A 240,000-nucleotide genomic window follows, 5' to 3' on the forward strand; every position below is an offset into this window, starting at 1 on the left:
AGAGGGAAAGAGGACAAGTTGTATTGGTCCAATCAGGATGAGGTGGAAGGAGGGTGAAGTCTAATGAAGGTTTTACACATTCTCCTCTTCTTCCTCACTTACTCGTGTGCACACACACACACACACACACACACACACACACACACACACACACACACACACACACACACACACACACACACACACACACACACACACACACACACACACACACACACACACACACACACACACACACACACACACACACACACACACACACACACACACACACACACACACACACACACACGTAATGTTGTCCATTTGTCTCAGCAGTCAACCCTGTTACTATGTCATCACAGTCATATCCCAGCATGCTCTTCTCTCTGCTTGGCTGCAGCGTGTGTGTGTGTGTGTGTGTGTGTGTGGTGCTTGCTCATGTACTTGTGTGTCTCATGACGCAAGGCTGGTTGAGAGGACTATGATGAAATATGACACGCCGGTCATTGCTTCACGCGCCCCTCTTGTCCTCATCAGCTTGCGTACGCGTGTGTGTGGTGTGTGCGCACACGCGTCTGCGTGTGTGCATGTGTGCAGGAGGATGGTGATTGCGTGTGGAGATTGGATTTGAGCAGGGATGAGGGACTGGGAATGTAATCAGCTGTCAATCTGATGCAGCACAGAGCTCCTTCCCTCTTTCACCGGAGCAAAGCCCCCATGCACACACGTTTGCAGTAAACACACACGCGCACACACAATATAAATAATTAAACATTTCATAAGTGTGAGTATCACAGATAATAAATAACATTCTACATTTTAAATGTTGCACTCCTGCACTACTATACTGGCCCCCTGGGCGGAAGTGACTTGTAAAATCACTCAGGACACGCACACACAGACCCAGGCCAGGATTAACACACAGGCCCATGGGGCTGCAGCCCATGCAGGCCCTGAGGCACCATCGAGGAGCCTGGGCACATATCTTACAGGCAGCTCCAATAAACTTCTATGTTGTTGTTTCCATTTTGTATAGCTGCCTCTTGCCTCGCCTGTGTGCGTGCGTGCGTGCGTGCATGGCGTGCGTGCGTGCGTGCAAGGATGGCTGAACCACTTCGGCCGAAGCATATCAGGAAATTGACCAGTGAATATCTTGCCCATATCCACTCCCTCCCAGAATTGTGAAAAGCGTTCCACAGCAACCGGCTTACAAAATAAAAATTCAAAACACTTACAGAAGACTTACTTACAGTACATTGCAGCGGAAATGATCCATTTCAAGCAATTCATTATAAATGAGTGAAAACAGTCCAAGGGAAAAACATTTTAGCTGGCAGCTATGAGAAAAAAATATTTCTGTGGACACGGCCCCTTAAGACACAGCTTGGTTCGGGGTCTTCCAGGCATTGATGTGGTCCATTAATCCACAGGGCAAGGTCAGTATGGTCACTACCTTCTGAGTGGTGTCATAAATACACCATGGCAAATAGTGTCTTAAAACCCTCCATTAATACCTGTCCGCCACCCTATTAAAGCTGCAATCTGTAACTTTTATATCCTACCCAGGATTCGAACCCAGGTCTCCAACACGAGAGGCCAAATTTCTACCGCTGAGGCCAGAGGGAGGCCGGCTTGGCCGACCGGGGGTGATGGTGCATGTGACGTCAGACAGGAGTACTTTGTCAACCAGTCGGTGAGTGGAAGAGTATCACTGCAGTTAACGTCTATTGAAGCTGTATTATTAATTTCCCCCCAGTGCCCAGTGCTCAGTGCAGTGCCCAGTGCTCAGTGCTCAGTGCAGTGCCCAGTGCTCAGTGCCCAGTGCTCAGTGCCCAGTGCAGTTTTTTTTTTAATTGATTGAAATATTTATTAACAGTTTGTAGAATTTACAGTACATTTTAAGCACAAACTCAATACAAAGACTGTCAACTGTGAGTGGACGACCCAATTAAGCATTACACTTGTTTACAACAGGGTCCACATTGTTCAATTCATCAAAACATTTAAAGACATACAGACATTTAGAGACATACAAAATACAAATAGACATTTCTATGTAGCTAAAGTACAGAACAGGAATTCATCATATGGGAAGCAAAAAAGGGAAAAGATACAATATACAGTGAGGGAAAATGGGGGGGGGGGGGGGGGGGGAGTGCCCAGTGCTCAGTGCTCAGTGCAGTGCCCAGTGCTCAGTGCTAAGCACTTACAGTACGCAGGAGACCCGGGTTCAAATCGAAAAGGAAAGTTACATAATTAATATATTATACTATATTTACTGTAGATTGGTTAAAATAAGGTTTTATTCATTGTAATAAGTTCCAGACTGCATGTATAATTATTCTGGGCATGTCACAATAGGACACCATTCCACAAAGACAGCAGCTCTACAAGCTCCACATCAGTGGTTTTCAACCAGTGGTCCCTGAGGGGGTTCCAGGTGGTCCCCAGCTAAACGATGGAGAGTTGGTAACCAAATGCACCCATATAGATCTTTGACTCTTGAGAGCGTAAAATGGCATACACATTACACAATGGCAGACATTTTACGCTCTCAAGAGTTAAATTACTGTTAAACATCTGCATCACTTCATTTACAAGAAGTCTATACAATTAGAAAATGTAGAAGAATTGTTATTTTACTTGTTTGCCAAAAGCATGGAACAAAATATTCTTTAGATTTGAGTCTAAGATGCTAAATCCCATCAAATGGTGGTCCGTGACACAAATAGCGACTTAATAATGCGCCTTGATATGAAAATGGTTGAAAACCACTGCTCTACGTCACAAGATATTTGGAGTAGAGTCAAAAGAAGGGGGCCAAGGATAGACCCCTGGGAGAACCCGGTCAACGAATTATATACAGTATAGAAGCAGTTAATGTGCCTCGTAATGAAATTCATTACATTATTCATTCATTTGATTGCAGATTGCAGCAAATGGAGACAGGTCCACATGTGTACATTATCCCTGTCCTTTGGAGACTGTTCCTGCCACAATCCCAGTAATATCATAGTAAAAGTCTCAGCGTTAATTGAACTCTGAGAGTTACAAATGGATGAAACCCTGTGATCTTTTTACTGTGCACTGTACGCCCTGTTTTTACGTGTCAAAGAGGTGTGATCACACATTGCCATGTTATAACCCACAGTGAAACCTCAACAGATATTAACACACATGTACATACAGAGTGTGATCACACATCACCAACAATGCAGGTGAACACACATGCATGCACACACATGTGCACACATGTGCACACGCACGCACGCACGCACGCACGCACGCATGCACGCACGCACGCACACACACACACACACACACACACGCACTATAATAGCAGCCAGCGGGCTGTAAAAAAACAAGCTGTGATTGGATTGGATTTAATACAATAAGATTTCTCCCCACACTGAACACAGTATGTGAGACATGAGACGGCTGTGTGCAAAGGGATTGCCCAAGGGACGGTCAACACACGCTATTTTCAAAAGGCACAACAATGACACAGAGAGACGCGTGACGCATTCAGACTATCATCTGTCTCATCTGTAGCATCTGCTCCGTCTCTCCTCACTCTCTGGCTTTCAATTTCTTTTCTCTCTCTTTTTTCTTTGCTTTTTACCCCCTTTTCTCCCCAATTGAGTCGTTATGCCTCTCTCTCTCGACACACACATTTCTGTGTTGTCACTGCTGGTGTTTATATCCTAATCCTACCGACTCACCTCTACCAGTGAGGAGCCCCCATGGGAGGAGGTAGAGCCAAACACACTGCTGGCTGCTGACATGTGGCGCCTCATCCGCTATAGGATTATGTGCAGTGACAATTCTCACCTCCCGGCTTCCTTCCTTCTCCCAAACACGGTACAATTGTGCATGTATATAATGTGTAGACACATGACCACGACGAGTGCACCACGGTGGATTTGAACCCGCAACCTCCACAATAGGCAGGAACTGTATACCACTGCGCCACAGGCTCTGGCTTTCGGACACATGCAGAACACACAGAAGCACCAGAAGCACATGAAGTATAATTAATATACCCCTGCACCTTTAGCAGCTGCAACGTTAAAATGATGAACACATTAATCCATTATAAATTATAGTCGAATAATAAAATTGTCAAATGGGCCATTCTGCATAATGAGTTTGTTAATATAGGTATATTTTATGCCAATACTTCATAACTATTACAGGGCTGTACAGTGTATTAAGTTAAAAGAAATAGCATGCACACGCACGCACGCACGCACGCACACACAGAGGACTTTCAAGAAGCAGCCTGTGAATCAGATAGAATCCTATCAGTATAGCTGAGCAGAGCGAGGTCTCAATTTGCAACCTTTGGACCATTACACTGTGCAGCAGGACTCAGTGGGAACACACCGGGGGTCACCTCTCTATCTGCGCAGCCTGCAGACACACCGCCTGCACCTATAATTCCCCACGGCCCTATTCACAGTATAATGGCAAATACAAAGCACGATTCATTGGCACATCATGCTGTCCCAGGCACACAGGTTAATACCCAGCCATGGCCTTGAATATGGAGCAATCTGCTTACAGACAGAGTGTGCGTGCGTGCGTGCGTGAGTGCGTGCGTGCATGCCTGCGTGCATGCCTGCGTGCGTGCGTGCGTGTGTGCGTGCGTGCGTCCTTGCATGTATTGCAAACGGTTGTGGGTATCCATCTATATGCGGTATACTATATCATGTGTGGGTATGTCTGTATGTAAAAATGTCTGAATGTGTGCGTGCGTGTGTGCTTAGGTGTAAATGTTTATGTGTGCATACTGTATGTGTGCATGTGTGTGTGCGAGTGTGTGTGTGTGTGTGTGTGTGACAGGGTCACAGATGACCCTGTTCTAGAGATTGCTATATGTGCTTGACTACATAGTGAACAGGAGTGAATGGCCCTCAGCACCATGTAAAGAGAGCGTTTTAGAGTGATGTGGTTATATGTCACATTGTGGACACCAATGTGCACTGTGTGTGTGTTCCCACACATGACACATGTACATGTCTGTGTGTGTGTGTGTGTGTGTGTGTGTGTGTGTGTGCGCAGAAGTTAGTATGCCTATAGTGTCTGTATATGTGCGTGCTTGTGTGCATGTGTGTGTGCGCACTACGCGTGCATGTTTCGGAAGCCCATTGACTGACATTTGTGACAGTCAATCCCTAGCTGTCAATCATGGTATCTAGACAGGATTGACATTTGACAGGGTGTCTCCATAAGCTGCTTTCAGCTGCTGCTACTTTGTGACATACAGTACAGTCCAATATGGAAACATCATAAACAAATACTCTAAAACACATACAGACTGACATTCTGTACACAAACAAACTAATTCTCCCTAGTGCATGCACTACACACACGCACGTGCGCGAACAGAACACACACACACACACACACACACACACACACACACACACACACACACACACACACACACACACACACACACACACAGTGCGTGTGCATCGGCACAGGCCTCATGATACAATTACAATTAACCTCTTAACTCTTCGATTTGATTCGATTCTACGATGCATCTACTGTATACATACAGTATTTCTGTATTACTACACAACATGGATGATGGTTCATCATTTAATACAAGCTCAGATAATTCAGATACATATCGAAATACCTTTTTAATTTTTATACAGAAGCTGCTGTGATGTATGTATAATCACTCTCCTTGACATAATTGATTGGCTACAATCGACTACAATCAATGTCTTGCCGCTGCATCGATACAGAATCGTGCACGGAGGCGAACACGCATGCACACACACACACACACACACACACACACACACACACACACACACACACACACACACACACACACACACACACACACACACACACACAATGGGGGTTTGTGGCCAAATGCATAATGAAACTGAGGGTCCTTGAAATGAAAAGGTTTGAGAATGGCCATAGCAGGCCCAGCGGTCATAGAGACCAGATGACACCTGAGCTTCCTGGCAGCAGGACAACAACACATGCCCAGGTCACCAGATGGCTCTGCTGGTAGTGCACAGCAAAATGCTCAGTGCTCATTTAACCTACAGTGTAGAAAACCATCATCTTTAGTTAAAGCCCTTGGTCAAGTTGCCCACAGTGTGTTTGTGTGTAAAACATAATCACTCTTCTAGTCCATTCTTAACCAAACCCAAGCAGCATCCTTGTTATCCACACATTTTTCAACACTTTTCAAAAGTTTTCAATTCTTTCAAAGTTTTTTCAAATTAGCAAGGAGGAGATGCTCCATCTCAAAGGATCCTTTCTAATAAAGACACATTATATTCACTATTCATTGCATGACAAGGTATATACTGTATGGTTTAAGTGGTTAAAGAGGAATTTCTATGAAGTCAGGACCAGCTCTATTCATATTGGCATCCATTGAGTGAATTATCCTGTGCCAAAGGAATAACACATTGGGATTATTCCATTGAGGAGTCTATGGCTTCAGCTGGCATTGTGTCAAACAATAGCCCAGATGATAGCAAATATTTCCTCCAAACGACAAAGGGTGGCGGTAATTGGTAGTCGCACCTTGTCCATTGTGAGAACAATGTGTTTGCCGTGTTCCCAAAATAAGGCCCAGAGACAAGACTCATCTCGGGAGCGGGGGTTCATTTTCATGAAAAATGGAGTGCCAGCATACCAGCTGTGCTCTACAAATATGAAGCCAGAATGTGAGAAGGCATCGCCGCTCACAGAGGAGAGGACAACATAAACAATGGTTGACAGATGAAAAGGATGGTGGGGTGAAGATGAAGGGAGAGATGGAGGGATGGAGGAACAGGGAGAGGAGGGGGAGAGAGAGAGAGAGAGAGAGAGAGATGGGGTGAGGGCAGCCCCACTGTCATAACTGACACAGATGTTAACAACTCCCACTGCATAATGCAACATATGGGCTCCCTGCCATAGTATCTGCACACACACAGGCGCGCGTGCGTACGCGCAAGCACACATACTGGTAGCTACGCACACATGCACAGCTTTTTCACACGCCTATGGACACGCGTGTCACATAAATGGACACAGATGCAGACATGCAAACACACTTTGAATGAAAGTACAGTCAAGGTAAGACATCACAGAGACACACGTGCTTGAGCACGCATGTCAACCGTGCATCCCACTCTCCTCCCCGGCCGCTGTCTTTGTTTGGAGCCGTATCTCATAAACCCCCATTGATCAGGAAGCAACCAGAATGCACAAAAAAAACAGCGAGAGAGAGAGAGATAGAGAGAGAGAGAAGGAAAGAGAGAGAGAGAGAGAGAGAGAGGGAGATATGAAGAAAAAGTATGAGGAAAAGAGAAGGAGAATAGAGAGAGGGGAGGTGCACTTTAAATTAGGCCTGGCTTCACTGCCTATATCCCTGCCTGCCTGGCGTGTTTGTGCGTGTGTGAGCATACAGTACTGTTGATTTCCCCTGGGCTGCCCCAATATGCCTGTTTTATTGTTATGGCCTATTAAACCCCTATGATGGAAGGGCCAAGCTTGAGGTGGCATCTGCTTGCCACACACACACACACACACACACACACACACACACAGGCACGCAGGCACGCGCACATACGTACACACACCTCATGCCCCAGGTGCGTAGTGGGGCTAACTTAACCAAGGAGACCATTTGATGCGGAGCAAATAACATTCTCTAAAAAGGTCAGAGCAATTTAAGAGTCTTTTTATTGTTTCCTGTGATGGCCCACAGCTGTGGAGACCGGAGGGTTTTATGTGCTGCAGTGGTGAAGTAGTGCTGTGGTCCCAATGAACCCAGTACAGTACGCAGTTATACTGTAGCCACAGGAATACAACAGATAGCCGGGTATTCCGGGTTGCAGTTAACATTCTTAAGATCTTAGTGGATATTAAGTATTTTCTATACCATTTTCACATTGTGAAAGGGTCATCCATGCTTTCTTATGACGATTATACTACTGTAACTATATGTACTTGTTGCTTGTGGATGTTTCATAATCCCTGCAGGCTGCAGGGCCAGGCTGCTGGTAGGGCCCTCTTCATTCTTAAACTGGTCTCATATTGGGCTAAATTGCGGCCCAAGGACCATGAAGGCTTTGGAATGACGCCAAGTAAGTATTTTAAATGGCTTCTGAAAGTATACTTTAATCTTAAAGCCTTTTCATGGAAATTATCTTGCTTGTTTCCCTTCTTTCATCCTTGTATCTGTGTACGTCTCCTTTTAAAGCACAATTAAACTTTGGTAGAGATTTGGGTTGTGTAGCTACGTTGCCATGTAACTCCAAATATTTATTTATAAATATATTATCTTTGATAGTTGCTCAGTAGATTAAAGATTCATCCCACATATTCCCCCCATTGATTTACATTGCATGGTGAAATGGGTCTCAAAGTCACACTTTTATTACACAAAATGAATTCTGCTAAATGTCTTCCATGTTGAGCTGCAGTCATTCTTATTTTGTTTTCTAAAAGATACAGATTTCAGTACTGTACTTAGTGTAGTTTCAGGACTTTTACTTGTAACGGACCATGTCGACATTGTGGAATTCATATTTGTACTCAAGTAAGTAAGTAAGTACTTATTATTCCACTACTGCTTTCAATTGCACTGCTGTCTGCCTCTGCCTCTGCTCAAGCTAGGACGTTTCTTCTGCTTTGGAGCAGGAAGACATATTGGGGTGGACACAAACAGAAGACATATTGGGGTGGACACAAACAGAAGACATATTGGGGTGGACACAAACAGAAGACATATTGGGGTGGACACAAACAGAAGACATATTGGGGTGGACACAAACAGAAGACATATTGGGGTGGACACAAACAGACAGAAGTTAACCTCTTCCTTTTGCTTGGTTTCATCCCTTTCTTGCTTGAACTATACAAGCGTGTTGAAAGCCATCCGTTTTCTCCCAGTTGCCCTCTGCCCTTTTACTCTGTAAAAGACCCATGCAAAGAGTTAATGTGAGACGAACCGTGCTAATGTTTCTTCCAACCAAATGGGCTCATCAAGCCCACATAATTAAGCCTTTAGTGTAGATGCAGTGTTCTCTGCTTTTTGAATTCACCAGGGGGACGTGTTTGTACTGCATAGGTGCATTCATGCATACGAATTCTCGCAAGACCGAATAACCTTTAGCATCTTCCCACAGATTACATGCCTCAACAACGGTTGACACCATCAGCTGAGGTCAATGCATTTCACCACTATCCTTGTGAAACCTCTCTGTCCTGGTGAAACATCTCTGTCCTGGTGAAACCTCTCGCGACTCCATTAGCCAAAAACTTTTGTTGTTTCTCATCTCAGTAGGATTTTATTTCTGCATTTGCTTGGGCCACTAAATTCCTTTGTTCACTATTCATTTATGGTCTTGGTATTGTGATTTTGGTTCCTTTTTAGATTCATCATTGTTTCATTTCTAATCCATTTAGAAATGTTTGCTTGTCTCTTTTGAGGTGGAATGTTTTCATGGGCTGCTTGGGTTTTGTGAAGGCAGCCGTTTTCCAGCTATTAAATTTACCATGAATGAGACAAATGTATAAGTTGTGGTAAAGAGGAAACTGAAAGATATGAAGTGCCTTCAGGCATAGTGTAACTACAGTAAATGCATTTAATCAAGCACTTAAGTACAACTTCTAGTTACTTTTACTTTACTTGAGTATTTCAATTTATACTTTACTACTTCCACTACACATATCAGAGTCAAATACTGCAAGTACTGCATTATTTTCTCTACTACAATTATTTATTGTTATTAAATTATTATTTAACAGCTTTAGTTATGACCTAGAAAAAGTGCCCCTCGTGGCACAGGTCTCCACCAGGGCAGGTCAGGTTGTGGCTTCCTGGTGGCGTTATAATAGGCCAATGTGAAAAGGGTGACATTTCTTCTTACGCCTTGGATGGCAATTGGATGATTTGAGGCATCTTGTTCCAACAATGTGTTTTGCAAAAATCCACCTGTTCCACCCTTTTCACAGGCCAATGTGAAAAGGGTTTGATATATTCCTCATCCTAGTAGGAAAGTCTGAAACTCCGTTCATGATTTGAGGCTTTTTGTTCAAAACGGGCCAATCCTGCAAACTTTGAAAGCCAATGTTAGCCAATTAGGATGGAATATGAAATATCGGACAGATCCATCTTGAACACATGACTATAGAGATAGTGTGTAATGATTTGCGGGATTTTTGGACAGAATCTGGAGGAGTAATATAAAAAAAATGTTTTTCAAAAGTCTGCCTCTTGGTGGCGTTAAAACAGGTCGTTCTGAAAATGTTGGGGCAGAGGTTCATCGATGGCATCCAGGGAGTGTGTGTGAAAGATTTGGCATCGACCGGGTTAACAGTGCCGGAGATTAGCTGTTATATTTCAATACAAATACTTATTTTCAATACAGGTGTTTTACTTGAATTTCTACTTTTACTTTAGTAAAGAAATACTGAGCTCTCCATATGCAAAGGACCAAATAAAAGAAACATGACTCACAATGGCTAAAAGAGATTCTGTGTGTATCACATTTTCAAAGGGCATTACAGTGGGACTAGCTTCATATAGCCATCGCCAAAATGTCAAACAGCTCTGCGTACTAAAGGACGACAATGAAGACGCCAGTGAATGGACGACTAAACAAAGACTGAATGTGATTAGTGTGCTGCTGGTGTGAAGAGATAAAAGACACGGTAGATGGATGGATGGTTCGAGGAATGGATGAGGCAGTGTGTGTGTGTGCGTGTGCGTGCGTGCGAACAGTATTATTTTGTTCATATATATGTGAATAAATATGTTTGTATGAGAGAGAGAGAGAGAGAGAGAGAGAGAGAGAGAGAGAGAGAGAGAGAGAGGGAGAGAGAGTTTGGTGATGGTATTTTTGGTACTTATGCTATGAGCATCAATATTGGTCATGATGAATATTTTCATGTATTTGATGTATTACCATGTTTTTTGTTCTTGCTAGAACCAGGTAAATCCACATTTTCCCTCTACACCAGACCTATTTGACGAAAATAGCTCACAGCGTGTCACTTCGCGGCACGCTGTGAGCTTGTATATCTGCTATTTTTGAACATTTTAGAAAAATCTTGAAAGTGAGGAGAACTAACTGATCATATATAAGGTATTTGAATAATTGGCCTCAGGTCTTAATGGGTTAATTGACCTTTTACCTAGCCGCTGTTGGCTAGAATTCATGCCTTCACTCTGACCTTGCACTTCAATGCTGCTCTGGCTGAGAGTGTCTGCTAAATTCCTGAATTGTAAATTGTTCGTGGGTCTGACTGTTGGCAGGTGTCAATACATGCACCCCAGGCTGATGATGTCATGCTGCCACGTTGACCTATCACGCTGCTCGGTGCCTTCGGGACCGGCATTGATCTGTTTATCATCTCTGCAAACAATTGCTCGGGGTGAATCGAAGAATCCTGCATTAGTGGAGGCTAATTGCTTGTCCCGGTCAGCTTTATGATTCCAACACAACCACTATCTTTGACGAGATGGGTTGTAATAGCTAAGCGAGAGAGAGAGAGAGAGAGAGAGGAAAGCACAAAGAATGAGACAGAGAGAGAGAGAGAGCGCCCATGTCTGTCCTGGTCTGGGTTAATGTAATGGGTGCTGGCGTGCGCTCATGGGCCTGTACGCGTGGGACACATCCATCAGTCATGGAGGACCAGAGACCCGTTTGTTGGGTAATGGCCCCCCGCTTCAAAGAGAAGCCATTAGCATTAGCATGGCTGCCGTTACATAAACAGACCTAATGGATTATTAATTCTCACGCTCCACTGAACAAAGTGGACTGCTGGTTTTGTGTGTGTGTGCGTGTGTGTGCGTGCGTGCGCATGCGTACGTGTGTGCACATGCGTGTATGTGGTGTATAGGCGAGGGGGGGAGAAGGAGAGTGTGGCTGCATGAGAGACATCAACTTTCAAGGATTAGTTTCACCTTGGAAACGTGCCAGAAGGTTCCATGTCTGAGGTCAAACTGGGACTTGGGAATGCTTGAGAATAAATGGGGCGTATTATCCAGTGGGCTTTCAGAGATCTAACTGCCTTGGGTCATCATCATATCTGCTAGAAGGCAAGTAAACAAAGGCTGGAGACAAGCTACAGCTCCTGGCAACAACATCCTAATGTCAACATTCAGGAACAGGCTCTCTGCTCCGGCCAGTTATCAACTGGAATGGTATGATTACTGCAGAGTGAACTCACATGTGTCGAGATTTGAGTCAAAACTCAACAAAAAGAAACTTCAAATGAAATAACTGCATTCCACTCATTAACATTTCATGTAATGAGGTACTAAAGCTTTCTACTAGTACTCTCCGCTCTCAGGCAATTTAGCCGAGCATAACAGCTCATTATGACTGCCGGCCCTCTTCTGTGATCAGAACATGCATATTGCATTTTGTCACTGTCGGGCAGAAAACTTGTATCTTCATATTTCATAAATGAACGCCCTGTTTCATGCTTCACCGACAGTGTTTGTACACAGGTTCTTTTTTCCCTTAAAATGTAATGGTTTTGGGCCCAGGCCGTGGCGTAACGGTCTGGGCACCTGACTGGTAATCCAGTCGCAGTGTGCCGTGGGTTCGACTCCCGAGCCCGACACGGCCTTTACTGCATGTCATCCCCCCATCTCTCTCCTGTTTCCTGTCAGCCTACTGTCTGTCCCTTCAAAAAATCAATAAAAGGCGTAAGCCGCAAAAAAATATCTTAAAAAAAAAAAAAAATGTAATGGTTTTGGACATACAAGGTTTCCACCCCGACAGAACCGATTTGCTGGCACGCTTGTGTGATCATAACGCAGGGAAGGCCTCGCTTGACATTTTCAAGCGACCCGCTGTTTGGTGTGCTTTGGAATTTTATTGTCTCACCAAAGTGAGCGTCAATGCACCAAGAATGTTGGAAACCCCAGAGGCCGGCTTTAGCCTTTGGCCATAATCTGGTGTTGCTGGCTACAATGTTCCTCCTGGGGATGCAATCCAAACACCAGGAATGACAAGGTGTGTGTTTGCACATATTATTTAAGGCAGAGGTTCTCAATGTGGGGCTTGAAATCAAGAAACATTGAGAATCACTAACTTAAGGGGACAAATGCATCTCTGTCTTCCCCTCATTCTCTCTCTCTTGGACACACACACACACACACACACACACACACACACACACACACACACACACACACACACACACACACACACACACACACACACACACACACACACACACACACACACACACACACACACACACACACACACACACACACACACACACACACACAAGGGTGGGGCGCCCAGTGCACGTCTCCGGGCATTAGCCTGTCTCCGGATCACAGTGTACAGAGAACGAGCTGGAGCAAAGTGCGTGCCCAAGTCGACGCCCTGTCATGAACACAGACCAGAGAGTGACTGCAGCCTGGGTTCAGGAGTTGAAGGTGGAGCGGAGGCAGCTGTGGCGCCGTGAGTCAGCGCTGAAGAGCGCTGCCCGCAGAGGTTGGGTGCAGGGCACGCTCACCACTGCCTTGGCCATTAACACATTTAGGACTGAGGCCCATTCTAAAATAAAATGTCTTCTAAATCCTAAAAGTTTTCTGAAAAACCTATGTTTCTATGTGTCAGTGGTGCTCAACCTTTTTCATGTCAAGGACCCCCAGAATTATCTGTATTTGGCCGCTGACTCCCATCTGAAAATATGTTTTTTTCCAGGGACCCTCTCAGGAGCAAAGATATGAGTGCGCCACATTTTCAGTTTTTCAAAAATAGCAGATCTACAAGCTCGTAGCTTGTAGATCTGCTATTTTTCAACAGCTAAAGTATAACATAATGCTTAAAACACCAGAAGGGGTTCCCGTCCTCAATGGGTTAATTTGGCAGTGGAGATAATGCGCAAATTGTGGCCACCCGCCGCGCGCCCCTTCCACATCTGACCACATAATGATTATTCACCATGCAGCATGTATTATGATAGAGCAGCCCCACTGGACGTTAATTGGCTTGTCTTGGGGTGGTGGGCTAGAGGTATAGTCGCCATGCAGCCACGGCTCCATCACGTGATGGAAAAGTTGTATGTTTTAGAACCAAATACGACATTGTGGCATAAAAAAAAAAAGCCAAACGTTTCATCCACTAAATTTACATTGGCATAAGTTATCCCGTTTAATGGCAGAGGCAAGCTAAACATAAATAAAAAAGTCTACAAAAAGCTTCAAAACACATTCCTGCGTTTGGAACGGTACAGTGTGACCGTCACAAGTCCTTGCATGTGGAAAAACAAATGTGTTTATGTACGGAGGGGGGGGGGGGGGAACAGAAAGCAAGCTACTTCCTCGGAACAAATGGATCAGGAACTTTTATTATCTGATATCAACTGTTTCCATTGTGGGGTGGGTGGAGCGGAATGCACTGTCTATAGCTTAAGTGAGGGAGGGGTTGGATGGGCACAACGAAACAGTCTGTCACGGCACTTATACCCTGCTAAACCATCCATGACACTCTATCAGCACGCGCACACACACACACACACACACACACACACACACACACACACACACACACACACACACACACACACACACACACACACACACACACAGCTGATCTTCAAACTTTGAAGGGGCCTGGCACAGTGACTGCATTGACGCCCTGGCATGAGAGCCCGGGGTGCGGACATCCAAGGTTGACTGACTGGCCCATGCTGGTGGCCGTGGTGTGTATAATATAATAATAATAACCGTATTCCATCTGCATTCTGCCAGTAGACATGTTGTTAGCCTATTATTCAAAAAGGCCAATTGTACAGAACAACATCTCTTTATTGATTTTACAAGTGTTATAGATCTTCATGCGGATGCTAGGAAAAGGTCAAGCAAACACAAGCAATTGATATTTGTTTTACTCCTATTCATTTGGCTGTATTCACATGGTCAATAAGGTAAGGGTAATGGATGCAGATATTATTTTAATTCCTGTTTTAGTTAAAGATCAGTTGCCTTTTCTGTAATTTGATCACGTTGAATGGAACCTGTCGATTATATTAATCAACTTCCCCAATCAAAGTTAAGTAAGTATACCAGGGGAACAATCTGCCCAAGATAATGGTATTAACTTGCAATTGACCTTTTCCTAGACAACCATAAATCTTTGAAAATGTTCAATTCCTTATAATATAGGCTAATAATAAATGTAGAGCATAGGCCTCATACACATCATAATGACAATGAACTTTTATGAGCCAAGTGGGAATTTTGCATGATCTGACATTACATTTCCATATCTGCTCCATGGCTCCTTCTATATGGCTCCCAATCTCGGTTATTTCCTTTTACATAGGAATTTACAGTATACATCATGTGTTAAAAAAGACCCATTGTCATTACTCATTTCTAAATCCATACGCTGTAACCTTTGCTCCCTAGAGTAGACAGTCTTCCCAGCGAGCACCACTTCCTTAGAATTAGAATGGATAGGACGGCCATTTACACGTGACCACACACGACACCCAGGATGACTGCCATAGAATGTTTTTAATATATATATTTTAATATTGCCATGGAAACGAGGCTATAGTATCATGAACTGGGCAGCACTGAATGGTTCATCGCTTCACTCGTGTGAGGACAGCTTTTCGAGGCCAAGATGATATTAATCTGGATTTTAAGCTGAGTCTTTGCGGCACGGTTTGTGAAGTTTAAAATTATTTAAATCCTGCCCTTCATTATCAGGGAAGCAGTGACCTTTGATTCCCATTCACTTAAAGCACATTCGTTATACTTTATACTCATTCCTGGATCCTTGGAATGCTATAATAGTTTCCTCACCACTACTTTTGAGGGGCGCTAGCCCCACTATGGATGGATGGATGAATGGATGTACACGAGCAGATCGGTAAAAATAGCAGACCTACAAGCTCGTAGCGCGCCACTGAGTGGCGCGCTACGAGCTTGTAGATCTGCTATTTTTCAATAGCTAAAGCATAGCATAATGCTAACACCAAAAGGGGTTCCCACCCAAAATGGCTTAACACAGGTGTGATTTTTTATTTTCTTTCGTGTAGATCCCTGTATAGATCCCTGATGTCATCAGTATATGCTCATGTATTGGAATACCCATATACTGTATATGGGCAGGCATATTGGTTGCATTGGCGGTTCTGGACAATTGGATCTCCAAACTACTCAACGGCGAGTCTTTGTCGCTGCACGCACCGAGTTTGAAGTCTGTTGGTCCATAATGGGCATCTGTGGCTCTGGAGTCTGTGCGTATGTTGGTATGTTATGTTGGTGTGTGTTTTTTTTTAAATGTTGTACGGGTCACTGTGTGCCTTTGTTGTCTCGTGTATTGTTTTGTATTGTATTGTATTGTATCTGTATGTTGCAGGGCGGGTCCTTGGGGTCCATGACAAATTTCTCCCTTGGGAGACAAAATAAAGAAACCTTGAACCTTGACCTTGTACCTGCACTAAAATACCGTAATCATAACTTTGCGCTAGCTATAGGGGGGGGAAAAGGAGAAAAAAAATGAAAGAAACATTAATTTTAACACTGTATCTCAGTGGTACCTTGCACATTTGCACATACACGGCAATGGCTGACTCTGTCACTCTGCACGCCCCTCAAAGAATAGACTCCTGGGAAACACCGGTCAGCAAATGATATACTGTTGTAGGGTTTAAGTGGTTACCACTCCAGATTTTACTGTGTGGATGATGAGTGAGAAACTCACAGATGAGGAGAGACAGCAGGGGGGCTGTGAATAGAAACCCCAAAAAGCGCTGAGGATATTATGCATGGAGCAGACATGATGTGTCCCGGTGTACAAGCTAACGAAGCGTGGAACAAGGCACTCTGCATATGAAACGCAGCCATGCAGCAAACACACGACGCACACACCGCCACGCTCAAACTGACAACTTATCAAACCTAAAGCGACAGGCCGCCATCACACACACCGCTGGGAAGGAATACACAGAGGAGGAACGTATCGGCCCACCTGCCACACTCACACACACACAGACAAACAGAACACAATATCATAATAACCTGACACCGACACACACAGAACACAATATCCCCTGACACCTACACACGCACAGGTACTGCACGCACGCACGCACGCAGGCAGGCACACACACACACACACACACACATTGATATGGTTATCAATCAAATATCTCATAAGATTTGTGCCAGATCTCTGAACATGTGTGTGCATGCGTGTGAGCGAGTGCGTGCTCGCTCATGCGAGCGTGTGTGTGTTTGTGTCCATGTACTTGAATAGGCATACTTGTGAGTATAGCCTACAGAATAAAAAAATATCCTAAAATGTATCAGTCCTCACAATTATAGAAATACAAACGTGCGTGTGGCGTGTGTGTGTGTGTGTTTCATCGAAGGTTGGGATCACAGACCAATCAAGCCTCTAATGATCAAGCATGTGGTAATTAAGACCCCCCCCCCCGGGGGACCAACACCCCCCCCCCCCCCCCCCCCCCCCCATTACAGGTATATCATTCCACAGTCTTAACTACACCAACAGGTACTGGATCATTCCATGCTAATTAACTCCCAGTAGCCACAAGTGCAAGATCAAATCAGTTTGGAGCTAATCTGGCAGCCGGAGCTCACAGTTGTTGAGATAAAATTGAGATAAAACGTTTGCACGGAAGTCAAACGGGAAAATGACCCTACTTCTCACTTGATTTATTATCTCAGTAAACAATATCCTACAGTATAATGCAGTGGTTTCCAACCTTTTCCAGATCACTGCCGGCTCTGAAGTAACGTTACATGACTTACATCGGACCATCGGTGCATACATCGGAAGCAATGTTCACTGTGCAGGATTGGAGAAATCTCACTTCACAATCAGCAACACAGTGACAACACACACTCTGCCATGCAGACACTAAAATGTATCATTATTTGATCGTTTTTGATCATCACTACTGTGCATTGCCACCATGTTTTGGTGCAGGAAGTTGCAGTCCTTTCCATGTGAAATTTTGCACACACTATTCTACTATAGGCCGAGGAATAAATCTAATTATTTTCACATTAGCCTGTTATAGCGCCACCAGCAGGTGGAACCGTCAAAGGCGTAAGAAGAAAGGGCACCATTTTCACATTGGCCTATTATAGCGCCACCAGGAGGCCACGATAACCTACCTGACCTGTCAAATCTGACGCCATCACGCAAGTTGTCTGACTGAACTAAAATTCAATTATCTTTCAAAATGTCTTGTCAATGGCAAAATAACGGCACTTAGTGGACACAATAGGATGTGCAGGTGTCAAACTCTTACTCCTTGAGAGTTTACCAATTTAGTAGGTTCAAGTAAAAAATATATCATCATGTACAGCAATAAAAATAAAGAAAATGCATCAATAGCAATATGAAAACGTTATTAAATAATAATAATTTCAGATTATACAGTATATTGAAGTCAAATAAACAATGCCTGCTTAATAATGCTTCATGACTTCAAATTGTCCCCCAAACACACACCCGTACGTGGCCCTATAGATGAGTGTCTGAAGGCTAAAAGTAGACAGCAAAAGGTGTGTGCTGAGTTTGATAAATCCCCTCCAGGGCTCACCCCGGCGGCTCAAAGGCGTGACAAGGTCCCGGCCTCACATTTATCTTAGCGCTAATCAAATTAGAAGAGGATCGGCCCCGTGCGTGTCTGTCAGGTCCCCGGCTCAAATTGTTTGCTCACTTTCCGTTAAAAAAAAAAAACAATGGAGAGACGAAGGTTAATTGGGCCATAATTCACTGCCAGTGCCTCGCAGTCTACTGGTGAAATGGAATGAGGGGACAGACAGAGGGTGAGACAGACAGGCAAGGGGGGGAGGGGGGGGGACGACGACGACAGAGAGAGAGAGAGAGAGAGCCGTGAGGGACATAACACATAAGAATGGGACAAGAGGTGAGGCGAGAAAAGTTGGGGGAGGACAACAAGGAGGCGAGGATGGATGGCTGGATGGAGGGAGGGAGGAGGTAAAGTGCAGGGAAGGATGGAAGGAAGGTCCCACCATGCAGGAGGGACGGAGCAACGTCTGTCCATATAGATGGACAGACAGGATGAGGGAGGGAGAGATAAAGTAATAGAGCGAGAGAGAGCAGGGCTCTTTGAGTAATGTGATGCGATGCCCTCCCCTGGCTCCCCGAGGTGGAGGAGAGAGAGATTAGCTGTCTGCTAACCCCACCAACCCCCCCCACCCACCCCCCCATGCAGTCCCTCCTACTCTAACCCCATCTATCAGCCTCTACAAGGGGCCACTACTCCAACAACATGCTGTCACGCACGCACGCACACACACACGCACTCAACGGAAAAAATGCACGCACATACATCCAGAGTGCACAAAAACACACTCAAGGCAAGCACGCATGCGCGCATGCGCGCACGCACGCACGCACATACATCCAGAGTGCACAAAAAACACATGTACTCAAAGCACGTGCACATACACACAATGTGGGAGGAACAAGAGTGCCCCCCCATTCCGCCTTTACAAATTCCCGTCGAGAGCAGCCACATTGGAACATGTACAGTATCAGCGACATGATTGGTATCCCTCTCGACCGCACCTCTTCAATTCGGCCCACACGCGCGCGAGCACATGCACGCACACACAGTGTCTCCATCCTAAATTAAAGCGAGAGAAGTGTCCCTCCTCAAGCCGTGACCCTGGCCTGCCTCTCATGTCCGCGGTCAAGGCATAATCATTTTCTTTTCATTTCTGTTTCTTTTTTTCGTCTCTTTTCTATTTTCTCTCCCGTATCTTTCTTTATCTCTCTCTATCCCTTTCATCTTCCATTAAACAGTTCTCCTCCCGCCGTCCCTTTCGGCTTCAAACTCTTTGATTGTGCTGCTCTCCCTGTCACATGTATTGAATACAGACATCACAGATCACAGCCTGCATTATTTCCTTCCATGTTGAAGTGCATTCTGTTTTCCTTTACCCGAGGCGAGAATAAAAAATGCACACGTGTTCCATGTTAAGATTTCAGCGTTAACAAGGCACTCTTGATTTGATTCGCCAAGAGAGTAGTCATACATTGAACTAAATGCATATTTGCCTGTGTGCACATGTGCGCGCCCACACACACAAATATATCCACACACTTTGATAGATACACACACACACACCCAAAGGGCACCATAGAGTGCGTCAGCCTGTCAATCAGAAGCCAATAACCACCCAAGGCAGGAGCTGCTGTAGAATATCACAGATGAAATTGCAGAGGAAATACTACTGGCCCCGGCTATTATTGACTCGTCTGCATATCTGCTGCTCGGTGCAATATCCCAAGTGCAGATGATTGCCCAGTGGTGTAGTGCTGTGGCCATGAGGCACAGGCCACCGCTGGGACACACAATCAGAAGCAATATTTTCTAATAATGTCTTTGGTCCTTATTGGCCCCCATGTCATCCACATCAATGTCATTGCAGCAATCAATACAGAACCCCAGTGCTCCAATACCGCCTCTATTTATAGTATTATACAGTATATAAACTATACTGTCTGTCTGTAGCAACACCTTTAGGTTGATAGACTGTATAGTGAGCTCCATTGTTTCTCTGTCCATTAGAGCAGTGCCCCCGGCCCTCCACCTCCTCCACATCACTGGAGGGATGCTCTTCATTAGCCACATGGAACCTAGCGTCCCTATTCTGTAGCAAAGAAATGAGCAGATCTACAAGCTCACAAGCCTGTGAAACTTTAACTTAGATCGACTATTTCCGACGAAGAGATTTGGTGTAGAGGAAAACAAAAGAGGGGGACTCTGGTCAATGAAGTATATAGCGTTTAAGTGGTTAACTGTCAGGAAATCTATTGTATTTCAATGTCGCCAAACCGTTATGTAAAAGCTTTGCTACTACCGAGCACTGCATGGGAACGACTTGGAAGCGTTTTGGATGGGTCGTTGCTGGATAAGCCGTGTTAAGACAGATAACATGCCAAGGGCATGCAAAGGGTATGGCGTTCCTGAGTCATCCTCTGACTGGTCAAATTGCATTCCTTTCATCACCAGTTTCCTCAGGGATAAATCACTCTCAATGGCTGTCCAGCAGCAAGGCATGTTTGTCTATACTAACACACTCACCTACTGTAGGTCAATAGCCCATTCTAGTGTTCCTATATGAAACTGCAAGGCCGTGTTCTTATATGAAGCTATAATGGCAAGACAGTACTGTGCTCTGCTCTGCAATACAAACATGCTAATGCTTGCCAGTGTGCAGGTACTATTTTCTTTTGTATTCTTGCACTTTATTCTTTTACCCATGCAGCACCCATTGAATTTGACTTTGGATGTGCGTGCCGTGCAATATCCTGGACTGCTAAGACTGACACGATCGAAGCCCTGGCCCACTTTGGGAGCTGTGGAGTGACAGGAGTAAATTTAGCAGTAACTCATCCAAGTATAGAGATGCCTGCGAGCAAGGGAAGGGAAGGGAAGGGAGAGGAGACGAGAGGAATGCTGCTACCTACCGCATGTCAAAAGCAGCTCATAAGCCGTCAGCATGTGTTTCCCAAGCTGATTAGGTGAGTCCCCGGCAGGCAGGTGTGAAGAGAGAGGGGAAGATAGAGATGTAGAGATGCAGAGATGAAGGGAGGAAAAAAGGGGGCAGGATAAAACATAAAAGGAATGCATGGCTCAGACAGATAGTTGTGTGTGTGTGTGTGTGTGTGTGTGTGTGTGTGTGTGTGTGTGTGTGTGTGTGTGTGTGTGTGTGTGTGTGTGTGTTCCTTCTCCTCCACTGCCGACACCTGGCCCAATAATACCAACTTAATACGCATGCACACAATTCTACAGATAACTACAAGTTGACAATGTGTTGCAGCTATTTTTTATATGCAAAAGGAACACAACCAAGTATACATCATGCCTGAAATCATGCATGATCAGAGGCTTATAATGTGTACGCACGCATGCATGCACGCACGCACGCACGCATGCACGCACGCATACACGCACGCACGCACGCACGCACAGGCAGTTGTGGGAATATAGAATCAAAACAGATGTGGGCAGTCTGGGCACACAAAGGTCTTTGAACAAAGGAAGCCAGGCCAATGCATTAAGGACTTAGGCAGTAACCTATATGTTCACCCAATCTAACCTCGTTCTCTCCGCTATAGGGAGGGAAAGAATTGACCATTTGCAGACGGGAAAGAACTAAAGAAGACTTAGTAGTGAAATAAAACATAGCTACGGGGCATGGCTGCATTAATTCACAGAATGCACCGTGCACATGCACTCTTATAGGTAGCCACTAGCTAGCCAGACACATAAGGACATTTGCACATGCACGCACACATGCACGCTCACACACACACTTGTGCAAGTAGTGAGTGAGACGCATATAGCAGCCAAATCTCATAAGAGGGAATGGGCACTGACAGAATGTGCAATCAATTTTGTGACTGTGGCCTAAGGCAAGACCGTTAAGGAGACGAATGGAGGGAAATAGAGCCTCAACAGCCCTGAGTCTCTGCCTTCCATGCTTCCTCTCTCTCTCTCTCTCTCTCTCTCTCTCTCTCTCTCTCTCGTTTTCTTTCTCTCTCACTCTCTCTGCACACCCCACCACACACATTTGTATCAAATGTTAGACAGCATCGAACATAGCCCACAAAGAGCAGATCTACAAGGTCACAACGCGCCGCAGCGCACCATGCTGTGAACTGGTGAGCGACATTGTCACGGAACTAAAGTATAAATCAGGCATAATAACTCTAACCCCAACCCCTAAACCTAACCTTTAAAAGTCTAATCCTAGCCCAAACCTGAATATGTTCCTCATTTTAAATCTAATTCTAAAGATTTATTTAAACCCATAAACAACTATTTATCTTGTGAGGACGGGGAAAATTGTCCTCACAGTTCTACTACACGTGCACGTGCACGTGCACACACACACACACACACACACACACACACACACACACACACACACACACACACACACACACACACACACACACACACACACACACACACACACACACACACACACACACACACACACACACACACACACACACACACACACACACACGGCCCCAGTGGTCGCATGCATTAGCCTCACACACCCGCCACCATTCCCCTGACCCCTCCCCACTGGCACTCAAGCCATCACACTCCAGTTCATGTGAACTGCCACAAATTAACCAGTCACCTCTTAACCTTCCCGGAGCGTGGCATACATCAAGACATCTGTCCGTCCAGTCCCCACCCCCCCCCCCACCCACTAAGACACACTGTTCTACACATGCCTTCTTTCACTCCCCTGGCGCTCTGGCCTCAAGTACTGGAACATGTTGAGGTACTTCTACTTTGAGTGTTTGTTTTGTTTTCTTTTGTATTTATACTTCTGCTCCAGTTCATCTCAGAGGTCAATATTGTATGTTGCAATTATGTGAAACATTTAGCATTTTCACATTGTGAGCTTTTATAAGGTTTTTTTATTATTGTGTAATGAGACATTCTGCAGGGGGTTGTCTTTATAGGAACATTTTGTTGCCAATATGTTTCTTTTACCATTTTGAATACAGGACTTATTGTAACAGAGAGTATTTCTACATTGTGGTATTGCTACTCCTACTACCCGAGTATTTTTTCCACCACTGCTTACAATCTTTCGCACCGGGAGGTGCCCTTTCACTCCACCGTAAATCTTTGAAAGACACAGCTAGCAGTTCTCTCACAAATTACACCACTCACAAACACAATGTAGCATACCAGTGTTTAGCTCATAGGCCATTCTTACTGGGGTGGGAAATCCTCTTAAACAGCATTTTAGGCCCTAAATTTAATAGGGGATGGGGGGGGGGGGTGTGGTGTACATGCTTAGTTGATGCAGGAACACAGAAGCCCATGCACATATTTGAGTGGTGCAGCCACAAGGAGCAGCAATGTGTGTCCCTTTGTCTGTCTGTTTAGACTATACCAACAGGATGACAAGAGCGCATCACTGCATGCCTGGCTTACATCTCACAGTGGACGTCTTCTAACCACCTCAAGCTGAACCCAAACAAGACTGAGCTTCTCTTCTTCCCAGCTAAGTCCTGCCCCATGCGGGAGCTAACTATTTCTGTAGACAACGCCTTGGTAACGTCTGTCCAAACAGCGAGGAACCTTGGTGTTGTCCTGGACAGTCCGCTCTTGTTCAAAACACACATCACAGCTGTCACTCGATCCTGTAGGTTTACACTGTATAACATATGATGAATTAGACTGTTCCTAACCCAGGAGTCAGCCCTTGTCAAAACTTGACTATTGTAACTCCCTCCTTACTGGCCTACCGGCATGTGCACTTAAGCCTCTCCAACTGATCCAAAATGCCGCAGCCCGCTTGGTCTTCAAGCAGCCAAAATTCTTACACGTCTCCCCCCTTCTCCGCTCCCTCCATTGGCTCCCGGTCGCTGCCCGCACAGAATACAAAACTCTGATGCTGCCGGCATTCAAAGCAACCAAAGGTATGGCTCCCCCATATCTTGCAAGTGTGATCGAACCCTACAAACCCTCCCGCAAACTCAGATCATCAAGTACCTTCACTAAAAACGCTGGGACAACGCTCCACACGTCCCATACTCTTCTCCCTTCTGGCTCCAAAACTATGGAATGCACTTCCCATCACAATCAGAACAGCAACCTCACTCCCAATCTTCCGTCGTAGTCTGAAAACCCACCTTTTCAGACTCCATCATGGCCCGTAGAACTTAGCCTAGCCACTTAGATAGCACTTTATGTAGACTTAGATAGCATTTTATACAAACTTATAGCATGTTACGTAGACAGCACTAGAATTGCATTTCAGGTAGTCATAGAATATATATTTATAGAATATGTATAGTATAGTTTATATGTATAGTTTCATAATATAGATATTCTACTGTTACGTTCTTAGCTTACGCATGTTTCATGATAACTACTTTTTATGTATGTGATGTATTGCCATGCTTTTTGTTCGTGCTTATTGAAAATCGCTCTGGATTAAGAGCGTCTTCTAAATACCTAAATTGTTAATTATAAAGTGACAAAGTGGTGCTGTTGTTCACACTTGGCATGATGGGAAGCTAAGTTTTTAACACCAGCACAGAGCACACTGCAGTACAGACTACGGAGCACCGACAACCAATAATCCGACAACCAATAGTCCTACAACCAATCGTCCGATAGGCAATAGTCCGACAACCAATAGTCCCATAACCAATAGTCCGACAGCCAATAGTCCGACAACCAAAAGTCTGACAACCGATAGTCTGACAACCAATAGTCTGACAACCAATAGTCCGACACCCCAACAGCACCACTCAGTTGAGACGGGTCTGATTTTTGTGGTCAAAATGCAGGAGGGGTTGATTAATGTGTGTGTGGGGACAAACGCTCAAAGCTGGCCATTCATTGTCAATAGCATTCAATGTGTGTGTTGGGACAAACACTCAAAGCTGTCCATTGATTATCAATGGCACTGAATGTTTGTGCACGGACAATGTTTGTGTTTACACAAACCCTCAAAGCTGGATATTTGAGGGGCTAGCGCCCCTCAAATATCATCCTTTTCTATTACAAACCATTCATATTTCACTGTTGAATCGATACAAGTCGAGTTGACCAATCACTGTTGAGCGGCACAGGAACGAGGATAATAAAACTGTGGTTTTAGGTACGCCAGAACAAGTTAGAACTAAACATTTGAAGTTGAAGCCAAAATCTAGTGAGTGAAAATATTTTTTTATTCAGCTACTGACAATATTTATGGCAAGCATAAAGAACCGCAAGCCATTATGGATTATGTAAAACCAATGGGAAATATACTGTATCGTTCCTGACTGCCAGGCTGCCAATCAGTCATTGCACAGCCACTCAAATAGTACTCAATAGTAAAATAATTAATTAAAAACTATCTTCATGGTTAATAGGGCAGAGCACATTTCAAACAGCATTTCCAACAAATATATATATTTTTGATCCATACCATCGATCCAGGAACCTGCTGCATGCATGGAAGCAATGTTTTTGGTTTTAGGTGTGTTTAAGTAACATCAGCAATGTAGCTAACATATATATTTAGCTTCAAGGGTTCAGTTTCATTTCTATGCTTCACATAGATTGAATTAACCTCGCACCCAGGGCTTTTCATACCTATAAACACTGCAGTCAGGAAAATGAATATTAATGACTGCATGCTCTCCAGTTGCAACCAAAAATGGCCAATCAGTTACAAGAGTAGAAAGAGACGAATGTGAGAAGAATGGACGAAACAGGTATATTAGCCTACCCTAGACTTGGATCAAATGATTCGTCAATCATTACGGTTCACCAGTGCCTAATGGAGAAAAGTAAAACAAAACTTCATTTGGAGAAAATATTGTTGAAGCCTCCCCCATTAATGCAAAAAAAAAAAAAAAGATCTTCCCCACAGGACACTGATCCAATTTAAAAGTGTTGGCTGGTGGGGGGTGTTGGCTGGTGGGGGGTGCCACTGATATGAACACATCAATGTTCTCTTTCTACACTCTCACCTCTGCAGTGCCAGAGGACGCCGCAAATGATAACAGATATTCAATCTTTGACTCGGTAGCTTGTATCAGACACCCCCAAATCAATGCTATCTTCTTGCTTGGTGGCTTTTTACAGCCTGCTGCTCCTGCATAATGGCAGCCGTGGCCTTGTTTGTGTGGGGAGGTCATCGGTGTGTATACAAAGCTTTTGATCTCGTTTGTGTGTATACCGCAGTTCAAGTGTTTATAGGACACCATGTCTCCAATGACACGCAACACTAGCTGGCATGCCGTGCATACAGAACAAGCATGCACCCATTCAAAAACTGTCCCAGACAAAATTCACGCAAAATATTCTAAATTAGTGTAATAGTAGTAACTGGAAATATCCGGATTTCATGCTGTTCGGCTGTTCCTATATCTAGGAACAGTATGAAATCTATTTCATATGAACCTATCTATATATGAATAGGTTTAGGATTATACATTTGGAGACAGTTATGGCAACCATTTAAACTCTATCCAGGCTTTACTTAGTTGTCCCCCAGGGCACTATATTAGGTCTGCTCCTTTTTCCCTCAACACAAAATTTCTTCACAGAAAATAGCCGATATACAAGCTTGCAATGTGTCGCCACGCAAAGCATTGTGAGTTTGTAAAGTTTGTATAAAGAGTATATGTAAAAAGTACGAGGCATAGGTTTTTCCTTAGCCTCTAGAGAGTGTGCATACAAGGTTTTACAACACAGATTGGTGCAGTTATAGGTAAAACACAAATCGCCCAGTTATAGCGCCACCATGAGGCTGAGTTGAACATTTCCAAGTGGCATTTCTTCCTCTGCCTAGTGGCACTGAAATCACACAATGTGTTCATGATGTGCAGTGTTTTGTACGAAACGGAGCAATCCTTGGAAGCCAATCTTAGTATGAAACTAGAAAAAGTGCCCTTCCGGGCACAGGTCTCCACCAGGTTATCCACAGATCCGTGCAGTTAGAGGTAAAAACACTTTTCGGCCAGTTATAGCGCCACCTTGAGGCTGAGTTGAAATTGTTCATGTGGCATTTCGTCCTCGGCCTAGTGGGAATGTGGGTGCACAATTTCACGGAAATCACGCGATGTGTTCATGATTTGCAGCATTTTGTTTGAAACTGAGCACTCCTGTGAACTTTGGAAGCCAATCTTAACCAATCAGGATGGAGTCTGATAAATCTGAAAGACCCGTTTCGTTGAATGGCTCTAGAGAGACTGTGTACCAATTTGCGTGATGTTTGGACAAAATCTGTAGGTGTACTGTGCAAAAACGTGTTTTGCACAAAGCGGCCTCCTGGTGGCGCTATAACAGGCCGTTCTGGAAAGTTTGGGGCAGAGGTTCATGGTTGGCATCCAGGGAGTGTGTGTGCAAAATATGGCATTGAAAAACTTGTTTTGCACAAAGCGGCCTCCTGGTGGCGCTATAACAGGCCGTTCTGGAAAGTTTGGGGCAGAGGTTCATGGTTGGCATCCAGGGAGTGTGTGTGCAAAATATGGCATCGACCGGGTTAACGGTGGCCGAGATTAGCTGTTCACGGACACACACACGGACACACGGACGGACGGAGTGCAAAACATACTCTCCCCACATGCCTTCGGCCTGGTGGAGACAATATCTGAAAGACCCATTTCGTAATTTTCGTTTAATGGCTATAGAGAGACTGTGTACCAATTTGCGTGACAAAATATGTAGGTGTACTGTGAAGAAATGTGTTTTGCAAAAAGCGGCCTCCTGGTGGCGGTATAACAGGCCATTGTGGAAAATGTGGGGCAGAGGTTCAGCTCTGGCATCCAGGGAGTGTGTATGCAGATTGTGGCTGTGATCAAGCCAACGGTGCCAGTGATTAGCTGTCCACAGTGGCATATGGGCATAAAAGGGACACATACAGTATAGCAAAAGTGACCCTCAGGGCACAGGTCTCCACCAGGCCAAGTCCGGTTGTGGCCTCCTGGTGGTGCTATAATAGGCCAATGTGAAAAGGGTGCCATTTGGATGTATTGGATGGTAATTGGATGATTTGAGGCATTTTGCTCAAATCCACCTGTTGGTGGCGCTATAACAGGCCAATGTGAAAAGGGTGGGATATATTCCTCAGCCTAGTAGGAAAGTCTGTGAAAGATTCCACGTAAATTGCATGCTGCGTTCATGATTTGAGGCTTTTTGTTCCAAACGGGCCAATCCTACAAACTTTGAAAGCCAATGTTATAGCCAATTAGGATGGAATATGAAATATTGGACAGATCTGTCTTGAATACATGACTAAAGAGATACTGTTTAACGATTTGCGGGAATTTTGGACAGAATCTGGAGGAGTAATATAAAAAAATGTGTTTTAGAAAGGCAGCCTCCTGGTGGCGCTATAACAGGCCTTTCTGGAAAATTGGGGTTCATCCTTGGCATCCAGGGAGTGTGTGTGCAAAATTTCAGCCAAGTTAACGGTGCCGGAGATTAGCTGTACGGACAGACGGACACACGGACGGACGAACGCACGGTGTATGAGTATGTGCAAAACATACTCTCTCCCCATGCCTTCGGCCTGGTGGAGACAATAACCGGGTGGGGCATGCATTTCCAACTTGCATCGTTCCAAGTAGGCCAGTGCCCCACGGCCCCAAAGTGGATAAAGGCATAGTGAAATGAAAAATACATTTTTCACACGTTTAGACCATATATGTGGTCATCATATGGGCATACTTAACAATGGATGCCCTTCCTGAAAACGAAAACATGCTGCGTGATGGAGAGATGACGTGTAGAGATACACATCAATAAAAGCCAATAAAAATGAAGCTCACCAGTTTGTTTCCCATGCTTCTTGTCCTCCTCCACACAGCTGGTTTTGATTAAAGAACTACTCCGTTTTCAATCTCATTCAAGATGACATCCAGACAGTGTATTACTTGTTTTAAACGTAATCATCAAGCAAAAATATGTATATAGGTTGTGTATAGGTTAGAAATAATCCGCTGACTTGTCCTCATGTTTCTCTGACACTTTGTTTACAAATGAAGCAGGAAGTCACAGACTTTGAGACCCCATAGCCTGGAGGGATGCGACGCTCTGATTGGTTCAGAAACATCAGAGCCAGCATTTGAAGCTAAAACTTAAAAATAAAATGTCCACCATTTCCGTTGCCCTACACCTTTAAGTGGTTAAAAAGACAAATGAATTTCTTCACGTTGATTTGTTGATTAAAAAATTATATCAGAAAACCTATTAAATAGAAAAAATCTATAGAATAATTGATAAGAAAATAATCGAAAATTGCAGCCCTAATGGAGTTACAGTATACTGATGCACACGTATCATAGATAATATGCCTATATGTGTGTATAGCACAGGTGCATTCGCCTGCGTTCACAGACAGTTTGGTCTCTTTGATGCGCTCTTCATTAATCACTTCACTTATCTCCTTTTGGACATGCTTTTATCTTACTCTCTCCACATCGCGCTCACACAGAGAGACAGATAATGTTTCTGTAACTCTCCATGTACTGGGGAGACCCTTCCCTTCTAGGCATTTACATGAGATATGAGGGCAGAGGAGGAGGAGGAAAAATGGGGGGCGTTTGAAAGCAAATTAGGCCCCTTTTAGGCTTCATCAGACACAAGCGTGCACACTCCAAGGTCACGTCTAATTTGATGTGGAAGCCGTTTTAAATATTCATCTATGACCCCAGGTGCTCCCCCATGCACGGGTGTCGAGAGTAAGGGCACGGTATGGCGCCTACTACAACAGCTCCTTGTTAGCTGCTGTCATTGTACCAGGGGTGAAAACAGTGTTCCCTACAGTAGCTTCAGGCAGCTCAGAGAGAGCGAGATGGAGGGAAGGAGGGAAGGAGGGGAGGAGAAATGGGGAAGGAAAGAAAGAAAGAAGAAAAATCTCTGTTTGAATTGCGTGGGGAGAGTTTCAAAGCCCTACAGAACAGTTGACACACGCTTTCCATTTTATGCATTCCTTTCTATTTTTTCAACTGAAAAAGTAATTTGCATGTAAATTTGCCAGCTTGATTTTTAAAACTGAGAACTCATGCAAGAAGGGTGTTCTTTTGTTGATAGTTAAACAGTTGACAGAGGGGAATTTAATTTAGCAAGTTCTGGTAAAGTGCTGTTTAAGGCCTCATTCACACATAAAAGACACCTGTCTTGTCCGTGTCTTGTCCGTGTTTAATGTTTAAAAATGTTTCGTCAAACCATGTGACTTCCATTGGAAATGCATTGGGGCAATGCATTTCCAATGGAAGTCACATGGTTTGACGAAACATTTTTATTTGATGGGGGGAGGGGGCAGAACACAGCCATCAAACAAAAATGTTTGGTCAAACCATGTGACTTCCATTGGAAATGCATTGGGGCGGCCATTAAACACGGACACAAGACACAAGACACGGACAAGACGGGTGTCTTTTAGGTGTGAATGAGGCCTAAGAGTTACATCTGTTAACAGCCTGAAAGGGTAGTTGAAATAATAATAATTATCATACACAGCCTGTAGGGTGTGACCGTGTGAGAGTGATATGCTTGGACCTGGTGTGATTGGTCAGTTCTGTAACTGACCGATCAGACCAGGTGCTTCCGAGCAGTGTACAAAGTAGGCTATTAAACCCAGTACTTGAGTCAAAAACACAAATCACCACCAAATAAAAGTTGCTCACTCAAATGTGGTTGCTTGGGTTAACCAATTAAGACTGGAGGTTGATTCTACAAATGTCTTCTAAATTCTAAATCAATAGTTCTCAAACATTTTCGTGCCAAGGACCCCAAGATGGTATACATTTATCGTGATTTTAAACCTAAAATCTAAAATAGCAGATGTACAAGGCTGATTGTGTAGCAACAAAGTTGAGGAGCACAAGCTAAACACACCTACCCCATTCTCTCTCTCCAAACTAGAGCAGAACTACAGTATATGATTTGGTTCAGCAGGGCAGTTCCTCATTGACAACTTTTCTGTGCATAAATAATAATAAAACAAACAAAACAATACAGTGCGATGCATTGTGAGCTTGTAGATCAGCTTTTTTCTGCAAAGAGTATAGGGTTTACTTTATGCGTAATTATTACTTTTACGAATTTAATTTTTCAGTGCTAATTGTGGCCACGTACAGCCACATTGTAGAGACACAAAAGAGGACATGGATTGGACTCACATAAGGCACACACACACACACACACACACACACACACACACACACACAGTTGTAGATTGCCATATGGCAGCCACAGACGGGAGTTTTGACAGATCTCTGTGATAAGTGTGGGTGAGATCACACAAATATTTAACAGCTACAGCTAAATCACCAGCAACTACCGGTGCGTTATATTAAATGTATTATTCACACTGTGTAACATAAATATGCACGCTGTGGTATGCCATACATATTAAAGTCATACATACAGGCATGCATTTGAGCAGGCAAGCGTGAATGCATGCGTTTGCACATGCCCACACAATGCCCTTTTGAACATTTCCAAAAGGGGGAGAAAAAAAATAAGATTAGAATTTTATGTTATCATATCCTTTCATGCATACGACAAGTATGAATGCTGATATGTGCAGTTCAAACGAGGCTCTGACACAATTACACATACTGTACATGCACGCGCACACAGACACACACACATACGGTGCCTCCCGTGGTGACTGTGAGGCCTGCTCCAGTTTTCACATACATGCTACTTACATGTCAACCATAATAATCACACACACGCGAGCAACGCAGCAGAAGCGACAATGATGACTGAAGTGACAGCTCTCTCGTTATGTCAGGATTTGTCCAGACATCAATAATAGATCAGAATAGATAGCTAACAAATTAATGCAGATCTAAGGCTCTTTACATAAAGGGGATGTGCTCCTACTAGCAAGAGGCCAGCGGTGGCTCTTATTGCATGTTAGTTTCACGCTAATTTAACCAATTTACTCAAGCAAGGCAACTTGGAGTATACAGTGTTGTCCATTAAGGACACGTTTTGGGGGACTTGTCACAGAGTAACTAAACTAAACACCACTGTTGTACTAACGTAACGTTGAATAGAGGAAAGAAGCACTGCCGTGGTCCTTTGTTGTGAACTGAAAACAGGTGCTCGTTGGCGAGGGTTCAAACAGGGTTCAAATCAGGGTCCCATGATAGGGTCATGGGTCACCCTGACGAAGGCTTGTAGCCGAAACGCGTTGGTCCATTTTTTAATGATCTTTGCCATGCCATAAAATAAAGGCTTTTTTACTTGACTGGAACAGAGTGCCTTGGACCCCTTTTTTATCTTACCACTGTTGTACTGTTGACCGCTGTGTAAAGAAATAAATAGACCTGCAATTTTGTATAGTTTTCACACAGCAGAAGGTTTTGTGACAGGCCACGGAAAACACCTACTGCATAAGGTAAAACCATCAATGAAAAATCACCAAGTCTCTGTGTGTACGTCTGTAATCCACATAACTCGAGAACCACGGTTGTCCATAACCGCCCCAAAAAGGACTCTGCCCGGGCTCTGGACCGGGCCCATGCCCAAGGTCCATATATGGAGCTGGCCTGTTCTGACATCCCAACACTCCATATTTGGGCATGGCTGACACGGAACTCCATATATAGGAATAAAGGGACACATACAGAAATCTGACACCATTCTGACATCATTCTGACGTCGGGCATAAAAGGGACACAGACATAATATCTGGGTGGGGCATTCATTTCCAACTTGCATCATTCCAAGTAGGCCAGTGCCCAACGGGCACCGCCGTAGAGGCCCCACAGGCACCTCTCTAGTGACATAAATTCTCCATTCATTGTCAATGGGAATTCAATGTTTGAACAGACGAAAATCTACACTAATAGCTGAATATACAGTAGGAGGGGCTAATGCCCCTCTTAAAGTAGAAATATAAGTAACGTTTCTGTAAACTTAAAGCCTTACAATGCAACTTTTTAAAATTAATACAATGGAATTTTGTCCAATCTGTATGGTAGAGTATGTTAATACAATATAACCTATTCAATTGTTTATTTAGTCTCTCTGCTCTTCTATTGAGACATTTACAGTAGATGTGTGTCAAAGGTCTCACCTAGACATAGGATCTGACACAAAGTTTGACCTGCTGTTCAAGATTCAATGTATCCCCCGAGCAAGCAGGCAGGCTCTATTTAGAGCTCAATGGGAAACCATGTTAAAATCTGTGGTAGAAGAGGAAGGTTATAGTCCGGCAGCCAGGCGTGTGGAACGCCTATGACATCTCTATACATAGACCTACATTCATGAATCCACCTGCTGACCATCCTGTTAGCATTGAGATGTTAATGGTATGGTCACATATAACCTCATATTATGAGGTTATATGTGACCATACCATTAACAACCTTTATTAAGCAACAATTTCTAAATTTCATTATGCTTTAAGTAATCTTCTAATTAATTCAGATCGTCATTCATCGATAAGGATACAAACAATTACAACAATTGTTCAATGAACCTACATAAGCCAGATTAAGTTATGTTATCGGTTTAGATATATTTTCCGTTAATTGCCCAGCCCTATTGGGTGGTACAGTATAGGTAGCATGCCCAGATGTTATAGCAAAGGAAACGAGGAGGAGTCTGAAGACATTAACCTAATGAGTATGTGAGATGATTATACCAAAGATGTGTCCATGGCCTCGCTTTGGGGGCCAGCTGTACAGTATGACATAAATAGGCTACCTGTATAAGTAGACTCTTCCAAATTGGACGACCCCACTCATCAACCCCAGTTGATAGACTTTGTTGGATAGTAATGAGGTGAAAGGAACTTTGAACTTCTCAACATTTTTCTGATCTCATAATGTTTTTTTTCTTCAATTATTCGATTTTAGCCAGTATTTGATTTTAGCCAGTATTTTCCCCCCTATACACTCACTCACACTCTCTCGCTCTCACTCTCTCTCATGTCCAGATGTCTTTTTCCTTTCTGTCTTTCTATATATGACGGAGCATCAGTCTGACCCAGATTCTCGTCTCTCTTCTCCATTCCAGTAGGCTCTGTCTCTCTGCATATTTCACATATTCATATATGTAAGCGCGCGAGCGAGCGTGCGTGTGTAATTACCATCCTAGCTATCCCAATGCCAACCCCTCATCCCATCCCAGTTGGGGTGGTGTTGCATAACACTGCAGCGCTGTGAGGCACACCTTCAGCTGAGCTGAAAATACACTGTGTCTCTCTCTCTCTCACACACACACACACACACACACACACACACACACACAAACTCAGTACACAACAGCAGAGCAGTGAGAGGTGGAACGAAATGTAATATGTTGGTAATCATTTTAGATCAAACATGCATAGGCGCATTCACACATACACTTTTAAAGTTTTGGTACTTTGGAGCAACAAGGTTAGTATGCTCGCTCAGAATAGGTGAATAAATCAAAAGTATATGACCTTTGAGATCAAATCTTTGCATTCACTTACATTAACATACAAATCCACACACTCTTTTTGAATATAATCTTGCATCAAAAGATAAACTGATTCCACTAGAGAGATGAATATACTGTATTTGTCATGTTTTGCCAGTGCTTTATATCCCCTCAATATCTCAGCCATGAATGAAGATGCATGCCGACTTACACCGTCAATGCATGCACCTGCACAAAGCCAAATGAGTGAAGTCAACAGGAATGCCGGCACAGAAAGACACAGATGCGAGGACATTCAGAATACTGCATTTGCCTGGCGTGTTTTCTTTCCCGATAAATGGAGCGTGGCACTCAAGGCTGACGTTTTTTAGTTGCAGCAGTTAGGCCTATATAGTTTGACATTCCGCAGGGCTGAATGATCACAGCAAAACTTTGAGGTTCGAAGAGAGGAAAGTTTCAATAAGTGCATGTCAAAAGAGTGCGTGACAACAAAGCGTTAAGTGTGGGATAATTGTGGGAGAAAGGCAAGGAGTTGACTGCACTCACTGAAACCCTTTGCATTTCTTTTGTTCTCTCTCCGTCTCTGCACTGAGAGCGCCGGAGTAGCATCTCTATAGGGTCTATATAGTGAACTATGCTACACACTAAGCCAAGATCCTTTGTGCTCTGCAGAATAATGTCATGTACTGCCCCCTGGAGGCGGTGTGGTGGCACCGCTGCCGTCACTCAACTGCTGGTATATGAAGCCGAGTTCTTTGTTCCAGTTGCTGCATCAGAGCCTCTGCATCGTCTCTAACCGTGGCAGGAGAGGAAGCCATTCTAATCATTAATGGCAAATAACCACACTGTGAAGCTGATAATGGGACTGGCAGATGGAAAGTAGTCTTTATTCTGTCCTGTTTTGGGAAAGGACTTGACATCTGGTGTCACACACACTTGCATGCACGCACGCACACACACACACACACACACACACACACACACACACACACACACACACACACACACACACACACACACACACACACACACACACACACACACACACACAATTGCTTGGCTGGGATGTGCTCTGCATCATTAGCAGTCCTGCAAGTCCCAGAAGAAGCTCTGAGTCACCATGCATGCAGTGCATGAGCATGCGTGTGTGTGTGTGTGTGTGTGTGTGTGTGTGTGTGTGTGTGTGTGTGTGTGTGTGTGTGTGTGTGTGTGTGTGTGTGTGTGTGTGTGTGTACACACACACACACACACAATCCCAAATCCTCAATATGTCGCTCTCAAATGTACACTTCCCACATGCATCCCCAATGCACATTATCTCTCTCTCTATCGCACGTGCACACACACCTCCCTCTCTCTCTCTCTCTCTCTCGCTCTCTCTCTCTCTCTCTGTAGCATTATCCCCAGTCCCACACCAACTGCCAGAGAAGATTCTCTAATGGCAAAGGGGGAAAAAATAAAAGAGAAACAATCAGATTCCAATGCGAGATCATTAGATTTGCTTGGTTAAGGGTTGATTCAGTGGGAGCTCTCAATTTTACAGTCAGTGAACATGCAAATAGGCATTGTGTTTCTGTGATGGGACAGGGACACGCAGGAGGCCCATAGCACTCTGCTGTATGCAATAAATACAGAAACACACACACACACACACACACACACACACACACACACACACACACACACACACACACACAGTGAACACAGACAGACACACACACACACACACACACACACACACACACACACACACACACACACACACACACACACACACAATGAACACAGACACACACACACACACACACACACACACACACACACACACAGTGCGACACACACCAACAGGTCTGCACATGCACATAGCTACACACACACTCACACACTCACACACACACACACACACACACACACGCACACACGCGCACAAGTCCACTGATACATCGCTTTGATAAGTCAGCCATCCAGAACCGTCCCAGTAACCCCACACCCCACACGCACGCACGCACACACACACGCATGCACGCTCGCTCACACACACACCCCTAGGGCTCCTCGCTTCACACAGCCACATTCAAATTGTTTATTCTCGCAATCTACCCAGGTTAATGACTGTTTGCCTTGTAAAATACTCATTATTTCAGCGACATGGCGAGGAAGCGTGCATGCATGTCTGCGTGTGTGTATGTGTGGGGGTATGTTTATGAGCATTGATATTGGAGTGCACAATGTTGCGTGCGTGCGTGCGTGCATGCGTGCGTGCGTGCGTGCATGTCTCACAGGTCTCTCTCGCACAGGTCTCTCTCCTGAGATGCGCGTGTACGCACGCACACACTGTGTGTGTAAATAAAAACTAAAATATCATGACATTTTTGACCAGATACATTGATATCAAAATTGGAAAATCTATTTTCAAAACACTTGCAATATCCAAAATCCCATAAAATATTCTTGATGGATAAAAAGTTTATATCTTGTTTACACATCATGTCAAGCTGGACAGCTTGACATATCCTGTTTGTCACCTTACTCTTCCTTATCATCTTTACCCTTGGCCTATAGGCCCTGTTTCGGTCTTATAACCATTTTGCGTAAATTAGGGTATAAGGCTTAATGCCTGGGTTTTTATGAGACTGAGTACTTTTCGTAGTTGGATTACTCTCAAGGTATTTTCTACATTTGGGTTTAACTTTGGCTCTTTTTGGTAACTATTAAAGTATTTATCTTATCATCATTTCAAATCCATCCATTCTCATCTCACAATATCGATATAATATCAAGATATTGCCCATCACTAGATCCAGCTACCTAGCAGAGGCTATGTAGGTGGGTGCTATAGGACCTTTCAATCCCTATTGTCTTGTGGCATCTCCAATGAAAAAAAGAAAACTGCGGAATGCGGCTCTCAGAGATCCGTGGGGGGACACGCGTTGCTATGCCATTGTTTTGCTAAAACTTAAGTCTTCCTCAGGCGGACATAGAAAAATACCGCTAACAGCACCCCAGGGGGTCTACCGGCCGTCTCCCTCTAGCTTGGGGACACAGATAGGCAAGCGGGAGGACTGCCACCGAAGCCCACCTGACCAAAACTAACAAGGGTAATTTGTGGATAGTTCCCCCCCCCCCACATTCCCCCACAGCCGCAGGGCTGAAGGTCCGTACATCTCTCTGTAAGGGGTCTGTGTGTGTGTGTGTGTGTGTGTGTGTGTGTGTGTGTGTGTGTGTCACGCGTGCCTGCCTGCCTGCCTGCATTCGCATGCGTGTGTATCAAAGAGAAACAGAGAGAGAGAGAAAACGGTTGGGGGGGTTGAGGGAGCGAGAGAAGGAGAGCGAGGGGAGAGCTAGGTAGAGGGAGAGACTTGAGAGAGGGACATTCATACCAGTTGCCAGTGCAGGCTTGGTGAACAGACTGTCTATAGGAATGTCAAGACATTACCTATTAAGTACTGCTGTTGAAGTCTCTTTGTTGATACATGAAAAACAACCCCTTTCAAATGGAAATTTCAAAACTGCAGGGCGTTGTGGGAGGCATGCATATGTTTGCATGTTTCACTTTCCGTATAATTAAACTCTGGGTATCAAGACATATGACCATTTCACTGGGTTCAGTCTAAATTACCCATAGTCTCATTACTTTGTAGCCAGATGCCAAATTATAAACTACAGGTACGCAGTACTTTAACTGCTAAACGTGTCGCCTTTCTTTGTGATGCGACAATGCGACGCATGTCACATATCTACGGACTCGCTGCATGACTTTAGCCCATATTCATATCACGGATGCCTAAATTGATACGTATTTGGTTGCGGACCCCCATCTGAAAAGATGTGCCAGGGATCCCCATAACAGAGGATTTGTATTAGTATTGTGTATGTGTTCAAAATATTTCCAAATGTTTAACAATTAGTCAGCTAAAAACACAAAGCCTTGTAGTAGGCTTGTAGTAATTGCTGGAGAATATATAAATAAAATCAAAGTGGGTAAAATTATTTCTATGCTCTCAACTAATTTTCCTGGGGACCCCCTGGAACCATCTCCAGGAGCCCTAGGTGTCCTTGAGATGGTTCCAGGGGGTCCCGCATTGCAAGGAAACATTAACAGATTCCCCCCAACCTGTTATTGCCTGCCTATAAAAGAGTATGTGAAGGTCTGCACATACTGGATCCTGGCACTGATGCAATAACATGTTGCATGACCTATGTGGCCGTTTGGAGAAAGCCATTGTTTGCTCTTTATATGGACACTGTGCAGTGGAAGATATAGGTGTTACACATTGGGTTTACCCATTGTTTACCCAAGCATGCAGTGTGTGAAGACCAGACCAACTGTTGCTCAAAACAAAGGTGGCAGACGCTCTCAGAAGGCTCATATTACATACGTTTCCTTAACAATAAGCCTTCCCTGTATTCTGCTTACACGGATCAGTCACTGCAGTGAGGGACAGACAGATGAGCACGCACGCACGCACATGCATGCACACACACGCATGCACACACACGCGTGCGCATGTACATATTGCCCCCCCCCTCGGCCATCTTTCTAATGCTTAATGTATGCTGCTGCCTGATGTTGTCCCGCGTCGGTAATAGCAGATCTACAAGCACACAAAGGGGTCGCGACGCATTGCTATATCTGGCATGCACCACCACTGCACAACAAAGTAAAAATGTACAAAAGCCCTCACACACGCACAGAGCCGTGTGGTGAGATCTACACTGTAGCGTCCACAGAGCCGTGTGGTGAGATCTACACTGTAGCGTCCACAACACCTACCCTTTGCCACCCTGATTCCATTTCCCATTGTCTAATAAAATTCATGGCTGACCCTGGCTAGTCCCTTGTTAATGGTTATCTCCACTCCTCTCTCCGACCACCCCCTCCCTCCTTCTCGCTATAGCACACATAAACCTTCCATCTCCCACATGACGGCCTGGGGGGAAAAACTGGCTGTGATATTTACACAAAGACAGAGGAAGCTGCTCTCTCTATCTCTCTCTCTCTCTCTGTCGCGTGCACGCTCTCTCAGGAAAAAGGTGCAATGATTGAGGGATTTAGGAAAAGGGTTATGCTATTCCCACTTTCTGTGCGTGTTATGACACAGGGGGGAGGGATGCAGAGGGGAGATATTTCATATTTCCCTCCGCCAGTGTCATTTATTGAGTGAACCAGTTTGCATTGTAATTTTGTCGATGAGGGCACAGCGAGAGGTCTGTCTCCTGGAAAGGGTCTGGATGGAACAAGGCACTGCCTCTGTGACAACTTGAGACACCAGAAGGAGCTCCATATAATCAGTGGTGGAAAGTAAATATACTTAGCCTATTAAGTACTACTTTTCTTTCCTCTATTCTTTTATTCTTTCAGTTTCACACAGATCGTTCCATGAGAGCATATTCACACTTTTAGCACAAATAGGCCTATACATTTCCATTGAAAATAACAGAAAAAAAGCCCTCGGAATACAGAAATAATGAAACGATAACTTAATAAAAGAAACAACGGAACTGGCACTGAAGCATCAGCAATCACATATTGTGGATGGAACCGGACCCGGCGCCGGTCCGGGTCGGATCCCGGGTATATTCAGATCCGAGGACCTCTGCTTTTTTAGACTACTAATTTTTTTAAATATTGTACATATTTTAGTAACAATACTCCATTAACATTTTGAATACAGGACTTTTACTTGAAACAGTATTTCTACATTGTATAATTTCTTCTTTGACTCTTTTCACCACTGGGTGTAATGTGCTTATAATTGTTCAGTGGGCAGCCCTATCCTCCAGCAAGGGCAGAATCCATTTGTACCGGCCGGCCCGTCAGCCGGTGCGATGGGTCGGCCGGTCCGTGGGTGGGTCGGCCGGTCGTTTGATATGTCGGCCGGTCCGTGGATATGTCGGCCGGTCCGTGTAGAGGTCGGCCGGTCCGTGGATATGTCGGCCGGTCCGTGTAGAGGTCGGCCGGTCCGTGGATAGGTCGGCCAGTCCGTGGGTGGGTCGGCCGGCCGGGACCCCGAACCTTGAGACCCCCAAAGACGCCCCCAGGGGGGCGACATGATTCAAATGAGCCCACCCCCGTCCAAAACGGTAGAGGAATGACAGAGTTACCTTTTGGGGGTCCCTGGGGGTCCCCGAACCTTGAGACCCCCAAAGACGCCCCCAGGGGGGCGACACGATTCAAATGAGCCCACCCCCGTCCAAAACGGTAGAGGAATGACAGAGTTACCATTTGGGGGTCCCTGGGGGTCCCCGAACCTTGAGACCCCCAAAGACGCCCCCAGGGGGGCGACACGATTCAAATGAGCCCACCCCCGTCCAAAAGAGAGAAATGACAGAGTTACCATTTCGGTACCAAAAAAATAATATATATATATATACTGTATATCTTTTTCTTTTTTTCTTTTTTTTTTTGGCCGGCCGACCCACCCACGGACCGGTCGACCCATCGTACCGGCCGGCACAAATCAATGGATTCTGCCCTCTGAGGGAGGGCAGAATCCATTTGTACCGGCCGGCCCGCAAATGGTAACTCTGTCATTCCTCTACCATTTTGGACGGGGGTGGGCTCATTTGAATCGTGTCGCCCCCCTGGGGGCGTCTTTGGGGGTCTCAAGGTTCGGGGACCCCCAGGGACCCCCAAATGGTAACTCTGTCATTCCTCTACCGTTTTGGACGGGGGTGGGCTCATTTGAATCGTGTCGCCCCCCTGGGGGCGTCTTTGGGGGTCTCAAGGTTCGGGGACCCCCAGGGACCCCCAAATGGTAACTCTGTCATTCCTCTACCGTTTTGGACGGGGGTGGGCTCATTTGAATCGTGTCGCCCCCCTGGGGGCGCCTTTGGGGTCTCAAGGTTCGGGGTCCCGGCCGGCCGACCCACCCACGGACTGGCCGACCTATCCACGGACCGGCCGACCTCTACACGGACCGGCCGACCCACCCACGGACCGGCCGACCCATCGCACCGGCTGATAGGCCGGCCGGTACAAATGGATTCTGCCCTTGCTGCTATTCTGTTGGCATGCACAGTGGATCCTACAGATAGAACATCACTGGTACTTCTGGAGGAAAACAAGAACATAGACTTGAGTTGATACAGACAACAACAAAAAAGATGCTTTGTAACAGCTGGCATAATTCCCACGCACACGCACGCGCACACACACACACGCGCATGAAACCTAATGTGCTCATTATGTGCTTATACGAAGGGCCTAAGCCCTAATAGGTGCACATATGTTCTCACAACCTCACATACAGTTTCCTCTGCTTAGACTTCCAAGGCTAGCAATGCTCTGCAGTCAGCTATTCGTCTCCATAATGAACTGCATGTTGTGTGCATGTTTGGGCACACACACACACACACACACACACACACACACACACACACACACCCTTCTACATCTCACGTCTGGACAGGCTGGCAGGTGCATCTGCTTCTCGTGGAAGAAGCACGGCCGTGGGTTTTGGCTGACTCAGCAGCACAGTGACAGAGACATGGATAGCTGTCCACAATGAATGCATACGCACCAACACGCACGCACGCACAATGCATATGTACACACTTTCCCAAACCTGAGCATTAATACGTGTGTGTGTGTGTGTGTGTGTGTGTGTGTGTGTGTGTGTGTGTGTGTGTGTGTGTGTGTGTGTGTGTGTGTGTGTGTGTGTGTGTGCGTGCATGCGTGCGTGCACATGGATGCATTTTGTAAACACACACACACACACACACACACACACACAGTGTGATGGGACGCTCATCTCTCAAAGCTACAACAAAGGTCAGGAAGGAGTAATGAAGTAAACAGTGCAAGGAGAAAGAGAGGGATGAGAGAGGGAAGCAAGAGGAAACATGGCTGTGAGAGAGATGTATCATCATAACACTGAGGAAGACAAAGACCATGTGAGGGAGAGAGAGGGAGAGAGAGAGAGAGAGAGAGAGAGAGAGAGAGAGAGAGAGAGATATTTGTCATTCAAATAAAATGCACAAGTGAATGAAATGTTGTTCCACTGGCTTCCAGACTATTTAAAAGAATGAGAATCAAACAATGAACTGTACAAACAAACAGGGAGCCGGAGCATTACCAAGGACATTACACACAGACGCCTGAGATGGCTAGGACATGTTAAGATGGACACCACCAGGCAAAAGAAAACCTGGGAGGTCCAAGACCACCTGGCGCAGAGTTGTGACGCAGGAGCTGGAACAGATGAATCTGTCCTGGCGTAACATGCTGCCAGGGATCGGATGCAATGGAGAGCGCTCATTGAAGCCTTATGTCCCATAGGGGACGAAGAGGAGTAAGTAAGTAAGTAAGCATAGAAATGGAAATTGACTCCGTGATTGGTAATAAGTTCTCAGTCTGAGTCAAACTCAGCTAGATTGACAAAATAACTTCTGTTTGTTAGGTATAGGAAAACCAGGACAGGGCAAACCTATCCAGTACTCCAGACGTTGTATTAAAATTGAATGATCAATTGTGTCAAATGCAGTAAGAGAACGGATACATTTTTCTTGTCAGCAGATACCCAAAGATCATTAATTACTTTTACAAGTGCTGTTTCTGTGCTGTGACCTTTCCTAAAGCCAGATTGGAATTTGGTATGCACCTTATTGTTCTGTAGAAACACATCCAATTGATGAAAGATACATTTTTCTAAAACCTTGCCCAGAAAGGGCAGATTAGAAATAGGTCGATAGTTACCCAACAGAAAGGGATCAAGATTGTGTTTCTTGAGTAAGTAAGGGCCTAACTACATCCGTCTTCAGTGAGTCTGGAAAGACGCCTGATTGTAAAGAGCTGTTTACAATGTTTCTGATATCTCCAATCACACTGTCTAAAACCTCTTTGAGTGGTGGGAATTGTATCTAAGGAGGATGACAGGAGGATGATGTAATCTGTGATATGGTTTTGCGGAGTTCAACTTCATCTATTGTGCAGAATGACAATATGCTCCTCCCCCTGGAGAGATCTACCCTGGTGCCATTTAGTGCTGCCGTAATTGTCCAAAAATTGGATTCGGATATTCGTTTTAAAAACCCACGTGGATTCAAGCAATTCGACCCATTCGGATTTCGGATTTCAATTCGAGCCATTCGGATTTATTAATAATTATATTTACACCAATACAACCTGAGACATAACATTTAAGATCGCATTGCTGGCGCAACTCTCTCTCCGCGCATTGGTGCTGCTGAAAAGCAAGTTGGAACACAACGCATGCATTCTCCCTTCTCCAGTAAAACTTTTTTTTTTCTTAAATGAGCAATCCTACCACACAGCCTTATCAAAACGAGGCACGAGGCAGTATTAATTGAATTCACAGAACAGAACACTGCATTGCTGCTGCTGCTGCCAGACCCGGCACCACATTTCATCCATACGCATTTTATTTAGGATAAAGGATAAAGTCGCTTCATGATTCTCCCGTCTGTCCGAAACAACACAGACCCAGATTCTGATCACTAGATACGCTGTTGACGGAAGATTTCACCATTCTGTGCAGCCTACACTCACTGCGCAAAGAACGTAAAAGGCTCCCGCGGCCCCACCCGCCCTGTGCTCACTACGCAGGCTGCGCTGCTAGGAAGAGTACGAGGCAGAGATGATTTATTCTTTAATGTATGCCGGTGTCGGCGTGTCGCGTGGCAAATATAACTAATCTACAAGCTCACAAGTCACAACGCGTCGCTTACCCATGGCACCGTCTCGCAAAAACGAATAATAATAATAAATAAAATATATTTTTTATTATTATTTTTAATTCTGACCTTATTTTGATATATTCGGTTATTCATTTATTTTTTGGATTCGGAAATGGATTCGGAAAACAAATATATATATATATATATATATATATATATCGTTGGCAGCTCTAGTGCCATTAGAGCTGTTTGAGGGTTTGTGCAAACCTCACAAAAGTAGGGTCAAACTTTGTCTAAAAGGATAGTATCCTTGCGGTCTTGTTTCCATTTAGGTCCCATTTAGGTCCCATTTGTATTCAATTCATAAACATGACATGAAAAATAACATTCAACATCATCACAAAACATAAAACACTATACTGTATGTACAGAGTGGGGGGGAAAAGAAAAGGGGTGTAAAGGGACGAGGTGATCAACTGTCTATGGGAGAAGTGATTATTTCCTCTCCCTTTGGCCTACTGAAAGGTGGATTTAAAGGCTTGTTTTAAAGGATGCCAGTGATCTGCATTCAAGTGATACAGTATAAGCATTTCTGGTAGCAAGCACTGCCAGAAATGAGGAGAGAGAGGTATAGAGAGAGAGAGAGAGAGAGAGAGAGAGAGAGAGAGAACACGTTTAGAGGACAGATGACACAGAAAAGGGATGAGGGATGATGGCCTTCATGGTGGAGAGGAGTGTTAACCCATCAAGGTCAGCTGACAGAGACTCAAGAAATGACACCTCCAAAAAAGATCAAAAAATCATCATCCTCCATCATCCATCCATCCATGCATCCGTCTGTCCGTCCATCCTTTCTGGCATGCCCTGTCCAACCCATCCACACACACAGCGCATGATGAGAGTTATTCATTAAAAGGCGAGGTTTCGTATGCAGCGCCCGCTACCTTGCAATCACCTCCACGGCATCCCAATTACCTCCGGCCTAATTGATGTTAGACATATTAAAGTTAATGAGCCGACTGTCCATCTGTTGAGCAGCCCAAGCACGACACAGGGGGATTATCATTGGAACGGGGCAAAACCAGGCGACACACAAAAGGCTGCAAGGGCACATCCAGCCCCAACCGGGCGGGAGAGTCGAGGAATTATCAGTCAAATTCTTAGTGCTCATTTAAAACACATTGACTGCCAGGTATTCATGAATAAATTATTCTGCCACTGCCACATAGTGTACTCACTGTAGTTGTAGTCTACTAACTGTAGTTATAGCTCTATCTAATTAGCCCTGCAACTCAGGGCCGGCCACTGGTACAGTATAAGCAGTTCATGCAACCACTAGGGGCCGGGGAGCCTGTTATAGACACCAGAAATTGTTCAGATTAATTGAAAAACCTGTGAACATTCCTACCTCAGAAGATCACACTTCTTGAGAAAGCTTGGCCTTTCTTTCCTCCTATGACTCCTGTTCAGTCATCTCTGGATAATGAAGATGTCTCACACCTCCCTTGCACTAGACAGTAGACAGGAAGGGTTGAGGAGATATGACTATCATAAGGAAGTCAATTGGAAATCACACTGTTTCATCTGATGTTATATTCTATGGTTTCTGTAGAAGCAGAAATAAAGGCCAAACTCATAGGCAATCAAATATAAAACAAGCCCAAATTTACGCTCTCAAGAGTTAAAGATCTAAAGGGTTAATTTGGTTACCAACTCATGCACACTGAGCATGTACTCATAATGCAAACTGCTAATTAAGGAAGGTGCAAATGCATGATCCTGGTACGTATTGATCTTAAGTGTCCCTATTCTAATTTTGCAAGGCATTGTGAGCTTGCAGATCGGCTGAGATTTGATGTAGAGGGGAGAATGAGGGGACCAGGTATAGACCCCTGGGGGAAACCGGTCGACGAAGTACAGTATATCGGGTTAAAGTAATTACTGTAAGTTAGTTAAGCAACGGACCCCAATGGGTTGGCATTTTTACACTGGGGTGGGGTTGAATTAACACAGGGATTTGACTGTGGTGGAGAGACAACAGCGGAGGACAGACAAAGGGAGAGCATCTCGGTGGCAACTATCCCTCCAGTCCCTCCATCTCTTTCTTTCTCTCCTTCCCTCCCTCCGTCCGTCCCTCCTTCGATCCCTCCCTCCTTGACTCACTCACACACTCCTTGCAATCAAAAGACGAGCTTTCACGTCTCTCCACATTTTCTCCACTCTCCCATACGTCTTGCATCCTTTTTATGATGTTCATATTTCAACTATATGGCTCTATATGTGGCGTCTATATATGTGGCATATGATTAACGGCCTCAACCGGCTCTGTATGTCCAATAAATCACACACACACACACACACACACACACACACACACGCACACACACACACACACACACACACACACACACACACACACACAATACCATATACACACACACACACACACACACACACACACACGCATGCACACATTTTACAGACTTAGCTCCTTGGTGCCAAAGGTGAAATTTTAATTAGATATGGTGGTCTTGTTTGTTTAGCTTTCAAAGAGCAGCAGCCAGCGTTGGAACAGTTGGGGTTCTGCTTCTACCCTCTGGCGGGTGTTCATCCCCGAGTGCCCAAGCCCTCCATGCACGTGTCCTACACTACAGTACCGTATGGAGGTGTGTTGTTACACATGCAAATGAAAACGGTCCACTTTTTTGCATTTGAGTAAGCAAGATGTGGTGTGTGTGTGTGTGTGTGTGTGAGTCAAAGCAGAGGAAACTGTATGTCGTTAGCCTCATAGGATAAATGCCTAAGTCATTTTTTATGATTTTCGGATAATAAGAAAAAACACATTTTCTCGCAAGTATGTAAGAGTTTTTAATGCAGATTTTTACAATGGCTTCCTGAGGGGTTAACAAAATGTTTTTTACAAAAAGATAAACATGAGAGTCATTCCATAACAAAAAAAAGTGACTTAGGCCATTTTCAAGAAAATAATCTGTGACTTAGGCATTTTTTAATACATGTCTACTAAACACCTGGGGGTCTATTAGAGTGATGTTAACTCCATACTAAACACCTGGGGGTCTATTAGAGTAATGTTAACTCCATACTAAACACCTGGGGGTCTATTAGAGTGATGTTAACTCCATACTAAACACCTGGGGGTCTATTAGAGTAATGTTAACTTCATACTAAACACCTGGGGGTCTATTAGAGTGATGTTAACTCCATACTAAACACCTGGGGGTCTATTAGAGTAATGTTAACTCCATACTAAACACCTGGGGGTCTATTAGAGTAATGTTAACTCCATACTAAACACCTGGGGGTCTATTAGAGTAATGTTAACTTCATACTAAACACCTGGGGGTCTATTAGAGTGATGTTAACTCCATACTAAACACCTGGGGGTCTATTAGAGTAATGTTAACTCCATACTAAACACCTGGGGGTCTATTAGAGTAATGTTAACTCCATACTAAACACCTGGGGGTCTATTAGAGTAATGTTAACTCCATACTAAACACCTGGGGGTCTATTAGAGTGATGTTAACTCCATACTAAACACCTGGGGGTCTATTAGAGTAATGTTAACTCCATACTAATCACCTGGGGGTCTATTAGAGTAATGTTAACTCCATACTAAACACCTGGGGGTCTATTAGAGTAATGTTAACTCCATACTAAACACCTGGGGGTCTATTAGAGTGATGTTAACTCCATACAGAACACCTGGGGGTCTATTAGAGTAATGTTAACTCCATACTAAACACCTGGGGGTCTATTAGAGTAATGCTAACTCCATACTAAACACCTGGGGGTCTATTAGAGTAATGTTAACTCCATACTAAACACCTGGGGGTCTATTAGAGTGATGTTAACTCCATACTAAACACCTGGGGGTCTATTAGAGTAATGTTAACTCCATACTAAACACCTGGGGGTCTATTAGAGTAATGTTAACTCCATACTAAACACCTGGGGGTCTATTAGAGTAATGTTAACTCCATACTAAACACCTGGGGGTCTATTAGAGTAATGTTAACTCCATACTAAACACCTGGGGGTCTATTAGAGTAATGTTAACTCCATACTAAACACCTGTGGATCTATTCGAGTAATGTTAACTCCATACTAAACACCTGGGGGTCTATTAGAGTGATGTTAACTCCATACTAAACACCTGGGGGTCTATTAGAGTAATGTTAACTCCATACTAAACACTGGGGGTCTGTTAGAGTAATGTTAACTCCATACTAAACACCTGGGGGTCTGTTAGAGTAATGTTAACTCCATACAGAACACCTGGGGGTCTATTAGAGTGATGTTAACTCCATACTAAACACCTGGGGGTCTATTAGAGTAATGTTAACTCCATACTAAACGCCTGGGGGTCTATTAGAGTAATGTTAACTCCATACAGAACACCTGGGGTCTATTAGAGTGATGTTAACTCCATACTAAACACCTGGGGGTCTATTAGAGTGATGTTAACTCCATACTAAACACCTGGGGGTCTATTAGAGTAATGTTAACTCCATACTAAACACCTGGGGGTCTATTAGAGTAATGTTAACTCCATACTAAACACCTGGGGGTCTATTAGAGTAATGTTAACTCCATACTAAACACCTGGGGGTCTATTAGAGTGACGTTAACTCCATACTAAACACCTGGGGGTCTATTAGAGTGATGTTAACTCCATACTAAACACCTGGGGGTCTATTAGAGTGATGTTAACTCCATACTAAACACCTGGGGGTCTATTAGAGTAATGTTAACTCCATAGTAAACACCTGGGGGTCTATTAGAGTGATGTTAACTCCATACTAAACACCTGGGGGTCTATTAGAGTAACTGTTGTTTGCTGTGTATGCAATGTAAAAATGCCCAAGTCACACAAAGTGAGTTAGGCGGCAACGTAAAAATGCTCAAATCACACAAGTGACTTAGGCAGATCATCATTTTTGAAGATAGTGAGCTTTGTGATTGGCTGAGGACATAGGCGTTAATCCAGGACGATGCAGCAGCCCCAGGAGAGCACCTGTAGGCAGAAATCTCAATTTCGCCAAAAAATGACTTAGGCATTTATCCTATGAGGCATATGATTAACGGCCTCAACCGGCTCTGTATGTCCAATAAATCACACACACACACACACACACACACACACACACACACACACACACACACACACACACACACACACACACACACACACACACACACACACAATACCATATACACACACACACACACACACACACACACACACGCATGCACACATTTTACAGACTTAGCTCCTTGGTGCCAAAGGTGAAATTTTAATTAGATATGGTGGTCTTGTTTGTTTAGCTTTCAAAGAGCAGCAGCCAGCGTTGGAACAGTTGGGGTTCTGCTTCTACCCTCTGGCGGGTGTTCATCCCCGAGTGCCCAAGCCCTCCATGCACGTGTCCTACACTACAGTACCGTATGGAGGTGTGTTGTTACACATGCAAATGAAAACGGTCCACTTTTTTGCATTTGAGTAAGCAAGATGTGGTGTGTGTGTGTGTGTGTGTGTGAGTCAAAGCAGAGGAAACTGTATGTGAGAGTGTGTGAGAACATAATTATGTGCACCTATTAGGCCCTTTGTATAAGCACGTAAATGAGCACATTAGGTTTCAGCAGTGTGTGTGTGTGTGTGTGTGTGTGTGTGTGTGTGTGTGTGTGTGTGTGCGCGCACACACAGCAGTAGTGAAAGCTCATATATTGGCCATTTTTAATCATTTCTAAATATCTTAATACAAAAAATTTATAATACAAAAGGAACGATTTTGGACGTACTGTACAAGGTTTCCAGCTGACAGCAACGATATGTGCATTACCGTGTGCAGTCTTATACGAATGCCTTTAGGTATATGAGAGCTCTACAGCTGTCTGGAGGCCACTGTTAATCCCTGTTACACGCAAGAATGTGAAAAGCTTCATGTGCTATATGTTGCATCCTGTCAGGAAAATTAATTAACTTATTCACTCCTCTCCGTTTTGGCCCAAGGGTGGCTTCTAGATGAGGTCATGGTGGGGTCAATTCAAATAGTCGGCTTTCATCTGCCAGGGTGCACGAATGCACATGTTTCATGGCAATCTACCCATTACATCATTATAATTTTGATCGTGATATTGTGTGTGCAAGGAACTTTTGACCCAACGGTGGCACCAGAAATAAAGCCTTTGGGTCAATCTTCAGCATGCACAACGTGATCAGCGAGTTTCACGTTAATACTCCTTTTTGTCTTACGAGTGGCGCTATAGAATAAGCCATGGATGGATCACCAAAAATCAGTAGGGTTCATCCTATATACTGTAGAATCTGCCTATTTGATTATGAGATATATTTCATGTGCGAAGTACATATCTTGGTTCATGGGTGATGCTAGAACAGGTCATGAGGTCAATCAAATAGCTGGATTTCATCTGAAGGCTTAGGGTGTAAGGTTCATGGCAATTTCAACTGTATCTTCATATAATTGGTCCTAACTCATGTTCATTATAAGATATTACCATTTCTGTACTCACTGTGGAGCACAGAGCGTAGGTAGGTCAGGTTTCCTCCAATGACAATCAGTGGTCATTTCAAACATTTTCTATTGTTTATTGTTTATGGAAGAGCAAAGCTATAGTTTCCAATAGTTTGGAATGATGTCACATGATGTCAAAAAAACATTTGAAACATTTTAACAGCACAAACCTTAGCACAAAATGTTTTCAGTTGAGGCATCTGCGGCCAATATTAAAATGAATGTGGGGGTCCTTGACATGAAAAGGCTTGAGAACCAGTGTTATTATTCTGTGTGAATACGTTCAAGTTTCAATTTGTGTGTCCACGTTGAGCCTGCTGGACTCATGTGGAGAGGGCTTTTGATGTGTGCAGCACCCCGGTGCTATGGAGGAGAATGCAGAGTGCAGACAAGAGGATGGCTGATTCCACCCTCAGGCTGTGTATATATATACGCGTCTCTCATGTGACAAGCAGTGACATTTGCTTCAGGTTTGAGCCGTGACATTCCATGCATGTGTGTAAACACAGATACACATATTGTGGAGCTTATTCTCATGGGCTTGCTATTTACACAAAGGTAAAAAAAAGAAAAAGAAAATAGAAAAGAAAAAGAATAATTAAGGTGTTATTATGGCATAGCTATAGGGTATACACGGCTACTATGCACTTGTGATGAGGTGGCAGAACATAAACTTTTCTGTCATGCATGCACCCACACACTCTCACTTTTCAAATGAGCCATTTTCCATAACTATAGATTTCCAGGCTTCTATACGTAGCCTTCAAATCTAGCTTAAAGTGGTCTCTGTGAGGGTCACGGTGGAACAGTCGGTAGTGCATTGCATGTTGCATGTTCCCTAGGGTAGGTACCCTCACAAAAACATGCCGTAATCTTGGTCTCTAAAACGGCCTCCCCCTGGCCAGCCAGGGCGCCTGATGGAGGCGAAAGGAACTGGTCGGAATAATGTGTTCCTTCCACGCGCTACGTCCGGCCGGGGAAACTCTCCCCTGTCAGGTGAAAAGAAGCAGCTTGGACTCCTCATGCATAGAAGGAAGCATGAGGTCAGTCCGCTGCCCCCCCAGCGCCCATGGGATTACATCAGATAATTGACACTGGGTGAAAAAATGGGTTATAAAAACATTTAGAAAAAAGTGGTCTCTGTGTATATGGATGTTAAGTTTGTTACGCCCACCATCTACTGTCCTTCCACCGTCCACTATCCACTGCAAACATACAGTAGCAGATGTGATGCACCGTAAGCATGTTGATCGGCTATTCATCGTACGAAAAAGTACATTGGGTTTAAGTCAGTGGTTTTCAACCCGTTTTGTATCAAGGCCCGTTATTTATTCTGCATTTGAGCCATTTGATGAGATTTAGCCCCTCAGACCCAAAACTTAGAATGTTTTGTTGTCATTGGACAGGATTTTGTCGACAATTCCATGCTGTATTGATGTTGGCACGATAGGAGAGATAACAGGCAAACGATCAAAATAACAATTATTCTACAGTATCTTATTGTATATGTAGACTTCTTGTACGTTAAGTAATGCAGATGTTTAACAATAATGTAACTCTTGAGAGTGTACAGGTCCATGTGGTTTGGTTTCATTTTATGCTCTCAAAGATCTAGAAGGGTTCATTTGGTTCCCAACTCTCCATCTAGCTGGGGACCACCTGGATCCCCCTCAAGGACCACTGGTTGAAAAGCCCTGGTTTAAGTGGTTAACAGAAGCGAGATCGCAGGCCATATTAAGTCTCATAACATCACATGACAAGCACCATCCCAAGCCAACGGAGCCACCAGGACGCAAACTGCTGCTCCTCATGTTCAAAGAGTCCTTTGAAGGGTCATTGCTTTATGGTGGGTGACATTAGGAGTGCGTGTGTATGTGTGTGTGTGGGGGGGGGGGGGGTAGTCCAACTGGGCTTAATGACAACCACATGCACGTATGCAAGTCATTCTATGGTCCTTTGAACAGACAAAATTATGTAATTCCCCACCATATGCACAGGCTGTAAATTGTGGTGGAAGGTTAAAGAAGAGGGGGTTGGAAGGAGGGGTGGGTGAGGAGGCCCATACCCCCCCCCTCCCCCACCCCCACCCCTCCTCCTAAGAAAAAGGTCCCCCTGGAACTAGGGAGGATGCTGTACAGGATTTCACTGTCCTCACCTCTGAACTGCTGTTTAAAAGACGTGAGGGAAAAGGAGAGCGGGAGAGAAGAGAAGACAAAGAGATGGCATAAAGGAGAGGTATAAAATGAGAGAGAAAATGGGGAAATGAAAGAGAGAAAGACAGGGGAAAAGATTAAAATGATTGAGGTAACTGGCAGGGGATGCTGCAGATGGAAAGGCAGCGGTGAGCAAAAGAAAAAGAGGGATTGAGAGAGAGAGAGAGAGAGAGAGAGAGAGAGAGAGAGAGGGAGAGAGAGAGGGAGAGGGAGAGGGAGAGGGAGGGGAGGGGAGGGAAAGAAGACCTCTGAAGCCGATCAAATTTTACGGTCGACTTACCCCTTTCGCAGCCCCTTGAAATAGCCAAACAATTTACAATCATCCAACGCATTAACCTTTCACGAGCCAGAGGGACTCATTGTCCATGATGCCGAGATGAGACGCTTTGCATGCCCGATAAAATAATGTGTGGGGTTATAACTCATTCAGTGGGCAAACAAAAGAGATGGAGAGGAAAAGAGGGATAAGAGACACACAGAGGAAAGTAGAGAAGAGGAGAGAGAGAGAGAGAGAGAGAGGACAGAGCGGGAGACAGAGAGAGACCAAGAAAACAACAGAACATGCATTGCAAAACAGTGAATATGAATTTAACTTGGAGCGTGTGAGGGAAAAAAAGTACACTCAGGATTTTACAGTGTAGAAGAAGTGAGAGAACAGACAGAGAGAGAGGGAGAGGGAGAGAGAGAGAGATAGGAGAGAAAGGAGGAGGGATGATAGGGAGGGAAAGGCATAATGCGTGGGCAGCTCATTGTTAGGGGCTGGCATCATGGTTCTGCCCGTCAGCGTGAGGGATGGCAGGGAGAGAGAGAGAGAGAGGAACGGGCTTCACCGCCCCCAGGGGGCCTATACTTAACACTTCCTCAGGTGACAGGGGCAGCGGAGGAGGACAAGGAAGAAGGAGACACGCCACCGGAAAGGAGGATATAGGGTTGGATGGAAACGAGGGGTGGAGGGGGAGTTAAATATATATAGAGAGGACAGGGGGGTAACAGAGAGAGAGAGAGGTGGCTTGATTCCCCATCCCATGGCATGCGAGCCAATGTCCAGCCTATTTACTGCATGAGAGCCCCCCGTCTATCCATCAATCCCCAACACAAGCCGGTAACACCACAGAGGAGGGGGAGGGGGGGGGGGTGTGATGATGATGATGAGCGCGCACGAGAGAGAGAGAGAGAGAGAGAGAGAGAGAGAGAGAGAGAGAGAGAGTCAGTGATGAGTGCGTGCATGCATGCACACGCGCAGGCATGTTGTTGTGTGAGGGACGGTGGGATGCAGAGGGCTGGGACTTACAGTATACAGAGGGCTGGGACTTACAGTATACAGAGGGCTGGGACTTACAGTATACAGAGGGCTGGGACTTACAGTATACAGAGGGCTGGGACTTACAGTATACAGAGGGCTGGGACTTACAGTATACAGAGGGCTGGGACTTACAGTATACAGAGGCATGTTGTTGTGTGAGGGACGGTGGGATGCAGAGGGCTGGGACTTACAGTATACAGTGTGGTTGAACAAAGAGAGCTGCAGCTCGAGAAAAGAAAAGAAGAAAAACAACTCTTAAAACATTAATAAGGGCTGTCGTCTATAAAAAGCTCGATCAAGAGTGATTCGTCTTAAACGATCGCAGAGACACTTAACAGATTAGGTATGGTGTTAATGTAATACTTTAAATTGCTGGGGGGTGGGGGTGAGGTTGGGGAGGAAATTGAAGTTTCAGCAGGCACCCTGTCACTGAACCCTAATCTGTTAGGGTTAACAGCCATTTTCCAGAAACTTATTAAGCTCGAGTTACACTAATTATTAAGATGTGATACAATTACTGTCGCCGAGACAAATTGCAGGCGGCATAGGAATGAGATGGATTGATATCAAGAGAGACAAGGGGTTCGAGAGAGAGTACGAGGGAGACGAAATGAAAATGGTCCACGGGAGATAGTGAACGAACAAAAAAGAGAGGGTGAGACACGGGAAGAGAGTGCGACTCATGGAGACATAGAATAGACAGTGAGACTGAGAGAGAATGACTGCATACAAACGACCCCTCTTAGCTAATTAGCAGCGCTGCTAAGAGCCCTGCGAGACGTGTCCCCTATATGCTGCTCCGCGGTGGCCCTATAGGTGCTGAGATCAGGCCCGTGGCCACGGGGGCTCATAGAAGCTATATATGTGTGTCATCATAGCGTCCCATCAGTCACAGAACAAAGGAGCTGTACGCATGCAGGTCCGAGCCGGCGCCGCACGCCACGCTCTCCACCCGTCGCTCCCACTACCCCCCCCCCCACCGGAGCCTCCCTCTCTCCTCCGTCTGGTCTTCTTTCTCCTGCCTTTCTCCTTCTTCCTCTCCTCACATCTTCTTCCTCTTCCATTACCCTCCCTTGGTTTTTACAACCCCTCCTCTCCCCGCTCCTCTCCTCTCTCCATAACCCGGCCGTTTCTTTGTGTGCGAGTCAATTAGTCGGCCCTTTAGTTTTGATTTATAGACCACAGGCCTCCTATGGCCTAATGGATTGCAGTGAATTAATATGCATTTTTACGTGTGTGTGTGTGTGTGTGTATGTGTGTGTATGTATGTGTGTGCACGTACTCCTATCTTTGTTACCGTGTGCGTCTTTGTGTTAAGTGTGTCCGTGTGATAAATTCAAGGAGCGGGAGACAATAGAGGTCACAGTGTTAGCAGTACACTGCCTGCCCCCCCCCCCCCCCCCCCCCCCATCTCTCACTTCAAGGAAATTATCCATTTGTAACGTCGCCATAATGGATTAGGAACAATAATATCACTCACATGACTCAATGTCTCTCACCTTGTGGAAGTAATTAAGAGGTTAATAAAAACTTTGGTACCGCTCCCCACTGCTGTTTTTATTACTGGATGTCACAAATGAGTGCTTTAGCAACCCATTCGTCTCACTGATATTTTTTTATTCCCACCCTCTGTTGTCGTACAGACCTACAAACAAAGAGATTAGACGCACCAATTTTGCCCCCCGGCGTTGGGGATGAGGGGTCAGGATGGGTGCAGGTATATATCACCATCATCACCACCTGACTATCGTAAAACACACACACACACACACACACACACACACACACACACACACACACACACACACACACACACACACACACACACACACACACACACACACACACACACACACACACACACACACACACACACACGGCCTGACCACAGTCAAGAGGCCCAGGCCGGGTGGTTTATGGTTCACGGGGTCATGAACTTTGAATTCCATATCACAAAATGTCTCGAGCTCTGCCAGATAGCGCTGATGACAAAGAGCCTGCAGGCCCGCAAGCCCGCCTGCAGGCCTGCAAACCTTGTATCTTACCGAAAGTCAGCTCACCCGTAATGAAGCGTTTAAAAGCTTTTCCTCGTTTCCAGGCTAACCGCGGTGACCTTATTTTGAACGCTCAGGGGACCCAGAATGAGTTTGACGGGCCTTGTCGGACCGCGGGAGCATTCAGATCAGTAAAAACACATAACCAGAAGAGCTCCACGAATTGGAGGAAGAGAGGTATTCATGCAAACGCTGCCATGTCTGCTCCAGCCGCTGCAGCTCAGGAGCAGCAGATGTATAACTCTGCCAGGTGCCCTGGAGGGGCAGTGGTAATGCTCAATCTACCCGACCTCATTAAGGGACCCGTGTACACTCTCCATCTCACCCAGGGCCCCGCTAGAGATCTTTGCAGCCCATCGCTACTTTCCGCAGGCGTGATGAAAAAGTGTTCGTCTAATCATTCCTTTTTCTGTAGACTGTCCAGAGCGTGCGTGCGTGCGTGTGTGCGCACGCACGCACTCGTGTGTGTGTGTGTGTGTGTGTGTACGTAGGTGTGCATTCGTACTTGCGCACACAGGGAGATTATTAACCAGTTTAATGGCTAACGAAGCCTGACAGGTGCTCTTCGTGCCGAGATTAAGGACTGGTGGGTTAATGACGGTGTGGGTGAGATTGTCATAACTCACAATAAGGCCATTAAAGTGATATTACTGCAGAAAGACCTGATCTGATATGTGCTCTCAACTCTCCCAACCAGCCGGCACCCAATGGTAGCCGCTGTGTCATTTTTCACTGAGGTTTTCCGTGCCTGCAGGGATTGGTCGACCTCTGTGAAAATTGACCAGAATTCTGCAAAAGTCTTGATAAGAGCAGAAGGGAACAAGGAGAAGACACTGAGCTCATAGTAAATTATCCCCATAAAACGGGAGAGCACGGCTATAAAACTGTGGATCGATTTCGATACATAACACATCAACAGCTGTGGTCAAATAGTGCTCTACGACTGGTAACTAATGGCGATATATGGCATCTTTCATTTTAAATATCACTTTAAATTGTTCTGTGTCCAAATGGCTAGTAGATAGCACTTGAATTCCAAAGTCATTAGAGTGGCCATCCATGTTTGGAGATGTTTACAAATCAATATTTGGTCAAAGGTCACGTTGGAATTAACAACTAACAAGTTGAATCCAAAAACATTTTCAATTCAGTTTTACATCTCCGTTGTCAAGAGTTACTTTACCTGGCACTGTAGAGTTCATCTGCTGTGGTGCACCCAGTCGACATCAGTGTTGTCCATGCAGAGGGAAAGGCTTGGCTTCTGAACATGGTTGATTCCTTTGTTGGTGCAGCATCCTCCACATGAACCTGCATGGACAAAGAAAAGCGCATTCCTTCACTAGGAGGTCCATTGATCAATAGTTGACTCTTCAACACAGCACAATGTGAGTGGAGCAGGCTTGGTTGGCTCTCACAATAGACCACTACTCCCCTCTAGTGGTATGTATCGGCTACTGTGGTGTTCAGGGGACAAAAGAACAAAGGACCAAACGGTGAACAATGGAATCAACGGAGCAACAGATAAGTATCCTGTGGAGGAGAATGTGAAATGCTGTCGACATTAACATTTAACTACTGTAGATGTTTATTGTTTAAAAGGTGGATATCACTGATTATTATACGTTTTTAATAATGTTATAGATGTTATGCAAAGGTGCCATTTAAATAGCAAATACAGAATATAGGTTAATAATCATACAAGTACGTTTTCTCTCCAGTTTTGAGCTGTTCTGAGCTAATGCATTATCCATCATTACAGTGTGGCCTCATTGTGAATGAAGGTAAAGCACTTACATTACCGGTAATGCATAGCCATGGTGTCACAAAAAAGGGATTTTTAGTGACCTACAATAAGTTAAAAAAAATGCACTGTACTGTAAATGGTCTAAAACACTTTTCAACAGGGGTCCGGGACCCCATCATTGTGTGGTGGAGCACATTAGCTGAAATTAGCAGATCTACAAGCTCACAACAACTCACGCTGCGAGGCATTGTGAGCTTGTTTTTCAGATGTCGATGGAAAAATAGCAACTGAACCCAACCAATGGTCAAGTTGACTAAATATTGAGGGTTTAAAGGTTATCTGAAAATACACGTTAACATGAATCCAGCTATCTATGAAAAAGTTTAAACGGTTTAATACAATATGTAGAGGGGGGGTCCCTGCTTCATCTCTTTCTCAGCTAAGGGGTCCTTGGGCTGAAAAACGTTGTAGACCCCTGGTCTAAAATGTTATAATGGTCTGCATTTCTCTTTTCTAAAGCGCTTTACGCATTGTTACATTCACCCACACATTCACACTGATGCCGGAGGCAACCATGCAAGGCGCCAGCCTGCCCAGTGGAGTTAGTGTCTTGCTCAAGGACACTTTGACACAATACCAGAAACCCCCTGGATCCAAGACTGTCACTCCATACTGCTCTCATCAACACACCCACAGTGATGTAACTATTTATTATTTAACTTACACATATTGTTACATAATCCCAGAGGTCGTATATCACTATGAAAATCATAAAGTAATGACAGTATAAGTTTATTGTTTCACCTTTTCATGGGTTGCGTGGGGATTTATTTCATGCCTTGTATGAATGGATGGAGCGCGCGCGTGCACTACTTTTATTACACTACTGCTGTATACTTGTGAGGGCCAAGCGTGCACTAGTATTATTACACTACTGCCGTATATTTGTGAGGGCCAAATGTCCCTACAAGTATAGCAGAATGTGAGAGCATTGTAAGGCCAATTCTCCTGTCCTGGTCCTCACAAAATAAATAGTTTTATGGAGAAAAATAATTGAGATAAGGTCCTTACAGGAGTGTGGTGAATAAACACTGTGTGCGCGTGCACGCACGTACGTGTGTGTGTGTGTGTGTGTGGCTCAGATAACATTTTAAGTTGCATCATAGGGGTAGTTTACAAGGATATCGTCTGGATAGCCAAATCTCTGACGAGTGTGATGGTGTGGAAGTGTACAACTATGTCACAGTGTACCTGCAGGGGTCAGGCCTGCCACCGGAGCCACTACCCGACTGTCTGTCCTCTACCTGAACAATTGACACCTGCTGTCACCTATATCCTTCCCGAAGCACCACACCACCACACCCAGTTTGACAGTTCTGCCCGAGGAAAACACCATCATGACATTTCTATACCACAGGCTCTAGTAGTGAAGTCGGTATCGCTGACAAACATAATTATCCGGACACATATATCCACCCACTGACAAACTCACATTAGCACTGCACCCGAACTAAGGTCAGACACCATTTCATGTGATAGTTACTTTTTGTTTGTCGAGGAGTCTCTCCAAACCAAGGACATTTTAGGCAAGTGAGAGTCCAACTTCACAAAAAACAAGTGCATTCATTCAAAAAGGTACGTGTTTTTTTTAATATTGTATACCTGAATGTGGGATTTCAAATTCTTCTTTTCCTGTAACCTTGTTTGGCATTAGATTTTCCATTTACCATGTCCCTCTCTGAACATGTTCACAGTGCTTCTTGGCTTATTTTTTCCCCTTCATCATTAAGAGCCATTGTCAGCAGTGTAATTTTCAAAGAGTAATTTCAAAGAAGGATGTGAGCTGAATGTAATAGCGTGGCATGCGTGTGGATGATTGGACCTGTGCTCAGTTTTGTGGCACTGTGCGCGCGTGCATGTGAGCGAGAGATAGAAGGAGTGGGCTGATGAAAGAAGAAATGCAATAATTTATCTTCTCCTTTTTTATTACAGATTAAAATGGGGTGCTTCACATTCTTCAAGTTTATGATGGCGGTGTTCAACTTGCTTATCTTTGTAAGTATGTTTCCGGCTTTGATTGCGCGCATGCATGCATGCATGCATTGGAGGTGGGGGTTTAGTGGGGGAGTCAAGGGGTCGTGGGTGGGTGGTGGTGGGGGAGAGTAATTGCGTTTGTTCATTTATTGCGTGAAATATTTACAGGGAAAAAGCCATGTGTGGAGGAAACAAACAATGGCAATCGCTGCAATGCATAGGAAATCGTTTCACTCTCACACACACACACACACACACACACACACACACAAAGGAGACGTTATACAAACATCTCAAATCACTGAGCGAGGAGCCCTAAACGATAGTCCCTCTCCTACTACAGTACCATCTCCGTACGCACGCATTCATGTGCGTGCACACACACACACACACACACACACACACACACACACACACACACCACACACACACACACACACACACACACACACACACACACACACACACACACACACACATTTCCTTCACCGCAGTAATTTTCATCTCATTAACTTCAAAGGCTCTAATTTTTGCTACCTCCAAATGTCTCACCCCTAACACTGATAACTAATGTGTGGGTGAAATGGAGGGAAACTTTGGCGAGGGTAAGCTGAATTTGTCCGCGAGTCGAGCCCACCTGTCCCACTGTCACTAGAAAGGGCCGCACAGATGACGCTCGTATAGTGCGAGTCATCATTTTTCCCTCCCATTTCCACAAGTGCATTTCTTTGATAAATCCAGTACGGCAGCACCACCGATGATGATGATGGTGGTGGTTGTGATGGATTGGTTGAAATGTCATCCAGCAGAGCAAGATGATGGACTGAATCCACTCAGCTCGTCAAACAAAAGTGAGGGGCACTCTTATCATCGTACATGAGCAAATCTGCTTAGTTGTCTATTTTTGAGGGGCGCTAGTTAGACTTTATATTAGCGCCCCTCACTTCACACGGGTGTGATTTGTCATACACAAAAAAAACAATCCCATTGACACTTGAATGGACAATTTTAAGTCTGTCTGAGCATTTAGACATGTTACGTAATTCTCAGACACATATGACGGAAATTCTCCATTTATTGTCAATGGGAATTTAATGTTTGTGTAAGACGAAAATGTACTAATAGCTGAATATACAGTAGGAGGGGCTAGCCCCCCTCAAAACAATGAGATGCTTTGATGTCGCTGCTGTAAAAAGATGACCACTGAGAATGAATTCAAAGTTGCAGCAAAGTTGTCTCAGGAGGATGAGTTTCCTCCAGTGGAGATCTCACTCTCTGTTGAGGGAAGTCTCTTCTTCAAATCAGAGTTGCCCACTTGCCCTTAAATGATACCCAATGTGGTATAGCTTTTAGAAGACAATGTGGTATAGCTTTTAGAAGACAATGTGGTATAGCTTTTAGAAGACAATGTGGTATAGCTTTTAGAAGACAATGTGGTATAGCTTTTAGAAGACAATGTGGTATAGCTTTTAGAAGACAATGTGGTATAGCTTTTAGAAGATAATTCGTCCTTGCAATCGTCATATCCTACAGCCTTTTCTTTCGATGGGGTGAATTCAAAGTGAATTAAGTGCGCAGTGCAAAATACATCTCAAATATTCAAGGCATAGTGCAGTAACACTGCACCAACTCACTGTGGCACCAAGTAAATGCTTTGGAAATAGTGAAAATGTGGCTGTATCTCTTTCACGGCGCATTCATTTGGCATACCATTGTGCCATGGAACCCATCAAAATTGTACATTGTAAATGAGATACTGTCTCCCGTGTGAAAGGTCTCTCCATGTCTGATCATTGTCTGAGCTCCACGGCTAAATCAGATTGTCTGCTCGCAGTAATGTGACCCTCAGAAAATCAGCTACACTCAGCTGATGTCTTTCTCATCCCATAGCTTTCAGAACGCACCAATTCCATTTCAATTGGAGTGGGATGGCCCCTCTTTCCTTTTCATACTCTATATATACTTATACTGTACAGTATATGGTCCTATTATAGCCTGCTATTCATTCTCTTTCTCTTCTAACCTTAATGATATTTCCTTTGAGTATGACCTTTCATTTGACCCCAGTTTCATTCCCCTTTAAGACAAAAAAAGTAAGTAACCTGATTTGTGGTAAATCTTTAGCCATGTGCGTGCTCACATGATAGGGCACACGTCTGAAAATGGCATGCCATCAAACGGATTAGTCTGCTTTAAGAAAAAAACTAAAAAAAGATAATGTGCCAGCTACAATTATATAGAAGGATGATGGTGTCAGGCATGGAGTTAGAGGGGGAATATGCTTGTCTTATCACATTTACCCAGTGGGGCACTGATGGTAAGGAACAGGTGAAGGGGGAGATGAAAAAAATTGAGATATACCAGAGTGAAAGGTACAGTGGGGGACATAGGAGAGGGGTGTACTGTAGGTAGAGAAAGAAAGAGGGAGAGAGGGCAGAGAGAGCGACAGTATCCAAAAGAGGAAGAGAAAGAGTGCGATTGAGCGAGAGAGGAAGAAGTGGGTGAGTGAAAGAGAGGTAGAGAAAGCAAGTTGTAAGAGGGGCAGAGTGACACAAGAGAGGGAGAAAGGAAGAGACATGCAGGATTGAGTTAGCGAGAGGCAGAGAGAGTGAGGGAGCGACGGAGGGGGTAACAGAGAGATGATTCCCAGCTGGTGGAAGGCATCACAGTTTTGACAGGAGGCAGGGGCCGTGATGGGAAGCAGAGGGCCTCCCGTTGTATGACTACAGCCTGCCTGATTGGCCCTGACAGACAATATAAGGTTTTGGGGGCGCTTTGCTGAGGAGGATGACAAATGAATATAGGAACCTGCACCCAGTGACCAACTCACAGGGAGAAAGAGGTGGAAATATACAGGGAAGACAGAGAATTAAGAGGTTGAGAGAGACGGGAGAGACAAAGACAAAGAGACACGACGAGGGAAGAGATGCACATGGGTGGGGAGTCTGGGGACGGGCTGGAGGGTGGAGTGGGGCTTCCATGTAATATAAAACTTTTGACATACTTCCACCACAAACAGGTCTTACGGGTGTTGTGTCTATAGATTCGTATGAATGTGCTTCAAACTCCCCTGGGCAAAAACAGTTCTCTGCTACTCGTGTTTCACTTCCAGAGATTTCCTCAGCAGTATCCTGTAATGTAATCCTGATGACTATCATCAAAAATCTTTAGACACGTAAGCGGCATTTTATACTTGTGTGTGTGCATGTGCGTGTGTGCACACCGTGTCATGCTGTTTAGTCTCGGAGCGTGTGTGTGTGTGTGTGTGTGTGTGTGTATAGTCTCCCATTGGCTTACAGGTCGGCTAGGGAAGTGTGTGGTTGCCTAGAGATGAGACAGCCAATCAGGACCATAGGTCTCTACTACAGAAAGTGGGCGTGAAAGCACCAGCAAGAGAACATTGACCAGCTGTGCTTACACAGCAGCTGGTAAAGAAAGCCTTCTAATGACATGCCCAAAATAGGGACGCCACACTAAAAGTGGTTAACTGCAGGCTTGAATCTTAAAAGTGGCATTGGCAGTCCCAGGGCACTAAATGTATAAAAAGAGAAAAGAAGGAGGGGGGGGGGGGGGGGGGGGGGGCTGGGATGGGCTTGGGGGCAAAAAAGTTTTGCAACCAGCAGCTTTCCAACAGCTGCCTGCTTCCTCCATCATTGTCCACGTCATACTCCCATGGCCTACTTCTGTACGCCCCAAGGTCGGCTTTATCTGCCTGCACAAGATCATCCTGAATGGACCTCTGTCCATTATGCCTCCATGACATAAGTAGAGAGATAAAGGGGGTCATGGGAAAAGGGCAGTTGTTTGCTTTAAGAGAGAGGTAAAGAAAAATATGCCGTATTCTAGCTGGAGTTGGGTATATAATGTATAATGTTAAGCCCCGGGCAGCTTCTCTCCATCTCTCTCTCTCTCACACACACACACACACTCTCTCTCGCTCTTTCCTTTCTGACAAAAGAGTCTCTTCTGAATCCCCTCAAAGGATGGTAGGTAGGTCAGAGTGTCAACTAGAAGTAATGGTAGGAGAGCTAGGGTCTGTGATGTAAAGGGGCCTCTCATTTCCAAAACTTATTATCATATCAAGAGCTGCTGGCTTGACCCCCTCCATGGAAATGACCGCCAGGCAAACGGATGATTGACAATTTAACTGTCATTGTAAGCCATGGATTACATGCTTTGTAAAGCCCAGTGGTCCTTGCATACCTTTGTCAAGTGTGCGAGACAATGATTTGTGCGTGCGTGCGTGCGTGCGTGCGTGCGTGCGTGCGTGCGTGCGTGCGTGCGTGCGTGCGTGCGTGCGTGCGTGTGTGCGTGCATACACACACACACACACACACACACGTCTGTCCACAGGCAATAATGCAATATAATTTATTCCCATACATTATGTATGTTTGTGTGTAAATGGATGGTCATGTGCACTGTAAGTACCGGTATGTAGGTGTCTGTGTGTCTTTGCATGCACCCTATACAGACTACACAGTATGCATGCTAAACACTATTGGGCATGCCATAATGGGTGAACATTCTACAAAAATAGGCGAACAGTCGGCGGAAACAGCAGATCTATAAGCTCTCAAAATGCTGCCAAGTAACACGTTGTGAGCTTGTAAAGGGGCCCTTGTTTAGACCCCTGGGGTCTAACGAAATACAGTTTCAGTTATTTATACCTGAGGACGCATCTGTGTCACCTTATAGCTTTAACCACATTAACCATTATTTAAAACTTAAGGTCATTACACACTGGCGAATTAGCGACGCGATGCGAATAAGCGATCTGAAAATGCGAAATATTGCATGTTGCAGTTCGCCTGCGAATCTCTGCAAAATACGACACCAGAGCGAACAAATAAAAGCGAAAACGGTCGCATTTTCGCACATTCGCACATTCGCCACTGATGTGGAAGCTTGCATGGACTTCAATTGTTGTTTTTTTTATGCGAATTATTCGCACGAATATATCGCGTCGCTAATTCGCCAGTGTGTAATGACCTTTAAGCTGTTGAAAAATAGCAAATCTACAAGCACAGAACCGAGTGCTGTGCTACGAACTTGTAGATCTGCCTTGTTTTCATTCTGGGGGTCCTTGACATGAAATAGTTTGAGAACCACATCATATAGAAACATAGGTTTTTCAGAAAAGTGTCATTTGTAAAAAACCTGTTCTCAGGTCTTAAGTCATTAAGCTCACCCACCGTGTGCGCTGCATGTGTCTTCCCTTCCAGGTGGGGGGTCTGACCCTGGTGGCCATGGGGATATGGGTGAGTGTGGACGGGGGCTCCTTCCTCCAGATCCTAGGGCCCTTCTCCAGCCAGGCCACGCAGTTCGTCAACGTGGGCTTCTTCGTCATCGCCATCGGGGGCGTGCTGGTCCTGCTGGGGCTACTTGGCTGCTGTGGCGCACACAAGGAGAACAAGTGTCTGCTGCTCATCGTGAGTGGATTCATTAAGGGCCATTCTGACCTGAGATCAGATTCTACAAATGTCTTCTACTACATCCTGACAGTTTTCCATTCTGACCTGAGATCAGATTCTAAAAATGTCTTCTACTACATCCTGACAGTTTTCCATTCTGACCTGAGATCAGATTCTAAAAATGTCTTCTAGGTCATTCGCTCTTCGATTTTTCTAAAATAGCAGACCTACAAGCTCGTAGCGAGTCACTCGGTGGCGCGCTATGAGCTTGTAGATCTGCTATTTTTAAATAGCTAAAGCACAACGTAATGCTAACACCAAAAGGGGTTCCCGCCTAAAATGGCTTAAGGGCCATTCACGCCAAGCACGATAACTAAATTATAGCGATAACAATGTTTTTAGTAAAAAAAACTAATCAACAACTAACGACAATGATAGTGATGAATGATATCGTTTGGGTCCCTTTCACAGTGATTTTATGAACAATAGAAACACTGACGGTCAATCAAAATCCAACGGGAGGACATCTGGCATGTAAATCAGTCTCACTCACCCTCTGAATATTAACAGAGACGTGGAGACGTTTATGTGTAGCCATTAGCCAACGCTAGCTGGTATTACATTAGACGGGTAGCCTACAACAATCATGCGTCCTTAATAATAATTAACTAGAAAAAGTGCCCTTCTGGGCACAGGTCTCCACCAGGATGAGCAGATGTGAAACATTCCAGGCAAAGGTTTTTCCTTGGCCTCTAGGGAGTTGGCATACAAAGTTATCCACAGATCCGTGCAGTTAGAGGTAAAAACACTTTTCGGCCAGTTATAGCGCCACCTTGAGGCTGAGTTGAAATTGTTCATGTGGCATTTCGTCCTCGGCCTAGTAGGAATGTGGGTGCACAATTTCACGGAAATCACGCGATGTGTTCATGATTTGCAGCATTTTGTTTGAAACTGAGCACTCCTGTGAACTTTGGAAGCCAATCTTAACCAATCAGGATGGAGTCTGAGAAATCTGAAAGACCGGTTTCGTTGAATGGCTGTAGACTAGAGAGACTGTGTACCAATTTGCGCGATGTTTGGACAAAATCTGTAGGTGTACTGTGCAAAAACTTGTTTTGCACAAAGCGGCCTCCTGGTGGCGCTATAACAGGCCGTTCTGGAAAGTTTGGGGCAGAGGTTCATCGTTGGCATCCAGGGAGTGTGTGTGCAAAATTTGGCATCGACCGGGTTAACGGTGGCCGAGATTAGCTGCTCACGGACACACACACACACACACACGGACGGACGGACACACGGACGGACGGAGTGCAAAACATACTCTCCCCCATGCCTTCGGCCTGGTGGAGACAATAATCAGAGTCAGATTCCACATAGTCTATAGTCAATACCACAGAGGTGAAGATCTCTCCCTCTCTCTCTCCATCTCGTAACTGGACACAACTGTGTTGCTTTCAAACTGCAAAACTTTCTTGACAGAAATAGCTCATAACATGTCTAAGGTGGATTTGTATGACACAAAAGCTCGGCAGATTGAAAGAGGATAATTCAAGCTTGGCCTAGAGCTGCAATGTTGGTGAGTTTAACGTTGTTTAATACAAGCAGATGTGGCACATTATTTAGCCTACACAGGCCTACAGTATAAAAGGATGTGCCATATTGTATATTTACAATAGAACATAAATTATATGTATTATGTAATATGTTATGTTAAATCTGTAGGGCTTGGCAATATATCAATATTAGTCCAAAAAAAAATTCTATCTCTGTCTTGCTATTTTTGCAAACACCTCACAGTTTTGGGGGTCACAAAGAAAGTTATAGTCAAGAAAGGAAAGTTATAGTCACAAATGCAATTTATCATCACAATATCGATATCAAGTTATTTTGTCAAACATAGTGATATTTGATTTGGTCCGTACCACTTACCTAATAATCTGTGTGTAGTTAAGTCATCAATGCTTATTATTTTTGTTGATAAATCATTATTTTCTGCAGGAACTATTTTCAGCTATACTCTTATCAATTCATATTAAAAATTGAGAACATAGCTTGGTCAAAACAAGACACAACCCTGTGCAATGTTGTGTTGCTAGCAATTTTCAGCAGTTTGTAAACAGTAGAAACAAGCTAATGGTTAGCTTAGCAGCACCACACAGCTCAGCTGACTCTGCTATGCCAATCATAGCAGCGTCAGCTGAGCTGTGTGCTTCACTGTGATTGGCCTACTTTTGGGGTGAAAGATGATGTGCAAGATAATTGGCCTAGTAGCCTACACAGACCCAGTATACCTGTTAAAATTCTAAATGATCTAAAAGCTGTATGATTAAGTGTCAAAAGTCTATGATGAGCATCAACATGAAATCTAGCCTCATCAACAACAACAGAATTTGCACAGACAGCTCGGCCATTTCCGGGACGTCGCACACCCTTGGCTGCTCGCAGCCCAGCCACCCCAGCAACACCTACATCATCAATGTCATCAGCAACGCCACCCTCCTATACATTCAGACGGGGAGCGTGAACATTATTATGCTCATTAACGATGGGTGCTAACTACCACTTTGTCCAATGCTGTGAGTCTAATGAGTGGCAGAGGCAGCACATTTCCCCCCCATACGGCCCCCATCACGTCCACACCCTCCCATTGGGCTTGAATGATGACGGTGCACTGGAGCCAGCTATAGCACGGCTGACAGCGCAGGATGAGATGCTTATCTAGCGCCCCGTTTTCTCCCTGTGTTCCGAAAGAAACAGCCTCCCTATCGCGGAAGCTGTAATGGACTGAATGATAGAATGGGATCCATTCCAGCTCTTGTGTTCCTTATTGTCCTTTTGTGTAATCAGCCGGGCCTGATCGGCAATCTCTGTGATTGCAGCATGGTGGAACAATGGCTGATTAGAAGTCCATGGAGTGGTGTAGTGTAGTCTGTAGTGGGCGTGTGTGTGCGTGTATACTGTGCGTGTGTGCGTGCGTCCATGTGTGCTGGGAGTGGGGTGTTCATGCAAAAATCTTTATTTAAAAAAAAAAGGTGAATTAACAAAATCCGAATGTATGAAGATCGTGTGATGCAGCCAATTAGATGCCAATTAAATAATGAATAGTCACTTTTCCACAGACAAATTCACTACATGCTGTTATGTTATGTCCCCATGCAGTTCTTCTCCATCATCCTGGTCATCTTCATTGCAGAGGTGGCTGCTGCAGTGGTGGCCCTGGCCTACTCTTCATTTGTAAGTTTGTTGGGATCTCTCATCTTATCTCTCTCTCTCATGTCTGTCTGTCTGTCTGTCTGTCTGTCTGTCTCTCTCTCTGTGTCTGTCTGTCTCTCTCTCATGTCTGTCTGTGTGTGTGTGTCTCTCTCTCTCTCACTCTCTCTCTCATGTCTGTCTGTCTGTCTGTCTGTCTGTCTGTCTGTCTGTCTGTCTGTCTCTCTCTCTCTCTCTCTCTCTCTCTCTCTCTCAGTCTGTCTCTCTCTCATGTCTCTCTCTCTCTCTCTCTCTCTCTCTCTCTCATGTCTGTCTGTCACTCTCTCTCATGTCTGTCTCTCTCTCTCTCTCTCATGTCTCTCTCTCTCTCTCTCTCTCTCTCATGTCTGTCTGTCTGTCTCTCTCATGTCTGTCTGTCTGTCTGTCTGTCTGTCTGTCTCTCTCACGTCTGTCTGTCTCTCTCATGTCTGTCTGTCTGTCTCTCTTTCTCATGTCTGTGTCTCTCTCCCATGTCTGTCTGTCTGTCTGTCTATCTCTCTCTCATGTCTGTCTCTCTTTCCCATGTCTGTGTCTCTCTCCCATGTCTGTCTGTCTATCTCTCTCATGTCTGTCTGTCTGTCTCTCTCTTTCATGTTCCATTTTCCCCCTCTGTATCAAATCCTCCCCTCCTGTCTCTTTATCTCCATAATATCCCTTCTCTTTATTTCTCTGTCTCTTATTCACTTACTATACTTCTCTCTCTCTCCCTCTCACCCTTGCAACTCCTCTCTATCTCTCTCTCTCGCTCTCCATCTCTCTTTCTCTCTCGATTTTATCTCCATGTAAATTTTCCATCACAGCCACAGCCATCATTGAATTACCGGCTTTATGTCCGCCTCAGTACATTCGGCTACTTAATGACTCCAGGATTGCCCGGGGCTGTGTGCGATGTCTCTCACTTTGAGCAATTTATTACTTGGGAATATTGAAGCTAAAGCATTTTATATGCAAAACAGCCTATTTACATATATGGGTCGGCCACCCGAGCTCCCTTCCTCTCTTTCTCTCTCTCCCTCCCCTCTCTCTCTCTCCATTCGCTCTCTCTCTCTCTCACACACACACACACACACACACACACACACACACACACACACACACACACACACACACACACACACACACTCCCTTTCCATTTAGTGTCATGTATAATAATTACAAGGATTTCAAATGAGCTGTGTAAAAAGGTGTTATCCAAGACTGGGTCTGGGCTCCTGATAAAGGAAGTAGAGACACCCCCCCCCCCCCCTCCCTCAATCAGAGGGTGTATCTGAGTCCCCGAGAGCGAGGGGAAGATAATCTAATGCACGTCCATCTGCAGTGAGGAGGTGATGAGTGGAGGGTGGACTGACTGCACGCTGCCCAGGAATCTCATTTGTTTGTGCTTGTGCTCCTGGTATACCACTCTGAGCTGCGGTTACCAAGTCTCTCTCTCTCTCTCTCTCTCTCTGTTAACAAATGTATTCTGATCCTCTCCAATCCCCGGTGAGCAAGCTCTCACACAAAGAGACATCAACCACCAAGCAAGAGTTTGGTGTGTGTGTGTGTGCGTGCTTGTGCCATTATGTCCCCACAACTATAGTAGAATATGAGAAACAGACTGTGAGGACCATTTTCTTTGTCCTCACAAGATAAATGGTTGTTTTAAATCCAAATAATAATAATAATAATATGTTTTAGGGAATTACCGGGTTAGAGTTATGCCTGAATTATACTTAGTTGTGCATCATTGTGACAAAGCGAAAATCACTGAACTTCAAGCTCACAACCTGAGCTTGTAGATCGGGTGTTTTTGGAATTAGATTAAGAATGTATGAGAATGTAAAGAAAAAGCATTCATCAAATTGCTGTTCTAAAATGTAGACATTCTCAGAACTATAGTAAAACGCGTGCGTGCGTGTGTGCATGCATGTACCTTTGTCCTTGGAGGCTGAGCTAGGGAGAGTTGCTGAGGTTGTTTTGTTGAAATAAATCTGCCCATCTCTCGCCTGTCATTTATAAAGCCCACCAAACCAAGCCTAGCAATCTAAAAGGCATCTGGCGAGTGGCAAATCAACTGCACGTCCGTGCCTAGACGTGCGTGTGCCTGTGCATGTGTGCACACGCACGTATGTATGTATATGCGGTGTGTTTTCTCTGTGTGTCCACTGTCCACCAGTACAAAAAAAGAGAGATAATTTGTTTGGGTTATTGTTTTTACCTTAATGGAACGTGTGCTATAAATCATAGATTCCTCTTTCTTAAAAGATAGCAGATATGGTTAAAGCCAATTTAGATCATTGTTTGTAAGCTCCCGTGCCACCTATTCATTGCACACACAAAGAACACTGTCTATTCCATCATGGATATGAGTGTGAGAGAGAAAGTGTTTGATAAGGAAGACTGTAAACACAATATCAATGGAATAATGACAATGACCAATAATACATCTAATATACATATATATAGCCCCCCTGTGTCAATAACTGGGAGGCAGTGGCAGATGAATGAGGCCAATAAATATACTGTTGATCTATTCCATATACTTATCTACCACGTGTAAATCTGCCTTTTGGCCATACCCACCCCCTTCTAATCTCACCAAAAAAGACAATAACCTTGGGGGTGGTCTGAATAAACTAGGTTTTAATATGCAATTCCGGCATGCATTATGAGAGGTCATCAGCAGTCATGGTTGCTCTCTCTCTCTGCACAGGCCCATAGGTGACCACTGGGCAGATTCACAATTAAAAAGGAAGAAATTATATGGACTTCAAAATGGATTAATAACACAGAGCGGATCTGACATTTAATGAATAACGCCACTTTCACCAAGAGTGGGGGGGGGGGGGGGAAGGGGGGGGGGGGAGTGTGTGTGTGTGTGTGTGTGTGTGTGTGTGTGTGGGGGGGGGGGGGGTAGCTCTCATTTTCAAATGTAATCTGTTATGGATTACAGAGTGATTGCTTTGGAAATTGCCATATAGGTAACGTATAATGTGAGTAATGGTAGTCCTGTAACTTTTGGATTAATAACACAGATATAATGTGACAGATAGTGACTAATGCCATCTGTCATCTACATTTTTCATAACGACCGGACTGTACTGGGCGTGATGGAGGGAGAGCCTCATACCATTATTGCTTTCATCTTTAAAACAATAACCAATTAACTGACAAGACTGCCCATAGTGGTACAGAAGCCATAACAGATAGCAATGATTATCAGTGTTTTAAAACACCATTCCGACGACTGTTGGATCAATAACACATAAAGCTCTATCATCCCAATTGCTGTGATTGTGTGTGTGTGTGTGTGTGTGTGTGTGTCCGTCCACTACACTGTATTGATAGATGTGTTATCGCCTCCTGCCTCACTACACTATATGTTAGTACAGGCTTTGTCTTGTCCACCTGCATGTGCGTGTGTGTGAGTGTGAGTGTGAGTGTGAGTGTGTGTGTGTGTGTGTGTGTGTGTGTGTGTGTGTGCATGCGTGCGTGCGTGCGTGCGTGCATGTGTGCGTGCGTGTGTAGGGGAATGCAGCGAGGCACAGGCCGAGTGACAGTGATGAATTAGCTGGCTGGTAATAACCCTTCTGATCTCAGTCCTTCTCTCTGCTTCTTGGGGGGCACTTTTAATTGTGGCATGTCTCCCTGCATCCCCCTGGGCACTCCCCCAGCCCCTACAACACACACACACACACACACACACACACACACAGGAAAAAAAACACACAAATATACACATAGACAATATAGCCTTCGAGCCCACAGACACATACAGTAAATACACACATAGGCGAGGGCAAACACTCACACGCACGCACATACGCCACAGACCCTCCTTCCCCATCAAATGGGTCTTTGTGCGACTGTACGCGACGGGCTTATTAATCAAAATGGAGAAAAAAACAGATTGTAGGGAGGGAGGGATGGGGGATCGAGAGAGTGAGGGAGGGATTGGGGATCGAGGGAGGGAGGGAGGGAGGGATGGAAGGGGCATGAAAGCAAGCCAACCGGGGTGTCATGAAGGAGTTCCTCCTCAGCCCCACACAAAGCCTCTCCTCCCTGAAAGCGTAGCGTTGCTGTTGGCTGGAAACTGGAAACCTTGTATGTGTAAAAAGGTTACTTTTCAGGAAATAGGAAAAAAAATAACCTGTTTCTTAGTGGATCCCATGAGTGCAGTTATTATTTTGTCACAACAAGCAATACATATGCATATAGGTAATGTGTCGCACACACCAATAATGCTTTTTTAGATGGTTTATTTCTCTACATCAGAGCAGAGTTTCGGCTATCCAGCCTTTATCAGTACACTGATGAAGGCTGGATAGCCGAAAGGTCTGCTCTGTGATTCTGAAACGGCATTCTTGGTGTGTGCGATCCATTACCAATATTGTCCTGAGCGGGTGACGCACCATAAGTCAGAGCACGAGAAAAGTTATTCAATATAAACACAGACATGCTTAACCTTTCACTTTTAATGTTAAAATGCGTACCTACAAGCTAAAACCTACAATCCCATACCCATAGGTGTGGAGGGGTGGTTGGTGAAAGGGCCTTTTTTGTGGAGTATGCATGTTCTCCCAGTGTCCCCGGGCCTCTAGGGTAGGTACCCTCACAAAAACATGCAGTAGTCCTGGTCTCTATACTGCCTCCCCCTGGTCAGCCGGGGCGCCTGATGGAGGGGAAAGGAGCTGGTTAGAATAACATGTTCCTTTCACGCACTATACGTCCTTCTGGGGAAACTCCCCCTGGCTTGCTCACTCCTCACGCATTGAAGGAAGCATGAGCTCAGTTCAGGGCTCTCCCCAGGTTGGCATAGGGAGAGTAGCGCCCAGAATTATACACCTTAGGCAATTGGCAACGGGTGAAAAAACGGTTACAAAATCGTGGGATAAAAAAATGAGAAAAAGAAAATACGGAGATACAAGGTTTCTGGCCGACAAAGGCGATATCTTGTGTCTTAGTGATGTGATGTCCATGAAATTAAGTAGAGTACAGTATGGGAAATGAAGCACAAAGGGTGGGGGTTGGGGGTTATCCTGTGACCTGACCAAAAAAGACCAGGAGCATCAATATATATGTAAATGCCCCCCATTTACCAGCACAAAGGACGGAGAAGAATGGTGAATAATGGCTCAGTCATTTTATTTTTTTCCAGGTGCCAGGCCCACGGTTGTTTATTTCCCAGGTGCTTTGTTTGAGAGACAATTTATTTCATTATTGATGCATAGGTGACTCCCGGAGAATTACCGCTTCGCCTATATAAAGCAGCTGCCCTTGTTTTATATCAGAGGCTCTCAAACTGTAGTGTGTGTGTGTGTGTGTGTGTGTGTGTGTGTGTGTGTGTGTGTGTGTGCGTGCGTATGTGCATGCGTGTGTGTGTGTGTGTGTGTGTGTGCGTGTGTGCATGCGTGCGTACATGTGAAAGGGGCAGCGGTGGCCGAACGGTTTGCGGAGCGGTCTTGATATCGGAAGGTCGCTAGTTTGTATCCCCGGACCGGCACGTTAAAATTACCACCGTTGAAGTGCCCTTGAACAAGGCATTGAACCCCTACCATGAAATGTTCTATGAGCAGGGCCTGGCTGTAAACAAGTTCTTGAGCTTAGTCCAGTTACCCTGGGTAAACATAGTAACTTTCTTTCTTTCTTTTTGCCTGCTAGTGTGTGTGTGTGTACCTGTAAATACTAGATAGGGGACCAGTGGATCCAGACAGCAGGCCCCCAGTGTAGCTCTATGCTCGGTGTATGTCATGCCAGGGTGTGCACCTGGGTGATTTTTTTAATTCCAACCGGGAGGCAGAGATTATATTTTCACACCATCAACAGCGTCTGTGTTTTTATCATGAAACTTTACTGTCATTTAAAACTAGGAAAAGACAACACTTATATTATGATATGCGGGGCTGGACAATAATATTCAGTATGACATTGTGTGTGTGTGTGTGTGTGTGTGTGTGTGTGTGTGTGTGTTGGCCAGGCTGAGGGCATCTTGAAAGCATGGGCCACCCCTGCCTTGAAGGAGCAGTACGGCAGTGACCCTGTAGTTACAAAGATGTGGAACAACACCATGACCGAGGTATGTTTAAACACTTTTGTCTTCAATGTTTGTGTTTACACAGACCCTCAAAGCTGAACATATAGGAGAGGCTAGCGCCCCTCAAAAACAATGAAAACTATGACCAAGGTCAAAGGGTTAGAAATAATGTGACATTTTATTTTGCATGCATTCACTGGTCAGTCATTTGGTCCTAATTATGTATAAACTAAATCTATAACACGTTCAATTTAAGACCACTCCCTTTTAGAAATTGTGCTTATCCGTCTGGTGTGAAATTGTCAAATATCTTTCCTCAAGGGCCAATGAAAGACTTTTCCCAATTGACCCATGTTCACCCTGTGCCCATGGAGTGTTTCAGGTACTCTAGAAATCATCCCTGAAAGTCCTTGGAATCATTCCAACACAGTACACTGTAGTGGTAGGCTACTATTTTCCAGTCCATTTCACATGTAACTTCAGTAACCTATAATGATAAAACTTGTTTTCTTTCAAAACTCCAATTTCTTTACAGCTTGAAAGATACACTTTTACAAGAAAACTTTTCTTGTGTGGCTGTGGTTGAATAATGGCCCTAACATCAGAAAGTGTCACGAAGTCTGTCCATATAACCTAGTGCTTTCAGGATATCAACAGACGCTTTTGTTGAAAAATTGCCGTTTTTCAGACACCTTAATTACTTTCTGCAGACCTTGACTTTCTAAAGGCAGCATGAGACGGAAGAATAAGCATAGCCGTACAGTGACTGTACATAATCCATATGTCAAGCTCTTCTAAAGGCAATTACACGGCATGAAATGTATGAGACCAATAACAACCGGCAGTAGCCTAGCAGTAGAAACATGCTGCTCGTTCTCGTTCAACTTCATGTCAACAGGGCAGGCTCACACACGGTTAAGAAACTTATTTTTGATGGATCAATCATATCCAATCCAAGTGACAAAACTACATGATGAATCCTATGTAGATATGCAGTCCACAGAGCCCACATATGCAGTCCCTATTACATGTCCCTATTATATGCAGTTCCCTATTATTTACTGTTTCATCACATATTCAAATGGCAACATTGTTGTCTGTGTAGTAGCGTGTCGAGCGTAGTGCCTTCAGTATATGTAATATGCTTTTGTTGCAAACGTGCTGTTTGCAGACATGCAGACATCTTATTATTATATATTTTCTGCAGACCTTGACTCAGTCAGTGTGAGAGGGATAAATACGTATAGGCCCATTAGCTTACACACATTGCATAGCCCCTATACATAAGCTCTTCTGAAGGAAATAGCAAGGCAATGAAATGGATAAAAAGCCAATAACAACCAGAAGTACAAACTGAAAAGATGTGTCAGCAGGTTTACACATACAGTTAAGACGTTTATTTTTACAAAACTACATAATGACGAATCCTAAACCCTATATTCCTTTGTTTGTTGGTTTGTTTTTGGTAACAAAAATTTGTAATACTGTTTATGAGCCCCATTGCCCCCGCCGGCGGGGGCAGCGGCTGTCAACCTCTGAACAGCGCTCAGCGGGTCAATGGAGACCCAATTGGTCTCCGGTTCCAACTCCGATGTTGCAGATTTTCCCCCTGGACCCCCCTGGGGTTTAAGAGGTTTTTAACTGTGTCAAAATTGCCATTGTATGCTTTGTCTTTTAGATGCAGTGCTGTGGATTTTCCAACTACACAGACTTTATGGATTCCAATTTTCTGAACCAGACTGGAGGCTACCTCCCATTGAGCTGTTGCCACCAGTTCAATGGCACCACCTGCAGCCCACCAATGGCACAGCGCAATCCTGTACAGGTGATAAAGACTTATCTTAATCAGCAGAGTAATAGAGGGAATGCGTGTCATCATACCCAGAATTTGTGCAGGAACGCCTACTGAGTGGCAAAAAACTACTTTCTGGCCATGACAGTCATACATCCAGTCACTTTATGCATGTGCATACCGTCTAAGTCTATAGCATAACATGTCCCTATTTTAGGCATGACATTATAGGTGAAAGATTAAAAAGGACAAACTTGGCCTATTCTGGACAAACATGGCCTATTCTGATTTTTTCCTTAATAGGGCTTTAGTGGTTAAGTATACTGGAAAAAAGAAAATGAAGATATTCCATAGCCATTGAGGTAACCATATCTATGATGCCTTACCCGCTTTTATGTGGCCCGATCACAAGAAAGAAAGTAGTCTCGAAATGTACCACTAAAGTGAGGATAAAATGATCCATGTGGCCCAGTTACAGCGATAGTTTAACTATCTTTGAACTACATTTTTGGGGTCAGGAAGAAATTGAACACTGTGTCTTTGTCTCTGACAAGGTGATGTAGCTAGCCTAGTTTATGTAGCTTCAAAACAATGCAGTTAATAAAAAATGTTTTATCTAGTTCAGGTCATCATTGTAAATTAGGTTAAAAAGTCATGGGCATGGCCATTAATGTTTCTATTTGTACTGAGCCAAAACACATTTAGGAAAATGTGATGAATTCCTCTGAAAAAACATATTATGTGCATACTCCTGTATATGTGGCTTACCCTGACTGCATTTGCTCTAGGGCTGCTTTGGAGAGATTCTAGATCTCCTCAAGAAGAATGCTAACATTGTGGGTGGAATAGCAGCAGGAATTGGTATCTTGGAGGTAAGTTCACATGTGAAAATTCACTTTACAGTACATCTGCACTTACTTCTGTCAGAGAGTCTCTGATACTCACCGTTTACTCCCTGTAATAGTTAAAACCAATTACACCCTGTGTATACTGTAGTGTACATCTTTGACCAGAGTCCCAGCTGTCCATTCCACATTTTACCCTTGCAAAAAATACGGTGGTATTCTAAACCAGCCATACAACCAGCGATTTGCATGTCCCCAACATCTTGTGATGTGAGGTCACATGAATGGCAGAACAGAGTTACTGCTGAAACCCAGTCCTTACATTTTCTTTTTTGCGAGTAGTAGGTGTGAATACATAATCAGTCAGTCTAGTCATATAAAATCTTGACTATTGTAACAACTCCCTCATTACTGGCCTCCCAGCATGATTGGCCTTCAACCAACCGATTGTCACATGTCCCCCTCCTTCTCCGCTCCCGCCCCGTACAGAGTGCAGAATGGTGAAATCACAATTTTCGGAAAGATTTCAAGCACATTTGAATGATTTTTCAAAAATAGCAGACCTACAAGCTCGTAGCGCGCCACTCGGTGGTGCGCTATGAGCTTGTAGATCTGCTATTTTTCAATAGCTAAATTATAACACTGTAGTCTGAAAACTAATTTCTTTAGACTCCACCTTAGCCTGTAGCACTAGCTTAGCCTTGATGACCTTGTAGGGCGGCATATGCAAAGACTAATTGATCTGGTTTATAGTTTCAAAGTATTCTACCATTAGGCGGATGATTGGTTCTTGGTTTACGTATAGATGACTATTTCTAATGCATTTCATGTATTGCCTTGTGTTGTTCTTGCTTACTGTACGTCCCTCTGGATTAAGAGCGTCTGCTAAATGCCCAAATTGTAAATTGTACCATTGAGGGAGAAAAGAGTCAGAACTTAAACAAGAAAATATCATGCAAATGCAGTGCTAAACACTTAAACACAAATAATCAATCATTGTATGTATGTTTGTACCGGTATGTATGTACAGTACTAGAAATACCCTCAGCCAGGTATTTCGAGTTAGTCTATTTTATATAATGAATGACTATTATTACAAAAATAGATGAAAAGTTGAATCTTCTATTCTAATATTAATCAAAAGTTTGTTTCTTTCTCCGTAGATTGCAGCGATGATTGTGTCAATGTACCTCTACTGTCACATGGACAAACGGGACAGCTGAAACTCTGCTATGTGTTATAGCCTGTAAGGATGCTGTTTCATCTTGTGGCAATGTGGCATGTCTGTAGAATGAAACAAGTCTCGGAAAACTGATTTGATTTCACTTAAAATGCACAATACAGCCTGGTTATTTTAGATTTAGATTAAGTCATAATGTTTTTTCACACTGTACTAGTTTTAATTTAAAGGTATATTCAGTGATTTCACTCAAAAAACCTTAGGTTTCGTTTTTGGCTGGGACCTAAGCCTTTCATCCAATCAGGATAGAGAGCCAAAAACGAAACCTAAGGTTTTTTGACCCCCAGGGGTTAACTGGGGACAGGGAGGAACTCCTTATATGGTCAGCACACTCTACAGTAGAGAGGATTATCACAACAAAACAAAAAAATAAGTGATATTTGAATTAAGTGAAATCACTGAATATACCTTTAAGACTTATCTATGGAACACGGATGTAGCATAATAACAAAAACAATTTTATATAAATTGAGAAGGTGCAATTATTTTACCTATTAAATCCACACACAATGTAAATATTTAATATTGCCAATAAAATATATCAACCATTTGGGTTTTGGGGACTTTTTTGCACACAATCAGTGTGTTGCTCTGTAATTTTCTCATGGACCACAGAATCTGTGTTGACAGGCAGATGGATTTCACAAATGTACATAAGGCTTAAGCACACACACACTGTGGCTTCCATTTGTCTGGCACTTAAACTGGTTTACTCTTAGATTTCCTATAGCTTTTAGTGGACTATAGCCGTCATGTAATGACATTGTCCAATGGTACAGTTGCAGATAATGGTTTTGGTGTCCTATTCGGAATAATGCTCATATCCTTTGGCGTCTTTAAGGTCACTGTTGATCCTCACGCTTGCCACGTCAAACGGCACTCAATACAACCGTGTTGTGTGAAGAATGAGCCACTTTGCACACAATTCGGGCGGTATTTTCCCATAAATGGCAAGGCCCGGGCTGAAAAGGGCACCATGGAGGGCAGTGCTTCAATTCATCTCTGAGCCGTGCACTGCAGACTATGATTCATTGGCGTTCCATCTCATGCCCTTGAAGACAAGACTGGCCATGTTGTAGGACAAAGCCGAGTAAATATTGACCATTAAAGTGCAAATAACATGCATTTTAAAACTGCTTCTAATATTTAATATCATATTGTCTATGTCCCTCACAGTTATTTCTAATGGTTTAAGCCTCAATCACCACTCTGATATAACCAGCCCTTGTCATTTATTTCTGGACTTTGAAAGCAGTTTTAGCTGCAGTACCACAATGTCCTGAGGTGGTGGGGGTGCTGATATGCAGATTATTTCATATTTGAGTCATTAGAATACTGATGCTAGATAAAACCAGGCTTGTTTCCATTCCATGCCAGCTTGGAAAATCAACAATGGTGGACATTGTAAACAAAGTGGAAATGCAAATGTGGAACTGAAGACTGAAGAAGAGGAGGAATTATACAAAGTAGGGTGACATTGATGACATCACGATGAGGACAAAATCAGTTGAGCCGTTCCTGAGAGCAATTTCCATTAAAGCACCCATATGATATGAAAGCCTGATTGTTCAAAATTGGTTATTTGTGGGGATAGAAAACACATATGGGGGCCCAGGCCGTAGCGTAACGGTCTGGGCACCGGACTGGTAATCCAGTCGCAGTGTGCCGCGGGTTCGACTCCCGGACCCGACACGGCCTTTACTGCATGTCATCCCCCCATCTCTCTCCCGTTTCCTGTCAGCCTACTGTCTGTGCCTTCAAAAATCAATAAAAGGCGTAAGCCGCAAAAAAAAAATAATAATAAAAAAAAAAAAAATAAAGAAAACACATATGGGAGCCCCAAAAACACAAAATATTTTTTATGTTATAATATAATATAAAATATAATATATACATTATAATATATAGCCTTTATAATGGACAAAAGAGATTCAGAGAATCAGTGTTGTTGTGGTTGGGCACCAGGTTATTGCTCCTAAATTAGTGTAATCATCACAGATCCCTCTGCAAATCCATGACAGCGGCCTTGCCTTTGTTCCCCAGTGTCTCTTTGACTGCGGAGCAACTCTCCCAGAGAGGCAAGGAGAGGGCAAGAGAGAGATGGAGACCGAGAGAGAGACAGAAAGAATTATAGAAGTGCAGATGGTGAGAGACGAAGTAGAAGAGAGAGACATAGATGACATGGCAGAGGAGAGAGCATCACAGAGAGACAATGGGTGAGCTGAGAACGCCCCAGAACATCCCTTATTTTATCCAGTTCCATTATACCTCCGCCAAGTATTTAGAGCTAAAGCTGTCATCATCTCATGCCCAGTGTACTCTCATCCCTTATGTTTAACAATAACCCCCAGGTCTCCGCTCCCTCCCCTCGCCGGTTCTCAGAGGAATGGACTCAAAGCCATCCAATCAATATTCCATCTACATTCCATCCATCAGCCTCCCTGGCCGGCTCATCAGAATGTTCAATAGGTCAGAAATGACATTTAAAAGGCGCTGTGCCCACCACTTAAGCTCTGATACGAACCAGCAGCTTTTGACTGACAGGCAAAATGACCAGGTTTAAGATAGGGGCTGATAATGACACGCAGGCTGAATCCAGGAATATGGAGAGAGCGTCATTGTGTGTGTATCGGGGATGTGTGTGTGTGTGTGTGTGTGTGTGTGTGTGTGTGTGTGTGTGTGCGTGTGCATGTGCGTGTGTATAAACAGAGAACTGGGAACAATTGCCTGAAACAATATGAAACAAAACGCCAAGATGACCTGGTGGCATTATTTATGACTGATGGGGAGAGACTTGATTGGTGCCACACACACGCATGCACACAGGTCTATACTTACCGCATACGACTCAGTAAACCATGAACAAAACCATACATGCTGCTAAATCCACTCAGTACAACCTACAGTATGCAAATGTTGGTAAACATAAAGGCGGATACATACACAAACACCTACTCAGGAGCCCATGGCAGCACCTATAGAAGCTGCCACCCCTGATACTAAAGACAGATTTGGAAGGATTAAATGCCATTCCAGAATATATTCTATAGAGCCGAGGGAATAAAACATCATATGGCGCAAACATTGATAGACAGAACATCCTGATTTGAGTAACTTCACTTTTGTGATGTGGTTTCATCTTTTGCTAGACAGAGCAGCCTCGAAAAGTCTGCAATGGTGTTGACCTGAGATCAGATTCTAAAAATGTCTTCTACATCCTGACATTTTTCGGAAAAAGCTATGTTTCTATGTCAGTTTTCAAAAATAGCAGACCTACAAGCTTGTAGCGCGCCACAAGCTCGTAGATCTGCTATTTTTCAATAGCTAAAGCATAACATAGTGCTAACACCAAAACGGGTTCCCGTCCAAAATGGGTTAAATGACCGGAATCCCCTGGGGGTTTATACTTGGTCCGCCACTTTTTGTCCTTTTTCACCAAATCTCTTCACTGAAAATGCCCGATCTACAACGACAATGCATCTGTGAGCTTGTAGATCTGATACTTTGTTTTTCACAGACCTTTGGATTTTGAGGAAAATCGAGTTCCCGACCTATCTGGACTGAGTCCAGCCTGGGGAGATGTAGAAGGGTATGAAGCCATGTAGTGCAGAATAGATGATGTGGTGATATATAGCTCTATAGGACAGGAAGGGGCGTTTGTCCTTGGTCAACCAAAGCGGTTGCGGAAATTCACCAAGCCACGAAGATTTGCATGCATTTCCCTTGCCACACGCATTTCGTCTCGACATTGCCGTGCCTGACGCTCTCTTGGGAAATCTGTAGGCATTCACAAGGCTATGGGTGAGCAAAATCTGAGCTAAGAATAACAATGGCCTCAAGTTTATTTTATACCATGAATAATATGCACTAATAATACATCCATCAACATGAATAATTTAAGTTAGATAAGCCACCAAGGCCTCGGGAAGGAGCAGCAGGACGGCAGTTTAGAAAAAGAACATCTTTATTCATTTATTTGGATGATAAAAGATATAGAAACTCATACGCATATCAAACTGCTTTAGATTGGCGTCCTCGGATCATCTTCCTAATCAGATACAATGTACCTCTCAATAGAATTCACATCACATAAAAATAAAATCAACCATATTACTGCTGGACAGACAATGAGTCTTCCACTGTATCTCATGCACTCACCCAAACAAAGAAAAGTAAGAACTTCACGCAAAAAAGAAAAAAAAACCCTAATATGATAAGGTAGATGTTGATTGACCTGATGAAGATCAAACAGATCGAAACGTTGTCAGTATTTAAATAAAGAACGTCTTTGCTATTACCTATGGTGTGCGGGCTCCATCCAATCCACTGAAGTTTCTTTTAGTCCAGCACCCAGCCTGTCAATGTGCGTATTCTACATCTGCTCTAGATGTTGATTGATTACCATGCAAAGGTGATACTTGCTTCTTCATTTTCAAATCAACTCAACTTGGGCAATTGGCCGCACAATACTGCACTGTAAGTGGTTTTGATACCATGCTCTCTCTTAATTATCTTTCCTTAATTTAAAGATGTGTTAGACAATGTAGGCTTCATCTAAAGAGGGGGAAAAACAAAGAAAAAAGTGCGATAGTTCCCTTATAGTACCAGAGATAAGTGGAGAATCGTTTTGCAACGAAAACACTCACAGCCTTTAATAAATATAAAGAACACCCTCTGCAATAAACATAAATATGCCCTCTTTCCAAAGTGCCCTGCGGTATTGAATAGATATTTTTAAAGATATTGTATCGAAGTTAGAAAGTCTTCCCTGTGGTACTGAATATCGATATTTTAAAAGATATTGTATCGAAGTTAGAAAGTCCAGTATTGCATTACCAGTCCATTACACAAAATGCTAACAATTTGAAATAAACATGACAAACAGTCCAAATACTGATAGTTGAAGAAACCTAACAACCATTAATTAATTTGATAGGTAAGTTTCAAACTGACTAAAACACTGAATAGGGTAGCTTTGAAATGGCTGGACCATAATTTCAATCTAAGAGGAAGAACAGGGAAACTAATAGCGAGACTACCCTGTTCCAGAGCTGATTTGTGGAAAGTTGAGAAATTCTGCCAGACAAACAAAAGAGGAATAAGATGTCAGCCTCTAGCAGTGCTAGTAGCCAGTGGGTTGTGTATCAAGTGTATCAATGTTATAGGTGACATTCTTACCTGGTCAAATTTTAGACAAACTTGTTCATGACAGTATTGATTTAGTTGAGTAAAACTATGACGAAAAATGTCCGTTGACGAAAATTATAATATTATAGTCTGAAAACTAAGACTAAATATACTGACTATTTCGTCAACAAAAACTAGACTAAAATGTTAGGGAGTGACTGGTGGAGAAGAGATCCAGTAGAACTAAAAGACAAGTCATTTTATGCTTGGTTGTGTAACATCTGCCTGTATAACGGCACCAAAAATATATTTTAGTCGACAAAATCAACTGTAGATTTAGTCGACTAAAATCTTATATTTAGTAGACTAATACAAGAATGCCACTAAAACATTTCAGATGACTGAATGAAATATAACTAAAACTAAATCAAAATTTGCGTCAAAATCAACACTGGCTCATGACAATGAGTAACAATATAGGGCCAGTGAACAAAATCAAATCATATTTTGTAGTCGACTAGTCTGTCATGGTGTAACTAAAAGAAATACGTAGATGTCTGGCTGCTCCCACTGTTATATGGAAAGTTTAAATTACACTGTGATGCTAATAAGTATGAGGCGAGCTTCTAGCACTGCAAGACATTGGATCTCATCTATGTAAATATTTTAGACTAGAATCAGAGGACGTTCGTACATTCCACACGTTCTAGTCCATGACAACGGACAACATGGGTCCAACAGATCATCCTGGCCAAACACTCAGTTTCTCTGATAGTTTTGTTCAAGTGTTTGAGTCTCCAGTTCTCTTCACCAAAGTGATCCGAGGCAACAGACCCAAGCAGTAGTAATAGTAAAACCCACAGGGTTGTATAAACTCCTTTGCTCTAGCTTAATATTATCTAATGTTGAAAAATAAGATGGCCATTTTATTTTTCATCAAAAAATATATGTGCAATGTATATACAATTTTTAATACACTTTCTGTAAACGTTAGTCTCTTAAAAAAAGCATTGATCTTAAAAAAAAGAAAAGCGAAGACTCAAAATGAACTTAAGTGAAACTAAACAAATGTCCAGTTGACCTATACAACAAAAATAAATAGACATAAGTTACATTTTATGTACAGGATGGACAAAGCACTCAGTAGTTAAAAACAAACAAAAGCTAGTTGTTTTCTGGTTGGGCAGTTTTCTTAGGCAGCCAGTGCCCATGTACTGTAGTGTGTTTGTGTGGCCACCCTGCAGAGAAGGTGAACCACATCATTCTTCCCTCTCCTCTTCGCCCCTTAGTGTTGATTGAAAGGGAGGAGCCACATCATCCGTCAGTCATCAAGGAGACCCTTCAAAGTCCCATAAATGATAACCAAAGCCCTTTCATGCGGCGCACCATCTCAACCTATAACCTTTTCTTCGTGCCGCCAATACAACCGTGTGAAGAATGAGCCACTTTACACACTGTTTGGGCTGGACGTTTCCCATAAATGGCAAGGCCCGGGCTGCAAAGGCCACCATGTAGGCACAGCAGATTGGTAGTGGCGATCCTTTCAGTTCTGTGATTCATTTGAACTGTAGCTGCTTAGGCGCCATGTCCACACACGTGTGGAAAATAATGCTGTACCACCAATGAGTTGAGATTATCTTGTTGTTTTGTCTGCCCAATGCCCAGGGTGCCAAAATCTCCAATGTCTGACTCTTATGTCCCTAAGCAGGGCGGTATAGTGGTTCTTGGTGTTAAATTAGAATAAGAGCTGTTAAGGCCTAGGTTGGCAGGAGAAGTCTAAGCTCGTATCCAGCACAGGAGCTCACTCCAGCAGAAGAGCTCACTGTGTGTGTGTGTGTGTGTGTGTGTGTGTGTGTGTGTGTACTATATCTGCTCAACTGGTGGTGCTCCTTCTTCTTTGGGGGGAGGCTCCAGGTGAATAGGAGTGACGCTGGCTGGCTTCTTCTCTCTGGACAAAGACAAGAGAGAGAGGGATGGAACGGATTAGAAATTAGGAAGTAGATTTGAAAAGAAGAGGAAGTCAGAGAACGCACACACATTTAACAGACTGGATGTACTTATGTTATTATAACTATTGTCAGCTGATACAAAAGCAGTATTCTGCTTTTGTGGTTATGTGGTACCTTAAGACAATCTGTAATGAAAACATGCATATGCTTACGAGTAAGGGGAGATGGGGACAGCCACCACCAGAAACTGATTCCTTTTTCTGAAGAGCCGCCACAGGCCTCTGTGGTACCCCCGCACATCCAGGTCCCAAACATGGAGGCACTGGAGAGTGGAGAGCAGAAGATGTACTGTATTTGAATGATAGTCCTTCACAGTACCGACGCAAGTTAACACATGGTTAAAATGGCTATTAGAGCTGTGGAGTCCTTTGAATTGGACTGTAATGCGACGTTGTGTCTAAACCTACGTCACACTAAGAACATTTTAAATGGGACGTTCTGGAAAATAACTATTCTCAATTTGTTATTTGGGATAATGCACATTTTAAAGCGCTTTGGAAAAAGCCACTATATGAAAATGTTATAATATTTTAACAGGGTTGAGATGTGCCTTTCATGTTTGATTAATTGACTGACTGACTAATTGATTGATTCAACTAGTGAATGAACTCCTCCCTCTCTGTGCTGGTCTACCTTAGCGAGCTCGGTCCAGGTGTTGGTGTCCGTTTCGCTCTCCATCTTGATGTACATGACGTACGTCTTCCCCTCAGTGTCTGGCAGGAAGGAGTCCTCACACGGGTTCTTAGTGTGGTCCAACACCTCAGCCTCCCTGGAGATTTAAACACAATACCGTCACTGTTTGATTTCTCACAACCCCAGATGTACAGATTCTCCGAACTACAGTTCGGAAAGGAGGAGCACGAATTGGCCTTTACGTCTTCACAAAACGCGTCACCTGTGCCAATATCTCAGAGTATAATTGATTAATTAGGCTATACATTTTTCCCTTGGGTAAAGGCAGCAAGGATTCTAAGCCATATCATAATCACATCAAATCACATCATCAAAAATGTATTATAATGCACTACGCATCTGGTATGATCATGCCAGGAAGCCGTCATGTTTCCAACACTATATTTCTTTCCGTTTATAACTTGTCATACTGTACATGACAGCAAATACATGAGCTCAGGAGCTCCTGCTAGTGTCCCATCAGAATGTACTGTAAAGGCATTCAACTCACTTCAGCAGATTCTGGATCTCCACTTCATAGGCGTCTTTCTTCAAGCTGAGGACCAAAGTATGAGATCTTTTCAGCATCAGCCAGTTCATGGTTAATGATGTTTAAAAAAATTGGTTACATGCTGACTTGCCGAGTGTACAAACCTGTCCACTTTCTTCATCTGTACGTTGGGAACAGTGTTGAATTTATGTTTCTTGAAATATACCTCCTGTAAGAGGGGACAGGAATGACAGCAATCTTAACAATTATGTTCTGTTCAATATTCAATGTAAGCACCTGAAATGCCAAGGTCCCCTTAGCTGAGAGATGAAGCAGGGACCCCCACTACATATATTACATATATTCATATAGATAGCTTCAAAGACTTGTTTGACAGCACTATTGTCATTTGTCAGTGTTAATGTTTTTTTGCTATTGTCACCATTTGTCTGCTCTTCTTTTCCTCTACGCCAAATATCTTCACCAAAAATAGCCGATCTACAAGCTCTCAGCTCTTTGGATCGCTTGGATTTTAGAGGGAGGACGGTGACTTTTGCTAATTGTTGTGAATTGCTTGTGATACACAGAGTTTCATCCACTTGAATCCTAGCGTCCCTATTCTGTGGCAAACATTCAGCAAAAATAGCCAGTCTTAAAGTCTTAAGAGCTTATGGATTGGAGGGGGGGGGTTAAATACTGATAAAACATTAGACTTGAAATGTGTGTTGTGAACTTCAATTACATGGAAATAGCCATTCATGTTGAGTCCGATGATGCCAAAGTGGTAGGAGCGCGACACGTCAGGGATGATGCATTCTCTGCCCTTCCTCTGCTCTGGCATTCTCATCCACATGTCCCAGTCCCACAGCTGCAGGAAGACAACACACAGTCACACACTGCATTGTTTTTATGGTCATTTATGGTCCTTTTACCCACAACTTTAGCTATCAAAGCACCCCTGCATTGCATTCCCTGTGGCTGCCAACCCCAGCGTGGGAGTAGACAGCCACTCAAGACGATACACATGGAGCTGCTACTTGTCATCCGACGCCGTTACAAGCGTGCAGCGTGCGAACGTGAAGCGTGCAAAGCTTTGCGCTCCCTTGGGCAGTTCTCCTCCCCGCTGGACCAGTGCTGCGACCAACCCCTAGGAGTCACTAGTGTAGCAACAAGGACACAACCCCCGGCTGGCTTCCCACCCACGTCAAAAACGTAGTATCATCAGGTGTTACTGATGATGGCTCTGTTCCATTTACTGTGCAGTGGTTCTCAAACTTTTTAATTTCAAGGACCCCCATAACTCTCAGTGACACACCCATACGTTTGACCAGAACTGAACAGAGCCTTAATTAGTATCAACTGTAAGCCGGTAACACCTGTGAAGGAAGTAGGGAAGGGGCCCAAGTTCTTTCCAAAATGGCGTGTGTACATAGGTAGAGCCCAACAGAGTGTCCAACTAAGCCTGCTGCCAGGACTCAAAACCCGGCCTCTGTGGTAGTGAGTGAGTGTTATAAATTACCTCTATATGCCACCCCAAATCAAAACACGCAAAACAAACACAAAATCATAAACAGTATCAAGAGAGATGCACTATGTATACCTTTTCAGGCGTGGGCCACTTTGGTTCCAGTTCGTCCTTGTAAAGGCTCTTTTTTAGCACCCAGCCCAGTCCTGGCATACTCTCCACTCTGTACAGCAAGGCCGGGTCCTCGGCAGTGTGTTCGTAACCCTGGACAACACAAAATATATGTAATGGGTATGGGTGATTGAGAGAGTCAGAGTAAAGGTGATATTTAGGTCAAGAAGAGCAACACAACCAACTTCCAGCTCTTTCCCCCCCCCGTAGTGTGAGAACAATTTCTGGGCAGAAAGTGAAATTGATCCAACTTCCAGTTCCTGTAATTGGCCAGTGAGCATGGCTGATGTGATTCAATTCATAACAAAGGATGATTTGCTCATGTCGTGTACTTAGATGTGGTCCGGCCTAGCGGTCCGGGCACCTAGGCTGGTAAACCTCCCGATCCTTTGCTGCGTGTCACCCATGACCCACCCATCTCTGTCCCCATTTCCTGTCAACCGTCTTTCAATCTATTAATAAAGGCAGAAAAAGCCCCAATATTATAAAATTATAAAACATTTAAATATCGGTTTGGAGACATTCAACATATTCTAGGTTAATTGACCAGCCCTACTTAAAACGCTCAGAAATCCAGACGGTAGGCACTGACCTGGTCGTTCCAGGCTGAGATGCAGTACAGACTGTCGTCTTCACTCAACAGGTGGATGGTCTGACTCAGGAAACTAAAAAGACAACCAAGGAAACATTGCACTGTTCATGCAGCAAAAGCAATAACTGCCATTATGAACGGGCGTCCGTCTCAGTGCAGCAGGAAAGATGTCCATTATCATTGATGGATCACCATCGCAACAGAAGTCATTCATTTTATTCCGTGGCGTGAGTAGACAGTCTGGCCCAGATAACCACAAAATCAATAATTACAACCATATCATCATCATGTTTTTTGTGTAGCATTTGTTTTACTGTATAGTACAGTAGCATCAAAGTGAGTCTGCACACTAGAAAATAATTGAATGGGTGCAAAAGGAAAGGAAAATGTATATAAACTGTGTGTGTATACTGTATGTGTAATATATATATATATATATATATATATATACACATACACATATATACACACACACACCCACACTGCAGTAAAAATGCCAATGGCGTATTCAACAAATAAAAAACACTGGAATTTGCAGTACGATGTTGCATGGAGCTTATAGTGTGATATAATTGTATAGTACAGTAAAAGGAGACAGGCACACCTGTGACACAAGTCTTGAGCCAATTTCGATAATCTTTTTGAACTGTATGCTCACTGGTCGAATGACCAGAAAACGTTAAAACTGTGAGCTAACCTTTTACCTGAACTCTTTGTGCCCCCAATGAACAGATGGCGATACCAGACTACAAAAAAACAAATTGACATGCTTCTGGTGCCGGTATGCGCATCTGTGGATGTAGACGAGCCATGCATTTAGCCATAAACAAACGGGGGGAAAAAAAGAAAGAAAAAGGCTCGTCCGCCACGGGAGGGCCAGCTTTGGATTTCGCTGCTCCTTAATTGAATGTCTAAAACTAATTTCAGAGAGCATGTTTACCGAGGCAAACTGGCATTAAAACTAAGCCAGCCGACAGCTGGGAACGATTGGGAACCATTTGAAGTCAATGCTTCAAAAAGGGCGTGCGTCCCAGCGGGGGAGCTGGCACATTTACAGCAACAAATCCATTTCAAAGCCGTGGCTGTCAAACAAAGGGAAACTGAAGTTCATAGCAGAGCTGATGTGGGCTCCACAGCTGTGCATTTACTGCCACCTGGTGGCGATCACGTGGTCAACAATGTTTTGAACTTCATGTTAATGACAAAGTTGGGGTCTGGATGTACTCTTGATATCAGAACATGCATACACATGTATATATTACAATAATACATTTTAATATAAACGCCAATTCAATAGTTAATCATATAGAGCTGCACATGAAGAAATAATACACAAGAATAAAAGTGACCCTCACCCTCAACAAGTGAACTGCAGTTTCAAAATACAACTAAATACTGAATTCAGAACTATTCCAATGAACCTGATGAGTTCCCTCTGTACAAGAAGACTACAGCCTAGATAGAAAGGTTCAGCCAGTGTGTATCAGACTAGTACAACCTCTGTGCAACAATTCCACCACCCTATTTCTCTAAATGAGAATATGATCTTAATCAAACTCAGTGTTTACATACAGATAGAAATGCACCATGTTGTGTACATATTGTTGAGCAGCCTACCTAAAGAAGTCAATGGAGATGTCCAGGTCTTCTTCTAGGACAATGGCAAAACTGGCCTCCTGATTAAGAGAAATAAGTCACCCGTTTATATTTATATATATATATTAACACATTTTTGCCAAATCTGGTCCTTAGTCAGATAGTGGTATAAAAAAAAGGTGTGTACATGATAATTGTATACCGTTTAATAATTGTATATTGTAAACGGTTTGATCTTGTTAGGCAACAGACGGCAAAAGTAGTACATGTCTAGGCTACACACTTATATATCGTTGCTGTTGAGTGGAAACCTTGTTTGTCCAAAACGGTTCATTTTTTATTGTTCTACAGACACTTTTGTATGTAGGTCATTTATGGGGGAAAGAAACAAGAAAAATCTAAAAAGCTGAAATATGGAGATACAAGGTACCTTGTTTTGCTGTGACAATCATTAGAATTTAAATCAATAGCAATTGCAGTACTCACTGGGTGTAGGTTAAATGTTGCAGTCAGACTGGCCTTGTAGTGCTACAGGAGGAAGAGATGATGAGTTAACTTGGGAGGCTTGTGAGGTTGGTGTTTCCAAAACTGATATAGGGTTACATTTTAGGCATAGTTGTTTTTAACTGTTAAAACATCTTCATCTGGTGGTTATTTGTTTCATTTGAGCTGTAGTATGCCTATAGTCAAACATGAAATAACGATTTGTTACGGCAACGGAAATTACATTTGTATCGGCAATCAACTGCAAAACTGTGTGGGAAGTCTTTCGAAGACTTAACCCATTTTGGGTCGGAACCCCTTTTGGTGTTCTGTAGTGTACAGTACGTACACTTAGCACAGTATTTTAAAAAAGTAGTTTTTTTGATGCTGCTATATAAAATTATAAATATTTGTTTTTCAGAAAACTTGGGTCAGGATTTAGACGTTTTTAGAATCGGCCTCAGTCCAAATTACAAGCAATTACATTTAATGGCAGCAACATACTACAACTGAACAATAACCTTTTTAGGTTTAGGAAAGGCTTGTCGGTCAGAAGAAAGTCTAGGGAGGACAAAGAACAGTTTTGAACGGCACTCCCTGCCAACTCGGACTGAAAATCTGCCCCTATAGCTCAAAGAATCTGCCTAGCCTCATCACGGCTCGCTCCGTCATTCTCTTGAGCCACTGAAGCCTTGTGTAAAGCGAGCGCTGGAACAGGTGGTTTTAACAGCTGGCTCTCCCTACGACTCACTGTGTGAAACAGTCACAGAGGTGCAGAGATTTCGCCATTTCTTGAGACAAGGTTGTATTTTTGCATGGTCACTCAGCCAGGGATTACAAAGGTGTTTGGACCTCTCCTGGAGGTTAGCGTGCGACACTAGCATTTCCTCCTAACCTTCACAGCCAACGTCTCTTCAAAACTATCACTGCTTTCACTGCTGGCAGAATGAAACGTTGGATAGAATGCAGAAACAAAACTAAATATATCACAGACCTCATAAATATATCACAGCCACATCTAACCAATCACACATGATTCCGTCTGAACTTTCTTCGGGCAGTGTGAACACTCACAGGCACAAATTCTGAATAATGTCATCTTGTTGTTATTGCCTACGTTGTCTAAACAAAGTGTGGGGTCGACGTCAGTTGGACTATGTAGGCGACATCATTGTCTGCTCAAGTGTTCAACCTTGAGAGTGGGGTGAACTGTTGATTACCTGGGACACTCTGGCATTCTTGATGCTAATGGGTGTGTGCTGAACTCCCTTCAGTCCAAACAGTTCCACTACATCCATAGGCTCCTGTGGCGCGCACACGCACACGCACACACACACACACACACACACACACACACACACACACACGCACGCACACACACGATTATGAACATTTAGTTTACAAAAACAAACATGGGAAACAAGAGGAAAACACCCTGTACCTCATAGTATCCATCGATGAAGACCGTGATCATCTGTGGGTTGACGCCATGAGCTGAAAGAAGTGACCGCAGCATTCTGAACACAGAGGAAGAACCCTTAGGGATTATTATATTGATATTGGATGATATTGCTTTCACCATAGCATTTATTCAATGACACCAAGCAGGGAGTGCATGGGAAATGTTGACTGCACATTATATTATAGATTAGTAAAAGTATTTGGCTTTCTCCAGAACTTTTTGACCCCCTATGGCACTCAAACAGTGGCAATGTCGAGTACCCAAATTCACTAATCATTAACAAGTCTCATACTTTATTGCCATTTCCAAATGAATAAAATCTTGTGCCAATTGTTTCATCTCCCTATATGCCATAAAATACAATACAACAAAATACTGTACATGTCTTCCCCAAACCATTTTCATATGCTGAGAGCTTTACACAAGTTTCAAACCCTAAAGTCTACTCTCAGTAAAATTGTGAGTGTTCATTTAATGCAGGGAGGGTACAAATTTGTACAAATGGATAACATTCAGGATAAGTGGAACAATGTAACCATTATTCTATATTCATTAAGATAGACGTTCATGGTTACACCGGACCAAAATAAAAATCTGGTTCGTTATTCAATCAAACATTTTAATTATCTTATCACAATCATTTTCACACCCTTACCTATAAAGATAGTTGGGTCTGTTCCCTGCGATAACAGCCACAGGGACGTTGAAGACATTATTGTTGGGTAGCTGGAATAATAAAGATGAGAATTGGAATATTATATTAGCTATAAACAAGTAGTATAACTTGGTATAGGTTTCTTTAACTTTTTCTGTGCAGATAGGTGGTAGCATACGCACACCTAAAGGTAAATAGACAGTCGCTGCTTTCATATATGGAGTATACGGTTGTCTACTCTACGAACATACGCGTAGATAGCACCAGTAGGTACCGATAGCCTAGCGATGTTTATAAACGTAGATAGCAACGAAAATGTTAACTACCATTGGGTGACAATTGGGCGCAAAAAGCACAATGTCAATGTAATTTGATGTTTCATAACAGTTAATTCGTTTATGTACTGTAGTTTATGTGGTTTGTTTTTTTCTTTTTTACCATTAGAATGACATTTAAGATCAATGAATAAACTAGAGAAGAGCTGAAGCAGTGAGAACTGAAGTGGCTGTCTTACAGGGTCAGGGTTGAACTCGATGGGAGCAGGGTCTTTGCAGCTGCAGATGCTGCCGTAGCCCTCCACTTTGCTGCAGAAGAGCTTCCGTCGTCTGTTCAGCTCCGTGTCTGCCCAGTGGCACTCTGCCTCTGTACCAGTTCATATCACATTTGGGTTTTTTTTTTGCTTTGTATTCATGAACATATCCTGATGTTTCTTTGAATATTTTGTTTAGTGTTTGTGCTGCCATGTGGGTGTATGGGGAAAACTATATGTGAATAATTGCTTTGAAAATACTATGTTGTAAAGAAAAATACACATATGTTTTTAGAAAAAAGAAGACAAAATACATTGGCGGGACACATTACACAGCCGTTTTTATACTTCCAGTACACGGCCTGTGAGTTTTTGGTCTTCAAAATAAAAGTATGCTCTGAAAAGACATGGCAAGGGCTAAATGCAGCAAGAAATAAATCTAGCAGTAAATGAGGTAAGAGCATAGGAACGCATGGATGTTTTTCGTTCGATGTGCATTTTATATTTTTATTAAATAAAGTAATCTTTTTTTAAGACATGTAAGAAATAGGCGTGACTTGAACGTACCTTCAGAGGCAGTCAGCTGCACCTCGGTCTTCAAGAGTACAGGGTCTCCCCAGGTAGAAAGCGTAGGAGACTTGGAGTGCTTCTCTCCATATACTTGACCTGCATGCACGCACACACACAAACAAATGGTAAATGGTGCATATATATAGCGCCTTTATTCAAGGGGCTTTACATAGATTGTGCATTACATTCAACAGTGTGTGAATGACTGCTTGAAAAAGACTAAGCTATAGTGAAAACATCATAACAAAAAAACAAGCAACTTCCTGGATGGTGGCACACTCGAAATAATTATCTAAGTAAGTAAGTTTGTTCCTCTACCTCCTTTCTTCACCACCAGAGTCCACATGTCCCTCCAGCCAAGGTTGAGTGACGCCTGGCTGCCCAGGCCCTTCAGTAGGTTCTTAGCAACATCCTTAAGGTGAAATGTGCCCTCATCCTGCCCAAAAAACAAACAGGTACTGTATTGTAAGTAATTAGGTTTAGGGTTCAGGGTTATCGGCCAGGAAAGGGCGTCTATAGGATTGCTATGGTGCTACTCATACGCCAAGTTGGATGTACTTGGGATCAAACACAGAACCAGAACACAGAAAGGTGAGTGCTCGATCACACCTATCTCAGTTAACAACACACAACATCGTATTTCTTTATATGCGGACGACATCCTGCTGTTTATTGAGAATGCTCCACAGTCAATTACACACATTCTTAAGATTTTTGATCAGTTCAGTGCCATCTCAGGCTACAAAATCAATTGGACAAAGTCAGCCCTTTTGCCACTAAATGAGGAGATGAGATCTGTTGTTCTGCCTCCCATAATCCCAGTAGTGAACAAATTTAAATATCTTGGCATAGATGTGTTCCCGTCTCTTCAAGCTACTGTTAAAAACAATTATAATGACACTTTGAACAAAATTTGTCTTGATTTAGACATTGCCCAACTCTCTTCGAGCTCGAGTATCAATCATAAAGATGAATGTCCTCCCTAGGGTTAATTTTGTGAGTTCTACGCTCCCACTGCCACCGCCAGCACAGTATTGGACTAAGATTCATTCTGCTATATCTAAATTTGTGTGGAATAGGAAACGCCCTATGCCACCAAAATGTGGAACGCCCTACCAACAGTCATTAAGACATGTGAATCCCTTGACTCCTTCAAAACCGCTCTAAAAAGGGCACCTACGGATGGCTGCAATTCGAAACTGGCCTCTGTAAAATCTGAATCCCCCCCACCCCATTTCCACTCACTGTATATGTATCTTTTCCCTTTTTGCTTCCTATATGATGAATTCCTGTTCTGTTCTTTAGCTACATAGAAGTGTCTATTTGTATGTCTCTAAATGTTTTGATGAATTGAATAATGTGGACCCTGTTGTAAACAAGTGTAATGCTTAATTGGGTCGTCCACTCACAGTTAACAGTCTTTGTATTGAGTTTGTGCTTAAAATGTACTGTAAATTCTACAAACTGTTAATAAATATTTCAATCAATCAATCAAAGCCCACGTCTCAAACTTCCCTTGTTACAGCGGGCCAGAGCTGATGGTGGTCTCTCGTTGCCTAACTTCAAATTATATTATTGGGCTTTCACTCTTCGCCCCATTTTAAGATATTTCGACTCAACTATAAAGGTTTGTTGGCGAGAGCTTGAGGAGAGTTTGGTTCATCCTGTTGAATTGAGAGATCTGATCTATTCAAACATAACGAATAATCAATGCAAAGTTCGCTTTGGGCCAATCATTTCTCAGTTAGTAACAGTGTGGAGAGCGGCTGAAAAACTGCGCAAGATTGATTTGAAATGGAATTCGTTTTCCCCAGTGTTCAACTATGATGGTTTGCTTTTGGACAATCGTCCTATTCGTTTTCCCAGATGGAGTTCCAAGGGGATTCATACTTTGGGTGATTTATTTGATTTTTACGTTCTTTCCAGAATTTATGTGATATTTTTAACTTGCCTGGTAACTCTTTTTTTTTCTATTTACAATTGAGAACTGCCATGAGGACATATGGGGTGCCATGGCAGACCCCCCTTGCAATGCACCCTTTGCATAGACTTATCTGTGATGTTAGGTCAAGAGGTTTTGTTTCCGTATTGTATGATTATTTATTAGAATCTAGTTATGGGACCTTGCTTGTCGATACTGTATGGAGGAATGACATACCAAATCTAGATCCAGATTGGAGCTGGGATACAGTGTGGTCTAATGTTGTCCTGTCTTCTAGGAATCCTGATCAACAAATTCATCAAAATTTTGTTCATAGGACATACTTAACCCCCCGTAGATTGTGTGCTATGCGGATTTTAAATAATCACAACTGCACTTTCTGCACTTCAAACACCATAGGTACATTCTTTCATATGGTGTGGGAGTGTCCGAGTGTCCTCACATTTTGGAATTTGGTTGCTACTAACCTTTCGACTATTCTACAAGTTAACATCACACCCTCCCCATCTCTATTCTTATTAAATGATGTATCCCAGTTGCCATTAAATAACACCCGTATTCGTGTCTTCTTTGCTGGCGTAACGGCCGCAAAGAAGATGGTTGCTTCGCACTGGAAACCGCCTCATACATTGTCATTTCGCCAATGGGCTTTGACCTTTCTGGATATCATTTATCTAGAAATGTCTACAGCAAGATTGCATGGTGCAAAAGAGGAAAACATTGAGATTTGGTCTGGTATTGCAGATTTGGTTAAGGGCATGGTTTAATCATTATTATTATCATTATTTATTTATTTTTTGTTTCCATTGCACAGTAGTAGGAGTAATGACATTTTGTGGCATCTTTGGTCTCGGGGGGGAGGGGTGGGTGGGATTGTTTGTTTTTGTTTTTATGTTCCTTGCTTTTGCTGTTATGTGTTGTTTTATATGTGTTTTGTTTTCTTTAAGTCATTTATGATGTTAACGTGTCTTATTGTGATTTTTGTCTTAAAATAAAAAACATTTGATAACAAAAAAAAGAAAGGTGAGTGCTCTACCTGAATGAACACATGACACATGAATCCACTGCAGAAGCCACAAAATGTGACTCTGTAGTCTGAACATAATTACTGAAATGATGGTCTCATTTGGTCTCGATTTGAAATATGATTCCACTGATTCATTAGAGGCTAGCCAGGTTGGTCTTGTGTCACAATTAAAAATCTGAAAACTCCATGAGGTTAATTACAGCCTATGAACTTTATACATGCCATATTGTAGAGTCGTACAACATTATGCATCTTCAACTAAAAAATAAAACCATGCAACTCACGTCAAACTTTTTTCAGTTCAAGAATTGTGTTTTACTGATCTTGTGCTACAACATAAGACTTCTTAGTTAAAACTTGTGAGTTCAGGGAGTATTCCTGTTCTTACAAAGGCATACTACTTACAAATGAATGTCATGTCATTAAGACATGTGAATCCCTTGACTCCTTCAAAACCGATCTCAAAGGGCACCTACGGATGGCTGCAATTCGAAACTGGCCTCTGTAAAATCTGAATCCCCCCCCCCCGCCCCATTTCCCCTCACTGTATATGTATCTTTTCCCTTTTTGCTTCCTATATGATGAATTCCTGTTCTGTTCTTTAGCTACATAGAAGTGTCTATTTGTATGTCTCTAAATGTTTTGATGAATTGAACAATGTGGACCCTGTTGTAAACAAGTGTAATGCTTAATTGGGTCGTCCACTCACAGTTAACAGTCTTTGTATTGAGTTTGTGCTTAAAGTGTACTGTAAATTCTACAAACTGTTAATAAATATTTCAATCAATCAATCAAAAAATTATAAAACTGCCTTATCAAGGTTTGCAGACAAAACATACCACTGGGAAAACTATTGAGGCGGGGCAAATTACAACCAAAGAAGAGACAGACAGCATGTACTGTACAAAGTAGCATGTAAAGAACATTTCCATTCTTACTAAATCACAAGACTACATGAAAAGTGACTGACCTTGATAGTGAAGATGAGGACACGTCCCCGGGTCACCATGTTGAGGAAGAGGATCATAGCTTCATCCTCATGGGGAGAGTAGGTGTCAAAGATCCTCTTGGCCATCACATGGCCCTGTGGAAGAGAAATACACACACAAAAACACAGTTACAGGCTGTAAAGCAATATAAGACAAAGGCAAAGATGGAGGCCATAATACATAGATGGGTGGACTAGATTATAAAAAGTACACAAGAATAAATATATGAGTCATCTCGTTGGGGAAAAAAGAAACGCAAACAAGAAATTCAGGGCTACATGGATGCTTACAGAAGCCTGGTTGAGAACGATTACATGAATGCCTCTGCCCTGTTCCCGCATGTCATCCTCCAGCACCTATGACAAAAGAATATTTTACTTTCACTATGTTTTTTGTTGTGCTGCAACATATTCTATTTTTTGTCCAAATGTAATATCCAACATTAAAATAACTTGATGGATAAATCAGACTCACAGTGGTGCCATCCACCGCCACATACACCTTGGAACGGCTAGAGTAAACCTCAATGTCAAGAGCCTTGCGTCCACCGGCCGGCCTGCGTGGTGTCTCCATGTTGGGCATCGCATCCTCTGTAAGAACATTAGATTCAAATTAGACATCAACGTATTATAACGGAATCCACTGGCAGCAGCAAAGTAATTTTGCTGCATGCAGTGGAAAGGGAACTAGAGATCCTCAAATACTGGTATGACGTCAATAAACTGCCATTGAACCACTCCAAAACCAAATATATCATCTTCTCCAACAAAATAAATCTGCATACCAGGCAGCTAAACTAGCAATCAAACAATGGGATCGAAATAGAACGAGTCTATGAACACATTTTTGGGGGAATCACAATAGACAATAGGCTCAGCTGGAAAGCACATATGGACGACACAAAAATAAAATGTTGCAATCCAACTATAAATTACCTACTGAATTACTAAACAGAGAAAACTAGCACAAATATGGGTTGCATCCCTGAAATTGTGCATATGGAACCTTTGGTCTATACTGGAAAGTGATAATGCTTTGACATATTTCTGAGTGGCAAATGGAACAAATATAATGTTTAATTCAGGATTGTTGCTCAAACAAAGTACAGGGGAAACTGTTGCACCTTTCTCTGTCCTTTGTTTCAGGTTAACTGCAGGTGCTGTAGTTTCAAAAACTGGCAGATAAAAAGACTGCTCACTGCAGACTGAGAAGAATAGCATTTATTTGTTATGTTTATAATAAAGTGCTCTGTGCTCATAGTGAGTTAAAATTAGCAAGCAAACATTTCAGTCCTGGGACCTTCGTCAGTTGCTAAAACAATGAATACACACTTCCTCATACTGTTAGAGTAAAATGAGTTATTATATTGCACCAGTATGAGGCTTCCTCAGGGCTGGAGCAACTAAACATTAGACACTGCTGCCATCTGCTGGTGATAATCAGTTATTTTATTTAGTGGTACATTGAATTTTAGTGTAAAGAGGTGCCACCATGCCTTCTGAACATGTGTATGAAAATGACAGTAAAGCAAAACTAGGGTCATAATAGTTATATACTAATAATGACAAACAAATGTTAGTGTCACTGTAGATGGAGATAGTTTAGAGTTCAGACTTCATAAAACAAATCAGATTCCAATCTGGATATGGCAAAAATCTGATTTAGGCTGAATTTGGCTGCCAGTCTAAACGGGGCCTTAAACCACTGATTGAATGAATGAATCTAGTGTCATTATGAAAGTCAGTCATATACCCTGGCTTTCAGAAAGTCAGGTAGAACTTGGTGATTGCCCCAACCCCCTCAGTACTAACAGGCGATCAAATTGACATTCAATCAACATTTTTAAAACCTGTGGATCACGGGCTTCCTTCAAAACAGGCCTGAAATGTCATCTTTCAGGACACCAAAGGGGGAGTTAAAATCACCTCTGTACATAGAAGAAAATGATGACCCCCTCCCCCCTTTCAATTGAATAAGATTAAATCAAAAGAAAACTGCCCTCTTGTAAGGGGTGTAAGTGTAATGCTTAATTGGGTCGTCCACTCAGTTAACAGTCTTTGTATTGAGTTTGTGCTTGAAATGTACTGTAATTCTGCAAACTGTTAATAAATATTTCAATCAATCAATCAAAGCCTGTCTCACCATACTCCTGGACTGCCTCTTCTTCACTGGCCACTCTTCTTGTGTCCAAGATGAGCTTGATGTTAACGATGACGGTAACTAATAAAAATAGAACAGCACCTGCCTGCAAAGTATAATGACAAACATATTTAAAGCAGATTAATATTACTTTTAAATTACTTGTCTATGTGGCTAGATAAATCACTTTTTTTTCATACGTCAAACCGCAGAAGGTAATTTACTGAAATTAACATACAGCCATACACTCAGTGTTAAATTGATGGATTTGTAACTCTGATAATGATCAACGCAACCAAGCAAATCAAGGCAGTAGTGTAGTGGTTCCAGGGGGGGGGGGGGCTGCTAAATGATTGATATCAAATGGACCCTTCGGGATTAACAAGAGGGTGTACAGACTCTACACACATTAAGCAATCAATGGTGCCATTTGTACAATCTCTTGCGTTAACCACGTAGGCTTGTCCTGTGCAAAAAATAAACACCACACAAAAGGTGTGTGCGTTGCTGCTACAGACCTGGCAGAACCGCCGGATCGACCGTTTGTTGGTCAGTTTGTATTTCCAGGTGAGGTACAGGCTTCGTTGCTGGCGAGGAATGAAAGGCTTCGCTCGAGGATTCGGGGTCCAAGTGTCCATCCCGGGGACTCTGCCTGACCTGTCCTCCTTCACCCCCTGCTGTGACCAAGAACGTGGCCACCACAGTGCATGCACTGAAGCAGCGATGTGTATTGTGTGGCTGTCACAACCCCGTGTCGTTCACATTGTTGTCATCTGCAAAACAATACATACAGCACGCTATGTTGTTGTTGGTGGAGGAGGAGCTAGGCTGCTAGCCACATATTTTAGCGAACAGATCCATGGTCAAACTCGAACATATTAGTAACTGCCGGTTTTCTAATCCAGTTAAATAAACGGACGTAGCCTCTGCACCACGAGTAACATACTGCTTATAGGAGAACCCATAGAAATGTCAACAAGCCTAGATAAAATGCTTCCACAGCAAGCTTTCTAGCCTTCTTGGTTTCTTGCTACATGCTCCAAGTTTCCGGCGCGTTGAAAATACGTCATAATCAGCGGTCGCGTGGTCATAATGTTGTCTTTTTCATAGAATTAAAACAGAGCTATAAGCACTCTATGTCGAGAGGCTCTCAAACCACATTGGTTACTTTTTAGGTGCTATAGTAGGCACATGGGTGTTGTTTAAATTATTAATCATCCATGGTTTAATGGTACAGTTAGGATATGTGGAGGGCATTCACCATGAATGAGTGATTGATTGATTGATTGATTGATTGATTGATTGATTGATTGATTGATTGATTGATTGATTGATTGATTGATTGATTGATTGATTGATTGATTGATTGATTGATTGATTGATTGATTGATTGATTGATTGATTGATTGATTGATTGCCATTGAGCTAATAGACTAGCCTGCCTGCTTGCTCGGGGGATACATTTAATTTTGACCATCAAGTCACAATTCGTTGAGACATGACCTTTGGCACAATATAATGTCAAACAGGGAGAAAAAATACAACCATCCCTATATTGAATAAGTTGTATTGTGCTGTTTACTTTTCTAGGTAGTTCACCTTTCACCTAGTAGGCCCTATGTGTAATGGAGACCAATGTTCTTTTGCTTAATTAGTAATTCTCCTCACCTGGTAGCTTCACAAGGGTAGTTATGAGGTGATTAGTTTGGTCAGAGTCAGTTCAGTTCAAGCCAGCTCAGTGAGCTCACTGTCAAGAGCAGCCTCTCTCACTGCATGTTGAGAACCCTTTCTATCAGGCCTTGGATAGGATAAGTCTGTAAGTTTGTGTGTTTTTTGTTAAACTTCTTGGCTCTTAAAGCAACATACTTATAAGTTGTTGAGTACAACATTTTCTTTTTGTAATCTTGTATGATGCATACAAATAACTATGTTTGGTTTATGATTTTACAGTATATGACACAATGTTGTGTTTTCTATTTTTTCTGTATTGCAGTTTTACAATTTATTCACCAGTAAAGAACCTAAATCAAGTCATGCCTTTTGGAGCTTTATTGGGAACTTTGTTAGCTGTCTGCCAAGCCATACAGACTACACCAACGTATAGTAAGGGCAGAACATATACCATACAGATTGGGAAAAATTACTTTTTATGAATTAAAAAGGTTACGTAGTGAAGCTTTAAGTGATTCTTACATTATACACACTAAATTACATAGATGGAAGCTATCTTATCTTGCATTACAGTTTACTATTCAAATACACACATTTTTCCAAAATATGCACTAATGCTTAGATCAGGTCAAGACCATACTCTTAAAGAGACCCACTAATTCCCCTATGAGCAAGCACTTGGCAAACACTGTAAATATTGGTTGGGACATAACTTTATTTTCTTATAGGCCTACAGTACATCTTTTTTGTTATTGTGCAGTGCAACATCTCACAGAACTGAGCTTCCTGCCATGCAGGAATTCTACTCCAGCAGAGAAGAGTGATCAGTAAGAAGGCCACCATGGTAAGTGATACAACTTTGTTGGACTTTGACTGTATCATTAAAAATGTATAATGCTGAATAGCGGTGATGCCCCTCCAAACCAAATATCTTTACAATGAACATTCAAAAATTCAAATGTTGAAAAAAGTTGTATATTGCAACATTGTAAATGTATAAATTATACATAGCTATCTAACAGTGACAGCAAACGGATAATAATAATACTAATACTAATAATACTAAATAATAATAATATTTAATAATAATAATAATAATTGTTATTAGGGTAATGTTAATGATAATAATAATAATGCATTTTATTTATAAAGCGCTTTACATTGTCACGAATGCTATACAATGTTTGCTATTCAAACATGTTAGAGAATGCTTTCTTAAAAAGGTGGGTCACCGTCTTTAGTCCATTCTTAACAGAGTCAGTGGACTGTCGTGCTCTGCCTCTCAGGTGCATAGGGAGGGAGTTCCACAGACATGGGGCTGTGTGGCAGAAGGCAAGGCCCGGTCACCCATGGTGCGGAGATTGGTGTGGGGGACGGGGAGAAGATGGGTATTGGAGGAGCGGAGTCTTCCAGTGGCGGTGACAATGTGAAAAGGCGTAAGTAGCCTTGCCGAGCCGTGAGGCCCATAGGGCAGGGCAGGAGCCTATCTCCTGTTTCTGTAGCGTGAGGCAGCTTGATGTACAAGTACACCCCCTGGACATGACGCTAGTATGTCGCAGGGACTAACCCCCAATCCAACCCTTGATGCTGATTGTCAAGCAGGGAGGCATTGGGTCCCATGGAATGACCGCTCCATAGACAGAATATTGTGGTGGTGTGTGTAAAACTTATTTAACCATATCTCTGGGAACAACATAAAGAGACAGAAATTATCTATCTATCTATGAAAAGATCAAATCCATGTGTCCTGTGTCATTTTAGTAGAAACTCCAGAGTTGGCACCAAGTTCCTAAACGTCAGAATAGAAAGTGTCCCTATGAGCTAAGTGTGATCCTCCACTTAAGCACTCTATGGTTAAAAGTCCTTTAATAGACAACAGAATGTCGAGAGGCTCTCAAACCACATTGGTTAAGTTTTAGGGCCTATAGTAGGCACATGGGTGTTGTTTAAATTATTAATCATCCATAGTTTAATATGGTGCAGTTAGGATTATGTGGAGGGCATTCACCATGAATGAGTGAATGATTTATTTAAAAAAGAATTACCATTGAGCTAATAGACTAACCTGCCTGCTTGCTCGGGGGATACATTTAATTTTGACCAAGTCACAATTTGTGTCAGATGACTCAGATCCTGCATGTGTCTGTGAGACATATGACCTTTGGCACAATATAATGTCAAGCAGGGAGAAAAAATACAACCATCCCAATTGAATAAGTTGTATTGTATTAACATACTCTAGTCTACCATACAGATTTGGCAAAATTACTTTTTATTCATTAAAAAGGTAACGTAGTGAAGCTTTAAGTGATTGTTACATTATACACACTAAATTACATAGATGGAGGCTATCTTATCTTGCATTACAGTTTACTATTCCAATACACACTTTTTTCCAAAATATGCACTAATCAGGTCAAGACCATACTCTTAAAGAGACCCAATAATTCCCCTATGAGAAAGCACTTGGCAAACACTGTAAATATTGGTTGGGACATAACTATTTTCTTATAGGCCTGAAGACAAGTACATCTTTTTTGTTATTGTGCAGTGCAACATCTCACAGAACTGAGCTTCCTGCCATGCAGGAATTCTACTCCAGCAGAGAAGAGCCACCATCATCATCATCATCATCATCATCAAAAATCTGTTGAACTGTTGAAGGCTTTTGATGAAGCTCAAAGTACAAGCATTTCACACCGTACAATGTTGCAACGTAGCCTACTGTATACGTGACAGTTATGGACCATGAACCTTAAGATGTGAACTGGCTAAAGGAGCGGCCCTCTATCTATCCTAACTGATAGAAGAAGAAGTACAATCCTTAATAATACTGCTCAAACATTTCAGACAAGTTAAGAATCTGTTTCGATCTCGATTAATCATTAGGTCAAGTTTTCATCATGTTCCAAGCAAAAGATAAGCTGCCAGGCAAGTGATACAACTTTGTAGGACTTTGAGTGTATCATTAGAAATGTACAGTATACTGCTGAATAGCGGTGATGCCCCTCCAAACCAAATATCTGTACAATGAACACAACAGAATTTTATTTATGAAGAAAAGTTGTATATTGCAACATTGTAAATGTATAAATTATACATATCTATCTAACAGTGACAGCAAACAGATAATAATAATACTACTAATAATAGTAATAATAATACTACTACTACTAATAATAATAAATGATAAGTTTCATTTTAGTAGAAGCCAAACCTATATGTGCAAGGTAGGCTACCTAGTATCATGATTTTGTGTGTGTGTGTGTGTGTGTGTGTGTGTGTGTGTGTGTGTGTGTGTGTGTGTGTGTGTGTGTGTGTGTGTGTGTGTGTGTGTGTGTGTGTGTGTGTGTGTGTGTGTGTGTGTGTGTGTGTGTGTGTGTGTGTGTGTGTGTGTGTGTGTAAAATGTCCTGTGTCACATTTTCCACTGTGTATATTATCTGACTATGCAGAATAATAATCATCTCAACAAGTTATGGGCCCAGTGAAACGAAAGTTAAACCTCAAGGTACAACTTTTATTCCATACTATTATCGCACCATATAAGTTAAACATGAACTTTTAAGGTGCCACTCCCAGACCAGGGCAAAGATACAAAAGATGTTTAGAAGTCGTACTCAAGAGATTACGGCATTGGCAAGAAGTAGCGGCTACCACACACATGCAATGAGGTAAGCACTAAAGGATTCTCTATCTGTATTTGTTTTACAAATAAAACAAAAATCTATTCATATAGAATATTTCCCTATACATTTCTCACAAATAATAACATAAATCAGTAGATATAGTCTGTATAGTGTATATGTATAGCCTATATTACTTCTTTATGAAAAGAATAATGAAAGTATTCACATGGAAAATATTATATTTGCCATTTCTCACAAATAACACCATAAATCTAACGTCCGTGTTTTTTTTTTACTTTTATCATTAACCAGTCAAACAACATTAAGGACTCAGCTGGAGGCACTGGAGTGTCACTTCACATGGGGGATAGACCACAGCAGATTCAAACTATTGCGTCTCCGAGATGACCTAGAGGACATTGGCACTGAAGTGGGATACCAATGGCTGGGTCACATCTATAACCTGCAGGCATACATCCACTACCAATTAAGCTCTCAAGACCTGGGTTCCACTACAAATGATGCTTTGTGCTGCTTCAGCAAGGCAGCAGAGGCCTTTCACCAGATTAGAAACACCGTTTCAGATGAGGGTCCCTGGCTACTGGTGAACTACAGCAACATGGCGTGGCTGCACTTCCACCTTGAAGAACAAGCAAAAAGCCAGGAATATGTTGCAAAAGTAGAGGCTCTGCTTCAAGAATATCCATCTCCATCTCCAGATGAGCTCCATGCAGAGGTCTATGCTGAAAAGGCCTGGACCCTGATGCATTTCAGCCTAGAGAGAAAGCAGAAAGCCATAGAATATTTCCAGAAAGCTATCAGTATGGAACCTGACAGAGTGGAGTGGCTCACTAGCCAGGCCTTGGCCATAGCGAGCACTTCATTCTACTCCACTGCACTGAACCGCACTCCAATTCAGGTCTTGAAGAAATTGAAAACTGCGAAGGAAAATGATTCAGAAAATTTGTATTTGGCTGCGATCTATCTTGAAGGACTTGCTAATACAGGCGAAGTGATCGAAAATCAGGCACGTGAGCTGGCTCAGAGAGTCTTGCTAAAGCCTGTGAGCAGCTACAGTGGTATCAGGCAATTAATGATACTTTATAGAGAGCAGAGTCTTTTTGATGAAGCTATTGACTTGGCAGAAGAGGCTCTGAAACGGCATCCCAATGGGCCAAATAATAACCGCTATCTGAAAAGGAGTCTAGCAACATGCTACAAATGGAAAATCTTTAAAGGGGACAATCTCCTGAAGAAAAGTCTTGATCGGGCCATCAGCCTCTATGAGGAAGTTATCTCCCTTTACCCCCATTCTTCTCCCCCATTCTTCTCTTCTCTAAATCTAGACCTTGCCAGTGTTTATGCGTCAATTCAGTACACGGCAAAAGCTGACCAGATATATAAAGAAATGCTAGAAAGTAACCTAGAGCCACAAGAGTTACAGATGTTTTACAACAGGTATGCGAAATACTTGTATCATAATAAAGAAGAAAGTCACATGTCAATAGAATATCACATGAAGGCAGCAAAAATACCACTACCCTCCAAATATCGTAACGATAGTATAAGAATTCTCAAACAAAATTGGGGGAATCACAGGTATCCAGAAATACAAGATTTATTGGCTACACTTCAAGAGGAGCCTGACACCCTAGCTGTGGGAACTAAGTGTACTTGGGGTGCGACTGCCCACCCCTTCCCCAGGTGGGAGGTTGAGGACGTTGAGAAGGAACCCTGCCTCCGCCCTGCCTGGTTAAAAAAAGTATAGTTCCTGCGGCTATGCCTGCCAAAAATACCACTACCCTCCAAATATCGTAACAATAGTATAACAATTTTTAGACAAATTCAAAATCGGAGGATGAACAGAAGGTGTCAAGAAATACAAGATTTCTTGGCAACACTTTAACTGATAGGCCTACCCTAGCCGCGGGAACTAGGGGTGCTGGTAGTGCAGCCACCCTACCCTCCCCCAGACACACCATCATTTTCATTTGAATTGATCTGATTCATTTTGAGCTAATAAAACAACTCACAGAGATGCACAACCAACAGCAGATTATTTTATTTCTGTAATACATGTACCAGTATTATACACTGTAAAATAACTGTGTTACTGTTACATACTACATAGGCAAACATACTGTAGGCTGCAACAAAACAATGTTTACAGGTACTACATCTTCAGCCTGGGCAAAAATGCTAAACTATTGCCTGCATTTATTCTGAAAGGTTCAGTTATGACAGACCATTATTGTACAAAACCAACTCTGAATGAAGATTAAGCACATATAGATTCTTATAATTGCAACACAGCTTCTGTTGGTCTAAGTTCAACATCTACTCACTAAACCCAAGCGTATAGGGTATAAAACTTATAAACACATATTTGTAAAACTTTTTAAACATGTCACAGTGTTTAGATTATAAACAGAAGAACATGTTTAATCGCCAGTAACACTTTTTAAACAGTCATAAACGTGTTTAGTTTTTACAATCAAAGTCAGTCATATAGATGTTTAGAATTTGAACACTTGGTGTTCTCGTGAGGTGTTTGAGTGAACTCGTGTTCTACTGTATTTTATGACCATTAATAAACATTTGGCATTTTATTATTACACACTGGTGTTTATGTTTTTTTTTTAATACTGTTTTTATTAGGCATGTTTTGTATGACAACATCAGAATATTATCGACAATGATAATGAGTTCTGTTAAATAAAATCAAAAAAGAATTCTTTCCAATTTTCTATTGTGCTATCTATTGTGTAGGAGGGGTTAGCGTGCACCTATTGAAATATTCAATGAAGGGTTGCTATGTCTGGTATAATCTATCTTCACTCCCTCTCAATTTCAAACTTAATCTTTTCCAATTGTAAGTAGTGCATCTCATAAGTGAAGTGTGAGTCGGAACCTGTGCTTGTTTCCAATTCAACAGTATCAGTCTGTGAGCCAGTAGAGTCACATATTTTACCATGTTATATTGGAAAGTAGACAGTTTGACCCCGGGCCCCCTGACTCCCATAACTGCTGTCAGTGGATCCGGGTCAAAAGGTCTAACGGGTGTTTATGTTTTAAACGCGTCACATGTTCCAGGGATTTACAGTGACACTAAACCCAAGCGTTTAGGTTATAAAGGTTATAAACACTTATTTGTAACACTTTTTAAATGTGTCAGTGTTTAGATTATAAACAGAAGAACATGTTTAATCGCCCGTAAAACTTTTTAAACACATAAATGTGTTTATTTTCTACAATCAAAGTCAGTCATATAGGTGTTTAGAATTCAAACACTAGGTGTTCTCGTGAGGTGTTTGAGTGAACTCGTGTTCTACTGTATTTTATGACCATTAATAAAGATTTGGCATTTTATTATTACACACTGATGTTTAACGTGTCACATGTTCCAGGGATTTACAGTGTAGGTACTATAAATGCAATGATTTGCATGATGTTTTGACAGAATCTGTAGATGTATAAAAAATGGGGCTCCTGGTGGCGCAAATAATAATAATAAAATCATACTATAATTCTAACAATGTCTGAGTGTCCGTCTGTGTGTGTGTCCGTGTGTCTGTGTGTCACTGTGACTGCCGTAACTCCTTACTGCCTGCACCAATCACTCCCACTTTTCACACAGGCATTGACCATATGAATATGGAGGGCGTAACGATGTTTCGATTTGACACATTAATGATTATTCATGAATTTATTAGTCAATTACAAACACACCCGGGCGCAATATCTCACAACGGGTAAGGGCTAGTAATAATAATTCTTATTAGTGTATAATAATAATAATAATGCATTTTATTTATAAAGCGCTTTACATTGTCACGAATGCTATACAATGTTTGCTATTCAAACATGTTTGAGAATGCTTTCTTAAAAAGGTGGGTCACCGTCTTTAGTCCATTCTTAACAGAGTCAGTGGACTGTCGTGCTCTGCCTCTCAGGTGCATAGGGAGGGAGTTCCACAGACATGGGGCTGTGTGGCAGAAGGCAAGGCCCGGTCACCCATGGTGCGGAGGTTGGTGTGGGGGACGGGGAGAAGATGGGTATTGGAGGAGCGGAGTCTTCCAGTGGCGGTGACAATGTGAAAAGGCGTAAGTAGCCTTGCCGAGCCGTGAGGCCCATAGGGCAGGAGCCTATCTCCTGTTTCTGTAGCATGAGGCAGCTTGATGTACAAGTACACCCCCTGGACATGACGCTAGTATGTCGCAGGGACTAACCCCAAATCCAACCCTTGATGCTGATTGTCAAGCAGGGAGGCATTGGGTCCCATGGAATGACAGCTCCATAGACAGAATATTGTGGTGGTGTGTGTAAAACTTATTTAACCATATATCTGGGAACAACATAAAGAGACAGAAATTATCTATATCTATGAAAAGATCAAATCCATGTGTCCTGTGTCATTTTAGTAGAAACTCCAGAGTTGGCACCAAGTTCCTAATCGTCAGAATAGAAAGTGTCCCTATGAGCTAAGTGTGATCCTCCACTTAAGCACTCTATGGTTAAAAGTCCTTTAATAGACAACAGAATGTCGAGAGGCTCTCAAACCACATTGGTTAAGTTTTAGGGCCTATAGTAGGCACATGGGTGTTGTTTAAATTATTAATCATCCATAGTTTAATATGGTGCAGTTAGGATTATGTGGAGGGCATTCACCATGAATGAGTGAATGATTTATTTAAAAAAGAATTACCATTGAGCTAATAGACTAACCTGCCTGCTTGCTCGGGGGATACATTTAATTTTGACCAAGTCACAATTCGTGTCAGATGACTCAGATCCTGCATGTGTCTGTGAGACATATGACCTTTGGCACAATATAATGTCAAGCAGGGAGAAAAAATACAACCATCCCAATTGAATAAGTTGTATTGTATTAACATACTCTACCATACAGATTTGGCAAAATTACTTTTTATTCATTAAAAAGGTTACGTAGTGAAGCTTTAAGTGATTGTTACATTATACACACAAAATTACATAGATGGAGGCTATCTTATCTTGCATTACAGTTTACTATTCCAATACACACATTTTTCCAAAATATGCACTAATCAGGTCAAGACCATACTCTTAAAGAGACCCAATAATTCCCCTATGAGCAAGCACTTGGTAAACACTGTAAATATTGGTTGGGACATAACTATTTTCTTATAGGCCTAAAGACAAGTACATCTTTTTTGTTATTGTGCAGTGCAACATCTCACAGAACTGAGCTTCCTGCCATGCAGGAATTCTACTCCAGCAGAGAAGAGCCACCATCATCATCATCATCATCATCAAAAATCTGTTGAACTGTTGAAGGCTTTTGATGAAGCTCAAAGTACAAGCATTTCACACCGTACAATGTTGCAACGTAGCCTACTGTATACGTGACAGTTATGGACCATGAACCTTAAGATGTGAACTGGCTAAAGGAGCGGCCCTCTATCTATCCTAACTGATAGAAGAAGAAGTACAATCCTTAATAATACTGCTCAAACATTTCAGACAAGTTAAGAATCTGTTTCGATCTTGATTAATCATTAGGTCAAGTTTTCATCATGTTCCAAGCAAAAGATAAGCTGCCAGGCAAGTGATACAACTTTGTAGGACTTTGAGTGTATCATTAGAAATGTACAGTATACTGCTGAATAGCGGTGATGCCCCTCCAAACCAAATATCTGTACAATGAACACAACAGAATTTTATTTATGAAGAAAAATTCAAATGTTGAAAAAAGTTGTATATTGCAACATTGTAAATGTATAAATTATACATATCTATCTAACAGTGACAGCAAACAGATAATAATAATAATAATAATAATAATAATAATAATACTACTACTACTACTAATAATAATAATAGTAATAATAATAATACTACTACTACTAATAATAACAATAATAAATGATAAGTTTCATTTTAGTAGAAGCCAAACCTATATGTGCAAGGTAGGCTACCTAGTATCATGATTTTGTGTGTGTGTGTGTGTGTGTGTGTGTGTGTGTGTGTGTGTGTGTGTGTGTGTGTGTGTGTGTGTGTGTGTGTGTGTGTGTGTGTGTGTGTGGGTGCATGTGTGTGTGTGCATGCGTGCGTGCGTGTGTGCTGTGCTGTGGAGGAACATTTTATTACATGGAATGACTCCATAATGACAAAACAGTCAGTGACAGTCTATTGTGGTGGTGTCTGTGTGTGAAATGTCCTGTGTCACATTTTCCACTGTGTATATTCTCTGACTATGCAGAATAATAATCATCTCAACAAGTTATGGGCCCAGTGAAACGAAAGTTAAACCTCAAGGTACAACTTTTATTCCATACTATTATCGCACCATATAAGTTAAACATGAACTTTTAAGGTGCCACTCCCAGACCAGGGCAAAGATACAAAAGATGTTTAGAAGTCGTACTCAAGAGATTAAGTCATTGGCAAGAAGTAGCGGCTACCACACACATGCAATGAGGTAAGCACTAAAGAATTCTCTATCTGTATTTGTTTTACAAATAAAACAAAAATCTATTCATATAGAATATTTCCCTATACATTTCTCACAAATAATAACATAAATCAGTAGATATAGTCTGTATAGTGTATAGCCTATATTACTTCTTTATGAAAAGAATAATGAAAGTATTCACATGGAAAATATTATATTTGCTCACAAATAACACCATAAATCTAACGTCCGTGTTTTTTTTTTTACTTTTATCATTAACCAGTCAAACAACATTAAGGACTCAGCTGGAGGCACTGGAGTGTCACTTCACATGGGGGATAGACCACAGCAGATTCAAACTATTGCGTCTCCGAGATGACCTAGAGGACATTGGCACTGAAGTGGGATACCAATGGCTGGGTCACATCTATAACCTGCAGGCATACATCCACTACCAATTAAGCTCTCAAGACCTGGGTTCCACTACAAATGATGCTTTGTGCTGCTTCAGCAAGGCAGCAGAGGCCTTTCGCCAGATTAGAAACACCGTTTCAGATGAGGGTCCCTGGCTACTGGTGAACTACAGCAACATGGCGTGGCTGCACTTCCACCTTGAAGAACAAGCAAAAAGCCAGGAATATGTTGCAAAAGTAGAGGCTCTGCTTCAAGAATATCCATCTCCATCTCCAGATGAGCTCCATGCAGAGGTCTATGCTGAAAAGGCCTGGACCCTGATGCATTTCAGCCTAGAGAGAAAGCAGAAAGCCATAGAATATTTCCAGAAAGCTATCAGTATGGAACCTGACAGAGTGGAGTGGCTCACTAGCCAGGCCTTGGCCATAGCGAGCACTTCACTCTACTCCACTGCACTGAACCGCACTCCAATTCAGGAAGCTGAGCTCAAGAAATTGAAAACTGCGAAGGAAAATGATTCAGAGAATTTGTATTTGGCTGCGATCTATCTTGACAGACTTGCTTATACAGGCAAAGTGATCGAAAATCAGGCACGTGAGCTGGCTCAGAAAGTCTTGCTAAAGCCTGTGAGCAGCTACAGTGGTATTAGGCCATTACTGAGACTTTATAGAAAGCAGAGACTTTTTGATGAAGCTATTGACTTGGCAGAAGAGGCTCTGGAAAGGCATCCCGATGGGCCAAGTAATAACCGCTATCTGAAAAAGATTCTAGCAACATGCTACAAATGGAAAATCTTTCAAGGGGACAATCTCCTGAAGAAAAGTCTTACTGATCGGGCCATCAGCCTCTTTGAGGAAGTTATCTCCCTTTACCCCCATTCTTCTCCCCCATTCTTCAGTTCTATAAATCTAGCCCTTGCCGCTGTTTATTCAGAGTCAATTCAGTACACGGCAAAAGCTGACCCGATATATAAAGAAATGCTAGAAAGTAACCTAGAGCCAAAAGAGTTACAGATGTTTTACAACAGGTATGCAAAACACTTACATTATCATGTAAAAGACCATCACATGTCAATAGAATATCACATGAAGGCAGCAAAAATACCACTACCCTCCAAATATCTTAACAATAGTATAAGCATTTTGAGAAAAATTCAAAATCGGGGGATGAACAGAAGGTGTCAAGAAATACAAGATTTATTGGCTACACTTCAAGAGGAGCCTGACACCCTAGCCGTGGGAACTAGGTGTACTTGGGATGCGACTGCCCACCCCTTCGCCAGGTACCGCCCTGCACAGGACGTTGAGGACGTTGAGAATGAACCCTGCCTGGCGGAAAGTATAGTTCCTGCGGCTATGCCTGCCAAAAATACCACTACCCTCCAAATATCGTAACAATATAGTATAACAAGTTTGAGACAAATTCAAAATCGGAGGATGAACAAAAGGTGTCAAGAAATACAAGATTTCATGGCAACACTTTAAACTGATTGATTGATGAATTTATTAACATACCATAAAGCATTACAATTGTTTACAATATTGTACAAAACCAACTCATATGCACATACAGATCGTTTTCAATATATGATGTAAAATAAACAGTGCCATTACTGGGCAGCTTACAAGTAAACAAATAAATCCATGAAAGCAAAAACAGATCACTTGTTTCCTCTTTGACTCTTTTTTGGAGAAAAAAAAATGAAAATATGGTATTGCTAATTGCTATTGGTTAGCAGATCCATTAAAGGCATCCTTATTCAATCCAGAACCATGTCGGGTCCCTATTCTAGGGATGTCATAATAGTGAACATTCTGCAAAAATAGCAGAACAGAAGGAGGGGACCAATCATAGACCCCGCTCAATGAAGTACCGTTTAAGAGATTAAAGAATCGTAATAAATTACTGTACATACAAACATTGGAGTATCCGTAGCCTATGTAATCATCTAGGATTCTAGGTAAACTTAAAAGTAAAAATGTTTGGATCCTTCACGTATATTATTAGACTTGCTCCTTTAGGCTGTACCAGTGTACCACTCACCTCTCTCAGGGTTTGGAGTGACTGCGATGTCTGTGACTTCTGACCTGGTGAAATTAATGTTACTTTAGAATAGGTGGTGCATATATCTGTCTAATCAAGCTCCATGATAACAAGGTCCATGTTTACTGAAAACCAGGCATACATCAACAAAAAGAGTTTCAAAGGAACACATCAACATACCGTGTGAGGAGAGTGTCATCTGTGTACTAAAGTCACAAAGTTCAATCCAGGGGAGTAATTTGTGTTTTGTTGCAATCAAGTGGAAACCTTGTCTGTCCATTAAGCGCAACCTTTCAGGAAAAAAAGCTGACTTTAACTACTTTAGACATAACTACTTTCACTTTAAAATAAAATACAAATCAGGCAGAAAGATTATGCTTTTTTTACTCCACACCGTCATAAGATGAAGTAGGTAGGACATTTACTTTTGAAAATGCAGTGGAACTGAGACAGTTTCCAACAACTATCTGAACAATTCAACCTCCCAATACATTTCTTTATTCAAATACTTTCAGATCAGAAACTGGGTTCGCAGTAATTCAGACTTCACACACATGCCACCGGAGTGCCCATTTGAGACACATCTCAGTAGACTCTGCTCTATCACTAAAGGCCTGGCATCTTTAATGATTAGTAATCTAACCTGGCTACCACTACAATTCTCGCTGCTGTAAAGAAAAATCACACCCGTGTGAACTGAGTGGTGCAACTCCCCTCACCCCCTCCTCTCTCTCTCTCTCTCATTAGCAGGCAACAGTGCAGCACTATCTCTCTCTGTTTCTGTCAAACAGCGCCCCTACTGGTCCCAATAGTCATTCTCGTGCTCATGGCCACATAGGTACACACGGACAAAGCTGTTCCTTGGAGTGGTTGCACCAAAAAATGGGTTTGATGACATTGATTGCCATAACATGCTTGAATGCATATTCAGACAGGGACAATTACCTGAACCAAAGTCTTATTGATCAGGCCATCAGTCTCCTTGAGGAAGTTCTCTCTTTACCCTCATTCTTCTCTCAGATTAAATCTAGCTCTTGCCAGTGTTTATGCAGGGTCAATTCAGTACAAGGCAAAAGCTGACCTGCTATACAAAATGCTAGAAAGTAACCTAGAGCCAAAAGCGTTACAGATGGTTTACAACTGGTATGTGAAACACTTACATTTTCATGTAAAAGACCACTACATGTTAATAGAGTATCACATAATGGCAGCAGAAATACCACTACCCTCCAGATTTCGTTTCAAAAGGTGTCCAGAAATACAAGATTTCTTGGCTACACTTCAAGAGGAGCCCGACACCCTATCCAACTAAGGGTGCGACCACCTTCCCCGGGCACCCCTCTGCATCCCTTGGGCAGGAGCTTGAGGAACGTTGAGAATGAACCCCGCCTGCGCTCTGCCGCGTCAAAAATATAGTTCCTTCCAAAATAGTACATCACCAAGGTTCCACATTTAAAAGTGGATTATGAACAAGATTCTGCCACTAACATGCAATGAATCAATATGGACAGCCTGTCAATTATAAATTGTCTATCAACAAATTAATATATCAATGCATGTCATTTACATGTTCAGATGTTTGCTTTAAAGTTATTTATATGGAGATAGTCACCTGTGATATGGTCCCATTGATTTTGAGCCAATAAAACAACCCACAGATGTACAACTAACAGCTGGTTCTTTTATTTCTGTAATAAATGTATTATACAATGTAAAATTACAGTTACATACATGTCAAACATAGAACAAAATAATGTTTAGAGGTACTACCTCTTCAGCATGGACAAAAATGCTCAATTTAGGCCTACTGCCTGCATTTATTCTTAACAACATTGGCTGTGTATATCGGTTGCTCCACTGTACAACTAAGGTTCAGTTATTGTACAAAACCAACTGAAAGCAGAATAAAGCACATACAGATGCTTATAATTGCAAGACAGCTTCAGTTGGTATAAATTCAATATCTTAACAGTTCAATAACAGTTCCAATTTGTTTCAATATCTGATGTAAAAAATATTCAGAAAGCTTAAGCTTCATACAAGCTTCAAGAGTTAGAGCTTCCTTATTGGGCAGCTTACAATTAAAAATGTAAATCCATGAAAAGGGGAAAAAACTAAAAACAAAACATCACTCATTTCCTGCATAAGGAGAAGAGACTGGAGCAGCACGGACATTTAGAGCCTTTTATTTAGGTGCGGAGTATACAAAAAGACTAACGTTTCGACCTTGCGGTCTTCATCAGTCACTCTGATGAAGACCGCAAGGTCGAAACGTTAGTCTTTTTGTATACTCCGCACCTAAATAAAAGGCTCTAAATGTCCGTGCTGCTCCAGTCTCTTCTCCTTATGCAACTTTGATGTCCCTGCACCTGTGAAGCACCGGATCAGCCGTTTCAGGCTTGAGGCGCGTTGGTAGACTCCCTTTCTATCACTCATTTCCTCTTCGACTCTTCTTGTGACTCTTTTTTGAACTCCTTTTGAAAAAAAGAAAATAATGGCATTGGTTAGCAGATCCAGTAGGCTCCTTGCACAATCTAGAACCTTAAGAAACTATTTAACACACGCGTCTCTGTTCTGGGCATAATAATAGTGAAAGAATAGAACATTTAAAAATAAAAAGCAGATCTACACGAGTTCACAACTTATTGCAACCTGTTGTGTTACATTATACACACAAACACACATAAGTGGGGCTAGCGCCTCTCAAAAATGTCTGGATCCTTAACCTATTATTAGACTTGCACCTTCAGGCCGTACCAGTGTACCACTCACCTCTCTGGGGATTTGGAGTGACTGCGATGCCTGTGACTTCTGTGATGACCTGGTGAAATTAATGTTACTTTAGAATAGGTGGTGTATATATCTGTCTAATCAAGCTCCATGTAACTGATGTTTACTAAAATCATTAAAACTGTTATGTTTAACAGGAACAACCACATCTCCTTATTGATATCAACAACTGGGTGTCGTTTGGAAATCAGATAATGAGGAGTGTCATGTTTCTTCAGTCACAAAGTCGACACAACTTCAAGTCATTTGTGTATCGTTGAAGTCAGGTGGAAACCTTGTATGTCCAAAAGCATTACTTTTCAAGAAATGGAAGTAAAAAAAACTGTGATCCAATGTAGTTATTTAGTCACAAGCTATTGTTAATACCTTTTTTTTTTACTCAGCTAAATCATTATAAAATCCACAGCAACTACTTTCACGGCAATAAAAAAACAAAACATCGAATCAAAGTATCGAGCTTGTAGAATGTAGACCGCTAGTCTACTTTTACTCAACACAGCGATATTGAATAAAATAAAATAGTTGAAATATGGAGATACCAGGTTTCTACCCAACCGCAAAGATATGTAAATTGGAGACAGGGGGGTCACCTGGGGATTTGGAGCGATGCCGCCTGTCTCTGGACCTGCTGCGGTGCCGCCGGGGGCTTTTGCTGCGGTGACGTTCCCTACGGGGGGACGGGCTGGGAACACACACACACACACACACACGATTCAATGTGGATACTTTTCTTTTAACGTCTACTTACAGGTTACAAGTTAGGCAAACCAGCAGATATACTTTTCTAAAGAATGTGAATGCTTAACAAATAGAAAAATATATTTTTTAAATGTAACCATTGAAAAACAATGTATACTGTACCTTCGCCTCTTTGGTGACCTACTCCTCCTGGTGGGACATAAGACAAAACAGGGTTGATCATTTCCAGTTTTCCAATATACAGTTATTACAGTATAAGACACTCCAGGGGAAAACATCAATATGTGTCCATAGTAAAAATAACTAATAATAATAATTAAAAAAACAGACCTTCTGGGTGAGCGACTTCGTCTGTAGCGTGGCGAGGGGGAGCGCCTGGGCCTGTCATTGTCACGGTAATTGCGTCTGTGTGGCTCAGGAGTCTGGACTCTCTCTGGCTGCAGAGCGGTGGTGAGACGGATAACACAAGGCCATTAGCAAGGCCACTGGATCGCTCAATATTAAATGTCATTTAAAAAGTTGATGATAACAAATGCATCACAAACAATTATCAAATGATACAAATATAGTTAAGTTACCTTCTCCTCCTCCTCCTCATCTTCCTCTTCACTGCTCTCCACCTCATCCAGGTCTTCCTCCAGAGCACTGATGCGTGTGTCTAACAGCTCAGCCTCCTCAAGGACCTGCCTTTTCTGTAGAGCACACACACAAAAACACACACATTAGCAACAGAAACTCAGGTCTGCAAATTACCTTTTCCAGGCATGCTGTGTGGGTATTAACCACTCGTGTAAACATTTAAGGGGCTGTATTGGTTATAAACTTTTTCATGTCAAGGACCCCCAAGATTATTCCAGATTCTTTTTTTTAGATAGCACTAGATCTTTAAACTTAAATTCAATCAGATATTTTCAAATATATTGTAATAGGTTTAAAGTTGTGTAACTTATTGTGATGCTCTATCAAGCAATTTTTCTTTACATGTTTAGTATGTATTTTTCTTGGGTTTTTGTTGAATGCAATTATTCCTAAATTAAATTGTCCCAATTTAAATCTAATCCACACTTGGTAGGGACTGGCATAATCAGGCATATATGAAATAATATAACAGATAGTGTGGAAGAGATGGGGAAACTCGTGACATCGAATACTGGATAGATATGCTGCCGTTATTTTGTTCTCAATTGGGGATCCGACAGGATGGGTAAAAACCGAGAGGGTAGGCCTACCTGCAGTTCTCAGATTGAGTCATTCTGTCAGTAAAATCTGTTTTCTGCTTTGGCATTTTATCGCAAATCTACCACAGATTATCTGCGTTACAACTACAGTACTTGGTGTCAGTTTCATCCGACCCCCACATGTAAACAAGCATGGGAGTAGTGTTCAGCGTGAGTGACAGTTGGAAGCGAGCACTATACGAAATGCACTCAGACAGCAATGCATGGCCAGTGGCTGCCATCTGATATTCTATACCAATAACAGATGATTTACAGAGAAATGGAAATATAAACAAATAACATTTACACTGCAATCACTCTCACAAATGCAGGACAATTGTGCATCCGGCCAGAGGTTGCGCCTGACGGAGGACAGCAGAGTAAAAAAAAAACAGACTGTTCGTCGTAAAACCGTCCAAATTGGCCACTCTAAGGAATATAGATGACCTACCTGAAGCCTGGGCAGAATGATGTCACACATTCTCTCTGCATGAAGAAGATCATCTATGAACTCATCTACGTGCATCAGCTCAAACTCTGGAACAGAAAGTGAAAAAATAATTCATCCTTCTTATTAATGTCAACACCTCTACAACAATATAGTGCCCACATATTGTCAGTGTTAGGCAGGAACCTTGTATCATCTTATTTCATATTTTATAAATAGCTGAACTACAACTTCACAACACATTCTGTGTTGTGAGTTTGCAGATTAGCCATTTTAAAATGTGATAATATTTGGCCTATGATGACATGCCTAAACTAGTGGCGCCAGGTTGAAAGTGGTTAAGTCTGTCTGTGGGTTATAATAGTTAACCAATGAAATGTATCAACAAGAGCTTGTTAGTAATAGTAACTACATACATTGGAACACACATACTTTTCTCCATTTCCTAAAAACTTAAGTATAGACATACATGGTAAGGTTTCTGGACAGCAACAACATTGACTCTCAATATAGGACAGGCAAGGCATTGTGGGAAGGAATAGGCCATGTACAGTAAATGCTGTAAATCCTGGAGGCCACCATCATAAATGTTTCATTCATTATGGCCAGTAAGTATTAAGTAACCTTAGAGTTCAATGTCAAATATACCAGTCAAGTCATAAGCACAAATGTGTGGAAGTAAAATTGTTGCGTTACAACTTGCAACTAACCTGGTTACTTTGAGTTGGTAAAATTGTGTATTATTAATATATTTGCGATCTATTTTGAAGTCTCACCTCCATTTCGGTTCTGACTTTTGATTTTTCTGTAGTCGTTGTATAGAGGTTCCAGGTACTTGTAACAGTCCACTGAGGTGCCAGTTAATCTCATGTACATGGCTCCAAGCAAGCGAACATATCTATGAAAATAGAGCAAATATGTGATCAGACGCAGAACAGTGAAATACATAATAATAATCATACATGGTGACTGGGTGGAATCTACAAAACCTTTTTTTCCCTTGGCCTGCACTGAGTCTGTATTTTTTGTATCTTTAAAAAAATAGAGTTACGCACATAACAACACGCAATGCACACCAAGTCAGTCTGATGCTTCTATTCTATTTTAGTTTAACGTTTTTGCTGAATTTAACAGCACTAAGCAATGAAGATTATTTTTGTAGTCCTCTCACTTATTGAAAACAGAAAAATCTAAGGGAAATATTGGGGCCATCGAATCCTGAGATCACATAAACTGCATGGAGAAGTTTCAATTGCAAACAAGGTTGTGGAATTATACAGATCGTTTAGAACATCTTGAATGATGGCAAGACGTTTCAGAGGCGGTGTGTGTAAATGTGATTGACAAAACATGAGGTTGTATTTATGTTTTGACAATGACATCCTACAAATTTATTCAAACATATAATAATAATAAAAAGGACTCCGTGTGCAAGACTCTTACAAGTTATTTTAAAACACTGGGGTGTCATCCAGACATTTTCATAGTTTCATACAACAAAAAAACCTACTTGAAATCCTCATTTTTTATGAACTCCACAATGATGTCTTTCTCCGGTTGAATCTGTAGCATCTTCAGTGTGAGACAAAGGAAGGGCGTGGGTTTGATGTTTCCTCCATAAACTCCACCAACAAACTTAAGTTCCATGGCTTTGTCAACGACTAGCTCAGCTGTTGACAAAGCAGAAGAGAGGGGGGTTTGTTCTACATTTCTCACATGCCCTGTCTTTTAATCATTAAGTTGAAGTTTCACATGTCATACATGTCAAAGCTGCTAAAAGACAAGGTGCAGAAGATGTATTTGAAAACCAATCAATCCTGATGCCAGGATTGCTAATATTTGCTTCCCCCCAGTTTAACCCATTCATTGAATTTAGACATCACCCTTTTCTACATGTGTTATTTTTTATGCTATGTTAATGAATTGAATACATAGGAGCACAATGAAAACAACAAGTCCCTGGCCAGAACTTGTTTTGCGTTATCCCTTATCGTTTTAAGCTCAAAAGCCTGACTGTATGACATGCTATTTACATTTCTGACTAATAAAGTATTCAATCAAACCATCAGCAGATCATCTTGCTAACTACGGCTTAACTTAAACCTTTACAAGTCTTCATATTGGTGGGACATCCAATATGTACACATTGTACTGTAAGCTTGGTCCCAGCAGCATTTTGTCTTTTTAAATTACGACACGCTACTGGAAATTGTAGTTAAACTAGTTCCACTATTTGTAACAAAGCTACTCCCCAACAATACTCTTGATCTTACCCAAGTTTTGTGTAAAAGTAAGAAACACTATTACTTAGTAAACACAGCATACTGTTTGGAACTAGTTGAACGTGTTACAGTACAATACACTAATACAGTTACCGGTAATTCAAAGTAAACAGTGAATTTCAGTCTGAAATCAACTTTAGACGCACGGCTGAGTCACACGGAGACATTTCAACCAAATTACCGACTCAACTCGAGTCAAGTCAAAGGTAAAATCACACAGTCTGTGACACAAGTGAATTATTTCAGGTTGTCGTGCATGAACAGTGTGCTAATGCTAGCTAACTAACGTTATCTCGTTCGTTCGGCAATGTAAAATGCTTACCCGTGAGACCAAAGCACTCTTCTTTCCAGTATTTAGACTCATATATTCGAGTTCTGATGATTTTCTCCACCAGGTACTGTGGGTTTGTTCCGTGTATACTGTTGGCATCTTTAACCGTTCTGTTCGCCATTACTGTGAATGGAATGAAAGAGAGGGAACGATACAACAGTTGCAGCAAGGAGGAGGAACTTAGGAAGGAGAAAATACTGAAATACTTCCGTGCCGTGTCAACTCATTCATTCACTTCCTGTGTCACCGTCCGTCGGCCTCGATCCCAGAGTAATCTAGAGTGGCGACACGCTTTGATCTCGACGCGCTATGGACATACGGTAGTTCCACAAATTGGAACTATCCCATTGAGATAGAATGAGCACTTCCGCATTTTATTGTTACAATGGGAGTCAACGCTAGTGTCGCCACTCTATTACTCTGCTCGGTCCCAGCTGCGAAGAGAATGACTGATGATGATTGGCTTATAACTTGGTCAACCGGAAATACGTCATTTTCGCGCGAATCGCTGCTTGCTGCTGGTGTTTGTGTAATAATCGTAAATCGATTCTTCCTTTCTAAAGTTGAGAGAAAAGCCTGGCGTTGCTGTGGACTGTGGGCAATCGTCTTGTCATTTTCTTGTATCTGATATAGTTTTATCTTTGAGGAGTTTGAGCTCGCTCGGCACTTTGTCAACCATGGTCCGATACTTTACAAGATTGAGGGTGCGACGAATCTACAAGTGGGGTGGCAGGCCGACCAACCAGAATAGGAAATTGCAGACCAATGAATATGCGTAAGTCGTAACTTCTACCCAAACATAGGCTACTACTAATGGTATATTTTCTGAAACGTACCGTAGATTTGTGCATTTTTAAATCCATACTCTAAACATTTGCTTTTGATGTGATTCAATTATTATTATTTATGTCTGCCATATTGTAGGTCCTTGTATATCAGTGTAGAGGGACTTCCACGGTGCACACGAGTAACGACTGGCCAACATATTCTCATTGAAGGGGATGATGAAGACAGTCCTTATGTGGGGAAGCTCATCAAACTATTTGGTGATGGTGAGGACATTTCCAGTTCCATTATTACATTACATTATGGAGGTGCTTTTGGATGTGTTTTACATAACATTTTGCCTTCAGAAGCTTTTTCCCTTCACAAGCTAACAAAGAGGTTGGCTGCCTCTAGCCACTTTCGGGACCCCTGTTTACCTTTTCTGTATTTGGGGAGAGAAAAGGTAAACAAGAGTCCCAGAAGAATGCCACAGAGATGTGAATTCTGAGGTTCTTGTTACAGAAGAGATCTTCTATGTTTTCAGCCAGTGGAACACAGAAAAAGACACAAGATCTCTTCTATGTTTTCAGCCAGTGGAACACAGAAAAAAGACATGAGATAACTTCTGTTTTCAGCCAGTGGAACACAGGAAAAAGACATAAGATAAGTTAACTTCTGTTTTCAGCCAGTGGAACACAGGAAAAGACACAACATCTCTTCTATATTTTCAGTCGGTGGAACACAGAAAAAGGCACTGGTTGACTGGTTCGTGCGTGTGTCAGAGGTTCCAAAAGGGAAGGTGAAATTGCTGGGCAGAGAGCCACACCCACAGGAAGTCTTTTACTACCAAGGACACTCATGTGACAATGAGATTGATGCAGAGTCCATCATTAGCGCTGTGCAGGTAAATCTGAACATGGATGTCCATGAAGTTCCAGTTTACTGTCTTTCAACACTAAAAGTAAAAGTATTAATCTGACCAGCAAGTGACAATTGGGTCACATTTGTGCACTCTCTTTGTGCATTTGTGCACTCTCTCTGTTTTACAACTTTACTCTATTCTACAGTTACAGCTTACTCTACACTGTTTGAGGAAAGCACAGTACAAGGTCTGTTAAGAGGATTGAAATACCCAGAAAATCACACAAAGTTTACATTGGGTTCCTCTATTTTCAATTAATCAGAACATTAATACAATACAACATACAAATATACAGTACTATGCAAAAGGGGAAAATATCATATAGAAATCAAAAGGAAAGAAAAGTACAGTAAGGGCTTGGGGGTACTTTGCTTTTGAATTGTAGCCACCCGTAAGTGCTCTTGGAGAGTGGTTTTGAATAGGGATGGGAATTATCGATTAATGCATGAATTGATAGCTGATAAGTTTTGATAAGCTTATCGATTGATTAACCGGTTAGTTGATTAGCAGCGTTTAAAAAAACAATTGGAGAATCTTTATTTCCCTCAATGTCTAACATAACAATCTATACTTTGCTGATGTACAGAAAGAATACAAAAGGCATATTATATTCCTTAATCAAATAGTTATTTGACCATTTGCGATACAGGGCCAGGCAGTGGCATCTTTGTATAAGAAATCAAATCAACGTTTTGATTAATTGAATGTTAAAAGTTCAGGTTTTTTTGGGTGCAATTGAGCTCACAAAACCTAACCGTACTTACTCTTTTAATGTCACAATCCGTTTAACATTGAAGGAGTCAGAGCCGAAGAGTTTGATCAATCCTCAAGGGTGCCCCCCCCCCCCCCCCCCCCCGCAGCCCCGCCTCCCCGCACCCCCCCCCCCACCCCCCCCCCCGCCGCAGCGCGGAAAAAAATAAGTTTACTACTTTTAAAGCAGCTTCTATAGGCCAATGTCCAAGCCAAGGTGAGGACTTTCAGGACTATATTATTATTATTAAGAGAGAGAGAGAGAGGGAGAGAGATATAGAGAGATACGAAGGGAGAGAGAGAGAGAGATCATAGGCGGCGGGTGCGTTTTACCTTTGGGTAGGCTACAGAATTGCGTTGGGGGGGACTGTCGCGCGGATTTATTTATTTCCCAAATGGTCTAAAAATGAGTTCTTTAGCATACTTTTACCAATGAATACCAATGAATTCTCGAGTCAGTGTGTAGTTAGCCTGACCTAAGCAGAGACATTTCTGGTCTAGAGGGGCGGGTCGCGCCTCAGAAATGCGCGCACCCTGATTGGATCTCATCGATCTGTCCGTCACCCCCGGCCCCTCCTCTCCCCCCTAGTGCAGCGCCACGTCACATCATTTAGAGCGACGCCCACCCGGAAGGGTTGACTCCCACTTTTAGACTGGTTCAGCCCACGGCTTTTTCCAGGCTTTCATCTTTCGCGCAGACGAAATGAAAGCCTGAATATCGAGGCTAGTGTGTAGTCTCACTAGTCTGTGGTTAGGTCTCTTTGGTGAATTCTTGATCAGTGTTATTGGGCGCGTTCGGAAATAGCGCACTGAGCCCACTGTGCAATGCAAACTAATAGGCGAGTGTGCTCCGGTGTGGTATTTCCGAACGCGCCCTTTATGTCACGCCTCAAGAACAACTACAAAAGAAACCCGATTAGCACTTTTTAACACCTCTTGGACGGCCGGTGTCTCTCAAGACAGACTGTTGCCTGAGGAACAACAGGGGAGGCGCTGTTTTCCCGAATATTTGACGTTGGGATTCTCAGATTGCCGGCGGAGAGGTCCAAAATGTTCGGAATTCCCAGAAAATATGTAATGTAAATGTAAAATGTCCACGAAAATCTTCATGGGGGCCAAAAGGGGCCCTAGGATTCTTCATGGGGGCCATGGCCCCGTGGCCCCCACAGACTCTACGTCGCTGGAAGGAGTACTTTTAGGTTGGACTGTCATTGTAATTAATATAATTGACCACATTAAATGTCTGACATTTTACCCACAGGTCAAGCACCTCCCTGAGGCAGCTCCGTTCCCAGAATGTGACAGCAAGGACACATTGTACGTGAAGCGCTCCTGGGACAGTAAGACCTTCAGAGAGCTGGACCCGGCGCTGTTGGAGGACTCCGCTGAGGCTTCCCCTCCTGCTTCTCTCCTTCCCCGACCGAGCCTCCCTCCTTCACCTCCATGTTCGCCACCTGCTGCTGCGCCTGCATCCAGAGGCTCCGCTCGGCGTGCTCTCCCCACCCCCGATCCCACAGTGATGCGCAAGGCAGGGTCTGTGGCTCACACCCGGGGCACCATGAGCGCTGGCAAGTTGGGATGCTCCAATGCAGAGTCCATCTACTCGGCCTCCAAGCTGTCTGCCTCCAAGATTATGAGTGCAAAGAGGCAGGCCAAGATGGCCAGGACACCGGGCATCCGCAAGAAGCTGGAGCTCGGCAGTGAGTTTCTCCGAAGGAAATCGCTGTTACTTTCGAGCAAACTTTTCTACTTAAAGACCTAGTGAAATGAAAAAGTTTTAACGGTTTTAGAGCATATCCGTGGTATGGGCATACCTAACACTAGATGCCAAAACAATGGGCAAATATACTAGGTTTCATTTCGTGCTGGTGTTGCGCACTGAAAATTGTTGATCTACAAGCTCACAATATGTTGCAAGTGTCTGTGCATGACTTGATGTGCAACCAAGTATAAAACAGGCATTACGTTTTCATTAATATCGCGGAATACAATTATCTGCATGTTATTCTCTGGTCCTTTAGGTCCAACAAAGGAGATACTACTGGCACAGGTGGATGTCCTCAGCCAGCTGTTGGACGAGGAGATGGAGTCTGAGCAGGATTCTGAGGAGATGCTAGCCCAAAGGCTGTCCCCCGACTCCCCACCACAGTCCTACAGCCTGAAACCCAGGAAGGCAGGCAGCAGGCCTACTGGGTCTCCAGACAGCATCCAGCTGAAACCTGCAGCTGTCAGTCTGAGTAGACTGTCCTTTGCTGACATGGATAATCAGTCCTCTTCTGCTGAACACGACTCCACCAAGTAAGGACGTCATACACACACTTTGTCCAAATAGTGATGCTCTGCTCATGCTTCATATAATATGATCCTTAATTCTAACATTTTGCTGCTTCTATTTCCACCTATATGAGTGACATATAAAACTCTTCTTGGTGTTTCATTCTATGTACTTTATATACTACTTAACGGTTTCAGCCCTACCTGTTCAAAAGTTGATTTACATGACTGAAGTGAATAGTTTGAATTAATCAAGTAACACACTTTATGTATGAATGCTTTATTTGTGTATCCAAGTTCTTCTGATTTTAAGTAGGTTTACATGGGAAGTCCAGAACAAGATGATTTGGTGACTATTAGGGAGATTAGGGAGTAATGTTTAGTGAAATGAGATTACTCTCTTCTACAGTCTCATAGGTCAGCCATCCTGTGCATTGGTTATCGACGACTTCACACTTGACTCAACCTGCATTGTCCTTCTAGTTGGACTAATTGATTCCCTAAGTCTGTCCTACCCCTTCTAGGGAGCTATTTGTGAGTTGTTCCCTGGAGGAGGATGTTTTTGAAACGGAGTTACCAACGGTCTTGGCAAAGACCCCTAGGAAGAGACTAGCAACCCCCAGGAGAATTTATACCACAAGGGGGCAGAAGTGAGTGGGCCACCCTGTTTGATGTTCAGACTAGAGCACAGGGTGAATGCCCAAACTGGGATTTTATGACCAGACGTGGCAAGCCAGCACAGTACGTTTGTATTGAGTAATATACGCTTTAGTGCTGTGCTGGCTCACACATCCTCACGCTTTGAAACTGGTGTTGAACACATGGTGGTGGGGTGTCGTGAAAAGGAGAGCACACATCTTAATTCCATCCACGAAAATATATTTTAAATATTTTTACATTTTATTTATTAAATTTTTCTGCTATGCAACAAGCTATATATGCTTAAATGATTTTAATTAGGATAAATCTGCACGACTAAAGAAGAAACTGAAGTGGGGAGAAGGCTCCACTTTGGCTTTTTATTTTACTCATGCTCTTCTGTTGCTCCAGACTGTACAACAGAAGCATTTGGAAATTGCAAGAGGCAACAGTCTGGCAACGCGAGGCTACATTCGCAGGGGAAAAAAAGTTCGATGCACTGTCCAAATCCTAAAAGTGAAATGTGACTTACTGTATGTCTGCATTCTTAGAGCTACCACTCCCTCCCGGAGGCTAGATTCATCTAGATCCACCAGGGAACCTGCACTGGGGATGCTGTAAGTACCTGTGTAATGCCTCAATGACATTGAGGATTAATGTGTGGTATTACTAGATAGTAGATAATAGACTCAAAACCAAAGCTAACTGTTCTCCTGACATGCGTATCCCCTACATAGCGTAAGTACAAACACTCTTATAATACTTCACAATATTAGTACCATTTAGCTCCCCATGCCTTGTATAGAGTTCAGAGCCATGTATGCTTGGAAGATGCATGTCTTCTTTTATGATCTGTTAAGATCTTCTGAGCACAAGTCCTACATTATGATGCACTACTTTTAGAGTAGGTCCTTGACAGTTGACATGCTTCCATAGCTGTGCTATTTTTGTTCTTTGCCGCAGCGCGGAGGTGGACAATGAGAACTCTCCCATGCTGCCAACAGCTATGACACCACGGAGCTCCAAGAGGAAATCAGCCCAGCTGGTGTCCTCACGTATCGAAAAGCAGATGTAAGTGTCCACTGAGAGAGAAGCTACTAGAAATGGCAGATCTATACGCTCACAAATATCATTCTGGTAGATCTGAGATTATTCAACTCATCGCATTGTGTGGGTGCAGATGATCTGTTATTTTCGGCATGAGACACCGTCGTACGACTCTGTACCAATTAAAGGTATATTCAGTGATTTCACTTAATTCAAATATCACTTATTTTTTTGTTTTGTTGTGATAGTCCTCTCTACTATAGAGTGTGCTGGCCATATAAGGAGTTCCTCCCTGTCCCCAGTTAACCCCTGGGGGTCAAAAAACCTTAGGTTTCGTTTTTGCCTCTCTATCCTGATTGGACGAAAGGCTGGGTCCCACAGCCAAAAACGAAACCTAAGGTTTTTTTGAGTGAAATCACTGAATATACCCTGGTATATTCAGTGATTTCACTCAAAAAACCTTAGGTTTCGTTATATGGCCAGCACACTCTATAGTAGGGAGGATTATCACAACAAAACAAAAAAATAAGTGATATTTGAATTAAGTGAAATCACTGAATATACCTTTAAGCATTACTGCATAGACTTAACTGTACATCTACTGTAATGTACGTTCATTCAGAAACTGACTGGAAGTGGATATTTGACAATTGCTTTATTAGACGTCCCAACTGTCACTGTTTCCAGAGTGTTGTTGCCATAGTAACAAACTTGGCAACCAAGCAGTCTTAAGTGAAGAGAGGTTAACAGAGTGGACGATTGTTCAGCTTTTGATGTGGCACCAAAAATACATCAATATAATCATGTATGTATACACAGGTAAATCGGGCTCAAGTGGGCTCATGATGGATGTAATCCACTTTGTTGATTTGTTGTATAGTATAAATGAAAAAGTTATAAATAGAATAATTGCTAATAAGGTAACCGATAGTTGCATCATATACTGTACAACCTATACGAGAACGTCAAATGAGAACCCTTGATGTTTGAGCTATGAACAAACTGAGCTATGCATTGTGGTTTGTTGTAGGAGAATGTTGCAGGGCAGTGACTCAGACGGAGAGGATGGAGACGACTTTCTCCCGTCTATGAAGGAGCTTAATTACAGCAGTGAGGATGAAGAGGAGGAGGGAGAGGAGCAGGATAGTGAGGAGGAGGAGGAGGAGGAGGAGGTGGTGGTGGTGGTGAAGAGGAGTACACGAGCGGCGGCAGGATCCCGCACACCTTGCTCCACACAGAAAACTCGCTCCTCCACCAGGACCCCTCGCAAAACTCCCACCAAGAAGGTATGGTCGTCTTGCCAGTCTAATGCTCCCACTCGCAAGAGCTGGTTTCCAGGATACTCGATAATAATAACACTTGTATACTGTAACACTCAAAACGATGCTAAAAAATGGTTACTATAGCTTATTTCCATAATTCTTTTCACATGTTTTGGTGCTTTTTTCCCTCAATTTCATAAAATTGTCCTTATCAGTCAAGCTGCAGCCCTTTATTATTGTAGATTCTGTCTCGTTGCGTTGCAAGATTGTTTTTGTGTGAAGAGCGTTTTTAGGGAAGCCTCCATGACTGTTTGCCTTTAATGGACAGGTCGCGCCCAGTACCCCACGGACACCTCGTCATGCCACACCCAGTATCCCCAGCCGCACGCTGCCAGCCAGACAGCCCGCTAATGTTCTGGAGGAGGCCAGAACCAGGTGAGATGGAACATCCGTACATCATAGCTCATGTGCATTCCGTAGGTCAGTGGTTCTCAAACATTTTAATTTTAACAGACTCCCAGTTTGTTATGTATTATGCCACAGACCTCCATAACTCAATAGTGTGTACAAATGGAACCACAACCCTTATGGGCCTTAAGGGTCCATTAACTTATCAATAATTTAGCTGGGAACCCCCTCAAGGACCCCTGAGGTTCCCCAACCCCACTTTGAGAACCACTGCTAGTTTTCTATTGAAGCAAAGTAGTCCGGGAGAAAAGTAGTGATTTCCAGGTGTAGTTTTCATTGAATATGTAAAGATGCACATGGGCATATTAACGTGTGTGCATGCACACTGTCTAATACCAGGCTGCACGTGTCCGCTGTACCCGAATCTCTGCCATGCCGAGAGCAGGAGTTTCAGGACATCTATAACTTTGTGGAGAGCAAAATCATGGATGGCACTGGAGGGTAAGTAGAAAGACCTCAGTCACTAATTCATGTACTTGGAAATCCATGTGTAGTCCCACCTGTTAGATTGCTGAGCCAGCAACCATCAGTTCTTCCTGCTGGCAGGTAAAATGTGGACATTCATGTAATAAAAAGTGTTTCTTGATAACTTGCAAATGTGTATTTTGATGCATCTATACCAACGGTTCTAAAATAATTCAGCTTTTATAGAATTTATTGTTGAATTTCAAAATCATTCATTGTTCAAGAAGACTTGATTGATTTTTCACTGACGGTACGGCTACTGCCAACCATTTAATTTGAAAAAAAACACTTCTTCTCAGTCTACTGACATGTCACTGTTTTTGTATTTCAGCTGCATGTACATCTCTGGTGTCCCCGGCACGGGAAAGACTGCTACTGTCCATGAGGTGATGCGCTGCCTGCAGCATGCCACCGACATGGACGAGGTTGCTCCGTTTCACTTCATTGAGATCAACGGCATGAAAATGACAGACCCCCATCAGGCCTATGTGCAGATATTACAGGTGAGGATGACAGACCCCCATCAGGCCTATGTGCAGATATTACAGGTGAGGATGACAGACCCCCATCAGGCCTATGTGCAGATATTACAGGTGAGGATGACGGACCCCCATCAGGCCTATGTGCAGATATTACAGGTGAGGATTGAGCCGGCTGACTAATGGGTAGTGGAGATACATATTCTACTTGACTACTTAACTCTTTGGCTGTCGGGTACGAGATTTCGTGCCTTTTTCTTCCAACGCTCGGAGTGCCAAATACGAGAGACTGGATTTTCAGTGTTAACCACTAGAGGGCGCTTGATGCCACCATCTGAATGATCCTCGGTTGCTAGGAGACACACACTACAGGCAGGAACCGGCAGTGGGTTTTTTTTCCCAGGCTGTCAAAACAAGCCTAGCTTTTAGTCAATAGTCAAATAGTTTTGATGATGAAGAGCTTGTGTCGTTCAATATTAATTAAGAAAACAATTTGTGAGTGTACAGTACGTCCGTGGAATAGTCGGACGCGTCCCCGTTATTCGGGGGCGAAAAATGAAAAATGCCTAATTAAGGTCCGTCCTAATATCTAGTCTGACTTGAAACTGAATCTATGTAAATGGTTCCTACTGAATCTGTGTCCTGACAGAAAAGAATAAATATTACACCCACATTGTGTATCCTCTAAAGTTAAGTAGTAGTTACTGTGGGCAGGGTTTGAATGACAATAACCTTTGCAACCAAAACAAATAATTAAAACATTGACTTTTATCACCAAAAACTATTATTGGAATATTTGATTATTATGACCCATAACAACAATTAATTGTATCTATTTCATAAAAGATTTTACTTGATTATTAAAACAAAATAAAAAATGTGTTTGATAACTGGTCATTTTAGGTAAAATTAATTTATCTCGGCGGAATATTAACTAAGCCGTGGAATCAAGGAATGTTCTCTGCGGAATTAGGAATGTTCTCTGCGGAATCAAGACTTTTTCCTCTGGATTTCTGTGGGGACTAACTAATGACTCGAATGTGTCTGGTTTGATTCAGGATGACAGGAGGCATAATATCAAAATATACATTTCCTGTTTAAGTAACCACATGTCCCCCTACTGGCCGAGGATCGAATTGAGGCACAGCACTCCCTCCTGTACCTCGACGTGCTTCTTCATTTTCAAAACTTCCTGTGCTCTGCCTAAATACCTTTTTTAATACTAATGAAAACTAAACCTGTGTGCTCCATGATCATCGTGCATCATCTGCAGAAACTGACAGGGCAGAAGGCCACATCAGACCATGCTGCAGCACTGTTGGAGAAGAGGTTCAGTAACCCCGCTCCCAAGAAGGAGACGACTGTGCTGCTGGTGGATGAGGTGAGGAACCATCCACTGTCTTGTTCTTTACCCAGAGACCAGACCTAGAGTGGCTTTTTTCATCTGTTGGCATACCATTTATATATATATATTTTCTTATTGTGTATATTCATTATTGGAGTCAGTGCCCTGGCATCTAATTTCACCATTATATCATATTCACCTCACCTGGTCTGTCGATTCCATTTTCACTATGCTGGCTACCAAGTACCAACTACAAAAGCAATGATACAATGAACATGATACATTATATGCTCTTCCATCTTAGTAGTTTGAATAGTACGGCTTCAACTAAATAGTTGCAAAGTTAACCCATTTAGGCCTGACCTCGAAATTAAATAAAAATCTTCTAAATCCTCCAGTTTTCTGAAATAAATATTTTCACGATCTACAAGCTCGTAGCGCGCCACTCGGTGGCGTGCTATGAGCTTGTAGATCTGCTATTTTCCAATAGCTAAATTAGAACATGTTTAAAACACCAAAAGGGGTTCCCGCCCAGAATGGATTAAACAAGTTACCGATTTCACTGTTTGTGTGTAAAAGCATTGTAACTCCCAATTACCTTTTACATGATGTTACTACCTCAAGTAAGTTTCAGGGCCCAATAGCCTGAGAACGAGTGTGTCATGGGTCCGACTGTCATTAGACCGACAACCTAGTATTTCAGTATGTTTGTTATAGTAGTACCGCAACAGATTTATGCTGTTGTTTGGGTCTCTACAGCTGGACCTGTTGTGGACCAGGAAGCAGAACGTGATGTACAACCTGTTTGATTGGCCGACACGGCGCCACGCCCGGCTGGTGGTTCTGACCATCGCCAACACCATGGACCTACCAGAGAGGATCATGATCAACAGGGTGGCCAGTAGACTGGTGAGAGAGCCTTAAGCCTTCATTTATACTATTATTTACAGTACTATATTATATATTTAAACTCGTATTTGACATTGGTGTTTTTTGCTTGGTAAAATGGTAAATAATGCATTTATATAACACCTTTTATCCAAAGCTCTTTACAATGCACATTACATTTGCCCATTCATACACACTTCACACACCAACAGCAGGGGAAACCATGCAAGGCACCAACCTGCTCATCGGGAGCAGGTAGGGGATTCAGTGTCTTGCTCAAGGACATCTGGACTTTAACGCAAGGGGAGCCTAGGATCAAATTGGGAACGTTCCAATTCCCAACCTCCTGAGCCACTTCCGCCCACCTTAAAATCTGTAATTTCTGTGAGCAGTATGGCTGGGCGACCTGTCTTGACACAACATGCCATATCCTCCAGTGATTCCGTTTTAAGGAGGTTGTTATAACTGGCCGTAAAGACGTGTTCTCTATCCCTGGACATGGAAACATACATATTCAGTAGTCTCCTCCCACAAGTCATCTGTGTGAACCAAGACAAAAGGAAACACATTTTGCTAATGGAGGTTTTGTTTGCTTGTGTGTTCGTTTACACCCAGGGTCTGACCAGGATGTCGTTCCAGCCTTACAGCTTTAAGCAGCTGCAACAGATCATCATGTCCAGACTGAATAAGGTGAAGGCCTTCGAAGAAGATGCTCTCCAGCTGGTTTCCAGAAAGGTAGCTATGATCCATCTCAATTCTCAACATGGTCAACATGTTGCTTTCGTTAGTGCAGTATGGGTACTGGTTTGGGAAATTGACTTAAATATATCCACTTTCCAATCCTGTAGGTGGCAGCCTTGTCTGGAGATGCTCGGCGATGTCTGGACATCTGTCGTCGGGCAACTGAGATCTGCGAACACTCAGCCTCTAACCCCTCCGCCACGGGATTGGTGGGAATGAGCCACGTGATGCAGGCGCTGGACGAAATGTTCTCTTCTGCATATATCAGTGCCATCAGGTGGGTTTCTTCTGCTGAAATTGTTAAGCGGTGAATTCGGCTATTCAGTGCTTACATTGGGATATTTAAGAACTGGAACTAGACTGCTTTAGAGAGTAAGCCCTTTATATCTGACACGATAGCATGTTGTGTACATCTGTATGTATGTGGTCAGGTGTGCATCGGTTCAGGAGCAGCTCTTCCTGAGAGCGGTCATTGCCGAGTTTCGGCGGCTGGGTTTGGAGGAGGCCACCTTCCAACAGGTAAATCATACTTACAATCTCAAGGGGGGAAAAAAATAACTTTTAATATCCATTAATTGACTCTCATTTCCACCTAATCTCTCCCTGCAGGTGTTTGTTCAGCACCAGGCCCTGTGTCGTGTGGAGGGCCTGGAGCCCCTCAGTGTCTCAGAGGGCCTGGCAGTGTGCCTGCGTCTGGGAGCGTGCCGCTTGCTGCTCCTGGAGGCCAGCCGACTGGGAGTGCTACAACGCGTCCGTCTCAATGTCAGTCAGGATGACGTGCTCTATGCTCTCAAGAGTGACTGAAGAAGACTGCCTCCTTTAAGAAGATCACATATTAACCTTGCCACTACGTTGTCATTTTATATTTGTGGTTTTCCCTCTTTTTTTTTTTTTTTATCCCAGTAAGAAAAAGTACATTTTCTGAATGGGGAAGGCAGCTTTAATCGATCATGTTGGTAGAGGTGGGACGATATGAAACTTGCATGTCACGATTGTGGATTTTTTTTTTGCGGTTAACAAGGTATAATTAAAGTTAATCAAAACATGCTTAACTTTGTTACCCCCCCACCATTCTGGGGGGAATGTATAGAGGGTTTAAGTGCCAGTGAAGTCAAAGGCCAATTCTTTTTTTTTATTTGATTTTAGGATAAATTTAATCTCATCTCTCCGATGCAATTATTGAGTGATTTTTATCACGATAAACTATAATAATTATCGTCCCGTCCTTACATGTTGGATACCGCTGCATCACTGTTTCACAAGAAGCCTCTTCAGATTCACATGACCCTTAACACATCAATACAAACGGCTTTACTCTGCTATCATTATACAAAAAACGTATCTAAATTTGCCTAATTATATTTGTTTTAGAAGTTTGTTGTGTTTTTATTAAATATCTGTGTAATTGAACTATTGTAATTGAGCTAGTTCAAAGTCTAATGTTGATTGTTTGGCTCATTTAAAATGTGATATTTTGCTCTACTTTGGAATAAACATTTTATATAATATGTTTCCCTCTTATTCACAAAATGTTATCGGGGAGGGGGGGAGCCTAACATTCAAAGCAAGAAAATTATTTCTACATGATGTACCCAGTGGGAAGTTGGAAATGGTGCACGGGTGTCTGGCTCAGGAGGTATAGTGTACCACCTGGAATCTGAAGGTTCCAGTTCGATTTACTTTATTTTCTTCGACCTCACACAGACTGCTCGGTGCCGTGGTTCTTGTATTCTTTATTTTACTGAGAATAAGGTTAGAAATACATTTAGGGTTAGTCAGTTTGACTGAGGTTATGTTTATATAGGTTTAGGCATAGTTTTACTGAGGTTAAGATTAGGAATAAGGTTAGGTTTGACCATTTAAGCATAATTTACTTGGGTTACTTTAGAAATACCAGGCTGCGCACTTCCGCCGGCTGTATGCCCGGGGCGAGTTGGTAAAGGGGCACCTTGTTTGGTATTCATTGAGTGTGCCAGCAGGTGTTGGGTGAATTCCGCATCAGCCCTCGCATTCAATGTGATCTATTACATTGCATATATCAGAATGGTTAAGGACTAAACTCAAATTCCATAATGGAGTAACCTGATGACGTCAATATGATGTCATAGACTGACCTACAGTAGATTTATTTGGCATACCTCTCCATATATGGGCAATGGAAGTTGAGATGTTATACTGGAGTCTCCATGAAAACAGTGCAACATACTGTAGTTATTTTATTGAAAACCTTATTACTATTGACTGAAACGTAATCTATTTCAACAGTTTCTTTATTGCAAATATATATATTTTTTAATACATATTTTTTATCCCACGATTTTGTAACCCATTTTTCACGACTGTGTCAATCATCTAATGTGATCCTGGGCTCTACACACCCTCCACCAACCTAGTCCCCATATATTGGGGACAAGGGGAGAGCAACGGACTTGAACTCATTCTTCCTTCATGCCTGAGTGTCCAAGTTGCTCCTTTACACCTGACAGGGGGGAGTTTTATTTTATTGCAAATATTAGAACTTATTGTAGAACTTATTTTACTCCCCGGCCTAGCCTCCACCTAGGGGAAGGAAACCTAGGTGCACCATAATAATAGTTTGCTCTTATTCCCCTCATTTCCCTTGAATCGGTCACTCCAGCATGGCAAATTATGGTGAAATTGGTGACCTGCCAAAATATGTGACAATCTTGTGGACTTAACACATGGAAGTCTTTAAATACATGGCCTAAATACCGCTAGGTTGAACTCTACTAATGAACAAACTGCAATGATTTACAGTACGAGTCACAGGTAGTATCCCCCCCCCCAGAGAGGACGTATAGGGCCTTATAGTCCTACTCCTCCCAGCCCAAATCACACCATTTCAAACAATATGTTTTTTGACTGGGGGGTCATATTTTGACAGCAGGAATTGCCTGTCATAATTTGACCCCCCAGCATCAGGATGTATTAGGATGTTGATATTCATTCATCAGCCAACACTCCCCACTTACAGGTATCACACCGGTCAACGATCGAGATATTATCTTGACCGGTCGAGATAATATTATCTTGACTCTGGTTATACTTATTGTGGTCAGTGATTGCCATTGCTAGACTGTTTAACTTTATCTCTGGGGTTGTATGGAACTGTACTTTAATATTGTTACAATATTGGTAGTTTTAACTGGATTGCTAACCCTTGTGTGTTTGGGGGAAACTCAATGCCTCAGTCTCATTGGCTTATCTGTGTTTTGGGGAACCCAATTTATAGCGGTTATTCATTCTATTCCTTGATACAAACATCAAGATGGCGTAGTCATACATTTTATTAAGTAAATTCCTTGTCCAACAGGTTACATTCGTGTAAATGGAGGTGAACAATTTACCACACAAACATTTCATAAACAGATTAGAAGGGTAATACACACTGCATACACACAACAGACATCATAGCCAAATGCTCAAATGCAATAGGCTTAATCTAAATTTGACTCAATGTGGCTTACATATACACAGACCAACCGTAATGTTGCAGCCTGTGATTTTGTGATCTCGAGGCTTGTCTTCTGATTGATATCTAGACCTATGCTGTGGGAATACTACACAGAACAGAGTGGAGGCTCAATGCGTTAAAGAGCACCAATGACATCTAGTGGCCAAACGTGAGTTAGTACACTCTTCAAATCACCGCCACACACCAAAGAAAAGGAAAAAATAAGAAGGGAAAAAACCGTTTCATCACCAGCAACTAAAGCATGAGATTCAGAGATTGCCACAGAAACACATGCAGTACGTCACGTGGACCCTGATAAAGTCAGTGGAAAGAGATGTGTTGGCACAGCTACAGTAGCCTACAAGGTTGGGGCCTGTGTCTGCCAGAATCCAATCTGTCACCTTTGTTTTATTGATATTTTATTTTAAACCGTGCAGCTTACATATCTGTTATTAACTGTTAACATTTGGAACTACCTCATTGCATTGTTATTTTTAATCACAGACGTTTTTATAGGTCATTTACCCTAGTGTATACACTGCATGCTCATCCTGTTCTGACTTTCTTTTATTTCATCCTCTATTTCTTTCCTCCTTGCTTGAAATTGGCAAATGTTGGGAGCTTGTTCAACAAATATTTTTACCTATACTTTTCATACATTTAAACCTGTGATGTGACAATAAAAGTGTAGGTCAAAATTCTGAGAGGGCACAATTGGAGCAGGGCAAAGAAGGTCTTTCATCAGTAAGAATAAAATAAGAAATAAAGTAAAGAATCTCCACTGACATATCCTGACATTTGCATGATATTTGACATATTCAAAGGCTTTTGGGGGATTCATTGTTAGAAATGCTTCAACAATGTATTTATTTTCCTTTTTCCACACAAATGACAATACAAATATACAAAGAAACAATGAACATTACAAGACAATTACTAAAGCAAAACAACAATAACCAAAAAAACAAACAAAAAAACAACAGCACTACTCCTCTTCAGCTCCATCCATTAAATGTGACAAATTATTGTTCTATATAACTTATAAAACGGCGCGGCCCCAAGAATGTTTGTTAAGGACGTTTGTCCTTAAGAATGTATGTAATCTTTTCCAAAGGTAAACATAAAGACAATTCCCTGAACCACTGTGTAATACTTGGTTTGTCTGGCCTCTTCCAGGTCAATGCTATCACTCTCTTAGCTTGTAAAAGACATATATATCTATAAACATTTGTTCATTACGCTTTATCTTGTGTCCCTCTGGATAGACCGAGCAGGAAGAACTTTGGTTCTGGTACAATATTTATTGACAAAATCTTCTGGTGCATACATCCGGGATATTACAATTATACTTATTAAGTTTAACTGGTGTGATGTACACTCTCATAAGCCAATTGTATTGTAGAAGTTTTAGACGAGTATTCCCAGTCTGGGATTGAGCTTGTGCACAAGCCATACTCCATTGTTCCACTGTTAAATCCTCCTGAATATCTGTTCTCCAGGCATTACAACAGCATCATTTGGTAGAAACAACTTTCAAATTTTTAATCTGATAGGGCCTATAATTAAGTATAATAGTGTTTGTAGTATAATTGCTGGGTCTAATATGGAATGATATGCCTTGTATACAGCATCATTAGGTGCATACATAGAGTTTTGGTCTAATTTTCTATAATGTACGACTTGTTATGTCCTATTTTATTTACTGTAAAATAGCCAAATGGTCATATGAATCTAAGCAATACGTGAAAAGGATTAATGTAATACCGAATAGCGTTTCGGAATACACGTGAGGTTTTTATTCTTCACAATATTAAAGTCCAAAACCAGAGTTCACAAAGAACAGAGATGAGGAGGTGGTTATTATTAATCCCTGAGGGAAGATTAGCATGTTGCAGCTCGAATCAAGACTATATAAAAAACAATACTCAACAACATACACTAAACAACAACAACCACAAACAAACTCACACACATCAAACACATGGACTCACTCGCACCCGGCATGGGACTGGTTTTCCAAGATGGAGTTGAGTTTGTCCCTCATCCTCCCAGCCCACCCAGCTCTAGGCCAACAACAGACATTCTTTATATTATTGAGCTTGTGCAGCTCCCAGTCCCAGACATTGATGCTACCTCCCCAGTATATACAGAATGTTGGCTACCGCCTATTACGCACAAGGATTACAGCATGCTCTCTCTGTTGCTATTGAGCTTGTATCTGTAAAGAAAAACAAGGCTTAGTGGAGGTGTATGTTAAGAATGATTAACATACAATTTCAAATGAGAATATCTGAATACACAGACCCTTTTATTATTATTTATAAAATAAATATACAAATAAACGACTCCCTATAAGAGTTATGTTCAGGAGGAAGGACCTCACTTCATCACATCATGTCTTATTTCACATTCTACACAAAACTCTCTCTCTCTCTCTCTCTCTCTCTCTCTCTCTCTCTTATATACAAGTATTGTATAAATACAAACATATATTTGTGCATGGAACACATCACATTGCCTGTCACAGTAAAAACCACAAAAAAGATTAAATCAGAAATCCCGGTGAAAATAACAATGACCAATTCATTATGTATTAGCCCTACTTATTAATTATCGTGAATCAATAATTACTACTATAATATAATATCTATACATGCATATGTCTGCTCCCTCTGCTGCAGCAATAATTCTATAATTTATTTATATACTTACAGTTTATATAATGCACAATACATGGTGACTAATTTCCCACTGCTTCATATTGCTTTAACCATATTCCACTTAAACCATGCACAATGATATCATATGAATCATATGCATCATAACTGATGCTCTCCATGTTTGTCATTTCTTCAACAATGTCACTTTGACATGCTACTGTGGTATTATATACCAGGCCGCTGATTTGTTTAATATGATGGATATGCTGATTTTTAATTATGCACCTTATGTTTACTCACTGGTTTGTATATTGATTTGACTGTACCTTACTGTTATTTCTATTAAGTTTGCATTCTCTATTTTCACTTTCTCTCTTCTAACTCTTCCTGTAACTGCAATGTTGAGAGCCTGCACACAAAAAAAACAATTCACTCGTATACAGTTGATTCTAATTCTGATATATTTATAAATGCATAATAATGCCAAGCATATTATTATAAACATCAGCAGAAAATAAACACAAATTGTGTGTGTGTGTGTGTGTGTGTGTGTGTGTGTGTGTGTGTGTGTGTGTGTGTGTGTGTGTGTGTGTGTGTGTGTGTGTGTGTGTGTGTGTGTGTGTGTGTGTGTGTGTGTGTGTGTGTGTGTGTGTGCGTGCACATTCTGATCCACCACTGTTAGTGATCCATGACAGCGAAGGCGATGAGACTCAGCAGCAGAGAGCTCACACTGAGACTAAAAGACACAGCGTGGTTCACGTTGATTATGTGAGGAAATCTTGGAGGATCAATTGGAAGAAAGGGCCTGCATCCCATATGGCCAGTAGTTCCCTCAGTTATGTTGCCAAAGAAGGAGGTGAAGTTGAAGCACAGGTTGGTTGAAACACAGCCTCGCTGGAATATAGTAAAAACTTTGGCAACCGCTGTAGGTTTTGGAAGGAAAAAAAAAGTGATGTCCAGGGTTTAGATATGTAGTGTCTTACAACAGTGGAATCATCCAGTATAGTATTGAATTGAAGGTCATGATATATGATATGTATTTATGTTGGACTTATTCATTTTTTCAACACCAAATCTCTTTGGCAAGAGTGAGTGTGCATGTGTGTGTGTGTGTGTGTGTGTGTGTGTGTGTGTGTGTGTGTGTGTGTGTGTGTGTGTGTGTGTGTGTGTGTGTGTGTGTGTGTGTGTGTGTGTGTGTGTGTGTGTGTGTGTGCGTGTGTGTGCGCGCGTGTGTGCATGCATTATGTGATGGTGGGGGTGTTTGAGGGATTAGTGGACAATGTCCAGATAAAATAACTCACAAGTTTGAAAAAAGCATCGATCTTCCACTCCCTGACATGGAAACATGGATAGACATTTAAAATCATCATTTGGGCTTTCTCCTGGCATATCTCGGTCGTTGCAGGAACGACACAATTTACCATTGGGCTTGGCATCAGGCTCTGCAATGCAAACAAGAACCTCACATTAGTTCTCAATTTCTATAGCAACTCATATAAATGTAAAGATAGATAAAAGGTAGATAATGTAATAACAAATAATAAAGGTAACAACAACTCAGAAGTAATAAAAACGTAGGCTATAATGTAAAAAAGGAAATATGATTTTGTGCATAATGTTATTCTTAGACCTGTTACATTAAATCAGCTATTCAATCAGTGATGTAAACACTATGAATTCTACATCTGTACATTTTAAGAGACATATAGACCTACTTCATTATTACCTTTTGGTCTCATTATGGTATTACATTAATAATAGCTTCACAACCTCTCTGTTTTTCTGCGTGACTCAATACTCATCAATTAAGATGTTACATTTCCTGTCCTTTTCCAAAACTCTCTCTCTCTCTCTCTCTCTCTCTCTCTCTCTCTCTCTCTCTCTCTCTCTCTCTCTCTCTCTCTCTCTCTCTCTCTCTCTCTCTCTCACTCACTCACACTCACTCTCTCACTCTCTCTCATTTATCTAATCAAAAGCATGTGTGTTCTATAAACACAAAACAACTAAAACAATACCTAGTGATTGGACAGTGTTTATCCAGTTGAGCTCCTACCTGGAAAAGGCAAAGAGTGGTTGTTGCAGTTGTCTTCCTGACAGCATTCAAAGGCTGCAGATACTCGATGATGCCGCTGGTTCCACGAGGCCTCATCCCGAACGTTATTACGGTTTGGGCAGGACTGTGTACAAGTTCTTATATCGAAAGATCTATTGGGGGATTCGGTCTCGTTGAATGCTAGAAGGGAATGAAATACAAATGAATGAAGAATTGTGACAGTATGGTGACAAATACATGTAAGAAAGTTAGTGGTGTTGGTTAATGGTTAGTATCCCACAACAGTTTCCCCAAGATTTGAATATTTTTGTACGTACTTGTCACAGTGGCGGATACACACACCGCTTCGCGAAATGGACAAGTGAGGATTTTTATGTCCCCCTCATCACATTCTTTGTCTCGACAGGATAAGCATGTTATTGCACATTCAACTGCAATGGAAATAAACAGTTTTAATGAAACATAAAGAATTTAGACAATGTATTTTAGGTTAAACAAAAGGTAGTGTTTTTATATTAAAAACATACATTATCTCATATAAAAAACAAGATTTAGTATAACATTTACATGAATGTGTATAAAAAACAATTGATAAAAAAAAAAAAACATTTACATGAATGTGATGAATACAAATGATGTCTAAATGAAACCTTTAAATATATGTATGTAAACCAGAGCAACTTATTTTACTGTACCTGAATAGAAAAGGGCCAAGGTCAGAAAGAGAGTCAGGATGAACTGCATAATGGATTCTTATTAGTGACAGGTCTGGAAGCAGAGCAAGCGGACAATTATATGGTAGAGCAAAACACGCCCAGCTTTGCCTTTTTTGATTGGCATTACCTTGTTTTTCTGGTTTGTTATCACACAGTGGTGGAAAGTAACTAAATACATTTACTGTACTGTACAATTTTCAAGTACTTTTTCTTCATTGAGTATATAAAAATGTAAGGAAAAAAAACATATACGTCTACTGACTGACTACCCTATTCCCTCTTACATTTCCCACTACAATTATTTGACAGCTTTATTTAGTTAAGTTACTTTTAAGTTGGGGGCAGCATTGGCCTAAAGGTTAGTGAAGCACCGGGTTCCCGGTTCGATCCCCAGACCAGCAGGAAAGATCTGGATGAGGAAGTGAATGGCCAGCAGTTACCCCTAGCTCCGGGAGGAGGGGCCCTCCCCCAACACCACTGACCCCTTTTCCACTGGTTGGGAACCGGTTCAGTTCAGAACCAGTTTTTAGTCCATGAGTCAGCCTACTAGGTGAAAATTACAAAATGTGTGATAAATATGAAAAAGCTACTCCTGTGGAAGGGTTATCGTATATTAATTTGCTTATATTGATCCTATAAACAATTTAATATAGGTATGGTTTTTCCCACTCAATTCATAATTAACGTTCCAATTTTGGAGCTCTGGCTCATGGACTACAAACTGGTTCTGAACTGAACCGGTTCCCAACTGGTGGAAAAGGGGCCACTGTGTCCTTGAGCAAGGCACTGAACTCCCAAACTTGACAACAACACTTAATAACATAATAACCGCTAACTGCAGCAAGGCTGACCTTGCTGTCTGAGATGTCTCTCGTAGCCTAACTATAAAGTATGTTACAGTTCAGGCAGTACACAATACATATCAAGTACACAGCCATGGGCGATCAGATTATAACAGTGTAGTAGAACATTATAAGCGCAATACATGCTCATTCTGACATCCAGACTTTTCTTCAAAAAGGGAGGTGATGAACTTCAGATTTTTCGGACTATTCTGAACTCCGAGATGTCCTGACTGTCGGGTCAAAAAAGCCCGTCCGAAACAGCAGTTCTTTCCAACATTAGGAGGTGCGTACCAAAATATGCTTGAGGGGGTGTCAACATATGTGTCATTGGTAGCGGCCGCCATACTTCTGGGATTGTCTGGTTTGTTTACATTAAGCAACGTCGACTCTATCCTGTTTGCTAGTATACGTTCTTTTTTTAAACTGACATCTCACCATGGTGCAGACTTGCTCAGTACATAAGTGCCACATCAGGTCATGTCGAGGGAATGAGCCAGCAAACAGAATTAGATTTTTCAGCTTTTCTAGCATGGAGACGGCATCAATTAAGGAACCCAGATTGAGTTTACAAAGAGACGTAGGATGGCTTGGATCTAGGCTAGTACGGCGCAGAGACAAAGCGTTCAAAGTATCTAAGCACAGCCGTGTTTCCATGTCCTTGTAATGTAAGGTATGTCGAGCCTGACGTTCTTTCTATCCAACCTGGTGTTGGTTCACTATATTGTCGCCAAGAACGAGCTCAAACATGGCGCCGCTAGCTTTTCAGACGCCGCCCCCCTCTTGGTGACGTACACATTTTTACACTCTATAGACCTTATGCAGACCGTGCCCATCTTGCCATTAAGTTTACTAGACATTCGGGCCGCTGCGTATGTATGAACATGAACAGTGAGGTATTGCAGGGCGTGTTGTTGCTGGTGGTGGGTCCTTATTGGTAGAGGTGCTTCGATCACGTTTTTGGGGGCCGATACTGATCACCAATGTTTTATTAATTCATCAGCCGATACCGATATATTGTATTATTTTTTATTTCATTTATTTATTATTATTACTATTATTGTATTTATTTTTTTACTTATAAAAAGAAACCTGGCAACCCATGCCCCACGGTTATTTTCCGCTGACCTTAGCGGGGCTCCCTAGCCTGGTCAGTGAAACCACTCTCCCTGCTGGAGGGGCTCAGCCTCCCATGCACCCTCGAGAGGAAAAAATCACACCCATGTGAAGTGAGTGGTGCAACTCCGTGTGGGGGTCCCTGGAAATTCCAGACCCTGACAGGACCACAGCCAGGGTGCTGGCCCGGTTCCGGTGAGCCGGCCCACGTCCGAAACGGTAGAGAAATGAGAGAATTACCATGTGGGGGTCCCCGGGGAGTCCCCGAATCATTCAGAGTCCAGACCCACAGGAATGCGCCCAGGGGGCCGGGCCAATTCCTGCGAGCCGGCCCACGTCCGAAACGGTTGAGAAATGACAGAGTTACCGTGTGGGGGTCCCTCTACTGTACCTTCTACTGTACTGTACTGTCACTGTACTGGCACACCCGGAGTCATCATATATACAGTTAATATGTGCGTGTGCGTTTGTGTGTATGTTAGGTTGCACAGGTGGTGAAAAACTACCATGCTGTTTTTGTGCTCAGACAGCCTACCAATGAGCTTGATCACCTCCTCCTCAATAAATCCAAAAGTATAGTGTGAATACAGCCTAATTAGTAAAGGATAAACTATCAGTCTTCTCCAAAATCTATCAATCTTTGTCATTACTCAGCACGTGTTGACAATGACATGTAATCAGAAGTTAGAAGTTTACATGCCGTGTGTGTCACACCAAAAGTGGTGACCTATAGAATCCTGTACATTAAAATCATCACGCAATCATCACCCCTACACAGACAGCACGGTCACAGCTGTCATTAATGAATGGTCTTGATTGCCTATGCGTTGAAGTTATAGTGTGAAATGCTCAGGCTCATCTGCTGGCTGCTGGCTGGAACAAGGACACACTATATAATGTGGATTATAGTTTGCTGGTCAATTTGAGAAAAAGGTTAGTAAAAACATGAGGAGGAGCTCTCTCTCTCTCTCTCTCTCTCTCTCCCTCCCTCCCTCCCTCTCCCTTGTGTGGGGAGTGGGGGGAGATTCGTTGCGCTGCCCGGGACATAACAGTATGATAACTGTCATACTTGTCCAGAGTTCTGTGGTGTGGATGCAGGCTGCAAAGTGGTGACGATTTTGACATCAACAGCAAACAGGCTGGTGGTGTTGCGCAAGAATGTGTATTTCATAGAAATGGGTATTGTACTGTAAATATGACAGTTGCATGGACGCATACTCGCATAGTAGTGCGTTATGTCAGGACAGGCATGCTGTTGGTGGTGTGCATGGTGAGATGCGTGCAAACGGTGTGGTTTGGTAGGAGAAGACGAACTACGGCGGACAGATAAACGGGGTGCTCGGGCTTTAATTAGTGTGGCAAGATGGCAGGGTGGCACTGGCAACTAGTCGCAATTTGCCATTGACATCCCATACTTCCAAACAAAAATAAAAGTCCTATATCTGATTGTATTAAACAACGTCAAACTCACCAACATTACATCTGTACAAAAAGCTTGAATTATCCTCTTTCTATTTGAAAAGTGTTTGTTTAAAGGCTTAGTGAAATGAAAAATCCGTTTTTCACACTTTTAGACCATATCCGTGGTCATCATATATGGTCATACCTAACAATGGATGCCAAAGAAATGGACAAATTCTCATTTCTGTGTGTTTTTATAAAGTCCATAAAAATATTTGTTTAATAACTTATTGATACACATCAATAAAAGCCAATAAAAAATGAAGCTCACCAGTTTGATTCCATAGCTGGTTTTGATTAAAGGTATATTCAGTGATTTCACTTAATTCAAATATCACTTATTTTTTTGTTTTGTTGTGATAATCCTCTGTACTATAGAGTGTGCTGACCATATAAGGCAGGGGTATTCAACTGGCGGACCGCGGTCCGCGACCGGACCGCGGACCACCTCTTTGCGGACCACCCAAAAAAAAAAAAAAAAAAAAAAATGATTTTTTTTTTTTTTTTTTTTTTTAAGTTAATAATATAAATAACATCAGATGGTACATTTCTCATGTGAAATTGCTGCAAAGGCCCCCAAAATGTCCCCCAAGGGCCCCCAAAATTCTGGCGTGCGCTATGCGCGCGCACAGTGTGATTTGGATTTGGAGTTCCACTCCGGGCCTGCACTCTGCACCCCATTATTGGTTGGTTGGATGGGATCTGATGGACGCCGCGCATGGGACCGGACCTCGGTCTTATTCAAAAAAATATTTGTGGACCTTCATCATTTCTAGTTGAGGACCCCTGATATAAGGAGTTCCTCCCTGTCCCCAGTTAACCCCTGGGGGTCAAAAAACCTTAGGTTTCGTTTTTGGCTCTCTATCCTGATTGGACGAAAGGCTGGGTCCCACAGCCAAAAACGAAACCTAAGGTTTTTTGAGTGAAATCACTGAATATACCTTTAAAGAACTACTCCGTTTTTAATCTCATTCAAGATGACATCCAGACAGTGTATTACTTGTTTTAAACGTAATCATCAAAATTTCATCACTTTTCCTATTTTTCCACGCCTACATACTTTTTTATTAATGCATAGCAGAAAGGCTGGAGGAGAGGGCTGTGCGGCGCTAGGTTCCTTGAGGCTGCCCGTGCGCCGTGGCGTTTTTGTCGGGGGCCCTAAAAGAGCAGCAGTCTTGCTCTGTGCTAAGTAAGTGTATAGGCTTCAGACAGACAGACATTTTCCAGTGCTTTTATAGAGAGATAATATAATATACTGTACATGCCTATGTCTGCTCTCTCTGCTGCAGCAATAATAGGCCTACTACAATTTATTTATATACTATATACATTATATACATTTCCTGCTGCTTTATATTGCTTTAACCATGCACATGAAACCGTCATCTCATAACTAATGCTCTGTTTGTCATTTCTTCAACAATGCCACTTTGACCAATCACATGCTACTGTGATTTTATATACCAGCTGCTTTTTTATATGGATATGTTTTCAAGCTTTTCTATCTTCTATGTGGTGCCGTCTATCCATTGTTGATTTTGATTATGCACCTTATGTTTACTGGACTTTGTATATTGATTTGACTGTACCTTACTGTTATTTCTATTCTGTTTGCCTTCTCTATTTTCACTTTCTCTCTTCTAACTCTTCCTGTAACTGCAATGTTGAGTTTGAAAATAACAAAAAAAACAATTCACTCGTACTTCTAATTGTGTGATGTGACAATATACAGTTTATTCTGATTCTCATACATTTATAAATGCATAATAATGTCAAACATATTATAAACATCAGCAGAATAAATAATCCTCAGAGCAAGTGTGTGTGTGTGTGTGTGTGTGTGTGTGTGTGTGTGTGTGTGTGTGTGTGTGTGTGTGTGTGTGTGTGTGTGTGTGTGTGTGTGCGTGCGTGCGTGCGTGCGTGCGTGCGAGAGAGAGAGAGAGAGAGAGAGAGAGAGAGAGAGAGAGAGAGAGAGAGAGAGAGAGAGAGAGAGAGAGTATGTGTGTGAGTGTGTGCATGTGAGCCACCACTATTAGTGAATGACAGCGAAAGCGATGAGACTCAATAGCAAAGAGCTCACACTGAGACTGGAAGACACAGCTTTGCTTATAGTAGTTATAAGTCTATTTCCAAACGGACTGAAAGGCTCACATTCCAACATTCCATTAGTTCCTTCAGATATGTTGGCAAAGAAGGAGGCGAAGTTGACGCACAGGTTGGTTGACACACAGCCTCGCTGGAATACAGTTTCAGCGACAGCTGAAAATACATTTGACCGGGTTTAGCCTCTGAGACACCTATAGTCTAAGTCTACATGTATTACAGTGGAATCATCCAGTATAGTAGTATTGAATTGATTATACTTTGGACTTATTTCTTTGGACTTGGTTAAAATAGCCAATCTACAAGCTCACAATGTGTCACCATGTTGTGAGCTTGTAGATTGGCTAGTCTTTCCAAATGTTCGCCCTAGAATAGGAACGTTATGGGTTCTTGTGGTCAATTCTTTGTGAATGTTATGCATGAGTGCGTGCGTGCGTGCGTGTGTGTGTGTGTGTGTGTGCGTGCGTGCGTGCGTGTGTGTTTGTGTGCGCTCGTGCATGCGTGCGTGCATGCGTGTGTGATGGAGGTGTGGTGTTTGAGGGGTTAGTAGACTATAAAATAACTCACTAGTTTGAAAAAAGCATCGATCTTCCACTCCCTGACATGGCATCATGTTTGTACAAGAAAAATCATCAAAATTGTTAGAGCAGGATCGACACATTAGTCCATTGGGGTCAGTATTAGGCTCTGCAATGCAAACAAGAACCTCACATTAGTTCTCAATTTGACAATTTCTATTAATAATCTTGTATAGCTACTCATAAAAAGGGTAGATAATGTAATAACAAATATTATTCTACATATGTCAATTTCAAGACTAATACGTTTTCACATTTTGTTCATTTATTACAAAAAAGCTGTTACATTTCCTAACTTTTCCCAAAACCACCTCAATCTTCTGTAAATTTAAATCAAATATTTTCTCTCTCTCTCTCTCTCTCTCGCTCTCTCCCTCTCCCCCTTCCCCACTCCCTCTCTCTCTCTCTCTCTCTCTCTCTCTCTCTCTCTCTCCCTCTCTCTCTCTCTCTCTCTCTCTGTCTCTCTGTCTAAAAGCATGTGTGTTCCATAAACACAAAACAACTAAAACAACACCAGGTGATTGGACATTGTTTATCCAGTTGAGCTCCTATGTACCTGGAAGAGGCAAAAACTGATTGTTGCAGTTGTCTTCTGTACAGCATTCAAAGGTTGCAGACACTCGCGCATACCGCAAGTTCCATGAGACCTCATGCTGAGTGCCCAGATTGTCTGGGCATTCAAGTGTACAAGTTCTTATATCAAAACTTAAATTGGGGAATTCGGTCTGGTTGAAGACTAGAAGGAAACAAAATACAAATGGATGAAGAATTGTGACCAATACATGACACAAAGTTATTGGTGTTGGTTAGTATCCCCAAGGTTTGAGTGTTTTTGTTTCAAAACAAACGTACGTACGTACCTGTCACAGTGGCAGATACACACGCCGCATTTTTAAAAGGACAAGTGAGAATTGATACGTTCCCATTTTCGCAATCTCTATCTTTACAGGATAAGCATGTTGTTGCACATTTAACTGCAATGGAAATAACCAAAAGTAGTTATGAAACATAAAGAATTGAGTCAATGCATTTTTGGTTAAACAAAATGTAATGATTTTAAAAAGATTTTACTCAAAAAACAGATTTAGTATAATATTTCCATTATGTCTAAATGAAACCTTTAAATATATGTAAACCAGAGCAACTTATTTTACTGTACCTGAATAGAAAAGGGCCAAGGTCAGAAAGAGAGTCAGGATGAACTGCATAATGGATTCTTATTAGTGACAGGTCTGGAAGCAGAGCAAGCGGACAATTATATGGTAGAGCAAAACACGCCCAGCTTTGCCTTTTTTGATTGGCATTACCTTGTTTTTCTGGTTTGTTATCACACAGTGGTGGAAAGTAACTAAGTACATTTACTCAGTGCTGTACAATGTCCAGGTACTTTTGCTTTATTGAGTATAAAAAAATCACACCTGTGTGAAGTGAAGGGCGCTAATATATTAAAGTCTAATTCATGTTGATTAGGTGATGTAATGGTGATATAAAACAAACGGTGCCAACACAAACATTAAATGCCATTAACAATAAAGAGACAATATGGGCCTGGGCTGTGGCTCAGCAGTCCAGGCACCTTGGCCGGTAGCCCGAGCAGGTTCGACTCCCGATCCCGACGGCCTTTACTGTATGTCACTCCCCTATCTCTCTCCCCCATTTCCTGTCAGCCTCAGCAAAGAAAATACATTTAAAAGAGACAATATGACGTAATGAGGGACAATATGACGTACATTTTCCCTTCATTGTCAATGGCGTTATTAAAACAACAGGAATTCATCATAAAGGAAGCACAAAGGGAAAAGAAACATAATACAGTGAGGGGAAAGGGGGGTGGGGGGGATTCAGATTTGACGGGAGCCAGTTTCGAATTGCAGCCGTCCGTAGGTGCCCTTTGAGAGCGGTTTTGAAGGAGTCAAGGGATTCACATGTCTTAATGACAGTTGGTAGGGCGTTCCACATTTTGGTGGCATAGGAGCGAAAATAATTTAGTCCCTTGTTTGTGCCGAATCTGGGTTGTACATGGTTTGTTGCACTCCCTCTGGTGTTGTGGGTGTGGACTTTGTTTACATTAAGGAAGTATTTAGACAGGTACATGGGTATCTTGGTGGTGTATCGAATCTTGTGGACCAGAACCATTGCAAGATGCTGTACTCTGTCGTCGACCCTAAGACATCCCAGCCTGTCAAAGTGGGCAGGGGTGAGGTGGGTTCGGGGGGTGAGACCAAGTAGGAGCCTGACCAGTTTGTTTTGGGAGGTCTGGAGCCTTGTTTTAAGGGCCTTTGAGGTGCTGTGGTATACCAAGAGGTGCATGCATAGTCAAAGAAATGAAGGTAATAGTGAAATCCTTGATTGAAGAGCATAAAGAGAAAGAGGAGAAGGGGAGGGGAGACACAAAGTGCATGATATGTATATATATATAATAAGTTAAGGGTGTATCTAAAGTGCATAGCAAAATAAAATACATGTAGGCTGTGTGTGCAGAGAGACCTTTTAAATTAACACAAATCAGTCTGAGGTGGCTCACTCTGAACTTCTTCAGGCACCGGAGGCAGTTGAGTCATTGTTGGACCCTTTTCACCACTTGTGCGGTGTGTGTGGCCCACTGGCCCACTTGAGGTTCTTTGAGATGTAAATTCTTTAAAGTTATTTATAGTCACAGACCTGTTGCACTGCAACGCCGTCGATTTAGATAGGTGCGTGCTCTCTCTCCAGCTTCCTAAAGTCCACAATCAGCTCTTTGCTTTTGCTGACGTTGAGAGGTTGTTTTCCTGACACCTGTGTCAGTGTGCCAACCTCAGCTCTGTAGTCCGCCTCGTCTTCGTTTTCGATAAGGCCCATCACTGCAGTATCATCCACATACTTAATGACGTTATGCTGCGTTCACACCAGGGGGGCAGTCAGACAGATATTTCGTGAAGCCTCTAAGGAAATCGGGACTTCCTGAAAGTTCATATAATGGCCTGTTGTGGCGCTGTCATTGGGCCCAAAAAAACCCCATAGCTCCATAGAGGCCCATGTATTTGGGCCCAACTTCACCTAGACTGTATTACCTTAATAAACATGGTCATGAATACTTTCTGCTTCCAGTCACTAGTTTAAAGTCTCATTTCTCATGTCATAATATTCTTTTTGGAAAATTATGGTCCCATTTATTAAAAAGATTACCATAAAGTTGCGTATGTTCTGAGGGGCGTGGCTACCGTTACAGTCTATGAACGGGAGCCACCCCCCGTTCAGTCTTCTTTATTTTGTTTTACTGAGAATAAGGTTAGAAATAAGTATAGGGTCAGGCATAGTTTTACTGACACTGACATTTTACACTACAGACACTGTTTTTACAGACACTGAACACTGAACCCCTAATTGCTCCCGATGTGCTAGTTGGTGCCTTGCATGGTTTCCGCTGTCATCGGTGTATGAATGTGTGTGTGAATGTAATGCACAATCTCTGTAAAGCGCCTTGGATAAAGGCGCTATATAAATGCACCATTTACCATTTTACTGGGGTTAAGTTTAGGAATAGGGTTAGGTTTAGGCATAGTTTTACTGAGGTTAAGCTTCTGGTTTAAGGACTAGAGTGTTTTGTACCATACAATCGTATGTATAAATACAGAACAAAGAATGTTTGCTTTCACCATCTTTGTTGAAGAAGAGTCTGGGCAATTATGTTTTAGTCTTACTAGAATTACTAAAAGTTACTAAATCTTATATTTAGATTTAGTCTGGCTTAATCACCTCTGAGGTTACTGTAGGTCAAATGCTTAAAGTGTGATTACCTTTGAGGGGATTAAACATGTTTACCTACACCCGTTAGGAATAAGGTTAGGTTTAACCGTTTTACGCATAATTTACTTAAGTTACTTTAGGAATACCAGGCCGCGCTGTTCCGCCGGCTGTACGCTCGGGGCGAGTTGGTAAAGATGCGACTCGTTTGGTATTCGGGCAGATACAAAGAGACAGTCTACCATTCATTTTCAATGGAAGCCAGCGGCATGAAGATACAAAGACACATCTGACGTTTGTAGCTGCTGCAAACAGCTTCAAAGCTACCAAAAAGTTGAGAAAGTTTCAACATCACCTACATTGTAGGTGATGTTGAAACTACAATGATGCAAAGCTAACTTTGAATCTTTTGCATCTGCCAGTGTAGCAGAGTGGCTCAGAGCCTGCCTGATGGCCTCAAAAGTGTAATATCTCCCCCGGTCCAGAGGGATATCCCTTGTCTAGGTGAGTGAGAGCAGAGTGTATATAGCCAATGCGTCACATCCGCTTTATCGCTTACTCATGATATAGAGCTTCATTGCTCCAGACTGTATGACAGAAGCATTTGCAGTCTACTGACGGTATGCAAATTGCCATGGGTCCAGTGTGGCCAACAGCACAGAGCAGATAACGGGCTCCATCTTGCGCCACCCTTATCCTTTATCCCTAAACGTATTTGCCATTTTTTACTATTTTGAAAAACATTTAAAAATTGTTCAACTAGCCGATCTACATGTGAGCTTGTAGATCGGCTATTTGAACTATTTTAAAAGGTTTTTTTTAAATAGTAAAAAATGGCAAAAAGTTTAAGGGGTGGTGCAAGATATAGCCCCTATGGGCCAACGGTGCCGGAGATGAGCTGCTCGCAGACTAATGGACGGACACATGGACACACCAGCGGACTGATAGGGTGCAAAACATAGTCTCGGCTATGCTCCCCTCCTCCATCCAGCTCTAGGCCAACAACAAAGCTGGCCTTCTTTACCACAAACTAATAGAACATCCTCAGAAGCCTGCTACACATTTAATGACTTGCCTCTGTGTTGACCTTCCAGTCTCTGTTTTTTATTCAAGTGGACAGACTGGACACCCAGGAACTTAGGTAGGTCTGCCATTTGTACCTCCAACTCATGTAAATGGGTACCTCCCCCTGCTCCATCTGGGGTCTATCACCAACGCGTATATATATTCTACGTCCGATCATGCACATGGTAACGCACCGCCTGCCTCTGATTGGCCTACCGACACCATAGACTGACTGCTGGCCTTACCAGAGTTTCCTCCTTGGTGGGAAATAAATAAATAATACAAGTACGATAAAATACAAGAGAATGACAGCTTGGCACGCACGACAGTAACCTTTATTTTTGTAGAAGAGGCAAACTAATATTCTTTATGCCGTTTATTTAGATACATGTGTAAACTTGAAGCATTATTGTACGTACTTGCCTCCAGGATGGAACCTGGGAAGTTTGTAACCAGAGTTGTTGCAATGTTTGTAAAGAAGATGTTTAAGTAGTTGGCTACATCAAGTTTGTCAGTGATGAGGGTGTCATTCGATTTGATGTTTATGTTTGTAAACCTGGTTTTTAGTTTCTGACCGCAGCCTAGCTGGTTGTTTATTAGTTTCCAGAGCTCCCGAGGATTGTTTTTGTTTTCCTCAGCTTTATCACTGATATGGTCATGGGAGTTAAGACATTTCACATTTCACATTCTACACAGCAATAATACTATAATTTGTTACAGTAATGCACAAGAAATGGTGACACAAGATATTATGTTGCTTTAACCATGCCACTTTTACCATGCACATGAAATCTCATAACTGATCTGTTTGTAATTTCTTCAACAATGTCACTTTGACCAACCATATACATGCAACTGTGATTTTATATAGGCCTACCTGCTGCGTTTTTATATGATGGATACGTTTTCACCTAGCATTTCTACCTTCTGTGGTGCCATGATCTATCCGTTGCTGATTTTTAATCAAACCTTATGTTTACTGGATGTTTATATTGATTTGACTGTAGGTCACTCATACTTTTAATCATGTGATGTGACAATACAGTTGATTCTGATATATTTATACATGCATTATAATGTCAAATAATATTTTAATCAAAATAAAGAATTCCCAGAGCAACATAGATAGTGTGTGCGTGCGCAGTGGTGGAAATAGTACTCAAATGTTGTACTTAAGTAGAAGTATCAATACTGCAATATAGATGTACTCCGTTACAACTAGAAGTCCCGTATTCAAAATGTACTAGCCAGTAGATCTGCTATTTTCAAATGGCCGAAAGGGTTGAAGTGTATGTTTTCTAATCAAAATTACAATATCCAAAGTAAAATAAAATATCCAAAGTAACTAGTAACTAAAGTTTTTAAATAATTGTAGCGGAGTAAAGTAAAGTACAACTATCTCAAAAATGTACTTAAGTACAGTACTTAAGTATGTTACTACTTAAGTAACATACTTACTACTTAAGTATACTTAAGTATGTACTTCGTTACTTTCCACCACTGTGCGTGCGTGCGTGCGTGCGTGCGTGCGTGCGTGCGTGATCCACCGCTGTTAGTGAATGACAGCCAAGGCGATAAGACTCAGCAGAACAGAGCTCACACTGAGACTGAAAGACACAGCTTTGCTCAAGGAAACTGAAACTGCAACTCTTGCAACGTTTGGAGGGCGCATGACCTCCTGGCCTGCTGGACCCCCAAACGGAACAAAGGGCCTGCATCCCATATGGCCATTAGTTCCTTCAGATAGGTTGGCAAAGAAGGAGGAGAAGTCGACGCACAGGTTGCTTGAAACACAGCCTCGCTGGAATACAGTTTTAGTGACGACAACCGCTGTAGGTTTTGGAGAGGAAAAAAGTGACCGGTTTTAGCTTCTGAGACACCTGTAGTCTGTTTTACAACAGTGGAATCTAGTATTGAATTGAAGGTGATTACATTCTTTTAACCACTTAAACCCAATATACTTTGGGCTTATTCCAGGACTCACTCCTTTTTTCCATCTACACCACATCTCTTTGCCAAAAATAGACAATATACAACCTCACAATGTGTCGACACGCAGGGCGGAGACAAAAATTCGGCCCTGACATTTTCGCGGAATTTGGTCCAGATTGGCCCAACACAACCAGTGCACAGATACTCTACCGACTTTTCGGGTCGAGGCACATACAAATATGCTACTTGAAATACATAAGCTTGCACTTTTACAGAACAACATAAATGATAGACAACCAACAGACAACGACACTGAAACATACAACTAATTTAGATAAGTCTGGCCCACCGGACTTATCTGGTACGTTAAGTGGCCAGTCAGGCCTGTCGACACGTTGTGAGCTTGTAGATCTGCTATTTTTACCAAATGTTCGAAGAATAGGAACCTTATACAGTAGTTCATTTTTTGTGAAAGTGCATGCGTGCGTGCGTGCGTGCTTGTGTGCGTGCGTGCGCATGGATGTGGTGGTGTTTGAGGGGTTAGTAGACTATATCTAGATAAAAATAACTCACTAGTTTGAAAAAAGCATCGATCTTCCACTCCCTGACATACAGCCAAGTTCGTACAAAAAGGATCCTCTCTTGGGTTGCTGCAGGAACGACACATTAGTCCATTGGGTCTGGCATCGGGCTCTGCAATGCAGACGAGAACCTCACATTTGTTCGCAATTTATATTAATCATATTTTAGCAACTCATAAAAAGAATAGATAATGTAGTAACTAAAAAAGGTAACGGAAATTCAGAAGTAATAAAACTCATAATGTAATAAAGGAAAGTTTGTGTATAATGCATTTGGTATTGTTAGACCTGTTGAAGGCAGCTAATCAGTCATTTAAACTTCTAGGCTAGGCTATGCATTCTGTATATCTTGGCAGCGGACTGACCTCATGCTTCCTTCTATGCATGAGGAGTCCAAGCTGCTTCTTCTCACCTGACGGGGGGAGAACATGCAAACTCCACACAGAAAGGCTCTTTCGCCAACCCCGCCGCAGGTATGGGCACTGATGACACGGAGGAGAGAGCATGCCGCCAGCACCCACAGCGTCCCCAGAGGGAATCGAACCCAGGACCTTCTAGCTGTGAGGCGACAGCACTATACCGACTGTGCCACCGTGCCCCCTAATGTACAGATTATTGATCTTTTGTGTGTGTGTGTGTGTGTGGATATTTTACCGTTAGACTGGTGATTCTTGGTTTACCTATTTCTATGCATTAACTGGTGTTGTCTGGATTTGAATTAGCCCCGATACGTTCCCTCAGTCCCTACTCTCATTCTGTAGCTCCGAGATGAGAAATCCAAGCCCTCCCAATGGCCAATGGTTTCCACAATACTATATTTGGGCGGGGGCGGCGGTGGCTCAGGGGTAGAGTGCCTGGATGGAAACCGTAAGGTTGCCAGTTCGAACCCGGGCTCCCCCAGAGTTACTGTCAAAGTGTCCTTGAGCAAGACACTGAACCCCTAATTGCTCCCGATGTGCTAGTTGGTGCCTTCCATGGTTTCCGCTGCCATCGGTGTATGAATGTGTGTGTGAATGGGTGAATGTAATGCACAATCTCTGTAAAGCGCCTTGGATAAATGCGCTATATAAATGCACCATTTACCATTTACCGCTGCTTACCCTTTTCTGCAGATTGTAACCAAAAGGTGAAGGTCCGATAATGAGCTAAACTAAATTTAATTTAGGAGCAGCTGCACACGGGTGTGATTTTATTGTAAATAGGCCTACTCTAGATGTTTTCAGAATCAAACAATATTTAATTTGTGTGTTCTCTCTCTCTCTCTCTCTCTCTCTCTCTCTCTCTCTCTCTCTCTCTCTCTCTCTCTCTCTCTCTCTGATTGATTGAAAATTGTATTTATAGTTTGTAGAATGGGTACAGTTCAAGAGAAAGTACAGGCCAATACAAAAACTGCTACCGTGAGGATATAACCAACAAAAGACTTGTTTACATCAGGGTCCTCCATTTTCAATTAATCAGAACATTTAAAGACGTACATATACACTTCTATAATATATATATATATATATATATTTTTTAAAGGAAATCATATACAGTTAAAGTCTCTCTCTCTCTCTCTCTCTCTCTCTCTCTCTCTCATTGATCTAATATGAAAACTCAAAAGCAAGTGTGTTCTATACACAAAACAACAAAAAGAAGACCAGGTGATTGGACATTGTTTATCCAGCTGAGCTCCTACCTGGAAAAGGTAGAGCATGGTTGTTGCAGTTGTCTTCGTCACAGCATTCAAAAGATGTAGACACTCGCATATAACGCAAGTTCCATGAGGCCTCATCCTGAACGCCCAGATTGGCTGGGCAGGCCTGTGTACAAGTTCTTAGAGGGAAATTTCTATTGGGGGCTTCGGTGTGGTTGAACACTATTTGGGAACAAAATACAAATGGATGAAGAATTGTGACACTATTATGGTGACCAATACATGACACAACGTTATTGGTGTTGTTTAGTATCCCACAATAGTTTCCACAAAATATGAGTATTTCTGTTTCACGTATGTACGTACTTATCACTGTGGCAGATACACACACCGCATCGGGAAATGGACAAGTGAGGATTTTTATGTCCTCATCACATTCTCTATCTCTACAGGATAAGCATGTTTTTGCACATTCAACTGCAATGGAAATAACCAAAAGTAGTTATGAAACAAAGATTTAGAAAATGCATTTTTGGTTAAACAAAAGGTAGTGTTTTTTAAAACATACATTTAACTCAAAACAAGATTTTGCATAACATTTAGATGAATGTGACATGAATATTACAAATTAATAACCAGAGAAACTTGTATTACTGTACCTGAGAAGAAAAGAGCGAAGGTCAGAAAGAGAGTCAGGATGAACTGCATAATGGATTCCTATTAGTAACAGGTCTGGAAGCAGAGCAAGCGGACAATTATATGGGACAGTTGGGACAACAGATGTTCAGGAGGCGGAGAGCCACACCTTTGCTCCACCCTACACCCAAGCCCCCCAGAAGCTGTCGTCGCCTGGTGGTCAAATATGGGATTTAAAACGCCACTGTGCACGCTTCTACTGCCTTAAACCATGGTGTGCCTGCTACGTGCTCAAGTTGTCCGCATTTGGTTACCAACATTTGGTGCTCAAATCAAGAAAAATGCGGAAGTAGATCGCTCTTCCGGGTGTTTCAAACTCTGGTGAGCAATATCAGGTTCCTGCTGGGGATCACAGTCCACGAAGACATGCCAACGATGCAAACGACCTCCTCGCCAAAGACTCCCGGAACCTACACCCCTTCCCCTCGCCCATTCTTATTCATTCAATAAACATCCTTAACCGCACCTTTCTTAAAGGTGTGGTTCTTGATTTGTGAAATGGTACAGTAATACACATCCAGCTTTGCCTTTTTTGATTATAGTATTAACTTGTTTTTCTGGTTATCACAGTGGTGGGAAGTAAGTACATTACTCAAGTGATGTACAGTACAGGTCTTAGGTACTTTTTGCTTTATTGAGTACATTTTTACTCCACTCCCTTATACATTTCAGAGAATAATATTTTACTTTTTACTTTTTACTTAATATTTTACTTTAGTTAGAGGAGCACGTTTGTGACCGAGAGGTTCCCGGTTCGATACCCGGACCGGCAGGAAAGGTCTGGCTGGGGAAGTCAGCCAGACCACCACTTACCCCTCCCCCAACACCGCCTTGAGCAAGGCACGAAACCCCCAAACTGCTACAGTGGTGTAGTAGAACCTTAGAAAGCGCAATAGAGCACCGAAGTCTGACGTCACTTTCAGTAGAGGGCGCCAATACACAGGTTCATGTATTTTTTTATTTGCATTTTAATCTCCATATGGCGATTTTAGGTCGCTTCATATAAGAACTGTGTTTGAAAAATAAACCGACCACCCCGGCCTTTCTGTCAGGGGAGTGGCTGTGCGTCGTTAATGAAAAAGAAAATGGAATGAATGTGGCCGCAAAAGCCTTGAAACTATACATATGAAGGCAATGTCGCTGCTAATATACGTCACGCCCAGCTGTCAACACATTGCGTTCCTGAGATTCCTCGTTGACGTAAGCTCAGCTGGTGGTGACTCGACTCGTACTAACCACGAAACATTAAATATAAATAAAATAAAAATAAATGTAATTAACATTCAGTTTCTGTTGTGCGACGGGCAGATGGAGCCACCCGCCTACCCGGAAATGTAGTCTCTGGGTTATTTGACTCGTTTCTAACGCTTATTTTGTTACTCTTTGGGTATATTTGTACATTTCCACCTTCAATCGATGCTTCATATCCATGAGTGAAAAGGACGGGGTGATCGGTTTATTTTTCAAACACAGTTCTTATATGAGGCGATCTAAAATCCCCCTATGGAGATTACAATGCAAATTAAAAGTACACGAACCTGTGGATTGACGCCCTCTACTGACAGTGACGTCAGGACTTCGGTGCTCTATACATGCTCCTTCTGACATACAGAATAAATCGGAAAGGGAGGCGATGATTTTTCAGGACTCTTCTGCACACCCACATGTACTATAGTAGGCTACTGACTGCCCGAACTAGTTTGGAAAGCCTGTCCGAAACGGAAGTTCTTTCCAACATCGGAAATGTATTGACCTTAAGACTGGTTGTAGTGGGCATGCAGTACGCCAGTACCCCGTTTTCAATGTGTGTGTGTATGTGTGTGTCCTTTCTGTGTGGAGTTTGCATGTTCTCCCCGTGTCCCCTAGGGTAGGTACCCTCACAAAAAACATGCAGTAATACTGGTCACTAAACTGCCTCCCCCTGGCCAGCCGGGGCGCCTGATGGAGGGGAAAGGATTCAAGGAACTGGTTGGAATAACGTGTTCCTTCCACGCGCTACGTCCAACCAGGGAAACTCCCCCCTGTCAGGTGTAAAGGAGCACTCAGGCATGAAGGAAGCATGAGTTCAAGTCTGTTGCTCTCCCCTTGTCCCCCATATATGGGGACTAGGTTGGTGGAGGGTGTGTAGAGCCCAGGATCACATTAGATGATTGACACAGGGGTGAAAAATGGGTTACAAAATCGTGGGATAAATAAAATATATAAAAAAAAAGAAAAATGTGTGTGTCTGCGTGAATGTGGAGCAAGGCTGCTCAACCAACCTCCCCTGGGTAAATAAATGTAAAATAGTGCGATGCTTACTGCAGTAGGCTTTTACTTTGGTACTGAAAGTATTTTGATGCCAATACTTTAAGTAACATTTTGAATGCAGGCCTTTTACTTGTAACAGAGTATTTTTTTTAATTAAGCAACACAAGAGGGTGAGGGGGCTGTAGTGGAGCATGGTGGGTGGGTTGGATAATTTCACCAGTATGGGGTGTCGATCAGAACACGGACACAGGACTTGAAATCACAGCGTACTTTACTGGTGGTAACACAGGCACATGGGCATAACACATGGGTGTGTGTGGTCTAAAACTGAAAATAATAATATCACTTAATATCAATCACATTATAAATGACAGGAATAACATTCAATATGAACATACAATCATAAACATAAATCACAGTTTGGATCAAACAACTACCAACTGAACTCAAATGCCCACAGGATTGGCTGATAATGCACACAGCATTGGCTAATGGAGGCTATAATTAACATGGCTCACAAACATTTCCTCCTAATACAACTACAACGTAATTTCACCTGTCTGTAAACATCTAACTGAAAGTACAAGGAAACTGACATATGTGCATCTACGCACACACATTGGAAGGACTGTAGGAATCTTGGACAGTGGAAAGGAGGAAAAGTCCTGGTGAAGTGGAGAGTCTCTGTTCGGAATGACTGTCTGTGTGAGTGAGTGGCATTGAGACTGAAGTCTCTTTTACAAGTGCAGGGTTTGACATTAAGGCTTGTCCGGGACAAGTAATAAATCTTCAAGTAATAAATCTCCGGACAAGTGTATTAAAATTGTAGTGACTCTTGGTTTCACGTTTTTCTGTGGTGCTCCTAGCAGCCAACAGTATTGTCTGGCATTGTTGTCTGGCTTTCCTAATAATCACCGTTCCAATATTGTTAATAGCCCTAGAATGTCTGTGATCTTACATACATTTCATGTATTCCAAATACACAGCCATAGATCGGTCCTATCCATGTACGGTTAGCAGACTGACCACATCGGCATTTAAACTTGTAGCACTGTGTGTGACTGCACACCCAGTAATTATTCCGAAGACTTGAAGTGAGATATTGTCCTCTAGTTTCATATCCATTTGAAAGTTCTGACAGAAAACGTGTGTTATAAAGTAAAATATCCCCACTTTTCCAGGAGGAAAAGCTGGACTGAAAATGTCATTTGGGAACAGTTGATGTTTGGGATGCACAAATTTGGGGCACACAGGTGTGTTGCGCCTATATTGTGTGTTCCATACATTTGTGCTTCCTAAAGGAAGTTTTGATATGTTCATATCAGATATGATATGCCCGGGGAAACTCCCCCCTGTCAGGTGAAAAGAAGCAGCTTGGACTCCTCATGCATAGAAGGAAGCATGAGGTCAGTCCGCTGCCCCCCCAGGTTGGCAGAGGAAGTGTAGCGCCCAGGATTACATTAGATAATTGACACTGGGTGAAAAAATTGGTTGCAAAATCGTGGGATAAAAATTATGTTAAAAAAACCCAATAAAGGCTAATAGGGCCTATATAAAAACTAAGCAACGAAATGTGCTAATCCTACTATAAATGCGCCATGTGCGTACGTGTGTGTACGGTTGTAATGCACGTAACTCGCGAACCGTTTGACTTCACATTCGACACATGCGTTCCACACCCCCACAGGGAGTGCAGTGCCAGGTATCGGACCCACGGTTCTCCAGAACCACCACAAAAGGCTCTGGTCAGGCTCTGCCAGTGGGCCTAATGAGGCCAACTCCTTTCACCTGGGCCAGGCTCTGCCAGTGGGCCTAATGAGGCCAACTCCTTTCACCTGTGCAATTTCCAGCCTCTGCCTCAGCCAATTGAGGCTCAACCAATCAGGCTCTGCCAGTGTGCCAAATTGATTCTCCATGTGGGACACTGGTTAGCACACAGTGATACAGCCAAACTGTACACGGCTGTGGCAGTGTCTGTGCCAGGGTGCCAACCCACCACTTCCACCATCCTGTATTGTCTGAAAGATCTGAACCGTCTGCTTTAAAGGGATTGTGACATTAAAAAAAAGGTTTTGGAATTGTTCTTATTTTTTTTAGGTTTTCTAATCTCAATTGCACCCAAAAAACATGAACTTTAACATTCAGTAGATTTTCTGTGATCTGGGGTTTTCTGGCTCAAACAGGTGCTCTGATTTGCCGGCAGTAAGTGATGTAAGACACTGCAAATCCCATATATGTCAATGGGATTTGCCAGCAGATGTCACTGTTTTCACTGTGTTGCCTGTTTTCATTGTAGTTTAAAAGGCTTCCAAACCCCAAAGAAAACTTCAGACCACAGAAAATCCACTGAATGTTCAAAGTTCAGGTTTTTTGGGTGTAATTGAGGTCATAAAATCTAAAATAAAAATAAATGAAAATGAATGTCATAAAACCTTTAAAACATCCATGGGCCCAGGCCGTAGCGTAACGGTCTGGGCACCGGACTGGTGATCCAGTCGCGGTGTGCCGCGGGTTCGACTCCCGGACCCGACACGGCCTTTACCGCATGTCATCCCCCCATCTCTCTCCCGTTTCCTGTCAGCCTACTATCTGTCCCTTAAAAAATCAATAAAAGGCGTAAGCCGCAAAAAAATATCGTAAAAAAAAAAAAAAAAAAAGAAACATCCATGAAGAAGTGAGACCTGGCAGAAAGCCCAGCATGTGAGTACAGGACTGCAACCACATAATCACCACTTGCCCCCTGCCTGTAAACCATCTTCTGAGGAAGGCCTTTTTGATGAGATGAGGGGCTTGATGAGATGAGCGTGGCTGCATGACACTGAGCTGGACCTGACATTCTAAATTTTACACGGGTTGTGCTTATAACCACGCCCGCTTCTGTGGCCAACGTGGAAGTGCCTCTCGGCTCTCACCTACTGTATACAACAACTGCCTACTAGACCGCGACTGAGGCCCACCGTCTCAAGCGAACTTGAGCCACGTGAGACATCACCGAAACTAAACCGAGCTAAAGTGAGCGAGTTGCCGTAAGGAGAAGGTTGGCTGCAAACACTTTCGAGATTTTCAAGTGGGCACTTATCAAGAAACAGGTTGGAACCATTCTGTTAGCTCCAATGTGGATCTCGGACATTAGGGTGCGTTCGGAAATGCGCACTGGGAATGTGGTCAGTTTGTTGAGTGTGGTGGGCGGTGACGTCACAGAGTGCGTTCAGTGTGCCTTATTTACGAACGACCACAGCTGTGACGCATTCACACGAATCACACCGGCCAACCCCAGCTTCAGGGTAGGGTCGCTCAGTGCGGGCACTCGGCACACCCGGTGCGCAGCGCACTAGATTTTCGAACGACAACGCACCGAGTGCACTGAATGAACGAACGACACGAGAGCACACCAGTGCATTCAGGGCGCATTTCCGAACGCACCCAGTGTCAAGCCTGTGACAGTAATCTATGACGTCACATAGCCTACAGTATCTATGACTTATTCAGAAACTATCACAGGCCCATTGACTTCCATTGACTTCTATTAATATTAAAGTAAAACAATTTAAAAAGTACTATAAACCCTACAGTATGTGGCCTACTGGCATTGTGCATACAAAGTTTGCCACGATTTGACCAGTGGTTTGAGAAATTACCTCCGGAAACACACACAAACACCAAAAGAAACACAGAGACACTATCATAGCCTCTTGCGGAGCCATGGCTTAAAGATATCTGTGTTATTCCAAGTTCCAACACACCCTTCGTATCTTACGCAGATGAAAATAGCACACAGCCCATTAGTCATACAGTACCTTTGAAAAATATTATTTTTTCCCAAGTTTGACGTCTGTTTTCCTCTACATACCATACAGACACATTCATGCACATGCACAGAAACAAAGAAATGTATTGTAGCCTTTGTAGGCTAAACATGCGGTTGTGCTCATACTTGCATTCCAGATCATAGTTCAAACTCACCTTCACACACAAAGATATGACACTTCAAACAATTAATCAAAATTCCTTCTGACATATGTTATTTAGTTCTAATTATTTTACCCTAGGCTGACCACTGGAGAACCTAATCTAGAAAGTATGCCAAAAGGGCCAAGGGAAAGGTAAATGTAAATGTCATACTAACATAATATATATGGTCCAGTTGAATTTCACCGTGGCCATGAGCTCTAATAGAGTTTAAATTTGAGGAGTATTTATTGTATTAAAATGGAAGTTACAGACAATATTGGGGCACTAATTCTACACTCCGAACAGTAACAGAGATACAAAGGTCTAGATTACATCTATGCCAAAGGCATTGGAAATGAATAGTTGAAACATGTATTGTAGAATAAATTATTATTATTACATTATTATACAGTATAAGGTAAACCATCCATCTAATTTATGTTCAAATGTATGTTGTGCAGTGCAGTAAGATAATTCTAGGTGATTTTTATTTCTCTGTTCTTTCTTTTTTATGTTTTGCCTCAAAATGTCTTCTTTTAAACCAGCATCTGCAAGTGCTAGATATATTTAGTTACTTATCTTTAGGTTTAAGACAAGTAATTACATTTATTCAAGTTTAGGTATACAGTAGGCTTTATCTAGTTATACATAAGGTTAGACACTGTTAGTGTAAGTTTAGGCATTATTTTTGTGTGATCTTTCACAAAATTCTAAAGGGCAGCAAACCTTAAATCTAACATTAGATCTTGGTAATTTGCCATACTCAAGTAACTTGTTACTATAAAAAGTATTAATTTACGCTTTTATTTAGAGGATGCGAAGTAATTAAGTTAAGTCCATTGAGCCTCAGGACGTGAGTTAATCAAGTGTGTGTGTGTGTGTGTGTGTGTGTGTGTGTGTGTGTGTGTGTTGAAATAACAATCCTTCTGCAGCCATTTTCCACCATCTCATGGTTTGGTGTGTCTCTGAGAACGTCAGGTAACGGCAGTACAGGAAGACGAAGCTGAAGAGCCCCTGCAATTTTGTGTGCATAGATTGGTTGTTCTCAAACTTTTTCATGTCAAATTGATATGTATTTGGCTACGGACCCCCTTCTCAATTTGGGGTAGGGTTAGGGTAGGTTAGACACACTTACAATACTGGTACACTCCATAAATTGTTAGTTCTTTATTAATTCGAGTCCCTTTATAATAGAAATTCACTGTGAGCTTGTAGATCTGCCAAAGTATAAAATATGGTTAAAGTGCCTCAAATGATTGTGATATATATTAACAAATGTTGCTGACAGAATGTGATGTGTAAGCTTGGTGAGTGGTGACACTGCACCTGCATCATGTATCAGAGCTACCATAAAGTGAAATGCATATAGTGAATGATTCATTATAAAGGTACAGTGTCTGAGTGGTTAGATCATCACTTTGTGAAAGACACCCTTACGCAGATGAGCATATCAGCTAGCGTACAGTACATCAATCAAGTTGTATAAATATTTGTTCTCAAGCTTGATGTCTGTTTTCCTCTACATGCCATACAGACAGGAATCGTTCAAAGAAGAAAAGAAACAGGTCTATTGTAGGCTAACATTACGTTGCTGTATTCACACTTGCAAATAGGTGGTGCCATTTCACACTCTCTTCACGAGAATGCGAAGGTACCGGACTACCGTAAAAAAAAAATGACCCAGTCATAACTGCCATGTGCAGAAAGCTCACGTTTTTGAACATCTACAGTATAATAGTTTGTGTGCTGCAGCCTCTGCCTCAGCTCGCTTCACGTTCATTGCAGCGTTCAGACTCAGAGTTTTATGTGGTTCAGACTATGGGATTCATGGGTAAGTCTCCCATTGGCCTAGAGGCAAGAGGTAGCCAATCATGAAAAAGTGTCCACTACGGTCGCTACTAGAGGTAGTAGCAAATGTAGTCCAAGCGCTTAAAGCACCTGGCAAAAAAAGGAAAAAGAAAAAAGACAAGAAAATCAACTGGCCATGGGGAACCTGCGGCAACTGCTGAAATGTGAGGTACCTCGTACCTGCACACCTTATCTGATCAAATAATATGTTTAATTCTGCCTTAAGTATAGCTTGTGAGGGGTCAAACTGTGGTGTGTGGTCATGTGATGTCATCTAAGGTGCTATGGCTCCCTGGTGCCTCATTATCTCATATTAGAGTAATCTGGAATACCTGGAGCCAGGGCGCAAAACAGCTAATATAAGGCTGACTCTTTGCAATTCTAGCTCTCTAGAGAGCCCAGCACAGTCCCTGAGTCTGGAGCTTTTCAAATCCCACTTGACGGCTTACAGGTTTGGTTACCAAACGTTGTACCCGACACAATAATAAACTGCAGAGTGCATAAACTATACCCACACTTACAATAGAGTTCACACTTCACATAATACATGCAGTAGCCTATATTAGTGATTATCTGGCGCCATCTTCTGGCGGAACATGAGAATGGATGTTTATTGATTGAATGAATACTTAAACTAATTTGCAAAAAAGCACAGGAAAGTACAGTTCAATACAAGGTCATCGAAGAGGATATAAAACCCAAAAAAGCCTTTGGCTTGTTTCCATTGGGGTCCTTTGTACTCAATTCACCGAAATGTGAAGGAAGGGGAGTAAAATTCTGACAGGGATGGGGAAATAATATATTGTCAGGTGTTTTCAGTAGGCCTACTGCCAAGTCAAGACACTCGCTGTTTTCATACCACAATAACATTACTGAAGATCTCCGTAGACTGGTGGGGGGAAAACTAACAAGAGGAATAAGAAAATTGACACAGGGAACGGTGAGGTGTATTCTTCCTGTGTGTCGGATCATACCATACCATACCATACCACCTTTATTTATATAGCACATTTTAAAACAACAACGTTGTACCAAAGTGCTTTACAGTAAAACATTAAAAAACACAACTTCAGTGAAAAACCACAAACAACATGCACAGTGTCACATTAAACATCAAACAGTGCTACCCTTTTCTGTTTCGATGGTCTGACAAGGCCAGAAAGTCGTTTTTTGCCACTCGGTAGGCGTTCCCACATAACTTTGTAATATAGCCTATACAAATCCACAGAGGGGTGCCCTGGGCACACTAGCTGATTAGGTACACCTGGCCTACAGAGCACTGCTCCAAGGATTTGTCTATATGCATTTTAGAAGATTTATTCAATAGGCTACAAATGATAACAATAATATGACAACAATTATGTATGTAATATAATAATGAGAAAATAAGAGTAAAGAATAGAAAGGGAAAAGGGAAATGGATGGAAGAAGACGGAAGAAGGAAAGGTGGTCCGGCAGCCTCAGAATGCAATGAGAGTCTGACCCTGACCTGGATGTTGGGGCAGCTTAAATACAAATTATACAAGAATACATACTGTATAAGCCCTACACATCATTAGGATATTTTTGATAACTGACATTCCTCTTAAAATATGTGTTCTCAGCACTTGAGTATGGAAGGTGAGGAAGAAATGACATGATTGCTTATATCTAACCTTTATATACCATCACTTATGATACCCGAAAACGAAAAGATAAAATCACCTCCATCCTGGAGGCAAATCTTTCCAGTGATAAAATGGCAAGTCAACCAAAGAACAAGATTCCAATACAGGATCTCCTCACTGGTCAACAAAAAAACCTTGAAGACCCTAACAGGAGCCCTCGTACAAGGTTTCTTCGACTATGCATGCACCTCTTGTTACCACAGCACCTCAAAGGCCCTTAAACAAAGCTCCATCCCAAAACAAACTGGTCAGTTTACTACTTGGCCTCACTCCCCAAACCCACCTCACCCCTGCCCACTTTGACAGGCTGGAATGGCTTAGGGTTGACGACAGAGTACAGCATCTTGCAATGGGTCTGGTCCACAAGATTCTATACACCACCAAGAGCCATGTACCTGTCTAATGTCAATTAAGTCCACACACACAACACCAGAGAGAGGGAGGGAGTTCAACAAACCATGTGCAACCCAGATTCGGAACAAACAAGGGACTACATTTATTTTGCTCCTATGCCACAAAAATGTGGAACGCCCTACCAACTGTCATTAAGACATGTGAATCCCTTGACGCCTTCAAAAGCGCTCTTAAAGGGCACCTATACGGATCGACGGCTGCAATTCGAAACTGGCCCCCTTAAAATCTGAATCCCCCACCCACCCCCTTTTCCCCTCACTGTAGCCTATATGTTTTCCCCCTTTTTACCTCCTTTATGATGATTTCCTGTTTTTGGCTATATAGAAGTGTATATATTTGTACGTCTCTAAATGGTATGATGAATTGAAATTGCATGGTGGACCCTCTTGTAAACAAGTGTAATGATGTATGATGTCGTCCACTCACAGTTTTTGTATTGAGTTGTGCTTGAAATGTACTTAATTCTGTTAATAAATACTGTTAATCAATCAATCAATCAATCAATCAATCAATCAATCAATCAATCAATCAATCAATACTTATATACATGTGCCCTACTACTGTATAACTCTTCAGTCTAGTCTCCACCCTTCCTAATGTGACACATGGGTACAGTCAGCCAATGGAATGACTGACATTATGGAGGTGGGCGCGGGGTATGCTCGATTCATATAAAATTTGAACGGTGGGGTTGCAGTGTCGGCCTCTGAGTCTCCGACGCAAGCCTGGGACCGAGGCTACCTCCGACGCGAGTGAGCGTGCTGAAAGCCCCGCCTGCCTGGCGTTGAAGTGATGATAAATTCGGACGAAAAAAAGACACCAAAAAAACGCCCGGCCCCGGACGGCTCGTGCCGTGGGACGGGGATGATGCGCTGGTGGCGTGCGTCTGACAGTCACATACACACAGTGGAAGGCGGCCGGCCGGCACTCTCATTATTCACATCTCTGCTAAATAAACTTCCGACAGATCGCCAGTGGAAGTGGAACAGACATGAGTGTCATTGACGAGGTAAACAAACCATTCTTAATATAAATAGTTTTAAACGGCCGTTTTCAACCCAATGCGTTGTCCACTATGTCGTTGCTGTGTCGACGTGTTGACTTTTAACTGCACTAGTCCGGGGTTACTTTATGGTCGTCCATTCAGAAAACAGCACGTGCATAAGCATTGTATTTCTATAATCTTTCCATGGATTACGTTCTATAGCTGCTGGATGTAGCAGCAGAGCTTATAGAGTCAAAAATTTTTATTTAAACCACACTGTTTGCACGATCAGTTGGCTGGTTAAAGCTGACGATAAAGCAGTTTAAAGTCTGCACGTATCAGACATGCAAACAAACAGGACAGTAGCCATTTAAACATAGTAATTAAGTAACGTGTAGTTGTATAGCCAGCTAGGCTAACTCAGGCTATTCTGCCACAACAACAATGGACGAGACTGGTATAAAGAAGCAGAACTGGGATGTGGGGGAGACAGAACTGTTTCTGGAGATTCTGAAGGAGCTAGACATGAAGAAATGCCTCGACGGAAGGAAAGTTAGGAACGACACCCTCTTCAAAGTGGCACATAGGAGGATGACAGCGGCTGGCTTTCACAGATCAGTGGATCAACTAAAAATTCGCTGGAAAGTTCTCAAAAGTGCATATTACAAGTACAAGCGACAACCTCAGTCCCAAAAAGCCCACTCGAACATACATGGCTGGTGGCGTTACGAGAAAACTATGTTTGCAATCATGGAATCCAGGCGTCCTCTAGTCGGCGCTGTGGTCCACAATGACAGAAATGAAGTAACAGAAGATTCGGAGGGAGAAGAATCCATCCTGCACTGGTCTCAGCCTTGTCCAGAGAATTCCAGTCTGAATCTGGACTTGATTGTAGGGAGGACAACTTTAATTTAATGTCACAAATCACGGTTTTGTTTAAAATATTGCCTCAACACCTTTCCTGGCTTTCCATGCAGTCTGCAGACATAATGTGTGTACTTAAGTCTCAAGAAGACACCTCTACAGATATTAAAGCAAAATCTACATGCCATAAGATTAGGGGTGCAACAGTCAAAGGACCACTTCACCCATTTTCAACCTATTTTCATATAATTAGTCCTCATGCTCGGTATAAAATGGCACCATATTTATTTTATTGCTGTCTTGGAGGAGGGCTGTGAATAGCTCAGAATCTGTCTACTAGTGACAACATCGGTAGGCAGGTTTTGTCATTTCAAACCAGATTTCAGAATTGTATTTTATAAATGAGAATGCAAGAACGATGGCTTCTATTTCAGAACGCTAACTTTCCAGGAAGAGATGACGAGGCTCTTCCTGAACTGTAGGTTTCTGAACTGTAGATAGACTAATGAGACGGATAGAGTGTAGAAGGAAATTCTGCCATCTTAATGGCAGGATTATTAGTGAGGACCAATATATGAAGATAAGTTTGAAAATTGGTCAAGTGCTCCTTTAATCAATTTAATCAATTATGAAAAAATATAGATGTGTCGCCTTACATAAGAAGCTGTTGATGACATCATGTGTCAACTCTTAACACTTTTCATCTTGCAGATCAAGACAGACCCAGAAATGGAACCCCAGCTGAGGATTGGTTTTATTGGTGCTGGGAACATGGCCTATGGAATAGCTAAGGGCATCTTGTCTGGTGAGTTAGGTAGGTGTGTGTGTGTGTGTGTGTGTGTGTGTGTGTGTGTGTGTGTGTGTGTGTGTGTGTGTGTGTGTGTGTGTGTGTGTGTGTGTGTGTGTGTGTGTGTGAGAGACTGTGTGTGTGTGTGTGTGTGTGAGAGACTGTGTGTGTGTTCGTGACTATGTGTGCGTTTACTTTACTGTGTTTCTGTTGTAGGAGATGTGCTTCCCATAAATGTGAAAGTGAGTGCCCCATCCCCCAGGAATTTTGACCGCTTTCAGGTAAATACTTCCTGTACATCAGCAATCTGTTTGAATCTGCCCTCATTGACTGCATGCACATACCGGTAATCTCACAGATTATTGGGAATAATCAGATTATGGGTGTGATCAAAGCCAATATTAGGCCATAAATAATGTTTCCCCTATTTACCCATCAGGATTTGGGGATTTCTGTCACTCATTCGAACACAGAATTGGTTGACAGTTCAGATCTGGTCTTCTTGGCAGTCAAACCTCATCTGGTCCCAGGGGTTCTAAGCGAGATCTCACTGCATGTCACTCGGAAACACATTATCGTGTCTGTGGCAGCTGGTGTAACCGTGGCGACATTAGAGGAGGTGAGGGACTGATGACTAGTAATGGAGTACAAACCACATCCCTCTAGCCGACAAGAAACTAACCTTCCCCTCTTTTTATTATTTTCAAGTTCTTGCCACAGAATTCGGTGATCCTCAGGCTGATGCCAAACCTGCCATGTTTGGTTCAGGAAGGGGCTCTCTTATTTTCGAGGGGAACCCATGCAAAGCCAGAGGATGGAGCTCTGCTTCGCTCATTGTTGCAACACTGTGGGTTGGTTGAAGAAGGGCCTGAGGCCTGGATTGACGTACACACTGGGCTAAGTGGCAGTGGTGTTGCATTTGTGAGTGTTCTGGGGGTATTAAGTGGTTTACATGCAACTGATGACCGTGGAAATGAATTGAATCTCCATTTATTCAATTGTGATTTCTCTGCGTTTGATTCTCTATGCAGGTATATCTGTTTGCTGAGGCACTGGCAGAAGGCGCTGTTAAAATGGGCATGCCAAGTACGCTGGCTCACAGCATTGCTTCACAAACTATACTGGTCAGTTTTCAGATGTGTATGCACTTGCTTCGACATCCGTGTTTTTCTGTGCCACAAATAAATGATTGTTTATGATGGCAGGAATATGGACCCATTGGTCAGCCTCAGAACTACAACAATATACCCTAAAATGCTGTGTTATTATTTGTTGCAGGGTGCTGGCCGTTTATTAAGGGACTCGGGGAAACACCCAGCTCAGCTTCGTTCAGAGGTGTGTACACCAGGAGGGACTACCATCTATGGGCTTCATACCCTGGAGCAGGGTGGTGTGAGGGCAGCAACTATGAGTGCCGTGGAGTCTGCCACAGAAAGAGCCAGGGAGCTTGGTCGCAAGTCGGCAAGGAAGTAATGGACACTCCACCATGGTTACACTTATTTCAATGCGACATTTCAACACAATGTGTCCATTTAACAATTGCCTATTGGGAATTGTTCCAGCACAATACATTTGGAAAGATGTCACTTGATGCCAGAGAGAGCCGCCTTTCTGCCACCATTATTGTTTTATAATGGTGGCAGGCTCTGTGTGTACATGACTTGAATTTGATCCATTGACTTTTTGATTGATACCACTCTCATACACTGTTCTCTCAAATCTGTCGACCAGCACCTGATAACCGCATGTCTCTCCATGGGTGGAAATGTTATTGTACCGATTCGTTCATCGCGATAGATGTAGGGTACTCAAAATGACACTTAATTCTCAGAATAAAGCTAAATGATACTTTTGTACAGGTTTGGATTAGTTACCTGCCCATGTTATAATTCCAAATATTGGTGAGTACCTTCAGTAGTTGATATTCCAAAGTTTTCTCCTCTTTGACTAATACTATTGCATTGTGAAAAACATTTATGTGCTTTTTTTCATTGTCAGTCAATGCTGAAGAAACTATTAAAGATTCCTCTCAACTATTTGGAGTTAAATCATGGCAAACTAGCTACATAGCCCAAACTTACCAAAGTGTCATTTTGCTTTAAACTATTTGTCCCTCACCTGCAAATGTAATTTGTTGTCTGTATTAAACTACATAACAATGTTTACAACGTTTGAAACCTCTGGACTTCTAGGGCTCCATTTTTGTCACCGCTAAACCCCATATCCCTAAACTTATTTGCCCTAAAAATATATTTAAAAAAATACTTTTGAATAGTTCAACTAGCCAATCTACATTGACACGTAGACTGTAGACTGGCCATTTTAACTACAAAAATGTTTTGCAAAATAGTAAAAGGCAAAGAAGTTTAGGGATAAGGGGTTTAGCGCTGACGAAAATGGAGTCCCTAGTGCCTGAAGTACACATCTCCTAACCTGACTCCACCAGATGGGGGCGGTATAGATTCACAAGTTCAGTTGAGAGTCTACCCAACAAGCCAAATGATGTTATGATGACATACTCCGGTGACGTTCAGGACTAGGCCAGATCACAGCCCATATGGGGATGCAGGCCCGGCGCCACGAGGGTGCCAGAGGGTGCCCAGCACCCTCCGTTCCAAATTCTGCACCCTCACTTTTATGTACATACAGCATAGTTTTACTATATAAAAATTTTATGTGCACCCTCGCCATTTTCAAATGCCCCCTCAGTCATTTCATCCTGGAGCCGAGCCTGTGGGGATGATCTTTATGTAATTTCCAGGAAGTCTTCACCAGTTGAAATAATACAGCTTATTCTGGGTCAGATCTGACTTGTTATGATATGACTTAAGTTACTCTGGCCTCCATCGGACTCTCTCTGATTCATCCAGGGACGTCCATCTTAGTGGGCAGAATTTATGTTGGTTGAAATCAGGTGATATTCTGGGCCAGATCTGATTAGACTTAATTGGTTTGACTTGATCTGGCCTCACTAATTCGTCCAGGTCCTGACTGTGCTTGCTGGGTAAAAAATAAGTCTGTTACAAGGAAACCATAACTAACTTGTTACTTTTATCTGGAAATCTTTTACAAGAGGAGTTAATACAATTTTCAATCAATTCAGATTTGATACGAAATTTAAATGTTTAAGTTATGTGATGGGCTATATTGCCACACTTAATGCAGGAGAGTGGTGCGCCTGGGAAGATGACATTAGGCTTGCCTTACATTTAAGAAATTGTCTGGATTGTGCCCACATACAGTAGCTGTCCAAACTTCAGTGATGGAGCATATATACTTGTGCCCAGCTTAATGTATGGGCTGCAGACCAGGGCACCAAACGCCTGGCCAAAATGGAAGTCTACGGAAGGTGACTATTGCAAGTAACAACGCAGTGCTGAAATAGTTCCCACCCACCCCCAACGACCACTTAAGTCTTAAACTTGATTAAAGGATATGTTCAGAGCCTAATTGAAAACTTCACTTTTTCACACAATACTGGTCTTATCTTTAACTTTGTGATTTTCTATATTATAGTAGTAAACTGTTATGCCAACAGCAGAGTATATAAATGAACAATTAAAATAAACTTGATTGTTAAATGTGTGATAGTTCAGAATACTTGGAAGTTGGATCACATCTAAATATTAATATGTATGGAGTTGTAATGAATAAAGTTGTAACGTGCTGATGTAGGCCTAAATGTATTTAAATATACATTGCAGTGATCTTTATGTTAACAAATATTAGAATACATTAAAGTAGTCCATGGAGAATGAATGTTGTTAAAGATGTTGGTGGTTTTGGTTTAATGTTTACATACTATTTGTAATTTGTCTCTAGTTTTGGCTCACTCAGCATATATGGAACATTTGTGGTTTACATTAAACTCAATGTATATATATTTTTCAAATAAATGTGTGTACAGATTTCGTTAATTCATTGATTTATATTTGTAATTCATACCAATTCCGAGAGTGTACAGGACTCGTATTGGAGCCAATAAATGCCTTAAACCAATCAATCAGCACTTGCTGGTGGGTTGATTTAACCTTTTTAAGTAAATAGGAATACTAGGCTACTACAATAAATGAAACAAAGTCAACTCATGTATATACAGGGGTGTAGTGGGGGGACGATGCAGGGGAGCGCCATCCCCCCCACTTCTCACGTCTAAAAATGTTTTTTAGGGCAAAAATATGTTTTTTGACTTGTCATTTACTTTTATGGATATGATTAAGTAGGCCATACACGTCTGCATGTTTTAATAGTATGTCTGCGTCTGCGCACATTGCACACGTTCACACAAATGCGTGTTTTATATGGGGCGCCGAGTGGAATAGTAAGAGTGGCGACACGCTTTGATCTCACCACAAAGCGGGTGCCTATGGGCTATACTATAGCCCATAGGCACCCGCTATAGTTCCAAACATTGGAACTATCCCATTGAGATCGCCTATTAGTTTGCATTGCACAGTGCGCTCAGTGCGCTATTTCCGAACAAATGAGCACTTCCGCATTCCATTGTTACAATGGGAGTCAACGCTAGTGTCGCCACTCTCTTACTAGATTACTCTGATTAGTCTAGTAGCCAGCCCCCATTGTGAACCCGGACATGTTGAGTACACCAAGGTTTTATGTTAGAAATGTTAAGTATGGGTCCCCAGCATGTAGAAACTGCCAGATGCTAACTTAAGTTATATGCAATTGCATATGTTGGGCAATTTTCATAATTGGCATAATATGTGACCATACCAATTACAACCTATAGAAGGCAAAATATTCAAAATTGCATCATGCTTTATGTAGCATGTGATGTGTCAAACTAGGGGGTTTTCATGATGCTGAATCCATTCCAGGCATTAGTTTTTTTTTTTTTAAACACTCATTGGCCTAAAAACGGGGTCATGCTCAAGTGGGCATGGCCGTTTCCAGATAAAGCATGATGAAATTTTGAATATTTTGCCTTCTATAGGTTGTTAATGGTATGGTCACATATTATGCCAATTATGAAAATTGCCCAACATAATTATGCAAGTTAGCATCCGGCAGTTTCTACATGCTGGACCCATAAAACCTTGGTGTACTCAACATGTCCGGGTTCACATTTTGGCTACTAGGCTAGATGGGGCGTCCCCCCACTTCTAAAAGTAGCACTGCACTAGTAGCCTGGGGTACCCATGCAGGTACCCCCCAAAGGACTCCTGGGGGACTCTGGTGGGGCATGAACATGGGCATGAACCAAGGGGCCAGCTATGCACTCCAATGTTGAAGCGCTGGGCCCTAGTGGTAAGAGGAAGGACTGCAGGCGGACCCGTGGATTCTTGACGAGGAAACCCCGTGCAACCGAGCGCCCAATGTTAAAGCCCAGCTGCACTTCCGCATTTCCGGACTTCCGGACACGGACACCAAAATTTGGTGTCCAAATGCTGAATCAGCGAAAAAATGCGGAAATAAACGGTACTTCCGGCAGCCTTCCGGGTGCTTCAAAACGCCACTGAGCAACTTCCACTGACATGAATAGCGGAGGGGGCGGAGCTTCACGCCAGTTTAGTCTCTATCCTTTTAAAGGTATATTCAGTGATTTCATTAATTCAAATATCACTTTTTTTGTTTAGTTGTGATAATCCTCCCTACTATAGAGTGTGCTGGCCATATAAGGAGTTCCCCCCTGTCCCCAGTTAACCCCTGGGGGTCAAAAAACCGTAGGTTTCGTTTTTGGCTCTCTATCTGATTGGACGAAAGGCTGGGTCCCACAGCCAAAAACGAAACCTAAGGTTTTTTGAGTGAAATCACTGAATATACCTTTAATACTCTATGGCATGAACCCTGAACCCATTGTTTCAATGTTCACCAGTTCACATAAGGTAGAGCCCATAGATCCCATCGCCCGGGGGTTAGAAGACGTCTGAGCTCTAACATATGAACCGAGGCTGCGGCATGTGATTGTGATGTTGTACATACAGTAATGTGTTTGTGTTTTATACATGTGGCTGCGCCAGCGATTTGATGTAAGCTCCTATGTGTAAGATGACCATCTCTGAATTTATTTTATACATTACATAATAGATGCTTTCTTTCTCACTCTCAGGCCGGGGGACCATTGAAGGGGCACCCTTACAGTCTATGAGGATAATGAGGGGCACCCAGTGGGGTTGCTTGCTAGTTCCCTAACTGAACTTCGACCAATGGGTGCCTGCCTGACAAGCACCAAGCCAATCACAGTGCACGGCCGTCCCTCTGAGCTATAGGATATAGACTTCTACCTTTACACGATCGTTGCTCCCGTCTTTGATTTCATCCTTCCCGTTCTAGCTGACTCCCGGAGAAGCAGCACGCGTCACCTTCCACCGGCCCGTGTCATCCTCATCCACCAGACCACCACCACCAACGACAAACGGAACAGTAGGTAATATTAACGGGCCACTGACAGCCGTGGTGCTTGGTTCTTAGATTGAGGCAGAGTTCAGAATCAAAGCAGTAATAACATTCCTTAATGCTCCGATGGACGGACAGACGTTAGCGGGGTTGAGGCTAACATGCTAACGTTAGCTACAATGTGTGTGAGTGTCATGGTGTCATGTCATGCCGGTGTTAGTTTCACAGACCTGACGTATCGCATATGGATGGACAACGGAAACAAATGGAGGATGTACATTATTATATTCGATATATGGATCTTTTTAATATCCGCTGCCCGTTCAGTTGTGTAAATTAGGTCAAATATAGAGACTACCATTACCATATGAAAAGACATGGCATGACAAGAGCTCAGACATGAAGATGTTTTGGTCTACGAGGACGAGCTTGTATCTGTCATGGTTCACAATTGACACTCGTACGATTATGACAGTCATGTGTCAGGGCTAAGAGCTTGTAGTGCATTCATTTCTCACTTGACACAGTCTTGTGATGAAACGAAACCTTTGATTTCTCCCCCCCCCCCCCACACACACACACACACACTCAACATTTTCCACTACAAAATTACATTTGTGATGATTTGATTGAAATAAGAGTGCCCCTCACTTCACACGGGTGTGATTTTTATTATGAAATCAACAAATATAGTGTTGAGGGCACTCAGCAGACTAAACTAAAAGGCAAAGGGGCGCTCCTCGGAGGGCAGATCCCCACCAGGTCGGGTTGCCTAATGCCAGGGACTATAGAGCGCCGCAGTCCCTCCCCCTTTCAGAAAAACGAGTGGCCCAGGAAATGAAAACCCAATGCATTCTCCCATCGGCACTTCTTATTTAATTTATTTAAAGACGGTTACGCCGCGGACAAAGCCAACTCGGATCGTGACAAATCATGACAATGAACACAATGTTTTGGGCCGATCAAATCATTAGAAAGAAGAAAAGAAAGTCAGGAGACAACACTTTGTTTTGTTTTTCGTCTTATAAATTATTTGATCGGCCCAAAACATTGTGTTCATTGTCATGATTTGTCACGATCCGAGTTGGCTTTGTCCGCGGCGTAACCGTCTTTAAATAAATTAAATAAGAAGTGCCGATGGGAGAATGCATTGGGTTTTCATTTCCTGGGCCACTCGTTTTTCTGAAAGGGGGAGGGACTGCGGCGCTCTATAAACATTGGAAGTCAGCCCCCCACTGAATAATTAAAGGTAGGGTAAGTGATATTTATATCTTTTTTTAAAAGGTTGTAAAAGATGTAAACAAATAATAATCTTTCACGCGATTGAAGAAGAGATGTACCGTTCGACCCGCACAGTGGGTAAAACCGCTAAATCGGTATGAAACGCTCGGAATTAATTTTGTATTTCTTTTTCCCCGCTTCGAGGGATCGGTGGTAAAGGTTTTCTGGAATTCGCCTTTAAGCCCTAGCACTGCAGCACCGCAGTGGCTAAGCCAGCGTAGTGTGTGTGAACCCTTTCGCGTCCCTTACAATCTGTGTGTTCACGTGAGGTAAACAAAGATGGCGGCTCCCTGTGGGCTGTGGCGAAATTGGTACTCGTGGCTGTTTCCGATAGCTTTTCACTTGCAATGCTGTTAAGAAATGATTACCTGCAATATCTGTACAATGGACTTCGCTAGGCTTTGGAGAAATTCCACAATGTAACGCGGGAGCATTTGACGAGCGGGGATGTTGCATTAATTATCCATTAGACGTCGTTATGGCTTCGTTAGCTTTCTAGGCGTGAATTAAAACTGAAGCGGAAACGCTCAGTGCTGGATACAGTAGACGGGCAGTATGCCAGATCCGAGCACTAAGGATCAAGGTAGCTCCCCACCAGCGGTGGTAAGTAGTCGCCCATTAAATTACAGAATCTACAACCACAAAATCGGCCAAAATCAGCATTTTTCTACATGTGTGGCGTGCGCACATTTTTCGGTGCGTTGAAACCTCCTCCCCACACAATCAGGTTCTGGCTAGGGGAAACATAGCCTGGCCCAGCCAGCATGTTTTCTGGTCTAGAGGGGCGGGCGCGCTTGGAGCAAGTGCTGGAGAATATTTGTTCACCGATCAGACCCCTGCCCCCCCCACTGCCCCTCCCCTCCCTGGTAGAAAACAGTGTCTCGCCTCTCTGCACTGTAGTTCACTCTCACTCCTAGACCAGGAAATATCTCACGCTCCCCAGGCTTTCATTTTTTTGAGCCGTAGTGACCGAAAATAAAAGCCTGGGTACCGAGGCCCTAGTTCAGTCACAGGGATCTCTCTCGATCTCTTTAATGAACAAAACATACATTTGCAACTCAAGTAGGTGACAAAATTTAAGCCAATCAGGAGAGTACCCATTTATCCGCTTCATTTTCATAGTAACAGTTCTTGTGTGCTCATTTCTTTGTTTCAACACTTCCAATTTCACTTGTTTAATCTGTATCCTGACTGAGTTCTCTATCCTGAAAGGATCAAATTAGTTATGGATTAAGTAATTATCCCGAACTGAAAATGCATTTAAGTGAATCCTGTTACTGAACCAAGACGGAACACACAATAGCAAAATGAGTAATATCAGAAATCACTTACCCTACCTTAAGTGGTCTAATGATACTCACTCAAGTCAATTACCATGTGATGGACTCGTGAGAGAAGTCCACTGGCCTATTTTCTAGGGTAATCAAGTGTAAATGTTATAATAATCTTGTGTTGGGCCACTTGAGTACCCATGTAAATTATGCCTCTGAATTTTAAAGTTTGAGTTATTATTCAGTCTTTCAGTTTAGTTTAAGTGATTTACATTATATTTTATGAGTTTTTAAATGTAACTTTCTCTCTTCTCATGCTCACAGAATTGGACAAGTGAGTATCGTTTTACATTGACATAACCTACTGATCTAACTATAGCCATAACTTGATATGAATTTATCCTGCAATGTATGCTATGTGCAGTTTCCTTTTGTAAGGTAGTGATTGTTTAATCTCTCCCTCACATGGCTTGCGGTTGAATGGATGAAAAGAACTTGAGCATTTCACTTTGATATTAGCTTGATCTCAATACTTTTGGCAAAGAAGGTGAGTCAGAAGCTTTGTAACTACTGCCTCCCCAAAGACAGGAAATGACTTCCCGAAATAGTAGCCGGGTAGCCACAGGCCCAAAAAGCTCAAGGAATAGAGATTAACTTGTGATGTCATGACATACTTTTTATTTGTGTTTTTTTTTAACTTGGGTCATTAAGGTCCACAGACTGAGAGGTCTGCTCTGCCGGAAATATAGCAAAAAAAAGTTATGGCCATTTTTGTATACCACAAAATTTCATCATACTTTAAGTTGCATGTGACATAATCCATTCCAAGCATTAGTTTTGCACGAAAAACACTCCTTGGCCTAAATTCAGCCATATCCACTTGGCCGTTTTTAGGCCAAGGAGTGTTTTTAGTGCAAAACTAATGCTTGGAATAGATTCAAAATCATGAAAACCCCCTAGTTTGACATGTCACATGCTACTTAAAGTCTCATTCTGTGGACCTTAATGTCCAAATGAATAGACACAAATCACACCCGTGTGAAGTGAGGGGTGCTAATATATTATATAAGTCTAACTCATGTTGATTAGGTGATGTAAAACAAACGGTGCTGACACAAACATTAAATGCCATTAACAATAAAGAGACAATATGACATGAGGCACATTATGACGTAATTGTTCCCTTCATTGTCAATGCCGTTTATAAAACAAACATTGAACTAAAGACAAACATTAAACCTGTATATAGGAGCAGAGGGGCTAGCGCCCCTCAAAAACACAAATAAAAAGTATGTCATGACATCACAGGTTCTCTCAAATTTTAGGTGACTGGCTCCCCGGCTATAGTATTTTGATTAAAATACTGTCTAAACCCATTGTAGTGTGACTGTGTCACACATGGTGAACCACTTGGGGAATACATTTCCTGTATCTCTGTGGACCTCTCTACCATTATATTAAAAATGCATGCCTTGTTGCCAGTGTATGACTTGGCTATGATCTTGGGTTACAATAGCCTCAGTTTGAAATGCTTGTGAGCATGTCAGTGCTGTCATATCATGCCATCAGTTATTCATTTATTTTACTCTTAAATATTGCAAATGCTTTAATTGTTTGCATGTGTATTTCCCCCCTTCATTTCCTTCTTAAAGATTTGTCAATAACACTTAGTTAAAGGAATTAATTTGGAAAGCTAAAACAGAATCCAGTGTTTCCCCTAGGTGGTGTTCACAAATCAAGGAGCGGCACTTTGCCATTGTTAAATGAATATAGCGGAAACGGTGGAATATTTACGGGTTCATTTAAGTAATGCAAAAGGGGACAATCGGCTAATTTTACAAATCCTGTCTAACCACTAATGTTGTGTCAATTGAAATTCCATCATTTGACTTATCCAGGCTACACTGAAGTAAGAGTTGATGTGATATTATTAATCTATAGACCTTATAGAGCCGTGTTATTTTGCTAACTTGATTTTTAATTTATTGTAAAATGTCAACATTTGCTCAGGAGTCGGGACATAAAGAATTAATGGAATTTCATTAAGAGAAGTACATTCACTTCATTGTCCATTTGTAGGACAAACTATAAATAAATAAAAGTGTGTATTCTGGTCAAAGATGTGGCAACTCGTTTATTGCTGATTCGACATTTCGATCACTTGTATCTTCAGTATCTGAGTGGGAACATTTTAAGCGTACAGACATTTTATTCCGTTTCTCAACATTCTTTGGGCATATTTTCTTTTTGTAATAACAATGTAATAACGTTCAACATTGACCTGTATTCATAGAAAAGGTTTTGAAATTTGTAATCATACATGTGAAGTGTCAATTCGAATTGGTTTATGCAATGGTTTGATTGTGATGTTTCCACTAATCGACGTTTGCTTTCTGTTGACGGTAGTAATACTGCATGCAAATTTTGACAGTTTCAGTTTTTTTCGTTCTCAATATTTAAGTAAAAATCTTATTAAACTTGCACCTTGCGTGCTTGGCTTATTGGGACCTTAAAACTAAAAGATCTTAACTTTGGATAAATCATTGCAGTGGATGGATTTGTGCTCCAATTACCTTACCTTCCACTTTTTTTACAGCACATTTGCATGGAGTTTTTTGTTTGATTCCTTATCAAAAGTCTTGCATGCTGCTTTATGTGTTCCTCTGGGATTGATACTTTGACTCACTGCTCTACAGTGTAACTTACAAAGAATTTGTTTTGACAGAAATTCCTGCAGTGAGTCTAATGAATATTCATTCATTAGACTCACTGCAGGAATTTCTGTCAAAACAAATTCAAAGTTTCAAACAAAGTTTCTAAACTCCTCTGTAATTAATACAATAGTCTTTCCCTGTTATTCCTTTCTTTCTTCTGCAACGGATCGAAGATGATGCCTCAGGAAAACCTGCAGTGCTCTGAGCATGAACTGCCGATTGGTCACTGTCTGGACTGCTCCACTGAGGTAGAGGCGGGAGGTAGGAAGAACGCTGATTCGTGCCACAGAAATGGAGAAACGGCATCCTCCTCTCCAGAGAGTGGCAGCTTGAATGGGGATGGCAAGCGCAGCGGGAAAAGCCGCCGCCGTCGTAAACGTGGTCTTAACCCTGAGGGCTGCTCCGAGGGGTTGAAAGCTGAAGGGAAGGTCACGTCTGAAGAGAAACCAGATCAGGGGACTAGCCAGCTGACCGACCCCTGCTCATCTCTGCTTGGCCTGCAGTCAGAGTGTGCATCTGTGTGGTTTGAGCATAGCATCTATGAGCAGGCGGAAAGCCTATATCAGTCTTGGTTGGCACGCACTTCCACCACTCCGATAAACGGATCACCTCCAGCCGCAGAGAATCACCCTAATACTCAAACCACTACATCTCCCTCTCCGCCACGGCCGGCCTGTAGTCATGCTGAACAGGTGGCCTGTCATCACATGGTGCAGGAAGTGTGGATGAACAAACCATCTTTTGACCATGCAGAGCGGTGCTTTGTGCAAGGGTCCCTGCAGCTGTCCATTCCAAACTCCCTGCATCTTCCATCCCCATCTAATCACTGCATCTCACCTGCGACACCCGATGAGGGATATCAGTCTCTGGCTCCAACGCCCGCCACCCCGAACTTGCAAGTGAGTGCCGCTCCAGTCACTCGGCAGCCCATCAACGGATTACCTCGTGTCCCGGTGGATCTCCTCAGAGATGTGTGGCTAGAGAAACCTCTTTATGACCATGCCGAGGCCACCTTCTACCAGAACCTCTACGGCAACAATTCTTCAAAACCACGGACGAGCTCGCCCCAGACCTCCAGAAGTAGTGACCATCCTCAGAGCCTTGTAGAAGAGGAAGAGGAGGAGGAGGAGGCTGAAGTGGTGGTAGAGGAGGAGAAACGGGTGATTCTGCAGGGCAAGGCTGAAGTCTTCCACGCTCTGCACCCTATCCAGGAGGAGGAGGAGCCTGCTGAGATCACAGAGGCGGAAGATCGACCGGTGGAATCTGTCTGCCACTTCCTTCACCCGGACAGTGAGAAGGTGTGGTTGGACAAATGGCGCTACGATGCTGCAGAGAGCCGCTTCCACGGTCACTGTGGGAATCGTGCCGTGGTGGTGAAGGGGGCTCGAGGGCCAGATGCCAGGGTTCCGTCCACTGCCTCCACCAGCCCTAAGAGGGTCAAGTATGACTAAGTCCTGGAGAATGGAGCCCCTCCAAGCACTTCCAAGTTCCTCTTTAGGCTTTTGAGTGCATTTTATTTTATTTATTCCATTGTGTGTATGACTTTCTTTGTTGTTATTTAAGTCTACATTCCTTTGGTCTCATCTACATCAACATTTTCTGGCATTGTGTGAATGTTCTTGAGTTACTTTTATGCTTTTATGTGTTTTATCTTAATAGCTTATTTGAAGTGAGTCTGATTTGGAAGAGTATACATTAGATAAATGCATACAAATGTGTGCAGTCATTCTATTCAAAATATTGTTCCCTGTTCCCTTTCCCTAATGAAAGGGATTGTTCATTGTTGTGTATTTATGAGGATTGGAGATTAACCTCTAGTTTACTCGATTAACATTAACGTATCATGATTCTTTATTATCTAAACTGTTTCTAAAACATCCTTCTCTTATCCTCCCCCTTTCTCTCTTCTGCAGCGCCATGAGTGCAGTAGACTTCCTCGCCCAGGATAAGATCTGGTTTGATAAACCCCGTTATGACGAGGCAGAGAGACGCTTCTATGAGCACATGAATGGCTCCACACAACCAACACAGGTTACTACATATTTTTAGCCCAGTTTCTATGTTTCATCTTAGCACACATCTGTGCCGTACAATTGGTGCCCATTTCTGCATTTCCTTTGAATCCCTTTTTGTAAGAGCTTGGAAATACAAAACGGTATAAGAAAACATAAGTAACTATATTCATGGTCTCTTTGAGATTAAATTTTTTGTGTAAAGAATGGATGAAGTAATGTCTTGTATCTCATTCAGGAACTGGGAGCTAACACCATTTTGCAAGACATAGCTCGGGCTAGGGAGAACATTCAGAAGTCCCTGGCAGGAGTAAGTATAGACTACAGACTGTAAAATATTAACCTGTTCATTCCCATCATTCATCCATTCAATGTAGACTCAAATGCATTAGCTCTAGCATCCGGCTGTATCAGGCCAGGTGTATCCTGCTATGAAGTTAGACCGCGGTCAAAGAAATGATGATGAAGTTAGAGCTACGTGTCAACTCACTGTGATATTTCAGAGTTGTACAAGTCCCCACATAAAACAAATTAAGCAAACACTACCTTACATTAGGAAACGCAGCATTTAAAAACATACATACACAAGGAAAGTACAAAGGTGTAAAGTGCATCTACATAATTTAGCAGTGTTTTTATCTTTTAAGAGCGATATGGATTTGTAACTAAAGTAACTTGTGCATAAGGTGCACTATTGCTTTCAATAGAAACACTATTGCACTATTGCTTTCAATAGAACACAACGGAGACAGCATTTCTTTCACCTGACAAATATCACTATGTGATCATTTCTTGTTTTAGATTGTACTTAAAGTATCGAAATGACGTACAATCTCTTATTGTCAGAGGTAGGTCATTCCAGATTGAACAGCCCTGAACTGAAAGGATGGTTTGCCGCCCCTCTAGCGGTTATATTACAGTGGTGATATGAGTGGGGTTTCCTATCGCACTCTTATATAGCTGTTCAATGGGTTTGAGAATCGTTATACCTGTGCAAGACCAGTTTGTGAAACAATATTGAACGTGTAATAGGATCAAGCATTGGAGATAATATTTAGCAGCACTGTGTGGGAAGGGTCTAATTTGTTTAAAGTTTTGAAGGTTGAATTTGATTGTGTTTGAAACTTTTTTCACATGGGTTTGAGTCTAACATGACCCCGAGGTACTTGAACTCTGACACAGTTCAAGTTCCTCCCCACCCCGAAACACATTTGATGACTCTAGCACAACTCGTCTTTTGGAAAAAGCCATGCAGACAGTCCTTTTTGCGTTCAAGAGCAGACATGAATCTATAAGCCGGTCTTGAACACTGGTCAGAACAGAGGTTAAGACTGTTGACACTTAGGGCTGTATTTTGCGTGTCTTAAGTACCAGGTCTTATTCCCTAACTTGAGTAAACTAAAGACCTGGAGGCGTGATCAATGCCATTTGTCTATTCTGAGTGGCCAAAGAGCATTGATCACGCCTCCAGGTCTTTAGTTTACTCAAGTTAGGTAATAAGACCTGGTACTTAAGACACGCAAAATACAGCCCATAGACTACAGTGTGGTATGGAGACATGACACCGTTTACACTTACACTGCTTTCTATTTGATAGGTATGAGCTAAACCACTGGATGGCCTCTGGGGGAAAGTTTAAATGCATTAGTTTGGACCAGGGGGGCAGTCAGCCAGATATTTCGTGAAGCCTCATTTGAAATCGGTAGTTCATATAATGGCCTGTTGGACTGCTGGACTGGACCCAAAAAGCCCCATAGCTCCATAGAGGCCCATGTATTTTGGCCCAACTTCACCTAGACTGTATTACCTTAATAAACATGGTCATGAATACTTTCTTCTTCCAGTCACTAGTTTAAAGTCTCATTTCTAATGTCATAATATTCTTTTTGGAAAATTATGGTCCCATTAATTAAAAAAATGACCATAAAGTCGCGTATGTTCTGAGGGGCGTGGCTACCGTTACAGTCTATGATCGGGATTCCCCTCCCACTCAAGAGTCTTCTCCTCCCACTCGAGTCAAAATAAAAACCAACGGAGAAAAAGGGGGGAAGTCCCGCCTCGTTGTCTGGGCAGCCAATGACCAGCTGGTACAAAACGGAGCCAGCCAATGGCCAGCTGGTACCAAACGGATCTAGAAAGATGGCGACTTACATCAGGAATTAGCATATCATTACAGGCTTCATTTTACGTTCATGTTAGACCCGGGGAACGCTTTGTCCATATTTTTTACAGTCTATGGTTTGGACAAGAGGACCTGATGGCTGACTGAGTCAAAGGCTTTTTTAAAAGCCTTTGACTCTTTGATGTGACTTTAAAATGAACATGGGACCTTGTCCAAAGCACATTTCACCCTTTCTGTAAATAGACAGTTTGCCGACCCAGTGGAGTGGAATGCCCGAAAGCCAAACTGCATAGGATGCAGTGGGGTGTGACTTTTGTCTAGGTGTTTGATTATAGACTTGACAATCTACTTTGCTGCCTCTGCTGCTGTGAGAACTAACAAATGAGCATGTGCTATGCATATAGGTTTAAGCTTTGTTTGACTGGTAGATTAGTTCCTGATACTATAAAATATTATATTTGACAGACCTTTATGGATCCTAAGTGAAATCCAATTGTCACAGCAGCACCGGAGCAGGATAAATTGATATAATATATATATTATTTATATTTATAAATGCATTTTGATATCAATCTTAATTATGCTTGTCCCTTGACCCAAATGTGCAAAAAGCTGGTGACTCCTTGTGCATTTCAGTGTGCAGTACTCACTAGAGCACAGATCTCTGCCAGGATGCATGCCATAATAGTACTGTCTGACGACATAATGTAAAATCCTCTCCATTTCTCTATGCATCAGGACGGTGCTGTGTGAAACAGACGCAGTGTCTGTCATTGTGATCTTCATAAATCTCTCTAATAACAAAACTAATTAACTATGTTGACAAGACTATGTTGGTGTAACTAAGAGATTTTTCTGGATGTTTTACATGCTTCTACAGTATTGCCAATCAACCAGTATGCATTATACAGTATTTGCCTGCTCGCAGCTGATGGGTCAGGGGCTACTAGTAGTGTAGGTTCCATACACCTGACATATAGCTTGCAACCCATTGGCTATGTCCTTGCATTGCATTGCATTTTATTTGGCTGGAGGGACATTATTGTTTGATCTGATTTATTAATTCACAGAATCTGCAAGTACACAGCAACACTGGAGGATTTGATCTCCCTTGTTCTCCCTCTGACTGGTTCCTTGATTGGGCTTGATGTTTGAACTTATTTGCAAAGCTAAACAAACTGGGGAGGTTATCATATATGTCAATTATTTGCAAGCTAACTGACATTGACATCAGTCAGTATTGGCAAGTGTAACAAGGCAAGTGTATACAAATGTATACTGTCTGCAGTATACTGTATATTCTGGCATATCCCCATAATGAAAACCAGTGCTCATGTAAGTATAATCATGTTGCAATACTCAAGGTGATGGCCTTCTATTACTACATATAGTGCTGATGATAACTTCACATGCCAAATGTAAATGCTACTTCCTTTCCTCGGTTACCCTCTGAAGACATTTCCGTATTTGTTTTACACTGCAGTTGCTCTCCTTGGTTCTGAAAATACTTTGTAGTTCATTCAATCCTGTTCCTCCTTCCCTCCCTCTTACCCTGGTTTCTGTTTTTACCTGAAACCACCTCCCCAGCTGAAGTCTACACTGTTTAGCAGAGTGTCTGGTCAACCTTCCCTGAGCCTCCAATCCCAGCTCGTAAGTTTCCCACCCCAACTTGTGTGTCACTGGAACCACCTCTGCTAACAGCCTCTCTCATGTTGGCCCCCTGTGGGCCTGCCAGTCACCCACGTTTCCAGTCGCTTGGAACAAATTACCAGGCGTGGTGTGGAGTGGAGTTGGCCCCATCCCTGTAGTTCTTCCAACTCATAACCTTTCCACTTGTCTTCATCAGGGTCCATCCTTGGCTACTGTATTTCTGCTGCAACCGCCTGGCTTTAGTTGCTGGTGAGAAGGACGTTGATTGTGTGGTGTTGCGTTCACGTCTGGCTTGTACATTGGTTTTGAAGAGTGTACTAACTCGAGTTTGGCCACTAGATGTCATTGGCGCTCTGTAATACATTGAACCTTACTTTCCACTCTTTTGTTTATTTCCACAGCAGCAGAGCTCTGGCAGTGGGGCAGGAGATCAAGCTGAATTTATTTCTCGTATCAAGAGCCTGGAGCTCGAGAACAACAGCCTGCACCAAGGTTGGTCTGTTGACATCAAATATTTCAGTCAAATGTAGTCGCCCTTAGTCAGATCAACTAAAATATATTTTGTATCCCACATGATCTGGCTGACTTGTCTTGCGCTGTGAGACCAGTGGTGGATACCTTGAGGTCAGCACTTTCCAAACTAGAATGTCGAGTAGCAGTTCTGGAGAAATCCCCTGTTGCAGTAACCCCAGCTCTAGCTCAAGCAGCGCCCTGCACAAACGTAAGTCTCTCCCTCCATCAGAAGAAAGAGCTGGGCTGTCATGCATTTTGGTCTGTTTTGTGAATGTTTGTAAGACCTTTTACTCATTCAATATGTTCAGGGCACCACAGCCCAGCAGCAGAGAACCAGTGCACCAGTTGAAGAGGATGAAAATGATGATGACATTGACCTATTCGGTAGTGATGAGGAAGATCCTGAGGCAGAAAGGCTCAAAGAACAGCGGCTGAAAGAGTATGCGGAAAGGAAGGCCAAGAAACCTACACTCATCGCCAAGTCCTCTATCTTATTGGATGTCAAGCCTGTATGTTTGTCTCTTGTCCTACAAGGTTGAGTTATTTGTGCTCTTGGCGCTCTTATCATCATACATCATATTTTTTATTTTTGGATTCATCTTTCACCGTAAAGGACGTGACAAAAGCAAATATTATCACTATTCAAAGCTTTATGCAGTGAATAATTGATTTTTTTTAATTACATTTTGGGGATGAAGTACTTGTTGTGAATAGCAGGCTCCTGTCTATGCCAGAATTTTACTTCCCAACCATTTGCAGCACTTCAGTCTCTAATATGAACCTGCCATTAAACTGGTGGGTTCACACTGTCAAATTATTCTCATTTTCAGTGGGATGACGAAACGGATATGGCGAAGCTGGAGGAATGTGTACGGTCAGTGCAAGCTGACGGCCTGTTATGGGGCACATCCAAACTGGTTCCTGTGGGCTATGGCATCAAGAAACTGCAGATTGCCTGTGTTGTGGTGGATGATAAGGTCGGGACAGATTTGTTGGAAGAGGAGATCACGAAGTTTGATGAATATGTGAGTATAAGCAGTAAGCACAATCGCAGCAATTGACCTTTGAAGAATCATACCACCTGGCATGTTAAGCCCATTTACAACTCGCATTGTAGTTGACAAATATTGCTATGGTTAAGTTGGGTAACATTTTAACAACCTAATGTAAACATAAGTCTAACAATAAATCCGTTAATGGGGAAAATACTTTGTTCATGGACATAAGGTTGAAGCTGTGACTAGATTGACTGACTTAATAGATGACGGCATGCAGAGCCGTCGCTACGTATACGTGCAATACGCACTGCGATTAGGGCAACACGCCAAGGTGTGGTGCCAAGCAGACCCTCATAATAACAATTTTCTCTGTGGCTCCGCCGCGTAATAACGTACGGCCATGTGTGCGTCCTGAGTGCTCACAAACGGCGAAAGTATCATCTGTATCAGCTGCATGAGCGAACGCAGAGCTCTTGTCGGGAGGGGGGCAGCCCAAATAATATGCAAGTAGGGCAACTAAATCGTCAGCAACGTCCCTGACGGTATGGTCCTTTAACCACAATCAATCTTATACTAGTACCCCAGATTGTAATCTAAAGGATGTGCCCTCTTCACTGTGTTGCAGGTCCAGAGTGTTGATGTAGCAGCATTCAACAAGATATAATTACAGCACATGTTCTTCATCCCTTTTTGCCCCTGCGCTGATTGTGAAACGGTTAATAAAAGATAACTCTTGCACTTCAATGGCTTAAATGTCTTTAATTTAAAAGTGAGTTGCTTATGTGGTTTTATTTTATTGTATTTTGACAGATCATCAATTTCAATACTATCAATTGGGTACTACAAGCAAATTCCATTGCATTTTCTATACTAAATAAGTATGCTAAAATACATGGTCTCTAGTTTGAACGATACGTGGATGTAGATTTCCTGATAGAAGTGTCAGCAATAACTAATCGTGGTCATATTTAACCAGCAGAAGAATATTACATCCCTCTTCCCCTTTGTGTTCAATGTTGACTAGATATGAGCACAAACTGAAAATAAAATGGCTATATACAGTACTACCTATTGCACAAGTATGAAAAAATAAGTCGTCCCGAGTAAAAATAAGTCGTCCCGAGTGTTGTCCCAATCTCACTACCAGAATCCGCAGGTTTCTGCGTTACACTTTCATGTTGTCATGAAAGTGGCCAGTCGAGCTTCTAGTCAACTGAACAGAAGATGATGGTAGATTGTGCTCCAAGCCACACAGCAGGATAGAGAGGCTGGTTAAAAGTGGCCCCAATTCTATGGAGGAGGTGGGCTTGTCCACATTTGACTGTATAGTAACACAGAAGCCCTGCTTGCTGGTCCAGGAACACCCCTATTCTGCGGGACACAGTGCTAGAAGGGACCACAACAGGCCGAGTCTCATTGTCATGGCAGTATGTGAAGGAGGATGGATTGCAGCAAAGACTCCATGAGTTTGAGTTGTGTCCTAGCCGACATTCGTTGCCCGATCCCTGAGGATATGAGAAAATCACAGATGATATACCAGTACCAAAGGAATACACAATACAGTACAATAACATTTGGTGTTGCTGGTCTGCTTTGTACCCTAATGCGACTATGATTTACAGACTCGCAAGCCAAGACCATTCCAAAGCAGTAAGCACCCGTGAAGATTAAATTATTACTGGTGATGACATCAAATGTCTAAAGTGAATAAACTAGTACCTTCCTAGCAATGCACTCGTAGGTGAGCCCCAGTGCCGCCTGTGAGCCTGTCCACTCAACCTCCCAGTAACTGCGGTCCACTAGTTCCTCACGACACAATGCCTGGCACCAGGTGTCAAAGCGGTCAGGGTGGTCTGGGTACACCTGTAGTTGTCCATTCCGACTGGCCATACGGTTGCTCTCAGTCAACAACAGCTCCTTGTGCATCGTGAATGTGTCCAAAGACAGAGGGCAGAAATCTGTAACAAATTGAGCGCCATATACAGTGTCTGTTGAACAAGGACTGCCTGTATAATGGCTTTATCAGTTTTAGTTTTTCAGGGGGTTAATTCTATACGTTTTGTAGGGGAAGGCATAAACTAAAGCCAACTGATTTATGTTGCTCACATTGAAGGAGCTCATCTCTGTTGTCCAGAACAGGAACATGGGAAGAGATACAAGCTGCTTGCATTGTGGGAAAGTAAAAGGAAGTTATTAAGATAAAAGGAATAGTTGAAGATATATTGAAATAGTGATACTGACTGGCAGTGGCAGGTAAAACTAAACTATACACATGCATGTTATGTTTGCATAACAGGATACTTACTGGGCCTGGACTTGGATGTAGCCATACGCAGAACACTCACATTCTTCACTGTTAAGTTGGCAACAAACACACACACACACACACAGTTATATTCTGATACAACTTCCCTGGCATTGTATTAACACATTAATGATTGGAATGACAACATGAAAGTTAAACGTGAAGTTGACACCATAATGAAACTTAACTGACATGCATGGGTGATCTTTGGGAACTCTCTCTGATATAAACTCTCAAATTGCTCTCTCAGGTCTGAGATTGCCTTCCTCACTTGCCCAAAGGAGATGTGTGTGTTGACAGTAATCACTTTGGCCTCTCCAGGATGGGCTGGACCTCGGTACGACTGGCACATCTGCAACAGGATATTCCTTATTACAAGCAAACTGACAGATTAAATCACAAATCATTGTAATGTGTACAAGGGCAATATAGCCGGTCACTTTAAATGTTTCATACAAATTAACTGATTACTCAATCAATGATTGCATCCTGATTTTCTGTCTAGAACTTCTGAAAGAAATTATTCTGGTCTCATCTCTCTTTGATGCCTCACCTGTATTATCAAGCCCTGGTCCTGTGACACTTTCTCCAGTTCAGCATCTCTCCTCTTCAGCTCAGCGATCTCCTGTGTCAGATGCTGTAGCTGGGCTTCAGCTCGAGTCACCTCAGCCTTCTCCTGAGCCCTGATGATTTCCTTCATCTCAGAACGACGCCGCTCCACAAACTCCACAAGCTCTGCAAAGATCTTGCTGCTGTCTTTCACTGCTGCCTTAGCCAAATGCTATGGAAAGAAAAGGGAGCAATTGTGTGTGTGTGTGTACATTCTTCTTTAGACCTGAGTAAATGACTGACATTACACAATATGCTACTTCACAATGAAAACTGCCCAAGATAAAAACAATAGTTTGTTTTCATTGTTCTTTGTTTGCAGTAGATGAGCAGTAAGATTCATAAACAATAATAATGAATTTTATTTATATTGCACTTTTCATTCACAAGGAATCCCAGAGTGCTACATGGTTAAAAACATATAATCTATCATAGAAGGTTGAAAACGGGGTTAACAAAAACTGCAAAGCGACAGTTCAACACAAAAAGGCCTTCCGAAACAAGAAGGCCTGTTTTAAAGCATTCCACAGTCTGCGGCACTCTCAGGTCCATGGGGAGGCTGTTCCACAGGCGTGGTGCTGCCACATGACATAATTAGCCTGGATCCAGCCCACTCTCTGACCTAATATGATTGAACATTCCTACAATGTGCAGCTGGTCACATTTCTTTGTACCTCAGAATCAATCAATTTTATGCGTACTCACAGAGAAGGACTTAATGGTCTGTTTCAAGTGTTGTAGCTCCGACTCCCTCTCCTGAATTAGCTGAGAGAGTTCTCTCCGTGTGTGTCCCAAAAGCCTCTTCAGGAATAAAGTTTGATAACAGTCATGGGTGTTAATGGAGAACATTGTCTGACTTTATAATAGGGAATTGTGTGGCATCCTTAAGTTTGAGTAAGCAGACTCACCTCCCCATCGTTTCTCTCTGGATGGACAGAGGACAAATCAAATACAGCATGCTCAAAGCCTTGGTCTGCAAAGCCCCCCTCCTGGTAGAGGGGTGGGGCTGAAGGGCCATCCTCCAGCCTCACATTGCCTAGCTTCTCCAGCATATCTGCCAGCACGGTGTTTTTGCCCAGTGTGGGTCTGGGATTGAATGAGGCGCTGCACTGGGGACAACTGCAGGCCCACTGCCCCTGGCGGCTGTCCCAGTAGTCTCTCAAGCAGGTCATACAATAGCTGTGGCCACATGGGATGGTGACTGGATCCTTCAGAACTGCCAGGCAGATGGAGCAGCTAAACTGAGCTAGGTCCAAACTGAAAGAAGCCTGGGCCATTGTTTCTGGAATAAGACAGAGACCGAAACAATACATATTGATTGAGCTCTATTAAAAATGTGATGGAACTACAATTCAAAAACCTACTACAAAATGATGTAGTAGGACTGGTGGTCGTATCGTGTGCTGGCCAAAGGTGACTTCTTTCTTTTGTTCAAACAAGTCTTAAATAGATCTATTAATTTCTGATAGCAATCATTGAGTGTTTGTTCAGTAACAGGGGACTCTCTCTCTCTTTCCAGCTCTTTTAAGCAGAAAATGCATTCTGTTCAGTTTGGAAATAGTAGCCTAGCCTACACACTATCAAATTGAATCTGATAGATACACTCTGCTGATTGGCTGAAATGGTTCTTTATTAAAGAAAAGAGACAGCTAATACTGTAGCATTGATTCCTAAAAGAATATAGAGGTTTAATTTACCAAAATAGTTATGACTTAATTACAAAAGACCATGAAGTCATCCCAATATTGCTACACAATTAACGTTATGACTTAAATTGTTTACAAATGAGTCATTCTGTCATTGTATAAGTATTCAATGAATTCCACGGCCTTGATCATAAACTACACAGACAACACCATTCAATTCACATTTCCCGAATGGACGAATTTCACGTATTTTAACGACACATGATGCATGCATGCATTGCATTCATTTCATGCACAGAAACAATTAAACAAGAAACGATAGTGTTTTGTTTGTGTACGGATTGTTACCGTGTACTAACGCCCTCCAGCAGTTGACGGAATTCCCCAGCCCTCCTTTTATTCTATGGCCCAGCCAGAATATAAGGCCCAGCCCAGGCCAGATCCAGCACAGAACTTCCGTAGCAAGATTGTTCAGCTCTGGTTCAATAGTCAACCCAGTGTGGCTATGTAAAGAAGGAAAGGCCATTTATATTCCTACGTCACCGTCGTCACGTTCTAGGCACGTAGCCTACTGTACAGTGCCCACCGTCATCAGGCTTTTCCACTGCACGGCGGAAAAGTCTGGGACCTTGTATTCAACTGTACTTTCCTGTGCATTCCCTAAAGTATTAATTCAATTAATAAACACGCATGTTTCGCCAGAAGATGGCGCCAGAAAATCACTAATATAGGCTACTGATGATGAGAAACGTAAGCGACGAGAAACTGATTAAACTCACTTGCCACTCACTTTATGCAGGGGAGGATTATCCAACGGGCCTGTTGGGCCCAGGCCCAGGGGCATCTGAGCTTCAGCCTCTGGCTCAAGCTTTGGGGCCCCCAAAAAGTGCAAAGTTAATTAATAACAGTTATTACCTTCTAACGTATTGCCTGTAGTGGGCTTATGTCAATAAAATAACCCCAAATGTCCTAAACCAGTGATTTTCAACTGATTGTGAATGAGGGACTGCCACCCTGACTTAGGGCCGATTCATACTCCTATTTTACCGCTGTTTCGGCGCTGTAGTGCCGAAATGATTTCGGCTCGTCAGAAAATTTCAGTAGCACCGAATAGCCGACTTTAGGACGGTACCCGCCCCCCCCCCCCCCCCCGAACCTCAAATGACGTCACATTGTAGGCTCTACAGCGCCGAACCGACTTTTATTCGGCTCTAAAATAGGAGTATGAATCGGCCCTTAGAATCAACCTGGGGACCACTGTTGTGTTGGGTGGGGATATGGGCTAACATTAGTGCTCTTGAATCACTTGCTATGCATCCCATGTGTATACAACATCCCACTGTGTCTCAACTATCAACCAATGGTCCATTGACTAATAATTTTCTAATAATCACTCATCCAGACATTCCGGTGAACTTCCCCCTCTTGAGATTTTAACTCCCTTTTTCTGTTGAATTTCTTGACCTCCCACTTGGCAGTAAATGACTGCATGGACGGTCATCAATGTCACCAAGTCATTCAGTTCACTGTCTTTCAACTAGTAGAAAGAAAATGTACTAAATGCATGGTCAGGGACCACATGCAATACCTCCACGGATGACCTGTTGAAAACCCCTGTCCTAAACCATCATATGATACATGTTACTGCAAGTGTTTAAACCCTCAGTTTAGAGGGAGGTCTCCAAAAACAGGGCCCTTTGCATGTTGGTGCCTGGCCCTTTCTCTATATCCGCCTGTGACTTTATGCATGCGCATCATACCCTCTATTAGTAGGCCAATCAACTCTTCATTCTATCACAGAGGAAATGTTAAATTTCCGCAACACATATAGCAGACATGGTACATCCATCATGCATGTGTAACAGGGACACCTGTCCCATTTCACTATTTCAGGATAGTGCATTATACATGTGAACATCACACCCCCAATTACCCAGGTGTAAGCAGTTCACTGATTGGCTCTTGCCCTATAAAAACCTGTTGTGCCCTACATGATCCTTTCTGCTATTTTGTGTGCACACTGAGTAAGGTAGTAACTGATTGTTATGGAACTGGCCACTGGTGTTCATTTTAGTTAGTTGGTGTTAAACTCAAACCTCGCTAAGCCTAAATTTGTTAGCTCTAATCTAACCACACTAAATTACAGCACAAATGGTAAAGAAACTGAGAAGATGATGTGGTTCTTAAGATGACAAAATATTGATTTTGTTAAATGGAATTAAAACAACCCTGGAAAAAGCTTGACAATCTGTTGTTAAAGATGTAAAATCACTAGTCCTGTGGGCCTCTAGCAGGCCTACATTACATGCTACACTTGTAGGCTACATGTGGTAAAAGGGGCGCACATATGCAGCCACAAGGAGAGCGTTTCAAACATCCAGGAAAACCCCACAGATAGACGCCAGCAGTACAGGAGGAGAAGACATTAATCAGTGAGACTGACATAATGGGCAATGGGCATAGCCTCGCAAACTTCAAAGCCTAGGTGACGACGTTACACGAACGGTAAACGTCTGCGGTCTCCGAGGCTACCCGAATGGGGACGAGACTCCCAGACTATTACGCGTGCATACTGCATACTGCATAATAATGCAACCCCCTAGTGGTCGACCATGGTAACTGACGCTTGAGAGGTGCAGCGCAGGCATGCCTAGACATAGCTCTGGTCCAGAGCCTGAGCCTCAGGATATGGACCAGAGCTAGCCAGAGCCTCCGCCCGATGCTGATCTATTCTCAGTCACATCTTCTGCAATGCATAGTGCATAGATAGACTACCATATATTGCACTTTAGTTTAATTTTAACGAGTTAATCTTAAAGTAAAGTTTGCATCAGGCCTAATTGCGCATTGTTTTCTTTCGCAGCTCGCCATGAAGCATCTCTTTTTGCTGGTCGTGTTGTTGCAGTGTCCTGCAGCCAGTGGATTATTTGAGTGGCTCAAGCAAACTGAGTCTCTTACAGCTGCCACTCCAACACCACAACAGCAAGCTCCAGAAACACACACAGGAGATGTCCCTTTTGAGATGGCTGTTGCAGATGAGAAGTTCTTGTCTGAAGGAAGGCAGATGGACCTCAGTCCTTTGGATAGCTGTCATTCACGGGTAATTTTTGACAAAGAATAGCAAACTATCAAAATGTTCTCATAATAATTCAAAATTTGTGTAAATCACTGTGGTACCTTCATCACTTTAGCATTGCTGCAGTGATTACGAGTAGCCTATATTGATTGCAAGTGGGCTCTCAAATAATTGGCAGAACACAAGACTTTGTTAACATTAGTTACTATGTATGTATGCGTGTATATCATAGGTGTATATGCATGTATGCATGGTTCCTACTTCCTAGTATGAATGGCACTTAATAATTATTTCTTTAAAACCTTGAGAAAATGATGTTATTGTAAGTAAAAAGGAGCTTTAAGTAGGCCTACCGGTATACTATGTTTAATTTAATAATCAAATCGGGACACAATTTGATTTGATCATTAAAATAAACATACTCATACTGAAAATACACAGCCCAGCTGCTATGTTAAATGGTAAGATGGGTGGTGATTTTCTCATATGGAAAGGTTTGGGAATCACTGGTAAGAAGTTCTGTTGTGTCCCAGGTGGTTGCTCAGTTGAAGTCAACCTGTGGAAGCCTGTCGGAAGAGCAGCTTGCCAAATTAGGAGTGGTGCTTTTCAACTGCCAGGCAGAGGTGGAGGGTCGCAGCACCTACCCTTGTACAGAGGAAATGGTATACTATAATACTACGTTTTGGTAGATTTAATCTCAAAACTCACAAAGGTTTGAGGCCATGTATGTCTGTGCCTTTAACTGAAACGATGATCTTTAATTATACAATTATTTCATATTTCAGACTTTAAAACAGTGCACATCAGACATGGACGCAGACACGTGGAATGCATACCACATAGTGAGCAATCGAGCACGCTCTGTGTGCTATGCCACTCGCCAGCAGCAGTTCCGCCGTAGGGCAGAGATGACTGTCAACGCACTAATCTCCACAGCTACCAGCCAACTGGATGCAATGAATGACTTGAAGGTAGAGTTGCCGTATTGACTTTTGCACATTTGTTTGGAGGGCAAGCTGCAATGGTACAGTATGTCTTACCTCATGTCCACGTTCCCTTATAACAGGAGGGACAGCTGGAGCTGAAGGAGCTGACTTCTGCCTCCTTGGACAAGCTATTGCAGGGCCACAGTGCTTTGCAGTCCCAACAGGAGGGGCTGTGGAAAGGTCAGGAGCAACTGGAGAGTTCCCTGAGTTCCAACCTGAAGCATCTCACCCAAGAAAAGGCCCTCATCGCCTCTGGGCAGGAACTGGTTGCGCAGCTCATTCAGGGCATCACACAGAGGATGGGTGAGAAATGAAAATGTGTGAATCTTTGGATATTCAAAATACTCAGTTTAGTTTGACCACCGATTTGGCTTTACAGATAGTTTTTTACATTCACATGGCTGAGTGAAGCAAAGCATGCTTAACTTGGCATGCTTTAGCAGGTGGTCATTTTAAGCTGCAGTGGAAAAAACTGGTTATCTTACGGTAGTAGGTGTATTTGTGCAAGCAAAGTATATCACTTGCTGTCTCATGGCGTCCTCTAGAGAATGTTAGTGAGCAGTTGAAGGATCAAGGGTCTGAGGTACATGACAGTCACCAGGCCATTATTGAAGAACTTGCTGATGTCCGAGAACGAGCACAGGATGTCAACCATAAAATCGGCAAGTGTCTGAAATATAAAACATTTCACCATTTCAAAATTCTATTCTGGATTAATGTAGTCAATTTATTTTGAATGATCATGGTGTCTGTGTTGCTGCAGACAGCAGTATGGTAGGTTTTCTGCAGTACCAGAACCGGACAGCTGCATACTACTCTGACCTAATGGCCAAGCTGGAGCGTATGAATGGCACACTAGGAGCCCTGTTCCACCACCTTGACAACATGCAGTACTGTCTAGAAGAGCGGCTTCACATCATCCAGGGCTACCTCGGCTGTGCAGGTGAGAATCGTGTCCATTTTAGGAAAATGTCAGTGTGAGACGATGCAACTTCTCTGGACTAATGGGGCTCGGATTCCCATTTGATATCATGACCAGCAGTAAGAGTATTCTGCCTGTCTCACAACAGCACTGGCCTGCAAATCAATGTAACCTGCAATATGGCCAAATGTGTATTTTCAGACACTTCTGTTGTGCCTCTGTGATTTCAGGTCTGAGCCTGGCTGCCGTGTGGACATGTATCGTGCACACATGTTATTTCTTACTGTGTGCCGTTCTACTGGCATTCCTTGGCTGTCCCCTTTTCACCCGGGCCATGCTGCTGCTCACTGTGCCCCTTAATGCAGTGGCTGAGCTCAACCAGCAGCCAGCACTGGACCTGAAAAGCCTCAGCCTGTTGCTACTTACTCTATCTCTGGGTATGGACTTCTATTTGTTGATGGATATGATTATATGATGAGGCCCCCTTTTTTTGTTTTGGGTTATTTTAATTATCTTAAGTGTATGACATGCTTGCACAGGTCACTGGTTTGTGAATCAGCTGCTTTGGGCGTACACTCGGCTCAAGGTGAAGCCAGCCAGCCTGCCCCCATGCAAAATTGTGGAAGCAGAGAAGTGTGATGTGCCATCCTACCATCGATGTCGATCCTCTACACCAGAGCGGTGAGGCTGCAGATAACTCACTAGGGTTGGCACAAGCATACCGGACAAAGTTACTGCCTGTTGGTTTTATCTGATTGTCTGCATCTTATTTCATTTATCATCTCTTCATCTTCAGAGATGAACCGGATGGATCCCTGGCACATGATCTGCTGGATCAAGACAGCTGTCTCGATGGTGTGTAGCAGGACACTGAATGTGGGGGGCTTCATAAACTGCATCATTTTCAAATGCCTGTCAATTGCCTCATGTTTTTGAGGGGCCTATGCCCAGCTTTGTGTCTGTGTTCCCCATAGTGATGATTTGATTGGCTGAGGGCTTAAAAAGTGAGGATACAGGACGCCAAAAGTGAATGGCCAGAATGTGATTATGTTTGATAAGAGTGCCCCTCACTTTTCTTGTGTATAGGTGACATTCTCAAAGCAATGCTGTCGCCAAAACCAGAAGCCAGGTTTGTGCCAATAATGGACACACCCAGTCGATCCACATCAAAGTTCATAGGCCGACTCAGCCAGTCCACGGTGAGTGTCTGTATATACTGTATATATTATAGTTCATGCATATTTCTGTATTATAGTTCATGCACATTTCTGTTTTATCACCTATTTTATTTTTTTCTCTCTTTAAGGCACTCATTGAAGATGTGTACTTAAGAAACTTGGGAAGTGTTTTTGATGCAGATAGTGAATTCCGAAGTTCTAGCCCTAATCAGTCTTTAACCAGCAATGGGTTAGTTCTTTTGTTGTATATTTCATCCTCTGCTCAGACCTTTGTATTTTCAACTCGGCCCTAAAGGACGATCACACAAGACACTAGAAACGTGTCCAATATTATCCAGTCTTTTCAGCATGTAGTGAGTCCCACCACTTCCAGGTTTCATGCCGGTGGAAGTTGTGGGAACAGTAGCAAATGCAGACCATAGTTGTGTTTGCTTTTGTTCCATGTACTAATGTCGTCTTTTATTTTTCCTGATGTAGCTCTCTGTCAGGCCGTCAGCTGTGCAATGGCATTACAAAGACTGGAAAGGCTTGTAAGAAGAGGGCTGTGCTCGGACAGGACTTCTGCAGAGTACATGAAGGAGGTTATACCTCTTATGTCAATCCTTAACTGTCTAATGACGATTTTGATATTCGCTATAGTTTCCTTGCTAAAGGTTAGTCTGCTTCCTAAAACCCTGTTGCTTATGAAATAATGTTTGAGTACATGAATTGTTTTTATCTTGATTGTTGAAATGTCTTGGACTATACAGTTTTTACTTTGTATTTATTAAAGTTTTTATTGCTTTAGTATTTCAAGTTTATTAGAAAACATTATTGCATAATAGACATAGAAAGGTAGATGCCTCATTCGCTGCTGCAATTCATTGGAGCGACCTGTCTCGCACCTAGGGCGGAAGTGCGCCCATAGTTATGAGTGTTATGGCGGCCTCCAGTCATGTGACTCGTGTCCCTTGTCATTATTTCTTATTTGGCACCCACACGGAAGCTTGCCCTCACTTGAGAGCATCCGCCAATGTGCCGGAAGAGGAGTCTACTTTTCTATGTCTATGGTTCTCCCTACTTGACCGCCACAACTCCTGAATGCAAGTAATGGGCAGGAATTCTGTCTGCTGTTGTAATACAATTGACTAAATAGGAGGGTTCCTATTCCTATAACATGCCCTTCCAGACCCGTTTGAAAGGCATAATGGTACTACCTACACTACATGTACAGCGTCTCCTCATTGCCTCTGAGTTTTAAAGAATAGACCAAATGCACAAACCTAAATCCCAACACTAAACCTAAACCTCACAGGAAGCCACGAGCTAGTCATAAAACCTGAGGAGCCATGGGGTGAATTAACCCTAAACTAAACCCAATAAAGTTAAATAATCCTAAAACAATAGGGTAAACTTAAACTCAGGGATAAACTGGAGAAAATCTAAGGCTTCCTTCAGATACATGGCGAATGCACTCATTCCTTGCACTGTGCTTGCATATGTCGCGGTCTTTGGCCGCGACATATGTAAGCACAGTGCACTGAAGTCCTTCAGTCACCCCCCAGAGAGGACGTATAGGGCCTTAGTCCTACTCCTCCTCCCAGCCAACACCCCCCACTGACAGGTGGTTACCCCCCTTTTGATTTTCAGCTCAAACCCACAATTCAACATTTTGGTTTTAAGATGTTGATATTCATTTTGTATTCATCCTTAGGACCCCAAATCACACCTTGGAAAGCATGAGTGTCTATTTCAAACAGTGTTTTTTGACTGGGGGGGTCATTGACAGCAGGAATTAACCTGTCATAATTTGACCCCCCCAGACCCAGTATTAGGATGTATTAGGATGTTGATATTCATTCCCCACTCACAGGTAGTATCCCCCCACCCCCAGAGAGGACGTATAGGGCCTTAGTCCTACTCCTCCTCCCAGCCAACACTCCAGGTATGTACCTAGGTCTAAAATGTAATATCATACACGATGATTTGCCAATGGATAGAACCATGTGAATCATTTAGTAAATACATTGTCTGATGTAGCTTATTCTAGTCATTGTTTTCTAAAATGGTGGCTATGGGTAAAATTAACCAATGTCTGTGGGTAAATTGAGTCAATGGGAATCACTATTCATATTTTTTTTATTAAGTCTTTGCTACTCAAATTTGACTGAATGACCTTTAATTTGCATGTACATACTCATTTAAGAGAAGTTTGCAATATTGTAAATATAAGGTTCTGAATAACAAACTTTATTTAATTGTCTTAATATTGTTTAAATAAGGGGAAAAGGGAAAACTGTTATTACATTATTGATAAGTGAATACATTATCTGTTCAAGTTTAAGCTTTTAACATTACAATTTCATGTGGTTCAACTTACCCCTTATCTGGGGCAAATTCAGCCACATGATCACCCTTTTTAAAAAAGGTCATATTTTCATGGCCCTGTCATAGATGCTTACTCATCATTTCAATTGATAGACATCCTGAAATATGGGTAGATCATTAGATTTGACTGCCATCTCATTTTGCCTTGCTTCCAGGACAACTTAAGCAAAACATCTTCATCTTACCCAGTTCTCCCCTATATTACAGAATAAAATGAACTTTTACACAATATTCTAATTCATTGAGATGGACCTGTATAGCACAAGATGGGTGATCCGAGCACTCAAAAGTTAGAGGGGGCAGATATAGGGTACTTTAAAATACAACGTACAGCATTAAAGCCTGTCTGTTCAGTGCCTTGTCTCCATAATGTTCTACCTGAAGTATACAAGTTCTTTAACCAACAACTGATTTTCATATAAATTTATTTCCATATAAAATACTTACAAAAGTTACAAAAGCAGAACCCCTACCACATGCTCCATGACAAAGCAGTGAAGACAAAGTGAACCTAGGTATACATTATCTACCTAATCCATGTAAGCAAACCTTTCCAAATGAGCATCCTTCAAGAAATAGTCCAGCAGGCAAAAGGGTTATTTTGTTTAAAGTGCAACATTTGGAAGTCTTATGTATATATATTGTATACATGTATTCATGAATCCACTTGCTGACCGGCTGCCAGCATTGAGCAATTTTATATAGGGGTTTATGTGTGACCCTACCCTACCTATACACATTGAGTGCCGCCTGGTGGACAAAGTTAGTGGTGCTTGGGTGCCGGGTGATTTTAGGCCATTCCACTATGACACGCGTCCACTTGGCTTCCATCTCGAATACTAAAGCATAGCATCAATGCTACTGAGCTAAAATGAGATCCACCCTTGCTCTAGAAAACGCCAATGTTCTCAACTTCCCATCACGCTCACCAGGACAGAGCATTAGTTTCCAAGCTTGCAAAGGGCGTGGCCTAAAACAGAAGCTATTGGCTATTGAGGGGGAAAAAAGCAGTGCGGGCGGGGCATAGCAACCAGAGTGGTTCCAAAAATGAAACACAGCAAGGCAATCTTATTGCGATATCAAACACCTTAAGACGAGCCTGCTCGTCATCTGTACCCAGTGTCATTGATATAGGACAATTATACGCGTGATACAAATCCAATATAATGTGACATGTCAAACTAGGGGGTTTTCATGATTCTGAATCCATTCCAAGCATTAGTTTTGCACAAACCTTGGGCTAAAAACGTCCATAACCGTCATGACAAATGTGATGAGGACAGCACATTTTGGGCAAGTGGCCATGGCTGTTATTAGCCAAATGAGTGTTTTGTGCAAAACGAATGCTGCCTTGGAATGGATTCAGAAGCATGAAAACCCCCTAGTTTGACATTCACATGCTACTTAAAGCATAAGGAAAGTTTGACATTTTTGCCTTATATAGGATGTTAATGGTAGGGTCACATTGTATAAACCCCTATAAAGAAATTTGCTCAATACTGACAGCCGGTCAGCAAGTGGATTCATGAATGTATGGCTATAGACAATATTTTAGGACAATAATAATCATTTACCATTCAAAAGATTAAGTGAACTGCTGCTGACAGATGCCAAACTTGAGCGGTGTCCAGCTCACACTGTTTGCATACTTAAGTATTTCTACAAATAAGTGACAACACAATCAGGGTGACCAGACTTCATTTACAGTAAACAACATTCTGCCTGAAACTTTACATTGGTCCCTTCACCTTTGACTACCTATAGCAACAGTGTTCACCATGTCTTTGCCCTCCAGCAGATAACAGAATAATCGTCTGGAGTGTGGACTGTATGAGTCACTGCTGACTTGCGATGCACTCTTCATTTGCGAGCGGTGTCATAGTTTGCTACAAACCAATCGCATGTGTCCTTCAAAGCTGTAAGTAAGACAGAGGAACAATCAGTGGCAGATTCATAAACCGTAGATGGAGCAAATATGTATTTGTATTCCAGTGTCTAATGTGCCAGCAGTACCTTTGTTGAATGGTGTGAAGGTGAAGTTTTGGAGATAGCGCATCAGCTTGGCATTGCTAGCCGTCTTCTTGAACTGTCCGTCTGCTTTACTGGTATCATACTGGAAGTCACAGGTCATGGAAATGGACACTAACAATTTGGGACATAAACTGTACAAAACAGTTGTATCCGAGCAATTAATCACTAAAGTACAAGTTCACCCAGAACTTAGAAGGACCTACTTTTGGCCAGAGACTTCGATATAGACAGAGTTACGCAAACTTCGTTCACTTCATGGGGTGATGGGGCCAGTCCAATGGTGGCTCTCCTACATAGACCACGCATTGAGCGTGGGGACAACCAACTGGGCCAAGTCCTGGACCGGAAGTAGGCAGAAATGTATTGGACTCTGGCAACAGCCCAGCTTTAATGATCTTAAATCCCTTTATTTTAAATTGTTTTGTAGTAATAGTACAACATAAACATTAAAGAGACTTTAGTTGTTACTGTACCATACTTTTAAAAGTTACAAAATAGCTCTTATTTTCCCCACCCTCGTTGAAAACAATGTATTTCCAACTCCAGCTTGGCTCAGTTCAGGCTGCATGAACAGCGCTCGAGCACTCAGTTTCTGCCCCCTCTATATCGTAACTCTTCTATTAGATGGCTCTGCTTGTGGCCACGTCTTTAAGCATCAGTCTACAAGTCATGTGCCAACACATGCATGTCATCTCACCAAAGCCTGGGACATTTAAACCCACTACTGTCATTTCAAAGCTATTATTAACTTTCACAATTAAACTTTCGTACAAGTTTGGGTTGTGCAACTACAAATATTGGTTACATATCCAATAGTTGCTCCAAAATATTATCCCCATTGACTTAAACTGCACGGCAACGCACATGTTTTATCATTTTGTACGGTGACACACATGCTTTGCTTTGTGTGCTAAAAAGGTTTGCATTTGAGACCTGTTTCACAATGCAATGTCAGTCAATGGGGAGAATATTTAAAATTAGGGCAACTGAACTGCTAAAGACTTCTAATTTATAGAGTTACATCACAAAGTTAACTACACAACACATCCCAAACTTCTACCAAGGATTTGATTGTGCTTAAATATCAAAACAATGGGAAATATAATCTGATATAAACGTGTCTCTTCTGATTGAAATACGGTCCTCATTTTTGTTAAAATGGTAGCGGCACGTTTAATTTCATAGGAAAGAAAATTAAGGCACTCATGGCCTTTGGACAGAACTGGTAGTGCAGCAAGTGGCCGAGTGAAGCAAAGCATGCTTAACTCAGCACACTTTAGCAGGTGATCATTTTAAACTGCAAATCTTATGGTAGTAGGTGCATTTGTACAAGCAATGCATATCACTTGCTGTCTCATGGCCTCTATAGCCACAGGCCTAGCCCTGGAACATGACTGCCATGATGATTATCATGACAGTCATGCAGTAACTTTGCCCTGTTTTTTGCGCTCGCTGCATTTACAAGATTTCCGTATATATAAACGTTCAGATTTCAAATATAAAGTACTCACAAAGTGCCCCACGGGTGTTAGTTAGTAGCAGCGCCAGCGATTAGAATTGCTGCGTCCCGCGTTGTTTAATAAAAAGCATTTTTGTCCGAGCTCCCCGGCTACTTTTTTCAAACGGGGTTCGTTTGGGAAATCCACAGTTGCACACCGGGAGCGCACTCGCCTATTAGTCTGTATTGGCAGGGCGGTCAGCCTACCTATATCGAACACACTGAGTGCCACCCTCCTCCCGACCGATAGGGGCGCGTAGTTGAAAGCCAATGGCAAAATAACACCTCGGATAAAAATGCTTTTTATTAAACAACGCGGGATGCAGAAATTCTAATCGCTGGTGCTGCTACTAACTAACACCCGTGGGACACTTTGTGAGTACTTTATATTTGAAATGCGAATGTTTATATATTTTAATTATTTGTAAATGTAGCGTTCGCAAAAACCAGGTTGAAGTTACGTCATGACTCTCGTATGAATACGAGAGTCATGTTCCAGGGCTACCACAGGCCCAACATTTGAGAGGACCTGTGATGTCATGCCGTACTTTTTTTCATGATTCTGAATCCATTCCAAGCATTAGTTTTGCAAGAAAAACACTCGGACATGGCTGTTTTTTGCCAAAGGAGTGTTTTTCGTGTAAAGCCAATGCTTGGAATGGATTCAGAATCATGAAAACCCCCTAGTTTGACATGTCACATGCTACTTAAAGCATAATGAAATTTGTAAAATGTTGCCTTTATAGGTTGTCTATGGTGTGGTATACAAAAATGGCTATAACTTTTTTCGCTGTTTTTCCAGCAGAGCAGGCCTCTCATTCTGTGGGGGGGGGGGGGGGGGGGGGCACCCCATGAGCAGTTGAAGGATCAAGGGTCTGAGGTACATGACAGTCACAATGCCATTATTGAAGAACTTGCTAATGTCTCAGAAATACAAACATTTCACCACTTCAGAATTCTAGTCTGGATTAACAGTCCTTTTCTTTTCAATAATCATGGTGTCATGATCAGCAGTATGGTGGTTTTCTGCAGTACCAGAACCGGACAGCTGCATACTACTCCGACCTAATGGCCAAGCTGAAGCATATTAATGGCACACTAGGAGCCCTGTTCCACCACCTTGTCATGAGTTACACCCATGACCCGCCGGGCAGCGCCCCGGGAAACAAAGTCTTTGCGTTCCGGGGCGAGTATGGTTGCAAAGCTGAAACTTAAAGGAATTGATGAAAGGGCACCACCAGGAGTGGAGCCTGCAGCTTATTTTGACTCAACACGGGTAAGCACACCCGGCCCAGACATGGAAAGGTTTCCGTCAAAGGATTTAAAGTCCACTCATTCCAATTACAAGGCCTTCAAAGAGTCCTGGATTGCTATTTTTCTGTGCCTCTTCTCCAGTTTCTGCAGGATCTTCTTCATCTGCTGCTTCACATCCAATCTCATAAACATGTTTCTTCTGATTGAAATAGGGTCCTCATCTTTGTTAAAATGGTAGCAACACCGCCGGCACATTTAATTTCCCAGCTCAGAATGATTTGCTGTGCAGACATCCACTGATGTACTAGCTTCAAAAGGATACCACCACTTCACCTTTGAAGCCCAGCGCTTGGACGACTGACTCTGCCGCTTCTTTAATAGACACCTCATCTTCCTCACCAACTGAAACCAGCAGGAAAGGAACACATTTCTTAATCACACGGACCTGCTGATGTAATGTTTTTTTCCCCCCATTTCCAATATGTATGGTAGTTTACCAGAAAGAATTATAGGATCCACTTCATTATACTCCCGCAGCACCCACAAGAAAAGGCGGGCGAGGTCTAGGGAGTAGATGAACTGTCTTCTGGGAGTGCCTGAACCCCAAACCACCAGGGGCTTGCCCTCCTCTAACAAACAGACACACGTAGAATAGAGAATGATTTAACAAGTCTGTCATTAAATGAGTATTACTGTATTGAATTTGGCACAACTTACTCTGAGCAATGTAGACCTTGTGTATGAGGCCGGGCAGTACATGGCCGTCCTCAATATTGAAATTGTCATGGGGACCGAACACATTAGTGGGAATCACAGCTGTGTAGCAACGTCCATGCTGCTGGACATATGCCCTGCAAAACAACAATTTGGCCCTCCATTCATATACATGCAGTAAAAATATAAGTACATACAGTTGAATACGTTTCAATATATAATCCACATGCGAGTGGACTTGGCTTACTTGTTATGGACATCAATCATTCTCTTTGCATAAGCATAGCCAAAGTTAGACTCATGAGGTGGGCCGTTATGGATCTGTTACAAAAGGAGAGGTGGAGGTCAAACACCATTATGCTTACAAAACAGACATACTGTCAGACACTATTCACTCTGAACATGTATTGTAGCCAACTAAGCTTTGGCAGAGGACTGTCAGCTTAAGGCAGGGAATCGGTCCCCCGTCCTCTCACCCAAATGAAACCGTCACAGGGGTCTTTGAAAGAGACTCTTCCATAACCTGCCATAAGAGACTGCTCTACCAAATCTGAACTTGGCTGGGAACCATGTTCTCAGTTGTGTTCCCTGTTGTTTGCCATTTAGCTTAGGTTTATAGTCGGGTTTTTGTTAGATTAAGTTTTCCTTTGTTTGTATATATTGTGTAATATTTGTTAAATTTTTTGGTGGAATAAATAGGTTTATAATTTTTTTAAATTCCAGTTGTCCTTTTCCATTTTAAGGTTGCGTCCCTCACACCTAGACTAGGTGCACGTAACATGGGAGGGTCATTTTATTATTACCGGTATTAGGGATTGGAAGGATCATTTACTAGTTCCACAAACAAAGAGGCTGCAACTTGAGGAACTCTAGGAAAGGTGAGACAGAATGAGAAGGACTTCAACATTTACTTAGAATGACAAGTTTACTTTTCTGCTGGTTTAGCATGTTTGGAGAGTGGAGACAGAGACATTATTTGCATATATGGCCATACGGCGCTGTCCCATGTTTCGAGTGCCATGGTTAAATGTGAGAGGACACTCAGGTTTTATACTGGCTCCACCGTAGCTGTGAAATAAATTATTAGACTTTGAGAGGGTAGCCTTTCAGGGTCTACTGCATGGTTAAATCAATTTGATCAAACATACCATTAGACCCATTTTAGGTAATCATACATGTAGCCGACTGAAATAATTGAAAATGTAGTTTAGTTAGTTACACTATTTGTAACTCGGCTACTCCCCAACACTGAAGACAATAGGTACATTATATCACAACAGGTGCACAAAAGACTCTTACCATAGTCTCATCGATGGGGTAGGTTGTCTTATCAGGGAAAATGCAGGTGGAGAGGCAGGATACAACTTTAACCGCACCAACTTCATGTGCTGCCTGCAGGACGTTGTCATTGATGTAGACGTTGTTTCTCTGAAGGAATAGACACATCATGACAGTAGTCACTAGTCAAGACTAAGAGAGTAGCCTAGTTGAATAGCCAGTCCACGGTCCTGGAAAGACAAGTCCTTATTTATATTAAGACCCAATTGGGTCTTAATATAAATTTCCTCATGCTGTTCCAGTATACTTACCCAGAAGTCCAAGTTGACCCTCATATTTTTGAACAGTCCTCCCACCATAGCAGCAAGGTGGATGACATGTGTGGGCCGATGCTTCTCGAACACCGCCTTTGTCTCCTCCACGTTCCTAAATAAAAACAAAACATGCAGAGTAGAGTACCCAGCCAGTTCGCTGGCTTGGGTCTAAAATATAAAACTGAGGTGCCGTCTATATGAGGACATATTCTGCGTTACCCGCACAAGTACTTAGCCGATCTGCCCTTTCTGCCACACGGAGACAGCCTTTTGGGGGACTTTTTGAAACCGACTCCCAGAGTGACAAACTTCGGTGACGCTACTTTGTCGTCTCCGTGTGTACAACGAATGCCACCTATTTGCTTAAATGGTGACGCCATAGTCCCCTCACTCCCTCCAAACTAACCTCACGTCATCAGGCTTTCCACCTCCAAAACAACTGATGGCTGCGTCCATGATCAGCCGGCTTTTTTACAGCAACATAATACGTTCTTTTTGACTTAAACTTAAATGATGCAGGTTTATGACAAGCCTTTCATAACCGCCTGCTCACTGGTATTAATTGCTTAATGGTTATTTATGTGAATGAATGGTGTCGTTTGACCTGTAAAGGGAAGCCTTTAATATTGTTTGTGCATTTGTTCATTAAGTGCTAATGATTTATTTCACCATAACCACTTACATATGTATCACAGCTGTTAGTTGTAGAAACAAGCAGGTTCTCACATGAGGTTAGCATCCTTAGAGGAGAGGAAGACCCATTCTTCGTCCTCCTTAGCCTCTTCTTTGACCACATGCTGTATGGCTCTCCCCACCAGACCAGACCCTCCTGTCACCAACACCTTCATTGGACCCGAGTGATCGCCCAAGCAATCCCTCTACACACAACACAGAGTGAGAGAGATTCAATTGATTTTGAATGAAGCATCGTTGTAAGTTGTTGTAACTCAACACCTTGCACCCATTTTGATAAAAGTGTAGCTGATATGCTGCTGGCCATGTCAATTTAACTGTGTGTGTTACAGTTGGATAATCTATTTAGGAAGTAGATTAAAATATATCAGGTCAACACCTCTAACTTCTTGATTTGCTTGTCTCATGTGGTTCCACAAGGCATGCTTTATCTATACAGTCACACCTTGAAATATCAAGTCATCTACCATTGACCCACCACTGATCATTTTGATGATGATGCGAGAGTGTGGACCGCTTTACAATTCACATTAAAGACACACCTGCCTTTAGCTCAGTCTAAGGTTGCCCCATGGTTTACATTTTGTTAAGTCCACTAAATGTTTTATTATTACATGTATTTGAATACCCTTTACAGTACTTCAATTTATTTTAAAATTTAAAATTTTAGTTTTTAACTTTTATAATGTTTATAATGTATGAGTTTTAAACCTTAGTCTTGCTATTGTGGATTATGATTTATTATGTTTTTATGTAGTCAATGGTCATCCTATAGGTCGGAAAGCACTTAGAGTAAACTCCTATATTATTTAATGTAGCCTAAGCCTATCAGCTACAATCCGGCCAATCACTTTTGGTGTCTTCACTTTTCTGCCCTCACCTTTTATCCTCAATATGTACTTTGCTCAGCCAATCAACTCATTGCTATGGGGTGATCAGCCAATCAAATCATTGTTGTGTTCACACAAACATACAATGCTGTGCTGGGCATAGGAGGGGCTAGATAATCAAGTCTTAGAACTAAATATGGGCATGTTTCTGGTCCCCCCCATTTCCATCATTCCATGTACCTCTCTCCTGATCAGTTATCTCCTGACCCTTCGTAAGCAATCAATCTATGATCACATTTATAATGGTGACATAGAGTTGGAAGTGAAGCTTATTCTGGTCAACCTACAGTAAGTGATGCTGTGTCCCCAGGGTCCTGTAACTCCTCACCACCACCACCAAAGTGGTCGAGGGGAGCAGGGCAGCAGCTGGGTTAGTCAGATTTTATTCAGGCTTCCATGTCTCAGTAATCCCTTTGGTGTACTCAGTATGTGATGTCTCTAGCAGCCATCAGTCTGCCATTCTGTTTGTACGTCCCTGTGGGGCATCCTCCTCCTGGCCACCAGGAGAACACTGGGCTTGTGGGCTCAACCTCAGCTGTTGTAGCATCATTTGTTGCTCTGAGAGATGCTTGACATTTTTGTTTTTTGGGGAGGACGGTGGGAGGTGGGGTCTCACAACTAAGGTGGATTACTAGTGTCATTAAGACGTTAAAATAAGCATTCAAAAATGAATTCCTTCCTATCTATATAGTCTGAGGTAGAAAGTAGCATGTAGACAATAACACAAGTAAAGGATTTTCATTAGAATTACAGACAGCATACTAATGATTGCCCATATTTCGCATCAATACACAATAATGTGTAACCCTAACCCTAATGTAATGTCACACGCTTCCAGGACAGCTTTAACACTGACTGGACCCATCCATCCTGCAAACTCCACCAGTCCCACCAACACAGTCTCACCAGTTTGCACTTATCCTCTGCTGCCTTCTTGTCAGACTCGGCCTGCTCTGCTGCCCTGTCGATGGCATTCTCCTTGTCCAATTTCAGCATCTGCAACTTCTTCTTTATGGCCTCCATGATGACGGTTCGGATTCCCTTTGAGTGTCCTTCGCAAAGGTCCTGATAGAGAGGGCCAGTGGCCGTGGGAGGGGATGAGAGAAGCAGAGAAGATAGTGGAGCAAAGGAGGAGAGGATGCAAACTGAGCCCTCAGTACAGCTCCTGCTGCTTTCAACTTGTCTGGAGGTTTTGGAAACGGCCCCAGTCCCCAGTGACAGCCCTTTCCAGCCGTCTACCCCTTTTTGCCAATCCCCGCCCTGGCTACCCCGAGAACTTACTATAACCCCCCCCCTTCCCACAACCACTACCTCCCTTCCTTGCCCTCCCCTCCCTGTATAATCTAAACCTCTCAAGAGAAATGTCTCAGTATAGCAGCTCTGGTAATATTCTGCCTATCTTCTTATTTGGATAGTTTTTTCTTCACCTTTTTTTAAGCAAGAGAAGAATAACAGATAGTAAAGAGTGAGGCCAAAAACTCTGGAAACCCAAAAGGACTTTGTTTCAATTAACAGAGCTGCAATCGGAGTCACTGAACACTGTGTGTGTCGATGTTGGAGCAGAGGAATGTTCAAAATTTATGTTAATACCAGAGTTGGTTGGAAAGGACATAGTTGTCATTCTAATGCTGAATGAAAAAGAACTCTGTGGAAAGAAAGGACCCAGCCAAAGAAAATGAAGTGAAAGAGTTCTCTACTTTTACAGTCAAGCTATAAAGGCATAAACTACAGCTCTTCAGCAATTAAGATCTATTTAATTACTTTCTACAATTAGATTAGTTTCCTGGAATTCCTACAGCATTCAGTATAATTGTACTTGTCTTCCAGAGTGGTTGGCATAGAAATAAATTGTATGATAGATTAGAGAGACCAAGCTTTTGATACTATATGTTCATCCATAGCCACACTTACACAACCGAGAAGGAAAACATTATACATCTGTAAGGAAGACAGAGAAGAAGACCTAACAGTGCCTATGGCAGTGTTTCACCCAAAAAGAAATAAAGAAAAATCATTGTGTCAGTACGAGAAAAAGCAACATGCATATTTAGCAATAAGGGGACATCAAATAAACTACCACAGTCATCAGGACACGAACGATTAAAAAAGGTGATGTTTGTACAAGATTTGTGTGTCTATAGTGACGTCAACCCTGACGAATATGCTTGTGTTGCAACTTGCAGCTTAGCTTTAACCAGTAGCTTTAGCTACAATTAAGGAATGGCAAAGACAGCAATCCTCAATACTGTACAGTGGCACTTGAACATGAAGACAAGTTATACAGCATTTGTGGTTTATCTGTAATTATAATTGTATGTCCTACAAAGCAACAAGTAATCACAGGTGAGGAGGAGGAGGAGGTGAGGTTAGGTTCGTTTACTGGTTGATTTATTTTTATTTTATTTTATTAGCTTATTGCTCAATACGTGCGCCACGGTCGGATCTGAGATCAGATGATTGCGTTATAGGCTATACTTCGTCATACTACGGTACGATCGAAGGGAGTCGTTTTCACACAGTCGTTCGACGGGACAGTCACACAGATTGGGCATAAGGAAACGTTAGCATTTTTGTCACATACAAGAAACTTAGAGCAACATTATTCCGTGGCAGGCTATAACGTGACTTTGAAATGCAAAAAAGAACAGAAGGCATTTTTTTTAATGCATTTCTACAAACACATTAGTCTAGATTTACTTACCAACGTTAGAAGAACTAGTTTTCATCAGACACGGCCGTGTGGCACACAGGCAGCTCGGGCAGCGTCTAGTGAGCTAATCTAGTGAGCTAATTTAAGACTTCCGGTGGACGATCTCTTCAAAATAAGAGTACCCTCTAGAGTATTGAAAAAAAGTTTAATTTGCACATTAAAACTACAAATTAAGCATTTAAATGATGCTATATGATGCTATAAGACACACATTATGTTTCTGTGTAAGAATAAGTAATTAAATCCTTATAATAATAATAATAAAGTTATCTAAATGGATAAATGCTATTCACTGGAGTGCATGGACTTTATAAAGTGGACACTGGACAAAAGACGGCTCCGCAAGGCAACTATCTGGACATACCCACGCGTTCGGGGAGATGTCCTATACCATACCCCACTCTCCGCTAAGCGGGAGAGGTGTAAAATTCACAGTAGCAGACCTTCTACTGGGGTCAAGGCTGACAAAAAGTACCGTTTCCGGACCCAGAATGGACACTGGACAAAAGACGGCTCCGCGAGGCAACTATCTGGACATACCCACGCGTTCGGGGAGATGTCCTGTACCACACCCCACTCTCCGCTAAGCGGGAGAGGTGTAAAATTCACAGCAGCAGACCTTCTACTGTGGTCAACGCTGAAAAAAGTACCGTTTCCGGACCCAGAATGGACACTGGACAAAGAGGCCTCCGCGAGGCAACTATCTGGACATACCCACACGTTTGGGGAGATGTCCTCTACCACACCACACTCTCCGCTAAGCGGGAGAGGTGTAAAATTCACAGCAGCAGACCTTCTACTGGGGTCAATGCTGACAAAAAGTACCGTTTCCGGACCCAGAATGGACACTGGACAAAGAGGCCTCCGCGAGGCAACTATCTGGACATACCCACACGTTCGGGGAGATGTCCTCTACCACACCACACTCTCCGCTAAGCGGGAGAGGTGTAAAATTCACAGCAGCAGACCTTCTACTGGGGTCAAGGCTGACAAAAAGTACCGTTTCCGGACCCAGAATGGACACTGGACAAAAGACGGCTCCGCGAGGCAACTATCTGGACATACCCACGCGTTCGGGGAGATGTCCTGTACCACACCCCACTCTCCGCTAAGCGGGAGAGGTGTAAAATTCACAGCAGCAGACCTTCTACTGTGGTCAACGCTGAAAAAAGTACCGTTTCCGGACCCAGAATTGACACTGGACAAAGAGGCCTCCGCGAGGCAACTATCTGGACATACCCACACGTTTGGGGAGATGTCCTCTACCACACCACACTCTCCGCTAAGCGGGAGAGGTGTAAAATTCACAGCAGCAGACCTTCTACTGGGGTCAATGCTGACAAAAAGTACCGTTTCCGGACCCAGAATGGACACTGGACAAAGAGGCCTCCGCGAGGCAACTATCTGGACATACCCACACGTTCGGGTAGATGTCCTCTACCACACCACACTCTCCGCTAAGCGGGAGAGGTGTAAAATTCACAGCAGCAGACCTTCTACTGGGGTCAAGGCTGACAAAAAGTACCGTTTCCGGACCCAGAATGGACACTGGACAAAAGACGGCTCCGCGAGGCAACTATCTGGACATACCCACGCGTTCGGGGAGATGTCCTGTACCACACCCCACTCTCCGCTAAGCGGGAGAGGTGTAAAATTCACAGCAGCAGACCTTCTACTGGGGTCAATGCTGACAAAAAGTACCGTTTCCGGACCCAGAATGGACACTGGACAAAGAGGCCTCCGCGAGGCAACTATCTGGACATACCCACACGTTCGGGGAGATGTCCTCTACCACACCACACTCTCCGCTAAGCGGGAGAGGTGTAAAATTCACAGCAGCAGACCTTCTACTGGGGTCAAGGCTGACAAAAAGTACCGTTTCCGGACCCAGAATGGACACTGGACAAAAGACGGCTCCGCGAGGCAACTATCTGGACATACCCACGCGTTCGGGGAGATGTCCTGTACCACACCCCACTCTCCGCTAAGCGGGAGAGGTGTAAAATTCACAGCAGCAGACCTTCTACTGTGGTCAACGCTGAAAAAAGTACCGTTTCCGGACCCAGAATGGACACTGGACAAAGAGGCCTCCGCGAGGCAACTATCTGGACATACCCACGCGTTCGGGGAGATGTCCTCTACCACACCACACTCTCCGCTAAGCGGGAGAGGTGTAAAATTCACAGCAGCAGACCTTCTACTGGGGTCAATGCTGACAAAAAGTACCGTTTCCGGACCCAGAATGGACACTGGACAAAGAGGCCTCCGCGAGGCAACTATCTGGACATACCCACATGTTCGGGGAGATGTCCTCTACCACACCCCACTCTCCGCTAAGCGAGAGAGGTGTAAAATTCACAGCAGCAGACCTTCTACTGGGGTCAACGCTCAAAAAAGTGCTGTGCCTTGGGGCATTGACATGAAATCACTTTCTCTACGCAAGCTAAGTCAGGTCAAGGAGTTACCTCTAGCTTTGGAATGGGTGTCACTTGTGTGCGTTGATTGCATCTGTCTGTGCATTTATGCATTTGTTTGTCCTGACGAAACTTGATTATTTCTCGACTGTTTATTTTCTCGTATGACACGACATAGAAACTACTTGTGACTACTGTCTTTGTGTGCTGTCGAGCGGATGTTCTTTGCATCAGCTCAAAGGTATAGCCTGCTGTGTCATTCGATTCATTTGTCCAGATATGCCATTTATGATCTTTAAGGATGTACAATGACGCATATGGTGGCCTGTCGAAAAATACACACATACTGGTCAAAGCATACTCATTTTGGTGGTACAGACAGGATAAATTGAACGTTTTTGGAATTTTTGTGCCAGCTCTTAACAGGAGAAGTAAGGTCTGTGGGCTGTTAATTACTTCATATGTTGATAAGCTCTTTTCCTGCTGACATGTTTCACATTGTTCAGATTGAGCAGGTAATATTTGTGCAATAGTGTCTAAGATGCCTTTTTGTGACACGTCAAGTGGCTGCACTATGAATTGTGACATGTTCTTTGTAGATGGTAAGGCCTTGTCACCACATTGAGTACAACTATACAGACTAAGACTTTTCAGGCAAAGCAGGTCATCTCCAAGGAAAGGAGACCGAAGTGTGTATTCTACAAATCTATTTAATATGGTGCATACTTCTGTCCTAGAACATTTCTGAGAGACTAATGACACTGATGTGTTGGCTAGATTGAATTTCTCAAGTTTCCGTCTAAATGTTGAGTCCTGCGCTGCTGCTTCTTCAAGCCGTGTGTGACATTTTTTGATAGCAGATGTCTGTTGTAGAAATGTTAGAATTGGTAATGGTATAGCTTCACACATATTGTCATTTAGACTTTCATTGCATAAAACCACATCATCATCATCTTCTTCCAAATTGTCCTCCGTTATTGTTCTGTTAATTGCTTTCAACTGTCCAGGCACAGAATGTACAGATGTCTGTATGTTTTGCTTGAACAACTGTGTGGACACCACACATACTCAACCAAACTACTAGTTTGTGTATAAAATCTAATGGGTCATTGTGCATTCCTAAGGCCAAGTAAGATGCTATTCACTAGTTGTTGAGTGACACCACAGATTGTTTTGCAATCAAATGTGTGACCTGGATTTTGAAAAAACGCTTGAATGAGAGCTGCTAAATTCCCCGGCATAGATGACAACTGAACCATCGAAGTAGGTGTCAATGGTTTCAATTTATCTTGTACTACTTGTAGATGCAGTATACCCACGCGTTCGGGGAGATGTCCTGTACCACACCCCACTCTCCGCTAAGTGGGAGAGGTGTAAAATTCACGGCAGCAGACCTTCTACTGAGGTCAACGCTCAAAAAAGTGCTGTGCCTTGGGGCATTGACAATTATTTAATTAACGAATTAAATAACCTTATTTTATTCTGAAGGCAACCGGATGTCTTAAATTAGCTAGCTCTCAGACAGGAAGTTCTAAATTAGCTCATAACAATTTACAATTTACAATTTAGGCATTTAGCAGACGCTCTTAATCCAGAGCGACTTACATTTAGGCAAGAACAAAAGCATGGGAATACATCACATAAAAGCATTTATCATGAAACATGGGTAAGATAAGAAGGTAACAGTGGAATATCTATATGATGAAACTATACATACACTATACATAATAAACTATACATATTCACTACTATGCTATACATATGTACTATGGCGTGCTATGACTATATACAATACAATTATAGTGCTGTCTACATAACATGCTATAAGTCTGTGTCAAATGCTATCTAAGCCAACAGAAATGCTATGTAAGGGGTTAGGGTAAGTGCTATGGGCCATGATGGAGTCTGAAAAGGTGGGTTTTCAGGCTACGGCGGAAGATTGGGAGTGATGCTGCAGTTCTGACTGCAATGGGAAGTGCATTCCACAGTTTTGGAGCCAGAAGGGAGAAGAGTTTGGGAAGTGTGGAGCGTTGTCCCGGCGTTTTTAGTGAGGGTACTTCCAGTTTCCCTGCGTTGGCTGATCTGAGTGCGCGGGAGGGTTTGTAGGGTTCAATCATACTTGTAAGATATGGGGGAGCCATACCTTTGGTTGCTTTGAATGCCAGCATCAGAGTTTTGTATTCTGTGCGGGCAGCGACCGGGAGCCAGTGGAGGGAGCGGAGCAGGGGGGAGACATGTGAGAATTTTGGCTGGTTGAAGACCAAGCGAGCTGCTGCATTTTGGATCAGCTGGAGAGGCTTAAGTGCACATGCTGGTAGGCCAGTAAGGAGGGAGTTACAATAGTCGAGTTTTGACAAGACTGTTGTCTGGATTAGGAGCTGGGCTGATTCCTGGGTGAGGAACGGTCTAATTCGTCGTATGTTATAGAGTGTGAACCTACATGATCGAGTGACAGCTGTGATGTGAGCTTTGAACGAGAGCTGACTGTCCAGGACAACACCAAGATTCCTGGCTGTTGGGACAGACGTTACCAGGGCGTTGTCTACGGAAATAGTTAGCTCCCGCATAGGGCAGGACTTAGCTGGGAAGAAGAGAAGCTCAGTCTTGTCTGGGTTCAGCTTGAGGTGGTTGGAGGACATCCACTGTGATATGTCAGCCAGGCATGCAGTGATGCGCTCTTCCACCTGAGTGGCAGAGGGGGGGAAGGATAGGAACAGTTGTGTGTCATCGGCGTAGCAGTGATAGGATATATTGTGAGCAGAGATGATAGTGCCAAGGGATTTAGTGTACAGTGAGAAAAGGAGGGGACCAAGTACAGATCCCTGTGGGACCCCAGTTTGGAGGGTTCGGGGGGATGATAGCAGACCTTTCCAGGAAACCTGGTAGGTCCGATCGGTGAGGTAGGAGGAGAACCACTTTAGTGCCGTTCCACCGATGCCTAGCTCCGCTAGGGTTTCTAGGAGCAGCTGGTGGTTCACTGTGTCAAATGCTGCTGATAGGTCTAGGAGAATCAGTACTGCAGAGTGGGAAGCAGCTTGGGCAGCATGTAGTGCTTCTGTGACTGCCAGCAGGGCAGTTTCTGTGGAGTGGGCCTCCATAAGACGGAGCCAAATATCTGTCTGAGAGTGGAGCCTGCCTGGCAAATGACATTGGGGGTCCTTTTTGTGGGCTTGGCCGAAAGTGGGCGTTACCAAAAGGTGGGCGTGGCCATGGCCGCCAGAAGTCTGTCAGATTTTGACAGCTTCAAATTAGTGTTAAACATAATATAACCCAATTGACTCCAGTCCTCTCTGTTTAATATATCTATAATGAAACTATATAAACTATGCATATACCATGAAGTGCTATGACTACTAGCTCTGGTCCATAGCTCTAATGCGTTTCATTTAGAGCTATGTTACTCTAAACTTCCCCGCTCGCATGAATGCAGACCAGCCTCTACTCTTTGGCGTAAATAAAAAGAACGTTTTTGCTACACATAAAAACAAAGGCGAGTTGTGTCATTAGAAAGCCTACTTTGGTAATTGGTTCTAGTTCTAGTGAACAGAAATAATAAATAAATAGACTTGGTAACCTAACTGTAGGGAGTGCAAACACATTAAAGAACCTGGGGGTTATCATCTATGAAAAGGCAACACAATGAGCAGAAAATAAAAATGAACCATGTAAATACAACAAATTGAGCAGAGCACTGCAGGGAGTTGAACCCCATTCCGGTAAACCAGAAGTACCACAACCAGTGCCTTGGTTTTTGTTTTGTTTTACGAGGTCCATTCGTTGAAATGTAAATTTTGCATTGCAACGGTAAAGTAATTTCACAATTGACATTGTAGGCAATAATTAATAACGGTATGGCACCAGGCCAAAGCCATGGGGATAGAGTATGTTTTGCACTCTGAGTGAGTGTGTGTGTGTGTGTGTGTGTCCGTCAGTTTGTTAACAGCTAATCTCCAGCACCATTAACCCGGTCGATGCCAAATTTTGCACACACACTCCCTGGATGCCAACGATGAACCTCTGTCCCAAATTTTCCAGAACGGCCTGTATAGCACCACACATTTTTGTATGCCCTCCGAGACTATGGACTATAGCCTTTCGCTTTTCCGCGATTTAACCTTTTTTCAAATCGTGAACAATGATGAAGAATCGCGCACTATAGCATGCCACTTAATGACCTTGGGGTCATCAAGGTCATTGATATTGATCAATAACCTTGAGCAGTATAAATGACCTTCAATAAGACTAGTAAATGACCTTGACCAGTATAAATGACCTTGACAAGTACAAATGACCTTGACCAGTATAAATGACCGTGACCAGTATATGACTGACCAGTATAAATTACCTTCATGAGACTAGTAAATGACCTTGACCAGTATAAATGACCTTTAGAAGACTAGTAAATGATCTTCACCAGTATAAATGACCTTTAGAAGACTAGTAAATGATCTTCACCAGTATAAATGACCTTGACCAGTATGCGGTCCGTGACCATGGACTATAGCCTTTTGCTTTTCCTTGATTTTCACCTTTAAAAAATCCTCAACAATGATGAAGAATCGCACACTATAGCGCGCCGCTCAATGACCTGAGACCTTGAGCAGGGCACTGCAGGGAGTTGAACCCCGTTCCGGTAAACCAGAAGTCCGACACCAGTGCCTTAGTTTTTGTGTTGTTGTTCATTTAAAGGTCCAGGTGTGCATACGCATGTGCCCCTGTGTGTGTAGGTGCATGTGTGCATGCTTCAATGACCACTGTTGGACCCAATGGCGATCAAGGACCTCAGGGAGCCACCCATAATTCACAACGGTCACAGCGAACTCTGTTGCATCACAACTGGTGGCCAACAGTCGTAACCAACACCGCCACGACCCACAGGAGAATACCATCGCACAGTGGTATCAGACCAACCACAATCAGCCAGCCCTCAAACCAAACCCTTCGACCTAGAAGAACTCAAAACTACAATGGGAAAGTTGAAACCCGGAAAAGCAGCAGGGATTGATGACATACTGGCAGAAATTATACAGCACCTGGAACCTAACGCAAAGACCTGGCTCGTGGGGATGCTGAACACATGCATGGCACAGAAAACCATCCCTTCTGTCTGGAGAAAAGCCAAAGTGGTTGCAATCCCCAAACCTGGCAAAGACCCATCATCCTCAAAGAGCTACCGACCCATTTCCCTCCTCTGCATCACCTACAAGAGAGGCTGCTACTCCAACGCCTCATACCACTCATAGACACCAAGCTGACTAAAGACCAAGCTGGTTTCCGTCCCGTCCTGTGCTGGACAGAGCTCAACCTCACCCAACACATTGAGGATGGGTTTGAGGGAAAACAAATAACTGGAGCAGCAACTGGAGGGCGAAGCAAGCACGCAGGCAGCTTGTGCCTGCCTGCGTGCCTGCCTGCCTTCCTCATGTGGAAGCTGCATAGTTGAGTTTGTGTGTGTGTTTCTTTTTCTGTCTTTCTTTCTTAGGACGAAGATCAAGGTAGACGCCGTTGGAAGGCTCAACACAAGCCGATGCCCCTAGAGATCCATCCCAAAGCTTCCCTCAGGGAGTCCAGCAAGCCAGCTAGCCAGCAAGCCCGCCCAGTCAGCCAACGCAGCCAGCCAGCTCCGCCAGTCAGCCAGTGTAGAAAGTCAGGCTGCCAAGCCAGCGCACATCAGCCCTTGCAGTCAACCATTGTAGCCATACCAGCCTTGCTCAGTCAGCTCAGCCAGGCCTCTCTCGAGGCCTGGCTCTCTGTCTGCCTGGCCCGGTCTGCCCCGCCCTGCCTTGCAGCAACAGAACCAGCCTTGCTGGCAAGCCAGCCAGCTCAGAATACGAGCTCAGCAAGCCAGCGCAGCTGGCAAGCACGCAGTTAGTCTAAACCAGTTTCAGACTGGCAGGCCAAGGCAGACAGACAGGAAGACCGAGGCGCCTAGGCAGGCAGACAGGCCAGGAAGGCAACAAAGTGCAGGCAGGGGGACTGTCCGGCCTAAGGCTGCGCTGCAAGGGTTGGAGCCTGGCCAGCTCCTGCTGGTCTAGACTGAGTGGCTGTGGCTGCACAGTAAGGCTGCGGTAACCTAGTCTGGGCTTGCTGCTGCACTGGCTTGCTCAGCTCGCATTCTGAGCTGGCTGGCTTTCCAGAAAGGCTGGTTCTGTTGCTGCAAGGCAGGGCAGGGCAGACCGGGCCAGGCAGACAGAGAGCCAGGCCTCAAGAGAGGCCTGGCTGAGCTGACTGAGCAAGGCTGGTATGGCTGCAATGGCTGACTGCAAGGGCTGATATGCTCTGGCTTGGCAGCCTGACTTTCTACACTGGCTGACTGGCGGAGCTGACTGGCTGCGTTGGCTGACTGGGCAGGCTTGCTGGCTAGCTGGCTTGCTGTGCTCCCTGAGGGAAGCTTTGGGATGGATCTCTAGGGGCATCGGCTAGTGTTGAGCCTTCCTATGGCGTCTACCTTGATCTCCGTCCTAAGAAAGAAAGACAGAAAAAGAAAGACACACAAACCCAACTATGCAGCTTCCACCTGAGGAACCGAGACGCGAGAAAAGAACTGAGCGTCACTTGGGATGGTCACAAACTCTCCAACCATACCCACCCCATGTATCTTGGAGTTACACTGGACAGGACACTCTTCTTCAAAAAAACACCTGGAGAACACAAAAGCCACGGTCAACACCCACAATAACATCCTGTGAAAACTAGTGAACTCCCAAGTGGGGCGCAGACCCACAAACAATCCGTGCAACTGCCATGGCCCTGTCTTTCTCTACAGCAGAGTATGCCTGCTCAAGCTGGAGCCGATCACGTCACACCAAATTGGTCGACACAGCCCTAAATGACACCTGTCGCATCATCACGGGATGGGTCAAGACAACACCTGTCCCGTCCGTGCCTTTATGCGCTAGCCGGCACCTCCCCCCGCACATCAGACGACTGTGTAACGCTCAAGATGAATGGAAAACACAGGAGATAGACAGTGAAGTCTGGAATGAAATGATAGAGAACACCTCACACACACAGTTTCCTTTCGTGGCCGTTTACATTCGAGGGTCGCCGGTCCTCTCGAACGGAACAGTTTAACGTCATGCCCAGGACGAAAAGATATAGAGAACACCATAATGACAAATAACAGCAGGAAGGCATGGGCCACAATCCACCGTCTTGGCAAAGACCACACCACCCATAATTCACAACGGTCACAGCAAACTCTGTTGCATCACAACTGGTGTAGGTATTGGATGGAGCCCGCACACCACAGGTATAAGAAAGACGTGATGCAGAGGAGGGAAATGGGTCGGTAGCTCTTCGGGGATAATGGGTCTTTGCCAGGTTTAGGGATTGCAACTACTCCAGCCTTTTTCCAAACAGAAGGGATGGTTTTCTGTGCTATGCATGTGTTCAGCATCCCCACAAGCCAGGTCCTTGCGATAGGTCCCAGGTGCTGTATCATTTCTGCAAGTATGCCATCAATCCCTGCTGCTTTTCCGGGTTTCAACTTTCCCATTGCAGTTTCACGTTCTTCTAAGTCGAAGGGTTTGGTTTGAGGGCTGGCTGATTGTGGTTGGTCTGATACCACTGTGCGATGGTATTCTATGTGGGTCGGTGGCGGTGTTGGTTACAACTGTTGGCCACCAGTTGTGACCAAGACCGCCACCGACCCACAGGAGAATACCATCGCACAGTGGTATCAGACCAACCACAATCAGCCAGCCCTCAAACCAAACCCTTCGACCTAGAAGAACTTGAAACTGCAATGGGAAAGTTGAAACCCGGAAAAGCAGCAGGGATTGATGACCTACTGGCAGAAATGTTACAGCACCTGGGACCCAACGCAAAGACCTGGCTTGTGGGGATGCTGAACACATGCATAGCACAGAAAACCATCCCTTCTGTCTGGAAAAAGGCCAAAGTGGTTGCAATCCCTAAACCTGGCAAAGACCCATTATCCCCAAAGAGCTACCGACCCATTTCCCTCCTCTGCATCACCTACAAGCCTATCCCGTCACACCAAATTGGTCGACACAGCCCTAAATGACACCTGTGGCATCATCATAGGATGCATCAAGACAACACCTGACCCTGTCCCAACACCTGTTTACATTCGAGGGTCGCCGGTCCTCTCGAACGGAACAGTTTAACGTCATGCCCAGGACGAAAAGATATAGAGAACACCAACATGACAAATAACAGCAGGAAGGCATGGGCCACAATCCACCGTCTTGGCAAAGACCACACCACCCATAATTCACAACGGTCACAGCAAACTCTGTTGCATCACAACTGGTGTAGTTATTGGATGGAGCCCGCACACCACCAAAAAAAAGAAAAACAACATACTATAGTATGCCCTCCGTGACCATGGACTTTAGCCTTTCGCTTTTCTGCAATTTAACCTTTTTTCAAATCCTCAACAATGATGAAGAATCGCGCACTATAGCGTGCCACTTAATGACCTTGACCAATATCAATGACCTTGAGCAGTATAAATTACCTTCAATAAGACTAGTAAATGACCTTGACCAGTATAAATGACCTTGACAAGTACAAATGACCTTGACCAGTATAAATGACCTTCACCAGTAGAAATGACCGTGACCAGTATATGACTGTGACCAGTATAAATTACCTTCATGAGACTAGTAATTGACCTTGACCAGTATAAATGACCTTTAGAAGACTAGTAAATGATCTTCACCAGTATAAATGACCTTTAGAAGACTAGTAAATGATCTTCACCAGTATAAATGACCTTGACCAGTATGCGGTCCGTGACCATGGACTATAGCCTTTTGCTTTTCCTTGATTTTCACCTTTAAAAAATCCTCAACAATGATGAAGAATCGCACACTATAGCGCGCCGCTCAATGACCTGAGACCATGGACCAATGAATGAAATACAACACATTGAGCAGGGCACTGCAGGGAGTTGAACCCCGTTCCGGTAAACCAGAAGTCCGACACCAGTGCCTTAGTTTTTGTGTTGTTGTTCATTTAAAGGTCCAGGTGTGCATACGCATGTGCCCCTGTGTGTGTAGGTGCATGTGTGCATGTGTGTGCACGCTTCAATGACCACTGTTGGACCCAATGGCGATCAAGGACCTCAGGGAGCCACCCATAATTCACAACGGTCACAGCGAACTCTGTTGCATCACAACTGGTGGCCAACAGTCGTAACCAACACCGCCACGACCCACAGGAGAATACCATCGCACAGTGGTATCAGACCAACCACAATCAGCCAGCCCTCAAACCAAACCCTTCGACCTAGAAGAACTCAAAACTGCAATGGGAAAGTTGAAACCCGGAAAAGCAGCAGGGATTGATGACATACTGGCAGAAATTATACAGCACCTGGAACCTAACGCAAAGACCTGGCTCGTGGGGATGCTGAACACATGCATGGCACAGAAAACCATCCCTTCTGTCTGGAGAAAAGCCAAAGTGGTTGCAATCCCCAAACCTGGCAAAGACCCATCATCCTCAAAGAGCTACCGACCCATTTCCCTCCTCTGCATCACCTACAAGAGAGGCTGCTAATCCAACGCCTCATACCACTCATAGACACCAAGCTGACTAAAGACCAAGCTGGTTTCCGTCCCGTCCTGTGCTGGACAGAGCTCAACCTCACCCAACACATTGAGGATGGGTTTGAGGGAAAACAAATAACTGGAGCAGCAACTGGAGGGCGAAGCAAGCACGCAGGCAGCTTGTGCCTGCCTGCGTGCCTGCCTGCCTTCCTCATGTGGAAGCTGCATAGTTGAGTTTGTGTGTGTGTTTCTTTTTCTGTCTTTCTTTCTTAGGACGAAGATCAAGGTAGACGCCGTTGGAAGGCTCAACACAAGCCGATGCCCCTAGAGATCCATCCCAAAGCTTCCCTCAGGGAGTCCAGCAAGCCAGCTAGCCAGCAAGCCCGCCCAGTCAGCCAACGCAGCCAGCCAGCTCCGCCAGTCAGCCAGTGTAGAAAGTCAGGCTGCCAAGCCAGCGCACATCAGCCCTTGCAGTCAACCATTGTAGCCATACCAGCCTTGCTCAGTCAGCTCAGCCAGGCCTCTCTCGAGGCCTGGCTCTCTGTCTGCCTGGCCCGGTCTGCCCCGCCCTGCCTTGCAGCAACAGAACCAGCCTTGCTGGCAAGCCAGCCAGCTCAGAATACGAGCTCAGCAAGCCAGCGCAGCTGGCAAGCACGCAGTTAGTCTAAACCAGTTTCAGACTGGCAGGCCAAGGCAGACAGACAGGAAGACCGAGGCGCCTAGGCAGGCAGACAGGCCAGGAAGGCAACAAAGTGCAGGCAGGGGGACTGTCCGGCCTAAGGCTGCGCTGCAAGGGTTGGAGCCTGGCCAGCTCCTGCTGGTCTAGACTGAGTGGCTGTGGCTGCACAGTAAGGCTGCGGTAACCTAGTCTGGGTTTGCTGCTGCACTGGCTTGCTCAGCTCGCATTCTGAGCTGGCTGGCTTTCCAGAAAGGCTGGTTCTGTTGCTGCAAGGCAGGGCAGGGCAGACCGGGCCAGGCAGACAGAGAGCCAGGCCTCAAGAGAGGCCTGGCTGAGCTGACTGAGCAAGGCTGGTATGGCTGCAATGGCTGACTGCAAGGGCTGATATGCTCTGGCTTGGCAGCCTGACTTTCTACACTGGCTGACTGGCGGAGCTGACTGGCTGCGTTGGCTGACTGGGCAGGCTTGCTGGCTAGCTGGCTTGCTGTGCTCCCTGAGGGAAGCTTTGGGATGGATCTCTAGGGGCATCGGCTAGTGTTGAGCCTTCCTATGGCGTCTACCTTGATCTCCGTCCTAAGAAAGAAAGACAGAAAAAGAAAGACACACAAACCCAACTATGCAGCTTCCACCTGAGGAACCGAGACGCGAGAAAAGAACTGAGCGTCACTTGGGATGGTCACAAACTCTCCAACCATACCCACCCCATGTATCTTGGAGTTACACTGGACAGGACACTCTTCTTCAAAAAAACACCTGGAGAACACAAAAGCCACGGTCAACACCCACAATAACATCCTGTGAAAACTAGTGAACTCCCAAGTGGGGCGCAGACCCACAAACAATCCGTGCAACTGCCATGGCCCTGTCTTTCTCTACAGCAGAGTATGCCTGCTCAAGCTGGAGCCGATCACGTCACACCAAATTGGTCGACACAGCCCTAAATGACACCTGTCGCATCATCACGGGATGGGTCAAGACAACACCTGTCCCGTCCGTGCCTTTATGCGCTAGCCGGCACCTCCCCCCGCACATCAGACGACTGTGTAACGCTCAAGATGAATGGAAAACACAGGAGATAGACAGTGAAGTCTGGAATGAAATGATAGAGAACACCTCACACACACAGTTTCCTTTCGTGGCCGTTTACATTCGAGGGTCGCCGGTCCTCTCGAACGGAACAGTTTAACGTCATGCCCAGGACGAAAAGATATAGAGAACACCATAATGACAAATAACAGCAGGAAGGCATGGGCCACAATCCACCGTCTTGGCAAAGACCACACCACCCATAATTCACAACGGTCACAGCAAACTCTGTTGCATCACAACTGGTGTAGGTATTGGATGGAGCCCGCACACCACAGGTATAAGAAAGACGTGATGCAGAGGAGGGAAATGGGTCGGTAGCTCTTCGGGGATAATGGGTCTTTGCCAGGTTTAGGGATTGCAACTACTCCAGCCTTTTTCCAAACAGAAGGGATGGTTTTCTGTGCTATGCATGTGTTCAGCATCCCCACAAGCCAGGTCCTTGCGATAGGTCCCAGGTGCTGTATCATTTCTGCAAGTATGCCATCAATCCCTGCTGCTTTTCCGGGTTTCAACTTTCCCATTGCAGTTTCACGTTCTTCTAAGTCGAAGGGTTTGGTTTGAGGGCTGGCTGATTGTGGTTGGTCTGATACCACTGTGCGATGGTATTCTATGTGGGTCGGTGGCGGTGTTGGTTACAACTGTTGGCCACCAGTTGTGACCAAGACCGCCACCGACCCACAGGAGAATACCATCGCACAGTGGTATCAGACCAACCACAATCAGCCAGCCCTCAAACCAAACCCTTCGACCTAGAAGAACTTGAAACTGCAATGGGAAAGTTGAAACCCGGAAAAGCAGCAGGGATTGATGACCTACTGGCAGAAATGTTACAGCACCTGGGACCCAACGCAAAGACCTGGCTTGTGGGGATGCTGAACACATGCATAGCACAGAAAACCATCCCTTCTGTCTGGGAAAAGGCCAAAGTGGTTGCAATCCCTAAACCTGGCAAAGACCCATTATCCACAAAGAGCTACCGACCCATTTCCCTCTGCATCACCTACAAGGCTATATGAGAAGCTGCTACTCCAACGCCTTGTTGCCACTCATAGATACCAAGCTGACTAAAGACCAAGCTGGTTTCCGTCCCAGCCGCTCCTGTGCTGGACAGAGCTCAACCTCACCCAACACATTGAGGATGGGTTTGAGGGGAAACAAATAACTGGAGCAGCATTCAGAGATCTCTCTGCTGCCTACGACACTGTCCAACACCGCACAATGGTCAGGAAAAGCCTCCTCAACAACAGCCGCTTCTATGTCCAGTTAAATGACCAGAGGAGTAAATGGAAAGCCCAAAAGAACGGCCTCCAACAAGGTAGCGTGCTCGCCCCCCTCCTTTTCAATATCTACACAAACGACCAGCCACTACCCAATGCCTAATGCCAGCGTTTCATCTACGCCGACAACCTCTGCATTACGACCCAACAAGCAGACTTCCAGAAGATTGAGTCTGTCCTTGAAAGTGCCCTCCAAGAAATGTCAAGCTACTACAATACAACCACCTGAAACCCAACCTATAGAGAACACCTCACACACACATAATTTCCTTTCGTGGCCGTTTACATTCGAGGGTCGCTGGTCCTCTCGAACGGAACAGTTTAACGTCATGCCCAGGACGAAAAGATATAGAGAACACCAACATGTCAAATAACAGCAGGAAGGCATGGGCCACAATCCACCGTCTTGGCAAAAACCACACCACCCATAATTCACAACGGTCACAGCAAACTCTGTTGCATCACAACTGGTGTAGGTATTGGATGGAGCCCGCACACCACAGGTATAAGAAAGACGTTCTTTGTTGAAATACTGACAGCGTTTCGATCCATTTGATCTTCATCAGGTCATGTGTACACAAAACATACACTTTTATACTAAGGGAGTGCCCCCATTAAACAATCAAAATACCACATTTTGGTGCCCCTCCCATCACTGCAGGTGTGACACGTCAACCCTGAGTGAGTAGGTGGGGACCCAGACATATTGATGTAAATATAGTCTGTTCAGAAATTGTAGTGCCTCTCATAGAGCTTGTAGGTGATGCAGAGGAGGGAAATGGGTCGGTAGCTCTTCGGGGATAATGGGTCTTTGCCAGGTTTAGGGATTGCAACTACTCCAGCCTTTTTCCAAACAGAAGGGATGGTTTTCTGTGCTATGCATGTGTTCAGCATCCCCACAAGCCAGGTCCTTGCGATAGGTCCCAGGTGCTGTATCATTTCTGCCAGTATGCCATCAATCCCTTCTGCTTTTCCGGGTTTCAACTTTCCCATTGCAGTTTCACGTTCTTCTAAGTCGAAGGGTTTGGTTTGAGGGCTGGCTGATTGTGGTTGGTCTGATACCACTGTGCGATGGTATTCTATGTGGGTCGGTGGCGGTGTTGGTTACAACTGTTGGCCACCAGTTGTGACCAAGACCGCCACCGACCCACAGGAGAATACCATCGCACAGTGGTATCAGACCAACCACAATCAGCCAGCCCTCAAACCAAACCCTTCGACCTAGAAGAACTTGAAACTGCAATGGGAAAGTTGAAACCCGGAAAAGCAGCAGGGATTGATGACCTACTGGCAGAAATGTTACAGCACCTGGGACCCAACGCAAAGACCTGGCTTGTGGGGATGCTGAACACATGCATAGCACAGAAAACCATCCCTTCTGTCTGGGAAAAGGCCAAAGTGGTTGCAATCCCTAAACCTGGCAAAGACCCATTATCCACAAAGAGCTACCGACCCATTTCCCTCTGCATCACCTACAAGGCTATATGAGAAGCTGCTACTCCAACGCCTTGTTGCCACTCATAGATACCAAGCTGACTAAAGACCAAGCTGGTTTCCGTCCCAGCCGCTCCTGTGCTGGACAGAGCTCAACCTCACCCAACACATTGAGGATGGGTTTGAGGGGAAACAAATAACTGGAGCAGCATTCAGAGATCTCTCTGCTGCCTACGACACTGTCCAACACCGCACAATGGTCAGGAAAAGCCTCCTCAACAACAGGCGCTTCTATGTCCAGTTAAATGACCAGAGGAGTAAATGGAAAGCCCAAAAGAACGGCCTCCAACAAGGTAGCGTGCTCGCCCCCCTCCTTTTCAATATCTACACAAACGACCAGCCACTACCCAATGCCTAATGCCAGCGTTTCATCTACGCCGACAACCTCTGCATTACGACCCAACAAGCAGACTTCCAGAAGATTGAGTCTGTCCTTGAAAGTGCCCTCCAAGAAATGTCAAGCTACTACAATACAACCACCTGAAACCCAACCTATAGAGAACACCTCACACACACATAATTTCCTTTCGTGGCCGTTTACATTCGAGGGTCGCTGGTCCTCTCGAACGGAACAGTTTAACGTCATGCCCAGGACGAAAAGATATAGAGAACACCAACATGTCAAATAACAGCAGGAAGGCATGGGCCACAATCCACCGTCTTGGCAAAAACCACACCACCCATAATTCACAACGGTCACAGCAAACTCTGTTGCATCACAACTGGTGTAGGTATTGGATGGAGCCCGCACACCACAGGTATAAGAAAGACGTTCTTTGTTGAAATACTGACAGCGTTTCGATCCATTTGATCTTCATCAGGTCATGTGTACACAAAACATACACTTTTATACTAAGGGAGTGCCCCCATTAAACAATCAAAATACCACATTTTGGTGCCCCTCCCATCACTGCAGGTGTGACACGTCAACCCTGAGTGAGTAGGTGGGGACCCAGACATATTGATGTAAATATAGTCTGTTCAGAAATTGTAGTGCCTCTCATAGAGCTTGTAGGTGATGCAGAGGAGGGAAATGGGTCGGTAGCTCTTCGGGGATAATGGGTCTTTGCCAGGTTTAGGGATTGCAACTACTCCAGCCTTTTTCCAAACAGAAGGGATGGTTTTCTGTGCTATGCATGTGTTCAGCATCCCCACAAGCCAGGTCCTTGCGATAGGTCCCAGGTGCTATATCATTTCTGCCAGTATGCCATCAATCCCTGCTGCTTTTCCGGGTTTCAACTTTCCCATTGCAGTTTCACGTTCTTCTAAGTCGAAGGGTTTGGTTTGAGGGCTGGCTGATTGTGGTTGGTCTGATACCACTGTGCGATGGTATTCTATGTGGGTCGGTGGCGGTGTTGGTTACAACTGTTGGCCACCAGTTGTGACCAAGACCGCCACCGACCCACAGGAGAATACCATCGCACAGTGGTATCAGACCAACCACAATCAGCCAGCCCTCAAACCAAACCCTTCGACCTAGAAGAACTTGAAACTGCAATGGGAAAGTTGAAACCCGGAAAAGCAGCAGGGATTGATGACCTACTGGCAGAAATGTTACAGCACCTGGGACCCAACGCAAAGACCTGGCTTGTGGGGATGCTGAACACATGCATAGCACAGAAAACCATCCCTTCTGTCTGGGAAAAGGCCAACGTGGTTGCAATCCCTAAACCTGGCATAGACCCATTATCCACAAAGAGCTACCGACCCATTTCCCTCTGCATCACCTACAAGGCTATATGAGAAGCTGCTACTCCAACGCCTTGTTGCCACTCATAGATACCAAGCTGACTAAAGACCAAGCTGGTTTCCGTCCCAGCCGCTCCTGTGCTGGACAGAGCTCAACCTCACCCAACACATTGAGGATGGGTTTGAGGGGAAACAAATAACTGGAGCAGCATTCAGAGATCTCTCTGCTGCCTACGACACTGTCCAACACCGCACAATGGTCAGGAAAAGCCTCCTCAACAACAGGCGCTTCTATGTTCAGTTAAATGACCAGAGGAGTAAATGGAAAGCCGAAAAGAACGGCCTCCCACAAGGTAGCGCGCTCGCCCCCCTCCTTTTCAATATCTAAACAAACGACCAGCCACTTGAAACCCAACCCATCAAAAACCCAACTATGCAGCTTCCACCTGAGGAACCGAGACGCAAAAAAAGAACTGAGCATCACAAACTCTCAAACCATACCCACCCCATGTAACTTGGAGTTACACTGGACAGTTTAACGTCATGCCCAGGACGAAATGTTATAGAGAACACCAACATGACAAACCCTACACTTAAACCCTCTATATTTAATAAAAAACAATTCTGGACAGGAATCCTGTATTGCAGGGGTGCCCAAAAGGTACATCGTGATCTACCAGTAATCACAAAGGCTGTGCAGGTAGACCATATGGCATGCCCCTGTATATAATCTATCACTTGAATTAAGGTGACTTGACACCAGCTCAAATGTTGCACACAAACATCAGTAGCAAAAGTACAAAGTTATTGTGACAGTAATAATTGCTATAGTGTGTGTTCAGTAACAGGAATATTCCTGTCTCTCCAGCTCTTTAATAAATAGAAAAGGGTTTAATCAGGAGTTGTAGTAGCCACAGGATAATCTAAGCGGTGGATATTGCTCTTGTCTTCATGTCTTTATGTATGTAAATTGTCTTGTTGTTTGTGTTATGTCAAATGCGTGTATATGTGTTCTGTATATACTTGGCTGCTGTGTTGCAAGATAATGGGAGTTACTGATACTATGGGAGTGAATGGGAGTGAAAGGGAGGTACTGTTACTATGGGAGTGCATGGGAGTGGATGGGAGTGAATGGGAGGTATTGTTACTATGGGACTGATACTATGGGAGTGAATGGGACTGAATGGGCCTGAATGGGGTGTACTGTTACTATGTGACTGAATGGGAGTGAATAAAAGTGAATGGGAGTGAATGGGACTGAATGGGAGGTACTGTTACTATGGGACTGTGTTTAACAAAAAGCTGGAGAGACCGGGAGACCTCTGTTACTGAACAAACACTATAGCAATGATTACTGTCACAATATAGAGCTATTTAACACTGTTACTGAACACACACTATAGCAATGATTACTGTCACAATATAGAGCTATTTAACACTGTTACTGAACACACACACTATAGCAATGATTACTGTCACAATATAGAGCTATTTAACACTGTTACTGAACACACACTATAGCAATGATTACTGTCACACTATAGAGCTATTTAACACTGTTACTGAACACACACTATAGCAATGATTACTGTCACAATACAGAGCAATTTAATTTAGGTAACCAAATTGACCACAATAGTAGATCTTTACACTCTCAATAGTTCAATTGTTGTTAAGCATCTGCTTAATTTCCAAAAAAACTACACAATTAGAGAATGTAGAAGATTGCTACTTTTGATCCTTTGATTATATAATGCTGATTGTAGCATAGTGGTTAGTGACTGAGCTTTGTTAACATGAGTGCCCGGGATCGTTTCCCACCAATTTCAAAGAATGTTTGTTGCTTCGTGCCAATTTTCACAGAACGTTTGTCCTTTTACCTACCAAACAATACTATTTTCACCTCTAGTCGATTATTTATTCAGCGTTTGAGCCACGGACCACCATTTGAGGCCATCTAGTCTCTCAGACCCATTTGAGCCACTGACCACCATTGTGAGAGTCTATTAATGTGAAATGGTGGTCCGTGGCTCAAACATGTTATCACTTTTGAAGTTACTTGTTGTGTTTAGATATGTAAATACTACTCTTTAAAGCCGTGTTTCGGTAGTCGAGTGGGTACTGTCGACGGTTAGTAAACATTGAGGCCGGGCATAGTTGTTTATAAACCTTCGACACTAACCATTCGGCTACTGAAACACTGTTTTACAGTTTCTTACAAACATCATATATAAACATCATAACAAGTAACTTCAAGTGATAGACGTTTGAACACACAAACAACAACAGCGTTAAGTATTAAATAACATTTAATCACTTACTTGCTCCGAAGACGGACCCGCGATGGTGACGTGGCACGTTCCAAACAAACACTGACCAAACCTACCTCCACGCGTCTCTTCCGTATTTGAGGGCGGCGGCACTTCCTTCCGGTGTGAGGCCACGCCCGCGAGATTTAACCGCGAATCTATTGTAGTCATAGCCTATTGTAGTCCTCTTACGTTACATCCGGGTCCCTTGGTCCCATCCGCTTCTAATGCAAAATAGCTACATGAACGCGTGAATCTTTTTTTTTTTTTACAATAACGTTATTTGTCAGAAAGGAAGCCATTGAGGGTTAAAATGGGTCTTAATGCTTCCAACTCATATAACTGTCACCAACAACACTTTTAATGATATTACATGAAGCAGACAGCCCTGTGATGAAACCTTTAGCATTACACTGTGGTTAATAGGTTTTTATTCACAATGGAATGTTATTGTACTCTTAATATATCATTGATTGATTGATTGAAATATTTATTAACAGTTTGTAGAATTTACAGTACATTTTAAGCACAAACTCAATACAAAGACTGTCAACTGTGAGTGGACGACCCAATTAAGCATTACACTTGTTTACAACAGGGTCCACATTGTTCAATTCATCAAAACATTTAAAGACATACAACCATTTAGAGACATACAAATAGACATTTCTATGTAGTTAAAGAACAACAGGAATTCATCATATGGGAAGCAAAAAAGGGAAAATATACAAGCACTGGGAAAATATACAATATACAGTGAGGGAAATGGGGTGGGGGGATTCAGATTTTACAGAGGCCAGTTTCGAATTGCAGCCATCCGTAGGTGCCCTTTGAGAGCGGTTTTGAAGGAGTCAAGGGATTCACATGTCTTAATGACTGTTGGTAGGGCGTTCCACATTTTGGTGGCATAGGAGCGAAAAGAATTTAGTCCCTTGTTTGTGCCGAATCTGGGTTGTACATGGTTTGTTGCACTCCCTCTGGTGTTGTGGGTGTGGACTTCGTTTACATTAAGGAAGTATTTAGACAGGTACATGGGTATCTTGGTGGTGTATCGAATCTTGTGGACCAGACCCATTGCAAGATGCTGTACTCTGTCGACGACCCTAAGCCATCCCAGCCTGTCAAAGTGGGCAGGGGTGAGGTGGGTTCGGGGGGTGAGGCCAAGTAGGAGCCTGACCAGTTTGTTTTGGGAGGTCTGGAGCCTTGTTTTAAGGGCCTTTGAGGTGCTGTGGTACCAAGAGGTGGATGCATAGTCAAAGAAACCTTGTACGAGGGCTCCTGTTAAGGTCTTCAAGGTGTTTTTGCTGACCAGTGAGGAGATCCTGTAAAGGAATCTTGTTCTTTGATTGACTTTTTTGATTACGTTGGTGGCCATTTTATCACCGGAAAGATTAGCCTCCAGGATGGAACCTAGGTAGGTAATTTGATCTTTTCGTGTGATCATCATGGTGTAGCACAGCACAGTAGATTCATATTTCAATCGATCTGGGATGTTAAAATTGTGCAAAACTCTGTTCAATGAATGGCCTCTTCTGCTACATTAAACATTACTAAACATTAAACGTTACTTATACCTGTTATTGAGACTCCTATAGAGCATGTTGACATGGATAGCTTGGTTAGTAGTATCTCTGTTAGTTAATGCAGTTTGATTGATTAAATTAATAGCCTATTTTATTAGACAAAAATGTAGAACAGTAGTGTCATAGAGTGGAAAATGCCATTTGGTTTAATGTCACAGAATGCAGTGCCACGTAGAGCAGCATGATAAATGGTTAACTTTATAGTGTGTTCAAAAATGGCAGATCTGCAAGTTCAGTGTCTTGAATGAGATGTGCTGTGAGTTTGCATATCTGCTATTGTCCAGCATAGGACCGTTGCACAGTGAAGTATAAACAAGGCTTTAGGATTTATAAGTAGTTTTTAGAATATAATAGAATATTCACTCCAGTGAATAGCATTTATCCATTTAGATAACTTTTTGATGTTATTTAATTACTTATTTTTACACAGAAACATAATGTGTGTCTTTACAATAACTGTAATGTAATAATAATACTAATAATGTAATGTAATAATTATTAATTAAATAACCTTATTTTATTCTGAAGGCAACCGGATGTCTTAAATTAGCTAGCTCTCAGACAGGAAGTTCTAAATTAGCTCAAAAGACGGAGCCGGCAGCTCGGCTCTGGAGGAGGGGATCGAGGCTCTTCTTCTACTTCTGGTTTTCAACCCTTTACTGCCCTCCATTGTCCAGTTTCTGTAGCACAACGCAGTAGCTCCTCTTCAAAATGTCTAATTTCAGGTCCATTTGGTTAATTGGTTCCATAAGACCATAACTTCCATACGTTAGTTATTATCTTTACAATAAATTATTACAAGTATTAATGAAAGTGTTACTTTTCTAGTTTGAAAATGTTTCTACTAGGCCTATACACAACTCAAATTAACTGTGGACGACACCATAAAGCATTACACTTTTTTTTTAGATATTTTTTTGCGGCTTACGCCTTTATTGATTTTTTTTAAGGGATAGAAAGTAGGCTGACAGGAAACGGGAGAGAGATGGGGGGATGACATGCGGTAAGGGCCGTGTCGGGTCCGGGAGTCGAACCCGCGGCACACCGCGACTGGATCACCAGTCCGGTGCCCAGACCGTTACGCTACGGCCTGGGCCAAGCATTACACTTTTTATACAGAATTATTTTTATTATAGTTTGAAACCTTTCTGAATGATAAAATAATTCCAAAGCAGTTTGTACAAAGCCATTAAAGCATACTTGATAATTTAGATATTGACTGAAAAACAAAGTATATTAAATAAATAAAACAAGGTTGTCTTGATCTCAGTCAACTACATTGCTAAAACAAAAACCCTTAAATAGTATATGAGCAAGGAAAACTAGAAACAAAGAAAGAATAAAGTTTGGCAATTACTAGTCTGGTAGGGCAACCACACTAATAAACAAATATAGAAATACCTTTTAATATGAAAGCAATTTTAGAAACAGAATGTATTGTTTTCTCCAGATGTTGATAGTTTATCATATTATATCACTCTAATGGCAGATATCTTGATAAGGAAATAGGAATACTTAAATATTAATCATTCATGACAGACCACAGGCCTCGCTGATGCTCCACCACTCTCAATAGGTGGCGTCACAGCCCAAGGCATGCTGGGTATATAATGAGACAGCCACGCCCCCCAACTGCTCCTCTGTCCGTCTGCCACCTCCCACCCTCCAACCACCCATTCCACCTCTTCTCTCTCTATCTCTCTACCTCCATCTCTCTCTCCATCTCTCCATTCTTCCTTCCCTCCATCTCTCTCTCCCTCTCTCCCTCCATTTCTCTCCTCTCTTAGAATCAGACTGTAGCGCTTTCCCATTGCTCCCTCTCCTCTTCTCTCTCCATCTCCTGTGGTCACCCAGCTATCCTCCTTCACATGTCTCCATCCTTCTATTGCTTCCTGTCTGCTGAACACGCGGTACAGTGTCTTCCTGTACACGGCACCTCCTCCTCCTCCCTCTCTCTCTTCGTTCATCTCTCCCCCTCCCTCTGCCTCTACTTCCTTCCTCCCTCCCGCTGGTTTCAGCGTGATAATGGGCCGTACTCTATCTCTGTCCAATCCTCCCCTCTCTCCTTCCCTTGCATCCTCTTCTCCTCCTCCCTCTCTCTCCTCTCCTTCTCTTGAGACGAACAGAACGGAGCGATAGACCGCCACCACCCCTCCACCTCCTCCTCCGCCCAGCGGAGGTGAGATGGCTCTTCCACTCATTTCTCCTCCTCTCCTCA

General features: G+C 42.9%; 11 protein-coding genes and 2 long non-coding RNA genes across 20 annotated transcripts; 7 read left to right on the forward strand and 6 right to left on the reverse strand.

Annotated features, from left to right (window-relative positions):
* Nucleotides 1–59,938: 59,938 nt before the first annotated feature.
* tspan1 (tetraspanin 1) lies at nucleotides 59,939–79,070 on the forward strand. Its single transcript, XM_083766917.1, has 8 exons — nucleotides 59,939–60,068; nucleotides 60,426–60,488; nucleotides 65,693–65,899; nucleotides 69,038–69,112; nucleotides 75,084–75,182; nucleotides 76,819–76,965; nucleotides 77,721–77,804; nucleotides 78,941–79,070. The coding sequence occupies exons 2-8, from the start codon at nucleotides 60,432–60,434 to the stop codon at nucleotides 78,998–79,000; spliced, it is 729 nt and encodes a 242-aa protein (XP_083623043.1). The 5' UTR covers nucleotides 59,939–60,068; nucleotides 60,426–60,431; the 3' UTR covers nucleotides 79,001–79,070.
* Nucleotides 79,071–85,099: 6,029 nt separating this feature from the next.
* Nucleotides 85,100–101,977, reverse strand: pomgnt1 (protein O-linked mannose N-acetylglucosaminyltransferase 1 (beta 1,2-)). Its single transcript, XM_083766525.1, has 21 exons — nucleotides 101,454–101,977; nucleotides 100,939–101,041; nucleotides 99,271–99,386; nucleotides 99,087–99,152; nucleotides 98,778–98,891; nucleotides 95,157–95,274; nucleotides 94,836–94,934; nucleotides 94,254–94,381; nucleotides 93,740–93,810; nucleotides 93,064–93,139; nucleotides 92,843–92,926; nucleotides 91,626–91,667; nucleotides 91,161–91,219; nucleotides 89,544–89,616; nucleotides 88,916–89,044; nucleotides 88,058–88,183; nucleotides 87,480–87,544; nucleotides 87,337–87,381; nucleotides 86,787–86,922; nucleotides 86,306–86,415; nucleotides 85,100–86,092 (listed from the first exon to the last, which is right to left on the reverse strand). Exons 1-21 carry the CDS (start codon nucleotides 101,571–101,573, stop codon nucleotides 86,008–86,010), a joined length of 1,965 nt encoding a protein of 654 aa, XP_083622651.1. The 5' UTR covers nucleotides 101,574–101,977; the 3' UTR covers nucleotides 85,100–86,007.
* Nucleotides 101,978–103,918: 1,941 nt separating this feature from the next.
* Nucleotides 103,919–110,194, forward strand: LOC310859935 (interferon-induced protein with tetratricopeptide repeats 5-like; the record flags this gene model as incomplete). The annotated part of the gene is made up of 3 exons (XM_083766702.1): nucleotides 103,919–104,046; nucleotides 106,546–107,312; nucleotides 110,187–110,194. 3 exons carry the CDS (start codon nucleotides 103,919–103,921, stop codon nucleotides 110,192–110,194), a joined length of 903 nt encoding a protein of 300 aa, XP_083622828.1.
* An 18-nt stretch (nucleotides 110,195–110,212) lies between these two features.
* On the forward strand, nucleotides 110,213–116,148 carry LOC310859936 (interferon-induced protein with tetratricopeptide repeats 2-like; the record flags this gene model as incomplete). Its single annotated transcript, XM_083766703.1, has 3 exons — nucleotides 110,213–110,340; nucleotides 112,950–113,977; nucleotides 116,144–116,148. 3 exons carry the CDS (start codon nucleotides 110,213–110,215, stop codon nucleotides 116,146–116,148), a joined length of 1,161 nt encoding a protein of 386 aa, XP_083622829.1.
* Nucleotides 116,149–116,784: 636 nt separating this feature from the next.
* prpf38a (pre-mRNA processing factor 38A) lies at nucleotides 116,785–123,065 on the reverse strand. Its single transcript, XM_083767249.1, has 11 exons — nucleotides 122,882–123,065; nucleotides 121,788–121,947; nucleotides 121,054–121,175; nucleotides 120,281–120,366; nucleotides 119,191–119,304; nucleotides 118,943–119,049; nucleotides 118,775–118,801; nucleotides 118,504–118,595; nucleotides 117,896–117,944; nucleotides 117,551–117,597; nucleotides 116,785–117,250 (listed from the first exon to the last, which is right to left on the reverse strand). The coding sequence occupies exons 1-10, from the start codon at nucleotides 123,009–123,011 to the stop codon at nucleotides 117,552–117,554; spliced, it is 933 nt and encodes a 310-aa protein (XP_083623375.1). The 5' UTR covers nucleotides 123,012–123,065; the 3' UTR covers nucleotides 116,785–117,250; nucleotide 117,551.
* A 368-nt stretch (nucleotides 123,066–123,433) lies between these two features.
* orc1 (origin recognition complex, subunit 1) lies at nucleotides 123,434–135,924 on the forward strand. Its single transcript, XM_083768180.1, has 17 exons — nucleotides 123,434–123,665; nucleotides 123,815–123,942; nucleotides 124,387–124,559; nucleotides 126,589–127,027; nucleotides 127,349–127,625; nucleotides 128,792–128,857; nucleotides 129,204–129,311; nucleotides 130,318–130,573; nucleotides 130,878–130,984; nucleotides 131,357–131,458; nucleotides 131,814–131,985; nucleotides 133,235–133,342; nucleotides 134,066–134,215; nucleotides 134,810–134,929; nucleotides 135,043–135,212; nucleotides 135,367–135,454; nucleotides 135,545–135,924. Exons 1-17 carry the CDS (start codon nucleotides 123,568–123,570, stop codon nucleotides 135,737–135,739), a joined length of 2,757 nt encoding a protein of 918 aa, XP_083624306.1. The 5' UTR covers nucleotides 123,434–123,567; the 3' UTR covers nucleotides 135,740–135,924.
* A 4,766-nt stretch (nucleotides 135,925–140,690) lies between these two features.
* Nucleotides 140,691–143,882, reverse strand: LOC310859711. The gene is made up of 5 exons (XR_014569330.1): nucleotides 143,819–143,882; nucleotides 143,441–143,554; nucleotides 143,124–143,303; nucleotides 142,372–142,512; nucleotides 140,691–141,993 (listed from the first exon to the last, which is right to left on the reverse strand). It is a non-coding gene; the product is annotated as an uncharacterized lncRNA (long non-coding RNA).
* Nucleotides 143,883–149,266: 5,384 nt separating this feature from the next.
* Nucleotides 149,267–151,160, reverse strand: LOC310860111. Its single transcript, XR_014569345.1, has 5 exons — nucleotides 151,099–151,160; nucleotides 150,800–150,913; nucleotides 150,496–150,675; nucleotides 149,929–150,048; nucleotides 149,267–149,517 (listed from the first exon to the last, which is right to left on the reverse strand). It is a non-coding gene; the product is annotated as an uncharacterized lncRNA (long non-coding RNA).
* A 19,328-nt stretch (nucleotides 151,161–170,488) lies between these two features.
* On the forward strand, nucleotides 170,489–176,208 carry pycr3 (pyrroline-5-carboxylate reductase 3). 3 transcript variants are annotated; one of them, XM_083766894.1, is made up of 7 exons: nucleotides 170,489–170,711; nucleotides 172,263–172,356; nucleotides 172,555–172,619; nucleotides 172,778–172,957; nucleotides 173,047–173,259; nucleotides 173,370–173,462; nucleotides 173,617–176,208. In XM_083766894.1, the coding sequence occupies exons 1-7, from the start codon at nucleotides 170,694–170,696 to the stop codon at nucleotides 173,809–173,811; spliced, it is 858 nt and encodes a 285-aa protein (XP_083623020.1). In that variant the 5' UTR covers nucleotides 170,489–170,693; the 3' UTR covers nucleotides 173,812–176,208. The 3 variants fall into 3 exon arrangements, with proteins under 3 accessions (XP_083623020.1, XP_083623019.1, XP_083623021.1); XM_083766893.1 differs by lacking the exon at nucleotides 170,489–170,711 and adding an exon at nucleotides 170,945–171,578; XM_083766895.1 differs by lacking the exon at nucleotides 170,489–170,711 and adding an exon at nucleotides 171,628–171,678.
* Nucleotides 176,209–184,073: 7,865 nt separating this feature from the next.
* On the forward strand, nucleotides 184,074–192,000 carry LOC310859650 (uncharacterized protein). Of its 2 annotated transcripts, XM_083766312.1 has the most exons (9): nucleotides 184,074–185,402; nucleotides 185,875–185,992; nucleotides 186,212–186,283; nucleotides 189,683–189,745; nucleotides 190,147–190,237; nucleotides 190,354–190,466; nucleotides 190,567–190,767; nucleotides 191,089–191,283; nucleotides 191,882–192,000. In XM_083766312.1, the coding sequence occupies exons 1-9, from the start codon at nucleotides 184,135–184,137 to the stop codon at nucleotides 191,918–191,920; spliced, it is 2,160 nt and encodes a 719-aa protein (XP_083622438.1). In that variant the 5' UTR covers nucleotides 184,074–184,134; the 3' UTR covers nucleotides 191,921–192,000. The 2 variants fall into 2 exon arrangements, with proteins under 2 accessions (XP_083622438.1, XP_083622439.1); XM_083766313.1 differs by lacking the exon at nucleotides 189,683–189,745 and having other exon boundaries at nucleotides 184,081–185,402.
* Nucleotides 192,001–192,017: 17 nt separating this feature from the next.
* On the reverse strand, nucleotides 192,018–196,268 carry LOC310859651 (E3 ubiquitin-protein ligase TRIM65-like). 3 transcript variants are annotated; one of them, XM_083766315.1, is made up of 9 exons: nucleotides 196,165–196,268; nucleotides 195,079–195,452; nucleotides 194,876–194,971; nucleotides 194,115–194,342; nucleotides 193,754–193,913; nucleotides 193,562–193,609; nucleotides 193,363–193,416; nucleotides 192,976–193,214; nucleotides 192,018–192,761 (listed from the first exon to the last, which is right to left on the reverse strand). In XM_083766315.1, the coding sequence occupies exons 2-9, from the start codon at nucleotides 195,445–195,447 to the stop codon at nucleotides 192,462–192,464; spliced, it is 1,494 nt and encodes a 497-aa protein (XP_083622441.1). In that variant the 5' UTR covers nucleotides 195,448–195,452; nucleotides 196,165–196,268; the 3' UTR covers nucleotides 192,018–192,461. The 3 variants fall into 3 exon arrangements, with proteins under 3 accessions (XP_083622441.1, XP_083622440.1, XP_083622442.1); XM_083766314.1 differs by having other exon boundaries at nucleotides 193,363–193,419; XM_083766316.1 differs by lacking the exon at nucleotides 193,363–193,416.
* A 2,223-nt stretch (nucleotides 196,269–198,491) lies between these two features.
* bmb (brambleberry) lies at nucleotides 198,492–202,764 on the forward strand. 2 transcript variants are annotated; one of them, XM_083767273.1, is made up of 12 exons: nucleotides 198,492–198,916; nucleotides 199,426–199,554; nucleotides 199,678–199,863; nucleotides 199,959–200,181; nucleotides 200,424–200,544; nucleotides 200,646–200,821; nucleotides 201,031–201,237; nucleotides 201,340–201,481; nucleotides 201,597–201,655; nucleotides 201,887–201,999; nucleotides 202,107–202,207; nucleotides 202,456–202,764. In XM_083767273.1, exons 1-12 carry the CDS (start codon nucleotides 198,686–198,688, stop codon nucleotides 202,583–202,585), a joined length of 1,818 nt encoding a protein of 605 aa, XP_083623399.1. In that variant the 5' UTR covers nucleotides 198,492–198,685; the 3' UTR covers nucleotides 202,586–202,764. The 2 variants fall into 2 exon arrangements, with proteins under 2 accessions (XP_083623399.1, XP_083623400.1); XM_083767274.1 differs by lacking the exons at nucleotides 202,107–202,207; nucleotides 202,456–202,764 and having other exon boundaries at nucleotides 201,597–201,676; nucleotides 201,887–202,000.
* A 2,580-nt stretch (nucleotides 202,765–205,344) lies between these two features.
* Nucleotides 205,345–215,766, reverse strand: LOC310860985 (GDP-L-fucose synthase-like). Of its 2 annotated transcripts, XM_083768217.1 has the most exons (12): nucleotides 215,719–215,766; nucleotides 214,047–214,082; nucleotides 213,924–213,992; nucleotides 212,161–212,312; nucleotides 211,432–211,546; nucleotides 211,142–211,270; nucleotides 210,090–210,163; nucleotides 209,846–209,979; nucleotides 209,626–209,757; nucleotides 209,451–209,530; nucleotides 206,359–206,458; nucleotides 205,345–206,261 (listed from the first exon to the last, which is right to left on the reverse strand). In XM_083768217.1, exons 4-12 carry the CDS (start codon nucleotides 212,280–212,282, stop codon nucleotides 206,206–206,208), a joined length of 942 nt encoding a protein of 313 aa, XP_083624343.1. In that variant the 5' UTR covers nucleotides 212,283–212,312; nucleotides 213,924–213,992; nucleotides 214,047–214,082; nucleotides 215,719–215,766; the 3' UTR covers nucleotides 205,345–206,205. The 2 variants fall into 2 exon arrangements, with proteins under 2 accessions (XP_083624343.1, XP_083624344.1); XM_083768218.1 differs by lacking the exons at nucleotides 213,924–213,992; nucleotides 214,047–214,082 and having other exon boundaries at nucleotides 212,161–212,310; nucleotides 215,719–215,760.
* Between the last annotated feature and the right edge of the window lie 24,234 nt (nucleotides 215,767–240,000).

Source organism: Protomyctophum parallelum, assembly GCF_964188405.1.
Source record: "Protomyctophum parallelum genome assembly, chromosome: 6".
Taxonomy (NCBI): Eukaryota; Metazoa; Chordata; class Actinopteri; order Myctophiformes; family Myctophidae; genus Protomyctophum; species Protomyctophum parallelum.

Bases quoted from the DNA above. Each gene is read 5' to 3' on its own strand.
- LOC310859650 (XM_083766312.1), top strand. From the start codon at position 184,135: ATGATGCCTCAGGAAAACCTGCAGTGCTCTGAGCATGAACTGCCGATT. The intron at 186,284-189,682 runs GTAAGTATAGAC...CCACCTCCCCAG, and splicing joins TTCAGAAGTCCCTGGCAGGA to CTGAAGTCTACACTGTTTAG. The intron at 190,467-190,566 runs GTAAGTCTCTCC...CAATATGTTCAG, and splicing joins AAGCAGCGCCCTGCACAAAC to GGCACCACAGCCCAGCAGCA.
- orc1 (XM_083768180.1), top strand. From the start codon at position 123,568: ATGGTCCGATACTTTACAAGATTGAGGGTGCGACGAATCTACAAGTGG. The intron at 127,028-127,348 runs GTGAGTTTCTCC...CTGGTCCTTTAG, and splicing joins CAAGAAGCTGGAGCTCGGCA to GTCCAACAAAGGAGATACTA. The intron at 131,986-133,234 runs GTGAGGATGACA...CATCATCTGCAG, and splicing joins CCTATGTGCAGATATTACAG to AAACTGACAGGGCAGAAGGC.
- LOC310859651 (XM_083766314.1), bottom strand. From the start codon at position 195,447: ATGGCCCAGGCTTCTTTCAGTTTGGACCTAGCTCAGTTTAGCTGCTCC. The intron at 194,343-194,875 runs GTGAGTACGCAT...TTCTTTCCATAG, and splicing joins AGACCATTAAGTCCTTCTCT to CATTTGGCTAAGGCAGCAGT. The intron at 193,914-194,114 runs GTGAGGCATCAA...ATCCTGTTGCAG, and splicing joins ACCAGGGCTTGATAATACAG to ATGTGCCAGTCGTACCGAGG.
- prpf38a (XM_083767249.1), bottom strand. From the start codon at position 123,011: ATGGCGAACAGAACGGTTAAAGATGCCAACAGTATACACGGAACAAAC. The intron at 121,176-121,787 runs GTAGGTTTTTTT...CTATTTTCATAG, and splicing joins ATAAAAAATGAGGATTTCAA to ATATGTTCGCTTGCTTGGAG. The intron at 117,598-117,895 runs GTGAGTGGTACA...TTTTTTCAAAAG, and splicing joins CACTCCAAATCCCCAGAGAG to GAGTTCAAAAAAGAGTCACA.
- tspan1 (XM_083766917.1), top strand. From the start codon at position 60,432: ATGGGGTGCTTCACATTCTTCAAGTTTATGATGGCGGTGTTCAACTTG. The intron at 76,966-77,720 runs GTGATAAAGACT...CATTTGCTCTAG, and splicing joins CACAGCGCAATCCTGTACAG to GGCTGCTTTGGAGAGATTCT. The intron at 77,805-78,940 runs GTAAGTTCACAT...CTTTCTCCGTAG, and splicing joins CAGGAATTGGTATCTTGGAG to ATTGCAGCGATGATTGTGTC.
- bmb (XM_083767273.1), top strand. From the start codon at position 198,686: ATGAAGCATCTCTTTTTGCTGGTCGTGTTGTTGCAGTGTCCTGCAGCC. The intron at 200,822-201,030 runs GTGAGAATCGTG...CTGTGATTTCAG, and splicing joins GGGCTACCTCGGCTGTGCAG to GTCTGAGCCTGGCTGCCGTG. The intron at 201,656-201,886 runs GTGTGTAGCAGG...TCTTGTGTATAG, and splicing joins TCAAGACAGCTGTCTCGATG to GTGACATTCTCAAAGCAATG.
- pomgnt1 (XM_083766525.1), bottom strand. From the start codon at position 101,573: ATGGACACTTGGACCCCGAATCCTCGAGCGAAGCCTTTCATTCCTCGC. The intron at 99,153-99,270 runs GTGAGTCTGATT...CTTTTGTCATAG, and splicing joins TGGCGGTGGATGGCACCACT to GTGCTGGAGGATGACATGCG. The intron at 98,892-99,086 runs GTAAGCATCCAT...TCTCTTCCACAG, and splicing joins TCGTTCTCAACCAGGCTTCT to GGCCATGTGATGGCCAAGAG.
- LOC310860985 (XM_083768217.1), bottom strand. From the start codon at position 212,282: ATGAAGGTGTTGGTGACAGGAGGGTCTGGTCTGGTGGGGAGAGCCATA. The intron at 209,980-210,089 runs GTAAGCCAAGTC...GTTGTTTTGCAG, and splicing joins ATGATTGATGTCCATAACAA to GGCATATGTCCAGCAGCATG. The intron at 206,262-206,358 runs GTACTGCTGGCA...TCTTACTTACAG, and splicing joins CTTCACACCATTCAACAAAG to CTTTGAAGGACACATGCGAT.
- pycr3 (XM_083766893.1), top strand. From the start codon at position 171,132: ATGGACGAGACTGGTATAAAGAAGCAGAACTGGGATGTGGGGGAGACA. The intron at 172,357-172,554 runs GTGAGTTAGGTA...TTTCTGTTGTAG, and splicing joins AGCTAAGGGCATCTTGTCTG to GAGATGTGCTTCCCATAAAT. The intron at 173,463-173,616 runs GTCAGTTTTCAG...TATTTGTTGCAG, and splicing joins TTGCTTCACAAACTATACTG to GGTGCTGGCCGTTTATTAAG.